General features: G+C 42.4%; 1 protein-coding gene across 1 annotated transcript; it reads right to left on the bottom strand.

Moving 5' to 3' along the window:
• Positions 1–61,058: 61,058 nt before the first annotated feature.
• On the bottom strand, positions 61,059–187,644 carry SATB2 (SATB homeobox 2). The gene is made up of 11 exons (XM_059853355.1): positions 187,326–187,644; positions 186,628–186,846; positions 167,068–167,244; positions 131,737–131,863; positions 129,560–129,683; positions 124,735–124,837; positions 111,880–112,352; positions 100,719–100,931; positions 96,015–96,170; positions 84,210–84,407; positions 61,059–61,843 (listed from the first exon to the last, which is right to left on the bottom strand). The coding sequence occupies exons 2-11, from the start codon at positions 186,794–186,796 to the stop codon at positions 61,388–61,390; spliced, it is 2,196 nt and encodes a 731-aa protein (XP_059709338.1). The 5' UTR covers positions 186,797–186,846; positions 187,326–187,644; the 3' UTR covers positions 61,059–61,387.
• Between the last annotated feature and the right edge of the window lie 83,785 nt (positions 187,645–271,429).

Here is a 271,429-nt window from a genome sequence, read left to right as displayed (position 1 = left end):
GCAAGGCACTCCAGGGAGTGTTTATACACATCAGTGCTGGCTGTCCTTTACCACCAGCGATAATCCTTGAGCTATGCTCATATGAAACATTATAAAAGGCACAGCAAAGTTACCGCCCCTCTGTCTCTGCTGACCCTGCCACCTGTACAAAAGGCACTGCCCCAGTGAACGAAACAGCAAACAGAAGAAACATATGAAGCTGACTGAGCAGCTTAGGAGGGGGAAAAAAAAAAAAAAAAAAGTTATTTGTAACCCGTAATAAGCTCATAGCAACCAGATGACATACTAATTTACTGCCTGCTTTACACTGTGCAGTCCCCAAAACTAGTGTAAACAGTGCATTGCAGGAATGATACTTGCCTGTATATTTTCTCACTGAACAGTTCTGAGTTACAAATGTAGAGGTTGGTTTGGTTTGTTTCTTTAAAGTATATTGCCCCAAGAAATACCGGCAATAGTAAGACAATACAAAACAGAAATTGCCAAAGGCTGGTTCAGACATTTTATTTGACACCTATACGCCAATGCCAGATGATCTCTTAAGTTTGTCCCCCTGTCCTGACTTCATTTATACCTTTCCAAACATGTAGTATCTTCCTCTTGGAATGTGGGGATCCTATGAAGCCAAAACCATTGCCAATTTCATCCACTCCTCATTCAAAGACTTTTCCAGATTCAAGTCTATCTGTTACCAGTACATTTCGTGCTAAATATTCTTCCAGAGTCCCCGTAACTCACACTCTAGAGTTTGGGAAAAACATCACAGACACTTGGCCGAGAGCAGCAAGCCAGCCCTGCCTCCACCAGGTCTTCCCATATTTAAAGGGCAAATAAATTATGATATTAAAACATCCAGGTTTTGTTGAGCCATTTCTTGATTCTGAGAGGAACTTGCAAAAAATAAGCTTATCTACAGGAGTTTGTAGAGGAATTTAAATTACATCTGGCTCTTAGCCAAGTTCTGCCATTAGAGAGCACTACACTTCCTTGTCCTTGTCTGTATGTGTCCAGCAGAGGAAAGCCAGAGGACAGGCACTGCATAGGAACTCCCTGAACTTGTGTTCTCCTGGTGAGCCTCAAAAGGGTTCCCTCATCCCAGCAGAGCATCTGTCCCAGGCAAATTAGGCCAGATAGCTTGAAAATAAACAGAATAGCACCTACACCTCCACTTGCTCTACCCAGCACACAAAAAAGCTTTTTTCTGCCTCGCTTGCCTAGAGGACCAGGACAGAAGAAGCAGGTCTGACCCTCGCAGGGATCAAACAAGACGCCTCATGCACAGTTCCATCTCTTCTCCAGACACACAGAACAATGGCTGTGAGAAGGCAGCACAAAACCCACCTTACATCTACTCTACGCAAAACTCAACCTCTTACTATGTGAGCCACTTCTGTGTCCAAATAACTACCTCTGTTTTTCTGCAAAAGGACTCCTTTTCACACCACACGTGTAAAGCTGTTATCCTACAGTTTCTCCTCAAATACAGCGCAGCCTTCCAGGTTATTCTATCTCCTCCAGAGCACAAAACACCCACTACTTCTCCTCTTTTTCCCAAAGGGACGCTACCTGCATCCAGGATATACAATAAATACACAAAAGTATACAAACAAAGCAAAATAAAAGACATTCCAGACTAAGGCAAAAGGTCTTAACACAGGAAGATAAGAGTGCATTGCCACGCTGTGCTCCAAACAGGTGCTTCTCCCCTGCCTAACTCCTATCAGGCTCCAGCCAGCTCATTAGCAGTTAATTTAAAAGTTCACAGGTATTAATAGGGTAAGTATCAGAGTATTCTGCCTATTTCGGTGTGGCAAAATGCTAAGGCGGGGAGATGGTGCACTCCATGCAGAGGAGGTGAAATGTTTTCATCAAACTAAGTATAAGAAAAACATCTCCAGCTAAGAAATATTTATTTTTCTTGTGCAAATTTTAGAATTTTGAAGCCACTGACTGTTTGCATTCTCCCCCTCAGCTGATTAGAAGATTGTGGCGATTTCTATACCTCACCTTCACTTGCCCTTAGTTGTCTGAAACATGCACTTCATAGCCATGCAACTTAGTACAATTGCTTTATTACCAAGCTCCTTTTTTTTTTCTTATTCCTCCCCACCCCCCCAAATACATATAGCTCCAGTGCTGGTTATGCAGAGGGTCAGAAAACATTTGCTTTTGCTTCAGGTTGAAACTTACCTTCCGTAATGATTCCAGATGCTGGCAGTAAGTTAGAGACAAAAAGCTAATAAACACATTATTTTCTGTCTTGATTACCTTTGCTTGGACAACTTCAACAAAAAGAGGAATTTGCTTAAAAAGTTATTCTACCTGCTTTGGTTTCCCAGGCTATCGCCAGGAATTTGAGCTGAAAAGATGTGGGAAGAATATGCTGTATAAAATAAGGCATGATAATGAGGAAAATACACTGCTGAGTTACAAATGCAAGTGTTTGTGACAGGTGATGCTAATAAAGCCTTTCTCAAATCTTCTATTGCCTTGTTCGGGCTGTGTGGGCAGGACAAATGAAGGAAGCACAAAGAGGCTTTTGGCCTTTGACTTCCACCCTGGAGGTGTTGGATTGTGCTACTGAAGGCTTCAGGCTAGGCTGAGACGAAAAATGATTCAGCAGGACCAATTTTACATGTGGTTTGCATTGTCATTTCCAGGCAAGACCCCACATTTCTTGAGCTCATATTCAGGTTGATAATATATCTTGTACCTGTGACAAGCACACCTAGCAGCCTGTTTTCTGGCCTCTACCTAGCTCTCAGAGAGAAGTGGCTGCGTGACAGCCCCCAGCACATCCTCCCCAGCATCCTGGGAGCATCTCAGAGGTGGAAGGAGAGACAGAACTGTGCAGTTCACTGAACAACATCCAGATTTCATACGGGTTATTGCGTCCTCTGCTTGTTCCATCTACCCAAACATGAACTCTGGTTTAGTGGCTGCATAAGCACAGACCCAAATGTTTTAGATCACCATATGGAAATGTGTAATAATGCCCTCACTTTGTACTTTTGCACTCACACAACCATTTTTCACCAGAAGCTCTCAAAATTCAGTGAAAATTCAGTGTGTCCCCTTATATGTATTCCATAGAAAGAGCCCTTTTGTTTTACCTTAGACATCATGTACGTGTGTTTCTTTTGTAGTACAGAATAGTTTCAGCTGCGCAGTTCACAGCCTAAATACACAGATTAAACAACACAAGGCATGGGAACAGAAAAGAAAGGTAAAACCTCTTGCCCAAGACCAACGATGCTACAAAACCAGTTCCACTCCACCCACCTCCCTTTGCTCCATCACTCTCTCTTGCACTGCTTTAATTGCTCTTGCTTGTTTCAATGAAGCCACATTGAACTGGAAAATGATGATTCTTTCAAGACATTCACATTATCTTAGCAGACCTAATGGCCTCTTGAAATAGTTTTTTTTTTTTTTTGGCTTCTACTACTAGGAGGATAAGTGCTGGAGGCTTGGTCCCGCACACTGTTCTACACCTGGGGTGCTAACACATGAATACTTCAGTAGTGGGATAACACCAGTTCCTGCAGAGAGAATGTGGGCAGGGATCCCATAAGTTATGCTTGAAGAAGAGCTGACGAGGGATGCCAAGTTTTGTCCGTGTGTAAATTTACAGTTGGTGGCATTTCCACTGTAAGTGCCATTGTCAAGATTTTAGGATTGGATCGCAAAAAAAAAAAAAAAAAAAGCATTTGACTGAAACTTGCCATTCAACTTCTCATCATCAGAGTAAAATACCATACTGTACCAAGAATGAAAAGAGAGAGAGAGAGAAAACAACAACATTTAGCAGGTTTTAAAATTATGCAGATATTTTTAATGGCTTTGGAGTATTCAGACACTCACTCATATGTCAGAAAACAGATTTGATTTATAGGAATGACATTTGGCAGAGCAATTAATCCATACTATGTTCTAATCATGTTTGGTATAGGGAGAGGAAAAAAAAAGTCAAACTTAGGTTTCAAGCTGATTGTGCCAGGAATTATTTTCAAAGAAGGCTCATAAGGGTTTTCAGTAAGCTCAAGGACAAAATCTGGTCTTTTATTCCTCCCCATTCCATCACCCAACAGAAGAATGAAGACTACATCCCACTTGCTAGTTGAAACTCAGAAATTAAATCTTCTTGCCTTCACTACAAGTGAAACAGGACTAACCTCTTTGGCTTTTAAACATACACTCTCCATCCCGCTTTATTCTTCAGCCCTAATAAGACTAACAGAAATCTTCTGTCTAACAGAAGTCTTGAGAGGGAAACTATGGGTGGTTCATCAAAAAACATTGAGGTTTCATCCAGCAGAACAGAAATTTGCCTTCGCATGAGCACTCTTTGGTCTGCTTTGTCTTTCCCAGAATGAAACTTTAATTGGTCTCCATAAGGTCCATTTTAGAAACACAATTTGAGACAGGAATTTGCAGCTCCCCACCTGGCACTGCTTAGATCTCCACTGCCAGAGCATTTACACTTGGCCATGGGGGCTCCTGTGCAGCAGAGCTGCTGCTCAGGCACCCACAGCAATTTCCACTGCAGCACATACAGGCCAGGGGCAGGGTGGCACCTTCCCATCTGAGGCCCTGGGACCCTGTGTCCCCAAAAAGGTTGCTCTGCTGAGACCCAAGCACACCTGGGAGGGCACAGCTCCTTTGCCCAGCACCTGTCCTTGCTCCTTGAGGTACACCCGTGGCTGCTGACACCTCCTTGTGCTGTGCTGGGTTTGTGTAACCATGAACCTGTTTCTTTCACTCCATTTGAACCCCTGGTGTTTCACATCCAGTGTGACAGACCACTAAGGAAAGCTTCTCTGACAAATCCACTATGTAATACAAGAGCAAGCACTACCTGGTACTTTTTCACTCACGGACTTTGCAAAAGCCATGAGTTATCTCACCCAGTAACTGCAACATGTCTAACACAGCACTTGTGCCAGTTTGCTGGAAGAAATCTTTCTTACAGGCTATTTTGTCTCAAATCTATCAGATTTAAATCTAACAGCTGTTCCACAGCATACCAGAGCTTTATCTATGCCTGAGCATGTACCCTGGACTGCTCTCCACTGGTGGTTGGACATTTACCAACAAACAAACATACAAAAAAAATGCAACACATAATTTGATTTTTCTGTTGCTGGAGTTTTTTTTTAATTATAATTTTTAAAACCAGACCTCCTCCCTTTACTAACTCTACTAACTCTCCCTTACTCCCATCTCCAGGATCTCCTGCTCAATTTAGTCACAGATGAAAATATATTCCTCTATATTTCTTCCAGGCTAGCTTTAAAAATCTGAGGTTACACTTTCAAGACAAATAAATAATTATTTTAGCATAATGGTTTTAACACCTGCTATGAAGATTGCAAAACCATTCACATTCTACCTATAACTCAGTTTTGTGACACCCATAACTCAGAAAATATTTGCCTCTGGGTTTAATAGCTTCCATACTCTTTTCTGTCTGAAGATGTATCATTAAATATTATTACTACTGGAGGTATGTTTGGGCAATATCTTTCAGGCATTTTTGAATTAAAGGGAAAAAGGAGAAAAATTCTGACCAGATACACTATTTTTGGAAGATGAGTACAGCAAATAGCTGGCCTGAGCTAGCTTCTACTGAAAATTATACCTCTAGAAAAGAGTAAGATTGGAGAGAAAAGTTCAAAAGACCTTCAGGAGTAACTTTTGTGCCTCCTGTAAGATTTACTGCCTCCTTTTGCAGGCAAACAAGGATTCACTCCTTTGCAGGTTTGTGCCAGCACACACATAAGAGCTTCCTTGCTGCCATACCTGGGCACCTCATACCTTTTGTCTCAACTAATCTGCTCTCAAAACCCTCCTGTGCAGTCTTGTGCCTGGCAGGAGGGAAGGCAGCACTGGGGCAGCTACTGAGGTTTGCTCCTCAGGCTCTCAGGCCACACCAGCTGGGGCAAGAGCACATGCACAAATGCCCCAGAGATGCCACCCTTGGGCCACCAGCCAGCCTGGAGTGGAGCTGCTGCTGTCTTGACAGAGCAGAGACTCATGGTTCTGCCCTGTCTTTCTATTGCCTTTCTGTTGGAAAAGCTCCTACCTGTCCAGATGTTGGTCTCTGTGTGTCAAGGACAGTCCATTCTCTCTTTGCCCCATTCCCAGCAGCCAGCTTTGTTCAAGCCCTGGCTTTGATCTCAGCGTGATGCTGTGAGCTGCTTTCACTGTGTGAAGTCAGCTGGAGGATGGGTTACCCAAGGCATGAATACACAGACGACTTTAAGCACAAATAGTCTGACACAAAAAACCCCCACAACATAAAATTAAGAAAGAATAACCAAATGTGGCATTTCAAGTTCCCTGCCTTTTCCAGAGGAGCATCCCAGGCTGTTATATTCCCACACAAATTACTCAGATAAAATTCAAACAGATAAAGATCCCAAATCAAGCAATATTTCATGTGCAAGCAGGAGGTCTGGTCCAGTGCTCAGCTGAGCCAAAAGACACCTATTTGCCTCTCCAGGCCATAGTAACATGGTGTCTGATTTACATATTTTCCCATATAACTTGTTATTTTACCATGAAAACTTTCTATTATACCTGTCTGAAGCTTTATCTCCTAGACTTACGACTGATCAGTGCTTTTTTCCTGCACTGACAGACAGGCACTGTCTGAGGAGTCATTATTTCTCATACAAGTACACAAAACTGGTGTTTTAGGTTTGATGTTACAACTGCTCACTGTCACCTTGGTATCTGCTGCTGACAGTTATTCCCTCTACAAAAATCTTTGTCAGAGTGCTTACGTTTTTGCTGGAAGGCTTTCAAGTTCTCTTTGAGAGCTGAAATCCACATCACACGCGGGCACACAGGCATGCACACACGCTGCTTTAAATATCATAACAAATGATACCATAAGCCTTCCTGAAGCATCTAAAAGAGCTCTTCTCTTTCACAGGATAATGTATGTGGATTTTTCTGAGGATGATTTACACATTGTTTTTTAGTTGGCTGGTTTGGTTGATTTCTTGTTGGTTTGGGGGCGGGAGGTGGTTGTTTAGTGCTTGGATTTTTTTGGTGTTTTGGTGGGGCTTTTTTTGTGTGTGTGCGTGTGGGTTTTTTTGGGTTGTTTTTTTTTTTTTGGTTGTTGTCTTTTTTTTAATAATAGGAAATAAGTGTTTCCTCAATGCCTGGATTTTGAAATCTGGAGTGTGGGTTCTTCAGTAGATGTGGCAGCATGTGGGTATTCTCTCCTGTTTTTAGAACTCAAGTTGCTATAACAACCTACGGCATCTGCTCAGCCCACTACCTAAGCGGCCTTTTTTCTTTCTTTCTCTTTTTTTTTCTTTTTTTTTTTCCCTTTTGGGTCTCCTATTCTTCTGAAGTCAAGTGCTTTGCTTTGATTTTTATTTAAAGAGCTAGCTTATGCTCCAATGTGTATATGCAGAATGAGCTGAAAGAAGCCAAAATCTGTGCTGAAAAGATCACAACTTTTGGAGAGTATCTGGCTGAGTGGGACGAGCTCAGGGCTGGGCCCTGTTCCCGCTGAAGTGAAGACACACCAGTTCCTACTGTGAGCCTGAAATTCACTGCCACGTCTCATGAAAGTGGGGGTTACTCTGTTGAATGACAGACAAGTGATGGACACTACCAGGGAGCCATTGATAGAACAAGAGCCAACAGATGGACAATCTTGTATAACTGGCTCCGTATAATTATTATGTTTTCTCCATATCAACTGCTTTTTTCTCTTCTGGAGAAAATTTTGATTTTTTTCTTGAAATGGATTTTTTCCAGATTGGTGGAGGGTGGGCAAGGAAGAAAAAATAATGAAGATTTTTTTTTTATTCATACCAGAGCAACAGCACCATATCAGAACTGGGGTTTGGAGGATATCCCACCTCCTCCGTGGGTTAGCTGCCCATATTTCATGCTTCATCATAGAACTCTCCCTGTGAAAAAGGAGAGCTTATCACTGCTAGAATCCCTGGCTGCAATTCATCAGAGGAGGTACAGGACAATTACAAATCCTAAGCATGTGAAAGGATGGGAATGTGGCTACAATTCCCATAAAGAAGACAGACACTGGTTCCAACGGGAATATTTCTGGTTTAGGATGAAACATTTTGGCTGTGAATTTTTAAAAATACTTAGGATTTTCTGTCCATATAAAATACTTTCATTACATTTTTCCACAAAAAATAAAAAAGCTTTTCACAAAAGCATTTGCATTTTCTCATCAGTGCAGCTCCAAAATGCCCCTACTGTCAATCAGCAGATAAGCAGGGCTGGGCATACACAGGTCTGCCCAGCCCCATAGCCATGGCTTGTCAGGAGCCAGGAAAGGAGATGGCATTCCTTAGGGGCTTTAGGGCAAGCATGTCAAATGTCTTAGGAGAATGGAGCAGTGCTCAGAGCAATCTGCTGAGCAGCCAATTCTCCCATGTATAATTCTGCACACAAGTAACTTGTCAACAAACTGAGCTATAAGTTGCCCTGTCCTGACCCAAATGCACCTTTGGCCTTGTCCCCAAATTAATGCCAAGGCATGTGCTCAGAATTGTAGAGAAGGAGACAAGGCTCCTTGTGGGTAGGAATTGCAGGCTCTTGGCTGCCACAGGAGCTCTGCAGGGAAGCAGCACTGGAAAGACAAGCTCCTCATCATCTCATGCAGCTGTCCCTGCCTGTGAGGAAGCTCTGAGCAGAGATCACACAGCGAGTGAGAAGCCAGGTGTGCTAGAGTGATGTATCATGTCACTCCAGCCCTTACATCACATATTGAAGGCAAGAGTTCAGAGGGACAAGGAGGCTCAGCAGCCAGCAGGGCTGAGCCACACAGGCAGGAGACAGTGGCTCTTGGATGGGAAGAAGCACCTCTGCAGGGCAGGAACTGACTCAGAGCTATCCCAGAGACTGTCCCAGGAGCACAGCAAGTTCTCTCAAGACTTGCCTTTCTCCTGTGCTACCACTAAACCTAATCTTCACTTGTACCTCGATACAGTGCAATATGCACTTCTACTAAGGGAAGACATAATCAAGGTGTCTTTCACGTCACATAAGGACTTTCAGAGCTAACTGTTAAGTAATTCAGTAGCACTGAAACTCCCATGAGGGGCAATGAACCTGGTTTCCCATTTTTCTCAGGAATCATGAAATAATATTCTCTGAAATCACACCTTTCTCCTTCAAAGCTTCTGTGTATATTTGGTAACTTGTACATATGTCATTTCTGTATGACAGCCACAGCTCCCACCTGGAGTTTTGCAACATTGTCCACATGTTACCTTTCCTGGAGGATATAAATGTGTTACTGATACTATTTTTGCACTATAGAGAGAAAATGAGAATTAAGAAAAAAAAAAGCAGAAGGAATGAAGTTGCATGCCAGCTACCAAACTGGGACTCATCTTGCCCTGTAGAAGAAAAAGAAAGAGGAGACACCTCCCCCTTTACCTTTAAAAGACACAAGACAGGGTCTTTCTCTGAGCGCAGGGATGAACACCATCCTGATCTTCCAGCAATGCTCTTGCTTGTCAGGGTCCTGAGAAGACACATCTGAGCTGCCACACCTCACCCCAGCAGGTAGCACTGGCCTCTGAGAAGCTGCAAGACTGAGGGCACTGCCAAGATGGGAGCATGAAACCCATCAGTGCAGGAACAGGCCGTGAGAGAGGACCTTCATTCATCAACAGCCAGCGACAGCCTTGGCCCAAGCAGTGCCTGCTGCTTCTTTTGCATAGCTTGAGGGCAAAAAACCTGTGAGCATCCTCACTGTGATTCCAGCAGAATTTTTGTGGAACTGCCTGGAAAGAAGTGGAAAAGCACAGAAACAATTTTAGATATCATAGAGATCACATAACCCAAAGCGAAAGTGGGAAGTGTATCCCTAAGAAAGATTTCGGTGTTAGGGCAGGAGCGACATTTAAGAATCTAAACAGTGTGCCAGCTCCAGATCAAGAGCCAAAGAGTGAGTGCAGATGGATTTATCCTGCAAATGCTTCCGAGTGACAGCAAGTTTCACAGTGCAGCTCATGGATCCTCACCTTTGGAGACACCCATGCACACAGACTCCAGAGCAGAACAACAAAACTGGGCTAAGAATTTAAACCATTTTCAATGTGCACATGTTTGGTTCTACTCCATAGGACAATGACTTCCTCTTCATCTCCTTTAGTCTTGCCCAGGGTTGCAGTAAATGAGCACAAGTTGGCTTTGCTGTGCTAGTTTACATTAGCTGAGGATGTAGCATTCAGTATAAAGGATGTGTGACAAAACTTTACAATGTTCCCAAAAACTGGTTATTGGAAAGGCAGAAATCTCAAAATTAGTCTAGTGGAGAACACAGCCACACATAAATTTGACTTTCACTCTGAGAAATGCTAGGGTGACCAAAAGATAACATCTGAATATTCTAAACTTACTAATTTATTTCTATTCTACTTCACCAAGTGTTTGTCTCACTGATTTGGGCAGGAAAGAGAACACATAGACATCTGTTCATTCATCAACTTTCTCTAAATCCCAGGATTAATAGATTACTACCACTATGGAGCCTGAGCAGGAGATAATATTGCTAGAGTCTGACTTCAGTGTAACTTAATGCCCCAGTCACAGAAGCATGACCTGATCAGAGCCTTCACTCCTGGGTGTAGATTATAAACAAATGAAATAAATATTTCATTCATTGTAGACATAACAGTTTTGATCACAAATGACTAGAGCTCCTTACGAAAAGTTAAGTAAACAATATTGTGAAAACTACCTTTTTAAGCTTTGTTTCAAAATTTAGTACCTAATTTTCATCCCTATTCTGCCAGAGCTTGAATCCAGACAAGTCAACCAATCTTCTAGTCATATCTCTGCATTGATACTTAGAAATTGCAGCTATGAAAGAATAGATCTCCTTTTTTTAATATGCTGCACTAAAGTTCTGATGAGAAACATCCTGATCAGTATGGCTGTCCTCTAAATTAAGATCCAGAACTCAGTATCAAATCCACTGGGTGTCTTTGGAGGTCATACTGGCTGCAGGGGAATGTGTTCCACCCTGACAATCAGGCAGAATTACAAATCCCTCTGAATATTTTGAGTGTTTGGTACTTTGGTTTTTTGGGTTCTTTGGTACTGTTTTGATTTCCTTGCAGTTCACTTCCGTGGCATTAAAATCTGGACTCTTCCCTACGTGCTTTCCACTTCAGCACTGACCACCTGTTAAATAATTCTTCAACCTAGCAAGATGAACATAAGAGATTGCCTGTGTTCCTTGGGCAAGTTGTGACCAAACACAGACCAAGAGATGTTTAAAAGTATTTTCATTAGGCCGCATTTCCAGCTGCACTACTAACACTGCTCAAAACAGAAAGCAATTCTCTTCCTGGCACTGTTTCAGAAGATTTAAAATGCATCATTCTAATTACTGCCTGACAAATAATCTCAGAATGCTAGCTGGGAAGTTTGTAGTGCAGACAACAGATATATTATCATCACACTGGTATATTGAACTTTTTATGATGTCTAATATCTCTAGATTATAAATGAGGGAAAGCATCCTTTGCCACTGGCAGAATACAGCCCTCACACACAAACTGAGGGATCAAGCATTATCGTGACACAGCTATAAACCCAAGGTCATTTTGTGGTAAAACAGTCTAGAAGAGTTGCCAAATCTGTCTTTGGACTACTCTTGATCATTTTGGACAGCAATTTCATTCAGTCATTCTAGGAACCCATAGAATTCCTTCACATTATCCAAACTCTTTGCAGTTCTGCCGTTGTTAAAGAGTGACTGCCTAATCTCAGGAAGATCAGAGCTTCCTTTATCAAGTCCACAGAAAGATTTGTAACTCTTTCTAGAAGCAGAGCTCAATTCAGACGTCTTTGAAGGTCTGAAGAAGTCGTTCTTTTCCCCTCCCCAGGTTTCAGGCAGCAACTGGGACTTACAGGTTCCAAAATACCAACAGGAATTTTGTTCTCTTCTTACGCACAGCATTGCTGTGGCAGTTCAGGCAATGCAGAAACTTCACTGGGCTGTGCATATGCCTGCTTTGGCTACATGTTGAGGAAGCTTCCATGCCAACTCTTCTAAGCACTGCCTGTCACCCACGTGAGGTGCACTAAGCATGGAGAGCTGATTTAAAGTCTAAGTGAATCCAAGTGAACAAGTGTGATTCACATGTCAAGAGATCAAAAGAAATTTCAAGTGGGAAAAGCAGCCATTAGGAGAGGTATGAAAGTGAAGAGAGATTAAAGTCCCCCATGCCCCTGCAATGCCTATACAGTCATGAACTGAACTGAATAATGTAACTGAAAATTTTGCTAGCTGCCATCTGTAAACACCTCTGGCAGTAACTGCTTATCACTCAGGCTAGCAATGTGGACTCATTTAATGACATTCAATTAATTTAAGCTCCCCTTTCTCTCTGCCTTTTTTTTTTTTCCTTCCCAGAAATAGCTATTTGACATAAACATCTTTGTTTGGCATATCAGTAGATCTGCTGCTAATTATAATGCTGAACCCAGATGCTTGGTGGAGGAAATTAATCTACGTCCTGCATAGTTTGTTGGGCTTGTTTTAGTAGGTTTGCCAAATATTTAGTGAAACCCTCATATGACTTTTATTATCTGGAGGTAGATATTAAAGGGCCAAGTACTGTTCTTATTCTCACTGGTATAAACCTGGACAGCTCCATGGAGGGAAGTAGTTACATTACTATGGATTTACATGACGACAGTCTAGATTCACAGTACTGTAAATCCTCAGCAGTGGAACCAGGAAGCTAAACCACCAATATGCCATCGTGTAAACCTGGGCTCTTCCCTTAACTGAAAAGCACAGTCTTAATCCTAAGAAAAATGACAGTACTCATAATGTATGTTGCTAAATTGGCATACAGAAATCGCTCTTTTTTTTTGCAAGTTGGCCTACAGAAAACACCTGTGGAATAATTGGCATCAAAATTCGTCTATTCAGAAAAGCAAAACTGTTCAATTACAAAACAGTTAAAACAGTTCAAGCTATGAGCTGCTTCAGGAGCCAAAGAACTCATTTGCCTGCTTGGCTCACCTGAGTTTCCCATAAAACCTTGTAGCACATCACTAGAGGAAGAAAGCTGCTGGTGGTGCAAGCTGTTTGTGAAGGCATGACAAACCCAGGGTTAGCACTGACCTTGGATACATGGACTGATGACCTGAAGTCCTAAGAGACACCAAAAGATCACTTGGGCCCAAGAAAATGTCACATTTCCCCAAAGGAAGTTTCACCAGAAAAAAAGTCCAACCATAAAGAATACACATTTCAGCTACAGAAAAATTGACTATATCTCTGCAGAAAACACTGGGGTTTGCTAATCTCCCTTTTTCCCCATCCATTTTTGCAATATAATATTTTCCTGGTGAAAAAATGTGAGGTAGGGAAGCTACAAAATTACTGTTATTTCCCACACAGAAAACAAATATAAACTTTTGGCTCTAAACTTGAAGGTAACTAAAAATAAACAAAAAATGCCAACAAGCTTTAAACCAAAAACCCCTGAAGTCAACATTTCCCAGATAGAGGCCAATATATGTAGTGAAAAGTATATTTTCTATGAGAAACAAAACTGAGGGAAATCTTCCCACTCTGCTTGCAGAAAAAACTGAGTTAGCCAGAGGAACACTCCTGAATGCCAACTGACATTTGAGGATCAGTATCATTTAGGCAATACAGACCTAAAGACAGGAAATTTCTGAAAGAAAAAAAAATTAAAAACCCTGCTGAGAAATTATAACCTCTGGTACAATGAATGGCTATTAACCCCCGCTGGTCATCATTTGCAGAAATGCCATAGACCTTAGCTGGTGTGATGATTTTAGAAAGAAAATACACGTTTTCAAAGTAATAATATATTTTTTTTAAATTTAAATAGATAATTTGGTTTAATCTATGGCATTTACAGTGCACAGTTAATTGTAGTTACACTGTTGGAAAGCCACTTTTCAGAGAAGCACCAGGAGCTATGATTATGAGTGTGAACCAGACTGCTGCTATCAGAAGGGGCAGCCAGACCCCTGCCAGCAAGGCACGATTTCCCCTCTCATGGTACAGGCTGAGGAGCCCAACTCACAAGTTAAGAGATCCTCAGGGATCCATGTAGATCAAAATAATTTACGGGAGCCTGAGGCTAGAGCTGTACAAACTGAGCAAAGTTCAGTTCTCAGCCTGAGAGTAATTGAGTGGGACAGATTTTAGGCAAAACAAATTCCTGCTTTGTGCAGTACTTAGAAGGCCTCCCCACTTTGTTCCTTCACAGGTACAGTAAGCAGCAGCAGAAAAAGTTCCCTCTTGAGCTGATCCTCTTTCATTGCAGATTTGAAGACACTGCCACCAACTAGTAACTTCAGAACTTCAGATTTCTTTTCTCTCTTACATCCTTTTGCTCTGATATTCTCCATTAAGCTGTTTGCCACCCAGGTTTGTTCTGCATTTTGCCCAGACCACACAGGTTTAATTTTCAAGTGTCTTCTCCAAGCAAGAAGGGGGAAAGTAATTTGCTACATTAGCAGGAAGTTAAGTCTCTCTCCAAGAAGTGGCAAATGCTTACCCTTTTTGATAGATGCGTCGGGAGCAATGGAGGGTAAATTCATCTTTGATGTGGGTTTGGAGAGCTCCAGTGCTTTGTGTACTCTTTTGGGCTAAAGCAAACACAAGATAATTTGCCTTTCTGCAGCATGGTTTCAACTCACGCTAGAATTTGGCACAGAAAAACAATGCTAATAAAGCAAGTGTGAAGGAAAACCAGATATTCATGCTTTGCATGGCAGTATCATCTACACTCCTTTGAACATTAGAATAAAAGCAGGACCTTAGACTTGCAATATTCTGCTAGAAGCCCAGCAACACATCACAGCTTCCCCCTCAGTACTATCCAGAAACCAGAGTTCAACCTTGCTTTCTAGAGGCAGGCCTACAACTAACACCTCATGCTGCAGCCGCTGACAAGATAAACCTTCCTCCCTGCCTAGGGATCTGAGGGACAGACAGAGTGACTGGAACACCTCTGGGGACAGCAGTAAGAGTACAGAAACCCCAGGCTATTCTGAAGTACACTCCATATATTCATGAATGGAGTGAGAGTGTAGAGGGTGCAGTTCACAAACCAGTCCAATTACCACTCTAAAGGGAAAAAAACAAGTTCAAAAAGCAGTCCAGTTATCAGTCTAAAGAGCTGGAAACAGTGCTATTTCTCCCTTTTAAACTGCAGCAGGGTTTCCAGAAATCCCAGCAGAAAGGCAGTTGCCGTACATTTAAGAAACTGACTTCAGGTGGGCAACCTGCTCCAACAGATTTTGCATTAGCACACCAAACTGTACTTGCTAACACTTCACATCCAAAAGCAGGTGCACGGGTACATGCACAAGCAGCAAACCAGGACTCCAAGCCATGATCCAGTTGGAGCTCACTCCAAGGAAGCATGGGACACTGCCAGGGTTCGAACATGAGGCTTGGCTCCAGAAAGGATGGGAACCACTAGACGACACACTCTTTGGCACAGGTGGAGCACAACCCCAGAGATCTGGAAGACAATCAAGTACAGACAAGCCACTGCAGCCAGCACTCAATATAGCCTCACACAGCGTCCTTCTGTAACCCTCCAGCTTTACAATCCTTTGCATGGTGAAATGGCAGCAGCAAACTGCAATATAGAGAGCAGCCATGCTTTCAGAAATCAGTGGGATATACGGCCCTGTAGAATAATTCCTCATACAGGTAAATGTTGTCCAGTTATTCTCGTAGCATGCTTTTGATTGTCATTCAATCCATGGTGAATGCTATCAGTGCAGTAAGGTAATAGAACTGAAACCTTAACTAAGATTATTGATAGTGCCCTGTATCTAGTCCTTTATAATCTCTGCATAGAGATTGTGGAGTTCATAATAGCTAGCAATAAAATATTTTTGTTCATGAAGAAGGAACATAAACAATACACAGATACTTTGCTTAGAAGTACTCAATGATTTACAATGTAAAAATATACAGTACTTGTTCCATCTAAAATGGCATTATTGTTTCATAAAAAGTTCACTGTCCTTTTAATTAGAAATTTTGCTTTTTCAAGGACAATCTAATACAGAGTCATTTAAATTGCTGGCACTTATATCTCTAATAAACTGTAACCTGATAATCAAGGACCATAAAGGATTATTTTTTCCTCTTAAATTATTCCAGAGCAGCTGTAAAAGTACAAAATCCATGGAACTGTGTGTACCTAGTCCTAATGATAAACACAGGGCTTCATCCTTCCGGCCTCAGCAAAACGCAACAGACCAGGCCCCTGAAAAGACTAAAACGGTTGTTCCCCTCAAATATTTAGTCATACCTCCTCTTTTCTCAAAAGAGATGCCAAGCCCCTGCTGCCTTTAAATTTTCAAGAGTGTCTGGCTCTTTGTTTAACTCTCCTGGTGCTCTGCAGGAGCAGAAAGGCCTGGTGCAGCTTGCACCCACTGTCACATTCACACCAGGAAGGGACTGGGAGAAGAGCTGCCGCTTCTCTTTTACAAGGGTGCTCTGGGCGTTGGCAGGTACATACACAGAGGGGCTGTTTTACTTCCTCACAAAGACAGATTTTATTGACTTATTTATTATGCCTTCATTTTACTCAAGGTGAACAGAAACACCCAGTTTAGTTTCACTTTTACACAGAAATTCAGTAGCAGCAGGAGAACTATGGCTCCTGGTGCTAATACAATGAGAACGTAAAGACGGTCTCAATGAGTTTACCCTGTGCCTCAGCCCAACCTGGGATCCTTCTCCAAACATTAATTTAAGGTCCTAAATCTGCATCAGCCAGATACTGATGATTTACTTTGTTCACCTAATTTCCATTCACTCTGGGTGCCAGACATCAACACCATGTTCCCCACACCTTTCTCCTCCCTTTCTTGAATGCCCTTTCCCCACTCACTTTTTGTTGCCTAAATTCAAGCTATAGGATTAATTTATGAGAAGAAGAAAATAATTTGTGGGCCAAAATAAGCCGAGACAGGTCTGACATTAAACAAGGCCCATCCTTGCCTTGGGCCAGTCCCACATTCTTGCTAATATGGGGGAATGGCATTGCTGGCAGAATATCTGTGGGGAACACAGGCTGCCCCACGTGCAGTCTCCCCAGAGACAGAGACAGCCACACTGCTACCAGATTCTCCTGGCCTTTCCTGTTTTAAAAGGACAGGAAAGAGACGTCTGTGTACAAGCAATATATGTCCAAATAGAGACATAATTAGACTGCCTTTGCAACAATACCAAGAACAGCAAAATCACAAGCCTTTAGTAACAAATGACATTTTTGGTCTTGAACAGATTATAAGTGCTACAGAACTGAAAGTCAACATGTTCCTTCCATTCACTAGCTCACATTTCTCTCACAATGGAGCCCCCTTAATAGCTAATCACAGTCACCACATCCAAGGAAAGGAAGAAGCAAACTGGCCTACAAGTCTTCAGCTCTGTGAGGTAGCAGGGAGGGGTGAACTCAGCAGAGGCACTTTGGGGACACCAGGGACAGCTGCAGCCCTGGGTACTTCTGCTACTTAACACTCATCAGAGGAAAGGGCTCTGAGAGCCACAGCCGTCTATGAAGCCAATAGCTAAATCCTCTTTCATTGCAGTTTCTGTTACTAATGATTTAATTGTTTCTCCACAGCAATGCCAACAAACATTCATTCTTCTTCCTCTTTGTTTCCTTCGATGCTGGTATCTCTCTTCTCAGTTGCAATTTTCTCTGCCACCCAGAAAAGTGTGCACAAGCTACGTGCAGTCACTCACACCAGTGCACAGCAGATGAAAATTGCTTCAGGATCAGGATGGCATTTGGCACCTTGTGCACTGCAGGCATCCACCCCCCCTCAGCCAGATGTGGTGCAATGGTGATTCCAGCCTCAGGCCTTTAAAGGCTGCAGCTCTGCTCTGTCCCATTCCCTTGCCAAAGGGCCTGTCTATAAAGTTTTCAGCAAGACACATTTATTGAAACTCTGAGTAAACCAAAGATTCATTAAATGCCCTATCAGATGTAAAATACATTTTTCATGGTCCTGCAAAGGAAATTTCAGCAGTAAGATTAAAAGAAGTCACTGCCAAATATTTCAGAGAAAACTTATGTTTATAGATTGAGACTGATTCTGTCCTGTCTGCTGGAGCTACAGGCACACAGTCAGTGTAAGCCCAAACAAAACCAAGTTCTGGCTAATTTTAAAGGGCTGCATTGCTGAACCTCTAACTAGGTGGGGCAGAGGGGTGGAAAAGCTATTAGTAGCAAACAGATAATTTTGGCTACCTGGGAACTAGGAACTCAGGGAAGAGAAAAGTGGAAGGAAAAAATACATCAAGAACAACCAATCACCTTTAATGGGTCAGCATTTAGGAATGCAGAAGTTTGACATGCCCTTTTAATTATAAGGGTAAGTTTAAGAATAAAAGACACAATTACAGCTGAAAAAACACCTCACTTAAAGACCAAGGGAATAGTTATGCTTCCTGCAACCTTCCAAAAGAAACATTTCTAATACATATATACATAAAATACCATCAGAAACTCAGTAATGATTCTTTTATAACTTCTGACCCATGCAGGAATCCCTTCCTAAGAATGTACTCTAGGTTTGAAAAGTGACTTTGTAAACACATTATGATTTTTCAAAGGCTGTGTGTTGGAGCAGAAGTGTTCTCCAGTCAAGCAAAAGACCAAGACCAAACTGTAGGGCTCCCCAGGGACAGTCATCCTGTCCCCAGCCACAGCATCTCTCCATAGACCTTCAGGGATGGACTAAGCAACATGGCATGACATTCATCCTCCACTAATAACAGGCCCATTATTTAGCCTTCACCTTTTCAAGTTCTGGATCCAAGTTCTGCCCACTCTGGTATCAACAGATACTAATGCAAAACTCCTTCTCCACTACTTTACTCCCTCGTTCTGTAGCCTTAATGCAGCCAGCTAACATGGGAGTCACAAGCCTGTACAAGGAACTGCAGCTTTGGGTCTTCAATGAGGTTCTGAAGTTTCCTTTGATTCTCAGAATTTTGTAATTTTAAAGTCCAACCTCAAGGGGGAGATGCCAGAGCTAAGGATCTTCATTGATCAGCATGTGCATGTTGCAATAATCCTAAAATTCGGGAAGGCCCAAATTGCATTGCCAAGATAATCCTTCTCCTACAATTTCCCTTAGCCCTTGAGCTGTGCTTTCAGTGACAACTCACACGGCCCTTCTGCCAGCTGGAAGCTGACCACTGCTCCTGAAATACAAATCCGCATTAGTGAGTCAATTCCACAAGCCAATCCTGAAATCCATCCTTGTCAATGGGAGCCCAGAACTGACCCCATTGCTTGGAGCAGATTTATGCATCAAGCATACACTGATCATAGGAATGCCAAATGTGTTGCAGGATTACATCCTTAGTTTCCATTAATTTGCAGTGCATCTCTCCAGACAGCTAAAGTAGTAATCTTCTGCTCAATTTTCCACAGTTTGGATGGAAACCCAGCTATTCAGTAGCCTGCTCTCAGCAGCATGGACATCAATCCAAGCCTGGCTCAGTTAAAGTGCTCTAAACTCTCAGCTTCATCTGGTTCCCCATGGCACATTTGACTTTCTTATCAAGATAAACTCGATGCCATGCACCTCATGTCATCTATGGCACAGGGCATCATATTTACAGTGTTTGCAAAACAGAAAATATTTACCTTATTAATTTGATCAGGGTGCCCACAGACTCCACATTTCTAATGACAGCTCATGCACCACCAGGCTGCTTTTAGGAGTTTGAGTTAATAGGGAAGAGCCTTGGCTTAAACTGAGGTCAAAAACCCATAGAAGGTTTCCAGGAAGATTCACCAAAGTGGAATGCATTAGGTCAGCAATACGTGGAGAATACTACTCCAGGGGATTTTGTTACTGAATGTAAGAGGGAGTACAGATACCTGCAGTTTCTGGGCTTGCAGGAAGGCAGGCATGCAGTTGATGAACTAAGGTGGATCAGTGGATAACAAACAAAGGCTCAAATGTATTCAGAAGCTCTGGTCCAAGACACTGTCCCTACAGCACAAGAGTACACTCAAAAAACAAGGCAGACACTTGTGGGTGGGTCAGCACCCTGTCTCAAAACTCAGAGCACTTAGATAAGATTCAGGGACAGAAAATTCTGACAGTTGAAGCTGAGTTTCATTCAAGCCTGATCTCATCCTTTATTAGAAGCTGGACTTTATCCTGTTCATTCAGTATGGCAAAAACATGCACCTTCCTTTCAAATTATGGCCACATAGAAAAACCAGATTTCAAATGTCTTTTGCAAAAGAAAAAAGGGCTCTTCTCAACCTTCATGAAGTTATGGGCAAATGTACTGTGTCCTCTACATTTCTCTGACATTCCTTTTCCTTAAATGTAAATCTGTGCTGTAACCATGACTCATTCTTACTCAGCTTTTCTCAGATTTCCATAAGCAAACACTTGAAGCATTTGCATATTTGTGCACTGAAGATAACCTGACTTGCCTGGGTCTCACATCATATAAAAAGCTCAGTATTTCTATCTAGCTCTGGCATAACATTCAGATTTGCTGAGGAGGAGATTGGCAGGTAAATCAGAGGGTTAATATTGTGGTGTTTTTCCAGCAGTCCCCTGCAGAACAGGCAAGCTTTCTCTAAACAAAACCAGAAGGGAAGCCATCCATGCTGCTGGCAGCAGCACACACTGTTTGAGGTGTCCCCTCCTGCAGACAGAGCTGGTGGGGAGCTGTGTGGGGAGAAGGGAAAGGCCAGCACAGGTGGGAATGTGGTCTCTGCCCAGCTGGTCACACACAGCTCCCAGGCAGCCCATGCAGTCACACTCTGCATCCGTGGCAAACTCTCAGTCTCCAATGCACGTGGTGAGGGCTGAGAAAGCAGCAGTCTCAGTACTGTATCATTTGTCCATTCAAGTTCTCCTTCTCCACAATTATTAATGGGACAGATGGAATAAGTGATTGGTCTCTAAGTGAACCAGCTTCTTCTGGCTCAAACTGGAGCTTGGAGTTAACATGTACAGGCAATAAGCTCCCTAAAGAAGATTTACAAAGCAACAGATAATTTGGTTGAACAAAGCTAAGTTATAAGACATTTGCAAAGCCCCAAGCTCACCTAAAGGCACAAAGAATTCAAGAAAGTATCAAAAAAGTTATACTAGGAAAGAGATAGAATAAAATAAATTCCCCTAATGTACCACAAATATCAACCACCACACACTACCTACAAACCATATGTTTTGCCCATCTGTTCTGTTATCTTCAACTAAATTTATAGTATTTGGGCTATCGGAAGAATTGTCAAGCCTGAGCTGGGCAGGATTATAAAACCTAGGTGTTATTACACTTTAAAAGACATTTTCCCCTCCCCCTACCACACCAGGCACAAGATTATACATTTCTCTTGCTGCCTCCTGGCTCTGGTACTACAGAGGATGCTATGCTTGTTCTCAGCTACAGAAAGTAGTAGGGCATCCCAGCCCCCAACAAAAGAATAGTTCCTCTGCCTGTCTGATTTTGCTCTCTTCTCCATCCTTCACTCCAGGCAGGTCTAAGAAAGAGGTGTCAAGGCTGAGGGTGCAGGGTCACTTCCTGTGGTGCTGCAAACCACTGAAGCTCACGTGAAGTCAGGAGAGAGCTCCTAGTTCTGCCTCAGCAAGGGTCAGCTCTCTGGAGCAGGGCTCCAAGAACAACACTCAAATTATCCTACTGCTGAGCCAGAGTTTCAAATTTGAAGCATCAGGGGTTGTAGATCAGGGCTATGATCATAAAATGGCAGTGCAGGCAAAGGATTAGGGCAGGAGAGCAGCCATTCACTACAAAAGCATATGTGCAGTGGACATCTCCTTGGGAAGAAAACAACGAGGTCCCCTAAGTGAACCCTTCCACCAGTCCAGATGCATCATAAGCCAGAGAACACTGTGCTCCTAGTACAGAGCCTACTTCCACAGACTGCAAGTTACTGCCACTGAGGAAGCCAACAGCTTTTAAGCTGGTCTAGGAAAAAGCACTTCTAAACACAGCCTGGAATGGCTCAGTCTGTTTCTTCACTGATACTCCTATACCCTGTCTTTTGGGTAGAGCTCAGTATGCCAGATATTTAAGATACTTCAAAATAGAGCGCAAATCTTGGGGACCTGCATTTCTAAGTGCTGTTCTCCACTACATGCTTCCATCTGTGGTTTGTTAGTTCTCTTCTGCACGTACAGCAACAGTGCTTTTCAGAGTGCACACACAGAGGGAAGCTGCTTGGAAAGACTCAACTCTGACTGTCAAGTCAAATAACAGACCTTAATGCTGACCCCTCCCCACCTTGTGCACCAGACTCTGCAGTTAGTGCGTCGCTTGCAGCAGCTGTCTACCTCTCAGCACCTCCTTCCAGAACACAAAGTGACGTGCACAGCTCCAAAAGCTTCCTAGGAAGTCCACAAATAAATACAGCGGGGAAGATTCCAGTTTGCTTTTTCACTTGCAAAGGATTAGGGTAAACGTAGTGATTTTCCGCACAGAAGGTCTTTAAAGAGTGCGCGGAATTCCAATAGGTGTCTCATTAATGCCAAGCCGTGGAGCACATGGTGCTGCACTCCTGCTGTCTGGTCCACCTGCCCCGTGCCAAGTGGCTCTCTCCAGTGCTGCCTCAACCTGCCCACTGCCAGGTGATGGTATCCTGCTGCCCCGGGCCCTGCTGAGCAACCAGTGCTGCCTTCACCATGTTCCCTCGTTTGCTTCAAGAGCTGATTTCTGAAAGGTGCTAAAGCTCAGCATCAACCCCTGGGAGAGTCCAGCTCCCCTTTTGCCCTTAAACAGCATGTACAGAGGACATGCTGGCACAGCATCATCTCCCTTTTGCTTTCCAGGATGGATGGCAGATTGCAATGCAATTTTCCTCCCAGTCCCTCTGTATTCATGATTTCCACCTATTTTAATCAGCAGTCATTTCTGAGCCTGTCACTGTCACGGAAGAGGCAGATGAGTTCAGAAATGAGAAAGAAGTGCTTTTCCATTTTTACAAATATTGCTGCACACAACGGAGTTGTGGATATCCATTCAAACTGCATAAAGTTGAGGGAGTTTTATTTTGATTTGGGGGTTTTGGGTTTTTTTTTACAGACCTTTTCACTAAGGGGAAAGACTTGCATTGTGGACACACATGTACTAGAAAGGAAGGCCAGGCTACAGAGTGAGTCCTTACCTTTCCTTCTTATACTGTTCAATCAAGTCCAGGCAGGTGGAACATCAGACACCCTAGAATGCCCTGGAGAGTGGTAATCAGAGCACAGAGGCAATGTGGAACAAATCCCACTTCTAGGTAATAGTTTCCCTGGTTTTTACTAAAAATAGAGCTTCTTTCAGCGGCTCAGAAGCAATACTAAAAAATTAAATTTTACAATGAATAGGACAACTCTTAGGAAGATCTTCTCCTGATGAAATGTTTTCTTTTTCAACCCTCTGAGAATAATCACCTAGGTTTAAAAGGAAAAAAAATTCAAAATATTCTACCCTTTTTCTTTATACATCACGGAAAGATACATCAATTTATAAATCTGAGTTCTTAAGCTTGTCACTGCAGAAAAAAACCTCCACCTCTACTACAAATGCCCCAAACTGAAATGCGTTGAGAAGCACAGAGCGTTTTTTTTTGATACAGGTATGGACATAATACAAAATATTTCAACACTTCTAGCCAAAACTATTCATTGAATTTGATCCAAAGTAATATCTGTCTTTCATTGCTTAAAAATTGCATTTGCGGCAAATAAAACTGATTAGGTAAAAACAATCAATTTTTTTAGCCAAGTTGTTTGCCTTTTCATAGGTTTAAATTCAATGTTGCATTACAAACATACTAAGTTCATAAAAGGTGTTCCATTCTTCAAATCTTACTAAAATCTTATTAGCAGGGTTGGGTCCCTTTTTCCTATACACATCCCCATTCATAGCTCTAAATATGAGTCCAAACTCCATTCCTCATAATATCTGTTTAGGGTTGATAAAAGTCAACCACACAGGCAAGAGAAGAGATTTCTTAGAAAGGAATAGCTCTGCTCATCTTTATCCAAGGAAATGGGAAGAGGGTTATGAAACATCTTCACTTTTGTAAAGCTAAGAAATCTGACCTGGAACTGACAAATGTGAATTCAGGAGTCCTGCAATGCCATTTGGACAGAGTCACTTTGAGAGTGGAGCAGGGCATGGAAACCACCCACATTCGAAGGAAATCAAAATTTTATTGCAAACTTAATCCAGGATTTCAGAAGTCCTTTTGTATATATGACATGAAAGAGATCACTGTACAAGATAAGCAAAGACAAAATCTTGCACAAGGGCAGGACAGCAGGTCTTGGCACACCAGGATTTAGGAGCAGGGCTGTGCTGCATTCATTCCCCTACGTGTGCTCGTGTGCTGCACACCTACAGCCGTGCTCACTCGCTCGCTCTGGCCATCTGAAACCCTCTTCTCCTCCCAAGAGCTGCCCCCAAGGAGCACCATGTGCTGCCGATGTCGCAAGGCAGGACAGTCAGTCTGTGATCAACCAGCCAGCCAGAAAGAACAACACCACTGGGGATGTACAGCTTTGCCTTTTCCCACATTGAATGGGGCATTAACTTCAAAGTCTATGAGCCTTTAAATCTTTAACAATAATTAATAGGAGAAAGATGACTAATATTTGTGTTTGCCCTTAAACCTGCTCTTGGGAGAGAAAATAAAAGCTCAAAGAAAGTGACATTTTGTGCAAGCAAAGTCAACAGTATTAGTTATTCCTGAATTAGTTTGTCTTAACTCTGGTGTTAATGCTTTACTTGGCCTTGTGCTCCCAAGTGGAGTGAAGTGCATTTAGCACTTCAGTTCCTACAGCATGAAATATTTCTCTGCATGGATCTCCCAGTGCTAACTAGAGCAACCTCAGGGCTGCAGCAATGTCTGCTAGTTACCATGGGCTACTGCAGCCCTAAGAAACTGTCACAGTCCAAGAAAAACCAGCTCACACTGTCCAGTGCACTGGATTCCAAGCCTGGGGTACTGGAGCCTTGCTCCAACACACCAAGTGGGCTGATGCTTTCTGAGCCCAGAGGAAGACTCACATTATCATCTCTAGGCATTGGCTTCAGCACTGCTCACAGCAAGTCATTATTTCACTTCAGAAGGTTTGTTTCCTTAAGACATAAACAGTCTGATGGGGTTTGGGGTTTTTTCATCCATCAAGACCAATGTATCCTAGTCTAGACTGTAAATTTACAAAATTAATCCAAGAGGACTCTGTGTTCACACCATATCCAAAGTGCCACCTCAGGGAAATCTATAAAAAATTGGAAAGCTGTTCTTCCACAGCAACCAGAGGTCTGATGGGCAAAGCCAGGTTTCTCCTATCCTGTGTGTAACAGCCCTACCAAGAGACATATGTGCACGTGTAAAGAGTTCAGAGTCCAAACCAATAAAAAAGACAATCTCTCCAGTTTTCCTGTGCCAGCTTTAAACAGCCCATGGAAAGAGAAGTAGTAAAGTGGTAATTTTTTTCCTAAGTTTTCACTGCAGATGCACACAGGGCCATTTTAAGAATCTGCCATGCTGACCAGATCCTGGCATTGCTTTTTGCATACCAGTATGTTAAGCCAGGTCAGCAAATTCCCTCCACTGCTCACTCCTGAGCCAGGGACAGCAGGCAGTGAGAATTTGTTTAAGTCTCCTGCAAAGATCATGGGGAAGTTGGGATATATAGGAATGTCCTGTGGTAAGGAGATTTTCATATCCAGCTCTGCTGAGTGCTCTGAAAGCACAATCTAAAGACATGCCAAAACAAGTGGAGCCTGGGCCAGAAAGCATGGAGCTAGCAATTGCATTCCATACTCCCTCTGTCCCCTGTTCAGGAAAACTTGCTACCACATTCAAGACTAGGATGAGCCCCAAGATCCAGAAAACAACTAGATAAGTAAACTAACACTGCAGTCTAGCCCATGTTTAAAAGATGTCAACTTCCTCTGGAATTTTCAAGCCCACAATTCTTTTTTTCTGTTATTTTCAATATTTTCCCTATTTTAGGCATCACTTTATGCCAGGCTGCCATTTAAAGGCTATTTAAATTACTGTAGGAAAAGAAAATTTAAATTAGATTTTGTCCCATTTCAGAATCCTACCAATCAATAATGGAGAAAAACTGAGATGGAAAATAAATGTCCCTTTTTTGAGGAGAGCCCCCTGCGAAAGCCTGATCCAAAAGCCACTAGGGAGTTAATGGATTACATTCTTAACAAGTTTCAGATGATCAGTCATTTCCATCAGTCATTTGCAGAGATGGGAATGAACTTCAAAGGGTTTGATATAGAACTGAACTTCCAAGGCTTTCTATCTGAACATCCTGGGACTTATAGGTATGTTTCCAATCATCTGCAGATGCAGCCTGCAATGCAAGGAAACAGAACCCTAAAGGCTCTGTATTTTGCAGTCAGGGGGTAAAAAAAAAGTGTTATGTTTGCAGGAGATGGTCAGCTCATTCTCCCGCTGATTCTTATCAGGCACTCACACAAGCCGGCAGTGAACCACAAACAGGAGCTAAACTACTGGAATTTAATGGCTCATTCTCCAAAAACCTATTGGCTTATAAAGATACACTGTGTTCTCATTCAGTGCTAATTTACTTTAACAATAAACTTATTGTGACTTGTATTCCCACTTCAAAGAGAGTTTTTATGTGGCAACTGGGAGGGGCATAAGTGGGAGTTTTCCTCTGTGAATAAAACAAAGATACAGTAAGGTGAAGGAAAAATAGCTCAGTAATTATCCTCCATAGGGTGTAGGGCCATATAATAGCAATACCTCAAATTATTTGCAGACATGTCCATATATTTGAGAGAAATAAAACCTTTCAGAGGATAACACACCTGTGCCACGGGTAATTGCCTTCACTTGCAAACTAGAACTGCCGAACAGATGTTTATTCCACCACACACAGACAGCAGGAGCAGTAGGAAAACCTTGCCTCTTTGAGAAGTGAAAAATTATTAAGCCCACCCTAAAGTGGTACAAAGCAGCTTTGCCTTTACCTCCTCCTCTGGCAGCTGCTTCAGCCAGAGAGCTGCTCATCGCTTGACAGGATAAGCCCAGATGTGAGCTAGCCCAGAGGCTGCCCGTGAGGCAGGCAAGACTCCGAGGGGACAAGAGAGGTACACCTGCACCTATGGGAAAGTGCCACCAGGCAGGGACGTGCAGGGAGAGCAGCCTTGAAGTGCTCAAGGAAGAGGCAGGTGCAGGAGAGCTCCAGCATTCCTACAAGACTCCATCAAGCCCATCATGGAGCCCTGGCAGGTACACAGTGATTGCTGAGGCACCACCAGCCCACCCCATCAGAACAACTTGGATCCAGCAGCCTGAGCTTAAGGCAAACTGATACTTCAGCATTTTTGAGCCACTGTCCGGCATTTTCCAGGATGTTTGCAACCCCACTCCAGCATGTCTGGCTGGGCTAGTCCTTCACAGCCATGCAAGGCTGCAACACATTGAGGGATGGGTTCCTAAAGGCACCTGGGGCCTACTCCCATTGATTCAGCTCCAAAACCACAGTGTGAATATCTGTGAATAGCAGGGTCTAGCATCTCCACTTTCTGTTATTAAAATGCCCATAGCAAAAGCATTCTGTTCTCCTCTGTCCTCCTAAGCAGTCCCAGATTCCTTTCTCAGAATTTCATTCAATCCAAGCACCCCTGGATCTCGCCTCCCCAACCTTATCAAAAACTCTACTCTGGAAGAGCAACCCAACAGAAGAGCTCTTTGCAGGATGCTGGAAGGGACAAGGTCGGCCTGACTTCTACCCCATGGTCCACAGCTGCCTGGAAAAACACAGACTAAAAGAGTTTTTCTTGAAAAAGATCAATAACATTTTGCTCAAACCAAAATGTTTGGGGAAACATGTCGATTATGATAAAACTGTAATGGGGAAAAGAGTCCAAACATTCCACTGCAATCATATCATATAGTTAATGCTACAGTAAATATTTACATTGACCCTTTGTAGCCATGCATTCAATATTTAATATGAATATTACATTTAACATTAAAACGAATAGAACAATTTCTGGGGAAATAATCAACATTTCCCTGAATTTGCTTAACACAAGATGCTGAGATTTTAATTTTTCACTTCAATTACAAGTGAATTTTAATTTTTAAACACTTAGACTTCCTGCCAGATAGGAACTTTGGCTCCTCACCACCAACAGTCCAAGGTCAGAGTAGTTCAATAGAATTGCTGATACACCCTGCAGGAGCCACTGGGAGGTGGTGCACCAAACAGGTTGTCACAGGGCAAAGATGCTGCAGCACAGAGCTGACACGCTCAGCACAAGTGAAGAGGCAAAGACAGCACAACTGGCCAGAGCCTGCTCCTAGAACACTCTCCCCAAGGGTCTGCCAAATGGCACTTCATGAAGAGGCAACTGGAGACATGGATTTGACCACCACCATTTTTTCATCTCTTACCCCAGCTTGTCAGTCTGTCCCTGAAGATGTTAGTATTTCCTTCTAACTGCTGGACAGCCAATGATCTCAATCTTGCACGTGTCACAGACATTACTAAAAACAGCCTCATTTCAAGTGCACTGGGAGATCCATCATTCAAAGCGCCATGTTAGGTCCCAGCCTCAGCAGCACAGGCCAGGAGCGTGGTGGCAGCCACCACCTCTGAGTGTGTTACACCCACCGGGGTGTACAGGTGTGTGACACCTGTTTCATCTGCTGCTCATTTGTTGTGATTGCTCTGCAGCTGAAGTTCTGGCAAATGGAGCTCCCCAGATAGGGAGCTTGTTGCTGTGCACCACAGTTGTACCCATGTGTCATTAGAGAAGCCTGCCTGAAGAAAAGGTTTCAGAATGTTTTGCAGAGTTGCCACCTACCTTTGTTAAATGCAGCATTCACTTAAGCTTATCTCTAGCTATCTAAAGTATATACAACTATATAAAAATTTGTCTCCATTGTCATCACTTAGCCTAGCAAAATATAAAATCCAAGAAGTATCTGTTTCCTCCCTTAATGGTGGGCATGGAAAGGTGCTTAATCAGGGGCATTTAAAGCATGTTTAGAGTAGTCTTTGAAGCAGCCACATTTTCTTTCTTCCAAGCCCATCACCCTTTCTTACTCTTCCTTGCCTTCTGACAATTTTCTGAAATGCCAAGTGCACCACCTGGTATAACCAGCCTCATTTTTCATCCAAAATGCTCTAGCTGATCCTGCTTTTCACATGGAGCTTGTTCTAGATGGTCTCAAGAGGGCCCTTCCAGCCTTGCCTGCTTTCCTTCACAACAAAACCAAACCAATGTGGGAGAAAAAATCTGAGCAATAAAACATTGTTACTTCCAAAGGAAAAAACTCTGCTCTTCCTGCTTCATTCACAACCTGCTGCTGCAGCCTTTTCCAGAATACCTCCCAATACTTCATCCAGTTGAAACCTGATGCATTATCTGTCAGCTGGATGCAACTGGGAATCTTGCCAAAATATTTAACATGTGTCTTGCAATATTTGTCAAGCATCTTACAGCATCAACTGTGAGTCAGGTGAATCTGGGAGAATTTTAACTTGCATTTGTTTGAACCACACATTAGGAAGCTGTCCCACTTACTAGAGTGGGTTGTGCATGCTTAAAACAGAAGCCCAGTGCACATGAAAAAAAAAAGAACCAACCAGAAACTGGGAAGCAGTTGAAGGTCTTTCACTCTAAACTCTCATAATTTTTACTATTCTATTTGGTGTGCCTGAGTTTACCAAGAGCTGGCCTTGAGAATATTGATATTATCAATTGAGAATGTTTTTGAACATTATAATGTAAAGTAAATAGCTTTGCCTTATAACTGTAATTTTTGTGAATTGCATGCAGTACACATTATAAAATCTTTCAACTGGATTAGGAAACCTAAGACTCAAAGGAGACCAAATAAGATGCAGGTAATTTCCTGGTATTTGCAGGGTAATTTGAGCAGCTTCTTTTCTGTCTTCTCTTGCTTTACCAAAGAACTGTGACTATGCTGAGATGCCACAAATCTAGTACCATAGAGAGAATTTCTGACCAAACTGTATATGTATTGTATCTGCTTTGGCCACGGTGAAGGTTAACAACTTCCAGGTTTTACCCAATGCTGCTTTGTTTGTTTGTACTGATATTTTATTCAGGGGAGGAATGAAAAGGATACCTTTTGGTTTACCTTTTTTACCCTGCAAATACCTCCATGCCACCTTAGACACTTCTGAAAATGGCAATTCTCTTATGGGCAGTATAGATGCCCTCCTTGACATCCCTGCTGCTTGTGGGTGCAGTCAGGTTGTCAGATTATCAAGAGAATTTGTCTGCAACACCATACACTGACCATGAAATCATATTGCACATTATTTTCCTTTCCCTCTGCACTTCCCACAAACAACAACTATCTACAAGGAAGAAGGCTTTAATACTTCCCATGCATCTTTGCCACAGCTCTGTTACTTGAATATGGTCTGTACTTCCCACCTGGTGCCCTCCAGTCCACTCTCCCTGCTGTGAGAGAGCTGCCCACTCTGGTCTGCTCCCTGCCAGCATCCATGGGCAGTCATGGGATGCAATGGCAGGGATTTGAGTCAGTGAGCTGCCACAGGCAGCAGAAGGAGCACCTCAGACACTGACAGGGCTTCACCCAGCACTCACTTGGTGAATTGAGCTGCGCTGTGCCTGGGTTTTTCTTGCTCCTACTCACCCTGTGAAGAGATGCTTCTGTTTTGTTTTCCCCCAGGAAGATGCATGCCAGTGTTTGTGTGGGATGGAGCAAAGGCTTTTGCACCCCTGTTCAGGCAGCTCACCCTGGCCTGCCATGGTTATGAACTCCACACTTCTGTTGTTGCTAGTCCTCTATGACCTTGACCTTACAGTTACTCCTGTGCCATTGGGGTGGCTTGGCCTGAACTGAGGAGCAGAAAGAATTCCTTAACCTGGCAAATGAAAAAGGGAAGACTTAAATGAGGTGCTACTGATTCTTCTGCCAGCTGTGGACAGAAGACAGCAGAGCCTGCAATCAAGGGACATTGCATGGACTTCCTGCTGGGAGCTCCAGTGCAGGGGGCACAACTTTCCACAGGAGAGGAGAGCCAATTGCTGTGATCAGGTTAACCTGCTGTCTGTACTCCCCTGTGCTACCACTATGTTAAGGGTCCTAAGAAGCTGCTGATAATGAGGGTATGTACACTCATGCTCCTCCTTCAGCTGCAGCATAGAAATACCCTGAGGTGCCCTGTGCCTCAGTTTATCTGTAAATATAGCCTATCTAATAATATTTCCCTATACCTTATTTACAGCTGAAAGGTGCTGGGATAGCAGAACATGGGGGGGATGTAGGAGTACAGCAGTGATGTGTTCTACAGCTGACTCAGGTTCTCCAGGTAAAGGTGAACCCCCACTGATTGAAAGAAGTACCTTATATCAGACCTATTGCTTCAGACAAAAACAAACAAAACAAACAAACAAAAAAAACCCAAAACGAAAGAAAAACAGGAAGAAAAAATAGAAAGGTGTTGGTGTTTATAGAACAACACCATCTTCTAACACATCTTCCACTTCCACAGAAAGTTTTATCCAGCATTAATGTCAGTGATATGGGAAACAGGTGTTCTTTCTAGGAGAGGTCCAGCAGCAGAGGCAATTTGTGTCTCTGCCATTTAAAATGACAGGCTGTCTGCTGAAGAGAAGATGAGAGCTATTAGATGAACATTTATTTGCTGCATTTTTAAACTCTGGCATACTGTATCAGAAGACACCTTAGTCTACCTGGGATTCTGGTGTCAAGTAGGCAGCCTGCCAGTTAATGAGTTATTTAATAGCTCATAAAGTATCCTCTAGACTCCCCTCAAACTATAACCATTCCCATGCAGCAAAGCAAGCATTGATCACACACTTAGAAGCATTTTCCATATCAAATGTCAGAAAGCAGAAGAAAGACAGTGTTAAATCCATTCAATTCTTGATACTTTTTGCTGAGGAATGGGAAGACTGGCATCCTGTCTGCATGCTGGGGGATGGACCCTCCCAGGCTGCCATTTCATTTGGTCACTAAAATGTGGAGACAACTACTGTGTAATCATCCCACTTCAGCACAAGCATTATACCAGGATTCTATTACTGAGCTAAATCAAGACAGTTTCTCTTTTCCTGGGGAATAGGCACAGCCCTTGGCAGCTCACACAGACTGCAGCAGGAGGAGAGTGTGGCAGAAGCTAAGCCTGGCTTCCTCTGGATCAAAGGGCACTATCCATTGGCACAATAACCCCAGCTAAAGTGTCTGGATGGACTTTGAAATATGGCAGAAAACGTGAAAGTTTGCAAATTAACTTTTATGTTCCACCCCATTCGGCTGGTGTGAAGTGCATTAAATGCTACCATGGAGTGTGTCAGAGAGGGTACTGGATGGAGAACATTTAATATGAACATCTGCACTTACAGGGTCACTGGCAATAGCAGTGGTTATCTATGTGACTGACAAACCAAGCCTCCAGCTCAAAGGTTGCTATTTAATTTGTATCCATGCTTACATCCTACTACCAACACGTGTTTCTTTCCTCATCACAAATCCTCAGTAAGAAATCTATTTATGAACTAGAGTATCTGATCAATAGTAGAATATAGTACAGTCATAAACTATAAAAAGTATTAATGAGAATTTGAAATTATCCAGCATGTACTCAGAGAGCTATCATGGTTTTATTCCAGGAGAGGTCTGGGCTAAATGAGTATTCCACATGTAGTGGTTTATGGATATGCAATGTATGCCTAAGCTAGTATAGCAAATAATGAATGAAGTCTTAGCAGGAAACATAGGCCATTTACTGGAAGGTTTTTCCAGACAACTGGGATTTCAACATTAGAATTATAAAATACTTCAAAAGTCAACATTTCTTCATAGTGCATTCTTGCTATACTTCACAGATTCAGCACTGCATGCAAAGCATGCATCACAAATAATGCCTGCTCACAAACAAATAGCTTATCTGTAAACATACATTCTCTGAACACATGGACTGTACCTGTGTTTGCAGGCACAGTTTGCAGCATTCAATGTTCCTTAACTTCCAAAGAATCTGTGGGCTGTTTTAACAAGAGAATTAAATACCCTTTTCAGTAATAATCTCTCGTTCCCCAGAGCCTTCTTGAGAATTTTGTTGTTGTTTTTTGATTATTTTTGCTGCCAAATGCACACAGAGCTGTATAAGGCAGCTTTTGTCTTCCACAAGAACAAGCTTCATTGACCCAAGAACCTCCAAGGCAGTGTCACTTCACTCATGTTAGTATGCATGGCTGTGCTGCTGGAGCTGCAGAGAAGGCCTCCAGAGCCTGGCATTTCAGCATGATGCCAGCAATGACATCATCTCTCAGTGAGGCCTTGGAGGAACCTCGTAAGTTTGGACTGGGCTGAGCAGATCTGGACAGGCGCTGGTGTGTGGTCAGGCAGAGCTTTCCAGGAGCAAGGCAGAATATTGTCCCACGCAGGCTCACGGAGCCCAGTGTGGCCCTGGAGCCTCAGTGCACCCACTTGGGCGAGCTCATTCCTCTGCCACAGCTCCCAGGAGCCCCTTCCTGCTGCTTCTGCCTTGGGCAGAGTGACAGGGGTATCTGAGCTGGAGGAGGCCTGCAGAACCTCTCTGTGCAGGGGGACGTGTGCCAAGGAAAGAAGCAGGTTGACTTTAAAAGTGTGATGATACATTTAACCAAGCTGACAGAACAGGAACAAAGAACAAAGAAACAAACTCAAGGCAGACTGCATTTGATCTGGAAATTATTAATATTTGAGACAATAAAGGCAGACCCCCTGAATACTATTTGCATAGAATCCCTCCTCAGAGCCAAACCACACTTTAAAGCACTTCATCTCGAAAGAGCTCTGCTGAATTGAAACTGAACTACTACCATGACTAGAGGGTTTTGGTGCCAAAAGATGTCAGATTGAACACAAAACAGAATTTTCATTCTTTTGTGTCCTCCATAAATATTAACAACTTGACACCCCATAATGAAAGCAAAATGCACTTAAGCACGGGCAGAAAAACAAAACTAGCCAACCATTCTTCTTTTAGGCTTACAATTGGAAATTAGCTGTAGAGGTCAGAGTTTTCCAGCATCACTGTAAATTGGGATTAACTCCACAGACATTGAGCACCCAAGAGGAGAAATTGGCCTCGCATGGTGCAAGAGGATTGCAATTCCATGAAATAACCACCCCATCCTTCCAGCCCTTAGCTGGATGGAAGCAGCTGCAAAACCCTTGTCTACCAACTGGCCTCGGCCCACGCTCATGGCCAACAGGCAGAGGATGGAAGTGCAGCACAGGGGGGCCACAGCACCTTGCTGTCCTGCTCAAGACCCCTCCTGAAGGGCCCAACACTCCCTGTGGCCAAGAGGCAAGAAGTGACAGGAAAAGCACAGCAGCCAGGATTTTCTGATACATTGCTTTGATTCACTTTTCTCATGTATCTGATAAAAGTATCTGAGCGTCTTTAGAGGGGAATAAAATGTACCTCAATTTAAAGCAGAAAATAATATTTTTGTATTCGTCTCCATGTCCATTAAAAAATGGACACTTCCTCTAGGCAAGAACTTCCACTGTCCAAGGCATGCAACAAAGTACTAATTGCAGTGGGAAAAATAAACACACAGTTCCCTTCTCCTCCCAACATCCCCCCCCTCCCCCCACCAAAAAAAGAAAAAGGCAAGAAAGTAAAATGAAATCAGTCTGGGATATCCACAAAGCACAGGATATTCTGAATTTTGTTTTTCTCTTCAAATATCTCTCAATAAAATTTTTCTAGATAGCCCTTGGAGAGAACAGAGGAAGCCAGGAAACTTCCTCGGTGTAGGAAAAGTATTGGGGAATAAAAATAGGGAAATATTTGTTTCAATTATTTCCCCTGCACAGGCCGACAAAGGCTTTTGCACACACTATAAGGGAAGAAATATTTAAAACACTGAGGTTCTTGACCAGAGCAGTACAAGTCACTAAATATATCTCTGTAGTCCCTTGATGTTACTCTTAAAATAATTTAAAAAGCAGAACATTGCTACCACCATATTTACTGGTACCTTCAGATATTTTCTTCCACCAGTTTTAGAGCCAACTTCAGAACACTAAATGAGAATTAAAGGGGCACTGGTGCATCAGGCAATAGGAGTACCCCCCTGCCAATCACAAATATTTGAACTTTTTACTCTTCAGGCTTTGCAAGTGCCCAGAGAGTCTTTTGAATGACTCTTTTGAATGGTCCTGCTTACCACAGAGTTTCACTTGCTGTGTCTGCAGCAGGAGCAAACAGACCCCACTGAAGGCTCTGAACACCAAGACAAAGAGCAGCTTTGCTCAAGGAGAGCTTCTTTCTTAATAGTGAGGGCATGCATGAATGCTGTGCCTGCAATGTCCTGCTGCAGCAATCAGGGCCTGTCTGAGCTCCAAGTTATGTTTCCACAATCTCCATTACCGAAGGAAGGCACTGAGAAGTCTGTTACCTAAACAGTTTCTTTGTGATTAATTACTGCATAGGAAAAGAATAGCCTTAGGTAAATTTCTGAACCTCAAACTACATGCTAGAAAGATGGTCCCAACATCGAAGAACATTTCCACAATCTCCATTACCGAAGGAAGGCACTGAGAAGTCTGTTACCTAAACAGTTTCTTTGTGATTAATTACTGCATAGGAAAAGAATAGCCTTAGGTAAATTTCTGAACCTCAAACTACATGCTAGAAAGATGGTCCCAACATCGAAGAAACACAGAAGACAACAAATCCTGATGTTTCTAGCATGAAATGAAGTCTGTTTAAAGTCTAGGGAACCCAGCAAACAGCTCTGAGAGGGAGATATTTCTGCAGCAAGTCCCTAAAATTATCTGTGGTACCAGTTATTGCCATTGTCCTGGCTCCTTCTTTAGCACAACCTTGGAAAAGCTGACTTCACCCATCAAACACCTTCTGTAGAAATCTCAGACCCTCCTGAAGGGAATCCAGCCCTGCCTGGAAAGTCCTGCTGTCTCCTACTGAAATAACTTTTATTTTCATGCTCCAGTAAATACAAACTGTAAGTGTACCCCCTTCAAGGGAGGGTTAGAGCTCTGCAATGTTCCTAATCTCTAAATTGTTTAGGTAATTTTATTTGACTTTGCTGATAGATCAGGAATGTATTTTGCAGAATCATTTATTGATTGCCCATTTCATTCCTTTTGAAGTGTTTCCAGAAAGGCAGGGAAAGGACAGGGACATTTTAAATATTGTCTTTCCTCCACTTGCAGAACTGTGATATTTGTTCTGAAGTGTTTGAATATCCTCTCCAAGTGAAAGAGGATGTTCACTCTCTCACTCTCTGGCTCGTGCTGCCACCACTGCCTTTACTGCTTCCTGGCAGCTGCTTTGGGGGGATGTGAAGGAGCAGCTGTAGAAGGGCCAGGGGAGCAATGACCTCTGGCAGAGGTAGCTTGCACCAATACTTCTAGAAGGGGCCACAAGCCACCTCTTACACCATCACCCATTTAAAACTCCTGCCACAAAACTGCTCTGAGTTCCCCCAGCTGCCTGTACAACACAGCCTCCAGTGTTTGACCAATCCCAAAAAGAGTTTCACCAGGTCAACCTACATTTATTTAAGAGCATTTTGATGAAGTTGTGCAGGTACTTAACTGCACAGTCAGCAACTGTTCAGGTGAGGAGCTTTTACTCTAACCCCAGCGACCGGATCCCTGTCCTATCCAGCAGATGCTACTACCCTTCCCAGGTTTATTTGATCCAGGCTCAGGTTTATTTGATCCAGCTTTTATGCAAAAGCACATAAAAACAATATAAACACATTTATATAAGAGACAAATGTGTGTGTTTAAATTAGCTCATTCCACAAACACAGGCTATTGAACAGCCCCATCTGCACACGGGGAAGGCAGCAATGGCCAGGTGCACGTGTAGGAGAAAGGAAGGATGAAGCAAGGAGGAAAAAAACAGGAACAAGAGCTAAGAGCAACATGATGATTTACAGAGAAGGAAAGAAGATAGAGCTTCTTGTGTGTTAGCCACAGATGGGGCTGACCTGTGTCACTGCTGCTAAAGCTGATGTGAAAGGTAATTCCAGGGCTGTGGGTGGGGATCCTGCAATCCCACCATCATAAAGCTTCGCTCCTCAAGGGCTTTCTGCAGATGCTGGGCCTTGGCAAGCCTGGCATTCACCTGAGTGTGTCAGGCAGCCCTGTGGGCTTCCTATGCTGTGATGACCATAGCACTTTACTGGGAATGAAGAGGGGTCTGAAAGAATGGAAAAAGAAGGAAAAGATCAAAAAAACCTATCCAAAAATCCTGGTGCACCTCCCTGCCATCTGCTAACATGCAAGTGGCCTGCTTAGAGAAAGATTTATAGTAGCCCTGAGAGTGGCCAGACCCCAGACTTCTCTGGGAACACCAGCTGGGACAGAGTCCCCAGCATTACTTCATGAGTTTGAATTAGATATGTAATTTCAGTTTGAAAGAGGTTTTTTGAAACATGCTAAAGCTGAAGTAAAAGGTTAAAACTTCCAAAGTGGCATCTTCAGCTCTGACCAGGAAGCCAAGATGATAGGTGCTCAAGGGCAGCTGGGCTACACCAGAGCAGAAACCCCCTCCTCTTGAAAAGGAAAGCTGCACTGAGACAGAATCCATAAATACTCGATGCCTGGAGTCTGGTCTGAATGAAAACCACAGTGAATGGCCTCAGGACTTAGTGGAACACTCTCTACTTTAATGATACATATCCCTTCATTGTTAAATCTGCTCTTTGCTTGGGTACAGACGCTAAAGTGTGGACTAGCTGAGCACTCCCTTAAAAAACCTGTGGCATTACATACCCAAATGTTTGAAATTTAATGGACATTGGTCCCTTAAGTCCCACAGGACTCGTCTCAAGAGCTTATTCTCAATTCCTATGCATCTCTACCTTTATGTGTGTACTTAAAATGAGCAAATATCACTGGATCATATTATGAGTATCCCTGAAATTGACATATTAAACAAGCTTGTCCTGAACTGGCCTTAGACAATCCTAGCTCTTTACCAGAGAAAATGTCAGTAAATTGGGTTTTTTTTTAAAAAAAAAAAAAACTTTAAAATATACAGAGATCAATTATTCTCTTAAATCTTTTGATATGAATTAAAGCCACCATATTTAAAAAAAAAAATCACAATGTTGCTAATTTAATTTAAACCAGCCATGAAAACAAAGGATTTAACTACAGTGCAGTTAATGATTCCAATAAAAAACCCAAAAAAACTAGCTGTTTACATGTTTTACACAAAGACTTTTCCTGGCCCCTTTTAGCTGTCCATACAATACATTGTTAAGTTAACACTTAATAACATCAGCTTAATATATAACAGAGGGAAAGTGCACTGCAGCCTCATTTGCTCTATTTAGCAAGTCCTATTAAATTCTGGTTTTCTCCCTCAGAAGATTGTAAATATACCAATGTTCACCTTTGAGAATGTAAGTCCAAAGTGCAACATAATATGGGCAAATAGCTTGACAAGTAATTTGTGACCCTCAATTTGAAACCACATTAAAAGTACCTATTCTGCTGCATAGGAGATCCAAGGCCAACTGGAGCATGAAGCAGAAGAAGGCATAAGTTGCCATTTCCCACGTCTCCTGAAGCCTGAGAGCCCAACTGAGAGCCAGGCTGACTGTGACACTGCATGCAAGCCTTGGCTTCCAGAGGAATATCACTGTGCAGGCTGGCACAAGCCAAATCCCCTAAGAAAAAAGTGTAGGAGGAGAAAATTCATTCTGGCTAGGACTTCAGCAGAGACGCTGTTCTCTTGTCAATAGTTGGTGGAACACCTTCAAATACATGAAAGAACTATAAACAAAGCTACAAATATGTCTGAGTAGCAACAAAAAAGCAGAGCTGCTGCTAGTGCATTCCTGACAGCACTGACTGACACTCAATGTGGGTTTTGGGTGTTTTTGAGGGTGGTGGTGGTGTGTATTAGCTCCTTTGCTGGAGTCCAAATTCTTTCAAAGGATATTTTACTGCAAAGCACTTAGTGCCTCAAAGCCTTGCCTGAATTCCCAGACAACACAAGCACCCTCAGACAGGAAGTTCCAGGTCCAGCTCTAACACGCATACATTTCTTCCAGTTGTTCAAGGTATAATGCAATTAATTATAACAATTCAGCAGCAATTGAGCATGCATTTTACACAATATTATAATATACACAAATGAAGAGATAATTTCTAGACACATATTTTCTTTCTAAACCCCAAACATTTTTGTATTTCGTTCTAAATGAGGCAAATTGATACAGCTGCAACATTACCATTACTCTACTGCCTTATACTGAGGTTTGGCTGGCAGAACCTGCAAATTCCCTTTGTTAGGAAGAGCAGAAAAAGCCTCTATGCAATTTACTTCCTGGTGGCTATACTATAAATGCAAAGCAGAATCTACAGCTACCCCAAACAGAGAAATACAGAACATTTTTAGCTTTGATTCTCCTTCACCAAGCTGCACTTGGCACAGGTGGCAAATGTCTGAATCATGCAATTCAGTTCAGGGCAGACACCCAAGACCACTGGGGACCTGAAGTCCAGCAGGGTGCTCTGCCCAGGCTAATTATTTGGTCTGTAAAGGACTAAGGCAGCTCAGCTGCTGTCCCACTCCAATCCTGCTCCAAGAGCTGCTCTGTGCATCTGTTCAAACCCCAAACAGCCTGGAGGTCAGCTGGGCTGTAACTATGGCACACACAAAGCAAAACACAGAGGCAACAACTGCAAGTTCTCCCTTCAGAAGGCTGTATTGGGTTTGGCTGGGATTGGGTTAATTTTCTCCATCACAGCTTTATCATGCTATGTTTTTGATTTGTGTTGAAAAGGGTGTTTTCATTGCACTCCTGACACCCCTGGTTACTCACTCCTACTAAACACAGGCCTGCTGCAGAAGAGCTGTTCCAGCTAGAGCATCTCAAAGGATTTGTTTGCCTGAGAGATTCCCTGGTGTCCCCTTGTGAAGATTAACCCCTTTTGTAGATGGTACCAGTAAAAGTCACCTCCACTCCCCCATGCATGCAGCACTTACACTGTGATCCAGCTCTCTAGAAACTGTTACACACAGAGTGTAGGGATGCTGTGGATTTCATAAGATGCTGATTATACGCAGCTGCAGAAGACATCTAACTATAATATTGATACAGGGTGGATCACAGGGCTGTACATTTGCACAGACATTCCATAATCAATTGTCATCCAACATTACAACTTGCTGGCCTTCAGAATCTCTGTCAAATGCATAAGTTTTAATGAAAAGACTACCCACAGCTTTGTAAAGAGCAAAAGATAAAGAGCCCACAAAAAACTGAAGAGAGGTGAGGTTTGTAATGTTCTTTTTACCTTCAGATATGCTATGAGTGGTGGCCATGTACTAATTACAGGTTTCTTACAATGGCACACTGAGCAGTTTTCCAGACTGGTCTTTCCACTGCAAACAGAGCCAAACTGCAGCTTATCAGACTCTGTTCACTTTGTCCCAGCTGGAGATGTTTTGACACCTCAGCTTCAGTTCTGGGGAACTATAATATTTTGTGCTTCAGGCATTTAAGTTCTATAATGGATAAACTGATGAATTTATTGCTCCTTCTGGATACTCACCAGAGCAAAACTTATCTTGAAGAGGCTAAACCCACATCAGCTACAGAACCCACATCAGTAGTGCCCATACACTAGAGGTGATCATGCAGTTCAGAGTGCCTGCACTTGGGGCAAGGGGGGCTGAAACCCAGGTGGGCCATCTCCCAGCTGCAGGGGCATTCAGACAATTTGCAGCTGCCAACTTTTGGCATGGAAAAGATTTGTGGAAAAGCATTCAAAAGGCAGAAGAAGCCAGAACAGCCGCAGAGACTGGTCACTGGATGATTCCCTCATGTCGGTGAAAAATGTAAGAGTTGCTCCTTTAGGCCTGAGTTCTGTCCCCTTCCTGCTTGGTAGTCCCATGAAAGAGCTCACTGCCAACTGCAGCATTAGCTGCTTGAAACACACACCTCGCATGCATGTTATTTCTCCCAACTTATTTGTTCTTCTGCAACTATTGACAGTTCCATTGCCTAGGCATCCACTAGAAAAGGAAGGTAGAGATTTACCCTATAAGACTTCAGTGGATTTTTCCCTTTCTCTCTCCTGATTCTTCTCCCCACATTTCCCCAAGGCTGGAAACGCGGTGTTATGCCTAGGCTCTGTTCCTGAGCTGCTGTTCAGTCAGCTTTCCTGCCAATTAATTACCAGTCAGTCACACTACAGGATGGATGATGAGGGATTCTCATAGCTGGGCTGGAGAAAGCATGGGCTGCAGTACAGCACTCACTGGTAAGCAGCACATAAAATACCTGAGAGCAGCACAAGGACATTGGACAAGGCAATTGAGCTGGGTCAAGCTTGGTAAAAACCAAAACATGTTTCATGCCATGGCATCTTCAGCTTGGGGGACAGCTGCAGCAGCCCTGATTGTGTTTGCCTTTCCTCAGTTCTATGGTGGCAGCACCAGAGAAAAGCTCATTCTGTGAGAGCAGAAATCTTGCTGCATTTTGCAAGCTGGCCGGATGTCACAAAAGAGACTGCACAGGAGTATTTTCTAATGGCTGTTGAGCCTCCAGAATTTACACAGAGTGTGGTTTTCCCTCTACACCCTAAAACATGTCCACCTTTTGCTAACAGTGATGTTTAGAGAGGTGTTGGCAGCTGATTGTATAATTTCATATAAGCTTCAGATTCTATTTGCAGGACTCCCAAGGTGTCTCTGAAAATATTTTTGTTCAGTTGCCTTTCCAGATAGCAGAAATTCTAAATTCTCTGCATTTGGCGCTGCATAATCTGTCAGAGACTGAATCTGAATGCACAAAACAATGACTGTACATTCATTTACCAATGGAAATTACATATTAACAGCTGTTAATACACAAATATAGCTAAATTGCTAATTCTGAAGCTTATCTCTGTTCTCTTGGTTCACTTTGGTCCACTAAACCCTATGCATTTGTGAGCTGCTCAGTAAGGATTCACAAAATGTTCTCTCAGAAAAGCAAAGTGTCAAATTTCAGTCAGGATTCACAGCTCTCCAGAGAAAGACTGCTTGACATTAATAAAAAGGAGAGCTGAGTCTGTGTAATCAGGGCTCATATCATTTATTACCAGGTATGCTTAACCTACTGTCTATAATATAGACAAGAGCCTGTAGTTCTGGCCACTGAATGTTTGGCAATATATAGGTTTAGATTTTAAGCATTTATAGAACAAAACTAATTCCACTTTGGAGCTAAAAAACTATTATAGGCAAGAGTCCTTCATATCAGAAATCCTTCACATGTTTGTTATTACATGAATCCTCCAGAATATATTCTAGCAGAAATACTTGGCACTGTTAGAAAGCTCCAATGTACTTGTTCAGTTAAAAAAAAAAAAAAAACAAGTTAAGATTGCAAGGCTAGAGATGCAGTCATATCCCTGAATATAACCTGAGATGCAGACAAACCAGCAGTGGGAGGACCATTTATACTTAGTGACTAGGTTGTCAGCGTGAAAACCACAAGTGGGTTGTAAGTGTAGGGTTGGCTGTATTTAGCTTTTTTTGTATTTGCTGATTCAGCTCTGACAATCAAGGGATGTTGTTGCTCAATCTGACTAAGCAGACAGTTTTGTTTGCCTTATCTCAGTCCATTTGGCTGATAACTAGGCCTGACAAGAAGCACCAGCATTTTCTTTAAAGATCATCTTCTCCAAATCTGATCTTGCTTGTCTTAACCACCCTTGAAACCAGACACATGCAAGAAAGGCTCCAACTATGTCCTCTTTATGTCACAAAAAAACAGAGCTAAAGACACTTGGTGCACAGGAAGGATTTGTATGCTAGTGTCAGTTGTGTAATGCACTGCCAAACAGATCAATAATTTGGGTTTTTTTCTGTTTCAGAAGTGTTTTTTAAAGTGTTCATTAAATGCCAAAACACTTCACACCATGTTAATCTTCAAGCCTGCCTGTATGACACATGTTGACCTTGCCCACAGTTATTGGTCACTATTAATCAGAAACAGCTCCTCTTCCTTTTCCCCTTCGTTCAGAAAACCTTGCTCACAAGCAGTTTTGGTGCCATTTTCAGAGAGGCAGTTCAAAAAACTAAGGGCTAGAATTTTTTTTTTTTTTTTTTTTTAAGGTCTAGTGCTATTTTGAAAGTTTATAAACAGTCAGAAGTGACATCACTTTTCTAACATATGTTCTTAAGCATAAGTGGTGGGAATTTCAAAGCCCATTCAGCACTGGTGGTTTTTCTTTTCCAACTGAATCAACACCCAAACTTCTATTGACCCTAATGGCAACTAAATTCAGCAAATACTGTAAAAGCCTCACTCAAAGTAAAGCAGTTAGGGAGTTTGATAAAACCTGCAGTCCTGGGTTTCAGGAATAAAGGCAGCATAGGACTCTTCATGTTGTTCCTCCTCCCCATCCATGGCCAGCACCATCTGGGCTCCTCAGACAGCGTGTGCCTCTGCGCAGCCAACAGACCTGGTCAGGGGCTACTGAATCTGGGTTGCCTGCCTGAGCCCTCCTGCCTTCATAAGGCTCTCTCACCTTCCTACACAGTATGAAAAAAATAATAAGGCGCTGTTTTGATAGGGACAAAATGGTTGTTCAAATACTTCTGCTAATTTCACAAAGATGCATGATAATGTTTCACATATGGCTCTGCGCCTTTTAATAACAGAAATTGAACACACATTTCAAGACACAAGTTTTGTTGATATGCTGCTGATAGTCCAGAGTAACTGTTTGCCTTGTGGTTTTAATTATTCTAAAGACAGCCCAGGGATCATTTACCCAGAGCTAATGGGTTTATGGGCTCTTTAAGAGGCATGATAAGCCCACAGATGTGGCAGGGAATGGCACAGGGGTCAGAGCCACCGTGGGGGCCTACACTCTGGAGGATGAGGAGGTCATAGGGAAGGGTTTATCCAGCAGCCTCCAGCCTCTAATTATCACATGGCCGTTAGGATAGCTGTGTTCTGTGTAAACATCCCTGTTTTCTCTGGAGGGGACTCTGATCTGCAGAGCACAGTCCACAGCCTCCAGAGCCGCTTCCTGGCAGCACACCCGGGGACAGGGCCAGAGCGCCGGTGTGGGGAGAGCCCTGAGGGCCCGGAGCCCTGAGGGCCCGGAGCCCTGAGGGAGCCCAGCCCTGACGGCACCCGGAGCCCTGAGGGAGCCCGGAGCCCTGAGGGAGCCCAGCCCTGAGGGAGCCCAGCCCTGAGGGAGCCCGGAGCCCTGAGGGAGCCCGGAGCCCTGAGGGAGCCCAGCCCTGAGGGAGCCCAGCCCTGAGGGAGCCCGGAGCCCTGAGGGAGCCCAGAGCCCTGAGGGAGCCCAGAGCCCTGAGGGAGCCCAGCCCTGACGGCACCCGGAGCCCTGAGGGAGCCCAGCCCTGAGGGAGCCCAGCCCTGAGGGAGCCCAGAGCCCCGAGGGAGCCCAGAGCCCTGAGGGAGCCCAGCCCTGACGGCACCCGGAGCCCTGAGGGAGCCCAGCCCTGAGGGAGCCCAGCCCTGAGGGAGCCCAGAGCCCTGAGGGAGCCCAGAGCCCCGAGGGAGCCCAGAGCCCTGAGGGAGCCCAGCCCTGATGGCACCCGGAGCCCTGAGGGAGCCCGGAGCCCTGAGGGAGCCCAGAGCCCTGAGGGAGCCCGGAGCCCTGACGGCACCCAGCCCTGAGGGAGCCCAGAGCCCTGAGGGAGCCCAGAGCCCTGAGGGAGCCCAGAGCCCCGAGGGAGCCCAGAGCCCTGAGGGAACCCAGCCCTGACGGCACCCGGAGCCCTGAGGGAGCCCGGAGCCCCGAGGGAGCCCAGAGCCCCGAGGGAGCCCAGCCCTGATCCCCAACATTTGCCCCAGCATCCACCCCAGCCTGTGCTGGCCAGTCCCCCACACCGCCACAATGCCCCAGGAGACCATGGCAGTTCTGCTCTCCTCACACAAGTGCCACTTTGCCAGTGCCTCATGCCAGTCCTGGGCCCGTTTGGGCCGGGGTGGAAGCGGGCAGCTGGAACAGGACAGGCTGCAGCTGCTTGTACCAGCTAAAATGACAACACTTCAGCTACATAAAGAGTTTTGGGTTGCCCTGCACGGGGAACTAGGCAGTGTTGTCTCTATCTTGGTCTTCAGCTGCACAGCTCACAAGGAACATAGCTTGGCATCTCCAGAGCCAGGAGGACAACCTCTCCCATGGCTGCAACTTCCTAGCGGCAGTGCTTTTACCTGGATAGCGAGTTTGGAGGGTTTGAAACTGCATCAGGATGTTTTAGGCCCAACTCTCACTTAGCACTGATCTCGCACAAAGTCATGGCTGTGATTCCTAGATCACAACAGAAAAAAGTGGGTAGGAAAGTCATGGCTGTGATTCCTAGATCACAACAGAAAAAAGTGGGTAGGAATCTGGCCTCTTCTATAAAGACTGTATTACACCATGTTAAGCACAGCTTCTTTTAGAACACTACTTGTTAATTGTTCTAGATAATGACTTGTATTTTAGGGATTAAACATAATGAACTTATTTTATAAACCCTGGAAACATTTTGCAGGCAGAAGATGATTTTAACTAGAATACGAAAAGTACAGGTACAAAATGGATGAAGCCCTAGCAGGTAGACACCAACAATATTTTAGGATTCAAAGTTAAAAACAGATTTAAAGTACCTGAAAATGCAACAGGTCAATTCCCCCTGGACTGGGAGTAAGTAGGAGGTCAGCAACTTCACAGACAGCAACACGGTCATCCTCTTGTCAGGAACAGAAGAGCAATCAGACTTGCCAGCTGCAAAGAAATCTTTGCAGTTCATGTGGACCTTAAGAAAGGGATCAGGCCTGCTACATTATAAGTTTCTCCTTCTTTGCGAGAGACCCTATCAATTTTGCAGAGGTTTTCAGCCCATTATCACATTACAGGTAGACAGTTGTCACAAAGCATTAGATCTAAGCAAGGCTGACAGCATAACTGCAGGCTAGCTCCAGGCTTGGCAGTCTGTGCAGCACCTGCAGGCGCAGGACCAGAGTGTGCTCCATCAAGAGACTGGCTGGTGTAATCTGCTGTGAATCACTTTGAATCGCTGGCCTTAATTGACAGTGCACTCAAGACCTGGCCCACTATGTAGACAAAACTCTAAGTACGAGTACACACACAGTCTTGCCAGAAACCTGCTTGGCCTTGGATGAGCAATGGCTACAGACCCACCTTTTTCACTAGAGCAAGAGCTCTGTATTTTGCTCTGCTCCTTCATTATTGCAGGCTCATCAGCACCGCAAGAATAAGCAAGAACAATGTTTCTCCTAAAAATTGCTGGGGGTGGAAGAGGAGAGTAGGGATTGAGCAATCAATGTGCTACTGTAATGGGGAAAAGGAGGCACACACACACACACACTTCAGAAAGGATCAGAAAGCCCAGACCCTGGAGAAGTGCACAACCAGTATCAAAGTGCTATAGGACAAGACCTATGGAGTGAGATGACAACCTCTTCTCTCTCTGGGGATACCAACATCCCAATTCAGGTTTCTCAGCATCTTTTCTTATAGAATGCACGGGAAAGACACATCCAGACAATACAGACAGCAGAGGACAGAAGGCAGAATTGTCATCCTTGCACTCCACCATGAGCCTAATCCTGCTCCCTCTAGATCAGCAAGCATTTGCCAGAGATTTAAATAGTCAGGTGCTGAAACTTCCTTGGCCAGGTGAAGAGGATTCCTCTTATAACTGCTGTCTCAAAAGTAGTAACAACAAACTCTCACCTCCTTATGTCCCAACCGAGGTTGGTAGCAGGACACTTCCCTTGGCTTCAAAGTTTGTTGTCGTCACTGATATCAGAATTTTAATGGCTTTTAGATCCAAATTCTTACTTGTGCTCTCCTGGAAGCATCAAAATATTGAAACTGAAAGTGCTTAAACGCCTGCCTCCCTGCTGCCAATAGAGGATGTAGAAAGGCCAGAAAACAAAGGCGATTCAGGCCTTAGAAGCCTCTTAAGAGTCTCAGTTTTTAAACTAACATTCCAAAAATGTTTGCTGAAAAGATTAGGAGGAAACACAGAGCATGCTGGGTGGGACATTCTGGTTGTTGAGCCAAGTCCCTTCTCTGCCACAGATGCAGTTTCTGGCTTCCTGTGGAGGAGCCAGCTGAAAGAAAAGCCATAAAGAGGTTGCATGGCTGAAGGAGCAGTTTCCATGACCAGACAAACCCTTTTCCTTATTCTGTCAAAGTCTGCAGGGCCTAGACTACAGTACCTGACCATACTGGCAGCAGCTTGCTCAGAGCCACATGATCTACCCAGGGCTGCCTGCTGCATCCTACATAGGCTCTGCCTCCCTCAGCACCCACAGGGATCGCTCAGCATCCAGTCCCATCTCCTTGGCATTTGTTTAACCCCACATGTTCATTTCTAGGGCCAATTTGTATGAGGGACCACCAGCAACAAATGTCAGATCTGGGTTAAGACTTGGTTTGGAGGCATTTAGATAGAAGAATAATCGTACAGGGATGTGGTTTACTCTGGAGAAATAGAGGCTGTGTTTAAATGTCTGAAATTCCTGGTGACTCTAATAATTGTAACCTTCACCTCAATAAAATGCACAAATGATGTTACTGAAACATTTCCAATGAAAAGGTATTATTTTTGGTTTAAAACAGATGCAGTAGCCAGTATTTAAAAGCAAGACGTCTGGGCGGGCTTACCTCTTTCAGGGGAAGAGAAAACTACGGGAACGCCAGTCTAGTCTCTCTTTCTCTGTTTTTATAGCCTTCTTATTACAACATCATAACCTTCATACAGTTCCTCTGTTGCTTTTTCTTACCAACCAGAAAGTAGCTCTAAAGTCATCCACTGGAGAGAGAGGTTTTTACTTTAAGGTGTGTTTCAGAGCTTGACCTGGGAAGACATTACACCCCTGGATAAAAACTGTCCCGGCAGTAGCTGAGCATCCTCAGTACCACAAAACCCAGTGGGCACCAGCAGTGCTCCAAGTCTGGTTATTGTGCCAGTCTAGCAGGCACCAAACAAATTCAGAAACCTGAGAGTCCCTTGCCAACTTTGACTTGGCAGATCACAGGGCTACGCAACAGTGGCTTGTAGGATGAGGATTTTATTTTCAGTGGCATCTTGAGACTTTATGACACCTACAAGGAAGTCTCAGAAGGTATAAGATGGTAAAGTGGCCACCTGCAGCTTTAAGTGCTTAAATATCAAGTGCATGTATTTCTTCTGAAAAGAGACCTCAGGATCCCCAGCACTCTTGGAATTTTGCCTTGAGCTCTCTGCTGACCTGCATTGCTCACATGAACAAAGTCAGATGCATCTCACAGAAGCTGGCAGAAATTGTTTCATGATTCACATGCCTATAGGATTAGTTATAATTAGTGTCTTCAAGTAAGGCAATAGCCGTATCATGCTATTGCACTCCATGGATGCACTATCAGCACATATGGAAGACATTTATTGCTATAAATATCCGAGCATTGATAGTTATCCAAAAATATAAAATCAGGTTAATCATTCTGTCCTACAATCCCTGGCAAGAGATTTGAACTCAGGTTTTTCTGGCTCTGCCTAAAGTTTCACATATATGATCACTTCTGCCAGCTGGCAGCACTAAAGTCTTAGGCTAAAGTTGTTCTTCAGAAGCCAAACCTATCTGCACAGTAATGTTACAGAGCTTAGCTTTTTGCATGCCATACACTACCTAAAGGTATCTTGCTGTTGCATGGAACTATGAAAATTTATGTAGGCCAGATAGAAGAATTACTTTTCTTTTCAGAGTTAATCATTAACATCTCAGGGAAATAAACAACTGAGGTTATTGTCTTATTTCCAAAGGTTGCCCTGGAGCTAATGAAATAATTAATTTGCTGCATAATACAAGAGTAGCTATGCTGTCCTCACATTCATACATATAAAACTGTTTCCAAAAATAGAAAAAGAATAGATAAAATGGAAGACAAAATTTCTGAAGAATATATAGTTACCCACTGGAGCAAAGGCATGGGAGAATGAACTAACAAACTTCCCTTTTTAAAAGTCACCCAGCAACAGGAGCATCAGTGGTTATTTGCCTTCCAGTAACACAGCACGCCATCCTTGGACTCATCAAGTCTCCCACAAATGCAATAAAATTCAATGGCCATTTTACAATCTATTAGGTGTCATAAAAGCTACAAGACCCATGTATTCCTCTCCAGTGCTGCTCTTCAAGGGAAACTGCTGGGGTTTCAGTGCACTCAGCTCATGATTTGTGAAGTTACAGCAAATATAGGTCCACCCTCAGCTCCTGGACCTGCCTCAGCCCACCTGCAGCATCGCTCACGTGTATAAAATAAAGTCACCTCTCAGATACCAAATATTCAGAGGCCTGGCTGTAGTTCATGAGCCCAGCCCCAGCACCACAGAACACACAGGCCAGGACAGCTACTTTCACAGGACACAGAGTCAGAGCCAAAAAAAAAAAAAAAGGCACTGAAGGATCAGTGCCAGCCCAGCAGGGAGGCACTCCTGCAGGGAGCTCCTTGAAGTAGGAGGCGGGCGCAGAACCAGCAGGACCCACACACAGCCAAAGCCTCCAGCAGGAGCCAAGCTGGCTCTTTACAGAGGGTCTGTGACACATCTGTGCCCCATCCTTCAGTGCATCCCAGAGTGGATGTACTACTACCTAGGTTACTGCATCAGCCATCAGCTTATGGACAGTTGACAGAAACCAGAAAAGGTGGTGGAACCTTATTGCAGATGACCATAACAAGAGAACAGCAACTAACAGCTGGATAAAGTGATGCTGGTGTCTCTCTGAGGTGGGGATTCCCCCCAGTCACAGATAGCTGCTCAAGTGTTTGGTTTTGAAACTAATTTTTTTAATGAGCTGTGTCAGCCTGACATCCATTAATACCAAAACTTTCCTGTATTGTCAGAATAACAAGGTGCCAAGTGGATAAACACCCTCCCTCTGAGCCACATGCAAAAAGGCTGAAGCAAGTGAACACATACATGGTTTTGCACTAGATTACATAGGACCTCGTGTTCTCTCTCTTCACTGGGAAACCTCAAGTAACTCTAATAACCTGTCCAAGGAGGTTCAAGTTTCCCTTTTCTAACCTTCATCTACTTTACAGCTTAGAGACTCATCCCCACCATCTCACATCCATACTCAGAAGGCATCCAGGCTCCTCCTCTTTATCCTGTTTGCTTTCCGAATGAACCCGCCAGCATTCTCACCTTCTGTAGTCCTTCCTGCTCCTCCATCAAAATGCTGTAGGCAGCCCAGTCTCCCCTGCTTGGGGTGGCAGGTCAGCACATACCCACAGGCTGCAGAGATCCCAGGACACCACCTTTCTCTTGCCTGCCACTCTCCTCTGAGCCCTTCACCACCTGCTAAGTAAAAGAGCTGCCTCAAGCCCTGGCAGCGAGGCAGTGGGCTGAGCTAGCCAAGCCTCCTCACAAACACACCTTGAGGCATTTGAGTGGCCCCATCCCACACACCCCCCTGGGTCAGGTCATAGAGCTGAGTGAAACCCTCCCTGGGCTGAGCTGCTGCTTTAAAACACCTCCACCTCACAGTTCAAGCAATGTACCTCTCCCTGCACACGGCTGTTCTTTGGGCTGGGGGACAAAATAGCCAGGGCATTACACTGCAAGTTCTGTAGCTCAGCTGGGAAGGCTGGATCAGCAGCTGGATATTGTAGTGGTTGATGTGTTCCTTTACAAGCCATACATGCAGTATATGCTGCATTTTACCACATACGTGCATTTGCAAGACAATACGTTCTTTTTATCCATAGAGCCTTAACTAACATTGATCATGCATCATAAAAAAAGAACGATTTGCAGAGGGTAAATGCCTGTTAATCATAAGCTAAAGGGGAAAGGAAAAATTTTAAGTGATATATAAAGGGAGGAAGTGACTCAGTGGGTGGGAGGGAGGGGACTAGCATTCCAGACAGATGGGACATGAATAACTTTTCCCTCTCCCTCTCTCTCTTCTCTTTGCAGGAGCTGCTGTGTTGAAATAGTCAGTCATTAACTATTTGATGAGGTTTTAAAATCTGAACTGAATTCTCTGGATGTAACCACTATTATTACAGGGTCTGCATCATAGCAATGCAAGTGCTGGAGCCCTTTGGCAAGGCATAGCACTGAGGGCAGGATGGAGCACTCTGGAGGAAAAGCCACTAAATGGCGTCAGCTGTGTAGTTCTGCACAGCCCTGGAAATGCTGAAGGAATCAGAGCAGTAGTGACTGGTGAGTTGCAGACCCACTGTCACCAAGCAACAGGGCATCCATCCTCACAGCCGGCACTGCTCATCCCACAGGAGAGAGACCCTGGGCACACTGGGTGAAGGGCACCCTGGAGGAAACTGCTGTGCTCCTCCCAAAACCCTCTGCCTTTTGCTGTCCTTCTGCAGGGCAGTCCCTGGGTCAGAGTCTCCCACTGAACAGCATCCACCTTTTCAGAGGGCTGGGGTACAACAAAAATACCCTTTTGGTGGCAGTTCAAGAGCAGGATTCTGACCATGGGGAACCTCTCCTGCTCAGTCCACCTTATGCTACACAAGCAGTGTCTGAGAAAACCTGAATGAAGCCTTTCCCTTCATGGATGCCAAAGGCTAATTGACCAGCACAAGACCTGCTGAACCTGGTGGAACCAGGGTGGATATAATCACTCAAGAGAGCCAATAACCAATTAACTGAATGGCTCCAGCAGTTTTGAGGTCTGCCTTTTTATTCAAGAGCAAATCAAAGATCAATTTCCTAATAAGCTTTGTAATATCTGCTATTCATTCTCATTATTATTATTAGCTTTGCAGCAGTGTTTTGTGCATATAATGAAAGAGTGAGATGAGTTGGAGTGACCTCAGTGGTAGGAAAGGAGTGGGCAAAGTCTCAAGCCAAAAAAACATATACAGATCCACACACATATATATAAACTAGGAATGCTGTACAAGCCCTTAGAGCACAGGCCAGGTCATGAGGAAATTCCAACCACAAAATAAGAATCTACCCCTGCTGATAACTTATGCCAGTTCATCAAGTTTTGCACAAGGAAAAGCAAAAACCTTGATTACATTCATCAAGTGTTGCAGTGTCATGGTTTAGCCTGGCCCTCCCAGCACTGCTGCACTGGTACCATGGGCTTGGTCCGTTGCTGCCAGCAGGCAGAAAGCAGCGGGAGCCAGTTGGGAATTGCATGGCAGCCCAGAGTCCAGCTGCTCCTGGCCCTGTGGCAGTGACAGAGCACAGCAGGCAGGGCACAAGGACATGCTCCCTTCTGCCACAGGCCTCTGACAGGGGGCTGGGGCAGGTAATACCTTCCTCTGTTTCCATCACATCCACCAGAGCCCCCGGAAATGTGCTCCTCAAATCCCATCATTGCATTGCCCTGCAGTTCCCCTATGTGTTTTGCTTTTGAAATTGCAGGTTCCAGCTCTCTCTGCAGCTACACCACCAGCTCAAATCATGTTCCCTTTGTCAGAAAGTCTCCAGCACTCAATACAGTCTTCTCTCTTGCAGTAAGGCAAGAAAAAGTAGCCCAAGGTAAAAATTCCTCCCCTGCCTCCCGCTCCCTCCTTTTTTCCTCCAGTGAAATCAGGGATTCTTGGAGAGAATTATCTCACCTACAAAGATACAAACAGTATCATTACATTTTTCAGCATATCCAACATATTCCATTGTGTGTTATCAGGCAGCCTTCTGGTGAGAATGCAGGTTTCCCTTTTGGCTACATGGCTTTGCATGGCCTTGGGAAAGTCCCTTCCACAACAGCAGAGCAAGACTGCTTTCATTTCTCTCGCATGCATTTTAGCTGAGTGTTTTACTAGGCTGCACAAGAAGAAAAACATTGCAAAATAAGTCTCTGAATGAGAAACTGAGAACTCGGGAGGAAGGGGATGATGCTGGAGCCCTTTTTTAGAGGATCTGTAGCTGGATAATTGTCCAAGACAGACTGGCTTGTTGACTTTCTCACAGCAAAAGGCACAAGGCTGTTTAATTGATTTTAGCCTGTAACTAAACATATACTTCTTTCAATATAATGAACAACAATGCTACAATACTGCTCTCCTAATGTAAATTGATCCATTACAGATGAGTGTTTAGATCAATGTGTGATGTCCTGATTGAAAATAAAACTGTTTGCTCAAGATCACTATAAAGACAATGGGCACTGATAGATGATATTTATGTGACAAGGCATGGCTCTTCAAAAGGAGATTGCCAAGACCACGTCCATCAATTATGAAACCAGCATTCACCCGGCTGCCATGCAAGTATTTTGAAAGACAAGAAGAAAGAGGAAAAGATCCCAATTATTTCTCTCAGCCCCACAGTCCTGCTCCCTCTCCAGCATGGAAACTCCTTAGCTCCAGGCTCACTGGTGTGGGAGCCGCAGCCGCCTGGGCAGGGCACCCAGCAGCCGTGGTCATGTAGGGCTGAGCAATGCTGTTCATCTGCCTGCATTACACTGGGGCTCATTTTCTCCCAGAGCAGCTCGCTTCCACTGGGGAGCTGTGCCATGCTCTGTGTCCTGTATGCTCATAGCCCGTGCTTTGTCATCTCCCCGCATTTAGAGAGAAGCTAATGGCTCCAGATACCTTCCCAGTCCGTGGTGACCAATCCACATGCCTCTCTTGCTGGTAGCTACTCGCTGTGGTCTTTCATGACCTCTCTTGCATGGGGCACTCCTGGTTTTTCCCTTGTGTACTGAGGGGATTGCTGGAATACAGCTTTGCCTGGACTGTGTCCCAGCCATTCATTACCGGGGCAGCTGTAAGCACTTCTCTTTCTCCTGGGGCTGAGCATCTCCTCCGAGGGGCTCTGTCAGTGCTCGTCAGGGCTCTCGGTGGGACGGGGCAGCGCCTGCGCCCTGCCCCGGGGCCGGGCAGCCTCCTGCCCGCAGGCAGCCCCCCATCAGCTCGGGGCCGGGAGCAGCAGCCGAGGGGCAGCGCTGGGAGCAGCAGCCGTGCCTGTCACTGCGGATCCCGGCAGCCCCAGATGGCCGTGATGGGACAGGGCTGGGCTGGCTCGGCGCAGGGACACCCAGCTTGCAGGGGGTGCAGTTGCTGTCTATGAATATATTGGGTGGTGGGTGGCCAGAGGTCAGGAAGGGACGCTGGGTGGGGGAAATTAAATGAAAGGACAATGTTGACACAGAACAAATGATGCTAAATGGCTTGTGAAAATAGATCCATTAAGGGAATGATATTCTGCAACAGCCTTTAAATACAAATAGGGGAGACAAATGGCCTTTAAATACAAACAGAGGAGACTTGGTGGGTTTGAGAAACCAAAGGCTGAACCCTGTGGTGAAGGACTGCATTTGCTGGTCATGTCCTGCTCCACTTCCCTTGCAAGAGTCTCCTTCCTGTCAATGAGACCAATCTGCTACATTTTTTTTCCTCTCGAGGGCTAACGCATTCCAAACACTTCTCTGGTCATCTCTGATCATAAATAGCTGAGTCTGTGAGGAGTGTAGCATGTATTTCATCATATGGTAAAGGGGGACCAAGGCTGGACAAGCAGGGAACAGTCTGTTAAGGCATGAAAGAGGGCTTGCTCTCTCTCTCTCTCTATCCTCCGAAAGCCAAGGGAATGTGGTCCCACTGACGTGGTCATTGGGTCATGGAGGGGGCACCTCCTAAGTGTACTTGTAAGGAAGCTGTCAGGGGACATCATGGTGGTTGTTGCTGCTCAGGCATCATGGTTGATGCTCAGGCTACTCAATTATTTCATCCCAGGAGCAGATGTCCTGAGACTGTGACAGAGGATTCTGTTGCTCTCAGCATCCTTCCAGCTCATGCAAGCTCCTGTGGGGTCCTTCCACTTTTTCCCACTGCCATCCTTGTAAAGAAGAGCATAGCATCAAAGTAGGACAGAGGGGCTGCTGTCTCCCTGTGACTGTGGACAAAATGGCTCAGATGACTTTTGGGTGTCTGAGGAAGGTGCAGCATCACCTCCAGCGCCGTGTCCTGCTACCTCAACAGCTCTGCAGTGCACAGAGAAGTGTGACAGGAAACGGATGAACACTGCAATGGAAAACAGCTTTTGTGTGAGTGGTTGTGCTTTGGGGCAATGCCAGCAGTTAACTTTGTACTTGCAGTCCTGTCGTGGGGTGGAGCACATCCATTTAAACATGAGACCACAGACCTGCAGCACACGGGTTAAGAAACAGGATGGCACTGGCCTGGTGACACCCCCTCAAACAGGACTCAGACTGGTGTCGCCTCTGCAGGGGTCGAAGAACTTTCTGTCTAAGAAGGATTGAGGTCCATGCGTGTGCACTTAGTTTGTGTTTGGCTGCCCCTTCCCACCCTGAAGGAAGTCAGTTCCCCAGAAAGCCCAGGCTGGAAGTCGTGCCCAGAGTCACTCAGCGAGGAGACATTGGCTGGTGGCACGTTTAGTCTGGTGCTGTAACAGGAGTGAACACCACCTGCATTTCTGCTCTTGTAAATCAAAACTGTTAAGATTGATCATAAAAATAAAGTCTCTTTTCTGAGAACATTTTGTTGGAGATCTTCACCCCATGCCAAGGAATGTCATTCCTCATGGCTATGAGATGAAAATCTACAAGTATGTAGCATTTATGCAGAATAGAACCAAGGATACCTTAGATGTGACAGATACTATCTGTGAGCATTCCAGGCTCACCAGCAGCAAATAGCCTTTTTTTTCCTAAAGCTTTTCTTTCTGTCATTATCTCGATGGACTCTCAAAAGGAGTACAAGGGGGAATTCCCTCACCAGCCAAAGCAAATTTTTCCTTGAAACAGCCACAGCTGAACAATAAGGCCTCAGTTCAGGAAAATTCATTTGATTAGGACAGCTACTTCTGAGGGAAAAAAATATCCTTCATTATGAGGCACTTTGACCCAGAGGAGAAAAGCCTGACAAAAGACAAAACCAGGAAGGGAAAGCCAAATTCCCCTTAGAATATGGTAAAGATTTAGTAGGGAGAGAAACCACCATTCAAACAAACTACTGAGGGCAACAGTGATTTTCCAGCTCCTGAGGTCTTCAAATCAAGACCAGATCCCTTCTGAAGGGTAAATTACACCACTCCTCTTAGGAGGAACCAGCTGTAGCTCCTGAAACTGTACCATGGGACAGAGGGGATGACTCTCCTTGAGCGAGCGCTGGCTTGCAGACAGAGCCAGCAGTTGCAGGGCTGGAGCGTGGTGTGCCTGGTGTGTGTCCCTTACCCTGGCAGAGGGGAGGGCTCAGGAGAGCCTTCCAAAGACACACCTGCCAGGGAGCAGGAGCCACAACTCACAGCTCAGCAGGTGAGCTTCACTTTGCCTCCCACCACCTTCCTTCCCCCTGGCTCTAGCCACCCCTCCCAGTCAAGCAGGACCAGCATCCCCAACAACAATCAAAAATTTTGGAAGGAGGGGAAAGCTGCAGAAATCTGCACTTGAACTGCTGCTGTGTCTCCCTCACCCGAATGCTCTTTGCCGGAGGTAGGGCTGACTCACCCCGAGCACGCTCTGCTGTTGGCAAGCTCCCCACCGCCCGCACCGCTGCCGAGGAGGGAGCGCACAGGTTTCCTGCCATCCCAGAGGCGGGGCTCTCACTCCTGCACCGTCCGCATGCGAGCAACAAACAAGGGGGTCTTGGCAGGGATGCCAGAGCCACCTCTTTCCATCCTTGCTTCTGTGAACTTTCCCAAAGGTTTCAAGGGTGTGGCCTGCATTTGCTGTTCCCCGTTGGCTTTGTCACATTGCCTGCTCCCCAAGTCTCAGGCTGCCAGTGTCTCTCCCCTGGATGACTTGGCTTGTGTTATTTTGTGTTAAAACCAGTATGTTTTTTTAATGGCTATAAATAAGTTAAAACTGCATCTTTAATTAATCGCTGCACTTTATATTGTAAGTGGAGATTTTTTGTAATGGTTCGTTTATGATTTTAAGATGCCATTTGCTCGCTGTCAAATGTATCCAGCTTTTATCCCTCCATGTTTAACAGGTTCAGGATAGAAACAAAATTTCATCATTGAGGGATTTTAATCCATTTAGTCTAGAGCAAATAATTGGTAATTAAGTAAGTGGAAAGAGATTGAGTGGATACTTTTATCTAAGCAACAATGAACTTGAGACACTAGTCAGTATGTTCATCATCTTAAAACATTTTAAACTAATCTTAGTATGTTTATTTTTCACTGACACAGGTTTGAAATTGGAAATACATATGTCTGGATGACTAAAACATGAACAACAAATAGGAGCAGCAGCATGTAAAGTATAGAGAAGTAGAAGCATTAATAGAAATATTTCTGCTATAGCAGCTATTAAATGTTTGGTTTATTTTTTTTTTACGGTTTGGAAGAAGAACCCATATGTTTATAGGATTTTTTCCCCCCAATTAAAATATTTGTGTAAAAGTGTGTCTTTCTCTAAATATTATTTAGCTACACACATACACAGGGCTCATGTATAAAATTCTCTCCCAGTGAAGTGAGTGCTGCTTCTCCTTTAGTTTCTTGTCCTGCTGGCAGGCAGAAAGGACAGATACCCAATCCAACACCATCAGCGCCTTCACAGCACCTGCAGGAGCAGTTTTCAAGGCCAGTTTGTGCCCTCTGTCACCTCCCATGCCTGTGAAGGCCAGCAGAGCCCCAGCCTCAGGCCACCTACCAGCAAAAGACTGCCCAGAGTTCAGAGCAGAGGTAGCAGAGCCAGACACCAGATCTGGCTGTGCCAGCCGAGCGCTCCCGTGGGAAGGGCACAGGCAGCCCAGGAGCCCTCAGAGGTGAGTGCAGGGACAGCAGTTGTGCACCCCAGTGAACAGCACCCCACAAAGGCTGCTGTGCACAGCCTCAGGTGCCCGGACATTCCCGGAGCACAAAGAAAGGTGCTTGGTCTTCCCAGGTCTCAGATTAAATGCAAGTGGCACGCAGGTGGCTGGGTACACAAAGATGTGGTTACTCCTGAACCACCCCCCCCCCCCTTATTTTTTTTCTCAAGAGAGCACAACGATATTTTATATAGAATATAAATAAGCCACCAAAAAGGGAAGAACTATTGTATTGGAACTATAGAAAAAATTAAAAATGCTTTTTAAAATTGCTCTACCTCAATTCCTAGACAACTCAAGTCTGATGTGCACTATATGATTTGTTTGCTAGGATTGAATCCAGACACTTACCACTTTGTTAGCTTAAAAATTTTGAGCAATTTTTTCCATTTATCTGTATTCTCCCCAAAAACATTTCACACATTTCTCAGATACATCAATCCTTCCGGCATTCCTCTACGCACTCAGTAGGATGCCCTGCTATAAATATAATAAAGCCTTTTATTATGTCCATTAACCATGGACATGTGTGCTCCAAAAGTTTCCTGACACGCAGTCATTTGTGGCTTTTTAATTATAAACAGAAAAAATCTACCAGTGAAAGAAGACAGCAGACTGGGAGTGGATCTTTAAGTGTGTGTTTTGAGTGTATTCTCCGACGGGCTGAAGGCACCCCCACCCTCCTGAGCCCACCAGAAACAGCCTGTGCAGGCACCTACAAGTGCACAGAGAGCCACTAGCACAACAGCTTAGTCCTGGTCGTACACATTTGTCAGCTGTGCCAGCTCCAGGGGACTTCTGCAGGTTTTCAAGACCCAATAATATTGATCAAAGCTTTTTTCAACAGGCAAAAATATGCCCCCTCCATCTTGCAGACCTTGTTCTACTTGAACTCAGGAGAAAAGAAAAAAGGCCCAGTAAATTACTTGACAAATTAAGTCATATTTATTGAATGCGTTTTATTTCAACAACCAAAAAATTCTAACAGCCTAACAATGCACATAAGTTAAAAATTAATTATCACTTAGTGATAACGAAGATAAAGTTGATTTACATGGAAAAATGAACATTTACAATATGTTAATCCTTATTCACATTGTTGATACCGCAATAAAACACAATTTGTTTTTTTTATTTTTTATTTCACAAAAAAGGCGGAAAATTGTGCTTTGTTAAGAGGCACTACAAGAAAAGTTTCTTTCTCCAAATAGATATCATATGATGGATATTGAATAAATAGACATATATGCATTGTAATTCGCAAAGTTCTGGCAAGACCACAGGCTAAAATGCCCACAGATTCACTTAGAACCACTGCAAAATTGGCAGTGAAATTAAAAATAAAAAGGCAAGACTCAGCATTGAAAAAATACCTAATAAAATTTTTGGTTGAAGTGTAAAAGATACCAAATGTCGATGCCATCATCAGATGAACAACTTACATAGCTTGGCAAAATTCAGTTTCCTTTCAAATGTATGGAGTGATTTCAGCTACAGGATAAGAAGACAGTTTTGAAAGCGAAGCTCTGAGAGAAACATAAAGCAGCAACCATCGAAATTCTGATTAAAGCTGCAGCAAACTACAGAACTAAAGGATGAAGAGCAAAAGGGGCATTAAGTAAGCAACCCACCATAATTTTGCAAAGGTATATGAAATTTATGCAGAGATACTTATGTTTCAAACATTAGCTCTGAAAAAATCTCATAAAAACTCCAGAGGTTACTGAGCAGCTAGAATTAGCTTGTATTGCAACGTCTTCTCCCTGTATATTGTCTGTTCTGAGTAAATATCTACACGTAGAGGTTTGTTTTTCGTTTTTAACTCCTACCTTTTATACCTTTCAAATATATAAATAGTATTAACAGTTATATTACATTGCCTGGTGTAGTAAACAGAAAGTAACTTTCAAAGTGATATTGCATGAGGTCTTTGTCAAGATTACATGAAAAGCCCATGTGAAAAAAGGAAGAAAAAAGCCAGAAGCCTTGTTGGTACCATTATGGCTGCAGTTTACAGGCGTCTGAAATCAATCCAGCTGCAAGGTGAGGTCTTTGTCTCGGAAATCATTGCACGGAAGTGAAAAGTAAATGCTACTTGGCGTCTCTCTCGACAGGGTGCCTCAGAGCGGGTGGACGCTATGGCAGACTGCAGCTTTAGTGCTCAGGCCATCCAAGAGTCAGTCGGGACAGGCTCTGCTCTGTGCAACGTAGCTGCTACCTGGGCGCTGCGGAGCCTCGGCCCCGGCGGGCTGTGGGGGCAGCGCCGGGCCCGCAGGGACGGGACCTGCGGCTGGAAACACTTCATTGCAGGGGCACGGAGCGCGGACACGAGGAGCCCAGCTACAACAGAAACACGGGGAGGCTGCGGGCAGGGCGAGCGGGAAATCAGCAACGCAAACCCTCGGGCTGTCAGCAATTTACCTGGCCAGGGTTCTCGGGATTGTGGCATTTTGTGTCGCAATGTAACTTTACACGTGTGTGTGCGTGTGTGTTTCACTTCAGTACAAACAAAAAGCAACAACAAGAAGGAAGCCTATAAATTTTAAGATCTGAAACAGAGAACAGGTAAATAAAATCCACGGTAAAATGTGGTTGATAGTATGAATTCCATACATCAAATCTCAAGACATTTATCTTTTTTTCTCTTTCTATAAAGACCTCGTTAATGGACAAGTCTTCTATGCACTGCATTTCTGCTTTAGTCATTCTCAATCCCATGAAAACTCATCTGTTCACTACAGAAAGGACTATCTGGAGAGTGGAACATGCTGTATCCTTTTAAGTGTGCATCGTGTTCAAAGTACTTTTAACTTACTAGTTTTCTTTTTAAGGTGCCCTGATTTGTTTTTCTATTTTCTCTCTTTTTTTCCTCTTTTCTTTTTTTGGCAGTGTTGATTTACGTCTTTAAATACCTCAAAAATTACCCATCAAGTTGCCAGATAGGAAGCCATATAATAATGAAAAAAAAAAATCAGGGATAAACATAGAAAATAAATAGGAATTCAAAAATAGTCACCACACCCTGAGAGCAGGCGGCAGTTTATCAAAAAGCCAAAGCAACTCATTGTGAAGTGGTTTTAAAACATAAACAAGTCTCATCTTTAAAGAGCTCATTTCACAGTCTATACTTTCAGGTTGTAAAGTTCCGTCCCATGCAATTTAATATATATATATATATATATATATATATATATATAATGTAAATATATATATACACACACAAAGTTGTCAATTTCCCTTCACTGATTTCATAGGACTTTTTCTTCCCATTTAACTTGCTAGCTGTCCCTTTCATAAGTGCAAGATTGATGAAGGCATAATCCTATGTGACTACAACGATTGCTTCAGTCAGATGTAGAAAGTGTAACACTCGAGTGTCTGCGTCAAGGCGGTGTCTGATCGGGCAATGCTGAATTCATTCTGTTTGCACATGGATCGTGCGCAACGGAAACAAACAAACAAAAAGGAGAACGAGGGAAAAAAATCAAAAATAAAACCAGAAAATCCTTGGATCAATGTATTGCTTTCTGCACTCCTATCTCACATTATCTCTGGTCGATGTCTGCTGGAGCCGCCTTGCTTTTGTCGGGATTCTCCTCCTCAGCCTCCACTTTGTACATTTCCTCGGAGCCTTCCTCGCTGTCGTTCTCCTCCGACTCCGTCAGCAGCTCCTCATCCTTGTACTCTGCCACGTCAACCACCGTTCCCAAGTGCTCTTTTAGCTTCCCGTGGTGCTTTACGTGGTAACGCTGGTTCTGGAAGAATTTGATGATGGTGTGTTTGGGGAGATCCAGCTGAGCAGAGAGGGTGTGGATGGCTTCCTGATCGGGGTAGAGACCCACGTCGTGAATAAAGCTTTGAAGGATACCTAGAGCTTCCAAGGAGATCTTGGTACGGGATCTTGGCTTTTTGGCACAACTGTCCTCAGCAGGTGGAGGAGGAGCCTCTTCTCTAGGTGGGGAATTCTCCTTGGCAGGCTGGGACTGCTGTCTGTGCAGCACCTACAAGATCAAACAGACACACACTTCACATGCTGACCCCCACGGTGCTAGACACAAGGGCACTTGTACAGGTCTGTACACAGGACCTACTTTGTTCTGGTCAAGAAAAGTTCAATTAATCTGCATTTTCCACCGCCCTTCTCACCTGTAAGACAGCTACATCTGTCTGCACAACTACAGACTGAAAGGAGGAAGTAATATAAAAGGCAAATGATATAAAATAAATGCAAACCCAAAAAATAAGAAATAAAAATTATAAGTAATAAAAAATATAAAATAGCCAAAATAAAAATTAAGTCAAAAGGCATTACAGTTTCATTGTCATGATGATTGGCCAGTTGTCCCATCCCAGAAAAGTCATTCTTCTGCTTTGCTCCTCTTCTGCCCATCCTTGTTTCCTCTCATCTTTTCAGGCTAGACACTTTGACCATTTCTTCAAGATTTCAAGTACTACAAAGGCCTAGGCACATGTGGGATTGTCAGGTGCTACTTTATGAATAATGATTTTGCATTAAAATCCATCACAACTACTTTATGGAAGAAAAAAAAAAATAGAAGTGCAGAGATTTGTTAAGATTTCCCTTCTCTCAAGAGAGACAGCATTGTCAATTCAGTTGCTTGACACAGGTGGCTTTAATGTGTCCCCTGAACCGATCTCTCTGCATTACCTTCTCTATAGTAATTTCACTAGTTGAGAAGTTCTCAGTTCAAATAATAATAGCCCTCCATTCTGAAACACCCTCGGGCAAACACTTTGCAGTCTTGTAACAGATTTTCACCCACAGTATCTCCTTTTCGGCAAGTTTAAAGAAAGCATATGTAGCTCTTAATCTTCCTAACAGCCACTTAAAATGACTAAGAAAGGGCCTCGTGCAGCCCTTATTCCAGGGGAAAAAATACCTGCTCTGAATTGTTCAAAACACAGAGGAGCTCCATAAGCTTTCTTTAAAACCAAATCTATACAAGGGAGATTAACAGAAAAAATCCCCTACAGGATTGAGGGCTGTATTTGCCCAGAGGTTTCTTCAGATGCAGGGAAATAATTATTAGAGCTTGACACTCAAAGCTAACAAAATCAATATGGGTAACTATTTTCTTCCACAAGTAAGAGGGAATTCTGGCTTTTTATCCAAGAAAAAAATGACTGCTGCAAACTGTAACATCCAGAGAATCAACGCTACATTAAAGCTCTCTAAAAAAAATTCCCGAAAAACCGAGGATAAATAATGGAAACGTGCTGAGAACTTGCACTGAATTTTACACACACACTGAGCCCCCAGTAAAATACTACACTAGTCAAGTTATTACCGCAAGAGGGAAGTCCACTGTGGAATATCAGCCTGTTAAGCAAATAAACGAAAAGGCTCTGTGCCGAAGAGCCCTTTATTCACTTCCTCCATCAAACCTTCCTGCCATAACAATTTGTAACATCAGCGATCTCAATCACAGCTTTTGGGAAGCAGACCGCAGCGTGGCCGAGGAGCTGAGCCTGCCGGGGACGCTGTCACCGGCCCCGGGGCTGCGGCTGGCCAGGGCTCTGCTCCCCTCGGGGCTGCAGCTCCCCGGGCACCAGCGGGCAGCGGGGCTGAGCCAGGGCTGGCAGCGCAGGGACACGGCTGCACATCCTGCTGCTGGCAGCACTGCCCACTGTCCCCACGGGCACAGCTGTGCCAGGACAGTGGCAGGAACACCCCAGCAAGGAGCAGCTCCACACGGACAGCCGAGAGCAGGTGCCAGCACAGGACTTGCGAGAGCCGAGGCTGGGCAGAAACACGGCCAACTTGTTTCAGTGCCAACGTGCACATTTTCCTCCCAAGCACGAAAATACCGAGGGTGCCATAGAAATGGCTAACCAAGGAGCGGGGGAAAAGGGGGAGCTCAAATGGAAATGACAGATAATCTGGTTTATGTTTTATTACATCTCTTGCAATAAAAGAGCATAATGTTCCAATGAATGGAATCGCTCAGCTGCTCTTTGAGGATTTCTTTTTTGTCCATGGATTGCTTTCAAAGAGAAGGGCTGACGTTTCCAAACAGAGGGTTACAGATGAGGGTGGGATCCATACCTACGTCAGCAGGGAGCACTGAAAGCAGCAGAGCCAGGATCGCTGGCTCTAGCCAGGGACCAAGCCCCATAAATTTGTCACACAGACCCTACCTAGTCTCCCCTGTTGTGGCTTCTGGCCCTGTCCCCTGACAAAGTAAGGCCCAGAGCAGCCAAAATCGAAAGGATTTAACACCACAAATAAACTGCCAGGGAACTCAGAGACAGCGTCACACAGAAAGCTGCAAGTAGCATTGCTAATCAGAAGCTGGATTCAAGTAGCATCTAACAGAGATAGAAACACATCCAGAAAGGGTGTGAATTACTCAGTTCATTCTTGTTGGAGTTGGAAGGAGGCTTTTTTTCCCCTTTTCAGTTGACAAATAGCATGAGAAATGATCCAGCTTGAAAAATGTTACAAGACTTCCAATCAAATATAATGATGAAAAAAACCCAACAATACGGGATCAGCAGCAGTAAAATGTTTAATTTGAAGGAGATGAAGAGATGCCTACAGCATCTATAAAGCAATCAACCACAGAGAGGGCTGAGTGCGGGAGGGAAGAATAATTTCAATTAACCCTTCCTTTTCCAGAGTGACCTCTCCACCTTCTCCAAAAGGGAAAATGCAAAACCTGGCTGTTATCAGTGTAAAATACCAGAAAAAGGTTGCATTCTATTTTACCTCCTGTTATCTTAGGTAATGAAAAAACACTAAATCTGCTCTTACAACAGATAAATTTCATTATTTTACTAACTTCTGGGGGTCTCCTCTAGATTGCCAGTAGCATTAACAAAGGATTTCAGCCACATTCTATTTTTCAGCCATGTACAGAGAGATGGATAAATGCACAGGATGTCCTTCAGATCTGGGCTGTGGTCAGTTTTACAATTCCTTCTGACAGGACAGGCTATTTAGCACAAAAGAGAACACTCTTCTATGCAAACCAGATCAACTGCTGAGCACACAGTACAATATGAAGTCTAAATTACCTTTATGTTAAATATTTGCTTTAAACTACACTTGATTGATGAGTATGCTGGCCAGTCTGAGTGATTGGCTTACTTCATGTCTGGCTCTGCATGCCACAGCCTCGCAGAGGAAATGGACCATTCTTGGAGTTCCAGATTTTCAGATCCTGGGTCATTATTAGGCTCCTACAGCTGCAGGTAAAATTTCCAGCAGCTTCACACACTGCTGTGCACACCCTGCCACATCTCTTTGGGATTCAGGTCAGTGCTGCTCTGCCTCTGCACTGCAAGAAGGAAACAGCCCAGATCCTCGGCGTACAGGGCGCACTTCCCAGAGCGCACTTCCCACTTCCTCGGTGGCAGCCATGCCTACCACAAAGCCCCACGTACACAATGGTTTTCTGAGGTAAGGGGTAACAACAATGGCCCTGCTCAGCTCTCCTCTTCCCAGGAAAGCTGCTCTTGGGCTCAGAAGGGTGCACTTTGTGGCACAGATGCCCCATGCCCATTTCCATCCCACATGCCCTTCCCCACTGCTCCCCAGCCACAGGTGGGGCAGCCTCCTCCTCCTCCTCCTCCACAGCCAGCACCATCTGGAGCTGACTTCCTTTTCCCTTCCTGACTTCTCATCTACTTTTAAATCAAATGTGAAGATACAGATTTCCTTCCATGCCCAGAGGATTTATTCTTTTCATTCCTTCAGGAGATTTAAATCTTAAACTCTACAGATAGGCATGGCTGCCTTTCAACATTTCAGAACAAAGTATCTCTGGCAGATGCTGCTTCATGAAGGTTCATTCAGGTAGACTTTCTCCTCACAGACAAACTTATCTTTCTGAAACAAATTCACCAACCCTGGTAGAAACCTTGCAAGAAAATGACTGTGATGGAAGTTGACTTTAAATGATAAAGTGACTGGTCTTAGATCGCACTGTACTGAAATATGATTTGAAGGCCACAATGAAAAGCAGCTGGAAGCCATGTGTAAAATATAATAGTACATGCCTACAGGGAAGGAAGTGAGATATTGAATGATTAAATTTAGGAGAGTATATAATGTAGTGTATCATTACGGGAGTGATCAGGATTATTTGTAATAAGCTAAGGGTTTGTGGTCTATCTAAAATCCAAAGCCAAGAATTATCGGGGGGAAGGGACTGTTGCACTGTTTTCCATGTATCCACTCCCCACGTCTCCATGTGCTCCCCCAGGAGAAACCTGACTTTGGCGTTCCCACAGAAAAGAGAGGTGAGCAAACCCAGCTGTAAGATGAACGTCAAGTAATTGCAGTCTGTGCCTGTACTGCATTTAATTTTGGCTGGATTCACTATGCCACTGATGTTTGTTTCCATTTCCACCCACTTTCTAGCTGGAGCTACACACATGACATTGGTGAGAGGCTAAGGGAGCCAAGCAGGAACACACACACACCCAGGCACCACCAGCAGGGAGGCACCAGTGGAAAACCCTGGTTCTGGGACATGGCACCCTCCATTGCCTGGACAGCCTTTTGAGCACACTGGAAGCAGGAACTGTATTTCTATGTGAAAACCCCAAGCTCTTTTGTTTCCCAGTGTGGTTCTGCCCTTCTCTTTGCAGAGAGGATCAGTCACGTACCTGAGCTCCCTTCCGCTGGGATTTGCTGAGGTGAGGAGATGCCCCTTGCTAAGAGAAACACCAAAAATGTTACATTCTTGAAAGACTGTGTATTTGCAACAGAAACTGCCCTTCCTGAACAGACACCACCTGCCTCTGTGCACAGTCAGCATGAGCACTGACAGGCTCCTTGATGGCATGTGGCAGTCAACTCAATTTTGATAACCCAAACCCACAAGGAGCAAAGTTGAATGGACTGGCCTTCTCTTTGCCAAAGGAGGTTTAGACTGGATGTCAGTGAAAGGGTTGTAAAGCATTGGAACAAGCTACCCAGGGAAATGGTGGAGGCACCATCCCTAGAGGTACATTAAATATGTGTAGATGTGGCACTTAGAGACATGGTTTAATGGTGGACTTGGCACTGGTGGATTAATGGTTGGACTCGATAATCTTACAGGTCTTTTTACCAAAACAAATAATCCTACCAATCTAGTCTCAGTGGTGGAAAAGAGTCTCACCTTTCAGCTTTCCTTCACCTTTACACTGTTCTCATAGCCAGCCATAACACTGTATCACATTGCTAAAGAGACTTCTATGCTAGAGACAGCAAGATTTTAGCCTGCTTAAGGACCCTAAAATAAAGGCAGAGAGAACAGACACACACTACAAAACACAGGTCCAGAACCTTCATTTCTGCACCTAACACCAGTCATCCATTACTGCCCTTACCAGCGCTCACGGCTCATCAGCAGGAGCTGCCACCAGTCTGACTCCATGCAAAAACAATTCACCACATCCCTCCTGTCTGCAAGCCACTGGAAAAGCTCCTTCCCCATGGCCAGCTGACTCGAAGGCAGAGTGGAAGACAGGCCTAAACAAGGTCTTCAGCTGCATTTTGCTGAGCAACACCTCACCTCTGTAAGCCGAGAGCCCCCGGGCAGTGCCCAGCTATCCTGCTAAGAGTTTACTGAAGAGACAAACTCCCAACAAAATCTGACACCAAGAAGGAGATGCTGTCCCTCTTACCAGAGTTTACAGGAATAATCTGCAGGAGATTATCTATTCACATAAACAGCCTTACACTCCCTAGCCTGGTCTCTCTTCACATATAGAAAAGTGCAAGAAGAGAAGAGAGGCAGCAGCTGCCATAACCAGGTCTCCACCCTGACAGCCTCCCAGGCCGGGGCTCACAGGGGTAAGGACATTAATTCCACAGCCTTTACAGGTTTCTAGGAATGTCTGTACAAGAAATTGTAGCAGAAGTTTCAATTTGCACCTGCGTTCATTTCTTTCCTATTAAAAATGTGGTTCTTAAGACTATGCTTTTTTCTTCCCTTGCAAAAATACATTCAGTTGGGTAAACACCCCAGCACTAGTCGCAGCACCAAAGGAAGTATTTTCTTTGGGCTCATTCACAGAGTGATTTCACACCTTGACACCATAAAGCTGTGTTAAAGACTGTGGTTTAGTTTCCTTGCTTTTCTTGGATTATACAGTATCCTAAGGTCAAAACTCAGGGAAATCCAAAACTGTTATTAAAAAAGAAAAAGTATCTATGAAGTGATGACAAATTGCAGACTACAGGTGTTAGATTACATTTTGACTCCAGGCAGGTTTAATATACTTTAGTTTCCTTTTACAATTGCTCTTAGCAGGTACTGTTATCGGTAAGGGATTTAAAAAAATATATGGTACTCAATAAAAGAAGACCGTGTCAAAAGAAATCAATATGAGCGTGCAAAATGGTAGGAAGTCTGACATGGATAAATATGTTCACTTTCATCTAACTTCAGTCTGAGCTTCTTTTAATTTTGTAGCTCAAATGCTGGCTGCACATCCTGTGCATTTTCCAGTGCAGCTCAGTAATTGCTCCACGAGAGTAAACACCCTTATTAGAGGTAATTATAACACTTGTCTGCGATGTGATGTACCCCATCTCATGAACGCCAGACCAAACCAGCCAACGAGAACTGGTGGCTACACACCACCTCGTAAGCCAGCAGCCCTGGGTGCCCTTCATTTTGTCTGCAAAGACAAAGCAGTCACACACTAAAAAAAAACCCCAAACATTCAAGCCTTTTCTATCACTCTTCATCTGTTCCTGACCACCAGTGGAGCCAGAATATTGGATCAGAAAAACTGCATCCTAAAACTATCGGCTCCGAGGTACAAGTCACGCTGAGCTACACAAAAAGGGACTTGGAGGACTGTTGAGGAGAGAAATGAGTTCCACAGGGAACCTAAAGTCAAAGGCAAGTTTGGTTTCCAGGCTGGAATGTAAGCTGGTTGAAGTGATTCATTCCAACATCTTTGGAGCACACTCGCCACATGCTTCCCTTTGCTTTATGGCGGCTGCCTTGCTCAAGGGCAGGAAATAGGCAGGGATTTGAAAGCATGGCAAGACACTGAACACCCAGCCTCTGAAACAGCAGCCCCATCCTGCAATTCTCCAGGACCAAACCATCAAAAATGGTCGAAAAGGTGACAAAAAAGGCAACAGGAACTAAAAAAAAGAAAACAACCCACAAAATTTTCAGTTGTACATTGCTTTCGGCATCCCACACAGTGACAAGCATGAGCAAAACCTAATTAATCTCTTCTTGAAGGCAGGGGGAAGGTGTCTCTCCCCCTCCCCAGCACACACTGCTCCCATTAATGCTAACAGGAGCTTACCATGCATCAAAGAGCAAATCCACCACAAAACATTTTTAAGTGCTATCATCACTGAAGATAAAATATGAATTACAGCCTGATTACACTGCGCTGCTAAGAGGCCACATGTGCATCATAGCTTGCAATGACAACTTCAGATGACCAGATAACTTCGGGACAGGTCTAAGAGGTTACTGTAAAACATCTGTGCAGAGGAATCTTTCCTTGTCTTTGCTTTCCTTTCAAGAAGCTGTGGCACTGCTGTCTGCACAGTTGTTTGAAGAATGTTTACAAATCAGCTTGACAAAGAGAAAAAAAACTTCTGCCACCACTTGACCACAATCATGATCTTATTCTTCAGTAATGCGTGGTTTATTTCCCTTTCCTGATCTCTGTTAATAGACAGCACGTGCCTACACAATAGCCACTATTTTGTCTGTATAATGTTAAAAAAATAAATCAGAAAACTCTGACAAGGCAGAACAGTGTCCCGGTGTTTCCTGGGGTAACTGCTCTCCCTCAAATGCTAACTCAACTCTTCCCACAAAAGCACAGGCACAACTTTCATTGCTGTGCAAGTGCCTGAGAACTGGCTGATTTTATGGGGCAGCACAAATGAGCTCATGCTGATGAACATTCATGTATTAGCTCTGAATTTCCCATCTTGGGCTGGTTCAAGCCAGATCCTTAGGCTCACTGCAGAGTAACTGCAACCAGCACTGGGTACCTCTTTCTCTAATACCTGGGTGCAGCCTGGGAGAGCTGCCAGCTCCTGCCCAGCCCTCAGGTGGAGCTGGCACGTCCCTCCTGTGCCCATACACAGCCGGCCAGATCCGTTCCGGCTGCTGCTGGCACAAACCGGGGCGCTGGTGACAGCGGCCGATGCGGTCAGGAAGCGTTGCACAACCTCGCTGCAGACTCTCTCCTGAAGGCATCGCTGATGGATGGCTCCATTGTCTGGGGATGGGGCACAGCCAGCACAGCTGGCACAGGGGCCACTTTGCTGCACCCCTGGCAGGCAGGCAGGACTCTGCTGGCCCTGGAGAAGCCATGCGAGTCTCTCTTGCCTGTAACCTGCGGTAGCGAGGCAACCTCATCCGCAAGGGAAAAAGCAACAGCCCCAGAAACACTGCCCTTCTTCATGGTGATGCTGAGTCCCCTCAAGTGGGACTTTTCACATCTGTGTGCACCTTGAGGGCCACAAACCTTCCAGTTAGCACTCACCTTCTCCAAAACAAGACCATAAGCTCTGTGGGCCTCTGACTTGCCTCTTCTGTGCTTTCTCTCACAGCCCTAGCAAGGCTCTTTGGGGAGCTATGGTGTGCAGAGCTTTGCTTAGCACTTTCCACATAGAGCCTGGGCTTGGTTATGGCTTAAGGGAGGCTCTGCCAAAGATTTCAGGTCAGTTCTGCATCTCCCCATCCCAGCCTTGATAATCTTAATGAGGAGCTGGCAGAATGCCACAGGAACTAAGGAGGTAACAAAAGGGCTTTTGGTTTGGTTTTCTGCAGACAAAACACTTGGAGTGTCCTCTATGCTTTCTTGTTTAATTAACACTACACATGTTCTCCTTTTCTTTTGAAAATCAGAAGAGTATTTGTGGGCAGTGTGAGCAAGATCTTCCCTGACAAGCCCCAACCTAGAGACATGCTCAAGGTCAAGCCCTAAACCCCTAACTATGGTGGCACGAATGGCGCCACTATAATCATGTTGTTTTCCAGTTACTCAGACCAGGAGTAGGCACTGCATTATTTCAGGAAGGATATGTTTGGATTAGACACTGGATTCTGGTGGGGGGTAATTATTTGTCCCATCAAACTGTTTTAGGTCCTTACAGATGGCTATTTGGGGTTTCAAGAATACCCAACTGTACTGCTAATTTTTACAATAGGAGCAGTTAGAAGTCAGGAGAACCTGACTGTTATGGTTAGTGAAAATAGCAGATTTGTGCTGATAAAACACTACTCAGCATGTTTTTTGGCTTTTGAGATGTAACCACCAATGCACTTAATAACAGGACTCGTGCAAACTATACTGTGTGAATCAAACACATAAAAGTATAAATATTCCTTTTTTTAGAAAGCAAGTCTTAAAAAGTGCATTATAATCAACTACCATGGTGAAAGCAAACTATCCAGTATTACCACACACACAACTGGCATAATGTGCTTTATTATACCCTTAGCTTGAAACTGGATAAATAAAAATCAAATGACCAAAGTACAGTCTCCTGCACAGATTAGGTCATTGAAGACAGGACGCCTCAGAGAATTACATCTGAAATCCTCTGTCTTCCTGGTTAAGCTCTAGAAAAGGTGGGCACGTGCAGAAAACAGAGGAAGCTACCCTGTCATCTCACTCATATGCTGTTGAGCTCCATGTCTCACTACTCTGACCTGTACCTATTTTACAGCCTCTGGATGCTGGTAGAAAATTACTTTATGGAAAGTCAACAGCACATACAGTTTATATTCACAGTTTTTTAGTTCATTTTAAATAAAACAGCTTAATGTAAAGCCAGAGGGGCAGTATTAGGACAAAGCAGAAGATTACATTGTTATGGCCCTGGGATCCATCCAGCTTTGCTGCTGGCTGCTGTGGGGAGCTCCATGGACTGCTCTGTCCGTGGCTGGCTGCACACATGTAATCACAGGGGTAAAGCTCACCCTTAGCACAAGCTTGCAGCTACTGTAGGTCTGTGTGCAAGGAGCTACAGACTTGCTAGAAGTGCAAAACACTATTCTTTGCTTCAATAAGGTTGGAATTATGTAGAATTTTTCAGTCAAAAATCTTTTGGTCAAAAACGTCGACTGAGTGACATCAAAGTATTGACTAAGTAAAGTCTACTTTGCCAAACTGTTTGCCTGGGGCAGCAGAGGGGTGAATATTCTAACAAAGTTCAAGCAGTTGTTTAGGCATTTTTCATGAAACAGCATATTCTGGTTGCTTTAATTCAGAAAAACTTTTGCTCTTCAAGTTCTTCCTATTTTCCTTCAAAGCATTATGTTGCTTGTTGCTCTAAACTGCCACAAACCTTTTTTTTAAAATTTGAACTGAAAATAATAATTTAGAAAGGACCAACATATTTTTTTCTTCCAGCATTTCAGAAATGTCAGCAACCCCTTTAACTCAGCTCAAGCAGTTCTGTAGCTCTAGGCAGTACCACCCAAGAGCGAGCAGCTCACAGCCATCTATCTATCCACCTACCTCCTTCACCATCATATTTACTAAGGGTTGTACTGATGGCAGCTCTGAAAGAACAAAATGTAATGCAGTTTATAAAAGGAGATGGATGTGAATCTTTTCTATCTCAAAATCCAATAAAGCTTATGATTTTTATTGCACGTGGGAGTCCTTTGGTCAATGTAACACTGAAAAGCAGCTTGGCCAGTAAGTCTGATAAAAGCAGAAAGTACTTCCGAATATATTCTGGCCAGAGAGACCTGGGAGCAAAGTGTGAGTGTTGCAGCTGATGGCCCCAGGGTCACACATGTACCTTGGGATTTCTTCACTTGTTCTGTTCTGTCTGGTTTTGTTCCATTCTCTACAGAAATAACTATTCCAAACCTTTCTTATCCTTTAATCTTCCTAAAAAGGGAATACCATCTCAAAACTATTCCCCCTCACCTTTCCAACATGCATGAATGAAGACAAAAGATTTACAACCTTCTTCAGGCAGGGGCCCAGACTGGACTTTAATGGATCCCAAACAGAGCAATGCAGCATTCTTACTCCTCATCTCATTTAAACAAGGGAACACCAGGAATAACATTACTCCAAGTCAGCAGTGCTTCCCTGGTGCTAATCGGGCCGTAAAAAAGGCATAAGCAGTTTGTTTGATGCAGAGGGACAAAGAGAACCACAGCAATGAATCAAAACCAGGGAAAAATTAGAGATTAAAAATAATAATACTCCTTCCAGCAAACCACAGTCTGAATGCATGATAAGTGGCTAAAAGACACAATCACTGCAGATCTAGAGACAAAAACATGTCTCCTGACTGCGTGAAGTGTAAATTAAACTTGCTCTGAAACAGAAGCATTTCCTTCACATGGCAGTTACTGCCATTGGGAAATCCAGACCCTTTGCTGCAAACGAGAGCTGCCACAGCTGACCCTCCCTGATCTCGCCTGTGGAAAACACACGCTCCGAGTCAACAGTTGGAGGGAAAGGAAGAAAAACCCAAATGTGGCAGACTTGCTAGAAGAGATTTCCATGGAGGTTTCCTCCCCAAATAAGCAGATGGTTTCCAGTTAGTCAGGGTCAGGGACTGCCCGTGTGGTTTCCTGCCTGCTTGCCTTTGTAGCTTATCTGGGCCTCATCAAGATATACAGTCCGAAAAAATTAGAATGGCTAAGTACAGGAATTAGGGAAACTAAATACAAATGAGCTCTGGTCTGCACTTGTGCAGAGGAGTGGGGAAATCTGTGCCCGTGGGTGGGATGGAGGCGGTGGTGCCGACCCCTCTGCCCGGGCAGCCAGGCTGGGCTGCAGCCCTGCACATCTGCAGGGGCGGGTCAGGTCTCCTTAATGCAGCCGTGCCTCTGCCGGCACCAAAGCCAGGCCTGACTCCATCCAAAGCACCCTCGGCAACAGCCCAGCTCCTCTGAAAGTACCCCTGACGTCACTTTACAACCCTGCCTGCTTTAACCGTGGCGCCGCTGCCCGGCAGCAGCCCAGCTCCATGGCGTACTCCCAGCCCATGGAGCATTCCCAGCCAGCTCCATGCAGTATTCCCAGCCCAGCTCCATGGCGTACTCCCAGCCCATGGAGCATTCCCAGCCCAGCTCCATGCAGTATTCCCAGCCCAGCTCCATGGCGTACTCCCAGCCCATGGAGCATTCCCAGCCCAGCTCCATGCAGTATTCCCAGCCCAGCTCCATGGCGTACTCCCAGCCCATGGAGCATTCCCAGCCCAGCTCCATGCAGTATTCCCAGCCCAGCTCCATGGCGTACTCCCAGCCCATGCAGTATTCCCAGCCCAGCTCCATGGAGCATTCCCAGCCCAGCTCCATGGAGCATTCCCAGCCCAGCTCCATGGAGCATTCCCAGCCCAGCTCCATGCAGTATTCCCAGCCCAGCTCCATGGAGCTTTCCCAGCCCAGCTCCATGGAGCTTTCCCAGCCCAGCTCCATGCAGTATTCCCAGCCCAGCTCCATGCAGTATTCCCAGCCCAGCTCCATGGAGCTTTCCCAGCCCAGCTCCATGGAGCTTTCCCAGCCCAGCTCCATGGAGTATTCCCAGCCCAGCTCCGTGGAGCATTCCCAGCCCAGCTCCATGGCGTATTCCCAGCCAGCTCCATGGAGTATTCCCAGCCAGCTCCATGGAACATTCCCAGCCCAGCTCCATGGAGTATTCCCAGCCCAGCTCCATGGAGTATTCCCAGCCCAGCTCCATGGAGCATTCCCAGCCCAGCTCCATGGAACATTCCCAGCCCAGCTCCGTGGTGAATTCCCAGCCCAGCACACAGCTACAAGATTTGAAAGCTCTGGGCACACACTGGCTCTCGTAATGCTGCGCATGGGAGCAAAGCAAAACTCCAGCAGGAACGTATTGCACAAGCTGCCATATGGAAAGGGCATTCTCAAATTAAACCCTGAAACCCAGATGAGATCTGAGCGAAGGACAGTTTCACTTAAAGGAAATGTCTGAGGTCAACCAGCAATTAACTGAAAGGTTCTGATTGAATACGCTATTGACTGCGCTCACATCAGACAGCTTCCTGTTTATTATACCTTATGGGCTGTCTAGGTGCCAAGACATTAAGCTGTCAATAATCTATTAATACTAAACAGCTCCTCCCTCCTCACTCCCCCCTTGCAAATCCTCTTCGGCTAAGAAACTGCACTAAAAAGATGGAAATTTTTGAAGTGAGATGGAAATTAGCTTTTTAGAGTATTTCTTTGCTTGGTTCCAGCTGAAAGTACAGCAACATTCATAAACAATATAACACGCAGTCTATAACTACATGGAAAAAATTGTGTTAAAAAAAATCAGCCATGATTGAGACCATATCCTGAAATCTGGCTTTCTTTTCCAAGCCATCTTTAAGCAGTCTAAGTTAAATTTAATTAACAATTTACAACAAGGAGAGAGAAGTTATTTAAAGACAGGCCTACAGGTCCTTAACATTCAGTGTCTGGGAAACAGTTGTATATAAAAAAAAAGTTTTAATGAATTTAATAGAGAAAAGCACTTTAATTAAATGCTGTCAAAGAGGATTGTATTAATGACTGCACACAAAGGAATTTAAAGCAAGCCAAGTATATTTAGCAAATAGGAAGTAGGCTTTCAGAGGCTGCAACTATTTATGTTTCTGCCATTGCAATGCATCTAGGAGATCGTGTTGCCAATTGAAAGCAGTTATGTTATTAGATATGATTTTATTTATTATGGATTATTAAAATTTCAAATGCTGCAGGGAATACATTTATTTCACTTCTCAAATGAAAGAACAAAGATATTTCCTCCTTGTTCAGTAAGAGGAAAAATAGGAGAGGAAATAAATAATAAATAATAATAATAACTTAGCACTTAACTAGTAAAGTGCTGTCCAGACAGATCTTTTTATGGGGCTTGTTGAGTCCTGAAATTTTAGTGTGTCTCTTTCTTTTTGCTACAACTGGATGGATTTGCAGTTGCTACCAGCACAGAAAGAGGAGACAGCTCTTCCTTCCTGTGGGTACAAGGGCCTTCTGTGACACCCTGCATGGTTCAACTCTAAGAACTATCAAAACCCCAACAAAAGAAATCCTGGCTGTGAAACTTTTGCAAGCAAGACTGAGAATACCAAGGTTTTCCAGATCTATCCATGAGACTTAGCCACATACTGCTCATAAAAAGCCAGAACAATTATGGCTCTGCATTAAGAATTTGTGCACAACGTGCTCACCTTCCTCAACATCCACGTGACAGAACTTGTAGCAGGAAGGAAGGGGCTCTTCACAGCTCTCTGTGCCCATGTGCCTTGGATTCAAGTGTGGCACATCAAATGGGCATGGCCTAATAATCTGAGGAAAAAGCAGCTAGAAAATTCAAGGGTGTCAACATGATTTTGGACTATAATTAATACTATATAGTGTAAAACTAAATTTAGCCTCAACTGGAAACAGAAGAATGTTTTTAACACAAATTTAATGAGATGGCTGGGTCTGTAATATCCAGGATGTGTCCAGTGATTTACCACATCCTTTTTTGCCATATGTAAAGGTAAAAGGTTAATAATGATTTTAGATGATTCCAACTTCCAAATGTTCCACCAGAGGCACCTTATACATGCTTGTATTCCTTTGTTTCTGAACACCAAATCCTTTTTAAGTTAAGCACCACAATGAGAGTTAGTCCTAAATTACTGGTTTTAAATGTACTTCTTTGTAGTTAAGATTTTCATCTTCTCATTTGCAATGTGAAGAAGTGAGTAGAACTGGGAGAGAAGTCATTGCAAAGGAGGCACAAGGGGACAACAACTTCCTTTCACAATGTGAGTAGCATCATAAATGGTGAAGTTTAATTTTCTAAATACATTATCTGATTTTTGTTCAAGACTTTAATAAAAGTCATGTGTGATGTGTGTTGAGAATGTAGCCTTTGTTGTTCCACAGCTAGGGATCTTGCAAACAGCTTCACTTTGTCTGTGCCAAGATATTTTGGAATATTCTTTGAAACACTGTAAGCATAGATGACTGTGAGAAAAAATATGTGCTACTGTACTTCTGGATAGTTCATGCGTGAGAATAGTGCATGCACACAAAAACACTTCTCCTTTCAATCTGCAATTCCTATAAAGGTCCATGCAAACATGGAACAACATGCACAATATACTGACCCTGAAAAAACCCTTATCTCTGCACACATTACAGTCTCTGAGTATTTCCAAGCATTCAGAGGAAAAACAACAACAACAACAACAAACCAAACGAAACCAAACAAAAACCCAAAAAGGGAAAAAAAAAGAACACACCAAAGAATTTCCAAAAAAAGACTGGCCCTGGGCAAGGAGACTGACCATCTATGTCCTGCCCTGTCACAGCCTAACTCCCAGCACTGCCCAGAAGCTGCACCATTTCTCTGGAGGATGCTGTGCAACATGGAAGGAAGAGTAGCTCCTTGCTCTTTGAGGGTCAAGCAGTGCTAAGTGCTCTGGTAGCACTATTCTCAATGGTTTCCCTCCCCATGTAATTTTTATAATGGCCTATCTGCAGAAAAAGACCAGCTGCAATGATCCAGGCCTCTAACTTTATCCTAAGATTTCTGTAGAGAGCCTGAGAATAAAATGTTGCATACAGCCAATTACCTATAAACACTGACACATCTCTGAAGCCTGATACTGTAATTTATGAACAAGTGTGGGGGACATAGAGCAATTAGGAAGCATTAAAATTAAATGAAAAAGAGCAACATTTTTAACTGCAAAAATTTTCAAATGTAAATGGAACAGAGGCTCATCTAGTGGCTTTTCAGCCTTCAAGGTTTGCCTGCTGGCAAACTTCAAAGGTTATGTGAATTTAAAGAGCTTTATTTAGTGATCTTGCTCGATATGTTTGCTCACCCTCAACCTACTATGGCTCCTTACAACACTAGCAGCTCAGCATTTACAACAGGGCCAGGACTGTAAGAAATGAGGACTAAATCTGGTCAGATTGTGTGTGAAAGGCAAAAGGGTGAGACAACAGGGGCCAGAGCTACAGTGATGTCATCTGCTAAAACGACAACTTGTCAGAGCAACACCAACACAAACCACCACCCTGCTGCTCACTGCCAAGTCTCAGCAGCGCTAAATCTGCACATCCAGATTTTAGGGGAAGCTTCTGCCTGGAGCATTTTGCCATGGGAGCCAGGGCAACCCAAGCAGAGCTGCTCTGGGATAGTCTCACAGAAGATGTACCCTCAGAGTCATCTTTATTGTGAGATGCTGCTGAAGAAAAGCACTAGCCATATTCTCAGGGCTCCTCCATGTAGGAGTCCCACCTAATTCCTGCCCTGTCCTCGGCTGATCCTGGACTAAACGAAAGCTGTCTGGGAACAGGTGTCACTGAAGTGGCCTCGTGGTTTCAGGTTCTGTTCAAATGTGAAAAGGATGTACTGTTCTGAGAAGACTAAACTTGCCCCCACAGGAAAACTTGAAGCTCTGCAGTTTACTTCATCTCCCATTTCTAGGGTTAAATGGAGCAGTATTAAACCTAAACTAATTTCAGAACAGAGGCAGTTTGGCTTTAATTGCAAGTACACTCCCAGCTATCATTCAAGGGGAATAACAGGTCTAATGTTAATAAAAATCAGCAGCATTTTCAGCCACATTAGCTATCCACACTAAGCAGAAACAGCTGAGGTGGTGCAGTAGGCAGGTTTGGCTGCAGCAGTCACAGCTCAGCGCCGTTCCCTGCCATTGTGGCAACTATCAATCACAAGATCATCCACTGGGTACTTCAGAGCCAAACGTAAGGGGGCTGTTGTCTGATTGGTGCCTCTGTTGCCTCTGTCAAACTTGTGCAAGGCTCCTGAACTACTGTGACCCATCAGAAACATGGAGTGCACCAAGAGGATGGAGAGCCAGAGCATGCAGCCACAGCTGGTATATCAAATTGCACCATCTTTGGCTACAGGGCACAGGTACTGGAGAAGCATGAGAAAGCAGCTCAGAAGTGGAAGATGCCTGAGATTTTTTTCTTTTGCATGTACCACATGCTTTAAAGACAGTTCCTTTACCCTGACCCAAAAGCAACCACACACACAGTAGAGATAAATGCAGCGTGAGTGGCATTTGTAATAAATATTGCTTTCAGCTTTAACACTGCATAGAAACAGAAGTTACACAGTCTGAAACTTATTTTCAGTGGTTTTTAATAGTTTAGACTGAAAGGAGATACTGAAATTGACTGCTGTCTAATTTTGATAAGAGAAAGAATGAAACTCCAGGTAACTAACAGCTAAAAAAGAAAGATATTCTCCACTCAGAAAATTCACAGACCTTGTTCTGACAGACATTTCCTTTCGTAGTTCTAAACCTAAGAAAAAAAATCATCCAAGTGCAACCCTCCCAAACCAAAGCTCTGAGCATTTTGAGTGTAATGAATAACCTACAATACAAGTTTCTCTTGAAGTCCATCTGGTTTTACTGAATACAAGTTGTGTCACCAGTCTTGACCACTCCTATCTGAGCAGACATCACATCCAGCCATGGATTAAAGAACTGGGGAGTCAAAAAGCAGTGGCTATCAATCTATGGTCTGTCTTTTGGGAGCAGAGAAATGATCAAAAAGCAAAACTATCATGGTGCAGCCATTAAGAATGAATCACAGGGCACAGCATCCCCGCAAAAAATGTGTATCAAAACAGTAAGGACCAGACTCAGAGAGCTAGCACAGTTTGGGAAAGTAATCTTTGTCCAAGTCTCACAGACAGCTCAGTCCTAATTTCCAGTATGCAAAATCCCCCAGTGTAACTCAGACAAACACAGCAAAACCTCACTGTGCACATCATCCTATGGATCATTAAGGACACCATGGTACCCTATGGAATAACACAGCTTTGCTTCACTTATCATCTAAGATTTCCTAAGTATTATTAATTAATATTATTTTTAAAGAAATTTCAAGTCTCACTGATTTTTCCATCTGTGAGCTATGCATTATGTGACCCATGAACTCCAAGACATTATTTAGAACCAGATATTTCATTAGGAAGCATTAATGTGGTGTTCATCCCCCTCTTTATTACTTCTAGAAAGAGAATATGAAATTAGTTTCATTGGATTGCCATCGCCACTTGCCTTGACCCATTTTTATAAGGGCTCCATGTTCTGCACTTTTGTATTTCATTGTTATTTCTAAAATACTCATTCCCTTCTATCCCTCACAAAATTATAAAATCAGTATTTCATTTACTTCTGTGCTGTGTTATTTTCTGCATATTTAAAGAGAGATTACAATGTTTGCAGTGAACACACAACACAGAAGAGCTTTCCTAGAGCTTTTTACCATGCCTTCTTTTATTTACTAATGTTCCTCCACAATTTATGATCTGAACAATTATATACTGCCAGATTTGTCTGAATCAAAGCTTCTGAGAAATAAAAGGGTGGAGGGATGTCATTTTTTAAAAGTGACAGAAGTAACAGTGTATCAGAAAGCCACATTTGATTGCTCTTAAACACATCTGTACCTTCTACCTTCAGATCTACTTGTCAATTTGGAGAAAAGGAGAGGCAAGGCTCCCACATTCTCTGAAGAGAAGGTCCTTTGCTGCAGTGGTGGCTCATTACTCCAGAGAACCATCTTACCCACCCAGACACTCCAGAGACAACAGCCTGATTCATGGCCTTCCCAATGGAGTCAGGTTTCTCTGCCCCAGCAATTAACAATGAATTAACACTATATTAAAGTGCCAGGCAAGATGGTTACTCTCTGGAGTGGTCACCTTGGACACAGCAGACAAACAGTGGGAGAAGGGAGAGAAATTAGATTTACTGTGTCCCAGCATGTCTGTAACAAACACGGAATCCCTGGCTGGCAATGGGAAGCAGCTGCAGGCACTTGTCAGCATTAACACTCCAGAAAGGTCCAATGCCAGCAAACAGCCAGGGAATGGTGGGATTTAGCAAGGGATGGAAAGTAAGACAGGGAAGGAAGGCTCACCTCTGCAGAGCAGGGAGCTAAACACAGAAGCATGAGGACTGCTTGCTGCAAAGGGAGTACTCTGCACACTGCTAAAGGCCAGGCCAGATCAAAGGGCCAGCCAGGATCCCACTCCTGCTGGTAGTGATGGGAGAGGGTAAGAACACAGCCAAAATGTAACAATGCTTTCCAGGACACCCTCCCACCCTCCAGGAACCTGTGGCTCAGGCACTGTGTAATTCAGAGGTGATGTCCTTATGGTACCCCAGCTAGCAACAACCTCACTGCTCTTTTTCCTACCAGCACTTTGCTATTACACCACTGCATGGAATGGAGGGAGAGCCTCTTAATGGACACCTCAATTTCCTTAAAAACCAAAAGAGAGGCTGTGGCAAGCTCAGCCTGAATGCACAGCAACATGCAGGTGTAGCATGGATGCCCCATAACCAGTGTGTGAAGGAAAATCCACACCCTGACATGCCCACATGGCCACACCCAGTGCTGCCAGAGAACACAGCCATGTCACAGAGCTCCACAGGGTTCACATTTTATGACTCTTCAGCACAATAACAAACAAATCAAGTATACAGGGAGGAATTTTTTAAACACTCAGCTTCCACTGTAGACATTATTCATTTCAGAAAGAGTAAAATAATTGATTAAATCGATTCATATATGGCTGATGGGAAAAATCTAATGAAGAGAGAAAAATAAACGTTTGGTTTTAAAACCCTGAGCCTAAAGCTGAACAGTGAGGTGCAGGCTAGTAATACCAAACCAGTGAGAGCAAGAATCTCACAAAGGAAACAACATTCTCTTAAAACATGAAGAACCAGCCTGTGTCCAGCTGATCTCCTACAGCACAACTGCCCCACTGAGCACACCCTGCCTTACAGAAGACAGAAACCATATCTGGCCTTGGGGTAATTCCCTCACTTGAAGAGTCCCCAACCCTGTAAGCAGCAAGTGAGCTACACAAAACACATCACAATGATATCTTTGCCATTTCCAAGAAGCCATACTGATGAAAAGGCTGCAGTATGGCCACATCTTTTGCCTGGTCATGCCTCTTGTGATGATAGCTAGGATATCCTTCCAAGTCTGCCAGGGGGATGTCCCCAGCCCAGACAGGGTTAAGTCATGGTGGCTGGGAAGTCTGGCAGCAGTGTGGGACAGCCTGCTTTCAGGCTCTCCCAGTCTCAGCTGAAAGAGCAGGAAGACTCAAGCATCAGAGAGAAGTTACCATACACACACCTAAGCCATCAGAGCAAAGAGAAAGATGGGCTGGGCAGAGAGAGAGAACAGAGGTAAGATCCTGCCTGCTTGTATGTTATAGGTCTGCACCTGCTGTTATTCACAGCACTGCTGCTTGTATCTTCTTCAAAGGGCTGTCACTTTGCTATCAGGCTGCAGGTAAGGGCTTGACTTACAGCACACTTCTCACCAGCAAACCTGCAAAGCAAAGTAGGTCGGTGACTGCAGCTCTTGGATGTTTTCACCCCCTGCTAAAATGCAGACAGGCACCGTGGCAGACATTCTGCACCCGCCACTGCTTTGAGAAGGAAATGAGAGTTGCTTTCCCACTTGACTCTACAGGGGGAATTTCAGATAGGCAGAATGTAATTACTTGGCCTGGAGTTCAGCCAGGAGCAGGGCCCAAGACCCCTACCCTTATGTAAAGTGTCACAAAATCTCCAATGACTGCAAGTGTGAGGACCTCAGCTTTACATCTCTGGCTGCTGTCATTGGTTCTTCATGGCTAATTACCTAATAGTGACCCTTGCAGCAAAGCTAAAAAACAAACCTTGCTTCTCCAAACAATTCAAGTCCCAGAGACTGAAAACTATGCAAAAATTACTTAGTCTTGGGTATCTTTTGACAGTAGGGAGCAGGTGGACAGCAGATCTCCTGTGCCTGGCACTGGTTGCATGCCACTCAGAAACCTACTGGGGTTTTTGGATGGGCAAGCATAGCTTTAAAATGCAGCACCCCCAAAACACAAGCCTACTGTATCAAGTGCATACCAGTCTCCAGAGTTTTGTTGTATGAAGTTGCCAGCTGGTTCCATTTATTTTTCTTCATTTTTCATATTTTGACTGTAATAAATAATTAATCCATGGCTTTGTAACTTGCTGACAAATACAAATGCACAGCGTTCCAGCACAGTGTAACATGTCACTCACAAGAGCCAACCTGCTTGATGCAGAACAGTGATGTGCAGAAGGCTTTGGAAAGTAGGCTAATCATCAAGGTCACTCACAAGATCCCAGGGAAACTTTTTGTGTCCCTTAGAGGATATTCCTACTTGCTCTGTGCATCAGAACTGGGTTAATATGTTTAAGTCTACAGAGGTCTAGTTGTCTTCCACATGTTAGCTTGGGCCCTTTCTTTACCTGTTTGCAGCTTCTTGGTTCCAAGATCCCATAAATACTTTGGGACGTGGAAGACAGAACTTGCTAAATTAATTACTTAGAGGGCTTCCCCTTCTTTACAGCCCTGAGAACCTGAACCCAAGGAAACAGGGTTTTTTTTTCTTTTAGGCAAAGACACAATGGAAAGCAAGGAAAAAGAAGTTAGCATAAGAGACAAAAGGGTCTGAACTAGGCAATAATTAATGTGAGGGAGACCTACATGTTTCAGATGGGCAGGACAAGACAGAGAAACATCTTGCCTTTAGAAAAAAGGGGGCAAGATAGCCGGCAGCAGTGGTAGCAGTGTAAGAGCAGCAACAAAGAATAGAGGCTGAATGCCAAGATTCACAGCAAGTGTAGCAAAGCAGTGCAATCCACCATCAAACATGGGGAGAGTGAAGGTGGGAGGAGGAACTGCAAGATCCTCAGAGAAATACACCATCAAACATGGGGAGAGTTAAGGTGGGAGGAGGAGCTGCAAGATCATCAGAGAAATGCACAGTACAAACAACCCCCAGAGTGGTCACATAATCTGGTGGCAAGTGAGTGGTACCGAGTGCCAGGGGCTGAACTGGAGGGCTGAAGGGAAGCAGGGCTGCTGTGGAAGGTGTTGTCTCAGCTTTTTAGATTGAAGAAATGTCTCCTGAGCCTCTCTTGACCATCTGGAGATGTTTGAGTTTGTGACATGCATTACTAGTTATTAGGAATACACATCAATCTGAGTTTCTCTTCTGACTGAAGTTGGAATTGCAAAGAAGAAAGTCTGTATTTTCACCTGGTTTTCCGTACATATATTTGTATTTTTTTCTCATTCTACTAATACCTGAGACGAGAGTAGAACAAGGGTGTGCAACCAAAAATTCATACTAGTCAGAAACGTACAGAGGAGCAAAACAATCCCAATGAGGCTGTGAAACAAAGGCCCACTCCTCACAAAATGCTCAGCATGGTCATTTCAGAAGTACTTTGAAGTTTCAGTCAATCCATAAAAAGCCCATCTCCATGCTGCACTCTCGAAACCCCCAGTACTACCCCAGTCCTCCCACACAGCCACCCCGAGGAGGCAGAAGTGCTCTGACCTGCACAGGCTCGGGGGTGAGCTGCACCACGTGCTGCATCCGCTCGCTGTGGTGGTGTCTGGACTCCTCCTCATAGATCACATCCCTCTCGTGCTGGGGAAGGTTCAGGAAGCGGCGAATGGTGCAGAGGTTCTCCCAGAGGGTGCGGTTTTCCGGGCTTGGGTTTTCTTTCCAGCGCAGCAGTTCACACAGCCAGCCCTGCAAGGGTAGAGACAGCACAGTCAATTCACCGAGCACCAAAGAACCAGGTGTGAGCAGGAGGTCAGCTACACTTAAAGCTCTGGGCTGGAAGTTTTGCTGGTCTCATCTCACACATAAACCCCCAGCACCCCAAGCTGCCATTTGGTCTCGACAAATCTGTGATATATTCCATTTCCTGCAAGCTGGAAAAACGGAAACAAGCAGCGGTGCTTAGCAAAAAACAGTGCCTTGTCCTCATCATATTCACAGTGTGTTCAAAATGCTCAGATATAAATATTTTCCCTACAGAATAGCAAAGATGAAACAGAAATGCTTCTTCACTTCCATTTCAGAGTCCGTTCATTTCTTCATCCAAGCAAAAGAAAAGGAGGTGTAACTCCTGAGACTTGCTAACAATCCTCACTGCAACCTGCAGCCACAGAACCAGAAATTCAACACAATTCCAAAAGGCTAGAATATACTATCAAGACTTCTGATTTGCTTACACTGTGTAAGCAAATCAGCTTTGAACCCCACTAAAATTTTACATCTTTAAATAATAAAATCTAAGAGAAGATGTAGCCTTACATAAAGGGAACCCTCGAGAATAGCACAAAAGCAGAAAACAGGGTCATGCAGAAGTTACTAAAGACACCAAGACCCTAGGCAGAGGTAACTCTAAACCCAACTACAGATCATAGTAAGAGCATATTTTATTTGTGCTGTCTTGTTTAAGGTTAGTTTGAAATGCCTTTAAAAGGTTACTGTTATATGGAAGGAGCTGTAGGACCCCTCCACAGGGACCGACTGCTCCGACCTCTGAGGTGAAAGCATCCAGGAAGAGGGAATGACCCTGAACCCCGAGGGCAAGGACAGCCAAAGGACAAGAGCTGCTGGGGCGAGGACACCCTGCGTGTGCCGAGCATGACCCAGAGTCCCCAGCAGGTGAGGCAGGGGACAGGCTCTCCTGCGTGGCCTGGGGACACAGCCAGCCCGTCCTGCCTGCCAGCAGCCGGCCCACTTGGGGCTGGGGACAGTGGCTTCCCTCCTGTGCCTGCACGGGAGACGCAATGCAAATGACAGCAGATGAGAAGATAATGCCGAGGATGCTGTCAACGCGCCTTACTGACTCCTGTCAAAATATTTTACCTAGTAGCTTTATAACCCATCATTTTCAAGCTACAGCTCCGCATTCTGACACCATTTTGACAGGCACCTTACAATACCTAAAAGATAGCTTGATCAATGTTAAAAATGTTTGGTACAAGAAGTAGCCAAAATTGTGTTTTTCTGAACAGTGACCAGAGCAAGCTGAACAGCCAGGTTCACTACCAGCCCACAGGGGGGCTTTTTGGTATTGCTTTTTTGTGTAACAACTTGTAAGTCATTGACAACTTCTACCGTGCACTCTAAACCCCGTGTATAATATCATAAGCCGTTGTTTGTGTTACTCTCCACTGTGTCTTCTGCCTTCACCCCCCCCAAAAAAGGCAAGATTTGATTATCTCCGCTGCATCAGCCAAGACAGCAACACCAGCTGTTCTCATTGTGCAGCCTCTTCCTCACGGCCTACATGTTAATAACCTGATCATTCCATTTTCTCCTTCAACTGCCGGCTGCAGCACAGCGAAGAGACAAAAACCCAGGCCCATCTGCAGCAGCTGTAGGCACTGAACTGTGAAGCCACCAGGGATTTATAAACTAATCTGTAACACAACACTGCCTTGTTTTTACAAGTGAGAGGCCACATTTGTGCAGACCTGATCTTTTCTTGCAATAAACTTGGAGGGCTGGGGGGTAGGGGGGCAAGGATGAAAACAAGAGATATAATAATTTTCTTAGGGGAAAAAAACCCTCTGTGTTGTATTTTAAAAGTGTTCTGATTGGTATTTGGGCAATCTCTCAGCCAGGTAAAGTCTGCATTTTAATGTGGTTTGGCTACATCCTTTACCCTCAACTGTCCTCCTTCCACTGCTCAGAAATCCTCCAAAACTTTGTCTCTTTTAGAGAAAATATAGGAAGAAAATCTCCCAGCTTTGCAATGTTTTCTCAGGGGTTCCTCCATGTCAAGGAAATAAATTTTGAAACAGAAAGTAAACCATCTGTAGTAAAAAAAAATTCTGTTGTTCCCTGTTTTCAGTGATCTGAGTAAGTCTCCAACTGAACTCTTTCAGGATGTTTCAAGCAGGTGTGTTTAACACCTCCCGGGGGCTGCCGCAGCACGAACACCCATCGCGTAGCAGAAAACACAGGATAAGCCCTGCAGCTGGTGGAGCTGGAGCCCATTGCTGGGCAGAGCTGTGAGAGGATGGGGTGCCTGGCTCTGGCAGAACCCAGGCCCAGCTCGGCAGGGCCACGTCCCCTTCCCAGGGCTGTTCCGGGCAGCCCGACGGTGAGTGCCGCGCTCTGATTTATCTGTCCCGTTCTAATCAGCGCTCATTACAATCACTTAGAGCAACACTACAGGCCTCATTACGGACTAGGCACTCGCTGCCATTAGTCTTTAAGAAGGATAGCGCTCAATTTGCCTGGCAACATGCGAGGTCCTGACCTTGGAGCTATTAGGGAAAAGATTAGACTGCAGTGTGACCATGTGTGCAGACATGAGCAAACCAAATTAATTTCTGGCAAAGGGAGGCACCAGGCAAGGACCCCGCCATCCCGAGGACACCTGAGAACTTCTCCATTCCCCAAAGGAGATAAGCTAATGGCACGTTTAAAGGAGCCTGGTTCTGAAGGTGAAGCACATCCGTGGTATTTAGAGAGATATTAATCCAGTTTCCCCACAAAGTATTTGCTTGGCTGATCAGATTAAGGGATCTAGCCTTCAACAGCACACCCCCACCACAGCAGGCCCCAAGAAATCTGTGATACTTCACAGCCTCAGACATATTGCACCATGTGTACCCAGCTGCTACAATAATTAGCTTATGAATGTATCAGCTGGTTCTGTGATTTTTATAAATAATAACTAACCTACAGAGCAGAAAGATTTCCACGAGCCTAATATTAGCAAGAAATTGCAAGGTGCGCCTAACTGAATTGTCGTTGTGCTAAATGCCCTGTCTTCTCTCACGTTGTGCGAGACTGCATCTCCCCCAACGCCATTTATAAATATTTATTTTTGCAATGTATTTGTGTCAGCTTTCTTCACAAGAGCCATTATTCGCTCACCCCCACACATACACACGCATACCCACTGCGTGCATGTGTACACTTATCTGCATCAAGTCTGTCCTTTCACTACTCTTTTTCTATCCTTCCCTCTCTTTATTCAAGCATTCATTCAAGACCCTCTCTATCCATCTATGGGGCTGTTTATTAGGCAATAGCTTTGACTAATATGTGAGAAAACACAGCGTGCTGCAGCTTACTCACATGTTCTTTATGGCTGCAAGTATCCGCCTTCCCCATGCACAGATGAAAAGTCTGCATGGGCTTTTTTTAATTATTTATTTAAATAATCTTAGCACGCCATCCAAGAAAGTTTTGCAGTACCAGGCAAAAAAAAAAAAAAAAAAAAAAAAAGTGTAAATGTCAAATAAAACAGTGACAGATGACAGTATTCTCTATTGAATAGCACCGTTTCTTCGTGCATGTTCAATGAGAACTCATGAATTATTAATACACAAAATCTCCTTTTACTGCTAAAAATCTCAACTTGGCGTTTTTTGGTTACAATTTTTAAATTTTGTTTTATTTATTTCTTTGGGGTCTGTGTATGTTACACAGAGCTTTCCAGGAGAATTATTTCATTTAAGAAACGCTAACATACAGAAACTTTTGTAGCTACAGCCATTCACAGTGAATTTTCATCTACAGCTACATTTACTGGCATGAAGAAGGAAAAGTGCAGGAGATACTATCTCACCACCTTTTCCCCCACTCACCCACAGCATCTGAGCTCACTGCATTACAAGTAAATACAACTTCTGTGAACATATTCTGAAAAATCTAACTGATAACACACCCCTCCCCAGACCTGTAAGATGCTGCGTTTCTGGTCCTGCCTCCTCTGCACATCACAGCTCTCACTCCACCACACAAACAGCCCCCTTGGCTGCCAGAGTTACCAGAGCTTGATACACACCAGTGTCACTATGGGTGGCAGAATCCAGCCCTTAATGTCAGCTTCTAAGGTTCTCAAATGGGAATGTCTTCCATTAAAAATAAGAGGAGGAAAAACAGCACAATTAAAGGATGCTTTTGGCACTACATTCAGGCACACCCAGCGCTTGTGGTTTCAAGGAATTCTGCTCAGAACTTCCTTCATTTCACCCCAGAATTTCTAGAGGCATCGAGAATGCAGTCCAATTTAGCTCATTAAAGAGAGCTGCAGAGAAGTGGTGGCCTCTATTTTTGTTGTTCTCATGAGACAAGATAAACATTTTCTAAGCATTTCGTTTGATTAAAAAAAATAATATCATATTAATGTCCTATTTTTAACCCCTCTGTCTTCCAATCAAATACATTTCCACATAGCTAAGCAAACAACAACAAAAATCTGCAGAAGGCCAGCCATTCCCATTGTGCTTTTATGCTGCTAAAGAAAAAGCATGCTTAGAACAAGAAAGTGTGAGGCTCGGTGTCCTCAAACCCCCTGAAGGACAGCGAGCTGGTGCAGCAATCCTGAGCCATATCTCTGTCACTTATCCCAGAGACCTGTTCAGCAGCTTGACCCTTTCACTTTTGCTGGGCTTACCCTGGAGCAGGGCAGCCAGATGTACCAGACTACAGTAAGGTCAGTTTTTCCAGCACGCAGGACAGATGTGCACTAACACACTGACCCCCAAAACTGCTGCCTGCAGATCTGCTGCCCTGCAGCCTGCCAAGGACCAAATTTCTGACCAAGGACAAAGAAGGCACATGGGAAGAGCTCAGGCTCACAGTCATGCTGGGGTACAGGCCCGTGTTTACACTTTGCCAAAAGCCACTGCAGGAGGTGGCAGTTGGGTGTCCACGGTGACTTAGTCACAGGCAGCTGTTCTGCTTTGAGCATGGATAAGCCTGCAGCTTAACTGACCTTGTGTTTCCCTGCACTTACATTAAAATTAATAACAATAATAACAACAATAATAACAATACAGTTGTCTGCACTGACATTTTCTAAGGTCTCCAGTGAAAGCATGAGTAGGCAAATGAAGAGGTTTTTAGTAAGAGTGATTCAGGAATAAATCTCAAAAATAAATGTAAAAGGCCGTTTCCTCACCCACATCATCAGTGCAGAAAATGTCAACATATGTGACAAAAGGAAAAAAAAGCAGCAATGATTGACGCAAGTCTTGAAAGATTAGTAAAGAAATGCACTCTTCAGAGAAGGCTCCCTTTCCACCTCCTGTGGGATCACAGGAGTCCTCTGGACAAACTTCCTCAGCATCTCTTCTCTCTGCTTAGTTTGGGACTCTACAGTGCAAAATGAGCTAGATGATATTCAGCTCTTGTTCCTTAGTCGCCCAACTCTCTTACCATGAATCCAATAAGTGTCTATTAAAATAAATAAACCCCCTAATGATTCAAGATAACCTAATCAAGAAAGCTGAAATGGATAAAAGACTAACTGTAATGGAGAGTTCTGTCATGGCTTCAATGAATTCTTGATGAGAGCCGGGGGAGGGGGACTGAACCTGAGAAGCTTTACTTGGAGAATTTTGATATAGTTCAAGGTTAATCACTCAACAGTCTGGATTTTCTGAAATGCTTGGTACTTTTCCTCCCCAGAAAATGCAAAGCACTTTCATGAGGCCCAGTTTCCCACCAGCCTCATAAAGCATGAAATTACTAAAAAAAAAAAGAATGAGATACATGAGTCCTGAAGTACCTTAGAGTCATGGGAACAGCAAGTCTGCTTAGAACTCTTGGCCTCAGAGGGAAGGATGCTGTGCACTGAGGAAACTTCCAGCATTCCAAGTTCAAACTAGCTTCTCCCCACACTAGAGAGAACGTGTGGGCTTGTGGTTAGGGCAAGCAGCCCACCATCAGCTCCCGGGTCTGCCAAGGACTTTGTGAGTGAAGTCCCAGCTCCACCACTGTCCCTTAGTCATTCAGTTGCTGAGAGGCCAGTGCACTGCTGCAGATACTTTCACAGAATAGTTTAGGTTGGAAAGGACCTTTAAAGGTCTCTAGTCCAACCCCCCTACAATGAGCAGGGACATCTTCAATAGATCAGGTTGGACTCTGAGCAACCTGAATGTTTCAAGGGATGGGGCATCTGCCATTTCTGTGGGCAGCCTGTTCCACTGTTTCACCACCCGAATTGTAAAAAGTTTCTTCTTCTGAATTTACTCTATTTTAGTTTCAAACCATTACCCCTTGACCTGTCACAACAGGCCTAGCTAAATAATTCCCATTTAAATATTGCAAGGCTGCAATGAAGGCTCCCTGGACCCTTCCATGTCCAGGCTGAACAGCCCCAGCTCTCTCTGCCTGACTTCACAGGAGAGGTGCTTCAGCCATTTGATCATTTTCGTGGCCCCCTCTGGACTTGCCCCAACAACAGCTGAAATCCCTCCCAGGCTGGGGACCCCAGAGCTGGATGCAGTGCTCCAGGTGGGGTCTCACCAGAGCAGAGGGTCAGAATCACCTTCCTCAACCTGCTGGTCATGCTGCTTTGACTGCAGCCCAGGACAGAGTTAGCCTTTTGGACTAAGAGTGCACTTCCACAGCTCTTTACCAGCTTTTCACCTACTAGCATCCCCAAGTCTTTCTTGGCAGGGCCGTTCTCAATGCCCTTAATCCCTCAGCCTGTGCTGATCCTGGGCTTGCCCTGACCCAGGTGCAGGACACTGTACTTGGCCTTGTCAAACCCCATGAGGTTCATATGAGCCCATTCCTCTCATCCTGGATGAGGTCACACTGTGATATACAAGTCTGTGAAAAAGAAGCTCAGTCCAAAGATACACAGAAGAAATTCTAAGTTTGGTCAAGGAGAGAAATGTCTTTCTGCATTTCCTCCATATGTGACAGGAACATCAAAATATCCACACAACAGACACACCCCAGCTGCAAAGATTCAAAGCATCATAAAGAAGGCACTGAGCTAAGGCTGTAAGAAGTGCCCTGTATGCACACATTATACACACTCCACCATCCTCACCACCAGCTGCTTTTTCTAGCTGCTGTTCATCATCACAGAAGCTAATTAGTTTAAGGCCAAAGAAAACACCTATTATAAGCTAAATGGGAGAGAGAAGGCATCCCATCCTATCAAATGAATACAAGGGAATGTAGGTTGAGAAGGAAACAGAGGAAGGGATGAAATTAAGGGTTTCAAAAGCTGATCCTTCCTCAAAGTGACACTGCTCATTCCTCTTGCAGTTCCTGTACTTCGTTTTTGGAGTACGAGCAGGAGGTAAGGGCATGGGAAGGGGGCCACAGTGTGGAGTCCCACCAAGCATGGGATCCTGCTGGGGGCTAACAACCTCCTTGGCCTGGAAATGAGGCAGGGATCCTGAAAAAGGGAAGTCAGAGGAAAGGCAAGGAACTGTCATAGTTATTTTCATCCATAGGCCTGGGGTTTTTTTTCACAACAAGGGCCTCAGCTGAAGGGCATTTCTTCCCCCAAACTCAAACCCTCATCAAGTTTATTGTTTGTTTGGTTACTTTTCAACAAGGTAAAAGTACAACACAGGGACTGATCCTTAACATTTTTCCAAACGTTGCTCCAAGGGATCTCTTTTGCTTTATTGTTGTCCAACTGGAATAAACTCCGGTCCCTTGAAAAGAATTTCAGTTTCAAGGCTATACTTTTTGTTTTCATTGGACAGGTGGAGGTTCCATTTGCCCTTCCCAGGCCTGATCCCCAGCAACATGCTTCCCCATGCCACCCCAGGCTGATTAAGAGTCTCTTGCCCTGGCAGAGCTGTGGGAAGTTTGATCTCCATGTTCACACAAACTCTGCCCTCCTTCAGACTGTCAACAATGGCTCCAGCCAGCAGTGCCCACTATTATTTATTTAATTTGATAGTCATTGTTTACTACAAACAGAACTACATACCTAAACCCAATTTGAAAGACTAAGAAAAAAAATATCTGCTGAGCACAGCACAGCCTCTGACAGGACTCTCACCAGCAGAGGTCAAAGGGGAGATACTGCTGCACAGCATTTGAGTCACACGGTCATGGGGAAATGGTTTTCCTGGAGTTGTACTGTGGAACAGTTGCAGAATTAATGTAGAAGCCAGCTGTAAAACCAACAATCCAAACACAATCCAATGTCTCTGCCTGTCCCACTGCCCAGCTCTGCATACACACAGGCCACCAAACCTCTCTGAAAGAGCACACCAGAGACCTGTCTTCTTGTGTATGAAATATAACCAGAGAAACCTGAAGTGTAGACCAGAAACCATACCCTGGTGTTTCAGCTACACTCAGAAACAGTCCCAATGTGCTAATACAGCTCCCAGGTTTAGCCACTGAAAGGGCACTAGCAGGCAGTACCTCCAGACAATCCTGCTGTCCATCAGGTACATCCCTAACAGCTGACAACTAAAATAGGAGGGCAGCTTTGGAGGCTGTGTTGTGAGGGCACTGAGCTCTCAGCTCCTGCTGGCTTAAAATACAAAGGGATGCACAACACTTCACAAAGGCTAAAAAGATCTAGATATAAGTTGCAAGGAATAAAATGCATATTGAGGTGAATAAGTGACAAATAAGTCAATGACTAAAATGAATGGCTTGAAATCTTTATGAAGGTGTATTCTCTTAAGGAATCCTCACCATACTGCCTTGGTACCTCCATAAGGCCCAGAAACCTGCCTTTATGTTGACTTGTGGGCTCTGTGATTTGCAACCTCAGTTTCTAGAAACTGCCCTTCTCTTCAGTTGCTGAGACACTGCCATGACTTAAGAATGAAGATGGTTACTTGTTAAATTAGAGATCAATTAACTCCACCAGTAGATGATGCCTCTTGAAATAACTGTTCTCAGTGGGTACCACTCTTCCTGTACAGAGACAGAAGAGGAAACGAGGTCTCTGTAGCCTCTGGATGTTCTCTCGGGTACATGACACACAGCCCTGCGTATAAAATGTCAAAACATCCCTGTCGGAGATTCACTGCCTGCTAAAACTGTGAAGATCTCACAGCACCGTGGATTGCTGTTGACAGAACAGCAGCGCCCAACATAACACATGCCTTGTTAGCAAACTGGAAGCCTCTCAGTAGTCTGGGGTGAGGGAATAATAGAGGAAGCCAACACAACACAAGCCAGGCCTGTGGAGAATAGCAAGTGAACGAACCTTGGCGGAGAGTCCAAGCAAAGCCTCAGACTAGCTCTTTTTTCCCCCCTTTCAAACTCTCTCTTCTGCAAACATGGGCAGTTTTCAATGAGTGCTTCCCACCATGTAACTCAGCTGCTGAAATCAGCAGCATTTTCACCAGAAATCTCCACAACTGGCACAGCTGGCCTGTGCAAAGCGTTGGGAACACCCAACTGCTAGTTTTCAGACGAGCCAGACCTAAGGCTGACCATGCCACCGTGGCTCTCCCCTATGCAGGCAGCTGTGCCCTTGCTTGTTGGCACTCCTCCGGGCCACAGAGCTCCCCAGCCAGCGGCACAGGCACACCAAGCCAGGCTGGGGCAGGCACACAGGTGGGCTTTGAGGCAGGGGGTGGCCCTGAACCACAGTGGTTCTTGGCTGTGGCTTCCTCTGTCCCTGCTTCCAGTGCCCCCATAAACCACTTTCATGCTCCAGCAGAGCGCTATGACATCTCAGCATGGCGAATGCTGGGCCATCCCAGGGAGCCAGAACTGCTTTGGCAAGGCTGCGAAACAAAAGAAACATCAGCCTCAGAAACACTTCTTTATTCGCTGCTGCTGAAGAAACAAAACCTTTATGTGCAGTAACTCTGCTTTAAACAATAACATTTGTGGATCCTGTTCTTAACCTTTTGCATCTGGTGTTCAGAATCAGCCCTGCTTTTTTTCCACGTGAAAGACTACAGATCTTATTTTTGTTTTGGCGCTGGTGTGCAATGCTGCCAGAGAAGTGCACTCAAGCTGGCACAGACCAAAGCTGGTGAGCCACCCAAATTATTGTTGGGTGGTTCAGTCCCTCTCTATTTCAAGAAGCCTCTGGGTATAATGACAGGAAGCTTGCAGGCAATTTTAAGCCAAACCTCAGAGAGGCTGGCATTCGGTCTGCTTTAAAACACTCCTTATTAAAAGCTGTCCAGTCCGGATTCTGGGTGGAACTTTGATATCTGCATGGAGCAAAGAATAAGGGGCACGTTTGCAAAATCAATTGTGCAGTTTTTATATTTACTGCACGTTTACCACATATGTCATTTATTACACAGTGGAAAACCGTTAAATGCACAGTAGTTGTGCCAAGTGGCATTATGCTTTTAACAGCTTTATTCGTTTAACAGCTCCAGTTCTCATTATATTTTGCCATGTGGTACATGAGATTTTTATGCATTTAACAGTTTAAGAGGGTTCCATGGTATTTTCCTTTTATGTATTTCATACTGAGCCTGGGATTTGGTTTGGGGGGTAGAGGGAGTGTAACCCCCTTACCCGGACAAGAGAAAGCAAAACACAAAGAAAAGAAATTATTACCTTAAGAAGGAAAAATTAATCAGATCTCCCTGTGTCAGGACACAAATACCTGTAAGAAGGACAAGGCTCTCCCATGTGCTTTGATAGCCTTTGATGCTTTCTTTATATGCCTTTCAACTGCTTATTTTACATCTGCTTTAGTGACTGTAATGTTGTTTTCCTGCACAGAGTGAAGTGTGTGTTTTTCAGAGTGCATGCACCTAGATACTTCCATCCCACTCTCTCATTGCCACGTGCACATTTGTGCATTTTTTGTGTGCATACTGATGCTCTCTCCTTGATGAACTGAATAATTTCATCCAGGATCAGAAGCAGCTTTTTTCACTGAGTAAAGAATTCCTTCCAACAATCTCCAATCCACTTGCTGCCCTTCAAAAAAATCTGTCTGTCCTCCTTTCCATAAAATGCCTTCTGGTGCATTATATTTTTTTAAAGAGCTGGATGAAATTTTTAAATTAATGGATTCTCTTCAAGAATTTCACCCCGACCTAGGCTTGCTCGCATGTATTTTTTACACCCAAGGTAGAAATGAATCCAGCAGAACTCACTGCAGTGCCTTCTCATGCCTTTTTGTAAAAATAATTGGATACGATGTGAATTATTCACATGGCAATAGCGTATGCAGCACATACAACATGCTAAAAAGGAAACACCTGCCTAATATGCTGTTTCCCATTGCCTTCCCTTAGTTAACCACTTGAGAAAGCAATTTCATTACCTGCTGTATGAGTAGGGTCCCACCATTTTGGAAGTTCCTTGTCCTACTAGCAGAGGTGTAAGTTATATACCACACGTGGGAAAAGACAGACATGTTTGGACAAAAGGGGAGGAAAAGCTTGGCTGTGAACTGACCCTTTCCTCAGCCTCTTTTAAAAGGGAAAAGCCAACACTTAAGCAGGCAAAAGCCAAACATGACAGGTTCCCCAGAGATGAAAATTATTATTATTTTAGGAACAGATGTAATTTTATTGGTGGGAGAAGAGATGGATCTAGTCCCAAACCCGGAGCTTGCTTTAAAAACAAAACCCCAAAAAGCCCCACAACAATGAAATCCCCTATACCACTCACCTGACTTTTATTGGCAGCCACTTTGGCAAACAGAGCTTGAGATACCTTGGCCCTTTTCATCTCCTGTTGGATCTCATCATAAATGGCAGCTGTGATGTTGACGTTGGCACTGTCCGCCTTAATGGGGAGGTCTGTTGTTGGTGTCGAGGTTTTGGCCTACCAAGAGACCATGAAAATAATAATTAAAAAAGTGCTGCTTTCAGCCCAGCCATCTGTGCAGAAATTATCAAAGGATTTCAGTCAGCTGATGCCAAACTGCATTAGCTACAGAGGGACACTTCCTGTCCATTATTCTAATCAGGTTAATTGTGATTGGAAATAATTGCAGTGCATTCCTATAGGACATGCAAGGCCCTGTCAAGCCTCCCCCTCTCCCTCTCCCAGCATGTTTATTGAGCAGCTCAACAACAAGATAGGTAGCTGGGGCACCGGGCTGCAGGCACACAATGACACTGGCTTTGCCAGCCAGCTACTGCAGCACAGCCACCAGGCTCTACCTTCTCCCCCTCTCTCTAGAAGTGGCCTACACCTTGGAGGAAGAGCCAATTCTCCCAGAAAAAATGAGTAAATGGGTAGAGGTCTCTAAATAATAAATTATTACTCAATTTAATGCACTCCCTCAAGTCTCCCTCATCCTTTATTAAAACTATACGTATGTCACTTGAGTACGTATGGTTTCCCAGCCTTATCATCATTATGCTAGCCAGACAGTCACCTAATTTCACCTAGGAAATCAGTGGAAATGAAAAAAAAAAATAAAATCATTTCATAAAGCTGGGCTTTGGCATGCCTTTGATGTGCTGCCCTCATTCTCCTAAACTCATATTGAGATTTTGTGTATTCCACTGCACTCCTTTTAATTGAATGATTTCCCATCAGCTTCTGTGACAAATGAAGGACAATAACGGACGCTGCCCGTGCTTTCCCTGGGCTGGACTACCCCTGCATGGCTTCTGTCAATTCAGCTCAGAAGACTGATACAGGATGTCCATTTTAAAGCCCCTTGCACTGGTGGTCCCCAGGATGCAGTGGCAGGAGAGGGAGTGAGGGTGGTGTGCTGCTCACTGAGTGCTCCCAGCAGCAGCTGCCCCTTGGAGACAGATCCCATTGACTTTCCTGGACTCAAAGAGGAGAGACAGCAGGGCTGATCACTGCACACCTTAACCTTTTAAGGGAAACGTGGGTTACTGATATAAAATCTCTCTTTTGTCTTGAGATGTAGAGGTCTTAGGAAAGCACACAACCTAAATGGCAAAGCTCATAGTTCCCAACAGAGCCAAACCACCCATATACATCCCAGTGACCCTCATATTTGGCCCAATTATGAACCTTTTCAGATGGATCCCGTTTTTGTGTCAGAGGGGAAGTCTGCTAGAGTACATCTAATGTTAATTTTTAACTAGGCAAACGTGCTCAAATGTTTATTTGTTAATAGGAAGGTTAACTAGGCAAAACCAAACCTTCTGAAATTCTTCTGTTTTGTTGTCCTCCAAATCCTCTTCTTCCTGAGATCTCCTCTGTATGGAGGCCACATTAATAATGGAGCCAAAATCAGTCAAGACAACACACCAGACTAATCACTCTTCCTTACAGCTTCCAGATAAAGCCTAACCTGTGTCTTCTCCCTTTCCAGGCTCAGCAGGCACTGCTCTGGGCTTGTTCCCTGCCTGTCACAGGCAGGACACACAGAGAAAGGGTGTAAGATTTTCCTGTTCCCTGAGGCCAGCCCCGTGTGCAGGCAGAGGCAGCTGGACAGCAGCTGGGGCAGAGCACAGCCACCATGCTCCAGGAGGCCAGGGCTAAACCACTGCCCATCCACAGGGCATGAGCTGGGGACAGGGCAACACAGGGACTGACAGGGACACCCTGCTCTGAAATTCAATGTTTACAGACAGGTGAGAGTTAGGGCAATTGTGGGAAATGTAAGACAGAAAACAACAGAGTTCATGGAAAGGAAAAGGACTGTCCAAGTCTGTCAGGACTGATTTAATGGAGATTTGTCAGATATAAAAAAGTCTTCCCAGGCACTGGAGCCTTTGGCTAGCACAGCAGCTGAGGTCACCATGGCCTCAAAGGCTGTTATGGATGTCTGAGATCGTGAGAAGAACAAAATTAGCATGTAAAAGAAAGATTTAAAATCTAACTCCGTCCTGCATGGGTCTCCTACACTTCTAGGTCCACAGCCAGATATCAGGAAAAAGCCTGCCCTGCACACCCTGAAAGCTAATTTTTTATTTAATCACCAAAACAGGAAGGGCAAATACCAACCAAAAGTCAGTAAAATAAAGTATTTAATGTTAGAAGTCTAGATTCAAAGCCTGATAATTAAGGAGTTTGACACTATTGAAACACCTTATTGCCAACAGTGGGGAAAAGAAAAAGTGTTTGCAACCACAGTGCCAGAGCACTGCAGCCCAGCCCCTGACTGTGGGGATTCTGTGTGCACACAACAACTCCCAACAGCTTAGAGCATCTTCCCCCCAACAACAGTACCCCATTTTCTGGATCAATCTCTTGTTCTCACCTTGAGGCAGGTCCTGAGCCAGGGATATCACAAGAGGGTGGCTTGGGGCTGGCTCAGAGTCAGGGAGAGCTGAGCTGGGTTACACCTGCCTGCACAACAGCCCCAGCACGAGCACTTCCACAGGTATCTGCCATCCCTCTCCCAGCCAGCACACTCAATCCCCAAAGCCTTGCCGCAGGGTATGGGTATCTATGGAAACCATGTTTCCAACTGCCATTCCATCACCTTCTCTGGCACACTGACACAGCTCCTGCAAGGCTGCTACAGCTCCCAGCACTGCTGCCCCAGAGCACCCCGTTCCAGGGTAGGTAAGGGAGCTGCCTGGGGAGCCTGCGAGGACGGCATTTGTCTCTCAGAACTAAGAGCAGGCATATGGGGAAGCGCAGTAGCCGTGCTGCCTGCCCGGGAGCTGGGAAGAGCCTCATTTGCAGAGGTGTCCAAGTTGTCAAAACAGCACCTGTGCTGACTGGTGCTGGCCCTCTGAGGGCTGGGGAAATGTTACACAGCGGGCACAAGGCAAGCGCTGGGTACACAAACCTTTGTGTGCTGCTTTTGCTGATCAAAAACCTCACAAAATTCTATTGGATTCTTCGAGCTGAAATAAGGCAAATATGTGCTGGTTTATACTTCCAGACTACGGTTTTCTAGCAACATTTAGCTCTTACAAAGGCATGCAAAAAATTCCATTATTTTAAATCATGTTCTAGCTGTGGCTAGAGCATGAGAAAACGGCATATTTCAACACAGGAACAAAATGGGGCAAGAGATCCCATTTTTTTTCTCACCCGATTGCATCTAAACTCTCAATTTTCTTTTGGTGCTTGATTCTAGTACAAAACCTATTGAAATAAATGTAAGCAGGAGCAAGCTAATTCTTTAATGAATTGATACCAGTGTGGAAAGTGGCTACACTATTTAAATAGTAAAACAGTGTACCCACTATTAAATTCCCTATATATATTTATTTTCACCAAAAGTTAACCTAAAAAGATAAGGAGCATACAATGAGTTTCCCAGGTAATGAAAATTCAGTGTCAAATTTGGGTTGGCAGGATAAGCTTGCTTCCAGTGAAAACAGTTCTTTACATCTTGTATTCGGTAATGTACATGTCTGGCTTAAACTGAACAACCTCAACAGTTTCTACAAAATCAACACACCTTCTCTAAGGATAGTCAGTTTGAATGTAAAACTTCACTCCCCCCAGCAGTGCTTGCTTGCTTGCTTGCTTACTTTTAGCAGCTGTGACTAGAGCATTCAATGAGAAGTGATCATTGATATTATTAGAAGGGTTACACGGGCCCATTTACTAAAGATCAGTTAAGTGCTAGAACTGACACATCATGTCTGTACTGTTAGAAACTTCAGACTCGAGTCAGGCAAATGTCATGACAGGAACTCACCAGCAGCCCTGTACAAGCACCCTCACCTTGCAGAGTACATGTGTGGGACTGCATCAGCCTGGTACAAGGGGGGGATGACTATTACAGTGTAGTGTGTGGATGCTTGCTCTTAGTGCAAAGAACAACCTACCCAGGGAAGAGTGGGTGGCAACTGCACATTAATAAACACAAGCAGTTCAGTGAATGAGATAACAGCTGCTTGGGAGCTGTAAGCATCATCTTCCTTCCCAGCACGCTGTCCATCTCCACTTTCTGTACCTCAGACATTTACTTGTAAAAACCTCTAACGCAGGGACCATCATTTCCTATGCAGAATATGGAGCACAGTATTTTCTAACAACATCTACCTAATGCACTATTCTGTTCACTAGACACTTTTATAGCAACATATATGAACCAGAAGCCCAGAAATTCCCTGTGCTCTGAAGAAGGCAACTGACACAGGTAAAAAGCTACATGCACTGTCTTTCCATAACATATTCCATAATAGCCATTTAATGGACATATATCAACAGCCTGGATGTAATGCCCACATGCACTCTTCAGGCACTAACATTACATACTGTTTTGCCTTATAGCATTGATTAAAGGTAGAATGATCATCACCATGTCTTAATGACATCCACTAAATGTCTCTTAACAGCCACTCCAAAACCTTACAAAAGATTTTCCACAACTCATTTGGGTAAGGGCAGCAACAGACAGGGCAAGGGTGGAAAAAAAACTCCTTTCCCAGAATTATCTAGACAACAAACGGGTAGTAAGGGATTGCATCTTACCTGGGGTGTTCTGGAGGAGCTTGGGCTGCTGGCAGCTGAAGACACCATGCTCACGTTGGGGTTCATACTCCTCTCTCTCTCATCCTGATAGATACGATCCCGCTCCGCGTCAGGCAAGTTCAGGAAATTCTGCATTGCCCGTAAGTTTACCAGGAGGGACTGGGAAGCTGTCCTAGGGTCTTCTTCTTTACGCAGGATCTCTGACAACAAACCCTGGTTTAAAAAAATAAAAAATTAAAAAAAAAAAAAAAAAAAGCCAGTCATGCGTTGATGGGTTTCTTTGGTTTTTAAAAATTTGTTTAGTGTAACCAGCTGGGTTGCAATACTGAGAATCTACATCAGAATCTCATGGGCTCTCCCTGAGGGGATATTTTGTAGGAAAGTGTTTGTCTTCTGGGGGCTGGGGTTTATTTTGGGACTGTCCTATTCTGGCACAGTATTAAGCTTCTGAGTATGGAGATGCTGGATAGGAAGGTAGGTGCACTGGTTAGAAAAAACTGCAGTTATCACCAGGTGCTTGCTGCAAATATTTTAGGAGCTGTTAGAGCTCTCTCTCTCTCTCTCTCTCTCTCTCTCTTTTTCTCTTTTTACTTGAAGCTGGGAACGCTTGGCAATCCTGTTCATCTTTGACAAATCTGCCAAGGTTGGTAAATTTAGTTTCGACATTTAAACAGTACAGGAGGTTTATAAAGAAAAATGTTTGGCTGGGTTTTGATGTTACAGTCCGCTCACTTCAGTTTGGACAATCATTTCTGAAAGGAGAAAAATGAAGCAATAATAAAACCTTAGAATCTAGCTTTAGGGATTTAACCCATTCTCTCATGCCTCATTTTAAAATACCACAGGCTTTACATTGCAACTGTGAATGAACACCATATTAATTCTAGTTTTTACAAAAGCCATTACACAGCATTTCTAAAAAATAAAGAGTAAAAAAAAAAAAAAAGAATTGGAGACATGAAAATGTCATTAAAAGAGGCTTAATGATGGGATTAAATTTATGTGTAAGAGTACGCACTCGCACCCAATAGTTCCACGGATTATCCAAAAGTTAAAGGCACAGCACACAAGTCAGGATCAGGGCCCACAGAAACCACCAAGGACACAGTGTGTGCCACCAGCTTCCCCCAGGCATCCCCTCAGATCTTACACTTCACAAATTGGGACTTCAAATAGCAGCAACAGCAAATTTCTGAACGATACCTGTTTTTGTGTCCATCAAGGCCACTTACATCTTAAGGTAACATATCAGAATGATAACTTACTGTGAACATGCTCATTATTTCAAAAGGCTATTCTGCCAATCTGCTTCCCTGAGCCATCTGACACCGCTCCTGCTCCCCTCCCATCACCTGCAGGCTCCCAGGAACGCTGGCCACTGCAGCCCTGTGAAATCCCAGTGGGAGCTGGAGGGCTCACCTTGGCCTGCTCTGGGAGAGGAGCTCAGCAGCACAGGGACCCTGCAGGCCCCAACACGGCCCTGCTGTGGCTGCTGACACGAGTGTTTTGCAGTTACTTCACAGCCAGCACCCAGGCAAGGGTCCAAGGACAGGCAAGGCTTACTCCCTTCTTGTCAGGAAAATGTTACTAGAAAGCAGCCACATATCCCCAGCCCTGTAATATTTGGTTTTCATTTATTTTCTTCCATATCAGACAGCCTCCTTCAAAAAGCCTTGCTAAAAGCACCACCACTACAGTTGGCCAATTAACTAAACACCAACATTTTTAGTATATATTGACCTTATTTACCAGCCTTACTGTCAAAACCAACTGGCCAACATATGACATATCTGTACCTGCATTTATCTGCTATTAAACACCTGTACTAAAATACACATGTGAAACCTCTACTTCAACAGAGTTTATACCACAAGTGCTCTAAGCAAGCTCCACACACAACCTGAAAGTAGGCTCCATCTTTTCAGCTCCTTAGCTACATAATCAAGCTGAGACACTCCCAATTACATTTTTCTGCAATGATCAGTGTGGGCACCAGAAGGACTGGAGTTGGGAATGGAGGCATGGTTAGCAGCACTCAGAAGTGGGATGTGAGAGAGAAGCTGGCTGGTGAAAAAGGTCTGCTCTCTGCAGAGAGCAAGCAGTGCTGGGCCAGTCCTCTGGTATCTTGTGTGACCTCAACCCAACTGCATGCTCATACCTGCCTTCTTCTTCAGGGTTTACCACCTCTCAGAGAAGTTAAGGACACTTTGAAAAGCTTTCTAAAGTTTGAAAGGCTCATAGGCTGGGGGAGGTTAACCAAAAAAGTACATACAGGAGCCTGAAGCCACAACCTGCATGACCAATGCAAGTCCTTATTAAAATTTCCCCTAAAGTCAGTGAAAAATTCTTTAAATGAAGTAAATAAAGGAAATATTGGTTCCATTGATTCTCTAAATTGCTAATTCCATGTGTCTTTGAAAGGATATGTATATAAAACTTATTTTTGAAAGAAAAACTCAACTTCAAAAATTAATGAGTTTAGTATGAAAGAAAGGGACCTGAAAGCTACTGGAGCTGACTCTGAAACAGTTTTTTTCTCCCTCCCATTTTAGCCTCACTAAATTTATGGTCCAATTTCAAAAATGGAGAGCAGAAACATATGTGAAAGCATGCCAGCAATTACTTTTCCATGCAGTCATTGACTCTGTATGTAAATCAGAGGCTCACAGGTACAAGTGGCTTGCTCCTAGCACTAAGATGTAGCTCAGTGCCTGAGTTACCAACCCCTGTGCTTGCAGGCTCTGATTTATCACCACTAACATCTTTTCATGGGGTAGATTTGGTGCCTGCACTCCTGCTCCCATCAGGGTCTCAGCCTGAGCTGCTCCAGGATGTACTTTGCAGCACGCCTGCTCCATCAGCAGGCTGGGAGCCTCTCCTCCCAAGGCAGGCACCTGCTCCAGGGGGAACTTGCTGCTTCCCCAGCACCACAACACGGCAGCTGCTGGCAGGGGTGAGCCCTGCTCCCTGTGCCCCACTCCAGGCCCACAGGTTGGAAATCTGGCTGCCAAGAGGGTTTTTCTGCAGCTCCTCTAAGTGCTTTGGCAGCTCAGGAACCATGTAAACAGCAGGAGAGCTAATAAGAAAACTGACTCACGAGGGACAAATCTCGTGTCCTCCTGCAGCTGAAGATAAACAACAACAGTGGTAAACAGCAGCAGCAGATAGCTGAGTGATAGGGGAGGATAATAAAATAAAGTGTCTTGAGAGCAATAACGTTGACAATAATATAATTCTGAGCTACTGAAGTATACGCAAACTAACCAGTGAGCAACTTTATAAAAAATAAAGTGATATTAAATAATCTGTTCAGCCTTTTTGTCACCTGCAACAAATTAGGCTTTCAATATGCAAAACATCTTCCTTCCAGAAAAACAAATGATCATGATTTCATTTAATTGTAATTTAATGAGGCATAATGCATTTTTTAAAGTGATATACACCAGGTGTGTGGTGAGGAAACTGACCCAGCCAGACAAACCCTACTGTTTCTATTTTTGAGAAAGCCCTAAAGCCAGCCAGTGACTGTTTTCATTTCTCCAAATTATGTTTCTGCTGGAGGAGGTGAGGGAGGGAAACCCACAGCATTCACAGATTTCTTATAAAATTCCATTGGCTAAATTAGCTCATTCCGCCTTACTTACATCTCGCATATTAAAAAATAAAAATAAAAAAATTGGCAGTTTGCAGAGCAACCAACTCTGCAAACCTAAAAGATCATCTTCAGGGACTAGAAAGTCTCGGTATAACTTTAAATAGCTAAACAGATCTTCTACATAGAACACAGCTCCCAGGATACATTTTAGGACATGCAGCTTGATAATATCTTTGCTTTTCCACTCCTCTGCATCATTTTCAAACCGGCTGCTGAAGAGGCAACTGATGAAGTTGAATGTTCACACAGGCTGTGCTTGCAAACGAGGGGTGTGATCACCCTAAGACAAGGGCTCTGCACAGCCTGGTTTACCCTTGGAACTTGCACTATTTTTAAAATTACACACTGGATCCATAATTGACTTTAAGAAAATAATACCTGTGGTGGAGAAAAAAGCACATGTCCAATCAAAACAAAAAAGTCACTGAATCTATTTAAGGCAGGAGTAATTTTGACCATGTTTTTTCAAACTAGCAGTCCCCTCAGGCCAGCAAAGTCACTGTCACAGGGGTTTGCTTTGCATTTTTCTATGAAACCCCATTTGTGAACTTCTTTTATTTTTATTAACTACAGCATTTCCAGGACAAACAACCCAAACCTCACTGGCACCTAATCTTTTTTTAAGCAGTTTCTGAGAGATGATGCAGTGCAATGTAGAGCAAATGTTATTCCATGTGGAATACTCCAACACCCAGTGGACCAACTGAGCAGCCTCTGAGACACACACAGGCTTGACCAAAGCACACAGAAGGGAAGTGAAGCCTCTGTGCCCTGTTCCCAAAGGGCTGCTCAGGCCTGGAAAGGGTGGCAGTGAGATCTCAGTGGCACAGCAGACTGCACTACCAGTGACCAAAGGCAGGACAATTTCACAACAGGAACTTTTGAAAAGCAATCTGGCTGGGGGCAAGGCCGTGCTGCTGGAGTGCAAGTTGAGGACTCGTGTCCTCCCCAGGGCCACAGGGCAGCAGAGACTCCCAAGCACTGGACAGGGCCTCACAGACATCACATTCAATGACACGGATGGAAGTCATGCTCTCCCTCTTACCAACCTAAACCATCTGACTACAAAACCAGGCACTGATGTTGAAGAGGTTCAGAACAGGCTTTGGACAATCAAAACACTGGCCAAGGCAAAACTTTAAATAAACCCAACTAATGTGCTAAACCTCAGTTTATATGTTCTGCATAAGGAAATTATATATATGAAAGACTGAAAAAACATAAACACTTCTTCAGACTTTCAGTCTATTTGTGCCTCTCCATACTTCAGCTATGGCCAAGAGCAACAGAGAAAATGCTGAAATACCAGAAAAATATTGCTTCTGCAGGGCTTAAAGTTCCAAGTACTTTTAAGCCCTGCACTTATACTGACAAGTCTCAATAGAAAAGCTATTCTGCTTTCCATCAGGGATAGATGTGACCCTGAGCAGGATGAGAAAACGTAGAGATTTATTCTACTTCAACATCTGGATCTTAGAGGTCAGTGATGTCAACCTGTCCCCTCTCAGCACACAAGGTCTGTTTCCAGCATGGAAGGCAGCACCCAGGGAACCCCTGGTTAGCTACACGTTTCTACCAAACTACATCATGATTGTACCTTGAGCATACAAAAACAAACTTGATTTTGCCAGGCTAAAATGACCATTTATATTTACAGCTGTCTGCTACTTGCAGGTGCAAGCTGGAGACAGCAGGTCAGTCCAGGAGCTCTGCAGCAGAAGCACTGGCTTCTCCCAACCCTTCAAGGAATAAAGCATTTCTACCCGCTGCGTTTTTCTCATGTCAAGGCAGGATTTTACCATGACATCTCTCTGCCTCTCTGCATTTACTCCAGGTCTCACCTTCAGTATTGTATTCTGGGCTAAACAAGACATATTCAACAATTCTGAAATACTTCTCTTTGCCTCTAAGTACACAGCACTTGCCAAGAGCCTCTATATGAAGTACTTGTAGGCTTCTTGGAACCTCAGCTCCTTTTCAAATGCTCACTGCTTTGTTTCCATTCCCTTGCATCTCTTCCTAATTCCAGCTAGAATATGAAGCAGAAGTGCTGGAAGTCTATCAGAAATGCTTATCCTGGCAATGTGTCCAGTCCAATTTTGCTGAACAAAATTGCTTTAGATAATCAGTGGAAAATTTTGTGTGGTTAGCCAAACCAAGCACCTTCGTATCCATTCTGTCACCATTTCCAAAAGGCAAAAATGTTTTTGTACCCTGTTCCCTGACCAGCTCTTCTTTCTCAATAGTCAAAATGTATGGTGCTACATTTATACCAGTTTAACAAACCTCAGAACTTGAAGGACTCTGAGACTAACTCTCCATGAATGGGAGACCAACAGTCAGTCACCCAGTACACTTCAGTGTACACCTCACATCAGTCCTTCATTTAGAAGAAATCTTCTGATCTCCAGATTCAGTGCCTACAGCATGAGCCTTGTTCTTAAACTCATTTAACTAATGCTAAAATACATACATCTCAGGAGAGAGCTGCTTAGGCACAAAGCATTTAGAGGCTGATTTGAATAAAACTTCTACAGGGTGCAACAATGACAATTTGATTTTTATTATTAAAAATGAAGTGTTTAAATCCTCAAAGAAAACGACTTTATTGCATTAGTTTAATAAAGCCTCTTTTTTATTATGGTATCTGTTTTTATGAGGGAAGACAGGATCTGCATGTGGATCTGAATGTGGATGTATGAGGAAAAGGAGGAGGAGAAAGACCGACCACCTGCAGCCACAAAGTGCCACCATTAATATGACATGCATGTCAGACCTTTATCCTGAAATATGCTGGGAAATGAGCAAAGACACACAGCTTGTGCACACCGTAGATCTGTGCCTTTGCTTCCAAGGCTCAGCACTCCTGTGCATCAGCTGAGCAGGCAACAGCCACCTCCTACAAGCACTCATTCTGAAAGCCTGACTCACATGCTACTTAAGATCTTTTCATTCAGCCTACTGAATACAATTAAGTTAATTGAAACTGAAATTTTGGGCAGTGCAAAACCCACTGTTGGAACAAATATCCCATGTACCAAAAATCTGCAATTTATTAAAGTAAGCACTTCCCTTACAGACTGCCTTCTTTCCTGAGAGTACAACAGAACACTGCTTGTGCCACATTACACCCAAGAATAAAACAAGCAGGCAGCATGAAAGGGTTTCATGCTATAACAGAGTTTTCTATGAGGATAAAAACCAAGAAAAACTCCCCCCAAAACCCCAAACCAGAAGCCTGGCTAATTGAAAGTCTGTGCACAATGGGGCAGACACCATAGCGATGAATGCAGCACCACTGTCTCACCAGATACCAGGCAGAGAATTAAAGCTGCTTGTGCTCCTCTCATTTGAGTTAAAGGGAAAATTATTTGCAAAAGGAATTCTGTCCAGGATTTGGCTCACAAGCAAATAGAGGTGGAAGAGTCAGTTATTTCAACAAACCATATTTCTGATCTTAATGCCTTGTAGAGGACTCTTTTCTGAACCCACTCCTTTGAGGGAATTTTGCCAAAGAAAGCAAAATTAAAACAAGGAGTCACAACCCACAGCCTTACTTCCTTAGCAACCACACTCCTGCTGTCAGAGCCCCCAAACCCTCTTAGAGGTGACCAGTGACACCTTTGTATGCCCCCAAAGGTGTCACTGGTCACCTATAAGAGGGTTTGGAGCACCTAGAAGAACGTTTAGAGCACCTCTAAGAGCTATTTCCTTCTTCCTCATTGTGGAACCCTGGACTTGCCTGCAGTTCCACCAGAAGTTGGGGCAACACGAAGCATCAATCCCATATTCCTCTATGCCTCAACCCACACCTGCAGCCAAGGTGTGACAAATCCCTTGACCACGGAGGATCAGTGCAGCTGATTTCATCATAAACTTCACTACATCTGAGGCTGGTGGAGTTTCCTCCTCCTCAGGCTGTTACTTCCTTTGATCCAAAGAAAGGTGGTTGGCACCAGCTACCCAGGCAGGAGCTGAGCTGGGTGTGTGCTGCTTTCCCATCTGCAGACTGGGAAGCCAACACTCCCACACGGAGCTACTCAGGGCAGGAAGGAGGGAGCAGTGCTCTTTGGGAAGAAAGTTACAAGCAGCCTGGACACGATGGTGTTTTTATCCAGATCTCTTTGTATCTGGCCCCACAATGACTTGATTTAAAAAGCCTCAGATTCAAGAATATTTCCAGTTTCAGAGGCTGTTCAGTTAAACAAGCACTGGCCACTCGCCCAAACATTTTACTAGTTCTGGCTATTGTATCACAACATTGGCAAAAAAAAGATGCTTGAATAAAGAGAAAGATACAAACTGAAACATTCCTCCAGTCTGTAAGCTTTGCAGTCCACTGGGCACTCCCAAGGAGAGCAGCAGTTCACTGATCAAATGATTTAAATTGTCTGGACTCTTTATGAAGAGCCCAATAAACTGTCCTGACTACAGCTCCAAGAGCCTGCAGCAAAGAGGAACGCTGAGCAAACGAGGACAAGAATAATATGTGCATTTTCTTTATGCAGAACAGGATTCAAATTACCTATTTTCCAGTTTGTATTTTGAAGAGTGGGATCACTTCAGCCCCTCCAGATATGCTGAAAAGCTTTCTAGCAAAGCACAAGGTGCATTTTCATGCATTTCTTTTAAAATAGTCATCTTAGTCCTACTTTTTCCTGTACCCAACATCACCTACCAATTTATCAAAACATTACAACCTGCAATAAGCAAGTTCTGGTTATTACAACCTTTTAGTTGCAATCTGAATGCTATATTAGGAGACAATAAACTGCAGGATGGTACAAGGACTCATACACACATGGGCCAAACTCCATGTGTGTATTCTCCAGGAAGAAGCTCACAGCCCTGGCCATTAGGCCCCCTTGTCCTGCCTCCCATTTCAGAGGATCTCCACTGGCCAATGCATGCTTTCAGGGGCCACCCATCACCTAGCAGTCATCCTGATGTTAAGACAATGCAGGCTTCAGCCAGGTAGGCGTTTTTTGAGAACTCCAGCCTGCACTGGACCAGTACTGCACTGTACTGACAGCCTTTTGACTTCACTGCACTGTTGGAGACCAAGGAGAGAGATCAGCTCCCTCTGTGCACTAAAACCTCCTCACCCTCTACAGTCTGTGTATGCAGGAAATGTACAGAACTTATCACAGCCTGAAGTGCTTGTTTTCATGCGTGCAGACAACATGGCCACAGGTATAAGCAAATATTGCTGTCTTCAGTTATGTATCTCCAACTTCAAGAGGAAGATTTGGATGTTTCACAAGTCATACAATTTCATCTCTCCATCTTCTGACCCTCCTCACGTTCTCCCTCCCACACACATACAAGTGTCAGCCACTTGTTCAATGGATTTAGCCTAGTTTGGATCAAAGCCTCCTCTACTTCATTTAACAGATTTGCTCAGATGGAAGGTCTCAGGGGAGAAATAATGTTAGTAAGAAGGGGCTTTTCAGCATTGAGTATGTAGGTCATTGGACTTTAAAATAAATTAGAGAATAGTTTATCTATTAAACAAGCCTCACAGTACATATTTCATGAAGCTATACTTAATTATAGGCTAATGTGCACCACAGAGCTACCACGAAGGAAGATTAGGCAGTGGCCTGTAATGCAGTGATTAATGCCATTATTAGCTGGCTGGCACACAGCATCTATTATTTGGTACCATCAGGAGAAACAACAGACCTCCAGTTTCCAATGCTGGCACTTCTGTAAAATGCAACAACCCCAAAACTTTCTAGAGAGAAAAACACACCTCTCTGTACCTCAGAGGCAGCACGGGGGATGCAAGGAGGTCAGAGTAGACTTGAATTTCCACTCCAGGTGCCTTTTACAGAGTTTGCTTCTCCACCAGAGATGTGTGGGAATATCCCACACCTTCTATTATGCAGTGCAATACTGACTGCCTGAGCCCCTCTTCTTAATACCCTGAACAGCTCCTGATGTGAGGGGAGCTTAATTTGAGTTATAACTAACAGCTGAGAATATGGAAATGTAACATGTATCTACACTCTTTTGCTACAGGGATGGCTCCTGGGGACATGATGCACTGTATGTAAGACCACTGGTCTTCTGTATTAGGGCACTGTGGACTAAGAAAACACTTGTGAGATGAGCAAATCTTCTATGGATGCTGTAAGACTTGCCTGCTCTGCAATCAGGATGTACATCGATTTACTCAGGATGGAGGGCTAAGAAGCAGGTAATACCTTTCTTGTTGGGGAATGAGCCTTTTATTTAATAGCAGACTTGGGCATTACCAGCCCAGCTATCCCAGTGTAGCTAAAGGGGAATTTCTTGTTCCTTGACAGTGACAAAACCCTCACTGGCAATGTTATAGCTGACCTCTCGCTCCAGTTCAGAATTTGTCATTCTGTCAATACCATCCACCTTGATTATACCAGGCTTTATATACAACAGGTTATGATCCCAGAGGGATGAAAACCTTTTCCAAATTAAAAGCAGCATTTTAAAGAGGAAATACTCATACATTCCTATGCAGTTTTCATTTGATATCCTCAAGGCTAACCCCAGAACTCAAGTGTTTTTTTGAGTGCAGCCATCTTATGAATTTAATGGAAGAAGGGAAGTAATAAAATGTGCTCCATACTTTAATTAGTTCCCTCATAACATGGCATTTCCAAAATGGCAGTGCCAAAGAAAATCATTAATCTAGGAGAACAGACGAAGGCACTGTATGGGGCAAGGGACAGACCTCCTGGAGATATACACTCCCCCTTTCCCTCCTTTGCTGGTGAATCTTACCTCAAATAACAACTCCAGCTACACAAAAGGAATTTGTACCAACATTGAATATTAAACCACTTTCCATTTCTTAAGCCTTGCTACAGAGTATCACAATTGAGAGACCACATGTTGTATCCTGCAGGATAAATGTAAATGGCCTGTCTTTCTGAGCACCCATTCACCCTGGGTACTCCATGTGCCAGGCTTAAGCAGATACTAGCATGCAAACATTTCAACATCTGCATTTCACTAGGTGAGTGAGAAAACCTGTGTCAGATGTATGAAAACAAACACAATCTGCTACAAAAGTCAGACACTTTTCCCAGCACACTTGTCTTACACAATTATCGTGGGAGCAGCCTCTGGCACTAGCTGGGGCATCACAGGAAGGAATTGAGGAAGCGTCAGAAGGAATCCCAAAAACACCTCTGACTCTCAGTCTCTTATTACCTCTTCCTGGCAACCAGGCAGGGGCAAATGTGGAAGTTTATAACAACAGAGAGGAGCTCAGGGAAGAACTCCCATGAGCTGAACGACTGCTAGAGAGCAAGGCTGGAGTAATGGCGCAGGAGTGGCCAAACAAACAGCTGTTCCAGGAAGAAACAGCCTGGTTCAAAACTGACAAAGAGACTGCAGAAAAGACTGAGAGTGGTTTGACCTGTTTCTATGGCATGCCCCCTGCCCTGACCTGCAAGAACCATCCAGCCCCACAAGAGCCACAGCTTTGCCCCTCCTTGGTTATAGAACAGAAATTGGTACCTGTGTGCGGTTGAATGCTACTCTTGCAAAGACAGCTTGAGACACACTGGCTCTCTTCAGCTCATCTCTGACTTGCTGGTAAATATCTGGAGAGACTTCCACCGATGAATTTGATGGCTCTGGTTTGACAGCTCTAGGGATGGGTGGATGATTCAAGAACTGCTGGTTGATAGCCTGTGGGTGCTGGTGGGCCAAGAGTCGGCTGACAGCAATCTGCTGGTTTATCAGATGGGCCATGGCTATCTGCTGCCTCACCAGCTGTGGACTGAGCTGAGGAGACAGGAGCCCAGGGTTTATCATGGTTTGCATCGTTGGCACTTGGTTTCGGATTGGAGTACTGTGGTGAATTTGGCCATGAGGAGACTGTTCATTAGATTTTCCCAAAGTTGCCAGCTGGTTGATATTTGGTAAGTGCATGGGACGTTGACCAAGAACACAATAGTCTGAAAGGTTTTCTCTTTCCACTCTTTCCACTGTTAAAAGAGAAAAATTAGCTTGCTGTCATTTCAGTTTGCACTAAGGGCAAGGATTATATTGCAGGTGACTGCAAACAACAGCACCTGCTTTACTTTGTAAGTCGACAATTGCATAGAAGCATCATAGAAACATAAGCAAAAGAAACACAAAGAAAAGCAACAAGAATAATAATTAACATTCTTTCAGACTTCCCAGGCTTCAGCCACAGCTCATGAAGACTCTCTATAAACCAACAGCAGGTATCCTCCCCAGCCTCCTTTCCTAAAAGGAAAAAAGCTTGGACACTTCAATTTATACCGTTACTACCACTTGAATCTGTCACAGCAAATTGATTAACCTTTGAAAGTGGTCAGTGTTTCAGAATCCCTGGAATCTAGGTAAAGGAAAGAAACTCAAATTGGTATCCACTCACACAAACCAAATGGAAACAAGGCCATTCCCTGTGCAGTTCATGGCACTGCTTCTCATCACAAACTTGGCAACTATTATCTTTTCCACATAAACTCTACCTTGCACTGTGTGTGGATAAACCTTGCTGGTACCATCAGCTCACCCAGGTGCACCACAGCAGACTCATGTCTTGGTTGTGTGAAAGCATATTACAAAACAGTGAAATTCACACATGAGACAAGTTTGAAGCTATGCTTCCTATAGCCAAAGCCTCATTGCCATAAATTTGTCCAGAAGCTTTAAAGCACTTTGCACAAATGCCCACTTGAAAGAAAGTGCCTTTACTCCCTTCAAAAAAACTTTATGTAGCACAACAGTGATCTCTAAGTGACATCACATTACAAAAAAATTAAAACAGTACACACTAAATGCATATACTGTAGTTTTATATACTGATGTGCATTGTTCCTGCTAAACATCTTGTGTCAGCAATATCACAGTATCTTTTTGGGTAACTGCAAAACTAAATGCACACATCACAAAATTAAATTTTCTCTAAAAGTACCCTTTGAACTTTGAAATTAAGTTTAGCAAGTGCATAAATATAACTCCTACCCAGGTAATTTTAAGCAATCAGAAGTCCTTTTACAGTAGGTTGCAGATTCCATAAGTCTCCCTATGTGCAATTGAATAGGCATTTTTATATTGATCTGATTTGTAAGTGTTTAGAAATATGTCATCATAGAAAACCACTACCTCATCCCTGTATTGGTCTCAGCAAGTAAGAAAATAGAATTTAATTCAGAAAAGTCATAATGCTGTTAGAACTTGTGTAATGATTAACAACTGTATGAGGTTTTGAACTCTTTTTAAAACCTGAATCTATATAAAGCTTTGAAGCTTTACACAGTTAATACCCAGAATGACAGCTTACTGATGACTTGCTCTCTTTTCTTCTAAATAGAAAAGACAGCTCTTTTCACCTTCCAGAGTTAATCTAAGGCAGAGAGGGTCATGCCCTGAACACATACATACACACAGTTACTAATTTTAGAACTGCCACTCTGGAACTTCACAAGTACTGAATTTTACAACTAGGTGAATTAATAGCCAGAATTTCCTTGTAAGAAATTTTAACTCATTCTTCCCATTCTTTAAAAGGAAAACACCACAAAACCTTTAGCATTCTATTAAATAATTGCTTTTAAAAATTCAAAATAAAAATTCATTACTAAGAAAGCTATGAATTCCACTTTTCCACAAAACCTAATTTTTAAACCCAACTGAATTTCTAAGTAAGTGTTTACTTGTATTTCAACTAAGAAAGGCAATGCAAAATGGGTGACACACAAATATTATTGTCAACAAACGACCATTCTGCTGTGTTACTCACATGCTCTCAGATACATAATGCAATGTTTCATCTTGCTGAAAATACTGAAAATCCCTATTCAAAACCTGCTCCTGATGATGTCAGAAGGCCTCCCTGAAATGAGGCACAGAAAGCTCCATACCACTTCAGGAACAGACACGAAATCCATGTGAAATATGCAAACAGGAGTAGTGCTAATTCCAGGGGTGGACCCATCATCAATACAGAGGTGTGGGCAGGGGAGTGAGGAGGGGCTGCTTTGTCACAGCCTCAGACCACGTTCTGCAACACAGATGATTCACCAACACGGCAATACCATCACCTCCATCAGGCTCTCTGCACTAAGCCTCCACCTGAGTAATGCCATTAAATACACATTGGTGCTAGCCAAGTGCAATTAGTCCAAAGGTACAACAGCTACTTGCAGGTGTAAGTAGAATAAAGCTGTTCCTCAGTGTAATGAAATACTTGGAGCATCCTGCTACATCACTGACAACCCTAAAAATAAAAGAGTCCTTCCGCTAGAAGTTTCAGAAGAGCTGAAAAAGTTCTGAACTATTTGTAGTTTGAGGAGCACACAGAGAATAAGTCACTGAAACCAACAAATTATTACTTGTTAGAACATAAAAACAGTAACCAAGTGTTTTTGAAAACTTGGTGAGAAATAAATATAAATAACATTCACTTTCTGGGCTGAACCACATTTGCCAAGTTTCCACCCACTCTTGACTTCAATGCCAAGTTATAAACCCCTATAAAAATAAAGTTTAAGATGAAAAGGCTGCCAGGCTGTTAATCTCTGCAGTGCTACTTGGAATTACACAGAAACATCACCTGACTTGCTTCCATAGGTATATTTTCCCCTTATTATCAGTTTCCTTTTTTGATCACATTAGACTACACAGCCACACATGCACTCCCTATAAACAAACCAGATTCTAGTCACTTTGACCACTTTAGTAATAAAAGGTTACCATTAGCAGTTACGCTGAATGGAAAAAATGTGCATTACTCAACTCCTCAAGACTCTTTCCTTCTTTAACACACTGCCTGTATCTGATTCCCTGTTGTTCTTTGGTAACTGTGGATTGGTTACAAAATCTGCAGGGCTGAACAGGAGCAAGACTGAAACACCCTGGAGATGGAGAGTGGCACTGTCCTGAGACACAGGCCAGCTTGCCAGCAATGCTCTAAGAAAGGAAAACAGGAGCCACAAAGCCTCTCTGCCCCCAGCATTCAGCCTCAGATCTTCCTGAGACATGGCTTTTACATTTGCATCCTCCATTTCCCATGTTCATATCCAATTACAGGGGATATGTTCAGAGCTCTTGTAGTCCTGCAGTGATTGGAATATGAAGCTGTACTGATTGAAATATAAATATGTGAGGAGAGAGCAGCAGGACCTTACTGGGAAGGAAGGGGTTCCATGAATATGTACTGTCTACATTCAAGTACTGCTGATAAACTACTTCTGCTAGCAATGCCTGTGGTAGTTAAATAAAAGCTGGTTCAGGAGGCTGTTACCTACCTCCATCTGTGGTGTGACCACAGCAAAAGACATTGCAGTGTTTTCATTTTCTCTCTGCATCACTCACTTGGTATACAATTCTGCAGTTCTTTGCTTGAAGAGCTTATTTAAACCAAGTACAACAGCACTGTCATATTGCAGAGCCACCCACTCTTCTGAAGCCCATCTCTAGGTAGGCAGAGACTTGTGTCCAGACAACAGGTACTGTGCTAAGCTCAGCAATAAGCCCTGAGAGCAGTCTAGAATAGCATCTGCCCTTCATTTTTCTATACCTCCCTACGACATGTCACTACCTCTACAAGAGTCACAAACCAACATAATCCCCTGAATGGGAGCAGCAGATTATTGTATTTGAATATTCCGTTCTCGTCCTATAATGATTACCATGTGTGTCAATGTATTTCAACTCCATATTGAGTTAAAACTTCCTGGATCCAGCACAAAAGGAATTCAGTGCACCCTTCCCCTGTGTGATGCTCTTAACCTCTAGCCCAGTCTTCCTTGCACAGTCAAGCAGCTGACGCAGACCACAGCACAATAGCTTGGGGTGGTCTGCATGCAACTTTCCATTTAAAATAAAACCAGCTCAGAAGATTTAAAATAAGATTTATTTCTCCACCTTCCCTTCCCCTCACACTTTATTTGCACTGAGTTGTTAATAGGAACATTCTGACAAACAGCCCGTGGGGCATTTAGGGCTTATGCGTGGCACTGAATTGACTGACAGCACTGGAAACCAAATTCCTGTGCACAATAAGGGATGCAGCAGGGAGAGCAAGAGTGTAACACGTCTCCCAGCACTGCAGCCCAAGCAGGGACACAGAGGACCCGCCAGCATCCATGACCCAGCGTGTCCGGAACTCTTCAGTCCCACAGGCACACAGGCACTTTGCCCCAGAGTAAGAAGAAGCTGGTAAAGAAACGTTTTGTAATAAGTTACTAGCCGGCAGAATTGCCATGCTTCAATTGTGACAGGATGTCACCACCCAGGGCTGCTCTCCAGTGCTTCAGTTCGCTTCTTTGTTTTATTTATTATTTAAAACCTGGTGATCATAAAAGCCATTTCTAGCAGTGGTCATGGCCAAGCTGGGAGAGCTCTGTGAACTCTGGTATACCCTGCACTGAGCTTGAGACAGAAAGGTTCCCACAATTTCTCCTGGCTTAGCACCATCCTGCTCACTGGAGCAAGACCTGAACTTTGGAGCCATGCTTGGGGGACAAAGCACAGCACCAGCTCCACCCTGGAGAGACAGGGCTGCTGCACTGCACCCAGAGGTGCCCTCTTGCTTCTGCTGCATAATTATGAACTACCACTTTGTAAATAACAGAACCACTGCAGAGCACAGGAGGTGCTTTTAAAGTGGTAATTCCATATCTTTTTATCTGTAATTGGGATAATTACTTATTTCTTTTAATCACAGCCCACTTAACCACTTCAGTGCAAAGGGCTGATCTGAGGAGTCTCATTTTCAGTCAGCATCTAATCTTTGTATTTACCCACAGTCATTCACTGGCTTCAGTGCCTGATCTCTGCCTAGGCCACTTGTTCCTGCACTCAGGACTGGAAGAAAAGCAGGCTGACCAGAGAGGCAGATGTGATAAGAAGCTGTAACTTTTAGAACCTTTCCCCCTCCTGCAGGACAGCACAGAACCTCAAAATAGCTATAGAGCACTTACAGAAATTGTTTGGCCGCTGGCTGTGGGTAGCAAAGGCCTTTATCCAAGCCTAATGGAAAACAGACAGGAAAGGCCATTGTCTGTTCTTTGTTGAGTTGCAAACCATTCAGTTCCCACCAAAGCACAAATCACTATTTTTTTTACTTAGAATCATCATTAAAAGTGGGCCTTTAACCACCAATCACCAATCTGAGGTAAACTGAGCAGTGTGTACTAACATTGCTGAGCCTCTGTGTGCAGCTGACATTCTCACCCTTATCCTCAAGACTAGCTCTAAGTCATCCCTTGGAACACAGGGATGCTAACATGACTTCTGCCAGAGCTTAAGCATAGAAGTCATATTCTTTACATGGGCTTTCCCTGGACTGCACTGTTTCCAAAGATGCCTGTCAGAAGACAAGCATCATCACCTTATTTTTAGGTTTTTGGGTTTTTTGTATAGGTTCAAAAGGCACATAGAAGTATGAACTCAGTTCTTCATAATCATGTTATCACTGTTTGTCAAAAGGACATGCCAGATCCATCTGGCAGAGAAAACCTTGATACTGAAGGTGTTCTAGTGCCCAGCTGCTCTAACCCAGTCAGGTGAAATGGAAAAGGAGAAGCAGCAGAATCATTAGTTAGAACAGTCTGACAGAAACACAGATAGTATTGGTTTAGATAGACTGATGTTACCATTTGATATAAAAGTATCTCCCTTCCTGTCAAACGATTGTCAACAGTAGATCCAATCTTTTGTGAGAGGTCCAAACCTCCCAGATGACCAGGCAATTGTGCAATCCCTCTGGGAGATACATATGTGTGTGTTCCTGACTCATAACGTCAGAGATGGTGAAGGGAGGGAGACAGAACACAAGCATCATTAAGTCAGAGATACAAACTCTTCAGGTATTTCAAGTGAACAGAATGCCATTCTGCTCTTGGAGTTACACATTCTATGAAATCCATGGGATCAGAGAGACACTGTGCAGCTTTTCACATAGGAAAGCTTTGCCTGTACCTAAGCTTCAAGTTATCCTCCTGTTTGAAGCTTATCTGCACTAATGCTTACTTTGTAAAAATAACTTTTCTTCTGAGCTAACATGTCACTGTTTGGCATCACATGAATAATTTTTTTAAAATATGAAATAAAATTAATTTTGAGATTCAGAAGGTTAAAACAAAAACATGTTTTCTTTTTAGAAAAATGGAGATGACCATTCTTTACTAAGAATTCAGAAGGGCAGATGTCCCAGCTGCAGCCCACAACTGGCCCTCACTGAGAAAAGCACAGTACTGGAACAGGAGACATTAAAAAAAAAAAGTTCAGTGACATCATTTGAGCAAGACATGGGACAAGTGGCTGGACAGCTTCTCCACAGAAGGGCTTCCAGTCTTTACTGTGTGGCCTATGTTGCCTACAGCAGCACTGGCTGCAGCTCCAGCCACAGACAGGCACAGGAGATGCCACTCAGCAAATCTCACCCACCCTCTGCCACAGCACAGGCACTGTGAGCAGTGACAGCCACTGCCCCAAAACAGCCACAAGCCAAGGAAGATATTCTGCAAAGCTGAGATTTATATATGCATTTACCTAAGATAAAAATTACTTTTAATTCAAGAAATAAACCCAAAGGGTGTGTTTTAATTCTCTTTACAGACAGGAATAGCCAAGAGGGCCACAACTCATACACCCCTGAACACAGGGCAGCAGCTAAATTGGCTTTTAACAAGACACATGCACAAACCCCCAAACTGGCACTGAACATCACAGGCAATGCTGCAATGCAAAATGCTAATGGGGGTGGGGAAAACAGCAGTCAAGGGTCTATAATTCTTGCTGATTCTTGACACTTTTAACTTATATTTAAAGAGAGAGGCTACTTGTTCCTTATCATTAGTGACAACTGATGAACTATTCTCCTCATAAAATAGTACAGCAGGCCACAGACTAAGAGCATGTCCCCAAGTCAAGAGATGATCTTCAGGTCATGTATGTTACCTAGATGCTAACAAGTTTGCTGTGATTGATGTTATTTTCCTTCTTTTTTATTTAAAAAAGTGAGAAAAGGCCTGGTTTTAGGGAAATGAATACATAGTAAGGAGTATAAAAGTAAGCAAAGGAGAAGTTACAGTAATGTCAAGAGCCCCACAGCCAACCCTAAATGCTTTAGTGCCAAAGCCACAACTAATACCCAAACAAGATATGAAATGCACTTCCTTAAAAAACAACATTTCTGCAAAAGATCAAGATAAATGTATATAAATACACACTATATATAAAGCCCCCTACTTACATAGAGGTAAATACACATGCATGTATCAGTAAAAAGGGTATTTTTAAAAGTCAGAAACACTGTTTGGGAAAGATCTGGTGTGCCTTTTCATGAGGCTTCCACAACATCTGTTTCAGAGGAACAATTAAAAACTCTTCCTCAAGCACATAATGACAGTTTTCCCTAGGCTCACACTGGCATTATCACTGTGCTGCAATCCTCAGTTCCTTCAGCCTGGAAATAAGAAAGCTGGGAGCCTTTCTAAATCATGTTTCTAACCTCTGTGAACCTACACTGGCCTCCAGGAACACATTAAAAGAGAAACAGATTGCTCAGTCTATCCATTATTGGAAGTAAGCAAACAAACTTTCAAGAATAAAAGAGCACATAAACAACAAATCAGTAATATTGGAAAAATCAAAGAGGAGCCAAAGCAGATTCTCAATTTAAGGAAGCTATGAAAGCTTTTTCTTACATTCTTGATCTGTTGAAACAGAAATAATTGAGGCCTCCTCCTTTAAAGTGAAAAGCCTCATCATTCCACAAAAACTTTAAGACAGCCACAGTCTCAAAGCTCACATCCACAGAAAGCTATATTTTGACAGACACTGATGGCAGGAGCAAAGATGACATGTTCTTCATACGCAGACAAAAAAAGTATGTCTTTTTAATTTTAAGTCCACAATGTATTTATTTCTTCCCACTGCCTTTCTAACTTCCTCCCACTAAGCTAAGTTGTGTCATCAGGCAAAAAGAAAATATTCACACCAGTTAAGATTTTCAGTTGTGAAAGAATTGTGATACAGTGATAGTCCTTCTGATAAAAATAGAAAGCATGACACTTTGAAGTGAAATAGCTATTGAGAAAGAGAGCTAAAAAATATTTTAAATGCTTTGAACCCAAAACACTGGGACACAAATAGGTAACTGGTACAAGTTTGATCCCTTGAGAATTACCTGAACTGCATGATTAAGTTCTGAAATACCTCTCTCCATACATACCCATGTATATATATACACACATGTATATAGTTACTTACAAAGTGTTGTTTTTATTCCTGTATCTGTTTGTTAATCAAATTTAAAACCAATGCAAACCTTTGAAGCAATTATTAAAATCCTGCATTTCAACAATGTTAAATGCCTTCTCCCAGCTTCAGCAAGTTCAGCTTCTAGAGAAATCAGACAAGCATTTCTCAGACTGGCAGAAGCATCCCTGTGGGACTGGGCAGGAGAAAGGCAGCTTGAGAACCACTGGAATAAGCCATTGTTCTATAGTTGCCATTTATTAGTATGTATTCTTTAGTAAAAAAGGGGGATCTCTGATTCTTCAATGAGGCAGGTTTAAATATAATTAAGCTTTGTCATGTATGCACAACTTTGTACTATAAGGTCTTCTATCCCTCAAAAAAAAAAAAGTAAATAAAAAAGGGGAAAAGAGGCTTCATAGAGCAATCTTAAATTAATTCATGGTGCATATTTTGAACAAAATTACAACAGATACTACATAGCTTAATTACCACCTCAAGTGATTACAGACACCCATGAAGGGAAAAAGCCCACAGAACTGTTAAGCCTTTTGTTTCCCAACCACTGTACACATTCCATTCTAACTGGTTTCAATACAAGCTCTTCTTTAAATATATACATGTATCCCAGAGAGACTGGAAAGAGTGGACATCCCATTATAATCTCCCTCACACCTTCACACACAGCCCAAGTGGCAGACCCAGGGCCAGGAGGAGACAAAAAGCCTCCATCCTCACACCTGACAATTCCCAAATCTGGCTGTACACCAACTCTCGTGCTGCTGAGTAAACTGTGAACGTTTTAAAACCTTTAGGGGATGGGGCAGGGCAGGAGAAAAAAAATTAAAGCAGAATTTTATTCTAGCATCAGCTGACACAAGACAAAATTGACATTCTGAGCTGAACTAACTGAAAACTTTTTTACAATTATGAGCATAAGTAGTTTAGTTGTCTTTTCAGTGAGTTCAACAGAATGCACACTGAGAATGTTTACTTGAGATTTGATACAATTCCATTTGTGTACAGCTTTTACATCTGTTGCTAATGATATCAAATTATTGATTGTTCACTTTCTTATATTATTTAAACATTAGCTATGCACTCAGCAACCTGATGCTTTTCTTTTTTTTTTCTTTTTTTCCAGAGAACTTTTTATTTCTGTCTGTCTTTGGTTGTAATTACTTTGATCTTCCAGAGAGTATAATTAATTTACTGTTTATTTATTTCTATGAGAAAGGAAAAAAGTTTGACCTAGTAGATCTATATGTGGCAATTTGTAACAGAATCACATAGCTTATGTTTAGGAAATCATGGTTTTGATTAAGAAGCAACCATTTAGTTCCCACTGTTTTATTAAAACAGACATTAGCAGATAATAGGAAACACATTTAACACTGTAGGCTGCATTTAGTTTGCAACGTCAATAAAGTTATTTTGAAGCCCCTTCCTATTTTGTATTTACCACAGCTCATGTGAATTGTTTTTAGCTTTTACTTTCTAGTAAAATCTAGAGTTACACAAAGATACGAGTGCTGGTTCCAAGAGCTCTAAATTAGTTTTACCTAATCTATCCAGCTGTAGCCCAAAAAACAAATCACTGCATCATCCATTCACCTTCATGGAAGTCCTCTTTTAAAATATTATCAAAAGGAGTACGTGATGACTGATGCATGTAACTCGAGTCACTGATTTTGCACACTAACTGAGCTGTCCTGCAGGACGAGCTGACTACAGAAAACAAACAAAACAGCATTAAATGAGAGATGGGGAGAAATTAAACCACCTAAAGTGCAGAAGTCTTCCTGTTTGCAGGCGGCTAAGATTAGTGCTCTGAAGTTGCTGTTTATTCTCCATGCACCACTGTACCTGCCACAGACTCTTTGTTTTCTCTCCCACTCATATGGTTGATGAATCAACACTACTTGAACTGCTTTATAGCAGCTTGTGTTTACTTCACACATACCTTAACCTTCCTTCTTCTCCTCCTACTAACACACACATAAACTTCCAAGCAGCAATGACTGGCTGTGTCTCTGAATAGCAGAGATACAGAGTTATCTGGCAAACTCTTGGGGTTTGGATCCTTGACCTTTTGATTGAGGTTTCATTCTGCTTTTACTGCACTTAAATTTTTAACTGTGCACTTACTAAGTAAAGAAAAATTAAGAGCATAAGCTCTAAGAGTGGAAGAAAGTAGAAGACAACATTGTACTAGAAATACTCAGAAGCTGTAGTAGTGTCTCTACAGTTAAGAACACTACAGTTAAGGGCTTCCAGTGCCTCTGCAACTGGCACCCTTGCCCAGTTTTGAAAAAATAAAAAGGAAAATGAAAAATTAAAAAAGCCTATTTCTGTTCTCCCAGAACAGCAAGTAAAAGCGAATGGTGATGACCTTGAAGCTGTTTGATTCTTTTGATTGCTTTTTAACCAAGAGGATATGTTAAAGTACTTTGAGTAAAATTCTGTTATTAAGAGACACCATTTAGAGAAAAGAAACACTTCTGAGTCACACAATGGCAATTTACAGAGAAAAGAAAATATCCAGTTTATTTGGCATGAGGGTAACCACATACTAAAATGTTCAATCAACATTTTTACTTCTAGCCTAAACCATTTTAGTAGGTGAAAAGCAACATCTCCATTTCCTTGCCTGCACTGTTACCCCAATCCTGCCAGGACAATTTCCCTTCAAGACACAAATAATTTCACCACAGAACATTCTTTCTTTTTCCCCTACTGAAAATCTAATCATTGCACAGCCCAGGCATGAGTGTCTAACAGGTATGCTCTGCACAAGCCAGATGTGCAGAGAAAAAACCAGATGCCTCAGAACTTGTTCTGATGTTTCATGCAATTTCGTTTCATGTGTTCCTAGCTCAAGCAGCAGACTTTTTATGGTATTATTATGCAGATTTCTAGTCTGTCCTAAGGAAACTAAACAAGCAACCTTTTGTGGCTTATGCTTTCCAGCCTTTTGTGAGGAGAAGACAGCACACTCTTTTTGAAAGGTGCTAACCTTCACACAACTGAAAATACAGCAGTTTCTCAGGAAGGACATGACATTACCCTATTTCTTCATAATGCTTGTGAATTCTGTTATGATTTTCCTGACTACTGAAAGGATCACAGACAGAAATGACAATAACAGTCTATGCCTTCTTTCAGACAATGAATCTTCCGTTCAGTGGTGTAAGAGAGAGAAAAACTATGGAAAAACCCTACCCCAACATACAGCTAATCTCCAAGGGTGATGGAGATTTGGGGAAAGAGGTCCCAGGTGGAATTATGAAAAAGCTTTTGACTATCCTCTAAGTCCTGAGCATTTAAAGCACATGAGTGTTTAAACAACCCAAAAACCTCCTAAAACAAATAGTCCGGTGCACACTTAAGTCCCTTGCCAAAGGAAAGGAACAATAAAAGAACAAACCACACATGATGGATGCTTGTCACATCATTTTGTGCACCACTGACAGGTGATCAGACAGTTCAGTGGTGAGAGTGTGATGAACTTAGAATAATTTTACTGCCTCAGGCACTACGGACCTACTAATAAAATTTCATTATAGAAAAATACATACAGTGGGCTATTTTCCTCATGACTTCAGTGGGTGCAGCACCTTGCTATTCATAAGTGTCTCCCAACAAGCAGTGCTAAATCCTCTGTATCCAGATTCCACAGAATAAAATACAGCAGGAATGCCAGTACACTTTGCAGTATTGAGAACAGAGAACAAGGACACATATAAACTTAAAAAGTCAGGTTTTTAGCTTTCAGGAACAAAAGAAAACTAGGGCAACTTACATAGTAATTTAACTTTTAAATCCTGAGATACTAGAATGTTTTCTTTCCAAAATGTTTTTGCTTAATTCAAAACACAGTTGATCTTTCAGCACAGTGAAATGGGATATTTTAAGCATGTTTTGTGTCCTGTGCTTTCATGCCAGCCTTGTTTGTAAAGTATCAGATTTAATTTCGAATGTGCTGTGATTGTGTCCTCTTTGTAGACAAATTCACAAATATTATTATTGTTTATTATTACTTTTATTTAAATCAAATAATCTCCAACTGTCAGCAGAATTTTAAGAACTTGGAAAACAACAACAACAACAACAAAAAAATCAATTTACCTTTAATCTTCTTGTACTTTTTGTACCATCTCCCAAACTCCTGGCACTTGGTTGCTGACACATTGGCATAGTATGTGCTATTTACAATGGATGAAATCATACTCTGGAAGTATAGAAAGAAAAACAAAAAGGATTTAAAATATCTTCCACTATTAGAAATCTTTTCCTGGGAAAGCAAATGACATGCCAGCGCATAATGATCATCCATGTGTGACTTTAAACCCAAAAGAACCATCTGATGAGTACAAAATATTGGTTTTATTCTCCAGTCTGTATGCCCAGCCACGAATAAAATCACAACAATAATTATTTTGCACAATTATGTAAAAAAAATGTAGTACAAACCTACACTGAGAGCTGCAGCTCAGCCTGGGGGGGAGGTTCTATTTGCTTTGTACTCGTGATGCTGCAATAGCCAAACTTGAGTTGCATAACAACAGGCAGTGCTGTGCTGAGGAACACATGCTCACTGCAGCAAGCACAATTTAGGAACCAGATCCTAAAGGTAAGATTAGATGCTCCAGCATGCATAATCCAAATAATGCTTTTCAGATGTCTCTCTTCTGCTTCCAAATGCAGCAAGACTGCACAGCCAAGAACTGGAGAACATCCGTGCTACTTGGAGCAGAACAACAGTTAGGCAAATAAGTTAAATTAATATAATTTATAGAAACGTGTGATTAGCCCTTGTGTGAAGAATCACCCAGAAGAGAAATTAGCAGTGCCATTCAGAGCACAGGGAACTACACATACTACAACACAGTGCAGTCAAAACCCACAAGAAAGCTCAACAAAACTGAAATATCACTTGCCTAACCAGCACCCCTCCCTACTCTGCAAATTCCCCCTAAGCAACTCCATACAAGCTGAATGAAGAGATGGCTGCAAACTGGTTTTCCAGCACCTGATACCAATAAAAAGGATATTTAATATCTGGGGTGCTTCTGCCCATAGGGTGGCAAACAGCCTCATTACTGGTGGTTCTTCCATTCTATTTTTCCATTCCCTTCCTCCATGCTATAGAGGAGGCATCCCTTTAACATTTTGCTGTCCTTTTCCTCTTTCTGAACTCTTCCAGGGTCAAGCTGTTCCCAGCACATGTACACTGTCAGCAAGGCAATGCAATCTAACAGCACCAACACATGGGAGTCAATGCACCTTCTCCACAGACTGTATTTTCTTTTTCTCATGCCCTCCTTCTGCACTTACGTCAAAGCTCAGAGAAAGCTGGGGCACCTTGTGCAACCTTTCTGCGCCAAGAGGAGAGAGCAAGGATGATCTCACAGCTCAAACCATGGACTCAAGCTCTGGCCTACGAGCTCCTGCAGGCTCCTGGCCATCTCTGGAAAGCTACAAGGTTTATGCACTCGCTCACTGAATTTAACAATGCTTTAAAACAAAACCATCCCTGCCCTCTGCCATATTTACCCAGCCTCCTGTCCTGTTCACTGCAGTATCACAGGACTGTCCCTAACTCTTGAGTTTCAGGAACTTAAAAAACATGAGCAAAACTGAACAACTTAAGATAAGTGGGTGGTACAGATTACTTTCAGTCTTCAGCATGTAATTTCACTTTCACTGAAGAGGCCCTTCTGCTTTTCACTCTGCCTTTTCCACTCCAAGAGCGCTATGGCGCAGTGCAGTAGAGTTTGCAGGCTATGAAGTAAGAGCCTTAAGTAGCAGCTCCAATTTCTAAAACTGAGATTCAATTTTCTAATTAAAATCAATATTTTGAGACATAAACCTAGCATTGTGGCAGTCAGCAGCAATTCCCTGCCCATAAATCTTTCCTTGCTCTACAGCATTTTAACAAGCAATAGAATTCTGAAAGCCTGACATGGAGATAGCCTTTGCTGAAGAGGGTTTTTGAACAAAGTTGAGTAAACCTGGGTTTTTTTTGCATCACTTCAGTTAAATTTCCATTCACTAAAGAAGGGTGGGGAAATTTTGTTGAACTCCATCTACATATCAATTTGGTTCTCTTAATTTTATTTTTTTTTGGGTGGGGGGAGGTTCCTTCTCCAAATCATCGAGCTCTACAAGAAATCAACACTACTGAAATCATGAGGCTATTAAATATCACAGAATGTATTAACCCATTAACCTTTATTTGAGAAAGAAAAACTTAAACTAAATAAACAAAGTAAAATCAAACAGTAAATCAACCATTGGTGAAAAAAATCCCAGGACAGATTCTCTTCTGCAGGGGAAACAACTATAATAATTTTCAGACCACATATCCTCACTATTATACTTAAAGGAACACTAGGGGTATTTCTCTTAGGAATCTTGATAAGTCTGGAGAAAGGAAATAGCCATTTAAAAGAGAGTGGGGAAAAAAAATCCCTTACTAGTTGCAAACTTCTAAATAATGCATAATATTTCTGGAAAAATCCTTAACGAAGGAATAAAGCAGCAATGTTTGGTATGTGTGTGGCCATGACAGCCATGTGGAATGAATGCTGCTTAGACCAGGAGTTAAGAAATACCCACACAAAGAAAATCTGGTGCAGTAAGTTCAAGGAGAAAAACATGGGACACACTCATGTCCTAATAAAGCTTGCTCCAGCAAAGAGACAAAAATGCATGGTCAGTGCTGAAATGAGTGATACAACACAAGAAAGAGATCTTCATAGAGATCTCTATGAAAAGATGGAAATATTGAAATAATTGGATTTCTTTCTGCCACACACACTCCCCCTGCCTACCCTCCTTCCCCCCAGCTTGGTTAACCGGGATTTATTTGTTGGAACAGGAGCCGTATGCTAAGGGTAGCTAAGCTGCAGACATGTAATACACCTAGCAGAAAAAAACCAGAACAATTTGAAATCAAAGTGAATGATTACATTTCCCATTAGCAGCAATCAGAATCCCCATCTGGGCTGCCTGGAGAGCTCGGGCACTGAGAGCCAGAGACGGAGCAGCGTCGCTGGTGGGAGAGGGAGCTCCCCACGCTGCCCCGCTCTGCTTCTGTACTTGAGGCACTGTGAACACATTAATAAACAGCAGCATTTACTCTGCAGTTTCACTCCTAAGAGACCACTCTGCAATTTGCTGCTGTCAATAATATATTAACCACAAGGGGGTTGTAATGACATTTCACATTTGGCACGATATTTTTTTAAAACTGATTTGGGAGAAGGAATTGTATTAGAGGCATATTCAAATGATGGTAATAGACAGCTTCTATACAACCTTCCATTGTATCTTCTGCATTTTGTGAGCTAAACCAAAAGAGACTTAAACTTTTTTATGGCAATAATAATAACGATACGAGCAGCATTCTGCAGTCTTAATTCAAGAGTTAGTCACTACCCAAGGTCATTTATACCTGTGCCTAAAAGTAAGCAAGCTCAATTTCCTACAAAAGGATCTCCTCTTAGCTTTTTCCACTAAATAAACACTGGGGCAAGGATTTTGGCTGCTATGCTTCTGCCACCAGTAATTTTGTAAATGTATATCAGACTAAGCCTATAGAAGGAGTAAACCAACTGCAGTGTTTCCACCTGGTAGGCTTTGAAACTGAAGTGGGAGGAAACAGACAACAACTGAATTCTGCATATGAAATGATGCATAGTTTAGTTATGCTGGATATTGAAGAAGACTGGGCAGAGACAACCATATGCTGCAATCATCATTAGCTGACCAGATTCCACAGATAACTCTATTTTAAAAAATGACACTTAAACTGTGTGAAAAGGAAAACACTTTCGTATTCAATGCATATTCCGCACTGTGCATATCTACAGTGTCTGCTCCTCATTTACTAAACCAGCAAGTTCCCTGGCTTCTCCTCACAAAACCCTTCCATTCCTGTTAGCTCTGCAGATCTTACACGGCTAAAGAAAGTGAAAAATGTGATTCCTACCAGCTCCATATTTTACCTCTGTGCTTTCCCTGGAGTTGTAATCATAACACAGCGAGGGAAATTTGTGGTAAACAGAGAGAATTCTCTTGGTTCATGGAGGCTTTGGATCACGAATTGCAGGATGAAAACACAGTGCAATGGAAGACACACAATCACAGGAGAAAAAGTGTTGGATATGAGCAAGCTAAGCATTGGATTTTTAGGAAGCTGGAATTACCCATGTTTTGACAATGGACAGACTAACCTGATTCTAGTACCCATTTTAGAAGGCAATATATTGTTCATGCCTGGCAAAGTTACCTTGTCTGGGTGCTAAAGTGTTACTCTGTTTTTTCTGAGAGGCAAGGAGAAGTAAGTCATAAAAATTTTATGAATGTCTCATTGTGACAATCTGAAGTACAAATGGAGCTCGTGACATCTGTAGGAACCTGTGTCTTAGACATGACATCACTGCCGTTTAAAAAGCAGTCATGGAGAATGAGACTGAGTTTTTGTTCTTTTTTAAACAGAATTACATATACATTTCTTTGTTGCTGTTTCCTAGAAATTGGGCCACAACTGTTAAAAATGCATCCTTTTTATCAGCTTGCAGGCTGATGAGAGCTGCATGGGTTGGGGGGAAGGCAAGCCTATGCTAGTGGGAAGAAGCCACTTGAATCTTATATTTGAGGATCATTAGGCCTACTGCAATAGGTTCAGTTAAAACTCTAAATAATGGATTTACATCCCTATGAAATAAATTAATTCATAATTTTTACCTGGCAACCCACTAAGAAAACATGGTAAACATGGTGTAAAGATACTATTTAACATACTAATAAGTATTTCTCCTTTCTAAAGAAAACAAGAAATTTATTTGGTATTTATGGAATTGTTTAGTGTAGGCTCTTTACAGAAGAAATATGAGCTTTAGTTCTTGAAACTCTTTCTTTCCCTAAGCCTGCTGAAAGCACTGACCTGTGAGAGAGGGCATTCTTTGGCTAATGTGCTCTGATTCATCTCTTTGAGCAGTTCCTTTAAGGCATTGCGAACTGTGGCATGGTTCCACTGCTCTGCTGGCAAATCTTCCAACTTTGAACAACTGTTAAAACAGAAAGCAAAAAGCAGATAGAAAAATCACCTTCACAGATGCTTACTTTTTGTGTGCAAGTGCTATAGACCTTCAGAGAACAAGCACAACCCTGGAGTTTCCTGCTTGGCCAGTCCATCAAGGTGCTTCTCCCCTCTATCCCTCTCCCACCAAGCACGATTACCAGAAGGTGTGCAGTTCAACACACAGCTGCTGATCCTCCTATGGCATATGTGTGCATAACCACTCCTGCTGGGGCCTGATGGAGAGCAAAGAAACTGCATGAAGAGAGCCCCAGGAATGGCTGAGTAAAGCCATCCTCTCCAGACAAAGATACTCCTGCTGGGGTAGAAAAATAAACATATATGCTACACTGCCACTAACAAAATCCCTAAACAGTGAGGGCCCTCACTGTGTGGAGGCAAGACTTTGAAAAATTAGTTTAATTTTACAGGGGTTCTTATACTGCCCTTATCACTGAAGTATCCAAGAGCCTTTCAGAAACACATCAAGCCATATGCCCAACATCTGTCACGTGCAGTTCGTTCTCACTTTCATTCCATAAGAACTGCATATGTAGTGAAGCTTTTGTCTTCATACGACTTGTGCCTCTTGTAATTTAACAAGCTTATGGTTTGTGTCTACATGCATGGGGACAGACCCAAGAAGCACATCAAAAAGGTGGGAGAAGCTTGCCACTGCCATTTCTGCTGCATGCTCTCCAACAGCCCCAGAAGATGGTTCTGCCTTCTGCCCTTACAGCCTGGCTTCTGCCTCAGAGCTGAACCTTCCGCTGTGCTTGAGAAGTTCAAGTAGTCAGTGATCATTTTTATGTCAAAGTCATGGGCTGTCTTTTATTTATGGGGCATCCAGGCATTCAGGCACTTTGAAGAAAAAGAATGAGACCTTAATCTCAGGTTCAAACCCTTTACTAATATAGATGTCACAACAGACTACATGAACTCCTGGTAGGTCTACAGCAGCTATAGGGTCTAGACACTCTTTTACAACTACAGAGCAAAGATGCAGCCCAGCTGAAAAATTTTCACAGTATATAAAACCAAAGAAAGACCTGTTCATGGAAATCAGAAAACCCAAGCACCATCACAGATTCAACAAGAAAGAAATGTTGCTGTTTGGAAGTTTAATGTCAGTGAGGCATCAACTATTTCCAAACTCTAAACTGAACAGAACAGTTGGAGGGTATGTACCTGTCACCAAAGGACATGCACAGACCCTTGTGGGCCCCTCTTCTGTTCAAGCCAAAGCTTCAGAGAGTTGTCAGTAAGTTAATCCAAACTGACTGTTCCTTTTCACTCTTTCCTCTGTCATGTTCTGGCCATACAGCTACAGGAGACTGTGCAATGTAGGCTTATCTGCAGCTCTGGCATGTGCCATGCACTGCCAGGGACCTTAGATCTGAGGACTCTTTAGAAGGCCAAGAGAGAGAAAGGACAAGAAAAAAAAGAGGGAAGAGTGGGAGGAAAGGAGGGTAAATAAGTGTAAAAATTTTGGATCTTTTGCTTTTGCTAATCAGAACTAGCCCTCAGGGCAGGAAAATGTTTTTCAAACGCCAAATGGAGCTGCAGTGGCACTTTCCTTCCTTGTCTTCTGTTTGCTGGAAAGACCACTGGAGAAAAAAAAAGGAAAGTAAAAAATGCTCCCCTCCTCCACATCTCAGCAACTGGCTGCAGAAGACCTGGATTTTCACAATGCAGCCCCTAGAAAAAGGCAAGGAGTTTATTATTTGATAAAATTAGAACTTAAGAATCCATTAAATCATGGACTACAGAAAGGTCTGCCTCTAAAAGCCCCATATTTTTACTTGATTGGGTTTCTGCCCTTCCCTTCTCTGTTACCATACTGCTACTTCAGAAAACATACAATATCAGTTGGAACATGCACCAAAAAGCTGCCAGGTGACCCACCCTTCTCTCCATTTTCTTTTCATTTCATCAAAAGCCCAGAAATTAATGAAGACAGGATGTGCTAATCTCTGTAGTAATGCTGTAACCAACAGAGCAGCTCAGAGAATAGGGAAGGACAGATGTTCAGAAACACCCACCTTTGTAATTGGATTTTCAATGTCACCACATGATAGACATCTTGTAGCATGTCGGCTACTGTTGCATCTGGTGCATCAGTCACATAACTGAGAGGGAGGGGATTCCACCTCCCAAGCTTGATTATTCCTGAAAAGAAAACAAAAAATCCATACTTTATATTTTATCAGCCATTTATTAAACCCTTCAGCAAGGCTGGTTGTTCCCACAATCCAAGATCTGCCTTGGGGTTTACTGCAGTCTTGCCCAGAAAGACAAGTTCTGCTCACTCGTGAGGAAACAGTGGAGAAGAGCAGGAATAGATTCAAAATCTTAAGCAGACAGTTGCTGACGTGTTCCTGACTCTTAAATTACTGCAAGGAAACACAGGAGACTTCCTTCACATCCTTCATCATAGCTCTAAAGCCTAGTTCTTTAAGTTAGAATAAGCTTTAAGTACTTACTAGTCCTGATTTTGCAGTCTACAAAAACTCTTCAGTAAATAAATGCATTACTTTTGACTTGAACAGGAAAATTCCTATGCGTGGGCTTCCAGCACTGTTACAATCTAAGCATGGTATGATTCCCAGTGTGGATGGAAACCCACCAAGCAGGAAGAGTTCACTCCCAGATACAAGCTGCACTACACAGACAGTTGATTTTCTTTGGGGAAAAAAAAAAAAAAAAAAAAGAACCAAACAACTGCAAGCTGCTGACCACAGATCCAAAATAGCTTTTTGGAGGCGGGGGAGAATGCTGTATGTTCTATTTCTACTTCTGTTCATTCTTTAATAGGGATCATCACCTCTTCTGGATGAGCTTGTCACAAAGACTGTAAACTTGGATGGTAAACCATTTGGTGCAGAGGTATTATTTCTGTTTAGACAATTACAGAGGGCCCACCCACACCAAAAACAATGACTAATCCCAGGAATGACTTCCAGGAAGACACCAAACAAAGAAAGCCACAGTGCCATCTTACATGACAGCAAAGCAGTTCAGTCTTGTTCTGCACTATTGCCACCACTGCTTTTATTCCCTCCTTCATTGTGCTCCCATTTCCCCACTGTTCTGCTCACTTAACTCTCCTCAGCTCAGCCCTACAAGACACCATTCTCCCATTTAAACAGATGCCTTCTGAGGTTTCTTTATATACTGTGTGATCTTTGAAAGGACATCCATAAACTCAATTGCCAGAAAAAAAATAATACACTAATACATGAGAAGACTACTTCTTCTGAGATAACAGGCATGCCAAGAACTCCTCTTGGGTATCTGGAAGGATGTTGTGGTGCCAAGAAACTTCAACTGTCTCCTCCTCACTTTCTACTCCCAGCTCTTCACCAGCTCTGGAACTAAGTGAACTGCAGTAAATGACAAAAAGCTTTTATCCTGATCTCCCAAAAATGATCACAAGATAAACACACTGAAGCAGTGAAACAAAGCTTGCAGAGACAGTAACAGAATACAAGGAGCCCATTAACTACCTGCTATGGAGTATTTTTCTCCATTCCTACACAGATCGAAGAGGAAATAATTTTAGTACAACTCCCTGTCTGTAGCATTTAAATCTTTGCATTTACCACCGACCTACTGCTTTGCAAGGCATTCTGTCACCACACACTGAAAGAAGCTGGAAGTGACCTAGTTCATCCTCAGTGGCACAAAGTTTCACTGTAACATACTGGTACAGACAGGCTAATATTTCAAGAGCAGATTCAGAAGCTTTTGGCAAAGAGATATAGTGTCCAAATGAAACAAAAAGTTACTAAGTGTTGCTTGATATCCAATGCTTGAAAATGGGACATAAACAGAACAAAAACATTTCAATGATGCACTGTTTCAGTATTAAGATTTAACAATCTGGTGCTGAATATGCTGCAGTATAAATAGTGCCTGGACTCAGATCCAGTAGAGTAACACACAGCACTCATTCACAGCACCGTATGTCTCCAGTGCTGGCTCCTTGAGTCATATTCCACTTGCCAAGAAAAGCTGTTTTTCTTAAGGGGATAGTTTACTTAATGTTATCTCTGGTGACAACAAGAAATGCATATAGAACAGCATATATTAGTCATGAAATGAGCATCAAGGGTCCACTGCGTAAAATACACGCTGGAAAAACACAGTTTAGCTGCTGACTTCCTTCACCTCCTCCTGCTATAGAATAATTTAAAGCAAAATCACCTAAAAATCCAGAAATCTATACTGGCTTCACAGAACACTTGGTTTCCTATGTTTAACCCCGCCAAGTTTTCATGTAATTGAAAAAATAAGCATCATATGTGCCCCATAAGTCACATCTAAATTGGTAATATTTTACAAGAGGCTTTATTTTTCATTCAATTAAGGAAAGCACTCAGAGAGCACACCATCTGCAACTGCTCGGGCCTGGCAATGCTGGCAAAGGACAAAGAGATGGTTGGGAAGCACTGAAGTTACTAAAGGTGTCCCCAGAGTAAAAGGGTTTAAAGAAAAAAAACCCAGTAAAACCAGTGCAGCCCAGAGTGCACCATGGGAAATACTATGCAAATTGTTTTACAGGAATGTCTGCTACTACTGGAAGTTGAGGAGATTTTTTTTTTTTTTTTAATCCTCCTCTACAACTGGAGAGGAAATTGTTTTGGCTGGATTTAAACAAACACAGGTGTTACCATAATGCTCAGTGCCTCTGCACGTTAGCACCTGCTGAGAGTCCTTTACTCTGTGTTACAGCACTGCTGATGCACGCTATTTTTTCAGCCGCTGTGATATGACGTGTGAAATATTTTCTTCCAGAGCACATTAAGCTGGTCCAAACGATAGCCAGAAGCCATGGCTTCCATTCAGCTCCTCAGCAGACTTCACAGGTGCTTATTTCATGGCACCAACACTGTACTTAAGGCAACTCTTGGGCTATGCTTGGGGAGATGATGCCAACTTGTTCAGCAAATGTGCTCTCTGCAGACTAAGACATCTCTGAATGATTACCCTGTAAAAACTGAGCAGGCCAAAATTTTCCCCCTAAAAAGGTCCCTTCTTATCCAGACTGGGTGTTTTTAGCATAATAGCAACCCCAAGATGAAAACAACCTGACAGCAAGGGGTCACTTCCACATACACATTTTCTATTGTTCCTCTCATTGACTTCAAATTAAATCACTTTAATTGGCCTGGCTAAGCTTTTATCCTAAAACAACTGGCATTTGGGACAGGAGACAGGAATGAGGAAAGGTCACTGTGTTATTAATGAATATACTACTTCTCTGGGAGTAGTATCACTTCTCTCAGCTCCAGAGCTTCTCAAAATTTTGTGTGGATAATGCAGAGCAGATCAGAAAGCCAGGAAGTACAAAATATACGTCTTCCTTGAGCTCCCAAAACTCTTCTGTTAACAAATCTGGCTCTCTTTCTTGTATCTGTTGGGTCTTTTTTGAAGGGAGAGCTAACAGATTTCAATGCTTGCACACACTCAAGAAATGGCCTACACTAGAACAGCTCTCAACTCACCAAGAAATGGCTGGATGCAGCACAGGCCAGTTAGGCAATTAAAGACAATAAAGACATCAGTTTTCTCAAAAGATTTTTTTTCAAAACCTATGTTAGAAGAGATTCTCTATCCACACTGGTTGTTGGTTCTTGAATGGCATGTACTTCTACAGCCAGGTCTTTTATAAACTTTAATAAAAGCTCAGCTGCAACAAAATGCAGACAGGGAAAAAAGACAGAGTAGCTCTGTGTAAAATGGGTGTAACTCCCTTTACCCACAAGAATGGCAGAACACACCAGTGGCAAACTTCTGTGAGCTCAAGTGTCAAGCTTGTACATAACAACCACTGAATTCACTGCTGCTGCTCTGCTCAGGCCAATGATGTGCCACCCTGCCAGCATGTTTCCAACTGAGTTTCATTCAAAAAGCAGCTCCTCTTGAGAAGAAAGTGGTAACTACACAGTGAGAGCAGAACACTACACTGAACAGAAGCCTTGCCCTGCTATATCACAGCTGACCCATTCTATAGCCAGCAGAGCTCATCACAGGATCCTCCTGAGCTTTATTTTATCACCTGAAAAAATGATGCACCTAAAGCACTGGGATTATTCCTAGGACATTGCCCTACTGAGATGTGAACTGAATGGATGCAAGGTTGGGGCTAAAGCAGACTTCCAGAATAACTACTTTGATCAGGAGTATAAAATGACTAAAAGCAGAAAGCTGCTTTCTAGAAAAACACAGCTAAGCTGGCAAACCCTTTACATTATTATGTAGTTCACATGAAAATTTCAAGTCCCATGAAAATTATTTATCTATATAGGATAGAAACCTCATTTGTCATTGTGAATGGAAAGATAGCCACACAGCACACTCATTCTAAGAATGCCACATCAGGGTGTAGAACACACATATCACAGACTAGCTATGACTATGGAGTAGGTCCTACATGGAATGAAGACCAGGACCTGCATCTCGCACTCACCTGCACAGGTAACTTTTAATCTGGATAGCAATTACTGGATATCTGGATAACAATTACTGGAGCACCTCAGGTACCTTTCAATACATCACTGCCATAAAATTAAACTCTTCAAATGGGGCATTTTCCAAATTCCTTTTTGTGGCTAAACAGAGCAAGCAGGACCAGAACATGCTTCACCCTGTCACTGGCTCCCTTCAAACTATCCCTGGCTCCCACCATGGCTATACTCTTGATTTCATTTTCACTAATTAAGAGCATACCTGAGTTGCAACTTACATGGATACTTGTAGTATTCATGCAAATGCATATGCAGCATTAATGTAATTTTTTTCTAATGCTAATCTGCCAGGATTAAAAGATAGTCACGTGTCCCAGATTTTGTTTCCTTGTATGACCACAGCCAGAAGTTGTGGACTGCAAACACAGGGCTGGTTGAAGAACACAACCAACATCTGCTGCTGCCTTGTGAATTCCATCAAGTAGTTTTGATCAAATATCGTGCTTTTTAACAGCAGCTCTCATCAAAACAACAGACACTCAGGAGAAACTGCAGGTTAGCATTAACACCCAAGCACTTCTGATGTCTTTTACAGCTCCAAATCAAAGACCTCAAAGCAATACCCAATAAAAGCCCCACTTCTGGGTCCTCCAAGCCATTTCTTTATCACCCACTATTGCAGGACTTCCTTCCAAAATGGGTAAGCTCCTGGGACAGTGACTGCATCTGTTTGTCCCCTCCAAAGGCATCTTGTCCCTATGCTTTAGATGAAATTCTCCTTTGTTGATCTGTGTTTTCTCACAGAAATTGAAAACTGCCTGTCCAATGTAATAAGTACAAAGAATTATTTATTTATAAACCAGTTAGCAGAAAAACACCACCCTGCAGTACAGAACAATTCAACCTGCGTTTCTTACCTCTACACTGGCTGTAGTATATCATCACACTGTAACAACATAAAGCCATAATTTGTAGTTATTACTGTTAATCCAGCAAAGTGAACGACTTTTCAAGCAGAAAGGATGAAAAGCAACAGGAAAAACTACAAGAAAATAAACTGATTATATTAATTTTTGTATTATATTATTGAGCCATCTTTTCTAGCTTTTTGGAAAATGTAAGAAAATACTATACTGCCTCTGTCCATTGTTATAAGGGTGCCTATAACATTCTATTGAATTTCAATCAATGACACATTAGGGTAATAGCTGGGAAAAATAATCAGCAGAATACTCCTCCATACTTTTAAAGCATCTTTCATCAGAGGGTCCCAATGCACTTAAAAATATTAATTAATTGAACTTTGCAACATCTTAAAATGTAAGGCTAACTGTATTCTGCCAATTGACATATTGGTGATGCAGTGATTGAAAGCACACAATGAACATAATCCTATGCTTATGCCAATACAAAAGAATTCCCCTCCTTCCTCATTTCAGCCCTTAATAAATAATTCAGTGAGAGAACAGGAATAAACTATGTGATTACACTGTGATGTACACATCCACAAATCAACAGGAACACCCACAATCCCCGAATGACGAATGCTCCACCCCAGCTCGTGAGACTTGTGCAACTTCAGGGCTCTGCACAAAAGGGTGACCTTCACCCAAGGGGAAAGCACAGCTGAGCCACACAAAGCTCTGGAAGCACAGAGCCCCGTGAACTGCTGCTGCTGCACGTCTTTGCTCTTGCTGTTCAAAAATGCTCTCATAAACTCTGTGTACCAGTGATGGCTTAGAGCACAAAACAACCCATCTTTGAGCCAGTCAATTGAAACACTTTCTGGCTTGCACATCTGTATCAGTACAAGAACTTTAACACAGACTATGCAATTACACGATACACATGATATTTATATTATTATATATTAAAAATTTTATGGAATTATGGGCATAACTATCAATAGAAAGACTGTGTTACAAGATTCCATGCCAAACTTCAGAGTACTTTCATCGATGAAAATCATTTTGATACATGAAGCTTGGTTTTGCGTTTTTAATTTTTTGAATGCTAGCATTGCTCCTTCCTTTCCTCCAGCATGACTGTATTGAAGTATTTGACTTAAATAACATACACTAAACACTCTAATGGCTTGTAATTCCACATATCGGGTTTAAATTTACAGTAAAAAGATTGTGCCTCATGTAATAGATGCTGCTTCACATTTGGGAAACGTTATGTGAGGACCCTGACTTTTATTAGATTAATTTAATATAGGCACTAAGTTACTAGACTAAATTAATAAAGATCTTCTTAAAAAAAGAAAAAAATGAGGTGGGGGAAGAGAGAGAGCGAACAGAATGAACCCACAAATTAAATAAAATTTTCTGGAGCTTGTTATTTTGGAAGTCTTTATTTAATTTTCCAACCTCTATTCAGTTTGAAAAAACAGTCAATAATTGGTAAGGAAACAGGAAAAAAAACTTGATGTTATTTACTTCAGGGGATTATTTTTAAAACTGTTATATGATAGAACAGGAATACCACAAATAAATAGAAGGGCAAGGAAGCAAAGGAAGTACTATTAAAAAAAAAAGACAACGGGCCATTCACTTCAGTTTCCAGAGTGGATTCAATGATCCTTGCGAGTCTCTTCCAACTCAGAATATTCTGTGATTCTGAAGTAGTTTTACATTTCCTGTATTACTTATAAAACTACCACCTCCACTGAGGAAAACCACATTCAGTCCTGCATAATATCTGTCTTTTGTCATTTTTGGGGTAAGTGTGCACTTGTCTTGGACAGCAAGAAAATGCATAAAGAGAGAGACGTCCACTTCTCTCACCTGAGACAGACAACCACTCCTCTAAGTATCACTTCCAGGGCAGAATACAAAGTCTTTCAAACCACCACAACTCATGACAGAAAGGCTACTGCATCCAGGTGTCTTTTATCACCCTGCCAGCCTGGAGTTCAGCTTCACCCTGCACCAGGCTGCCCTTCCTGAGAGGCACCCTCACCCCAGGGCAGTCTCAGTGGTATTATTCAGCAGACCCCATGCCCTTAGGACTGCAGCACCCGCTGCATGTCACTAACATCATCCCCACATAATGCCCAGAACAGGGCACTCCACCCAGTTCTGCATGAAATTACTGCCTTTTGGGCAATCTCTGCTCTTAGGGTAAGATTGTTCCTATCTTAGCCCTGGGACACCAGGAGCACAAGGCTGTGCCTCCTCCCAGGGAGCAGTGCCTGCTGAACACCCTGGAAATCCAGAGTGTCACAACTCAGCTTATTCCTTGATCAAAGAGCTTCTTGAGCTGCTGCCATGAGTAGAGGTTTGCTTTGCCATCTCAAAATCTCAGCTGTTCCTCTTGCTTTGGACATTAGCTGTCTCTTCTTGAGTCCCAGGGTCCCTGGCAAAATGTGCTACTTCTCTGCCATGCCAGCGTGGCACCAGGACTTGTGTCTAATTTAGGGCCTCCCAGAGAGCCAACACAAGCAGACACAGCTAATGGGGACCTGCAGTGGGCTTCCAGCTCAGCCTTACAGACTGAGAACTGGGGCTTTAGTGCAGTTGCCTCAGTTGCTAAGAAACATGAATGCAAGTGCACTCAACCAGTGGTGCTTTTCTCCACTGCACGTGTTCCTGGACAGCCATAAGCAATGCTGGGATCCATCTCACCACCAATTTTGGACCAGGTGACTGTACTGCCAACTCACCACCTATAAAGGGCTGCACAGGAGTAAAAGGACCAGAGCTTTCACAAACATTTGCTGTCCAACCTTTTTTCTTAGTTTTCTGGCCAGCCCATTGCCACCAACAATCTGCCTCATGACACGTTCAGCAAAAACAGGGTATCTGGGCAGACAGCCTTTGGTCCCTACCTCCCTGAAGCCTTTCTTGAATTTTATATATTTCCCAATGGAGAAGATGAGAGGTAGAAGACATCCTCCCTCTTGGGGAAAACCCTGCATCTGTTTTTAAAAAGATGCCAATGCCCCAAATGCCTTCAAATTCACCCAGCTTCAATGCTTGCCTATAACTGCACAAGGAAAGTCAGTCTGCTGAGCAGAAGAAACAGCACAATAACATGGCATTGCAGCTGAATGCATAAAACACGTTTTAAAGGTTATAAAAGAGCACTGCTAACAGGACATTGTAGAGGATAATAAGCTTAGAATTAAGCCTACAGACATTGTCTGGCCTTGTATGAATCTGAATATCCTGCCCACTCACAGCAACAGTTTCAGAGAGCACAGAAAGTCTGGCTCAGACTGCAAACACACAGTAGCCAACTATCTTTGTGTTGAGTCAACTACAAGTAGATTTGAAAATTCATGGGTCTCAAGTCCAAAGAAAAATAAGGGCATACAGCATGCTGTGCTGCACAAACAAACCCCTAAACTAATGCAGTTTCATATTCTGGCCTATGTAGTTTAACAGCTTAATCTCTTTAGTCTAAGATTTGTTTCTTGGGGTTTTCCTTACTCTGTATAAAGACTAGAAGAATGGTTTTTTCACTAAATTACTACTTTTGGTTTGCCTTCTGTCTTTTCTTTCCTCCCACCAGACATTCAGTTCTTGACTTCCATGGGAAGAAAACAACATGAACAACTGAAAAACTACTAGGGTAGCATCTAACTATCAGGACAGAAAAGCAAGTATTGCTGAGGAAATAGAGGGATTGAGGACTTAACTGATAATCTCAAATAACTGCTTCCACTAATTCACCATGAATGCAGTAAGTGCAGACACAGTTGCTGTAATTTCTGCCATTCAACTTTGAAGCCGTCTGCTCTTTGTAGCTGCCTCACTGTAAGAGGATAGCCAGATCCATACAGGATCAAAAAATATCCACAAGCTTGACCCCAGTATTTCTAATGGCATGCAGTTAAGAACTAATTCCACCATGAAGCAGTTAACAAGAGAGGTGGTAACACTGGCATTTTAGCATTTTTATATGAAAGATTTTTATGGAAGCAGAAGTAGCCATAAAAATCCACATGCACATGTATATTTAAGAAAAGGCACTGTTTGTTGATACTCAGGCTCAGGTCTCACTCACAGCACCAATAGGTAGAAGGTAAGGGACTAAACTTCCCTCTTGCCTTACAAATTGATTGACTAGAAACAGAATAGTATCTTTATGGTTATAATATTTCTTTTCAAAATACATTTTAATAACCCTAGTTCTTAATTTGCACAGCATTGCAAATTCAGGTGAATTTGATTAAATTAAATAAGAAATTTTCCTTTACTGACACTTATTTCAGTTGATAATCTGATCTCAAGTTCCCCATCTCTTTCTTTTATTCCCAGGAAGAGCAAAAAATTCTGCATTTCTGACAAGTCTAAATAAAGCTGTGCTGGTTACTGAACTATGTTACATTTCCTATCAACAGAAAACAAAAGCGGAAAAAAAAAAGACTAGTTCACCACTAGAGGAGATGACTCAGAGCAAGCAGGAACTGTTACCAGACTCAGAAAAAACAGTTTTCCCTCGTACCGTTGATGAGCCCACATTAATGCTGAAATGAACCTAGATTTGTTTTCCTAGCCCACATCTTCCTAGAACTGAACCTATTTTCTTACAAAGCCACCAGATCCTTTTTGGATCCTGTTAGCATTTTAACTTCACGTTAGTCATTTTGTGAAGAAGAGACCAAAAAATAGAAAGACAGAAATAACTATTTGTTTAATTTAAATGATGAAATTTCTGTGCACATGGTAAAGACTGGAAAGAGTTACTAACATTTTGGATCTGGAAGTTTGAAGCACACACACATCATGCTCAAAAGCATTTCCAGTTCCCCACTTCTTTAGTAGCAGCTAAGACTGTCACGTAATCACCCCATATAGAAATTGTGGATCTGCTATGAAGAAAAGTATCTCTATCCCAGCCAAAAGCAGCCTGAGTGCTTAATGGACAGACTCTCCAAGCCTCAAGCACTGGTGGCACTGTGAACACCCTTGTGAGATGGTGCAGAGCTCTAGTACCTCCTCTCACCACTTCTTTCTCTTTCCTAAACTCTATCTCATGTTCAAATCAAAGAGATAAAAAATGCTGCAGGGTGATATTTCAAGAGAAAAGGGAGGAAAGACTGTCATTTCTAATCATCTCCCAAAGCCCCAGGTGTCTTGGGCCCACGGATGCACAGCTTCTATGTGCAAAAGCAGAAAAGGAATCTAGAGGCCCATTCCTGGTTTGGGGGAATATAATTAAAGACACAGTGGGATGATGCCTTATTCAGAACATGGCACCAACACTGGAAAATCCCTGGAATCTACCAGAGATACCATTTCACCATAAGGCACAACCTATACTGCTGCCAGCATTCTCCTCTGTACCACAAATACAGAGTATCTGACTTGGGATTTCAACTAATAGCATGGTGCTACAGGAGAAAACAAGATATAAATAACTTACTTCACAAAGTCTTATGTAGGAAGATGAAGACACTGCATACATCCTCTCAAAGAATAGGCTGAACTGCCTTCATATAATCCAGATATATTCTCTTCTCCTTACTGGCCCAGGGAACCAGAGCAGACCTCAGCACTGAGGGAGCATTACCAGCCCAACAGACCAAGGCAGCTTTGGGAAGTCTATCGTTTTCACAACCTGACTGATTTCAAAGGTCACCCTGGAGGAAAAGGCTCAATCTGGTTCCTGCCGACACAGCCGTTTCCCACAGCCAGTATCTATTCTCTGCTCTTGGCACTCACTCAGGTGGAGGGGACGTGGGTTGCACTGTGGGTATCTGCATCTTAATGAATGTCTATTTCACTCCCCCAAAGCCTATTGTTCATTTGGAGGCATGGAGTGTTACTGGTTGTTTCATACTGGAGGTCTTAAGACAGTATGCACACCAAAGAAATAAAGACTTCGAGTATGAAAAAACTTTGGAACTACAGAATTATCCTAAAAATCTGAGCTGCCTAAAATACTACAGTAATTGAGACTTAAAACTATCTGTAATTCCTTCTAATCAGCAAAAAAAATACTCTCCTTTCTTCGTTTCACATCTGAGTTCATGGTGGATGAAAATCCAATCAGAGGAGCCTATCAGCACTAAAATAGCTCTCATTTTCCCCACATGATGACCCTGGTTTACAGTTTATCACAGATTAACTCATTTGAAAAGCTCATGCAGTGAGGGTCCCAATCAGTGTGACCAGTCATCACTGCAGTGTAGATGGAAAAGATCACAGCCACACCATTAAAACTGCAATCTAGGAGAATAAAATTAAATATTAAACAAAATTGATAAATTAGAGATGAATCTATAAGATTTTGTGAGAAATGGCTTAGTCTAGGTAAATTCTTATAAACTAAACATGTTGCACTGATGAAATTCAAGAGGCTGCCCAGTCAAGCCACACTGAAAATTAAGGTCCACCCAATCTTCATAACCAGGAATAATTTTATTGCTGGAGGCCCAAAACAGTGGCCTCTGTTACCTCCTTTACTTACTTCTCAGGTGAAATGTTTTTTGTCACATGTTCAAAGAAGTGAACTGAAGATACAGAAGCCCCTCATCTGGAGATGTCTAAAGAACACTGTTCATTTAGAAAAAGGAAGATAAGAGTTTGAACTCTAAATACTCTGTGTTAAGGCTAAGCTAACAAGCTCTTTACAAATGAAATGGGGGCATTTAGGGACTTAAGCTAGCTTTTATCCACGTATGCAGTGTACAAAAAACTTCATATTCCATTAACTGTGGTGAGTTCCTCCATATGCCCTACATGAACAAAAGGAACGTCATACTCGAAGCATCTTTTGAGTAATTTTTATCTTGAAAGAAAATATTAGCCAATGTAACTGAGTATCACAACCATAACTTTTGAGCAATCTTGGCTGAACTGCAAAATCATGCTATTATTATGGCTGAAGAGTTTTCTGCCAGTAGAGGAAAGGGAATTTGCAGTGCTGTGTCTCACAAAAGGCAGGAAGGCTTGACAGGTTGATGGGCAAGAAGGATGCACACTCTCTCCCAGCCTTAGTGAGACAGCAGAACTCTCCACCAGCAACTGCCCCCAGCCAGAAAATGGTCTCAACCTTGTTAACAGCCTTTTGGGCCCTTCTTGGGTACCAAGAAAATAATTTCAATTTTGAGCTTGCAAATCAATGAAGAGGTTTTCTTTCCTGCTAAAACAGACCTCAGATTTGTCATAGTGAATAAGATGAAACGACCCTGAGAACCCCTCATGGCAAGCAGTTCTGCTGGTCAGTGCCTGCTCACAAATTCACCCAGGGCCACATCACTGTCACCTTCCTCCTCCCGCCCACGCCTCACCGCTCCCGTCTCTGAATGATGGCCAGCACCTCCCAGCTCTACAGGAATAAATCTCCAGACCACAAACCCCTAAATTCCCTTCCTCCTACCCCAAGGCAACGAGTTACACTCTGTTTGGCTTGAGTCACGACTTTTCTTCCCATCTTCTTCCCATGCATTTTACTCAAATTTATAAACAGAGGAAGAAAGCACCAGAGGTGCCATAAGAGGGATGAGCCAGGGATGCCTGCTAAACAAGGACCATGCCCAAAGGTGCTCACTCAGCCCATACAGAGTGGGGCAGCCCAGAAAACACCAAGGTGCTGTTCCCAGGGCAGGGAAAGCTGCAGTGGTAGATGAGGAAGGAGCAGGGCAGGCAGGCATGGTGATGGCTGCCAGTCAATTGACACCTCAGCAGATGGGCTGCACAGCCAACTGGCCAGCTGCACCCACCCCTCCCTCCCTGCAGCCAAGGAGAGCAAAACATTCCATTTTTCCACTAAAGTGACCCACTTTACTGCCACAACAACTCATTTTTAATATATTCTCTTTGGATCTGCTGTCATGTACGCATTATCAGATATTCAACGGAATAAGTATCTCTAAATAGCAGGTGTGATATATTTTAAGTGAACACAATTATTATGTGCATAGCCACAGTAAAGGGAGAGAACACAGCAGCCAGTTCAAATCCTGCTTCCTTTACTGATTTTCACAGTAGAAGTACTTGTAGGGAGCTGATACAATATAACACAGAGTGAATTAACATTAAAAGGAAAAAAACAACAACTTTCTTCAGGGACTAACACTTTTCCCCCTTCCTGCACATAAAGATATGTGTTGTTGTGTTAACTCTGGACACCACATTTGATATGTATGTTGTAAAATTAGACACAAGTAAACAGCTTGTTGTTCTAACTCAGAAATAAAGTACATAAGTAAAAAAAAATTGAAAACCAAACAGGTTTTTTTTCAGCTGTTTCTCCAAGAAATACCAGAAAATTCTTTGTATTTCATCTTGGGGTATGGACATTCTCTGACAATATTTATATAAGAAGCTTTCAAGCTATATAGAGTTGGTTAAGTTATTATTCCTATTGAATAAAATTATGTTCAATCCTTTTTTTTTTTGCCAAACCACCACCAAAAGATGACATTATTACAGAATATTCCCTGTGTAACAGAGAGCAGCAGATTGTGGAAGTAACAGATATCTTGCTTTGGTGGATAAAAATCAGGGGAGAAAAAGAGAGAGAATCAGTTCATAAAACCACAACTTGCGTAACTGGTTTTGCCTAAATGAAAAACAAAACAACTGATCATTTCCTGGCAGATGAAGCATTACATTCAAACAGAATTTAAGAATTTTATTCTTTAATTACTTAGCCATATTCTTACTCTCTCTCATGCTATTCCCTTTTTATTTAAAAACTTGGTTTTAAGCAGATAAATTTTGAAGGTGAAACTCTGTCTCAAATTACAAAAAGTTTGAAAAGGAAAACATCAAAACCAAATCCTTACAAAACAATGTATTTTTAAAACTTACGACCATGTCTCCTCTGCTGTTTAACTTTCTCTCTTGGCAAAAAGATTACAAGAATTTTATAAGACTACTATATATTTGTTTAATCCCCCAGTCCCAGCCCTCCAGAGACAACTTTTAGGTGGATTTGTTAATAAATTGTTAATACTTTGTTAATAAGCAGTGGCACAGCCATGGCAGGGGAGGTTCCCAGGTGAGAGCTGAGCCCTCGTGGATCCAAGTTCATCACTCACCACATTGCTAATGAGACAAGTGCAGCCCAACACGAGGTTAATTGTCAGAAGCAATAATCTAAATTAAACTGGCCAACGTTCAAGTAAAAGGTACCATTTAAAATATCCTTTTCCAATGAAAGCAATCTCAGGAGTTTATTTGCCTACTCAAGATAGGATTCCAGGTTTTAAAAAAACCCTTCCTCTTCCCCTCTAAGGAACCAAAGTAATTATTTTTAATACAGTGACATATGTTAGACAAAAGTATTAAGGAGGGGGCTTCATTCCACTCCAAGTCTCAGTGGAATTTTCCCTTATGTGATCACACATCTGAGCTCAGATTTTACCCTAACCAATGAAGATTTTTTTGTTAAACAATTGCTATTAGCTGATGAGAAATCTTCTCACAAATAATCCCGAAACATGGAAGATCTAGTGTGATGTTGCCAGCCCTGAGAAATATAATTAAAACAACATGGGGAATTAAAAAAAAAAGTGAGAGTTCACAAAAACATTTGAGAAACAGCTCAAGTCAACTCCAAGCTCACTTGGTTTTGGCTGGGACTGCGGGCTCACAACAGCTTCAGGCTGCCAAAACAAATATAGCCACCCGTTTGTTCCCGGTGCTTTCACCCAGGGAGGGACCTGCTCCTCTGCCTTCCCCTGCTACGATAATGACATGTCTGTTAGGATTAAACTGGGGTTCATACCCCTGCCCACCTCTGAAACAAATATTATTCTGTTAATTGGGAGAAGAAAAGGACTTAAGTGCCACCTCGGACTGACATAATAACCAATATCTTCCAGATAATTATTATGTGCTGTAATTAAAAGAATGCACATCATTCAGGCAAAAAGTTTAAAAATACCTTGGGAGGAAGTAGTTGGGGATATCATTCCACACAGGGAAGATGTTTAATTGTGGTTGCAACCATAGAGGGAAAATATAGCATTTAAGATAAATATTATTTATTTACAATGCAGAGCTAGTATAAAAAAGCATCTAATAAACACGAATGTTGTGGTTGTAGCTACAATGTTTTATGCATATGTTTACCAGTAAGGAACGACTGCAACACATATGAAAAAATAGTTGTCAATTAACCTTTTTTGTATTTTTAAAATTATTTTGTTGTAATTTTTAAGAAAAGCTGGTAAGTGGATACAAAACTCCTTTTCAAAGCACACAGTTGCCTATACCTAATCTCTGCACTAGTGACCATTAAAATATCCAGGTTTTCAGAACTCCCTAATTTTATCCTTGAAAATGACATCATTTTAAGGTGGGTAATCCAGTGAAAAATCTCTCAATTGAATAACAGTAAATGCAACAAGAAAGAAAAATACTTCACAAAATACTAGGAAAGACAGTGGATTCAAGTAAGTATTATTAAAAAAAAAAAATTGGCTCAGCTTTTAATGATATTGCACAAGTGCCTTTCTTTTTCTAACACAAAGTTGAACTCTTGAATCACTACAGATGCCTTAGTCTAAGAGGTAGCTGGCAAACACAATGGCATGCAAAGCATCTTGCATTAGACACGGCCAGTTCCAGATTAAGATGCTGCCATGAACTAGTTAGAAACATTTTTACATTTCTCCTTTTTTAAATTCCCATTTGGGAACCTGCTGGTCCCTCTTCCAAACTTATAAAATTCAATCCACAACACAGAATCTTGGTCACATTCCATTCCTAGGGTGCATTGGCCAGTCTACTGCCTACTCAGGAACCAAAGGGACCAAGGAGTTCCAAGGGGAATGTACAAAATGGCACTCTCAGGGTAATAAAATGAACACTGGAAGTTTGACAGAAGCACATATTTACCTCTGTTAACCAGCAGAACCACCTACAGCAAGCTGTGCTAGTAGTACAGCTACAGATGACTTTTTGAAGACAAATGGCAGCGGCAAAACTGAGAAGATTCTAGAGTTCCTGAACTTTGATGTAGGTACTAATCCTAGGCTACTACCAGGGCTCTTCCTGCCTGACTCTTAAGTGCACACAAAAGCAAACAGCAGATGGTCAATTCATAAAACTGGCAATATGGGCATAATCAATGCAGACCCACCAGCCTGCGCCCACATTCAGCCAAGCAGAGGCTGATTAATCAACTGAGATCAACAGAGCAAAGACCAGAGATGCTTGGAGAACATCTACAGAAAGGACTTCACTCACCAGGGCACCCTGAGTGAGGTTCTTCATGGTCTAAGGTAATGCATCGACAGAAAACATTGTTCAATTCTTTTTCTATAGAGTGGTTTGTCTTCTTTCTCCTTTTAAATCTGAATCTCCTATGTCAGATGTGGGAAACAAACATTTTAATCTTAATTTCTCCCCAAATGCTATCAAAGGACAATAACACAGCCCCACTTAAAAACTGAAGGAAATACTTTAGTGAATAACTGTTACAGGTGTAAGGAGACAAAACTGTTTTGTTTTCAGAATTTAAAGTGAAAAAAAAGAAGTCCAAGCAGCTTTTCTAATTGCACTAAAAAGACATCAGGCAGCATCCATTTTATCAGCTCTGTTTCTGATGCTTATTCTTTGTCGTTTCATTGCTGATTTGAAGAAGGGCACAACTGCAGTAAGGTCAGACCTGTTAACTACTAAGGACATGGGGGGCTGAATAAGACAAGCAACAAAAAAACCCCCTGGTTTTTTCCTTCTTCTCTCAAATGAAGTAATGTACCACAGAAGTCTCCTTCTTGCCTGACACTTCGCTCCTCTAGCAGCCAAGGAACAAAAGGCACATTAGACACTGTAGGCCTTCTATCTGGAAGAAACATAACATTTCCTGTCCAAATCCAAACACAGTGATCCCAAACCAGCAAACTATCCAGCAGCTGTGTAGGCCAGATTGGTGAGGTTATAGTTAGCTATTTCTGTCACTTTAAAGCCCAAACTGCAAATGCTTATTCAGTCTTCTTACAGATTTAACAACTCAATCACACTGGATGATGACCACCTCTGCAAGGCGAAGCTGCTATTTACAATTAGTTAGAATTAAATAAAAGCACAAAGACAGATTTTGAAAACCTAGAGCACATTCAAAAAATTACACTCTGCTCCAAGACCTAACACAGTAATAGACTCTCACAGGAATAGCTATTTCGCTGGCAAGATAGTGCAATAATGCAATTACTGCCATTTAATTAATTTATATTCTCAAAATCTGTCTTCTTACAATTTCTGAGTATTTCACTTTGACATCAAGACAGGATTTTCTGCCCTGGTTTGCCATAGCAACCCTTGCAACAAATGGCAGTTGTCTATAAAAAGGGGGGACTCTTTGAGTATGCATGCATGGTTTAGTTTGGTTTGTTTTAAACCAGGTCAGAGCACAATGGACCTTTTCTACCGTGTGGGATTGAACACCAACAAATCTCACTTCAAGGGCTGCCACGCTCCTTTGCAAAATGAAATGACACTGCTGCTAAGTCTGGATGTAATTACAGATATGAAAGGATGGCTATGAAAGTCGCTTGTATCTTCCTCTCCCTCCTCTACTCTAGATGTATTTGCCATACAGCTGTTAACATCCTGAACAAGTAACATGCAGCAGACTTAACATTTTCTTTCATTTTAAGTATTGGTATACAGTGGTGGCTATTAAAGCACATTTACCACTACAGAATGAGACCTTTGTCTGTCTATTGCAAGCAGAGCTCTGCCCTGCCTGTCTGTGCAGCCCAGGGCAAAAGCTATACCAGGAAGCCTTGACCTCCAGCCCAACAAGGACATTCAGTAGGGCTAAGGGTAATCCCAACCTCTCCTTGCTCATTCAGCTTCTCGAGCTGTTTGAAGTAATCATTTACCAACACAGCTACATTTTGCGGTCATATTATAAAATGAATCATTGTTCAATGGTCCAAGATTGCTAAACATGTTTTATGTGTGGTTTAGAGTAGAGTCCCTGGTAGCTCAGACCCCTCAGAGCTGTACTCCCCCAGTCCAGTCGCAGCAGGGAAAGCACTCATCTTTGGTGCTACTCCAAACATAGGATGGTGTAACCGAGCAGCTTTTGGCCTCCAGTGTTCCTTCTCACCAGTTCCCTACAATACAGCCAAGATTTTTTTCAGCTGCTTCCATATTGAAGAGCCTTTATCTCAAAGAATTTCTTTTCTAAATTTTAACACAACAACTTCTGGGAATTAAAATATCTACCACTCTTTTTGAGGTGCCCTGATTACAACCTCCAAAACATTACTTCTCAGTACATGTTCCTACAGGCACAATTGCTGTTTTAAGAGAGCCTGTGGAATATTTGATGTTGGGATTTGGTAGGAGTGAATGAATGCTCCATTATTCACCCTGGTGGTACACCAGTGGTTGCTCTGAAGTTTTACAATGCAGCATATTGCTGTAATGACATCATATGACATCATAAATCTCCCACAATTTCTAAAGCTTCTGATGAATGTTTATCCATAAGCACCTTGTTAATAACTTTTTTTTAAAAAGAGTTAATCAAATAAAAATCTTTTGCATTTGTATATTACTTAGAAGTCTACAGACAAGTACTAACCACCTTGGGCTTTAAAACCAAAACTCTTTTACCTTAAGCTTCATAGAGAAGAAGGCACCATCTTGATTTATAGACGCAGTCAGATGCATACCCAACTTTCTACCCTACGTGAGAAACTCACAAAACATATGAATCTCAATTTGAATTAATATTTTTTAAAAGTTCTCTAGAAACAAAAAGTTACTGTATTTCTCCTTATTACAACCAAGCGTTCATGTTTCAACCAAAAATAGCCCAAATTAACAGCTATATTCCCCTTCTTTTAAAACCTTCCTACATACACACACATATTAGTCAAGTTAAAGACCAACTTCTCAGTCCTTGCCAAAACAGTGGATATTTGCTCTCCCCACCTTCAATCAAACACAGGTATGAACACACAACTAAAACAACACCTTACCCTACTTTAAGACTCTTAACCCCAGGCTTCATGTGTCTCCCTACCCTCTGCAGCTTCTTCCTTCTTCCAATCTTAAGGAAAGTACTTGAAAGCAAGTCAAATCTTACATATATTAAGACACACATGGCTCCTTATTTCAGTCTTAGAGTTCCCACACTTCTGGCCTCTGAGGACATAGGTTGTCTTTCTCCATGACTCTGAAGTGGTAAGAGGATTCCTACAGGCAATCCCTATTTTGTTATTCCAGTCTAAGTCACTGTGTCTCAGATACTCACATAAGCAAGCAAGAACCAAAACCCAAACTTTGATGATATATTAGAAATAACAATCAAATTATTCTGAACATAATTAAACAGAAAGTATCCTGCAAAAGGATGGCTTTCATATAAGGAAAAATAATCTGTAGTAAAATGGCTTTGGTCTATCTCCTGTAGCTAAATAACTCACTCAAAAACAGCTGTATTGAGTTTGGCTTTCCATATTAGGATACAGATGAAAACTTACATGGATGGAGCACCTCAAACAAGCTCTTTGCAAACAATCAGGTATAGGATCAGTAACCACATACTAATATACATAAAATTATGTCAACCTGGGCTGCCTGTGATCCCAACCCACCTCACAACATATTATTTACTTCTTCAAATAAAACAAATTTGAAATACAACTGAAAACATGAATCATGTTTCAACCTCTGCCCTCCACTGCATCAGTGGAAATCAAAAACTCCACTGACTTCAGAAGCATTTGACTTTATTTACAGTTCTGTAACTGAAAACATGGCTTAATTTTCTGGTAAAGGATCCCTTATTGAAGCTACAGCATCAACAACCATGAGCTAACAGCAACGTGTGAGCTGATTTTGGACCCTACATCACAACACGGGATGCCCATTTAATTTTTGTATTTCACTTAGTCTTCACACCAAGTCAAAACTTTCTAGTTTAATTTTCGGCCTTATTACAATAGTAGCAGAACCTGATTTCAGTTTCCACCATTGTGAGGAGTATTTTTTTCTGAGATATGCACCTCATGCTTACATTTTAAGAGGCCAGAACATTATGTTTTTAAGAGGTCAGGACATTATCTCTACTACCGACAGCATTTTCACTCCTGTTCCTAACTCTTTAAGGATGCAAAGTTCCAAATGACATTGGCATCCTGGACTCCTCTTGGCTGAAAAAGTCACGTTTGTGATGAGCAGTTGCTGCTTTGGCATCACTGGTCCTTCCCCATCTCTCCTCACAGGACATCTGCTGGAAAGCACTGCTCTTCCATAACCTTCCCTAAACTCTGTTAGCTCCCTTAAGTCACCTCCAGCCCCAGCTTCTATCAATCCCTGTGCTGTTCTCCCAGAACATCTGTAAGATGCTAAATGGTACGAACAGTTTTAGGGAAATATCTCATCTGCTATTTTTGAAAGGCCAAATTGCTTTGCTGCCAACTTTTAGGAATACGATAACAAGGTATTACTTAGTACTGAAATCCTCTTTTTTTCTGGGAAGAATTAGAAAATGTATGAACTGTCCTACAGTACTCAGTGGTTTGCTGAGCATAACTATGGTCCAGCCACATGCCATAGTGTATATATAGCCTTACAAGTTTATAACATACTGAGGTTTCTGCTTAATTTAAATCTGCTACTGAATTCTAATATCCATTTCTCTCATTTCCCCATCTCCACACATCCCCCCACCAGCACTCGGTGCCAAAGGCTGAGAAATAACAAAAGGGCCACAGGAGGCCCCAGGCATGTTTGAAACCAACCAAGCCCCATGTAGGATCACACTGTCACATGCCTGCACGCCCGCAAAGTAATGTGCTTCAGAGAGCAAGACTGCATCCCAAAGTTACCAACCAGCTTCTTTTTGTTCCCAGCAAATTAAAATGCTTGGATTCTTTTCTATTCCATGTTCTCATGCCAAAGACAGGATCATGCTAACAAGCTTCTGATGGAATCCTCTAAGAATTTTTTTTTATCTTTACAAATTAAATTTTTACAGAGAAGATGAAGCTTCCCTCATCAAGTGCCCCAGAAGTATGGGAAAGAAAATGTCAAGAATTAACAAAGCCAAATATTCCACTCCCACATGGGGTTAATTTTTTTTCCCAAACAGCACACAGAAATCTGTCCCACCCATCAGATGAGCTACTATACACTTCTATTAGCGTTCTGGCACCTCCTTCTGTACAAACATAGCCCTTTTGCTATAAAACATGTTATATAAAAGATTTAATCCATCAAGCACAGAAGTAAGGGATTTTTTTTTTGCTTCCAGACATGAACTGATCACTCCTCGTATGAAACAGCATCTTCTTCCCCCCAAATACTACATCACACAACTAGCTAGATGTAAAGACATTCAGTAGGTGTATGAGATAGGGGAAACCAGGACCTCCAGGGAAAACAGCCTCCCTTTATATAAAGAAATTCCTGCAACAAAAGGCTTGACTCAACAGGCCTATGCTCCACGACAAAATTAGAACATATTCCATCTCTCTCCCTGTTAAGTGACAAACTGCACCTCCCAACTGTTCTAGGAAAATAACTGCAGGTTTTGCAAAAGATAAATGCTATGCCAATATAAGAAATTATTTTGTCATAAACCAATTAGGTTTTGTATTTAAAAATATGTGGACAAGGGGCTGCCTATCTACTACAGGATACACACATCACAGTGACATTGCTGCAAATGCACATTTAGATCTACATCCTGCCATACTGCACATGCAAGGGTTTTAATAATCCTAAATACAGTTCAATTAACAGCAGCTTGCATCCATACCCAGTTCCTGGATACGTGACCAGATAAAATCTAGAGAAAATGCTCAGCACTCAAAGGAAAACAAAGTACACGCTGTCTATGAATTGCACTGGAGTTAAAACTGCCATCATGTAATCCTTGGTGAAAACATGACTTTTTTAATGTATTTTTTTAATTTCTTGTGAGCTATTAAAAGACATTCTATTTAAACAGCATTGCACAATTTCCAGACAACTGAATCTGTGAAAAAAGCCTTATGGCTTTGTGTCAGGTCTTGCCATATTATTATGGTGCAAAGGTTACATAAATTTATCTCCTTCTAATTCTGGATTTTTTTAAAATATGAAGACACTGGAGGCTTTTTTTTTTCCCATCTGCAGCTAAGATTTCTACATCTCCTTCACATTTACATGCAAAATGTGAATTTGTGCACAAGAGACCCAGATAAAAAAAGATAAGGATTCAGGAGAAGCCTTGAAGATGTATGATGGCAATTTTGTTCTGTAGCAGCTCCTACTTTCACAAAACTGAAGCTGCAACCCTGGGGCATCACAGTGCCATGCCAGTGCTACAGCTGTACCTGCAACTGCATCCCAGCTCTGGTCAGCAAGGAGAAGAGTGGGACAGGGATTTGCTGAACCTCAGTGACCTGGTGCTTACTACACTACCAAAAAATCACACTGCTGTCCCTCACAAAGTCATGATATTGCTATTAGACACAGTGTAGAAAAACCTCTCTGTCTCTCTTCTTTTTTGCTTTCTCTCTCCCTACTTTCCTGTACTGATACACACTAAAAACTGTAAAGCATATGAAGTTCTTGCAAAATAAAGTTTTAGCACAGAGCTACAGAAAGCTAAGGGGGAAAAAAAATCTCATGTTTGTATGATTACAAAGGGTTCCTTAACTTTGTTATTGAAAACACTTTGGATTATAAAGCATAATTTTTTTTAAAAGGCTAATCCACATTTCCCCATAAATCCTGACTTTTTTGTCTCATACCACTCAAACGAGACCATAGAAGCTCTCTAGCTAAAATTATTACATTTCTTTCCTACTCACCTTTATGAAGTGACATACTACCCTTTTGGCCCCCTTCTAGAAAAATTCACAAATCCATCCATACACTGGGATTTAGACAATGTGACATTGATCTTTTAGTATCTAGGAATAATGATCAGCTTAACAGAAGCAGCTTTGTATTAGTAAACTTCATAATAAAAGTACTTCTGGATAAATAAATAAAAGAACGTGTCTACTACGCAATTTCAAACTAATTCTTGTGATAAATTTATTATTCAGCCTTCCAAAAATCAGTATAATATTAATTTTTTCCTTGCACTAAATAAGGTATTAGGGTTTAATCTAAGCTGGTTAAACAGACGTTCAGCAGCATTCAAACAGCCTTGGCACCAGCACTGACACAGGGCAGTACAAAACAGTAAATGCACTATCAAATATTTTAAACTTTCAATGCCAGAATACAGTTCTATAAGAAGCTACAAAAGACAAATATTTAATAAATACCAGTTTCTACTGCATTCTGCCATAATGTTAATATTCAGTTCTCAGATTACAATGTCACTTGGTACTGTGTGACACCCTGCTGCTTCCAAAGGACAACCTCCTGTGTTTTCAAGGCAGGAGAGCAGAGCTGTTCAGGATTCCACTGCAAGTCCCCAGGAGGGAGGGACATCCTAACTGTGCAGCAGAATGGCATCCCCCTCAGGTTGTGTGACACCAATGGAGCCAGGACAATACCTACATTTCCCTTCTCCCTCTGGGGGAAATGCCCCACATGCAGTAAACTGTTCTATACATCATGGCCAAGAGAAACCAGACATGAAATCCTTCACCTGTGTGCTCCTCTTTGTAGCACCTCTTACTTAGCTGGAAATCATTTTACATGCAGCAAGTCACCTTTTTGTTGAGCTAAAGCACACTTTTGGAACCAACAGGTCTTTCCTCTGGGAACAAAAGGAAAGTTGTATGTTTGATCCAAGAAGCAGATCCCACTTCTAGAAAAGCCCATAAAATGTATTCCCCTTGGAACAGATTTATCTTGTTCTGCATTAGGTTTTATTTTATGGGTGGGCTTGGGTTTTGTTGATTTGGGTTTCTTCATGGCAATTAGCTGAAAAACACCATAAGATGCATTGCTAGAATGACTGCTCCACAAATAGCACTTTGCATCTCATTGTAAAATATTCATACACTCAGCCCAAACAAATGTTGTCTGTAATAAAAATACTGCCATATATCTTCATTTGTACTTGAACAAATCCTTTTTATTTGTTCATTCTGTGTTTTAGTGTCACAGGTCTCTTAGAAAAGATAATTTATAATTCCTTATGCAATTAGATATGAAATTAAGTTGTCTTAGTCTGCAGAAGAATTTATAATGAAGAGACCAGGTTCAACCAGTTCCACGGAAAATATTTTGATAGCATCAAAAAAAAAGCATAAAGATCTTTAGTGTTTTAACAAATTAACACATGCCTTTTGGGTAAATTACTGTACATGCTGTTAATCTTTTAATTAGGTTCTCAATTTCACATACACATTTATGGTAGGGAGGATTTTTAGTGATCAGAAAATGCAAATATATGGTGCTGCTCTGCTCTTTTAATAGATATATCAGAAAAGTAAACAACCTCACCCCCTAAAAGAACCCTAGTAGGTGCAGTCCTTTATTTGAAAGCATCACAATAAAATATTAATAATACTCTATTAATAATCACTAACAAAATACCACTCTTCATTTTATTACTCAAACAAATACAGCTTTCAGATTGAGAGAAGTAAGACTTGTTCTCCGTGGTTATGACACAGAAAAGGAAACTTTTATGTTTGTAATGCATGTAGCTTTTAGACACACCACCAACACTTAAAAGTATGTAACTGATCTTATCTATATACATGGATATATAAATCCATGTATATAAGTCCATAAATAGTGATGTTTGAAGCACATTCTGTGGTAGCATTTCACAAAATGCCAATTTTCTCATGCTGACTGCCACATAATACTGCCTAAGCATCTCCTTCCAGGATCTTGAAAAAATACAGTATTATCTATAGCTCATTATTTGATAGAATTTTTTCTTCAAGCATTTGGTCCATCCTCAGTTTCAACACAAGATAAACACGTTTTTCCCCCACAGATTATTTCATAGATTCTATAGCTGGTACTGAAGAAAAACATAGTCAGAAAGGCAGACAAATTGCCATCAGTTAACGATCCCTATGCCAAGGGACATTTTTAGCATGATGTTGTCTCTGTAAAAGTAGGAATTATCTACTAGCTACGCCACATAATGATTTTTTGTTAGAAAAAGGAAAAAGGCCAAAATGTGGCTAAGCAGTAAATATATTATAAAAACAAAGTATGAAAGCAATTTAGCTGCGAATCCTGACTGGCACATGCACCCTACTCCCAGCTTGTTTAAATTTAACTCTTCGTTGGTAACGTGGAAGCAGCCAGGTAAAGACAAAGGTGCTATACATACAAAACAGCATGGGAAGTAAAAACAGAATAAAATACAGACCCCAGATCCCAGGGCTATTCTAGCTTTATTGACAGTTACTTCATTCTAGAAGAATTACTTTTCATTTGCAATAAGGTCGAAAGTAAAATTGCCCATAAACAAACATGAAAAATGCCCCAACCTCATCTCATCCAACCTCATGAAATGCTTTTTTTTAATCACACCTGTATAAACATGTATTATTTTAAATTGACTGGATAAATCAAAGGTATTTACTGGCCAAAAGATAGAGTATGAGCAGTCCTCCATAAGCCCTCCACCAGTAAAGGAAGAGATGCAGCCTGAACAATCAGGTAGCTCAGCTGATGGGAGGAGGGTACACACACCCACTTCTCTCAGACATAGCTTGAATTTGAACCTTAACCAGTACTCTCTGAGTAGGCTTCCAGTGAACAGGATAGGAGGTAAAAGGAGGTCACTAATAGCATTGTCTTCTGCTCATCCTTTCCCATTCCATTCCATTAAATGTAGCCATTTAATCTGCTGCAGACCCCTGGTGACAAACAATGCAGGAGGGCAGATTGCCCTTGTAAAATTCAACCGGCATGAAAGGACCCAAACATCAAATACAGCTGCTGACTGACAGCTTCATTTATATTCCAGCAAGGACCAGGAGGATTAAAGCCAGGTCCTTTCCACAACGCTCATGTGCAGCAGTGAGAAACTGTCTGAAGTGACCCTTTGCTGTCACTGCCAGGAGGATATCTCCTGAAGAGACAGAAGACACTGAACAGGGGGTCAGTGTGTTGGCCTCTCTTCTGCCATTTTAAACCATCTTTTTAGCCTCCTCAGATTTTCTACACCTACTTTGTTAGGTTTCAGTTTAAGAACAAAATGGTTTTCATACTTAGTTTGTCTACATGGTTGAAGAGGACTGAGAAGTATTGCTTTACACCACAAGCTTCCCTGGAGCCAAGCACCTTTGCTCTCCACATGCTCAAACCAATTTCCCCAAACATGAGCAGCAAGATTCAGAACGGGGCCCTGATGATAAATGTGTCAGACCAGAGACCAGCCTGCAGAAAGAGCTCTGCTTTCTCTCCAGCAGCACAGCCACTATAAATGCTGCACAGGGAACCTGCACCCAAGGCAAACCAGGGACTCTGAAAGGTGGGATTTACTTCTAAACTGAGCTGGGGGATGTGCCCTCCACCTCTGTTAGGTTAAAGAAAGAAGTGGCTGGGGGTGGGCTTGGTTTTGTGCACCTGTGGGGAAGGCAGATGGGGCAGGGCAATCTGCACCTGGAACCAAAAAAAAAAAAGCTCTTCATGCCACTGGGTTAAAATGCTGCTTCCCTTATCTAGAAGAGGGAATGGAAAAAAAATTCCACAGATAAGAATATTCTTAAAAACCTAAAAAAGTAAAGAGAAAAAACAAAGAAGGAAGGAAAAAAAAAAGAGCTACTCTAACATGTTAACCAGCATCAAGCTTTGCTCATCCTACTGAATGCTTAAATATTTAGCTTGTTAGCTAACAGGCTGTTAACTGCACCTCATTTTTCTTCTCTAGATAGGAGAAGACCTAGCCTAACCTAACTTATTCCCACTTTTAAATAAAGCACTGCTTCATTATCAGATTCATGAAGGAGGAAAAAAAAAAAAAAGACAACAAAATTTTATTTTTAGTTAAAACTAATAAAGACCATTTCTCAGTTTTACTCAAAACTACCAGTGTTTCTCGGACTAGATGATGGGTTTAGCTGAGAGACAGGGAAGGGAAACAGGAAAAATCTAAATTTATTATATACTGGTCTAAATTTTTAATCAAGTATACACCGGCCTTTCAGAGTGAACTTGATTTTCATTTCACCCCAAACTACTGTAATGGTTGCTGTGACACAAAAAAGCCCGTGGCTCCATGTCCCCAGCATTTCTTCACTGGTTTATAACACTGGCAGAGTACAGGCAAATTTTTCCCTGAAGAGTACAAAGCTTCAATAAACCTCTGTCCTGCAGCGTTACCTTTTTGCACACAGCCTGCAACATAAAGTGAATGGAAAGCATTAAAGAACGTGGCCCTCACCGAACTAAAGCACTGATCCACTGTTATAGCCTGAGCAATATTACTCAAACAAAGGAGACAAGAACAAAAGGTTTAATGGTTTCTTCCCAGAGCACAGTCCAAGTTTGATCCATTGTCACCATGGAACAAACAAATGACACACACCCCACTGCAACAGGTTCACTGGAACCGGCGGAGTGGTCACCAAAACATGATGAGCTCCCAAAGCACTCAACACCGAAGTCCCTTTGCAGGTATGTGGAATCTCACAGAGAGAAGGATGAAAGGGAGTCTCACTGGAACAGCCAAAGCCCATTGTGTCCACTCTGCTCCCTCCTTTCCCCCGTGCCCCCTCTCCTGCTTACGAGCCTGCTGTGCTCAGTCACAGACCGCAAATGAGACGGAAAGCAGCGTCACAAGTGCTGAGCTGTTCAGGACTACCTTTACTTACCCTCCTTTAAGCTGTTCAAACACTAATAAATTACCCATTTACTTATACTACCCAGATGTTTGCCATCTAGAAAAATAGATTATTGTTTGTAGAAGGCTTTGTTCCATCACAAGAATCCTGTACATAATACATTGGGATCAGAACGCCAATACCACATGCTAACTTTTGTATGCCAGTTTGGGGAGGGGTGGCAGGGAAGAAAAGGACACTTCTGACCACTAGTCAGAAGAACTTTCAAGTAGAGGTTATCAAAAATCCAAGAATTCACTGAAGATTATGCTGTTGGATAATGATGTTATTTAAAATGACAGCACAAATGGAGAATAAGGATGACAAGTAATCTGAGATTAATTCATTAATTTAATTCTGAGCTTTTGCTTCCACATATGTATTATACTTTTATATATATATTTGAATGCATGTATATGTATAAAATGTGTGTATACTAAATTATAAATATATCATATAAGTATTTATATATATAAACCAAAGAAAAACTTAAAATATATTCCATTTATACATCTATAAATATGACATTCTAACATTTCTTTATATGTCACATTTTCCATAAAAAATGCAACACTAATTTTAGCAAAGCCTACAAATACAAGGAGCCTCAATCTTTGTTGCTTCTTTTTTTTTTACATAAGATTTCTTAAGAGTTCTGAGGAACTCTCAAAGAGAATTCTAGGGCTTTAATTGAAATGGCATGAGATGCTGAATCGTTAACAACAGTGTCTTTCAACCCCTGTGTCCATTATGCACAGAAATGCCTATCAAAACCCACAAAGAACCAAGAGGTTTTCAATATTCTCATTAAAATGTGACTTTGTCTCATAGTTCCAGCTAATTGAATTTCACTTACAGTTGTCGTCAAGTTTTGTAGGGTAGACAAAACAGTGATTTGCTGGTAAATGATGTATATAGGGAGAGAAATAAATATTTGAGAAGTTCTTAGCCCTCTTTTTTCAAACATCAGGGAGAATGACAAAGAATACAACTCAAGCAATGAACAGTTCAAGAAGGAGCAGCTTTTACAAAGAAAACTTTGATCTGGATGGCTGAGTATCACTGCAAGAAATCCAGTCTGCTTAGCAATCTCAGACAAGTTGTCATGGACTTGCACAGCAGTTTACTGCAAGATGTCAGTACGAGCTGTACCCTTCACAAACACTACTGCTAAATTATTTGATTTGGGCCTTTTATAATGCCTCTGCAAAACTGGAGAGAAGAAAGAAGAGTTTATCCATTATAAATATCCCCAGTAGAGGCAAGGGGGACAAAGGGGATTACTAAAGGTAAGGAGCTGTTAATTAGAGATGGTATAAAACCAAACTGATTAAAAGAGGTGTGAAGAGAGTCGGGTGGGTTCTTTTATTTCTTTTGGGGTATTTTGCTTTAAAGCTTGGTTTAGCAGGGTGAGAATAGTCCGTGTCAAAAGAGTTTGAGCTCAGAGAAACAGGCTTTCCACAGACTGACAACTCTGTTAGGTGAGAGCAACAGGCTGTCTCTATTAAAATCAAAAAGTAAAAAGTGGCAGTAAGGAGTGACAGTGAGGTAGTGACCCAATATTTAGCTGGCTGATCACTGCATTGTCTTGTTATTTAAAGTATTATATCACCAATGTCCCTCCTATTTATTAAACTCTTCTCACTAGAAAATCTTTGCTCACATGAAAAGGGAGCCATGACTCAGACACAAGTGACACTGGGCTGAGGGGTCAGAAGACCTCAGATTATAACAGCTCTGTCATCTATTGCACATTACTCATGTAAGAAACCTGAACTCAGGCTTCCTCTCATTTTCTCCTGTACTGCTGCCTTGAACTAGTGTAGAATATAGCATATCTGGTCTTCCCAGCTACAGCAAACTCGGCTGTATTCATCAAGCACAGTTCAGCAGGGTTTCACCACACTTTTACTGTACCTTTCTTGATACAGAAATATAAAACCAGCTTGTGCGTGTGTGTTCAACACAGTCCCCAGCTGGTATGTTCCCCCTTTACCTGACATTCAGTTGGAAGCTATTGTGGTTCTGGAGACAGCACAGATGGGAATATTTCACAGGATCTTTCCCTACTAATCATCTGCTCAGGTCCTTCCAATTGCCTCAGAACCCTACCCTCTTGTACCAGCTTAGGCAAATCCATTCTCTCATCGGTATTTACACCCTTCAAATATTTGTACACACAGTTATAATCCCATAAGAGGCAAGATGGTCATGCTGCTCTCACAAAGGCTAATCTGAGTGAAGGAGCACAGCACTCTGGCTGCCACATTCTTACACACAGCAGCCTGGGGCTTGGAATGATTGGCTGAACAACACCGTGTCCCACAGATCTGGTCTGTGCTTTGAAGTAACACTAAAAAGCAGGCCACAAGTGCAAGGGGCCTCCAATTAACAGCAGCGAGCAGGGCTGAGCACACGCATTTAAAACCCTGAGGGTAATGAACACACTTGCAGCCTGGGTTATTTCCTGCCCCAGCCATGTGCACTATCAATCCAGAGGAGAGTTCTTAATGTTATCTGCACCTTGGTTTCCCTCCTACACAGTCAGGAGAGCCACCTTTCTCCCCTACTGCAGCTGACTGCAAAGACAGCTCCATCAGTGCTCCAGAACACAGCTCTCCGTAGAAGCACCAAATCCAAGCTGACCTTGTGGCTGCAAGCAATATCAGAGCTTCACACTCAGGCAGCTGGAGCAGGACTGGAATAGGTTCTCAGGTAGCTCTGGATGTCAGCTACTCTGGCCAGCACTGATTGGCCCAACAGAATTCTCCTCTTTTCCACTCCAGTGATGCAAGGCTGACAGGGCTCAGATGTCTGATCTCTGCTCACTAAGCCACAATCCCCAGGAAGCATCACTTACCTCTGAGTCCAGCTATTGCAATTCTACATGGCAAGACAAGATACTTAAAACCTTTTTCCTTTCTTGTTCTTGTACTACACCTTCCCTACTGACTGCTGCCAACCTCTCCTTCCAGCCTTTCACTCCAACCACCCACACACAGCTCCATGCAAGCACAGATCTTCCCCCCTCTCTAGTCTACAGACAGCACTAGAAGAAACTGGGCACAAGAAGCGAGGTCTCAGGTATAAATACAAGGCACTGCCTCTTGCAATGGCTCTGCTCAAGGTAATGCACTGCTTAAGAACCAGAGCTTGACAATCTCTACAGTGACAGGGATGGGAAGGATCTCTTGCTCTGAGTTAACTTCCCTCTGCTGTTTTCTCACTCCTCCTCCTGATCAACTTGACATCTGAGCACCATTTCACTCTTCTGTACACCCCTTTCCTTGCCATGGCCACACACAGCAGCTAACCCAAGCAACCAGTGTCTGGTTAAAGCTGCCCCCTGAGAGCAGTCAGGGCAGGCACTCCACACTGCCCTGCCAACACGCAGAGCTCGAGTACCTGAGAAGGCAAACTCCATTTCAATGGCCCAATCAGCTCTGCTAACTTCTGCAGACAATGCACATCAGTTCCCTGTACACACTCACAACAGCTAACAAGGAAGTGGTCAAAAGAAAAAACATGTATCCACAGGAAATCACACTATTTTCTTTTTCACGTGGATTCTAAGAAAGTAGATACTAAAAGCATCAAACTAACACTGTTCTTCTTCCACCCCACAGAGGAGGGAATCAGCTTTCACAGCAGGTCCCAAAGCCACAGGAGAGCACGCAGGGTACACCAGATTGCAGCTACTTTCATACTATTTTGGCCCCAGCACTCAGCACTGTAAATTCTATGTACCTCCTACCAGTTCCCTTCTCTTGTATAGCCCTGTTAGAATACCTCATCCCCAAAAAAAAATTTTCATCAGAGCATGTAAACTTTATTAAACTACATATAGAACAGGTGTCCCTTCAAGGCATGACTCTTTTCCTCTCTAAAAGGCACATGTAGCAGGTTCCCTACTGTCAGGTGTAGACTCGAGTGATGAAAGAAAAATACATAAATGTTTATTAAACCTTTGTTGCCATTTACACCACCAACTTTCACACCCCAGTGCCAAGCTGTTAACGAATTCCCATGCTGTTCCAGAAGACATTTCACAGCTCCTGTCAGAAAAGGGAAGTTTCACGAGGGCAGCACTCGCTGGAAAGTCTCTGCTCCCACCACCATCAACAAAAAATCACAACCAGCTGTTTGTGGAAAAAATGTGTTCTGCCCAAACTGTGCGGGAATAAACAGCTCCTTCCAGGGAGGCGTGGGACCACCTTCATGTATACCTCCTGATCTATTTTTGTCCCCAACACTGTTTGTGCTAAGACTTATCAATTTACCAAGCAGCCAGGAATAAAAATGATCCATAATAAGCCAAGTGACCACAAGCCAGTACACGAGGCTCAGGCCAGGTGATCACTGTGTGTGTGTTACAGCTCAAATGTTCGGACACAGCATCACTACTCAGGGAGCTCTGCATCTCCAGGCTGCAGGCCAAGAGCAGGGCCCCTCGGGGAGGCACACACCACCTTACCAGTGCCATGTTTCCTTGCTGCCAGCCAGGCTCTGCTGTGCTGCTGTACAGCTGGGAAGCTCGAGGCAGGGCCCTGCACACAAGGCATACACCGACTTGAGCCTCGGCAGCTCTGCACGGCTGCCATGGGGAACTGCAGCAAAGGCAGAGTGAAATCCTACAGCAATTCTCTCCTCTGCCATAGCTCTTCTTTCCCCTTCAACTAGCTTTTCAATCTGCCACAGCAGACCCTGTTCTAAAAAGAACAGGCAATGGCAAGACGCTTCTCGCAGGATGAAGTGAAATTGCCATTCCCCTCAGTGTCACGGGGTCGAAATAAAACACCTTCCCAACTCAAAAGGTGCCAATTGTTACATGCTAAGTTACAGCTTAGACAGCTTTTACAATACCAAAGCTTTGACAAACTCGTTTACTTTGTCTCTGCAGGACATGGGGACACCTACTCATGTCATTGTTTCGCAGAGCATGATGCTCAGAGCATTTTGAAAAATGCACCTGAGGACCTTCAACCTCTCATGCAGATCCTGTCATTCAGCTGATCATAAAAAAGAACTAAGTGACCGTTTATTAATGTGTTTTCCTAATGGAAATCAATTCCAAGCACTAGAACAGAAGTAGACTTGTCCTACAAGCATAATGAATAAAGTAAATAGCTTTATTTTCCCCACCTTTTTATTATCAGAAAGTTGTGTTCCCAAATAAATTGTTATAATAGCAATTCAGTAGCACGCTTCTGCCAACTCTAGTTAATGAATTAGGGCCCTATATTCTATAAATTTTCACATTAAACAAAACTATCTCAGAAATCTATTGGCTGTCCCCGCTTGTACCTCATCCCTCAGCTTACAGACAGAGGCAAGATACTGCAGAACATGCTGCATACTTCAGCTTCATATCTCAAGATCAGCATGGCCTGCAGTATTTGTTGAAAATATCTACAAGATATTGATGGACTGGCCCTTCAGTGTGAAGGTAAATAAGCTGACCACGAGATTTGTTAGCTGATGGATGCTTAAAGTATTTTCTGTCATTCTCAATATTGTACCATGAGATGTTAGAGGAATGTAATAGCTGCCTTAAAGATGAAAATACTTTAGTCTTTTCTTTTAGACTAATTGCAATAATTAGAGATTCAACTTCTATTTTCTAGTGGAGTTACTGGAGCAGCACATCAAACGACAGCTGTGTATCTGAACCTGCTCAGTGTTAAAGCTCAAAAACGCAGTGGCCATTTCCTCCCTGCACAGTGACTAATTTCCTTCATGAGTCAATCTGTCTCCTTCCCTCTATTCTCACAACAGAGCAGTGCCACAAAAGCAAGGTTCCCCCAAGTGAGATGCTCAGCCTGCGTGGGTCACTGCACTGGATGACATGCCCCCTTGGAGCAGGTTTTCTGCAAAGCCCGCTCCCCTTCAGAAGTGCCAGGAATCAAATCTTGGCCACCTAATGCAGCATGTTCCACATGTTAGCTCGCAACACGATGAGCAACTGTGTTAACTGAGATGGATAGTGCTGTCAAACAGAAAGCTGGCTCACCAGGATGGAAACAGTGGGATATGCTGACCTTCTACACTCCGGAAAAAAGAGTCCCTAAGATGACACAAAGCATTTCGTATTAAAAACCAAAACAACTCCCTTCTTGCAGGGCTTTTACTACTATATTGTGTAAATAAACACATGTACACAAACTCTGCCTATATGAAGAATCTGATCCTCTCTCACAGAGCAGAGTCTGACTGAGGAAATGAATCATTATCACCCTGCTTGGACAGAAGTTTGCCCAAGGAGCCCATGCGATTAACCACTGCCTGGAATTCCTGGATTCAGCGCCACCCTTGCTCCTTCTGTTCCCACGTTCAAATGCCTAACTATACAAAGCAACTCAAATCAACAGACAAAATTCAAATCCCCAGGCAAATTGCTTTTAAACTACTCTAAATGTGCACAGGTTTTATTGGCAATATGGAGAGAAAACAAACTTATAGGCTTCTCATCCAAAAGAATAAGCACTGAAATAACTTGTTTTAGTATTAAAAATCCTCCTGAAATTTGAAGTTCATTCTGGAAAGATTTTTCCCAACCCACCACCTCCTGCCCATCTCCCTCAACATTACGATTTTAGGTTTGGGTTTTTTTAGGCTTATATTTTGGGCAGAGAGAGGAAAGCTTTGTTTATTTTAAGATTTTGCTGCTAACAGAGAATAATCTCTGAGTGGAAGGGACTATAATGCTTTACAAAGGGTTTTGCAGCAATATAGTAGGTAAGTGAAAACAGAAATCGGCCTGCACATTAAGTCCTACAACTATTTGCCATAATGACAGCATGCATATATAGGAAAACATTATCTACAATGCATAATTCAAAAATGAAAGACTACAATATGCTGTTCAAAACTGCCCTGATACAAAGAGGAATACTGGACACCATCTGGCTGTACACCTAAAGGTTGTATCTTCTGCGCTGACTTCCTCGAAGCAGCAACCTGCCTCGTGGTGCTGAACAAGTGTGTCATGAATATCCTGACTGATCATTATCAACAGATTTCACACTTCAGCAAGATCTAGCTAATGCTTTCTAGACAGGCTAGAAAGGTAGGGCTTGTAATTCACCTAGTTTAGGATTAAGCAATTAACTCAACTGATATAAAAACTTCCAAGATTTGCTACCAATTTTCAAACTTTTTCCTTACATCAAACAACCCCGGGTGCTGTCTTCTGCAGTGCAGAGAAGTGGGAAAAAACTATTGAATACCTTGTGCCTGAGCTGCAGAACTGTGGGAATACCCCAGAGCCAGGAGCGCTGTCTCCACCAGCTGGCTAAAGAGCACATCTTTGCGAACCAGAACGAACTCAGCATGCTCTTCTCGATTATCGTATTCAAGAGAGGCGTCTGACTGCTCCACCACACAAAAGACTGGAATCATCAAACCTACATGGAAAAAAAACACCAAAAAAAAAAAACCAACAAAGCATCAATAAGAGGAACATGAACTGTGTCATACATGTCTAATTAGACTTGTAAATTAACACACCTCCTAGAAGACTCAGCGTAAGTGGAAATCTGCCTTTCTTCCTTGTGGGATAACTTTTGTTTTCTTTCCAAGGAAAATACTAAAGTCTCATCACTTGACTCATTTAAAAACCACACTAAAAGCTCTAGAGAATACAGTTCAGGAACAGAATCATAGCCAGCACAAAGATGAACAAGACTTCCTAATAAGACTTTTTCAACATTGCAGAAGTCTTCTACAGTTCCACGAATGTCCCTATTTCTTTCAAGTCATTTCCCCACATTCAGCCATATGAAAAAGCCTGACCCACAAATGCCATTTCTGCTTCTCTCTACACAGTGAACATATGGAGAAATCAGCAGAGGTCCCCTTGGGGGACCCTGGGATATTTGTGCATTTTCAGACATGGCAAGTCTTCTCACCGTACAAGGAAAATACTTTTGAATTGACTTTCTTGATAATTATTATCTTGTGTTTGCAGCTGATGGTCATTCAGACCCAGAGACACCCATGGCTGCCTTTCCACTGCATCCATGAGGAGTGTGAGAACAACTCTTTTGGAAAAAGAATCAAGGATGAGGAGGAACCACAGAAGTGAAAAACTCAGGGGGTGGTCTGGATTCAATTTTGTTGTGTTTTATTGCAAATCTACTTTTGTGGTTACAGGATCAAGTTATCTATGGCATTAGATAAATTGTGAGGCATGAACTTTAAGGGATTCAATAGTACAAGCAGTAGAAAACGTGCCAATCTGCAGGAAACAGCCCCACAGCGCTTTCCCAGAAGGAAGAGGGGACAGACTGAAAACCAACAGAACTGCAGAGCCATTTCCACCACCTGCTACAGGCCAGCCTACCTCCAGTCACTGGCATTTTTTAACTGGTTACATATCACTTGTTAGTCCCTAGGTAAACTAGAAAATATTGGTGCAGAGAACAATCTCAGCCCAAAGCAGTTTTCCAAATGTGCCATCTAAGGCTCATAACGTCACCAGCAAGTTCACCTCAAAATCCTCTTCTTCAGAATTAAATATAATCATTTCCAGTAGACAATAACTACAAAAAATATCTGAGGGCATTTATGAATTTTGGACAGTAATCACTGTATTCCTAGACCAGACACTTCTTTAAGGGAAAAAAGAAGAAAAAGTCACATTTCAGTTCTCCTTCAAAAAGTCTATCAAATATTTTTGAGCTACTGTCAGTAGCTTCAAAACCTAATAACTACAAACCAGACTCCTCTTAAGAGGAGTCACCCTGCCCTGGAATACATACAGTCATATCAGTATCTGCTAAGGAACTTAAATACTCCTCTCCTTGTGTTGAATTTTGAGAAACTAAATCTACTTTAAAATATATTTTAAATACGCAATTCTCAGTTAGTGACTTATCTAGCACAGAGTGGCTCTCAATTTGACATCCTAACTACAGAAGCTACACATTACAATATCCACTTGAAGTGTTTCAGTTCTTTGTTTTAAAACACATCTCAAAGTAACATGAAAGAAGGTTACAGCATCACATTGATACTGCTCCCTCTTCACTGCCTGATTCTGGGTTAAACTATGCATTTTGCAAGTTCAAGCAGCCAAATTCTAACACATAGTGCTAAAAAAAAAAACCTCAGTGAAAAAAAAATCTCTAGGTGCTTTCCTGAAGAGACAGCACATGGGTGATCATGTTCCTTTGAAATAAGTGACAAAATTTCTTTTCCCATCAAAGGTTAAAATTTGAATTCTATTTGTCCATACACCATTTAACTAGTTAAAACAAAAATAAGTCTCTTCAAGCGACAAAACTTCCAGTCCTGTCGAACACACAGGCTGTCACAGCACTCTTGATGGGGCTATTAATGTCTTAGCAAAAGATTAAGATAATTGGCCAAATGCTGAGACTGTAATATCAGTTGTGTAAATTACATTTTGGCAAGACAGAAAAGGTGGTGAAGCAAACTGATGAGAGGGATGTCACACTATATTTTATGCTCCTGCTGGATGCTTTCCTTGTCATACAACAGTCTCTCCTTTTCAGCACAGGAGTAGCACCTATTCTCTCCACTCCTTTATTGTCTGAGTACAAACAGGATCTCACAGGTTAGAACGGATGCCAGACATTATATCACTTTGTGGATAGCACAAAGGACCCCACACAACTTCTGCCCATGATGACTTTCTTGCCCTTTCCTGCTGCCCATGCTTGCAGGAATCCTGCTAAAGAAAAAGCTTTTGGAAAAACATCTCTGAACTCAGTGACCCCGAGTAACCAATGATAAGCTGCTATTAGTACCTTAAAAACAGAGAGCAAAGGGCAGGTTACCACATCTGTCTGATGTGATCTGATACTGACCTATTCTCAGGCCTCTCACTATAGCACCTGGAATCTTAATACTGATTTTAAAAATAAAATAAAAGCAACAGTAATCAAACTTATTTCCAAGCCAATCTCACGCCAAGGAAGTTTCAACTGCTTTGCTCTCTATTTCGCATGAGAGAGTTAAAGTGTTGCATCTCCAACAAACTTACTACCTCAAACTTCTCTGTTTCTTAATGTTATCTGAAAATAAATATACTTTCAGTACACTGGAATCAAAAGGAAAAACTTCTGCAGATGCCAACATGCTCTTTACATGCAGATATGTACCATGGCTTGCTCCTACATGCAGATATTCCACCTCCAGCTCACTACAGGGCCCTTAGAGAGAGCAACACAAGTTAGTCACTACTCACTGTCATTCCAGTTGAAGAACTCGGAGCAGTACCCAGAGAGCTGGAGACCAAGCATCCATAATAGTCTCACACGCGGTGCTACTGCAGTGCAAGCCAGCCTTACTCATAAATCCTGGAACTCCTCAGCTCTTTCCCTAAGGAGGGATCAGCCAGAATCCCTGTCACACTCAGCGAGCGGGCTGGGGACCCCCGGCACCGAACGGGCGTGCGCCCGCTCTCCCAGCTTCGGAGAGAGGCTGCAGGCAGCGAGGCTGCACAGCCCATGCTACATCACCCACGGCACTGCTTTGCACACAGCGAGAAAACAAGGAGTTTTCCGAGGGCTAAAAAGGAAAGAGTTTGTTCCCTTAAAGGACAAACACAACGGCAGGATGCACACAAAACATTACCAGCAATCGCAAATCACACTGCAGGCTTTTACTCCGTGATTTTGATGAACGTAACTGACTCACCAACAGCTCTTCCGTGCTTCCCACAGAGCTCTGACCCCACAGAGATGGCATCTGCATAAAATGTCAGGGGAGCATAAAGCAAGATCTACAGAAAGGCTTTTATAAGGACATCCATACACAGCAAGAATTCCATCTAACCAACGGAAGAGAGCAGTGAAAAACTGTTCCCACCGTTACCCAGAAGAAGAGAATGGTTAGCAGCAACCAGTACCTCTGCATAACAGACATTCAAAGCAAATCAGAGATGAGATTTAAGCTCTGCTGTTGCTTTCTTGAAAAAGCTGCAATGTACAGAGAGTCTCTGTAAACACAGTTGTACTTTTTGCCAAGATTTTTCTAAAGGCCAGAGAAATTAAGAAGAAATTAAATATATATTAAAGAGACCAAATGCACATTTTCTCCTCCTTGCCCATTTTATCTATAGTTTTATTTCACTGGGGAGTAATCAATTCTTGAAAAATTAAGGAAAGAGAAATAGATATTTCATTAGAGAAGTGAAAATCTGAGATAGTCTGCTGCATACAGCATTCATTTTTACAAAAAAGGACTTGGAGCCAGTTAAAAGTATTAGCAACCTGCAATCACATAGCTCCCTGGAAAACATTTTCAGCTGTAAGACTTCCAAGTAAAAGCTGCAGATTTCTAATGACAAACTAGAAGGAAGAGAAGAAAGCAGGTATTAAAAAGTCCTGCACTGTTTCTTTTGTTTATTTAAAATAATACTTGATCCAGCACAAGCTTTTTTAAGTAATAGATGTGATACTACTGGCACTTAACTACCGTGCATGGTCTGCTTGCACAGAAGCATCACAGGCAGAGCAGAAAGCTGAGAGCTCTTAGAGCCACCCACCTCTCCAGCCATTAAATAGGGAGCAGTGCTTGTGCATCCTAATAAGTACAAAATGAAGATCAACTAGAAAGGAAAAGCACCAATAAAATTCATGTCTTTATAGATTAAAATCTCTTTCCATCAGGCCAAGTTTTGAGTCCCATCTAGGTGTTATTTAATTTTATCTAATTTGAACAATTTTCAAACATCAAGTTGATTAATTTCAACAGCATGGTGTTATGGTGTTACTGTACAGGGGTTGCCTAGCAGGGAATTAATAAAAAAGCCAGTTCTTTGCCCTGAGTAACATGAGGTTTTAAGACTTACCAGATTTCTAGTGGGAATACTTCACAGCACAAGCATGTTTTCTTCTGGGAGTGAAACCCACCAAAATTATTAAAAACCGAGATCAAATGGTGGTGTCAAACCCAAAGGAAATCATTCTCCAGTGGAGAGATTTTTATCAAGTGAGGAAAGTGGAAAATAAAGTTTTTGTTGTTGCTGTTATGCTTTGAGTTTTTAGGTTTTGTTTGTTGCCTATTTTTTTGTTTGTTTTAAACAGAACAGACACACATGCAGAGTAATCTCCCTCAAAGACAAAGCAAATTTCTATGGTTTGGAGTTCAGAAACCAGGACATCTACTTGAAAATTCACAAACTACTGAAAATTCTTCATTACTTTATGTAGAAAGCATTTTCCCCAGCAGAGACTGCAGCGTGGGCCATCCTCTAAGCTGGCCTTTCCATCGCAGAGAGAAAAAAAAAAAAATCTAGGTAATACCAAGAGCAGAATCCACAAATGCTTATTTCCAAACACACCTTAAAACCATTGATGTCCAAGAAACTTTGGCTGGACTTCTAAGATGAGACCCTTATTACACAACAGAAACTAAGAAGCCCAATTAGCAGAGCATGGATTGTCTTGAGAAAATTACCTAGATGAAGATTCCGTATAGTTAACAATAAAGCATGCTTCCACAACTGGCAGTAACCACAGGAAGCAATCAAACTACAAACATTTCCTAAACCTAATCTGCTTCTGTTTTTTCTTTAGAGAGAGACCTCTATCCAGCAAAGGCAGTCATGGAGAAAGCAGTCCATTTATTTATTTCTCTCTGCACTGCAGTAGAGCTGACCTTAGATATACAGATTTGGTATTTTAACTGTCTTTCCCTTTCTTCTAAACAAATTTGAAAAAGAACCTAAATTGAGAAAAATACTTTAAAAGGCAGAAATCGGCACAGGAGAGGTTTGCCAGTTCTCCTTTTCACATCCTGCAGCTCTGATTGAAAAGGCAGAAGCCAATTCAGTTTGACAGCTTTCATTACCAGAAATACCTGAATTTCAGCAGCAAAGATGCCACCCTGCATCCTGAAGTGTAACACAAATCCATCATGTCCTTTCTAAAAACTTCACCCCACTACTAAGCTCATTTAAAAAAAAAAAGGAAAAAGGGAAGCTTTAAAGCCTCAGTGTGTCACTTCTTCAAAACAGTGTAAACTGCAAATCCTGAAGTGATCAGAAATTAAAACCTAGTTATTATGGTAATATATCAGGAGGTTTCTAATAGACTTGATTAGCCGAACAAACGTAAAATCACAGAATCATTTCAGCTGGAAAAGACCTTTAAGATCACATGTAACAATAGAAGACAAATTCATAATTAGAAAAATTAACTGCACTCCAAAATGTGGGATATTTTGTCTAGTTGGCTGGGGCTTTTTCAAGAGGAAAGACAACAAACAGTATTTGGAAAAAAAGTGTTGGGTTTTTTTTTTTTTTATCTCAACACCACTTCTGTTTAGATCACAACATAGCTGCAGCTGACGGTGATGTGAGATCTTCTCCAGAAAATTCTGCAGAGTCCAGCTGAGGGCTGCAGGTGCAGGAGATACAAGGACAGGCTAAACAAGCACAATCACACCTTTTCCACAGGGCCACGCATACACAACTGGTCATGCTCAAGAAGGATCTGGCTTGCAGCAGACCCCAGGTTCAGCCCATGGCAGTGCAATTCCATGATAAGGTGGAAGAGCCAGAGCCCCCTCATTTCAGCAAGCATTAGGCATTTCCATTAAGGCTCACTTTCAAGTTATACCATAAATTATGAACACAATTAAATTGGACAGAATAGAAGTTGTTGGCACTTAACTTATTTACAATAAATGCTTGGTTTGGGTAAATGGACTGTGTTTCAGCCTTGTACTTATCAAGCACCAGCTTACCACAGTCTTATTATGAAGCAGAGACTTCTTTCACTGTACATCTTTTCTAATAGGGACTAAAGGGATGACTCTGCAGTTGTTTGTCACTAACCACTCGGAACCACGTGAAGAAAGCTGTGTGCACACACTGACAGGCGGCCAGCGGGAAATCGCTGTGTCAAATACAGGAGACTGTACCAAAACCTCTGCCACTGTACAATCCTGTGTGGCATCAAGCACCTCATTACAGCAAAAGGTTTTGTTTAAAACCAAGGACCCTACTTTCTGCTAATCCTCTGCTCTCCAGTGTGTTCTAGACGAAATGCAAGATATCTGATTTTGCACATAAGCAGTAATGTGATGCTGTTAAACTCCTACTCTTCATGGCTTTATAAGCCCGCTGCAAATAATTTGTTCCAGGATGCAATTTAGTAAAGAAGAGCTCAGTCCACAGATGATTTTAATACAGCGTTTGCCAAAGAAACAAGATCATGTTAAATAACATTACATTGTAGAATTTTTCTTCTTAGGAGGGCCAGAGGAAGTAAAACTAAGGACAATATCTTTCTACTCCTCCTCGGCTATTTTTTCTGGCTTTACATATTCAATAAATCTGTAGGCAGGAAATGCATTTCTACATTTTATATTTTAGCCAATGGCAAATGCAAACCACAAGGTATCATTTACATCTTTTTCAGCTTCCAGTCCTTTCTGTGGCTTCAGTCTCCCAGCCATCGCAGCTATCCCAGATCTCAGGAAATCTTATAAATAAGTCACTGCCGTCTCTGCAGATGTCCTCTGCTTCTGACAGCTTAACTACCCAAAGAATCCTTCTCCTAGATGAAATAATAGCCTTACTATTTAACACAAAATATTTCAGGCCACTATCCCACCACAGAAACATATTATGAAACTCTTAACTTGATTCGATAATGCTTGAATTTCTAAAAAATGGTAAAAAAGAGAAGCCACATTTAGAGCATGTGCTGTGACAAACAAGAAACGAGAAATAGGAAAACACCAAGCATTTACCTCTGGCACAGCCTCTCCTGCGGCGTGTCTGGGACGCGTTGCTCGCAGGAGATGAGACCTTTTCTTAGTCAAAGCAAATCAGCTGTTTCTGGTAACAAATCCCCTTTGCTAAACCAGCTGCACTAACTCAACCCGAAGTTTGAATCTGTCACACCTGTTGAGTTTGCAGAGTGGGAACAGGAGCAGCCCCACGGGGGCTTTGTGCCACCCTGTTAGCCCAGGGACAGCCAGGCACGGGGCAGCCAGGAGGCAAGAGCAATTAAACAGGAGAATAAAGCGCTCCCACCTCTCCAATTAAACAAGCAAAACTGAGAGCAATGATAACCCAGAGCTCAAAATACTGCTTTGAGAGAGCCCAAGTGAGAAGGCAGCACAAACAGCTGTCTAGGTGCCTCCAGCAGAAAGCTCAGCCCCCCTGTGCAGCGGCACCTCCGGCATGCAGGAATCCTGGGGGGTTCCAGCACCATGCTGCCCACCAGAATCACATACAAGCCTTCCAATCCATGGAACAGAATCATAGAATCAGGCTGGAAAAGAACACTTAAAATAAGTCCAACTATTCCCATTGAAAGGAAAAAGGTGAAGACACTATAGTTACATTTTTCCTAAATAAAAAAGCTCAGTTGTTTCAACTTGTTTCCCAGTTACAAAAGAAGAAAAAATACTCCACAGCTATACTTCATAATATTAATTAAATGGAAAATATAGTCATTTCACTCAAAATCAGTGGAATGAACACTTCTAAAATCAGATGACTTTTTGTTAAAAAATCATCTTAAGCCATTAATTTCCTGTTAGTTTTAGGTTTTGGTTTCTTTAACTTAAAAACAAGTATAGGGTTTGTGAGGGGTCTTTAGTCTGGGGAACTACTTTCTGTTTCTTTTCTCTCAAAAATGTAACAGAACTTGTCTAAGGGGTTAAGACTCTCTATGCCAAGTTCCATCCAAAATTATTTTTAATGACCAACATTTTTAAACCCTGAAAACTGGAACCACTAATAAGCCCTTAAATTCAGTGGTGCTAGCAGATGCCACCATATTATGTAATTTTTGAAGCAAAAAAACATCTTCTAGCAAAAGCATTTTAATGAAGGTTCTATTAACTAGTCTCCTGGTACTGGGATAAGTCCCCTGGAATGCAACAGAAAAACCTTCATAGCTGGTTTGAGGTTTTATTTCTGGAGAAGTGCTGCACACCACACTCGGGCCTATTTTGGGGTCTCCACTGGGACCCACCAGCAAGTTCTTTTCTCCATCATGTCCATTCCTCTGTGAACCACTCCCTGGCAAGAAAAAGAAGAAATCGTATCACTTCTCCGTGTTACAAGATAAACGTCTGCCAACCTATAGCTCTGCCTTCAAAACCACTCGCAGGCTCCACAGTGAGACAAACTGAATTATCTGCAACCACTGTAACCACTGCCTCTTTCCTCATATCCCATAGATCCTGGCAGCACTAGAAAACCTAATTTCTAAGTGACAATGTCAACAGATACGGCAGAGGTGACTATGAGCAAAAGTTACAAGTACACATGCAAGAGGACACATTAAACTCTCTCTGAAGAAATGTTGTCAAACTCAGTGGTAACTGATGAAGCTCTTCATCCTGCTTCACTTTCAGCAAGGGTAAGGCTATTGCTGCAGCAATATCATTACTAGATGGTATTTTTCTGGTAGAAGGGAGACCACAGAAATCTTCATCAAATCTTCAGCAGGAAACTAAGTGGAGGAGAGAATCACAAATGAGAAAATGCAGAAGCTATTCTGTCCTCCAGAAGGCAGCCAGCTTCCCCTTCTGCCTCCCTTTTCACCAGTCAACAGAGAGTCTTCAGACAGTCTGCACCTACAGCCCACTGTGGGTCAGAACTGCCCACTGGGGCTTGGCCTTTACTTCCAACTCCAATCTTTCACGCCCTTGTGGACAGAGGGCAACCTCTGAGTGGCCTTCTCTTGTATTGTCTTACTGCAGAATTGTGGGGGAACCACCCTACAAACGTAAGATCACACATTTAACAGCTGTGAGTTTGAATATTAGTCCTTTAGGAATATTTACATTAATCTGCCAGCAGGTCACATTAATCTAATGGGTTCAATAAGTACCAGATCTTGATCAAACAAGTCACGAGGTCAAGGAACAAAAGTTAAATACATTCTCTTTCTCAGGTATGCACAGTACACTTCATCCAGTTAGGAACATTTTGGGGCAAGGTAGAAAAGACCTACCTATAGGCTGACCTTCTGTGTATGGATTCACTTGTCATGAGTCAGCAATGCTTTCAGGGCTCAGCAAGCTGAATTGCTACATTATTATGTACACAGAACTACACCAAAGAATTAGATACTTCTGCTAGTGCAAATGCATGTGCTCACTGAGAGGTGTTAGCCAAAGAAAGCAGATTACATCTGTGCTCCAAAGGCCGAACTGGCTCCCACTTCACTTTTGGATGCCATTCCAAATGTTGATTTATAAAGCTGTATGATACAGTACTGGAGCCAAGGCTACTGTAACAAGGCTCTCTCTTCCTTTGTAGGGTACAGCAGAAAGGACACTTCTGCTTACAGCTCTAGGAGTCAGAGAAAATGGAGAGCCGGGATCCCTCAACCTCAGGGTTGGTCCCTTTGCAAGAGGCACACAGATGCATGGCCCCTTGGCACAGGGCCCTTCTGCCTTTTGGGATTTAATCTGGTAGCTGAAGGGCCATAGGAGAGTCTGTCCCAGGGAGCAATGGCTTAAGAGACCAAGTACTCCTATTTGCATTCAGGTCCACACATTTGAGGAAGGCACAAAACACCAAAACACTCCCCCTACATGAAGTAGCACAGCTCTTCATTTTGAAAGAGAAGGAAGTAGTTTTTACTACTTTCTACCTGTCCATGGCATTCTCAAAAAGCTCATGCAGCTGGCAGGTCAATATGACACTGTGATCATACTAATGCCACCACAAAGGCTCAATACATTCATTATTATGCCAGACCCAGACACTCAGATAATGCCTAACTTGAGCATTACTGTCAAGCAATACACCTACTTACTGCATACTTGCTCACAGGAGCTCATATGAAGTCTACTATACAGATTTCTAGCTTCAGAAACAAACTACTTTAAAAAAAAAAAAGGAAAATTTTAAAAAAACCCTCACACTTCTGTTACTGTGCATTTTCTCTAAGTCTAAAAATTGGTAGCATGTATGACAGGTCCACCTCATTTTTCTTAATGATGTTTTTATTATTCTTTCACTCAATTAAAACAGAAATGGATATTGCATCTTCTGACTGTATAATTGTTATTGTAATCTGTTTTCGATCACTGCTTGGGAAATGGGTCCAAAACAACATAAACTATCCACAGCCTCAGAATACAAGTCATTTTCTTTTACTACGATACTTAAAGAGACATCTATCATGTTGCTGCACTAACATGTTTGTATTATGGCAAAGAAGTTATTTGTAAGTTGGGAAAAGACATTATGAAAATCACCTTTTACTCCAAAGTATTGCATAACTCATAATTTATAACTACATTTCTTAATAACCATTCAAAATAATAAGGCTGGAAATTGTGCACATCTAATTTTAATATATAAATAATGGAAATGCACATAAACCAAAATATGCTCAAAATATGAATTTATATTACTCTCCAAAAAATAGGCTGGTTATAGTTTTGAAAATAACATGCTTCATTTCCAATATACGCCTGTCAGTTAAATTTATGGCAAAACATTCTCCGTGAGTTTAGATTACCACGATGGTAAATACTTCTTTGTGAGTTTCCTCACTTAGCTGAAGCTTCCGTCCAAATGCTGACACAAGTCAGCAACTTCTCAAGAGTGAAGTGCTGGTGATACCCAAGTAAAGACAGACTAATCCAGCCCCTTCTCAACATTACAAAAAGAATGGAACAGCTGAGAGAGACACAAAGTAACCTTGTGGCTGTACGCAGCCATACAAATCATGCTTTTGATATAAGAAACTCCCCTCCTGACATTTCATGCAAGGTTTAGTACCTTTGAAAAGATCTGCTGTCAATAGTGTGTCTTTTCATCTCAGTGTTTGTCTTTGGGAACAAACGAGGGAGCATGTTTAAGTGGAAGACAGTTTTACTGCATTCTGAAAATGCAGAGGGTATACAGTTATATCAAGAGATGCTGCAGCTTCATATAAAATAGTGTCTGACAGGTATTAAGATTTTTCTGACCTTCTTTACCTTGCTGACATTGCCACTAACAAGGTACAGTTGTGCTTAAATTGTTTAATATTGCATGTCCATCCGATACAAGGACATCAGTTAGAGCACAATGACTAAACATTTCTAGCCAGATAATTAGCCAGATAATTTTCTATTTAGAAAACAAGTCATATGCTTAGACTCTTATCTAGAGCTACCTGTCCTTTTTCTTCAAGTTCTTTCTGTTCCCTTCATACAGCTTCTACAAATAATGACAATCTTCTTTTTCCAAACATCACTGCATGGAACACCAATAATCATTCAGCATTTGACAAGAAATTGAAAATATATCTTGAGTTAAGACACAGTATTCCTGCCCTAGCTCCAGTTTACCAGAACATCAATGCAGGGCTCGCACTTCATTTTTTAAACAATCTGTAAATTATTTGTGTCGTTTTATTCTAAGCAGAAGTGCCTCCTGGAAGGAGGTTTTACGTAAGTCCTCAGACACTAGCAACATCAACATTCACACCTTTAAAAATCAGAATAAGATTTACACTTTAAAAATCCAAAGCAAAACACAGCACTAACCAACCAATAAAACAAACAAACAAAACCTTTCCAACATCTTTTGTAAGAGTTTTTTAATGTCAGCAGCCCTAAACTGCTAATGCCAAAATCTTGGATATTTGCAAATCTTCAGGGGACACTGACAGTGCTAGTAAATATATTTAAAAATTAAAAAAAAAAAAAATAAAAATACTGTTTCATGGTTTTTCTAAAGTTCCCTGAAATAGAAGAAATAATACTGGAAATATAAAATATTTTTTCCTTTACCAATATTCAGATCAATGCAAATGAAGACTAGGACAAAATATACTCAACAGATGCAATACATACTTTCATACAAAGCACAGGGACTCTGGATTTTAAAAAAAAAAAATCCCTAACTATAGAACAGTGACAATATGGACAACATGCCTTGCTGGCTGAGAACATATCACACATTAAAGCAGTCAACACTTGGGAATGGCCATGAGAACCTCAACTAGGTGGGCTAACAACTGCCCCCAAATGAAATGGCAAAGAGGATTTTCTGGCTTTCATAGCACTAATCAATGTAAACTCATTTGTCTGCAGCCCCGCAGCAGAGACGCTGCTGATGAGCACTCTGCAACAAGTACAAAGCTTCTTGGAGGGCAATTTTTTTTAGTATCGCTAGAGGCTAGAAAACATTTCTCAAAAGCCATCAAATACTCAGCTGCCTTTTGTCTGCTGTGACTGTTTCTTACATCTGCATTAGTGACACATGCCACCGTGGGGACTGATGCAGCTGACCCCAGACATTTGGTACAGTAGGAACCAATTACCACAAGGAGATTTTTTCAGAGCTAGAAAGGGCTCTGGCTCCTTGTTCAACACAGCAGGCTGGTTTCAAAGGCACTGCAAGCTTCAAAAGGAGAGCACGTTCCTTTGGTAGTTACAGAGTATGAATCAGGCACAGGTTATCTCCAACAAAACCCCGTCCTATCAATTCAAAGGGACTTGGTAATACTTTATACCTTGAAAAACTGAGCCTTTAATCTGAAAAACACAGCAGTAGTTACTAATTTAACTAAATTATGAGGGGCAGTAATTAAAGGCCTAACGTAGCTATGCCTTGCAATTTGGGATTCAAAAGAAAATCTTCCCAAGTTTTACAGATTTTCAGCTATTTTGAAAAGTTTAAAAATAAGATTTAAAAGCAGGTTGAGGACTGCTCGATCAAAATAAGAATTTTCCTAAACAGGTCACACAGATGTTTGGTGAATATAAATACATGACTGCAATAAAACTCTTCATTTTACAGCACCATAGCTGTCATATTGTATTACCATGTTCTGTGTCAACGTGAGTCACAAAAATCTTACTGGTTCAAGTATTTTACTTAAGCCCCAGACCACCGTTGTGGCCCTTTTCCTCCCCATTCCACACAGACAGCTCTAAAGAAAACATCAATAATAGAAAGTAACTGCAAAAATAAATATTCAGGCTAGCCTCTCCATGAAGAATACTAAACTCAAATACCTTTAAAGGAATCCTAAAGTAAGTGATACCATCTGAAAGTCTGTGCTACAAACTAGAAAGTTTCGATATGACATAGCTGTCTATTGAAATGACAACTTGATTACAGTTATATTATGCCAGGATTTTTCTATTTTTAAATCAAGAAAAAATATTCAGCATCGGAAGAGTATTTAAATAGAATATAAGGATTCCACAAAACTAGGTATTTGGGAAAGGAATCTTCAAACTTTACCTCTAAGTGTTTATTCATAACACTAAAAGGTTAATACTGTTGGACTTCCTTTGATGTCTGAACTCTTCATCTAAATTCTGAGTGGAAGATAAGTCACTGTTTAATTTCTTGAAAATATGTTACCTCATTGGCATCTGTATAGTTTTTAATATGACTTTGCCATCTTCTTTAGGCACAAAAACCAGTTCTGGGGAGTCAATGAAACCTCCTGTTAAGACGAGTTTGTCAAAGAATTGACCCACAAATAATTGACAGTAAACACACTATGTTCTATCCCAGTGAGATCAAGAAAAAGCAGGACCCGATTTAAAAAGGGAGGAGTAAACAGAGAATTAATAAGGATTATTTCAATAATGTTGGTTGCTTTTTCTTTCCTTTGGTTGATGATAAGAATAACGGCATGCAGTTAACTAATGTGGCCATGGGTGTGGAAAAGAAGCAGGGAGATGACATGAAACACTTAGAAAAAAAATCTTACTACCACTAATCTTAAATCTTGAATTCAAAATTGTTAGTGTCTTTCTGCAGATGCAACTTAAGGGTTCCAAAATTACCCTAAACATCAAATTATGTCTAGGTCATCGAATGGGTGGACACCCTATATTCTGTTTAATGCGTATGTTCAATTGCACACGCACTTCAACCAACTGTGTCTTTATTTTAATAACAGACCAAGTACTGAAAACACATAAAGAAAGACTATTTTTGTACCTCAGCAAAAATACAGCTGATACACTGCATGACCCTTCAGGAATGACTGCTCTGTTTGTTCTATTTACATGATATCGCCTGACTGAAAAAGGGAGAGAGGGGTGAAAATCAGCAAAAACACCAGAAACTCATTTTTAACAATCAGTTCCAAAAAAAAAAAGAAAAAAAAAATCACTTTCTTGCTTTTCTTACTGTCCCTGTTAGAGGTTTCTTCCTCATTATATATCAGAAACATGTAAAATGCAAGATTTTACATTTTTCCAAATCCCTACTGAATCATATAAAATTAAAAGCAACATTTTCCAACCATGCAGCCACAGATAAAACATAAAATATAAACACAAAACATAAAAACGCATCTATACTGGTTCCTGAAACTAACAAGGATTTGCGGCTTTCACGCTTCTGTATTTCAGTGCGCTTAATTCTTTCCAAGAGCTACATATTTCTTTCAGGCAGCAGGAAGGTATTCTTCATCTAGGATCTGGGCAGGAATCTAAAACTTAACCTTTCACTTTGCTCAATTCCTAAGGACAAGTGAAACACACTTCCTTACTGCGTTCAGGACGCCATGTCAACTAACCATTTAGAAGAGAGGAGCAAATTTGATCAGGCTGTATTCTTCCGTCTGCACAGAAGTGAACTGTTGCTCCAGTCAAGTGCCTTAAAACCTTGTAAAGATATAAAAGGCAGTACAAACCCTACCATATTTTTACAGAAATATGCAGAATGGACTTTGACAAACAGCTCTTTAACCATCAGCCTGTGTTTCTGTCACCCCAGAGATAAATTAAAACTGATTTCTAACTACACTTAAGCAGACACGACCATGATACACTGGAATTTCAGGGGGCTCACAGCAATCAGCAGCAGCGCTCCGAAGAGTCACTGCATCCACATTTCTGCTACATCTGACTTCGTACAAGCTCCCTCATTACAGCTACTGATTACCACCCTGATCATACACTTCGGTTTGAATTGCCCGAAAGCTTTGCCCTCCATTAATATTTTGTAAATTGAATCACAGTTTTTAACAGTTAAATGAATATGAACATATTATCAGACTGCATCAAACTAATCTAAACAAAAAATGTTTTGCCATCATTTCCTGTTTCAAATCTGAACATGCTCCCTTGGCTATCATTTTGTTCTATGCCTCTTTTTCAGCAAAATCAAACGTGAGACCATCTCATTCTGCATACTGGCTTTTTAAGCTGCTTTCAGAAGCTTTTGACGCTTATTTTCTATGCTCTTCAAATCAACACACACACACACATAAATATATGCACATCCACTCTTATACAAACAGGTTCACGAACTGCAATCAACAATTCTGTAAATATAAGTTTCCTAGTCATTAATCATCCCTCTTTTTTTTAATCCTTATGGAGTGAATTACTAACTGAGAGGAGACGCCAATTCTAGTAAGTGAATGTTACCCAACAGGGATATAAAGCTGTCAACACCATAGTGCTCTTGCTTGCTCTAAACTCTCTCCCAGGCTTCATATGTTTTTTAAAGCGATATTAGTCTTTTTTTCCAAGGAACTTTACTCTCCTTAAAATCTGAGCACTTGTGTTTTATTACATACAGGTTTTAAAACAGACTGGTAAGATAACTGTTGAAATATTTTAGAAGCACTGGGTTAGTCAGGCAGACCAAAACTGGACTCTAATACATTGGACTGACACTAACAACACTGTCAACAGTACCAAAACTTTTAAATCCCCTATTAAACACAACCTTTAAGACCTCGTTTATCTTTTTAGTGACCTTCACTAGATTATTATAGCTGCTGTAATGGCCTTCTGAATTAAGGACATTCACATTAGGAATAAAAAACTAGGAAAGTCATAACGCAAAATTTCTCATGAGAACAACTGATTTTCTGCCTGCATTACATAAGCTTACTTTAAAACACTTTTTCACTCATAAAACTAGTGAGAAAGCTAGAAACACCAATAGCATTATATTTCTCTATTTCTCAGGGAAGTCACTAGAAAAATAATTGCAGCAAACAGTACGATTATAAAACTAGTTACCAAAGGTCATCACACTCATCATAGCTGCAGATAATTGAGAGCTTATTGCTCTGTTCTCACGAATTAACTTCAGAAACTGAGATTATTACAACAAAAAGCCACTTGACAAATAGGAAGGAATTTCAGCATTTACATATCTAAGGCCCAAACTGAGATGAGAAAAAGAATTGCTAGCATTTGGCGTTGCTTTCAAAATCTTTAGATACACATAATGGAATTAAAAAAAAAAACAAAAAAACTGAAATGGTCTCTAGTTTTTGGTAAAGCATTTCCATTTTTGTCCTAAATACAATTCACATTCAGTAAGTATTAGCACTTGTTAAAGCCCAAGAAATAAGAATAAACAGAAACACTGGCAACTGAAGCCCTGGATGTCACTTCACTATGACTTTCAATAGTTTCCTTTTTGTCAGACTCTAGGCACAATAGTAGGAGAGTCCCTATCAGTATTTACTTCAAACAATTTTTATACTAATTTGCCAGTAAATTTAAAGTAAGCCCATCCACAAATGTCAACAGATGCATTTCACAATTCCAGTGAAAAAATTACTAAGACCACAGTAATCACTGCAAAGATCCAGACTTCCAAAAATACCTGAAACAGGTGCGATCTGCATTCAGGAAAAGATCACTTGATCATAACAGGTTCTTAAAGACCAAACTTGAAAAAGAGCAGAAGGAAAATATCTGGAAATTAGCTATGTTGATTTATTGTAAGAGTATTGCCAGGAGAAAAAAAAAAATCAATTTTAAACAGCACCATTATCTTATTAAAAAAAATCTGCCTTAACTAATTTAGTATTGAGTATTATAGAACCTAGGTAAGTATTCAGAAAGGAATAATTTTTTTCTTGCTTTCAGTATCAATAAGGAGTAATGAATAACCTTTATTATGAACAGCCTAACCCCAAAGAGACTGAGACTGTTTAAAGAACACCAGCTAAGGAGAAAGAAAAAAATTACTCCTGTATTTCTTATTCCTCCACACTTCTACACTCCAGTCTACAACACCTTTGTAAATGAGCTAAAGAGTAATGAATGAAAACTCAGACTCTTAAAAGTTTGCTTTCAGAAATAAAAGTATTTTTCTTAAGTGGAAGAGATCTTCCACAGCTTAATAGGCCAGATTCAGGCTGAGCCACCAATATAACTATAAAAGCTGCTCAATTTCTCTTGGATAATACAGCTGGAACTAGAAAGCAAACATATATTCCAAAAACATTTAAAAGAGTTCTCTTAAAGTATATTTCTATAAATGCCCCAAGGAAAAACATTTCAGTTCTAATTCTAACATTCCTTTAAAAATCAAGCAGCTTTAATGCCCAAGTCTCAAAAAAGCCATGAAAAACTACATACGCTACTTTTTATATGATTTACTAGTTCCCGTTTACAATTATTCAACAAATTATTTCTTCACCAATTTCTAAGTGGAATAGTATTACAAGTCTTTCACTGCAAAGCTGATTCTTCTTTTTCCGTACATTAGGAGAACACAGAGAAGAGGATTAAAAACTAAATATATAGAAACATAAAAAACTAGTGAGCTCTCTTACCCTTCATTAGGTATATAAATGAATCCTACGCTTTTAAAATAAAATCTGCAGCTCCTTAGCAAACTTCAGCAATTAGGAAGCCTATTGAGCCAAAGAGGTCTAAAACAAGCATCTAATGGTAAAATCGCTAAATAAACCTCACGTAATAGAGAGTCATGTGACGACCATTTCAATGTATCTCTCGAAATGCCAGCTACACAAACTCCTTGTGTATAAACAACTACAATTATGTGTTACCGCTCTGCTCATTTTAAAATACAAATACAGAGGGGTTTTTAAGGAAAAGTTATTGGTGACCTTTCCTGCAGTATTCTGCTAACAACATCTGGTTAATTTCAAGATTTTTAAATATACTTTTCCTAATATGAGACTGCACTGTCTTAAATACGACAGCATCAGAGTTAAGAGGAAAAAAAGAAGGCATTTAAGAGAAGTGACTGGAAAGTTTATCTGCTTGGAACAAAAGGAGGGAAAAAAGCAACCACGCACTTAACATGCTCTTAACACAAAACTGACCAGCAACTTCACAGCAAAGTAGGAAAGATTAGGTACTCTAGAGAAACGCAGGAAAACTGCAAAACTAATGCTCAAGATATGTGCTGAAAGAGCTGAACCTTACACATGCCCTATCCTCTTTTACAACAACTGCGACAAAATGCTACTTCTCAAAAGAAAAATAAAATCACAAAAGGCAACTATAAACGCTACCATTTTTCCCCTCCCTGGTGACCCTATTCTTAAAGCTGTGACGGTGAGTGTTAACGCACCTAACTGGTGTCACCTGCATCCGTGAAGGCAGCCCGATCGCCCGCACCCAAGCCGGAGGCGCTGCCCGGGCCCGCCGCCCGGCCGCTGCCGTGCCCTGAGGGAGGGCCGCCGGGCAGGGGGATGCCCGTGGGCTACCCCAGGACAATCCGCACCAAGAAAGCGCCGAGCGCAGGACATGCTCTCACCCCGTTACCCTCCGGCAGGATCAGCCCTCGCCTTTTGAGAGCTGCCCGGCCAGAGGCCGACCCGGGCTGGCCTCTTTCGGCAGGCGGCCTTCTAACGCCGGAGGGCTGCGCGCCGCACGCCCGGTCCAAGTCTTCCCGTGGATCCCCATCACCGCAGCGGTGCCGAGCAGCCAAATGCTCGCCCGGGAAAGCGGGCAGCAGCCCTCCAGCTGCCACTCGGACCTGCCGGCCCCTCCGCTCACGGTGCCGACCCGCCCGCCACACGCTTCCCCCGGGCCCGCCGCCCTGTGCGCCCCGGGCGGCGGAGCCGCCGCGAGCGCGGCCGCACGGTTACCTCCCACGGGCTTCGTGACGGCGCCGTTGGGCCTCCCGCGGGTGCCCATGGGGCTGCCGTTCTGCTCCAGCCTGGCCACCTTCCCGGGGGGGGGCCCTTTGACATCGGGGCTGCCGCTGCCTCTGTCGGGGCTGTCCCGCAGGCAGGGGCTCTCGCTCCTCCGCTCCATGCTCGGGGACGCTGCTCCCGCTGGCAGGTCGCAGTAGAAGGAGCACGGACCTAAGGCGAAAGAAACAAGGGGCGCTTCAGTGGCCGCTGGCCAGTACCGGGCCCCGCTCACCCGGCCGGGCCCCCGGTGCCCGTCTCCAGAGCGGTTCAGCCCCGTGAAGCCGGACGAGTAGCGGCCGGGTGCGATGCCGCCCCGCTCCCGCCGCCGGAGCCGGCCCCGCTGGAAGCGAGCGGTTCGCCTCACCCGCCCGGCGCCAACCTGCCGCGGGCGGGGGCAGGCAGCGCTGCGCCCCGGTTCCCATCGCGCTCGGCAGGCAAGCAGCCCGGCCGCCTGCCGCAGCCAGGTGCTGCGCCCCGGGTCCGGCCGCAGTCCCGGCCCACCCCCGGGGGCCGCAGGGAAGAGGCTGCCAGTCCAGACGGCCCCGCTGGCACGGCCCCCCCGCGCCGGCCAGCTGTGCAGCCACGGAGTAGCCGGCTGCTGGCGAGGAAGCCTCTAGCGAGCGGCTGCCGCGAACTGCCGCTGTACTTACTGCTTATAGCCTGTCTGTAAGTTGGCTGAGTTGGGCTCTGTCCATGGATCAGAAGTAGAGAATCCAGGGTGGAAAGTTTTCCTGTTTCCTTCTCCCACGCCGCTTTCTTCGCTTCTACTCCTTCCCCCCACCCCCAGCCCCCTCCTCGCCCTCCTCCGGGGGTGCTGAGGCGGCGGGGCCGGGGCGGTTTCCCGCGGGGCGGCAAGGGTAGAGCCCCGTCCCGGAGGGTCCCGGGTGGCGAGCGGAGCGAAGAGGTCGGGACGAGGGGGCGGGGAGGCGTGGGGCCGTCGGCTGCGGCGCAGAAAAGAAGGGAGAGGGAGCCGACTTCTCACACCTTCAGCGGAGAAAATCAATACCGGGGGAAACAGGGGGAGGAGAAGAGAAGGGAGCGCCGCTCTCCCGGGCTCCGCGGCGGCGGCGAGTGCCTGGCGGCGCGGAGAAGTGGCGGCGGCGGCCCCCCGTGTGTCACTTTCAATCGCTCCCTCCTCTGCCAACGAGAGCAGCGGCAGGAGGGACTCGCCACAGAGAGCACAGAAACGGTTATTAGTTGCGTTGAGTCATCGAGGCAAAGTGAGTCCTTTTTGGGGTTGTCCTTGCTTTCGGGTTTGGTGTATGTGCACGCCTGTGTGTGTGTCTGCCTGTCTGTCTGCGCGGCGTTCCCGTCCCAGGGCTGTGCATCCCAAACATCGCCACCCCTCCTCGCCTTGACACCCCTCCCCCTCCCCGCCCCCCCGCAAAAATCAAGTCTCGCTGCTACCTCGGAATCGGGCACAGACGGGCACGCAGCAGCCCACCTCCTCCCGGCCCGGCCCGCCCCGCGGAGCCCCGGCCCCGCTGCACGCACGGGTGGGAGGCAGAAACCCACCTGGCAGGAAATTAAACACCAATAAATAAATAATACATCTCGCACGCGAAAGAGGAGCGCAGTGCCGCGCGAAGGAAGGGCGTAGGGCAGGCTGGGTGGGGAAGGGGAAGCGTGGCAGGACCACGCGATGGTGACAGGAGAGACCCAGGGCAGAAAGGCGCAAGGGCAGGGGCAGTCGGGCTGGGGGAGGGCTGAGAGGGAAGGAGAGGAGGAGGAGCCGGGAGAAGGGGAAGGGCGGGGGAGTGGGAGTTGGGGACACCGGACCGACCGAGGAGGAGCAAAGCTGCCACCGGCATTCAGTCCAGACGCCCGGGTTGATCCGAAGCAGTCCGTGCGGGCTCGCCGCGTCCTGCCACCCGCCCCCCAGCCCCGTCCCCCTGGGAACCGACCGACGGCGGGGATCCTCCCGCACTCCCTCTCCGCCGGGGCGAGACGACAGTAACTTTTCGCGGTGCGGTGGGGGCTGCCGCCCCGAGGGCCGGTCGCGCTTCCTCCAGGCCTCCAAGAGCCAGCGACCGGCCTCAGGCAGGGCCCCGCCGTCGCCCTGTTCTCCGCGCCCGATTCCAGGCAGTTACCGGGATAGTCCTGAATAATTGATGGCGGGGGCCGGGAGAAGGTGACAAGCGGGCAGGGAAGCGCTGCTGCTGCCGCCGCTAAATTATTTAATAGCGGAGCTCCGGGTAGGGCATGACAGCGCTACCTAAGTGCAGCCAGTGATGCGGGCAAAGCTCCGGTCGGGAAGTCGCAGCGGAGCGGGATCGAGCCCCTCACCAGTCCCGGGGCAGCGAGCGGTCACCCGGCAGGCAGGCAGTCCCCTCTCTCTCTGATGCAAGGTGCACCGCGCCGCTCCCTGGGGCCGGCGGCGGCGTGGGCGCGTCTCCCGGCGGGGCCATGCCCCGCGGGCGCCCCGAGGACCCGCAGCGCCCCCTGCCCGGCCCGGGGGGCGCGGGGGAATGAGCCGGCGGCCCCGCGCCGCCGAGCCCTCGCCGCCCGCCCGGCGGCGGAACGAGACCCACGTTAAGGTGGACCGAGGGAATCCCTTCTGGCGGGGAGGGCGGGCTGCGGACGGGCACCGGGGAATAAGCCGGCGGTGGCGGGCACCCAAAGTGCCCCGACACCCCCCCCTCCTCCGCTTCCCCCGCCGCCCGTCCACGGCTGGCTCCCTGCGCGGCGCCGCCCTCCCCGCCGTGCTCCCTTAAGAGCTCTCTCTTTTACGGTGGCGCCGGAGGGTCAAAAAAAAGGGGGGTTAGTGGGGAGCGGAGCCCCCCGTCCCGGGCGCGGCGACGCTGGGGACCTGCGGGAGCATCACGGTCACCGGGCAGCCCTGGTGACAGATCTTCATTCTTCCCTTAAGCGCCCGGAGACAGTCGGGCGGGCAGCAGTTGCCTCAAGCCCGCATGCAGCCGTCCCAGTGCTGCCTCGGGGTTTGGAGGAGGGTCAGGTCCCTACGGGAGATCGGCTGCCGCCGGTCCCGCTGCTCCCCTCCTTCCCTCCGAGTGGCAGTGACGGCCCACCCGAGCGCTCGCGTGTCCCGGTGAGCTCCGGGCCGCCCCTGAAACTAGTACCGGGAGAAGCAGAGGATCCCCGGGCAGGGTAAGAGAAATCATCCCTTCGTTCCACACCCGACCTCCGGGCCGGCCCCGAAAAGCAGTGCCAAGTGCGGCTGTCCCCGCCTCGGCAGGGGCAGGGGGACCCGCCGCCGAAGTCTGGACGCGGTGCCAGCCTTGCTCCGGGACAGCAAGCCGTGGACGCGGGTGGGAGCCGCGTGCCATCGCCGGCTGAAGTCGGGGGGAGCCAGAGAAGATACGGGGAGCAGCGGAAGGCCGAGGGCAGGGGGCCGGGGTACCGCCAGGGCCGGGGCTCCGGGAGCGGACAGAGAAACGAGCGGCGGTGCCGGGAACGCGCAGGCTGCGGAGGACAGAGCGCGGCGGCTGCCGTCAGGCAGGTCTCCTGCTTCCCCTCTCAGAAACGAGCCTCAAAGTTTTGAGAACTCTCTGTTATCTTTTTAAATAACCCGATCTAACTTTTCTCCCCCCCCCCCCCCATTTGATAAAGCCCAGCAGTATGGAAGTTAACGTTTTCCACCAGCTTTTGAATAATTGAGTAATGTTTTGTTCTTACCTTTGATGTTGAACTACGAATGCCCAAGGATCAATGGCCAGAAAGTTAGAAGAATTGGTGATTTAGGACTTCAGTACTTCTGGAAAAAAAAAATGCCAATGGTTTAGCCAGGATCTTCCCTGTCTGATTCGTTACTATTATTATATCTGATGATGTGGATGGATGGAGAGACTCAATCCAAGCCCATTAATGAGGTATTTTATAAACACCACCGTCTGAAGATCTTCATTTACATTTTGTCAGTGATCCTTTCCTTAACAGCGGAGACGTGTGGCGACAGCGCGATTACAGGACTTTAGTAAAGCTCCTATAAGAGTACAACTGGCTTGTTAATCGATTAATATTTTATTAAGTGTAAATATTTTATAAAGTTTTTAGGAAAACTATCGATTCTAAATTATTAAACTAGTCAGAAGGGCATTTGAATAATGCATACAATTAAATACATTTAAATATATATGTAGCGATTGCTTCATTTGCAATGAATCCCCTGCACCTTTCTCTTGCTTTCGTTTTTTTCTCCACCGGCAGCTGGTTTCTCATTTCCGCGTTCACTGGAATATCAGGATTACCGAATATGTTTAGTGCGTATGTATAAACTGAATGTTTACGTAAAATACTCGGAGAAAATAACTTTGAAATCGGGAGCCGTAATAATTTGAAAATTTTGACGTGAAAGCTAAGGGGCTTGTTAGTGAAACCGGGGAAAACGTAATCGAGTACGTATAAATATTGTTTGGTAACTTCTCTTTTGTAAACATCACTTAATTTATACGGATTTTATGAAGTGTGATGCTTATTTTTCTTTTACATCTTTTTTCCCAATAAAAGACTTTTCTCTCTGTTTCGAATTACAAACGCTTTTTCCCTCCATTGCATGATTTTTCACATGTCCTTATTTCCACTGGAAAAAAAAGGTTATTATTTCCCACTGTTTTCCTCACCCATCTTCAATGTCGCAATTTAAAAAAACATTAATAATATTAATAACCTATTTTTCTTTTTCTAACACGAACTTCTGTACGAGAATTTTCTGCTTGCTCTCTCTGATGGGAGCAGGAGTGGATGCGCTCCGAGTGCCCAGCGCTCGTTACTGAAGTTTGCAGACCCCTTCAGTCGTTGATTACCAAAAAATTTTGAACAAAAACACCTCCTTGGAAAGGTTTGGTTTTCATTAACTACCGCTTTTAAAGCCAAAACGCATGGAAGCGATCGCAGCTCTGTGCCCACACAGGCTTCAGAGGCGGGCGGCTGCAGCCGGGGCTGCCGCGACCTCCCGGGCCTCCGCTGCCCGCGATGCCGCCCTCCGGGCCGGGGCGGCTCTCACCCCACGCAGCCGGGCCGAGAGCCGGCCCCCGTGGCTCTCCCCGTGGCAGGATCCGCCGGGCGCTCTCCTCGCCTGCTGCTTTCTCCCCCTTCCACCCGGTATGTCCCAGGGGCCGCGGCGCCCACGGGACGACAGCTTCACCGCGAGGCTCGGCCGCGGCTGAGCGCCGTGGCCCGGGCCGAGGCGAGGTCCCCGGCGCCGCACGCTGGGGTCCCGGGGGACGCCGGCCCACCGCCCGCGGGTACTGCCTGGAAGCGCAGAGGTCCCGGGCTGCCACGAGGGCACACCGGCCGGAGGTCTGGGAGCGGAATGGCCCCCAGCACCGGCAAGGCAGCTCTGGGTCCCTTCGGGCTGGCGGCTGTAGTCCGCACTGCCAGGACGCCGGGTCAGGAGGAGAGGGGAGAGCAGATCCCACAGGCGAGGGCTCCGGTCTCTCCGCCTGGCCCGGGCTCCTTCACGTCGAGACCCGAGCCCGCATCCGCTCCTGCGGCCCGCGGCCGGGACCACCCGCCCGAGCCGTCCCGCTGCCTTCGCCTTTGCACAGCGCCATCGCGCGGGCACTGGCGCCGCCGCAGCCCGAGGCGGACGCTGCTCTCTCCCGCCCGCGGCCCCGGCGGTGCGGGATCGGCGCAGCACCTGCCGCGGGGCCGAGCGGGCCCCTCCCGCCGTCCTCCGCTGCGCCCTCGGTCCTTGCAGCGCCGCTCCGCCCTGCCACCTTGCCCGCCGCGCCACATGCCGTCGAGGCTCCGACACCCTCTCCTGTCCCGCGGCCCGGCCTGGGCAGAGCAGTGGCCCAGGCAAACCGGCGATGGGCAGCGCGTAAGGACCGACCTCCTGCCTAGCAGCGCCTTCTTCGCGGTCTGGGAAAGGCGCTGGGCAGCCGAGGAGCCAGGCCGCCGCTGCGGGGCGGCTCCGCCATCGAGCGCTCGCTGTCGGGGACGAGCCATCTAACCCTGCCGCCGCAGGAGGGGTTCTCGTCCCTCCGCACTATCGCGATCCCTCTTTCGGCGGCAAGTTCACGAGGGGAAGCCAAAATGAAACGAAAATGTCCTTGAGCCCAATGGCGGGCGAAGCCCGACTCTGCCCGCATCACTTCTGGGGGAAAGCTCTGGCTCCAGCCGACAGTGCCGGCGGGAGCACGGCGCCAGCCATCGTCCTTTTTCAGCCACAATCCGCTGCTTTCCCCCTGCAACCCAAGCCTAAAACTGCGGCTGTCCGGAGGGGGAGCGCGGCGGCTGCTGGGGCGGCCGCCGGGCCGCCTGGCAAGTCCCCCGGCTCCGCGGCATAACGCCTCGGCCCCCGAGAGCCGGCTCTGCATCCCCTGAGCACCGCCGGCTGCCTCCAGCCCCTTCGGGATCCACGCGGCTCGTTCGTGCTGTGCCAATGGAATAACTAAAATAATTTAAAAAAAAAAAAAAACAGACCCAAAGCGTCTTCACGGCGTCCGAGCTCCGACCAAAGGGTTTCGGGACAGCAGTACCTCTGCAGACCTACCCGCGCTTCCATCCTTCCCCCCAGTGGTTTTATTAATGAGCCTTTTGCTGTTAACGCTGGTTTATATGGAGAAGGAGCTGCGGACAACAGAGAAGCAATCTCTACAGCCAGACGTACACAGGGAAGGGAACGACTCGGCCAGAGCCGAGTAGCACGAAACACGCTATTACACCGTATTTCAGTGCCCAGGAGGCAGCGCAGCCCCGGCCGAGGCGGGCGCAGGGAGCGGGGTTCACCGGCAGGCCGGGCCGGCTGGACGCCTGGTGCGGGGTTGAGCTGGCCTCTGCCGGAGTCCTGCTAGGCTCTCTCCTGCCCTCCAGCTCCTCACTACGATCTGCAGCTTCCCCGTGTTCCTCACACACGTCTGCAAATCTTGGCTTTCCCCCGGCCCTGGGCTTGCGTTTTCCCACGATCAACGCTGCAATGCTAACCGCAAGGGATTTCCTCCGTGAAATATCAAGCTCATCGACCCACCTCACCTTAACAGACTTCGAGATTCTTCAGTATTGCATGGCTTCTTTAAAATAGTTCTGGTTAGATTTGTAAACTGTCAGGAGCAGAGAGCACAGACCGAGACGTTTGTGCCCTGTGGCTCTTTTCCTTCAAATTAGCAGCTTATAGCTGGAAATGAAGGAAGAGTTTTGCCACCTTCGTTGCAATTAAGGAAAGTTCCCTAGATCCGAGAGAGAAGTAACCAACAAGCCCCTCCACCCGAGCACCAACTGCGGCTGCTCCTTCGCCGCAGCCTAAGGCCACTCCAGTGCCGTTTGCCCCGGGGCTGGGCGGTGTCCCCCGCTTCACCCCGAGGTGGCCGCTCCGAGCGGCGCCAGGACGGGAAACGAGCGTTCCGCCTGCGCGCACTGCCCGAGCTGCGGCGTGAACGAATGCGGGAAGGGGCTGCAGCACAGAGCCGCCACCCTCGGCGCGGGAGCCACCCCAGCGCCCGCCTTTACACCCCTAATGTGCCTACGGGACGCCGGGCTCCGGGGAAGCCCGCTCTTCCCTTCCAACCGCGCTCTCGCCCGGGGTGAGAACGAGTGACGGCGGAGCTCCGCAGGACGTGCCGAGCGTGCAGGGCTGAGGACTCGTACCCCGAGGCACGAATCGTTTTAATTACAACGATTAGCAAGTAAATTAGCAAGATAGCATCCTTGCTGCCCCGCCAGGCTCCGACCTAGAAGCAAAACATCGCCCGCTCAGGTTGGACACCATCGCCTCACAAAGGCTCAAGTGCTCTCCGAGTTCCTACGGCCGGCGGAGACCAGATGCGAGTAAAGACCTTAACAGAACCAGGAGGACAGAGCCGATTCCGAGCCCCCTCCCCGTGAGCTTCCCAACGGGCTGAGCTCAGCCCTAGCCCCGCGGTGCTCATTAGCGACTGTCCTTTGGACAGAGCAGGGTGCTATTTTCCTCTTAAATCCAAACTTTGCCTCTCAACAGATACTCTTATCTGCGTACGCCCGTTTTAATTAAAACTTCAGTAAATGTGTAGGGAGAACCCTCTGCTCTGCGGCACAAGGCAGCAGTTCCCGCCGGCTCCTGCCACGCGAAATGGTGCTCAGGGAGCAGACTCGTGGCGGGACCGCACGGGGCCCCGGTGCCGGCCCCCAACTCCCGCCCTCGCTCCCCACCGTTAGGCTGAAGCCAAAGGAAGGGCAGCCTGTGACAAAACAGCCCGGCCGGCAGCTGGGATGCCCGGCTGAAGGCTTAGGTGTTTTTGTGCAAGTAACTGGAGGCTGCGAATCTGCTTAGAAAAAAAAAAAAGGGCAGACAGTGAAATGGGATTTCGAGTGAAGATAAACAACAGGGGTTTATTGAACTATAAAGGCTGAAAACGCCTTTGAACAAATCGAGGAAACGCATCCTAATACACACGAGCCGCAAATATCCCGTAGCCTGGCTCCTGAAAGAAGGTAGCTCAGATCCTCCCGGCTGTGCCACCAACCTGGCTTGTCCCTGGCGGAATCATCGCATATTGAAAGCTGACAGGGTAATGCTCAGTCTTTTTAAGGCTTTCGCAAGGTAGCCTGTACTGCTACCTACGGGGCACAGCAAGGCGCTCTCTGCAGAGGGGTCACACATGGGGCCCAGGGACAGGAAAGGGCTAAATCCTGCTTTTCCTCCTGCAAACAATCCTGTCGTCTTTTCCTGCGACCTCAAAACTTTGCCAGGCAATATGCGCCAACACTTAAAAATATTTTCGGGGCTTGAGTTCGTACTTGGCCTGTGAAAGGGCCCCTTCGGGGTTCGAGGCTGTCTGCCCGCTCCCAGCACCTTACAGGGTGGCCAAAAGGTGGCCCGCCGCCCGAGGCAGCCCCGGGTAGCCTTGCCGAGGCGGCGTCCTTCAACCTGGACGTGGCTTCTCGATGCGGCGGAACGAGGCAGAAGCCTAAGAAGCAGATACCGAGGCAGCTGGGAACTGAGGACACTACCCTGAGCCTGCCCATCTTTCGCCCGCTGGGCTCCGCGGAGCTGATGCCCCTCTGCTTTCACAATCTCTGACGAGGCTGTCTCCTTGCCACCCCTGCCCCTTTGCTGAGAAGCAAGCAGGGCGCGGAAGGAGTGCTCGGCCGCCGGCGGGGGCTGCCACCTCCTAGCCCCGCAGGACGGCCTCGGCCGCCGCCGGCGGAGCCGCCGTGGCCTCGGTAGCTGCGAGGCCACCGTGCCCAGGCAAGGCACCGCTGTCAAGCGAGAGCAATTCCACTTAAAGTCTCTTCTTCCTCCAGCCCTTGCGTCTCCCCCGGCCGCCCTGCCCCCTCTCCCCCCCGCCCCCCTCCGCCGGAGGGGCCGCCGGCCTGCGCGCAGCCAGCGCGCTCCCGTGACAAATTTCAGGTTTGTAAAAGGACGGGTGAGAGTTATCCATCGTTTGAAATCCCATTATAAAACCAGAGCAGACGCAGTGCTCGTGTGCTCCCCGTCGCGGAATCGCTCCAACTAAATCAGCATCTAACAAGAGAGTTTGTCCCCAGTGGGGACAGCAGCTCTCACTTACTCTGTTCCGTGAACCGCTGCACTTCTGCCCCAGGAAGAGCCCTTCAGCCGCACCGTCTCTGCGGGAAGACACTGTTATTTCCTCCTTGCCAGCGTTTCGCTGGGATCCAGAAGCCCCCCAGTTCCCCGGCCGAACGGGCCCTCGCCGCTGCCCCTCGCAGGGGTCCCAAGCCCCCGCAACCTCCCACCCCCCGAAAGACGAAACGCTCCAAGATCTCTGCGCTTTGTCAACGCAACGAAGTATTTGACAGTCACAATTACCTGTAAATATTCTGATCGTTTTGTATACGGGACACTTTTTGCCTTAAGCCTGGCAAGCCTCACACAAGCGGAACTGCAACACTACCGCAACTTCACCGCGGCAGACGGCAAATTCCGCGCTCCGCTCTCGGCACTGAGTGCGATCTTTCTCGGTACCGCAGAACCCAGGAGCGAGCGAGAGAGCTACCGCTTCCCTCACTCCACACCCTGAAGCGCAACAGCTAAACACTCAATTTAAAACGCTAACATTTAGGCGAGAATTCAAATCAGTCACAGGGGAGGGAAAAAAAAAAAAAAAAGATGCCTGTTATCAAAACACGCTTTCGGACAGAATAAACGGGTTCACTCGCTGGCAGATAAGGTGCCAGATTTTCTAACATATTGGCATCCGCAGTTTAAGAAAAAATAATCATGAGGTCTGAGATGGTCACGACTAGCTAAACTGCGAGATTTCATAATAGGTCTTCCTATTTTCCACTACAACCTCTCCCTTCCCTACCCATCACATCACAATAATTAGCAGCGCGGAATTACCTGTCTGCTTCTTTGTGTCTCCTTCAAGTAAAGAAGGTAAAAGTCACTTTACCTATTAGCTTGTATAAGTAATAAAGAGGTGGTAACTTGGAGCTACCACATTTGAAGACTGTGTCACATGCTTTAGCATAAATAAGGGTGTTATAGCCCTAGCGATTACTGGATCAATTCATTTGTACGACAACCCATGGCGCCTTTAGTTCTTAGCAGGTATTTGTTCCGTCCCTGGGACTAGTTCTGCACATTCCTCCTCGCTAAGACGGACATAAACAACGGCAGCCTCCCGATTTTAGAGGCGTCTTTGCGCGCGTTTACGGGGGAATGCCTGTTTGTTAGCATCTTGACTTTGTATCAACCTATTTTGAACGAGATACGGCGGGATTTCTGGGGCTGCAGCATCTCCCTCCGCAGCTAGGACAAGGAGGAGTTGCAGCGGCTCCCGTGCGTGCTCTCACTCAAGAGGGGGTCACGGCGTGCGGCGTTTTAGTCTCCCCTCACACACAAGGGACGAATTTGCCCAACTTTCTCAAAGTTTCTCAGCCCTGTGCTTTTCCTAAGTCGCTTTCAAGAGAGCCCTGGCTCCCTGACGGTCAGCCCCGAGGAATTTCACAGAACTGACTCGATCCGATGGAGGGACCGCAAGTGGGCGCCCAGACGCGAGCGAAGCGCACGCCTCGGAGGGGCGAGCTGACGGCACCCCGCGCCCCGGCGGCTCCAGCCCTGCTTGATCCACTCCCAGAGCTCCAGGCACCCCCGCGGGCCAGTCTCAAGCCGAGCCGAGTCCTCGACAGCCGGGCGCTGAGACGGGCAGCGATCCCTTCCTAGGCAGTCACTGCTGCTCCTACTGGCGAGAGCCAACAGCCCTGCCGGCTTGCCGCAGTATAAAGGAGGGGACACTGGGCTTCGTCAGGCAGCGGACTGACGGGGAAACCTCCAGGCAGGTGGAGCCGGAATTCGACTCCTACGATACGGGGAGAGGATGGACACCTCGGGAGGGAAGTGTTAGTAGCATCCGGATTTTGATACTTTTGGGCTCGGCGACTCTCGGCGGCACCGGCGCGACACGAGTGCCCGCGGGAAGCGGAGCAGGGCAGGGCGGCAGGTGCCGCGGAACGAGGCGCGGCCAGAGGCCAGCACGGCAATACACAGGGCTGGAGGCGACTCCTGTGCTTTCGGTGCCGGCGGTGACCCTCCGCCCCGCTTGCACTCGGCGTCACCTCTCAGGCAGGAGGAGAGGGTCAGGAGTGGCCCAGGGGTGTGGGCCGCGGCGCGGACACGGCCCGCTGAGCGCCGCTTGTTTCCCTCCGTCATTGCCCTTGGACGGGCCGGGCCTGCCGCACCCTTCCCCGCGCACGCCGCCCACAACGCAGGGCCACGGGAGAAGGTCCATCCCCGGCCCCGGCAGACCCGAGATAACCTCTGCCCCCGCCTCCGCCGGCGCTCAGCCCCGCTGCGGCCGTGAGGAGCCGAGAGCAGGCCGGCCGGGACAGGGGGTTCTCGTCCTCACTGACGAGGACGGGAACCAAATAAATCACTTTCTCAGATTTCACCTTGATTATATGGTCCTGCTTTTATAGGCCTGCCCGGCAGCTTGTGCACACACATTTACACCACTTTAGAAAGCTTCGACAGTAAAATCCCAACGAACTCCCAGCGCCTGTCCACTCCCACAAAGCAAACAGGGGAGTGCAGCAGGCTGCACCCTTGGTGCCTCGAGTTTTAACTATCATATTTTCCAAATTTTGTACTGCATTAGCATACAACTCTGAACTTCATATAAAGAGTTAGCAAGTTCTCATCACAGTTTAGTCAGACAAAACAATCCTTTTCCAGCCTGAGAACCAAGGACACCGTTGCAGCTTCAGGCTCAAAAAGTGTAAACAACAGCGAACTGAGGAGAGCAAACTGGGAGGATGGGACTTCATACCTGAAGCTGTAATTGAACAATTAACATGTAACAATTAATATGTAAATGAACCAAAACTTATAAAAGTGTGAAAACGTGATCTGTCATCCTGTAGCCTCCACCAGGGTCTTGTACTGCCCAAGGTGTATTCTTTGAAGGCCTTTTTCACAAATACCTACTTTATTCCTTTAACACTGTCTAGCCTCTGTTCCAGGTAGCCTCTCAAGGCATCACCCTGAGCCCTGCCACCTCCCCTCTGCTGCCCAACAGCCTCCACATCACTGCGACCGTGGGTGGCTTTCAGCTTGGAAAGAGAGAGGAGAGGAAGTCTGAAGTCTATTTATATTAATATATTTTCAATTAAGTCAATGTACAATGCCTGCACAATGTAGCAGACCCTTCCTCTTAACTTTTCCCTCATTTCTGCCAAGACAATTCACTCCCTCTAGCTAAAACAAGCTTCCTGAAGCCTTTACAAAAATTAGAAACAACAGCTAACAAAGAATCAAAATAAGAGGTAGGCTTCATAGGAAACCAGGCATGTAAAGTAACTGTGCAACTGCCAGGCTGGATTTCTCTTTCATATATTCCTGACTGATGAATAACACACAATTCATTTCCATTTCAGTTCTTAAAGATTTAGCCCAGGCTGCAGCTGGCCATGCGAGTGGGCATGTATAGCAGGGCAAAGCCATCAAGTGGCAGTGGGGTGACTTTTCTCTTGGAGATGGCAGTGGGACCCCTGGTAGCTTGCAATTCAGTCCCTGCCCCCCAGTTGCTTATAATCAAGGATTTCCTAGGAAGATGGTTAAGGGTCTGAGGAAATCTGTGGTGAGTGCCCTCTCAGGGGGAATAAGATTCCAACATTTTTTTACCCTCCAAGCACAAAAAAGGTTGAATATACAATAGAAACCTTTCGGTGATTCCCATTGCAACAAAGAAAAACTATGCTAATGCCCACAAATTAACAGGTTTCTTTCTAAGATAAATTCCACCAGTGCCTGCAAATAACACCAGTGACTTTTTCTGTCCCCTCAGTTTCCTGTAAATCAAATCTCACACAGTCACGATACATTCACGACTCCCTCTAAAAACTTGTGGGTGATGGCTCAAACAAGCAATTGTTTAAAATTTTCAAGAAAGATCTGAAGTACAGAGGTAAAAGGGATCAGTAAGTTCCTGCCAGCAATGAACAATGAGGAGAAGGGTGGAGGAGGGAAGTCTTGTCATTTCTCTCCCAGTGTGACCTGCCATAAGAAAAGCTGCAAGATTAACTGTCTCATTAGATAAGAACCAACTGAGAAGGAAAGCAGATAGAAATGGGCCACCTGCAGCAAAAAAACCTGTCATGACTCGTAGTCCAACACCAGACAAAAGCCATGAGAAACCACGTGTCACTACTCCTGGTGTTCATAAACTTCAGTGTTTAAGGTGCCAAAAGTGATCATTTGGGATTGTGACAGATATCAGGGGACACTTGAGATACCCCAGATTTAACTGTATTTAGAATCCTAGCTCAGCTGTTGACTTAGGTCCTCCATAATTTAACACCCAACAAAATTTTAGTTGCAGAGAGAGGTAAGGGTTTTTTTATGGTTTATGGTTTTTACTTTCCTGCCTTAAGCAACAGCTAAGATAGACAATACTAAGCAGTTTGCTCCCTTTTCTCTCAGTAGTTCTTGTTCAGCACGAGTTGAAGTTACCACAGTAAATAATTTGTCTCTGGGTCAAGGTCATGATCCTGTGTCAGCCTGAACACAGCACTGCCTTTGAAGCCAACAGGAGTCTTACACAGGCACAGCTAAGGGATCATGCTACTAGTTTGTAATGCAAGCTGGAATGTCTTAGAATGAGAAATTATCTAAGATCTGGAGTTATTGTCTTGATACAGCCTATTTGTAAATGGCAAAAAAATTATTGGTACCATGCCTGCTCTTCTCTCTATATTCTCATGAAATCTCTGCTCTAGAAAAAGTGCCTAAAAGTTCTTGGGCAATGGCTGCCTTTATGCAGTTTCTATTGTGCTAGAAAAGTTGTTCAAAGATGCATTTGGTGTTCCTTACTGCTTTGTAAAAGGTTTTTGTTTGGTTGTTGTTTTTTTTTTTAATAAACAATTAAAACTAGCTTGTCATCTAAAAACATGCCCTTTCAAAGCACTAGAACAAGCACAAGCAGGGGAAACAGCCTTTGAAAGAAAAATTACTTTGGACAAGTTTCGAATTTCAAACATAGCCTTTGTTTATATGTCACTGACAAAATGCCTCTCAAATATTCTTTGAAAGGTGATTACATTAGGCAGGGGCTATTTTAGCAATTTCACATCTCATAGCACTATTGTATACAGGGATCTGTCCACCCACTTCCTTTGCAGCAGACACAGCTCCTCGAGCCTCTACTCAGCTATCTTTCATCACTTCTAAAGCCATGAAGACTTTCTTTTCTTGCAAATTGAAGCCAACCTTTTCTGTGCCACCAAGTTTTCTCTAGGACTTCTGGTGGGCTTCAGAATCACTTTTGGCTTTTTGGTGATGTTCTGTCTGAAGGTTTATCACAATACTTTGCTTAGAGTTGGGCAGAAAATGCTTTCCTGGTTTGACAAAGTTTTAGGATAAAAAACCCCAATTTCCATTTCAAAGCTCAACAGAAAGTTGGTATTTTGAGTATTTCATAATTTTAAGGGAAGAAATAATTTTCACTGCCAGTACTTTCCAAATTACATGTCCTTCCTTCCCCCTTCAATTTTTCCTGTAATTTAGGAAAAGAGAACAAAGCCTCTCCTGCAAAGGCAGTGCACAGCTATGGTAAAGCAGCACATCTAGTTATTCCCACCATCAGCTCAGGTGGTGAAAGCTTCAATACCCATTTGAGTTCTAGAGTGACAGGAAAGCTTTTAGTGATTTTACTTTTTGCATAGTCTCAATACCATCATATTTCAATTTTCTGGCTACACTTACCCATCTCCGCTGCAATAAAAACTAAATTTGTTGACATGTTTGACATTTTTAAATACCCTTTAAATACTTTTAAATCATCTTTATCTAGAGTAATTCTGTAGCAGCTTGGGATCCATCAATGTCAGAAATACCTTGCATTTTCAGGAATGTTCCTAGGCCCCAGAACAGAATGGTCTGTGCCACCAGCCATTGAAACTGGTTCTTGGCATGAGTTTGGAGTAGGCTGACAAGCACTGTCTGAAACACTATTGGCCATATCTCCAGAGTTGTCTGAGGCCAGACTTCAATGTCAATAGCCAGTTCACCTGAGGCTATCTTCTTTTGGTGGGCAAGACAGTAGAGCAAGGTCAGTGGAGGCTGTTGTGGGCAAGTTACAGAAGCTCAGTGGCAGAATCATGCTGACACACCAGCAGACTGTGCTTCTGCCAGGCCTGCATAAGAAAGGCAGAGTAGCACAAGGCGAACATCAGTGCTGGTTTTTTAACTCCAGGCTCCTGCACAAAAATGCACAGCACAGTTTCATGCATATAAACTGGCTGAAGATGAACAAAAATGGCCACTCAATGTGGCTGTGATGTGCCTCTGTATGCTGCACCAAAGCAGATGAAGTCAGAATTTTGCTCTTTGTTGTGCTATCAATATTTAATTCTTCATGTCATTACAACATCTGTCCTTTCTCAGGTACAGCAGTTATGTATGTTTAGAGAAAACAGACTACACACCTATTTCAATAGCTTTGTGAACACAGGTAAAACCTCAAAACTTCTAGTTTCCATCAGACATGACAAAACAAAGGCTTCATTAGTCTTCACTGCTCTGTCAATGCTCTCACCATTCAGAAATCACTGTGCATTCTTGGGGTCTGATTGCAAAGGCTGCAGAAACTCTGCTGTGGGTCTTCACCAATCTAGTTCATTCTGTTCTATAGTTCATTAGAAGGATTCCAAAATTTGGTGGATGAGGAGGGAGTTGGAGAGAAGAGGTGTGAGGTATCTCTGATGCTTGAAAGCACCGAGATTCTCAGTAAAGCAAGATATGCTAAGAATTAGGAACAACACATATGATGGGTGTATTTTTCCTCCCAATGTTATAAAAGCAGATGGAATACCTTCCACACATCCAAGTTTGGACCTATTGTTCACCTCTCTATCACAAGCCACTGAAGATAGCAAGCCACACCAACTGAAATCTGACTTTAAGAAATAAAGAACGACCCAGTGAGCAGTGATATCAAGGGTTGTTTATGTGCCACACAAGAAGAGCCAGAGTGGTCTGGGAAAGATTTACTAGATATTGGTTAAGTCTTAGTAGGGATGAAGCTACAAAACAAATAACAGAACTTATCCTCTGAGGTGCAGTAGCAATATTTGACAACTTTCACATGAGCACTTACTTATTAATGTCTGGTGGAGCTCAAGCTTCATTAGCTCCTGTTTTAAAGATATGGTCTAAAGGTTAGTGCACAACCTGGCAATTTAGAAGCTTGGGCTACATTCATAGTTTTGCTCTAGTTCTCTTTCTATAGAGAAATTTCTTGAGTGGCATTTTAGAAGTATGTTATTGATCTGGGAGAACAAGACTGACTAATAGGATACCAGACACATCCTCCTAAGACCCAAAAGCACAACTGAGAATCTCTCAAGTCACCTCTTGTTTTTTACATCTGGAAAAGGAAACAAACCTAACCCACTTAGCAATCAGAGAGGATCTGTTTGCTGGAAATTGTAGTCTTAACACTGAACTTGCTAAGGCAGCTCTTACCCTTTCCCTGCCTAAGGAGGAGCAAAGGGCCTGCAGAATGGTCACACTTCTGTTCTGCATGAAGGCAGTCTTGAGAAAGACACCAAGGATCCTGCTGTGCTGCTTCCCAGCTTCCTGCCCTGACATGCAGCCAAGGTCATTTAGTGTGAGAAGGAAGAGAGGGGAGGAGCTGAGTGACTGCCCAAGGCTATGCAGCAGGTCACTGGAAGGCTCCCCAGTCAGTCCCAATTCCCTGTTCTGTGCATTCTTCCAGACCAGTCTGCCTCCCAGTATGGGAGAACATTTCCAAGATGCAGGGCAGAATTCAGACTCTCAGAACATTTTGAATGATCTGCAAACTTTCTGTATTTAGGATCCCTTTTAACTGTTCTTTGGGATACGATACTTGGATTATTTTAAAAGGAGACTGATAAAATGTGCAACATATGGAAATTTCCTAGGAAAAATAGTATGTGCTTATTATCTCTTCTTTCACACATTTCAAATATTTTAAAACTTCATTTGCCCCATCACCTGTTTTGAATCAGTGATCAAGTCAACACGGGAAAGAAGCTTCAAAAACAGGGCTGAATCTTACATGTGTCAATGCCAAAAGTCCCATTCTTACAGTTGCATGAGGAGCAGCTTCTGCACTGTTACACAAGTAATGAGGCTAAACTTTGCCTTTCAATGATTTTAAGACCCAATTTACTGAAGGTTTATTGACAATAAATACAGTTGTATTTCCTCTCCTACACTGACAATTGTTGCTGTAGAGTGTATTCAAACTCTGAATAAACATTCAGATGATTCCCTTTTTTTCTGTTTCTGAAATCTGGAATTTTTGCAGCCTGATACAAATGAAAATAAAATTGTTGATAAAGTCAACTAGAATTTAGAATAAGGAACACTACCAAAAAGGTTTTGCCCAAATTTTCTGTCTTTTGTTGCATTTTGGGTTACTCCATCAAGCCTCCTTAACTCAATGAGTCATTTCTGTCTAACACAAAAGTACTTTTGCTCTTACTAAATAAAGGAATTAATGAGCTGTAAGTTTCACAATCTGCACCCCCTTCTACACAGGGAACAGCAGTAGCCAATATCAAAGAGAAGAGGTTCTAAGCAACATTTGTAGGCACATTGACTGCTGTGTCCATCTTTCCTTCCCTCAGCTCATAAACCACAAAGACACCAAACAACGATTATGACTGCAAAAGTAAATAAAAAAGAAAAATCAGGTAACCCTGACTCTATACAAAGTATTGAGGGGGGAGGGGGGGAGGAAAAGGCATGTTCCACACAACCAAGAAACTCCCACTTGTTCACCAGTCTCTACCTCAAGATGAAAAATGTTCAGCTATGAAGTAACTCAGCCTGGAAGAACATAGCCTGGGATCCAAGACTTCAAAAGAGAGGCTCTTTGGCAGACATATGCAGAGTTTTATTCCCCTGGACTATTCAGTAGGGTAACAAATGAAGCAACTCAGGCACCATTCAGACAGCACTGTCTCTCTGTGGTACCTGCCTTGAAGATATCATCAATTTTCTTTTTTGTCCCACTGACCAAGCAGCAAATCTTGGATAAACTCTCCAGCATTAGCAAATTTCCAGCATGTGTTCACCTTGACTTTAGATGGATACTATTGTTTTGCTGAATTATTCTCTTGCAGATCCTGCTGCCTTAGGTGTTTGAGACATTCCGTTTAAACAGGTGGCTATAATTAATTATTCAAAATTATTTTTAGGAATTTGGATTCTTTTTCCTGACAGTGCATTAGTTATAGGCATTGTACAAAAATAAGGCAATTGCATGCTGTTTGGGGTATTTGTGATTAAAAAAACATGCTCTAGCTTATTGTAATGTTTCTGTAGGCTGGCATTCTTTGTGAGAAATTTATTTCTTGTAGCTGCTTTGGGTTTATGTCAGTTGTATATTTTAAGAACAACATCCGCTAAAGCAGTTTCATGTGAAAAATGGAAATTTACTTACTTCAAGAAAGATTTAAATTCACATCTTCTTTCCATTCTCAGTGGGTCTTTAACAAATACCTGGTTGCTAGTGGAAAAGGTCAAGAAGATTATTAAAAAATAATTAGGGAGTCAACAAAGGAGGGTGCTGCAAAGTATTGTTCTTACAAGCAACAGTATGGGGAAATAGGAAGAATAACAGAAGAAGCTAAAACACACATAGAAAAGCCATTATTCAGAATGCATAACACACTGAATTCTTGAACTTGCAACAAAGTGGGCTGAATTTAGCCTTCAGTTAAAGAAATCTTGAAAAAGAGAAAGCAGTAACATACAGTGTGCAGATCAGGAGCCATCAAGTTCCCATACAGCTCCTACTGTAGGTAGAAACAATAGAGAAGGTAGAGAGTTCTTTGCACTACTGGCCTTTTCCCCATATTCCCCCAGCCAGATGATGTATTTGTAGACAAATACCACTCTAGAAACAACTGCTTTTTCACAATATATTCTAGGCATCACTTTTCATTTTGATGTGATTTTTTTTCAGTTAAAATGTAACCAAATTAAAATCCAAATTATTTAAAAGTGAGGCTAACAGATACAAACAAAGAGGAAAAAACCCACCAAACAAACCAAGCCAAAAAACCCACAGAAATATTTACTCTTTTATTCCAGAATATATCTCATTTGTAATACATTAGGCTAACATTCTCCATAAGTTTTATTCTATTTCTTTAAACATTGCAAAAAATCTTTTCATATGACCTTAAGCACTTCTTTTTCTGGGTGGAGTGTTTGTTTCCTGAATCACAGAATTTATTATTCTCAAGAAGCTAGCCTGAACTAGCAAGAGCCCCTGGCCTATGCTTCAGTGTCTCTATGAGCAGGGCATGTAAGGGAAAGCCCCAGGTGAAGCTGATCATGGTCCCTAGACCCTTTTGGCACTCAGGGCCCTGACAATTATTGATCCAGCACTAAACTGTGGAAAGAAACTGAAAAGTAAAATTGCACAGGAATTTTGGTGTCCTGGAAACAATGTGTATGTTGCATTCCTGGGGTGCTTAGACCAGGTGAGATGTGCACCTGGTCTAGGTGCATACCCATGTTGTGCTTGGGTTGAAAGGCACCATGCGATTTATCTTTAGCCTCAGTGTTAATCGATCTACCTGAAGGATTTTCTTGGGTAATGGGAGCACTGGAACTTCATCCCAAAGGATAACAATTGAAAATACTATGGAGGCTGAGACTTTGGTCAGTGCTGCATGATGCCCACTCTAATACTGAAAATCTGAGACGAAATCCTGTGTCCCTACACTCATGCAAGATTTGCCACTGCTTTCCACGGAGCCAAGATCTTGCCTCAGGCAAAAGCAAAACTGCAGAGGTTACAATATCTGCTCTTCCACTCCAGCTCCCAGAAACAAGACCTGCATGGCAGATGTATTATTATTTATTAATAGGCAAACTTGCACAAACCTTATAATCTCAAATTATAACTGAGTGCTTTCCTAGTTGATAAATCACATTTCAAGAGTTTTTCATATTAAGCTTAAACTATTTTTCTTTCTGGAGTAAAATGGGATGTCAAAGTATCAGCTCAAATAGCAAGAACTGTTCTCTTCAGATATACTGAACAAGCACAAGCTCCAATTGGCAAAATCTGGTCATTGTTACAAAGCAAACCTTAGCTGGAGCTGTATAGTGAGTTTGGCCTTTCCACCTCAGAAGATGTCTATATTGATTTGTTTATATGGGAAAACACAATTTCTGAAAGAATTATCTGAAAGAGAATATTAGGAATTTGTTGTGGCACAACAGGAGACAGGGATACATAACAAACGAACTGTGGAATAATTATAAGAAAAATAAAATACATCAGTAGAAACAGATTTAATTCACTGCTGAAACTGTGTGTAAAAGGTAATTCTGTCTTTTATTTCTCCTTCCTGAATGATGGAAAATCTACTTGTACATTGTTTTGGCTAGGACCTGACAACAGTTTTACCAAGGGAGAGATGATGAGGCTTTAGTCCTTGCTGAGCACTGGCCAGCCTGGGACATGGTGTGTGTCATGCAGTGCAGTCAGGACAGTCTTGTCCTGCTCTCCCCACCCTCATTTGAGCTGATTTGTTTTCCTCCCAGAGCTGCTGGTCAATTGTTAATTGTAAGACCACGATGAAGCCTGACAGTTGTCTCTCTCATGCACTTATATTTTGCAGAAGACAAAAGCTAGCTCTTACAAATGCTCTGGGAAACCAATATTCCTCTTTTGCAAACAGGAACTGGGGGAACTGAGTCAACTAACACTTTGAAGGGGGAGATGAACACCCTCATCTCATGGCCACACACCCCCTTCAGTTCAGAGATGTAAATGCCACTGACAGCAATGTCCTCAGGAGGACCAGTACAGCAGAATTAGAAGGTCACTGAAACAGATTACTTTTCCCATCATTTTTCACAGTTGCTTTTTTATTTTTTTAACCTGGCATCTGTTCTCCCATGTGTGCCTACATATAAAGGCCGCTAACTCTAGCTGCTTCTTTAGGCACATTTCTGGGATGGGGATGGAAAAGACCTTTTTGTTGGAGAAAAGGACACCAAGGTTTGAGGCAGCAAACCTTCTCTTGCTTTCAAATGCTTTGAACTGCTGCAGTTACATGACACAGCCAGACAACTGGCTTCGCTGTCTCATTACATTCCTTCACAGGTGAGGAGGTAATGGCTTAAAAGAGAGAATAAAATTCACAACTTGCAAAGCACCTTTGGGTCTTCAATATACTGTGTACATCATTTGTACACATGTTTGTGAGATGGGGGAGGCAGGCCTGGGAGAGATATAGAACAAGTAGGAATATAATTAAACCTAAAAACTAATAAGGTGAAAGATCTATAGGAAGCTAATATCACCTTGTAGGTTCACAAGTTATTTTTAAGGACTGCCTAAAATCAGTGAGAATTTGATTGTGGCATTCACAGCTGTGATACTAATCAGTGGGCTCAGCTACAACACAAATCTGGCCTCAGGTTGATATTGATTGAACATCTATTCAATCAATAAAAACCATAACCCATTCCTTTATTTCATCTAGTCTCAGAGTCTGCTGTCCCACACATTACATCTGAATAAACTGCAGCTTATGCTGTTTGCAGCAGGAATGACTCAATACACAAATAGTGTGGTCCTACCACCTTTTCCACACTCTGAGCTGTGCCACTGGTGCTGCTGTGCTAACCAGCAGGGACAGATGCTGAATGAGAAATTCTTCTGATAAGAGCTTGTGACAAGCATTTTCCTCCTAGTCAAAACTTGCAACAAAAGGGAGTGGGGGAAATGGGACCAGTAAACAGTATTTGCAAAGCAGCAAAACCTTAACATCTGTGGCTTTTGGGCCTTGGGACCAGGAATTTACAACCTGGGCTGCTTTTGGATTGCATGACAAGGCCTTGAATTTGGATTTAATCCCAGCAGGCTAATTAGAGATGCATGATAATCCAAACAGATATGAAAAAAGGTCTTTATTTAATTAGGCAAAAAGAGTGCTCATTTTTTTAACTTCACTCCAACTCACTTCAGTGTCCAAAGAGCTTATTGTCTTATAAAACTAACACACAAAAAAAAGCAGAGGGTGCTTTTACAAAGTATACTTGATCTGAACAAAAAGAAGACAGATTCAAAATGAGAGAAGATATAAAAGACAGAGAAACAGAATAAAGGCTGCTATTTCTCCTTCTCTATTGTGAATGTAGCTTATAGTTTATTAATCCTATCAGTTCTGTGCACCTCATGAAGTTAAATTAAAGTTGGTAGAACACAGTGAATGAGGAACACAAAAGCTTCACTTTCCTGTGAAGGTGCATGCATGCACTTACCAGGGTGGATTCCCACACACAGGAGCCCTCACAGAGAAGGGGGAGAAGCAAGAGCTGTGAGCAGGACTGCTACTGGGCAAGGGTCATCCTTGTCCTCACTCTTACCAAAATTCAAGTATTTATTCAAAGCCTGATTCTTTGAGACACCCTTCTTTAATCCTGCAATATAAATCAGAAGCTTGAAGTTCTGACACCAAAGAAAGGATGAGTAGGGAATAAGGGCAGGTTTCAATGGAAAGATCAGGTTCAAGCAGAAGGCAGGCATGCCCTTTTTTAATTTCCAGGAGTTTTGGCTTTATAGCAAACATTTTAAGGGGCTATTACTAAAAGCAAGAGAAAAGTACCTTCAATTCTGGAAAACACACTAGGGCAAACAACCCAAGACAATCTGGATTTCCTTTCAGAACTAAGATGCATGGGGTATCTATCTCCCTATAGAAACCAACAATGGATAAATATAGTGCATAAATATTTTTTACGGAAGCACTGCCTATATAGCACAGATGAAGCCCTCCATTTTACATCCCAATAACAAGGAGGTATTCCAGAGGAAGGTATTCTAGAGACTGCTGTTGAGTCTGCCCTGGAATGCCTTTGTGTAGCAAAGCAAATGATTGCCCTGAGGGGATTTTCCCACTGCTCATAAAAAATGTCACAGCCTAGCCTTGTCCCATCTGTACTATGCTTTCTCAGGGCAACATCAGTGCAACCCATTTGGAGAAGCTTGTGCTGTAAATAGTGATGTTTAAATGTTACACAGAACAGTGGCAATTTTTTTTTCCCACTTAAAATGTTAAGAAATGAATATATTAAAAGCAGAGCACAACGTGGTGTTTTACCAATAAAAACGTAGCAGAGCCAGATCAGCAAAGATTCAGAGCCTGTCTTCATTTGAAGGGGAAGGTTCAGGAAAACAGGGAGTTGACAGGAGAAATGATGAGTGTACTTTGCACACACTCACACAAACCACACAGCTTCTACTACAATTGCAGCCACTCACTCTGCCCTGCCTGGCCCACCTTGTTTCATTACTGGATGTAGGAAGATCTGAGGTTTGGCACAGTAAGTGCTTCCAGCAAGAGAAGACTAGGATGTTGTAGGATCCAGGCACACCTACATGTGTGCTCAGGCACACCTACATGGTCCCTCTGTCACAAAACCCACTAGATTTAAAGTGTAAGAGCAAAATAAGTTTGGTTCTGTGATGTGTCTTCACTTCCAGCAAACACTGGAGTGCAGCTTAAGGCTTCCTCTTAGAACAGACTGCAGGATATGGATGCAAATTTAGTATGTCTGAAAAGGAGAATAAACCCAAAGCTGTACAGCACTCCCTGGATGACATGAGAGGCCAAGATCCTCATCAGGCCTCCCTCTTAGACCGAGAGTGGCCTTGAAATGGGATATGGGAAACCAGGTCCTGACAAAACCTTCCAGGTCTATCTGTTGGCTAAAGCATTACTCCTGCATATAATCTGCAAGGCAGCATGGTTCCCTCCATCACAGTGTCCCAGGCTGCACTGGGCATACAGAAAAACCCCACACGCCCATGAAACTTTCTCATTTGTAGTGGCACTTAACAAGCCAAACGTGCTCATAGCTATCAGAGGAACAGCCTACTAGAGCAAAACCACTGATTTAATATTTACAATTGACTGCTTGCTACAATTGCATAGTGGCTGCCAGGAGGCTTTGAGAGGTGGCACGAACAGAGCAATAGTCATAGGTCAAAATATCAGTAAGGGAGATAATGAGGCATTATTTGTTTTATACCCTTTGACTTAAATCCTTTCACTCCCTCCTTCCCATACAACATAGTGCTGTCCATGAATCTCTCCACAGTTATCTTAGAGGCTTCCACTGCACTTCTACAAACATTTCCTCATGGTGTGTCCATTTAGATACAAAATTGCTTAAGTGGAATGTGATGTATAAAACAGACTTGTGCTTTTGACAAAGTAGAGGTAAGTCCATACCTTTTGTCCCAGTTCACTCAACAAACTTCTTGTTAGTAGGCAAATCAATCTGGACTTGCCAGACTTGGATCTGGGCAGATGTGAATCTCCAAGGTAAAACGTTTTGATTTAGCAATCTAAAACCTCAGGGAATATAGACACTAAAATACACACTCTCTGATTCTTGGGGCCCTTTTTGCCTAGTCTGAAATCCCTGTTTGTCTCTTACTGTCTGCATAAGAGGATGGAAATCCCTGTAGAAATAGAAAATGGGCAGAACTGGAAACAATGGATGCTGACAAGCACACTATCATTATAGGCATTTATGTGCTGAGTATCAAATTGATAGTACCTTCATTTGTAACTTTTGCTCATCTGTTCACTATTATTAAATGAGCTCAGAAACCAGAGGAGATTTGAGAGCGACAGAGTGTAATTACACACTTTAGAAGAAGATATTTTTCATTGTGGTTTTAGAACATAACAACCTATTTAAAAAAAAAACAAAACCAACAGCAGAAAGAATCTGGGTATTTCAATTCAGCTACATTGCTGTCCTCAGAGAGCAGATGCATTTTAAAAAAATCTGCTTGTCACTTTGGCTCTAACTAAATGTACAAACAATGCAAAGGCTACTAAGAGCTTTTCCCTTGAAATATGCAACTCTGCTTAATGTAGAATTTTGAAAATCCTTATTTAAATAGTGATTTTTTTTATGTTGATCAACAATCTTATTATTTTTAATTTTGTTGAGTGATTTATTTGCTTACTTTCATAACATCCATCTATACAGGAAGCTAGATAGTCTAGCTGTAAAGTAGCTGTGTTTTATTTGTTCTACTTGATCTTGCATCAAAAAGCTAAATATTTTATGACACTGAAGTCAGCAATGGCAAATAGGTATATTGAGGATGAGGATCAGCAACAATGGGTGAGAAGAGATATGAGGGAAAACTAGCAATCCTGTCCATATGACTGTGTGAAATTACAAGCTTCAGCTTAAAGAGGATAGTGTCAGAAATTAATTCTTTAGGAAAAATGTGGCATATTGTTATTCTTGGTCCTGTGCAGTGAGGTTCTCCAGTGGCAACTCACCTTTAGTTTGAAGGTTCCATGTCACATGCTGAGCCAGGTTTTACTCTTCCTGGGGATCTTGTGGTTCCATGCTGCCACAGAGAGCCAGAGTCATCTGGCCATTGCTTTTTCATACAGAGATCATTTGGCTGTTCCTCCACACACCAAGCCTGCAGTCTATCCAAAAGTCACAGGAAAATATGTGCCATTGTGCCTGGAAGAAGCACAGAAGTTCCTGGCCAAGGGAAATTTTCACCCTTATCAAAAGTTTATTGTGTTTGTCTCAGTGTAGGACGTGTCTGCAAAGGCAAAGTCCTACAGAACTACTTGAAAACTACCAGTATTTGCCTCACACCTAGGAAAAAAAGAAAGCAGCCTCAAGAGACATAGACTTCCTAAACTGATTCAGCCAGCATATGAGCATCCTGAAATGATTGTCATTTAAGAACCCTCCAGTTACCACCCACAGTCTCTCCTCTGCAGCCTCCAGTGCTTCCATTTCATCTCAGGCAGCATCGTATTGCTGAGGCTCTGAGAAAGCACAAGGCTTGAATGGTGCCAGTGACCACAAGAAGATGGTGTCTGTTTGCCTGGCAGAGGTATTTAGCACCTATCATTTGAATACTTTCTCATTTTGTGCAGGGTCTAATGAGCTAATGTAATTATTTGAATTCAAGGAGTAATCAGAACCCTTATTTCAGATAATAATTTTTTAAGCTACAAAACCTTTCTCCCCATTTCTGAAGAATACATGAAAATCTGAATATTTCCAAAGGGAAGGATCTTCTGGGAGGACTTGTGATCAGTGTGTATGGATACTTCTACACAAGTATGGTCCCATTTCAGAGTGAAGCCAAAAGAAATAAGTTTTTGGTCTTTTCCTGGTTATTGCTAATCCACTGCAAATGGAATAGTTCATCTTTTACCATCTCCTGTCCTTTAGAACTCTCCAACCCAATCTGATACTGGTGGCAAACTAACTTAATAAGATGTTGTATATGTATTTGTGGATCAAAACAAAGTAAAACATTAAAAGCATTTATTGTGTTGAAATTTTCTATGCCAATTTTCTGCTAAGAAGCAGAGATTCAAAAGGTCAGGGCTCTTGCAGTACAGAGTTAGTGGTATATTAGTTACAGTAATTCAGCCTGAAAATTCCAGGAGAAACAAACACAATGGAATGCCCTGAATTATAGGAGGCGACCACAGCTTTAATCAGCTCTTGGGAAAAGAGAAACATGCATTTGGTTATTGACAGTTGATAAACTCTATTATGAGGTTTGAAGAAACAAGGAGTTCTAGAGTTTTTTTTCTTTAACTAAATGAGCTTTTGTTTTCTTGCTTTCTCCCCAGCCCTGGTTACAGAGCCTTTTTTTCCTCTTCACTAGGCTGATACAATTTTAAACTGTTACTATTGTTCCTGGCACTGAGGATTTTCAGATCCCTGCTGGACTGTAAAGTCTGGGATGAGTATGTCCCTAAGTGATGTCTTGAAATAAAGTTCAGGAAGCAGAAGAGATCCTGAGATGATTGATTCTGTGCAATGGAACTGTACCAATTACACAAAGGTCTGAAAATCCAAGGTCTGACTGAAGCCTTTGAAAGATAATTGAGTCAAGCCTTCTAAGTCAGCTTAATGTGCTTGTTTTCAGGAAACACCTACTGCCACAATTCCATCGCTGAGGAAGTTATCACTGAGTTTTTCTCTCTGTAAAAAGCTCTGCTTCAAAATGTAAGTCATTATTAAAAAATGAAGATAGAGGAGGAAAGGGCGTACACTGCCATGGCTTTCTCAAAAGCATCATTATCATCAATATGTTAAGCCAAAGACAAAATGATCCCCAAAACCAGAAGCAGTGCCTTAAGGTAGTATTTGAGTTTGCATAGAGCCTGAAACACAGACTTGGAGAGGTACAACTGCCCCATTCATTTCCAATGTCTGATTACTCCACAACTTTTAAGTTAGCATGTTGATGTTACATTAAATTGCTAATTGTATCAGAGAATTTCAGAGGTTGTTCCTCCACTGTCCAGACTGAAATATGAGCCACTTAAAGCAAGCAAACACAACTTTATTTATAGGTCTGGGGGTTTAAAATTTTGTTATTTTCAAGCCAATGGAGTGATATTTCTTCCCTTTGCAATTGACTAGTATTTCCAAATATTTCATCAACATTTTCTGCCTTGTCCAGAAGCATTAGAAATTCGTACACAATACCAGAAAAGTGTGAATGCCAGAAAATAAAACAAATAAGGAACTACCAAATCAAGGAACATCACAAAGCTGTGAAAGGAGGAAACCAAGGCAGTTTGACCATCTTTTTTTGATAATTTCCTCTGGAAATTAATTCCCAAGGACAGGCTTTTTTTAAAAAATAATGTTTCATTACATTGCCTTGCCAAATACCAGTGTATACCAGCTGTCAGGTTTTCTCCTCTTTAAGCAATGCTGCCACAATTTCCTATCAAGTAATTGCCCTCAAAGCAGGTACTGGAATAACATGGGACAAAGAGTTTTGCTGTGTTCCTTTGAAAGACATTTGAGTCAGAGGTTAAAGAAATCACTGCTCCAGAGGCTCTTAAACATGTCATTGTCATAATATAAAAACTGACTTACTAACTTAGATTATTTGGAGAGTTAAGTGCTTGTGTTATTGCAAATTAAACTAATTAGTATCGTTTCCTGACAGCTGCAGTGAGCGATAGCAATTCCATGATTTTTTCTTCAGCCGCTCATGTGGGATGAGGAGAAGAGTGGAGACAGCTTTGTGATTTAATGGAATGGGATCAGTTTATCATCATAAGGGCACATCGTTCCATTCTTAGCACAACTCTGCTGTTTCCTCTGCTCCCTCTCCGTTCATCAGCTATTATTGCACTATTAACTTACTACATGGAAGCCAGGGGAGACAGATGGAACTTGCTGGGAACTTCACAAATAACCAGACAAAAAACTACACTGGAATTTGCTTGAAGTATTTCCTGCTTTTGGAACTGTTGTAGATTATATTTGCCATCCTTTTAACCAAGATTGTTGCTGCCAGTAGAAGATACAAGAACCCATTTCAATACCATAACTGGTTTAATTGTTATAAAGGCAGAATCGTGAACTAGTGATGATTGAAGTCTCTAGCTTATATGAATAATTGTGTGAAAAGGGAAAGTTACAGTATTTAATTGGCAGGCATTTAGCAAATCACTTGCATTTATCATGTGTGGAAAATGTGTACCAATCATGGTGGTAAAACCATTGTGCTTACCACTGCCCAGAATTTCCATAAGATTACATGAGGAACAATAGCAGACAATCCCAACAAACTCTAATAAAATGTCATACAGAAAACTAAAAGTAATCTGATCAGTAAGGAAACGTCTAAGATTTCTTTAGAAGAGCCAGAATGAAATAAAACTCTTGTCCATCTCCCACTTCACAGAAGCCCACACAAATGGATAAAATTACTCTGAATTCAATTATTCTGGAATTCTAACTTTCTAGAGACCATTGGGTTGTGCTTGAACTTTTCATTAGATCGCTTTGGTCAGATTTATGGTCTACTTATATTACTAAACTGGCTCCAAAGATTTGCTATATCTTGGAGCCATTGGAATAGACTGTAGCTTTGTGGTTCACAGACTGGATTAATGTTTTCAGCTACTAATTAATTGCTGATCACCAGCATGGAAATTGAATTATCTATAATCATATTAAAATATGGGGTTTTGTTCCTCTCCTCCATGAATCACTTAGCTTAGAAAATCTTGATGGAAAGAAATGCATATTTTTGAGACAACACAATACTTGAGTAAAACACTAAAAGAATTAGAGAAATAAATCCTCTTCATCATTGCTGAGCAAAAATTTATGCACAATGACAGCTGTCTACTGTCCTAGTATGGTCACTGTTTGCACAGGGCCCGAGTACCTTCCACTTTTCATTCATTTATTTTCAGAACACTCTACAAAACAGGGAATTTTTATGGTTTCTAATGACCCTTTGCCAAGGGAAGAAGTAAAGAACAAGAGAGAATTCTTCAAATCAGCACTGGAACTATGTGAGGCAAGAGGGAGTTAAAGCTGCTTCCTCCACGTGCCAGATTTGTATCTGTAACCACATAATTTTTCATATCTATAATCATGATGGCAATAAAAAAGTCCATCAAGGGAGAAGTGGCTGTGGATCCAGTTTCCATTCACAGGTTTCAGGGACCTTACACATTCTGAACCAGAAAGAATCTTCCATGGCCACTTAGGAAACACTGCTTTCCCAGCACCTTAACACTTCCAGTCATTGTTTTTCCATGAGGATTGATTCCCATCAGTTGTTATTTTCCTTAGGTTTTACCAGTGTAAAGGACTACAGTAAAGCTGTGCCATTCTAGTCTCTCTGCATCACTGAAAAGGAAAGATACTGTTCATCCTACACCCACCAGGCTTCTTTCTGCCACTGCTCTTGACCAGAGACTTTTCTCCCTCTTGGCCAAGGACCCAAAAGTGAACTCCTTGGTGAGCTAATTCACCTTGCTGACTCAGCACAAAACTATTTCCCTATATTTTTTTTCCTTTCACAAAATGCATTCCCAACCACTGTCAACCCATCCAGCCCTTCACTTGACACTGTGTTCATTGCCATGAGATCTGTTGGCTTGCATTCCCACAAAAAAAAAAAGTTGAATTCATCTTTGCAGGAAATTTCCTCTGAAAGACAAAAAGCTTGTGCTGTTACACCAGATCTGAAAAGATGATACTGCTAAAATTTTATTGGGCAACAGAAACCTTTTTGTCACCTCAATGATAAACTGATTAAAAATATCAGTTATTTTCAAGTGAAGATCTTAATTAGGAGTAAAGAAAATAATGAGCAGTAAAAGCATTTTTTTTCCAAGATAGTACAGTTCTTCTCTCTGCATAAATTGCTACAGGGTAGTGTGAAAATGCCTGCTCCTTTTCTTCATGAATTAAGGGATTGGGTCAATTAAAGCAAAAGAATTTTGATAAAACATCTACACCTATGGAAGCCTTCAGAATGAATTAAAAAATGAAAGGACATCAAAATGTTCCTCAGTACTGCTCTGATGTTATTTCATAATCTCTGTTGCATTATAAAAGCCATTTGGTCATAGGCACAAGAAAGGTATAAGTGAGTAAAAAGGAGATATTGTTACTAGGACCAGTATGTACACTTTTCAGGCCCACCAAATGGGAGAGGTTACACACTTTCAAAGTTCCAATTGTTTAACTGAATGGTCTAGCTATGAACAGTCTAGAAATAATCTGCACATTCTAGACTTAATTATTTTAACTGAATATTTATGGTCTTTAGGCAACTCTTAAGAAAAACATTATGTCTCAAAAAGAGGAGATATAAAACATGCAGTATTAAAATGCATTGCATATTGTCATCTAGTAAAGCAGTTTCTTTGTGAAGGTCTTGCTCAATTTGTCAGGCAGGAGACAAAGCAGGAACACACCCAGCCTTGGACCAACCAGACCTTTAATATTAGAGATGGGTGAACCTCCAATTTTGTGATTTTGGGAACTTCTCATGAATCATTTCCATGGCTGACCCAACTATAGGACAGTGGGATTTCCTTTTCCTGGATTTTAAAAGACATGCACTGTGGGTTTTTTTGTCTGTAAAACCACATTTAAACATCTGCATAAAAACTTTCCCTCAGTTAGAGACACCATGAAATCAGAGATGAGAATACTTTACATCTTCTAGGACAGTATCCATTAGGTACAAGGTAGAATCAAAGGTACATAATAACAAATCAGTTTTACAATCAGCCATGTAGAAGCAAGTCTGGATTCTAATTGAAAGAGTTTGCCCTCATTGTTTCCAGCAACAGGATTCTACTTCACCTTCCTGTCATCAGACTTTACCCAAGGTCAAGTGATACATCCCTGCAGAAATTAAGTAACTGGGACTTTGCCCCATGAGCTCCTCATGACTGAAGCAGCAACAACAGCTGAGAAGTTTGACCAAATGCTCCTGCTGTGAGCAAAGCCAAGTCTGCTTTGTGCTTCTGCCTCCTCACAGGTCTTCAGAACTGTGCCTGTGTGTCCAATTTGGCTTAGAAATCTACTAACTTGTTGGTAGTTTGCTATTTGGGCCAATCAAGGTGGTTTTTAGTGAGTAAACACACCTCAGTGTTTCTGGACAGCAGGTAGGAAGCTAACATCAACATCAGCTGCGACTTTTCCTCTCAGAAATTCCATATAATGCTTTTAAAATGTTAGAAGCAAAAGTAGTCTGATTTTCATTTAAATTCAACTTTTAAAAATAAATTTTATGAACTATTGGGTCATATAATTCTAGATGTCTTAAATTATTATGAGCTATAGGAAGTAATATTTCAACATGATACATCATGGAAAAGCACTCACTGAGGGTCTCTAGCTTTCAAAACTGACTAGTCATTTTGACTGTCTGGTGTATCTGAAAGGAGACTGATTGTGTTATGTTTTAGTATCTATCAGAGAGGCAAACTTGCTTAAGACACCTCAGGACAGTCTTTTGCAATCTGATTTCCAAAAATTCTTGAACATTAGTGAATTGATATCCTAGATGGAGACAGGGACTAAAAACATACAATAATTACTTTGAGATTCTGTGAAAATTTAGACAGAGCAACTTTTCATAAAAATTTGAGGGCCATAATCTCAAGACCGTAGTCTCAAAATTATTGAAGAAGTGAGATCTGGCGAACACAATGTTTCTTCAGGGACTGGAAGAAATAAACAGAATTGGGTTTCTTTACCAGAAGCATATTGCCATTTCTTTTTTATAAGATAAATTAAAACAAAAAAGTCAGCTATTGACTTCTTAGGTTACAAGGGTTACCACAATAACAAAACAAAGCTCACGCTGCTGATCTATTCCAGGGGTTATGGCCAGTCCTGTCTGGAACAATAGCCACAGCAGAACCCACACAGTGTAGCAAGGATGTGCTACTTGAAAAAATACAGCTTTGCAGAAACTGTCTGTTTCAGTGGCAGACATTCCTGAGACATATAGTTCCCTCATGACAAATACTGTCTATTACTCAATTAACACATCTTTAAACTGAGAAGACAGGCTCTTGGCAAGAGGCACTTGCATTGTGTAGTTAAACAGATAAAACAGTTGCTTGCCTCATTATAGAAAAATGCTCAGCAGAGGCAGTGTGCCCTCCCAGCTGACAGCATCTCTACACCAGGCTCCTACTCCAGCAGCTACAGCACCAAGTGCTCCCCAGCAGTACAGAGCATGCCTTGCAGTGGCCTGACACCACTGGGTATGAGTTTGCAGTGTAGCAGTAGTGCACTCCAAGAGCCAGAAAGCCTCAATGCCTATCAGCTGTAGTAAATGCCATCCACTCCCCATCTGCTTTCCCACCAGCAGTCAACACTGCACCTTCAGAGAGTTATACAAGGCTTTGCCACAGGCTCTTCCTCTGATCTGAGTGAGGAGCACGTGTCAAAAGCTCATGCAACACAGCTGGCTTGGCAAACCTTGCTTTTCCTTTCAGGATCAGAAAGTACTTCACATCATCTCAACAGCTTAAAGCAGCACCGCCAGCACACACTAAAAGTGCATGTCAGCATTCAAGAAAGGAAGGAAGGACAAAAAGAAAGTCACAGTAATGAAGCTTCTGCCTATTACTCATCCCAGCCAATAATTTAGAAATAAGAAAACAGTTGACCAGAGAATTACAGTGTGGTTGTCTCATTCTTACTGAGCATCCCAGGGCCACAGGCTCCCTCACCATCAAAAAGAGCCTTCAGAATCCTCTCCAGGGGAGTGTACTTCTGTCACACCCCACAGAAAACTTCCTTTTTGAAAGACCTTCATTTAACATCCTGAATTCAAGAACAAAACTTTCTCAGTCACTTCTTATTCCTTATATCTCTCACTGGAGAAAACAGGACCTGCAGGTTACTGCTTTATGTCAACACTGTGAAGCAGGCAAGCCCCAGCCCCAGTCTGTGGCCTCCATGAAATGCCATCTGTGGCTCCCAAGGAGGTTGCTCCTGCTGCTGCAGCACAGGCAAGTCAGTTTGGCAGCAATAGTCTGGTTTTGTTTGGACATTGCAGGTATGTGGGCCAATCACCAAGCTCCCCAAACTTAGATTCAGCATTTTAAGATTCAGCTTTATTTTGGTCTTGGGGTCAGAAGCCAGTCCTGCAGACTTCCCTTCAAACCCGTAGTCATGGGCCCTCTCTCTTCTCCAACCCTCTCCTCTCTCAGGCAGGAGATATTGATCAATGACCTTTGATCAAAGATGATTGATCAACAGGCTTTTTTATTGGGCTGGAATGGGATCTTTAGCACTTTTTTCCACTGTGAAGCCAAACAGGCTGAGGCAATTGCCATGGATCTAGAATTACATATGAATGTACCCTTTGATGCATCACACCTTCTCTCACACTTACTTGCAGATCTTCAATGCTTCCTATTTTATCTTAATAGCCTAGAGCCTCTAAATATTTCTGCTGTTAGCTAACTTGCATCTTTTTTATAACAGATGAAGAAGTAGTAACAAAATGTCCACCCTTCTGATCTCTAGTTTCAAATTGTTTGGTTTGTGCTTAGAACATAAAAGAATGTACACATAGGAGACCTTGGTGTCTTATTGTGCTAAGTACACTCCTCTCTAATAGAGTGACTTGGAAATGTCATCATGGATTTAGACCAAAGACTAGAAATATAAAGCCTCCAGGCTGGACAGCAATGCCTACTTTTGCTTAAACAGCAGACAGGAGGGAGGTTTGAAGGCAAGAGATCAAGTGCTAATTATCAGAATTATTAATGAATACAGTGTCTATTTCTAAAAATGTTAGCCATTTATTTAGGCACACACAGCCATGGGCAAACAAATCTTCAGCACTCTTTGCCCCAGGAATGTTTCCTTCAACATTAATCCGTGTATTTCTTTGTCTTAAATAGCCACTATCAAGCCAAATGCAAAAATTTATGTAGTTACTTCACAATGAAATGTTTGTTCAAAAACTCAAAAAAATTACATCTGTTTTTTTATTGAGAAAATTCAGGTTTGCATACACCTATGCATGGCTATGTTTGGAATGAGACTCTTCTACACAAAGGATAACTTTTCTGTGCAACACTTGGTCAAAAATCCAGAGAATAAAAATTCCTGATGTTCCAACAAACTCCACCAGGCAGAATAATTTTAAATTCTATTCCAGTAGAATTTAAACCAATCTTCAATCTTCAGTCTGGGGAGAAGACAAATTTCTACCAATATCTTTCTTCTAAGGATCTATAATCTTAAATATCAGAGTTAAAAGAATCAGAAAGTTTTCTTCTAGATTTCTATGAAAGATTCTCTACCTGCTGTATACCCAATTTCCTTATTTAAAGAGTTCAAGGTTTTGAAATCAGGTGACCAGTCTGTGCTCTTCCTTTCAGTGCTCTAATACTTACATATCATTCTGCTATTTTAAAAGAGTTAGTGGAAGTGGTGAGAAGGGCAGGTATTTAGGGCTGTCATCTTCATCAGCCATCTCTTGGCTTTCATGTTAGTTACATTCTGCTTACTGGATTTGCTATTTTAATGCCTTAAATAAGAATAAAATACTCATAGAAGAGGAAGGAACTAAAAAGATAATTGTAGGGGTATTCTCTGATCCTATTCCTACTTGATCACATAGGATTCATTAACCATTTGCTCTCAGTGTCTCCAGACATCAGAAGTGGCAGCTAATACAGGAGAAGTGCAATTTACTCTGGAAGCGTACACCACTAATGTTCTAACAGCCAACTTAGGAAATGCTGGGTTATTTTTAGAACAACAACAGCAATAATAACAACTATTCAGAACTGCAGCCATGCAAACTGATTAAAACAGTGCTAGTCCTGAATTAGTGAGATTTGACTCTGGTAAGACCACTTTTTGCTGTGGCAGAAAGAGTTCCCTTGTGTGTGTTACTGCTTCAGTACAGCGCGATGCCTTTGGGCAGGCACAGCCCAGGGCAGTGAGGAGGATTGCTGCTGCAGGACTCTGCACTCTGGGCAGCATGATACATTGTAAGGCACATTACTGGGATTTGCCACCCTGCAATCCACAGATACGGCTGCGTCTCGTTTCAGAGCTAAGTGGAACCGTCTGCCCCTTTGTGTTCAACCAAAAGCCACGTACTGACTCTCGAATTACATCTGCACTTACCACCTAAAACATGAAAGGGAGCTTGTTTTTTTCCAGCAGTATCTCCACTCTTTGTGCACCAAATTCAGTAACCCACCTGCCCTGGTGTGCACAGCAGGTCTCTTCTCCCTCAGACAAGATGATGGGATTTATTTCAATCCAAGAATCTATTTCCCCTTTTCCCTTTTGGGCAGTTCCAGGTTCTCAGGCTCCAGCTCTGGCCAGTTTTTTAAAAATAGAAGTTTCTGAATTGTGCAATAAATCCCCTGCCAGTGTGAAAAGCCTTGAGGTCAGTATGTACCTTTTTCCTTTAAAACTAAGCTTACGTAATAGGACAGCTGTGTTTCACAGGTACCATTATTAGCTTCCTAAGAAAGAAGGACAGCTGTGAGGCTCAGCTTAAATGATATTCCCTCCTAAAGAATACCTTGTATCCCTGTAGGGTGAAGCAAATACCTGCTGTCAAACATCACACATGAAAACTTAAATAAAAAGAGCCTTATCACTGTATCTTTTTAGATGGGAACAGAGATTAAAGAATGTGTTCAGGTCACCTAGGAATTCTGCAGTGAAACAAAATGGATACAGACCTTCTGAATCCTACCTCAGCAACTTAACTGCAAAGCTTTTTTTCTGTTTAAGCAATCAGAAGCAGTTTAACCACATGACTTGTAAAAGGACTTTATCCATTTACAAACTAAAGTGCTTATATAAGACCATATATTTTCTGGTGGATGAAATACCATTTCTGGCCACCTCTCTGCCATGTTGTTTTGCACAGTTTTATAATCAGTTTGATGCCAGCAGTGATAAGATTTACCCCTACCCACAACAACACAGAGCTCAACCCCAGAAGCCATGGAGCTGTGACTGACTGGATCTGTTTGAAAGACAGTAGACAGTATTTTCTATTCCTAGCATCAGGAGACTGTGGCTTCCTTGGATTGACAGCTGATGGCTGCCAAGGGGAACAAATGCTGGGTATAGATTTTCCTATTTCCTCATAGAAGTCTCTCATCAAGAGAAGGCTCCTTAGGAGGTGGAAGGGAGGGCAGAGAGGGTGATGCAGAAGATAAAAACAGCAGCACAATCCCACTAATCATATGTCTGAAGATAGCATTGTTTGAAACAATGAAAACAGACAGGATAACACCACCTCTACTCATTTCCTTTTCCCAGAACATCTTCCCCTTGGAATACATGAGTCACCTCGAATAAGTGTCAGGTCTGACTGCTGTTACAGGTAGTGTTGGAACACATACCACAGTAGAATCAGAGTTGGAAGGGACCTAAAAGATCATCTAGTTTGAACTCCTCTTCCTTGGGCAGGGACACTTTCAACTAGACCAGGTTGCTCAAAGCCTCATTCGATTTGGCTTTGAGCACTTTCAGGGACAGCCCTGTGGGGCATCCACAACTTCTCTGGACAGCCTGTGCCAGTGCCTCAACACCCTCACAGTAAAAAATTGCCTCCTAATATCTAATATAAACCTACAGTCTTTCAGTTCAAAGCCATTTCCCCTCATCCTGTCACTACAAGCTCACGTACAAAAGTCATCCTCCAGCTCTCTTGTAGGCTCCCTTCAGGTACTGGAAGGCTGAAATTAGGTCAGCCCAAAGCCTTCTCTTCTCCAGGCTGAACAAACCAAACTCTCAGCCTTTTCTCAAAGAAGAGATGCTCCATTGCTCTAATCATCTCCTCTGGACTCACTCCAACAGCTTGATGTGCTTGCTGTGATGCAGGAGTCCAGTAGCATCTCATGAGTAGCTGCTATGATAGACAATTTCATAACCATTTACAATTTTAAAAAGCACTCATTTTAAAATTGAACAAAGCAGGCCAAAATTTCCAACACCAAAGTTTCTTGTGCCATTGCCAGACTAGATTCTAGCCTTCTATGTCAGTCACTAGGAGTCCTCATGGCTTAGCATACTGAAAAACACCTCATGGCTGCTTACTAAAAACCTACAGCCTAGGCAATCTAATCAAGGAACTGGCATGTCCTTCAGTTAGTGCCAGCTTCCACCCTCCAGGGGTCAGCTGGTTCCATGTGCAGACATGGAATGTGTGAGTCAGTGCACACACAATAACAAGCAATGTTCAAAGCAGCACATGCTGGTTTGTGAACTGTATATGTCTGAGACCTCCATCCCAGCACACTGATTGCTATAGCTTTCATTCCTCTTTGTTCATCATCACGGAGCAACAACCTCTAGTGTTTCAGCCCAAGAAATAGGGCAGTCTCCTCCCCACATCAAAGAGACCTCTAATATTGGTGCCTTGCAAAACAGGACTTCAACTGCTATCCAGAACTACTTAAAAACAAACTGAAAACAAAAGCCAAAGCCTCCTCATCATTATACAACTGCAAATGTTTTGGTCCTCCATGTCAAACAAGCTTAGTTTTGACATAGACTTCTAAAGTTTCCACTGGCTTGGCAATCAACACCCCTGTCTCATGAGCTTCTTAATATGCTAAAATTCCACAGCTGAACAGCAAGAAATGATTTGATGAGAAATGATGGATTAATTAATCTCACATACCTGTTTAAGGAAATGACAGGAATGAAATAATTTAAAGCTAGAAGTCTTTGCATGTCTTTCTTCCGAAAGACTCTTTGTATCAAATGCTATGAATTCATGTTACTCTGCCACCAGTGAGGCTTTTGCAATGTAGCAGTGGCAGCAAATAACATATAATAACCTGTGGTGAACTGTCATGAACAGTTAATTTGATACTAAACACATTTCCAGCAAGTAATTGACAGAGATATTTTCTAGGTGCTAAAGTATTCTTGTGTCACTGAACTGGTATCACAAACGTCTCATGCCCTCCAGCAGGAAGAAGTATCTGCAACCAAGGGGATTTTTTTTTTAATCGTGGTTTTGGCACTTTCTAGAGGCCTCCTATTCAGCTAATGGCTCTAGCACAAGTTTACAAGCACAGAGGCAGGCTGGGTGCTAGGAGAATATTGCCATTCCTCCCAGGGAGCAATTGGAGGTCTGTCAGACCAGCTAGGGGCAATGCAGAAAACTTTCCAGGAAGCCACAGACATTTTTATTTCTCTCTAGCCTTTTAGCTGTCTGGCAAGCATTAGAAACTCCTGCTTGCATCAGCCTAAAGAGGACTGCCCATGCTACCATCCCATAAAGAAGACTCTGGGGTCCCGAGACCACCACAACATCACATGCCGGCCATGTGCTCTGCTGGCAGCCATCTCCTTTCAGATACATTAATTTGCCACTTTCAAAGCAGCTGTGTCAGTATAAGCAAGCTTGGAGGGAGCCACACTTACCCCTGAGGAACAGACTGCAGAAGGAATTTGCACAAACTCGTGCTTCTGCTATTACAGCTGAGAACATGGCAGGGGTGCTTTCTTACCTCCCTACAGTGGCTGTGATCATCATTTAGGCAGTCACACAGTCCTGCTCCTGCTTGGCTTCCTGATGGATTAGAAATGCAAGGGGTTTGGTGTAACACAGTGAGGAAGCCATACACTGAGGCTCTACATCAAGTAATTTGAGAATCATGTTCATTACATATGGCATAAAGAGATAAATAATGCTCTTCTGAAATGCTGGTTTCCATCTACAACAGCACTAATGGAATACTTACTAAAAGAGCAGCTCTTACAAACTTTGGACAAAGGGCAGAGAACAAGCAAAGTGCTGTGTATTTGCATTCATACTGAAATCCCTGTAACTTTTTTTTTTCCATGTATCATCTGTTGCATTCTTGAATACAGTCAACCTTGCCCAGGGACTTGGGCAGAAACAAAGCAAGCATATGGGATGTCCCACAGAAATTGATATTTTTATTTTTGTGTAGAATTACAAGTTTTCATGCAATTGAGAAGAATATTTACCATACTTTCACACGTATATCTGTACCTCAAATAATCTATGCAAAGTCAGAGGGTAGATGGGAGTCTGATGGAACTATCCCTCTATAGGGAGGACCCATGACCACAGAGAATACACTGCATTGTTCTAGGAAAGACAGAAGATCAAGAAATGCTTCTTATTTTAGCATCACAATCTGCTTGAATTGCTTAGAGGTGCCTACATACCTAAATATCAGATATATGAAAAGCAGGAATTTTCAGGTGATACTGATGCAGTGATCAACATAGATACATTCACAGGACACCCTTCCTCTCCATATTCTGGATTTCTGGGAAGAAATCACCACCATGAAAGCCAGGAAGGCCCTCACTCCCAATGGGACACACACAAGGAAGAACATTTACATATATATCAATTTTAACATATCAGTGTTTCGGGCTCACTTCTCATGAAGTGCTCTCTTCAATTGTCCCTGTTTCAAGCATGATTATTCTGAGCCACAGGAGTTTGTTTATATTTGGAATGTGTCCTTTGCCTGTCAGGGCTCCACTTTTATCTCTTCATTCCAGGTGGAATTTCCAAAGCAAGGCATAGTAGATCAAGGCAAAGTTTTATATGGAAAGTAGATGAAGTGAATTTAGTATTTCAGTTCTGTGGTGGCCAGTCTGAAACATTTTAAGTTTCGTCAGATTAGGCATAAGTGTTGTGGCTCTCAGAATCACACCATATGCACCACACTGTGAACCCACCTATTTCAGATGTCTAAAATCCAGCTTGGTTAAAGCAAGAAAATTATTTCAAATATTCCAAAATTCAAGAACAATGTTCATGCTGACGTCCCAAGCTGAAGAGTCAGTCGTAGAAGCCAATCTGTGACAGAATAGTAGGAAAACCCTAACATGACTATATCCAGACATTTTAAACATAGGTTTGGCTGGCAGTCTGGAAAATACTAAGTTTAAATGCCAGTATTTGCACTTGATAGTACACTAAATGCATAAATCCTTTAACATGATACTTTGCTTGAGTCAGAATTCTATGCCTATAAAGCTATTAACACTAAACCACAAACGTCCCAGCAGTTTAAGAGGTGGAAACTGAGTTAGTGACATGTTATTGGGTGGGGTTTTATGGAAGCAGGTACATTACAGAAAACTACTGGAAAAGAATTAATTTTTAAAATAATGTTTTGTTAATGACATATCATCCAGATATAAAAACTCTCATTTGCTTTTAAGGCACTTGGGTTATAATACATGTGGTTGTTGATGATTTTTATGATGAAATAAAGACTTGCTCTCAACACAGAGTAATAGGAAAAATTCAAATATGGAAAATATTTTTTGCATTACTTGAAGAATCAGTTTTCTCAGGATTTTCACTTCTATATTTTAGGGCAAACCAAAGTATCCAATTTGTCTTTTTTATTTATTTCTTTTTTCCCCCTGAAAACATTTTGACATTCTGTACTCGCTTGTTTTAGAAAAACAAGGATCTTTTTTTTTTCCTTAAACCCACATCTCTTTGGTAAAAAAAAAATAGACATTTAGCAGAAACTGGAAATTCTTGTTAAGAACAAATAGAACATAGTAAGTTTAAAAACCTTTTGACAGGAAACTGTTGGCCAATTCTACTCCTAGAAGCTTATTGATCCTTTATTTGTAAAGAATTGGCTGCTTGAGAGCTGCCAGCAATTTGTAGTGTGCTTCATTGTCTAATGAGTATCTCAGCACATTTCAGCAATAATTTCTGCCTCAAGCTGAGTATTTCAGCAGCGAGAGATTGTTTTGATGCTTCTGATATCTCTTTGCATCCCAAGAGTAGTGGACAAGAGGAGCTCTGGAATAAACACATAAGCCTGTTTACCTGATGAAATGATGATGACTCTTAACAAGGGCAGATTTCAAATTCCTCTTTAGAAAGAAGGTGAATTCTTTTCCAAGACAAGACAGTGACACATCCTGTTGAACTGATTACTGCCTCTGACACATTAGTTCATGTAACAAAGAAAAGGCCATTGTATTAGTCAGTACACCTTTTGAGCACAGAGTCTGATATTTGGCTCCAACTTCAGACATTGGAGAGCTTTGCTCCTCTCTCCTGCACCATGACTCCAAGGGCAATGCACATGGAACACTGGGTTTCAGGGAGCTGCACTAATTGTGCTCTGCCCATTAAAAGACACATTAGAAGAGGCTGTGCCTCTGCACTGCACCCCTGAGGAAACAAAATCCTAACTACACAAAAACAAGAGGTGACAGTCAACTTACTAGTGTGCCTCTTGGTGTGTGTGACTTATTGTGTGTGCTGGTGCATCTCCATGGAGGGGATGGAGGGTAAATGAGTTCCACTGCATCTGGATTACAGCAACTAATGGCATATTCAGGCAGACCCTTATTTTCCTTAGTGAACAAGCAAGAGGACAGGCTCCAGCAAATAATCTGTGGAAAAACATCTTTTTCCCCACAGCGTTTTGTCCTGTTACTCAGGTTCTACTCCAAAATTTAGATAATAACTTTCTCTTTTCCATACCTTATTTTCAGATTCAAATCACTTACTTCACTCTAGTGCTGAATCAGTGTTGTTTTTCTTCCTTTGCAAGAAAAGTGGAACTGAAAAAGCAAGATTCTTACTGTTGACAACTGATTCCACCTTCCCTCGGAACAAGGAGAGTGTCCATGCAAATGAAAATAAGCTTACTGCATAAAGGGCATATGGTATAGAAAAAAACTGTCAGTCTATTATTTTTGTGTATTTCCACTACACCATGATTCTGTGCCAAACTGTGTCTCTTTCTCCTGAAAACCAAATTAAAGTATCCTTGCTGGATGGCATGATTTCTTGGTGGTTTTTGTAGGCAGCCACAGGAAAATTAAGTTACGTGAATTTTAGTCAGAAAGTCCTGTTTCAGGTTCAACAAAACTGGGAAGTGATTAATCCTCTTCTAAAATATTCCAGATGAGACCTGAGGCATAAAAAACCCCAGTTCCAAAGTGGTTACTCTCCAGCAGGGCGATTCCTTGTCTAATGGCTGAAACTGTACATGCAGCAGTGAATAAAGCAGCCAGATTTTTCAGCTCCAACAGAATAGTACACTAGTAAAAGATTTCACCTTATGTGTTTCCTAAAGATATGACAGTAGCAGACACTGAAAGCATCATATTTTACTGAACTTTTCAGTGAGCTTAAGAGATAATGAAACACCCAGGCCAATTCCTAGAGGCCAGGTAACACAAAGTAACCATGAGGAACGTGGGGCATGCATCCAGAGAATCCTCTTCTTGAGCACTGTGTCATATAACCTTTTTGAAAACCTCCTTTCAGTGCATGCCCAGCAGTAGGGTTTACCTCCAGTGTGGAAAGAACACACGTGCATATCTGCCATGGTCTCTGATTGCAAACATCAAAGTAAATCATCATGCAGGTCAACAGAGCAGTAGGAGGGAGGGAAGTCATGGCTACACAGACCTCTAGCTACCTTGCCACCAGCCTCCATTGCTGAGCATTCCCTGCTGCACAGCACCAGGGGTACATTTGCAGCTCACAAGGCCATATTTCTGGTTCTAAGAGCTAATCTGGTATAGCTGCAAAACACTGCAGTGTGTCAGGTAGACATAACTCACATTTCTGGTAATGCAGCCTCACTCCTAGATGGAGTTATGATGATGACGTTTCAGCAATCGTGCTGCTCACAACAATCTAATTATGAAGAAGAAACCTGACAAGGCCAAAAAACTGCAGACTGGAACACACCTCAGATACCCAGTCATAATCCCTGTTCTCAGTCAGCTACTCTTGCTTCAGCACTGTGCATTAGCACTCTTTCATGCGTGATCCAATCACTACAGATCAGTAAGAAAGTTCAGCCAGGCCAGTCAGGCAAAATGGAATTAGAAAGCAGACTGCCATCTGTATGCTGAATATATTCCTCACCTTTCCAAAGGTCTCATATAAGCATTCTGAAGGAAAGAACAGATCTTTTGGAAAGATCTTATTGAAAGAAATTCTTGGCATCTTCATTTTCATATGTGTGTAGAAGATATTGTTTTGTAATCTGAATCTGTTAAAAATGCATAATTGAAACAAATCTCTCATTTTTTTCCAAAGGAAGGAAGGACGAAAGAAAACACTAATAGTTTGCTTTCAGAGCTTTGACATTGACTTGGCATTCTGCTGTACTTAATGATAGCTCTACAAAGAAACAAGTTACTGTCTTATGTGGGAGAGCATATTTGTGGCTGAGAAAGTGCTGCAAAAATTGCAGAGAGCTTTGATAATTTTATGCCACATTTTCACCCCTGTTTTTACAGCCAATTCATTTAGTCAAAAGTAATGTTTTCTGCTGCTTATTTTTTCATTTCGTATCTCCCAATTTAATGTTTTAGTTCTGGGTTGAATATAAATTTGTGTGATGAAAGGTACCAAGACACAACTAAGGCTGTAACACTTTGGGAAATTTAATTCCTTCAGCTCATTCCATGAGAGGGGTCTTGAATCAAAACACAGGTTACACTGCATTGCTTTTATATTCCCAGCTCTCTCCCAACCCAGTCAGGCCTCTTGCACTATGTAAATACCTTTATCACAGCCACACTTTCTAACAAATCAGTTTTGCACCAGCACATCAAAGTTCCCTTGGGATCCAAAAGGGGGTGTCTGGCTGAAGCTCAGACACAGCTTGCTCTTGTGTTTCATTCCACTTCACTGCAGACTTTTTCCTAGCAGGAGCTAAGGAAAAGACAAGATTCCAGCTCCTATGTTTTGGAGCTGGAAGTGATTTTTCACCTGATTCAAGATTCTGCAGTTTCTCTGGATTTTCTCTCTCGATTTCAGACAGTTTTCTGAGTTTTCAATCTATTTCTAGAAAAAGCCAGTAGATTATATTGTCCTTCATTGCTTCAGCATTTGAGACTTCTTGATAGAAAACAGATAGTAAAGACCAAACCCTTAAATCATACAAACCCTTTGAGAGGAACAGCTAAAAGTTGGTCTTTAGCTTCTTGATTTTTGTTGTGTTTCAAATGTCATGGCATTGTTGCTATGGCTGTTGTGTTTCCTATCAGAATGACTTTTAGTTTTAAATGTGTTATGGTTTAATTCATATTTCCTAGGATTCCCTATTTCTCTGAATTTCCTCAGAACATATAAAATGAAAACTTTTACCACTTAGCTCAAGAGATAATGGTTCTCCACTCTCTAACAAGGCCTTCTTTTCTCCACTGTGTTAGCTACTAAAGCTAAATAAATATTCCAAAAAACCCCAAGGAAAACATTTAAAGGGTTCTTTCTTTTTCCCCCTTAGATTATATATAATTATTTTATTCATTTCACAATTCCAGCCTTGCCTTCAGGCTGGGTAAGACCTTTTTTTTCTTAAATATAAGGAACAAAACCACAACTTTTTGCTTTCTTTACTTTAAAATCTTGCCTTTTCACAAGCCAAGCCTCCTATAAGGGAGAATAAATATTGCTTGGACTATGGGGATGGGGAAACTGGACCTTGCTCTCTCTTTTGTAGCAAGCAGCTAAAAGCTATCTTTTTTAATTTTTGGCTTAACCCCTAAGCATATTTCTTGCCTCAGTTTAGTAGACAAGAGAAATCCGGTTGAAAAAGCCCATTGTAACCATTCAGTTGTGCATCCCTCTTCCTGTGCTAGTGTGAAGGATATGACTCCCAGAGAGGTCCAGCAAGGGGAGCTACAAGCTCAGTGCTGAGCCCTGCTGCTGTTCAAGTGACCCTGTCTTTTTTGGGTAACAGCAATCAGAGCCCTCATCCTCTTTCTTTATCATCAGGAGTTGCTACTGAGGTCCAGACTCTCAAACATAAAGAGCTGATGAAGGGATTTCCTCTTTCTCGTAGGATTAAAGCTGCATCAGTTCTGTGCAGCCTCCAAACTAAGGAGCCCACAAACTGCTGGTGCTTCCTCTGGTAATCTGTCAGGCAGGAAAGAGCTCCACCTCCATACTTTCATAAGCAAAGCCCACATCATCCTGCATTCACTCTTCATGGCTCCAGGAGACTACATGCAGAAGCTGGGCTTGTGATATGACATATTTTAACACAGAATCACTGTGGTATGATCCCCAATGTGATTAGCACAGCTCAGCCTTAGTTGGGATAGATTATTCCTAGTTTCCAACTGATCTTGGAACACAAGTATTACATCTGATTTTAATGAAACACAAGACTTTCTTGTTTCCAGTCTGCTGATGAAACAGTTGAACCTTCTCATGACTTGCTGTAATTATACCAAAGGCTGTGCATTATCATGAACAATGCCAACCCCTTTGCAAGATGTAAAGTTAATCCTCCAGTACTTGTGTATTGATATGTTTGGAAATGTAAACTGAGGAGTGAAAAGAAATCAGTGCTACCCTGGTGAAATGTGACCATACCTGGCACAGAAGTTTTCACACAATACGCTGTGGCAGCCTCTTAGTTAGATGTAATTTTATGTTAACAGGAAAAGTCACTTTAAAATATGTTTTGTTCATGAAAGCCTCAAGCACGTACACAAGTTAATCACATTTTGGAAGATCATGTTAAAGTACATGTAAAAAACCAAAAGTGCATTATGAGGAAAAAAATTCAAGGTGGAAACATTACCAAGGAATTTCTTGCTTTTGACAGCTTTTTCAAAGACTCTGGTAAGATGCTGTACTTCCAAAACTAAAAGCTCTTTCCATTGGGTGGCTTGTTTTGCTTGTAAAACAGCTTGGTGGTCCTGGGACAGCTCTTACTGGACTAATGTTCTTCACACAAAAGCCACGACTCTAATTGGCATTAACTATAATTGGCATTAACTGTCCCTGCTTTGGCAGCCTCATCTGAGAAACCAAAAATCAAATCCACAATGTAGATCTAATTGCCCTTAATGGCCCCTCCACACCAGGGTTGATGGCATGCTGAGAGGAAGGAAATGCTTCTATTTGTTGAGGCAGGCAGAGAATTGCAGTTTCTCCACCTGTCCAGTTGGAAGAGAGATAAAGGATCTAGTGAGTGATCAATCTAAAGGACCAACAGATCCTCTTTGGAAAAATGGGGCATATTAGTGGCAAGCATTAGGAAACCTCTCTCTGCCACTGAGTTGCAAGGTGATCTTCAACACATCAATCTCTGTGCCTTCTAGCATATGTACACCTGTTTTAAAGTATCATCTCTCCAGCAAAGTATGCACAGATGGAAAGGGCTGTTTAAATACCAGCAAACTCTAGCACATAGTGTCTCAAAATGCAGAGATCTTGTAACCCTTGGGGCAGGGTAGTGGGAATAGCAAGCATCAACCCGTGTAAAGTTATCCCGTTCCTGGCTACAAAGTGATACAAACTAGAAAGGGTTCACTCTTTGTCTCTCTTTTCCCATTTAATGTTTTTTTGCTTGTGAGCAAAGGTATCTGTGCAGGTCTCTTCCATATCTGTAAAGACCCCCCCCGCAAGGGTCAAAGGCTGATAAGCACAAGCACAGACCTGCAATAAACCCCTTACTGACAGAAAGAGAGTGAATGAGGCTGAGCTGGGTGCATTCTGCCCAAAGACTGCAGCTACAGCTTTAGTAGCTGCTCTGATGGCCACTGCTACCAACAGCTCGCTTGATACAGTAAGAAAACTCTAACTGTGGAAAGCATTTTAAAACCACTGTGACTTTCTCCTTCCTGCCAAGTTGAGTTAGGGAGGAACTGCACAGGTTCTGTGACACCAAGGAAGCAGCACAAAACCATTCTGCCAAAAAACATCATCTCCATATTAGCCTAAGTCCACTGACTGCGCATAGGCCCGAGGCCATAAAATGTTGACCTTGGACTTTGGGGGGTTTCCAGTGAGAACAAAGAGCCTGAACTCCCAGTTCTCCTTCCATCCAGATAAACAGTTCTATACTAGTATTTAGTAAGATTTTAACCATAGCCTCATAACTATAACCTTTCTTTTAAAAAAACCTACGTTTTTCAACAACAGCATAGTTAAGAACTACTCCTTCAAATGAGTTAAGAGCATTAGCAGATGGAAAATCCAAATGCTGTTACATACAAAAGATAGAGGCAAGGTCCATGCATACTTGCATCAGAAATCTGAGTATATGCCTTTGCTCAGTCTTCTTATGCCTTCATACCCAATAGAATTCAAAAAATATTTGTAAATGCAGTATGAACAGCTGTCCATCTTGCCTGCCCTGTGTTTTCACACAGACAAACGTACATACTAACTCCCCAGCCACTAAGTCTAACTACTAATTCCAAATGCAAGCAAAGCAGCTGTTGTCAACTATTCATTTCTGTGGCCATGTCACCAAGGATCTCAAAGTATGAGATCACTGTTGTGTTAGGTCTTGAACTGGTACAGAAGAAAACAATAACCTGCTTCCAGGAGTTTCAAGGATGTAGCTACTCACACTTTTAAAACTTCACAACCTCCCAGGCTCACAATAAAAAAAAAACCAATTACTGATAAGCTAACAGTAATAACCAGTATTTAAGGCAGAAATCATAAGCTTCCACACATGTAACCTTGTGGCTATTTTTTAAGGTCAGTTAACCAACTCCTATTTAAATCAAAATCACCAGCACAACTCTATAGGCCAAGCTGGAAACGTTTGCACTGCTGCTGTCTCCTGCTGTGTCATCCCACTTGGAAATAAGGGAAGCTGGTCTGGAATAGATCATGTCCCTCTACTGTTAGTGTTTGGGGGTAAATAGATAATTAGGAAGGAATTAGCTTCATAATATTACAGGGATCAGAGGACTACAGACAGAAGGAAACTTGTAAATATTGTTGATTTATCAGCACTTAGGATTGCCCTCCTCACCATTAAGTTCATAATTCCCCTTACCCATAATTGAGGACATTATGTTTCTGTAAATTAGTTAAAGTGCTCCAGTCATTTCTGTCTTATATTCATTATATTGAATATATTTATATTCATTCTCTCTCCACAAATGTGGTGGAAGTACTTTTTTTCAAATTTTCTATAGTCACATTTGTGCTAAGGTCTGCTGTGGAAGAACACAAAATTTTCAAAGTAGAATTCTCTCAAACTTTGAAGTCCCTAAAATACATTCCCAAACAAAACTAGCTTATGACCTCAACTTTCTTAAACTATAATTATTTTCCTTTTGGGATTAGGAATGCTTCCTTTTCCTCCTCTGACCTATTTTACAATACTTGTTTTGTTGTTTTCTGATAAATACACTGTAGAACTAAAAGCACAGATTTATAATAAAGGACATACATTTAGCTCATAAAACTAGTACAAAAATGGCAAGCCTCTCATGACACCCCTCAGACACTGGTCTACATATTAATGGGTATTTAGATGGAGCTTTTTGTGGCAGCAAAGCACAAAAGCTGCCATCTCACTGTTGCTACACAGCTTCTAACACACAAGACATCATAATAATGGCTGATACTCCTTGTCAGCAGTGGCAGACAGGAGTTTCTGCTTTTGATTTCTATTGCTCCTGAGGCTGTGAAGTTCAGCCTTTGCAAGGGTTATCTTCCTACAGAGGAAACAAAGCAACATAAGATTGCTGCTCCTTTGGGGTTCACTTTTCTCTAGCCAGCTTGATATAGGCCACTTGAAGTTTAATTAAATCTCAAATGAACTTCTGGCACTCTGTAGTATAAATGAATAAAAACATCTTAAGAAACCTTGCATCAGAACACTGGTAAATTAATGAGTAGAAGAAAAGCAGCATTTCTGTGTGAAGAAAGGATTCCACTTGCATTATCTGGTAGTCTTGAGGGCTGCAGGCAGTAAAATGTTCTCTTTGACTGCATCTCTCAAAAGCCTGATCATGGCTTGGTCAATGTTCTTTTTCTTGACTGATGACTCCTACCCCCTGGTAAGGGGTGACAGAATGGGAGAGGTTGGAAGGCACCTCAGGATATCACCAAGTGCAGCACTGCATCCCAAAGCAAGGCCAACAGAGCAGGTTGCCTGGGATCTTTTCCTGAGGCAGAATTACTGCCTCTTTTTCTGCCACTAGAACAAACCCGTGGATTCCAACAAGAAGGGAAGAAAGACTTTGTAAGCTTTAACCTAAGCTCTCTTTATGAATCTGTGTGTCCTTTTCCACTCATTCTGCTGCAGGTCAATACTCTGATGTCCACTCCAAACACAGCAAGCACTACTGACAACACAAACTGTGTCAAAGCTGTTAGCAAGAAATCAATAAACCTCCTTATGCTTAAGGCCACGAGAGACACAGAAGTCAAGTGGATCAAGCTGAGCACTCAGAAGCCTGTTGATTAGTGTTCTGTTCCCAGTTCATATCAAGTTACTTTAAAAAAATGTGCTGCACTGTAGAGTGTTTTGAGATCCTGTGAATAAAACAGGCCTCAGTCCCATTCAGACACACAGGAATTCACAGCAGGTCATGAAGTGCTGTTAAAACTACTTGCACCCCTGAAATCATGATGCACGTGCCAATTTTTTAAATCGTGCTTATTATCAGATTATACAAAATTACATGCAGAGAAAATTACACTTCATTATTTAATTCTGCATAAATGATGTTGAACTGCTCAGGAAGATAATTCATAAAGAATGCTACAGTTGTTATAGTCCGAAAAGCCAATCCAGCCCATCTTCAGCAAGCCTTAGAATAAACCTAGAAAAGTTTTATTTTCATGAATGTGGATAGTTTTTACATCATATCTTATTTATTAGGCTGTTTCACCAAAGATGCATTATGGTGTCAAAGTACCAAAATTTAATGATCCCTAAGGGAATCCTAACTGACTGGTGATATCCTCATGCAGCATCTGCTGAGAGATGATCTACTTGACAAGAAATGCTGGAGCCAAAAATCTCATACCAACAACTGCAAACACAGAAATTACCATTAACAAGACAAACACTTCAGGAAATTAACAACATGGGGAGACAGCTATAACAGTTATACTGACTTTCCATCAAACAATACTGGCTTTCTAACACTATTTGTAAGGAACTCCTATTCCTCATATTTTCATTAAAGTAGATCCTGTACAGCTAAACTGTGTGCTAAGCAAGCAGCTGTGGGAAGGTCTGGTTGGTCAAAGTAGGCTAGCTAGATTTTGTTTTTTTCCCTCTAGTTTTCAGTTATTTCCCTCAGTACTAAAGAAAGCACAGCAGCTGCTTGTGAAAGAAAATCCAGAGGTCTTTTGTCTGTAAGTGGATTTTCAAGAGATAAAGAAGTTTGACTCTTCTTTAGGACAAAAAAATGAGGGGGCTGATTTTCGAATTCAAGTCAGCAGCCTACAGAAAGATGTAGTGATAGGTACTAAACAGTAAACTGATTACATTTCATAAGCTGGAAAGTGCTTCCATGTGAATTCCTCCTGCTTTGTTGTGAATGGGAGAAATGGAAAGCTACTTCCAAATTTCATTAACCTACCAGTTGTTCTAAACATGCTTATGCACATCCCCAGAGTGGAGCTTACAAAGCAGTTTTGAAAATTATTAACTTCCTGCCTCCTAAGAAATGCAGCTGAGTGACAAGCAGGCAATTTTCCAAAGACACTACTTTAACTGAGAAAGGTCAAATTAAAAAACAGAAAAATAAAAGTTCCCTCAGTGTCATTTCTTCTGCAAATTGTGATACCAGTATAACCTTTATGCAGAGAGAAAACAGGTCATAATATTGCATGCTTTTCAGCAAAGCAGAGGATTAAATCTTTCCCTATACTGTGTGTAACATTTAAATATAAATATGCCAGTTGTGAAACAAGAGTACATGAGAGAAGTTTGCAGGGTTTTCTGACTGATAAGGAACTCATCTAAGTTGAAATTAAAGCAGATGTTCCTTTTTTCACTATTTTGTATAGATTCCTTCACACAATACTAGCCTTCACTACCATTCACTATGCATACCAGCAATGACCAGCACATCTTCCCATGATAACATATTTTGAAAATAGAAAATTTTATTTGTAAAATAAATAATCCACAAAGGTATGAAATAAACATCTGATAGCCTGCTCGCTCCTTTGCTTTATAAGATTATATTTTTCTGAGTAGGGATAATTTTCAGTATCAAATGATGAGTAGCCTTGTTGGATAATCACAGAATTGCCTTATAGCAGTTAATTGTATTATCAAATACTTTTAAAAGCTCAAGCTAGTTATCAGTTTTAGCCAAGAAACAACAATGTTCTTTTAAGAGGTAACTTCATCAGGTTAAGAGAGTCTGTTGTAAAGTGGTTATATAATCTCCAGGGTTCATCACACAAGTTCCACATGCAGGACAGTGTTTTGATACCCACATTTAACAAATACTCATCATGGCTCATCATAAAGTTCAGTTGGGAGGTGGCTACAATAGGTCAGGATACACTGGCTTAAGGATCTTAACCAATTGTTTGAAACTGTGGACAAAAATGAGGTCATTTAATTAAAAGTTTGAATGAGGAATTTCAGGTGACTAAGGTCTGATCCTGAAATAAAGTTCGTATTGGCACAACCTTTCTTCAAGATGATAGATTTGCAGCATATTTTCCAGGGACTGTAGCACAGAAGAAACACAGTAGTGCTGGAGGAATGCAACAGCTGGACTAAAAAGAAGCTATTAATATTACTATCCTCTAAGCAAGAGAGTTTATTGTACTTTAATAATGACATAAATAGTGTTTGAATATTTTGTATTTGACTACTGACAATGTATTGTTGAATTCTGTAGCTACAAAGGGTTGCTGTGAATTACTGCTTAAAAAAGCAGCACAGTGTGTGAAGCAAAAGATGGAATGACAACGTTGCAGCCACAAGGACATCACATTTTGAAGGCCAACTCATACAGACCCTCACTACTGTGAGGATGTCCATCACAACATCCAATATAATACCCAATGCCAAGCAGTCCCAGGATTAAGTTAGGCACGGTCAATGGAAGGACCAATGATGGACAATAAAAATGAGTGCAAAAAAGTGCTGAAAATTGGCAAGCCACTCATAAAATCCCACTCTTGCAAAAGCTTCTCTCAGCCTAGGCAATTTTCTCCACTTCAAAGGTAGAGAAAAAACCCCACTTGTGGCAATCATAAGGCCATAGAGAAACACCAAGAATTTCCAAGTGAGTTAGGCAGCCAAGTGTTATCCCAGCAGTACATGGGAAGAGAAACAATTTATTTACCTTACCAGATCTTCTCAAAGCAAGGTAAACCAAATGGCAGTCACCAGGAGACCTCCTTGGAGCTATTGATCAAGTGCTGTTGTAGAATCAGAAGAGTTCAGGCCCAACAGAACAGCAGGTAGGATACTAAAAGCAGAGAGGTGGTTTTTGCTCAAGCAGTGTGAAGAGGAGAGGCAGAAAGAGAAATGGGGTGTGAACATTCCTGCAACCTGAAGTGCCAGTGGTCTAAACCAATGGAGTAAATTCTGAGCCAGGAAATACCTTGAGTAGGCTACCTAATAGAAATTTGCTGTTAACTACTCCTTTTTGTTTACAGCAAGTAGTGACGTGTGTCAGGAGATTTCAATCACAGCACAACAACTGCCTCAAACAGCAGTTGCAAGTTCCTCCATTACCACCCTCCTGCACTGTCTTTTGTTGCATACTATCAGGAAGGTGCTCCCATAAGGACAAACCAAGGGCTGATGTTTAGAATTTAATTCATAGTTTAAACTGTACTGCTTTCTGATATTATTTTTTTCCATCTCCTTTCTCATAATACCTTTAAAAGATTTGTAGACTTGTCTCCCCAACACACTTAATTGTTGCCTAGAAAGTTTATTACATAGTTGTTAACTTTCAATGCTTTTAGTAGTCAGTTGGAATTTAATTATAGCAACTATCCAAATAAATCTGATTCTGTAGATTAAATAACAGCTACTCTTAAGTAAATAACACTTAAATATCCTCCCCCATTCTCTGTCATACATAAGCATTACTTGGAATACTAAAAACCTTGCACAACATGCCATTTCCTAGCTGTTTGGTCTCACTAGATAGTGCTCCAGCAGCCATTTGTTTTATTAGAACCCTAGGATCATTTGGGTTGGAAAGGACTTCAGGAGCTCTCTACTCCAACCTCCTGCTCAAAGCAGGCCTAGATGTGATGAAATCAGATCTAGTTGAGATAGATTCACAGTCTCCCATTTTTTAAATCACGATGCCTGGAGCCTTGACACGGGGCAGGAGCAGGGTGATTAATGGCTGATGGCAGTGAGCATTGTGCCTTTAAGCAGAGTGGGTGTTCTAATTCCAGCCAGCATGGACTGAGGAAACTGGTGTTACAGAACGATCATTTGGGGTTAATGTATGATATTTGGAACATCTGAAACCTGTTATTTTTCCTAGCTGAGGTTTATCCTGAAGCTTCATAAACTTTCCATTTTAAATTACAGAGCTTCCTTTTTTTAACTATAATAAACTTTTATCTTAAAATGGTGTGTGCCTTTTAATCATTCCAAAGTATTTACTTTAATTAGGTTTTTAAAACCCTGCAGAAGACAGCACTGTTCTTAATTTTGGCTGTGAGAGTTTGCTGTGCATTCAGCTAGCAGCAGTTCCTAATACCCCTGCTGAACTTCAGCCAAACAGAGCATTTGAGGCAAAGCAAGATGGCGTGAATTCAAAGAAGAATACTTGTTTTCAGGAAAACATTGGTCCAGTTTCATGGCATTAGCTATAATCCACTGGTTTAGTAGAAGAAAAGAGTTTTCATCTTTCTTTCTCTATAGACATGCAGCATGTGGCAACATTGGATGTTTTCCTTGGTTTTCCCATGCATCATTAAAGATTTGAAGTTCAGAAATCCTGTGCATCCCCAACCTAGCAAAAATGCCTGGGAACTGCAAACTCTTACCCCTTAGCAAATTTGGTTCAAATGATATGTCTAACCAGAAAGAAAAAACAAAACAGAACAACTTGGGGTTGGGGAATAAAAAACTTGTTATCTGGGGTTGCTGGAACTTCCTGCCTGAGGCTATAATAGCTTCCTACCTGAGACTACAACAGCAGCAAGAACAAGACAACTAAGATTTAAACTGAGGTTATCAGTTCACCCACGATAATTGAGAAGCTCAAAGCAAGCACTGTCCCAAGATAAAAACCAAGATGCCTTCTTTCTCTGGCATTTTAAATCAAGGCAGTTAACCTGGCTGAGTGAGTCTGAGAAATAAGTGACAGCAGATTTTACAAGTGTTAGAGTGTTAGACTTTTCTATCCAAGCACTCACAATGGTTCTGTCCCTTTTCTGGTGGGGCAATCTTGCAAACAAAGCCTGAGATGGGAGAGAGTTGAGTTAATTTCTGTGTCACTTTCTTACTCAGTTCTCATACTGGACTAACTGCTGGCCACAGGCAGAGGTACAGAGATGAGCATGAAGAGGTGTGGGACTAAAGTTCTCCTGTTCATTCTGCAGAGACATTCTAGCAAAGGAAAACTACTACTGCTTTTTCTTTAGGATTCTTAGGCCAGAATAACTGAAAAATATTAACTCCTGCAGAGCCACTTCGTAAGGATTTTCTATCACTCCAGCTGTACAAGCAGAAAGTATCTCTGTCTGCAGATACTTGGATAGAAACAAAAGAGAATGTTGTTTCCTCCACTTCTGTTTGGGAATATTTTAAGAAGGGATCACACAGTGAGGCCTAGTGGCTCTTACCCCTCTCCCATTCAATGCATCTGAAACTTCACAGGCTTCGAAAACAGATTTCTTCTAAACTGGACTGAGGAATGGGATTGTCAGCATCCAAGCATGTGGATGAAGGAGTGCTTTGGCTGGGTTATAGACCTTGGCCCTCAAAAGGAAAAAATGGGAATCAAAATACTTTAAGGACCAGCTTCATGTAAGGGTCACAGAGTAATTGTGCTTCCCTGGAATGCTACTTCTTGAAAAATAAAAATGCTTGTAATGTAGATTCCTGGGTTTTAGATTGCCCTATATGCAATGATATGTAAGAGTTCTGCATTAGCATTAGTCTCTTTTTCAGTTCGTCTTTGTTCTTGTCTGTGCTCTTAGATGTCAGTTCTGCACAGGAATAATGAGGCTAATAAACTTCACAGATGTATGCTTGCCTAGTGACATTTAGGAATTCCAGAAAGTGAATCATATTATTTATTAATCTGGCCTCTAGCCCTAATTTAGTCTCAGAACAATAGACTCTGGTTTCCCACCTAAAAAGAGCTAACCTAGCCTGTAAGAACAGTAGCCCTTAGATGATATGACTTAAAGCAGACTTGTAACTGAAGGGTAAGAAACATCCAAATAAATCACACACTCTGAAAATGCCAACCTGACTTTTTCTTCCAAGTTTTGCTGAGTTGGGGCTAAACGTGCTCTTGCTTCCACTAGTGCAAAGCCTCAGTTTGCACTAGCCTAAGCAATGTAAAGACCCACTGAATTTTATACACATCATTTACTTCAGCAAGCCAGCAGGAACTACTGAAATATGTAACACTTGCTATGTGCTTAAGCACCTTGCCAGTGCAAGACCCAAAATAAAGCTGCATGGCACTACAGTCATTGCAGACTTTTAAACAGATTCAACCTGATAAATTGCAAAATCAATTCAGGGGTTCTGATTACTTTTTCTACTATGTGGATATACTTTTCTTACAGTGTGCAAGCACCTGAAACTAAATACCTTACCAATAACAATTTATAACAATCCCTTTACAAACTGGTGCACCACATCACTTTTGTCCACACAGACAGCACAGATAAGGAAGACTTTTTTGCCAATGACTAGTACCTTCAAACTAACTTAATTCACATCAACAACACAAACCTTGAGACAGTCATTGAAAAAATACTGCCATGGTGTTTTCTTCTGTGTTTTTTCCCTCAAAATTTAAAGCAGCACTGACTTACTCAACAGAAAAGAAACAAAGAGGAGATGACAACAGTGTGGAAAGAAGCTGAGAAGAGAGTACTTTAGCTTTGTTTTATGCTTCTGAGAATTATCAACAGAAGATTCTCAGCTGTAGAAATTAATTTCTTTTTCCTATTTATTATGTAAGTAATCCCAGATTGATCTTCAAAATACTCTTTCAGGTATTTTTTTCCTATTGATCTTTCCTGGAGGAGGCAACTGAAACCAGAATTGGGTCCTCTCTACAAAAAGAATTCACAGAATTTTTCATTAAAAAAGTGATGGTTTAGTGGCATTACAGTATCTTTCACTTCTTCCTTGCAGACATTTATAGGAGTAAAACTGTATTCAAAAGAACATTTCTAGAAAGCAACAGGACTAGGAATGATCAAGTCACTCCAGGTTCAGCAAGTAAATACTCAGGAAGAGGGAATCCTGCCACATGACTTAAGAGATGAGGTACACCAAAAATTTCAACTACTTTTAACAGCAGGCATCCCAGGAAATTAGCAAGTGATTCACAGGCTGAAACACTTTTTTAAAAAATCAGTCAGGGAAGTTCAAGTAATTAAAATAGTAAACTCTTCTCTTCGAAACTTCAAGCTGAAGTTACAGCAACTGATGTTTTAATTGTTCCAACTGAAGCAGGAAAATTCAAAGGGTGAAATGTCATTTGCAGTCTTTTTGTAGGATCCTTAATAACTGGAAAATGTTCATAACCCCAGTGATTTCAGGGAACTCCTAGACTTGATGTTGGATTCCACTGAACCACAGATTCAGACCAACTAATTCACCTGATCTTACACAGCAGTTGATTCACTGCCAATTTTTATTGTGCTTTTATGAATAATATATAAGCACCTTGAGTTACAAGTAGACACTATTTGTTACACTGAAATAAACAGAAATAATAAGAGCAATTTGGCACTTTCTTTTTTACTATGAAGTAGTATATAATTATAAGTCATTTGGAAATTCCAAGAGAAGCAATTTGGAACAAATGTTGCTTAAACTAATGTTTAATATTTAGACTGCTGGGTCAACAGAAGGAGTTAGAAAAGTCATTTATGGTAGCTAATTGAAGCCTATGAAAAATATATTTATACTCAGTGGTGCTCCCCTTTTTCATCTAATGGGTTTACTGATCTATAGATTCACTATTTGATCAGTGCTTCTGGCTCCACAGGCTTCAGGGTTTGCAAGCCACAACCTACTAATAAGCACCCTGCTGCCTGTTTGCTAAACACATCAGTGCTGGCAGGCACCCAAAACTCTAGCCTTTGAAACTTGGAGCTTTTTTGACTTGCCCAACCTATTGTGTGGCAAGAAAGACAATAAACTATGAACCTCATAAATGCTGAGCAATTAAACATAAGTTAGTAATGCAGTTGTGGTAACAGAGACTGCTTACCTCAATCCAATACATGCCTCATTTGTTCTTTGTGTCATTCCTGCTAAAAGCCAGTCATGCTCAGACCCTAATGGTTGAGATTTCCTTGTAAACAAGATGGTGGCCACCTACTAAGGGAACCCCACCAGCCAAGTAGCAAAAGCATTTTGCTTTCATGTTCAGGAAAAAAAATCATTCACTCAAGCTCCCAACCCTCATGTTTCATCACACTGAGAGAAATTCCATTGTCAATGGAAGTTCATAAGCTGAACACCACCCTTTGCTTCTCTAGAGAAAAAGTGATTTACTTACAGAAACAAGTTGTCAGAATCAGCAGCTTTCCTTAAAACTGATGAGCATCAAATCAGCTTGGTTAATGACTCACTCCAATATGAGAACAGATAATACAAGAACAAGACTCTGGTTTCACAGCTGGGCACTGCTCTAAGCATCCAGGAGTGAAATCTTCATTTCTGCCTGAGTCAGTTCTGCCTTGGACAGACCACTGTACAGCCTAGTAAAAAAGTAATGCAGAAATTATCCTCAGATGCTCCAGGGACTGAAAAATTGTTTAGGGAAAAGCACTAATACAAAAAGATAATTTATAATACTTATCAAGATTCTCAACTCAGTAATAATTGTGACCTGTGAATTAAATTCAGCATAGGTATTTTGGAAGAATTTCTAGAGGACAGAAAAAGGTAGGAAAATCTTCCTGAACTGCTATCCTTCTAAATATACTTTGTGCTTGATAAAAACAAAAATGAAAGAACAAAATACAGGAGAGGGGGAAGTCTCCTCTATGTAACAGCTCCATTTTTAAGCATTGAAGTTATTAGTTTTCAGCTGGATATTGGGTCAGATATTTTTCAGATATTTATGAACTAGATTTGGTGCTCAGGGAACACCTTTGGAAGGACAAGGGAACAGCACTGTGTGCTAGCCTTACTATTTTAAACAAAATCAGTTGAAAATTCTGCTTTCTTCAGACAGGACCAATATGATATGCTCTTTATAAAAAACAATTTTTCATTCAGTCCAAAGTTTTCCTCTGGAGCCAAACAATTACATTTTTAAAGTACACAGGTTATCTAAATTCTTATTCATAAACAGAAGACCCACTAGATTGATTTTTCTAACTGAACTACTAAAATATTTTCAGCATCTGTTCATTGAGTGTGGTCAGTGAAGAGACCTCTATCACAGCAGACCTTTATTTATTATATTTGTTCTCTGTCCTGGTCTTTTAGGCTTCTGTGTACAATGGTGCACATATCAAACATGTCACTCTAGGAAGAGAAGCTGTTTTGTTTCAGCAATGTCCCTCTGTGGCAAAGTGAGGGATATAAAGGTTGGAGCACAGGTATTATCTCCTGGCTTATACTGCAAATCCTATTGCTGAAAAGTCAAAATGAGCTGCTCATTTATATACATCCCCAAAGTACTCATCATCTGGGGAGCTCTTGGGCTGGAATAGAAGATGATTATGTCTGTGTGTGTTGGCAGAACAACAGTTTATCGCATAAGCTTACAGCTCCACAGAGATCATTCATTCTGCCATTGTATTTCAAACGCTAACGCAGAGAGGCCCCTGCAGGGATGGGGAGGGTGGTGCACATCCTGGATCACTCCATTTCAATGCCTCCTTTAAAAAGGTCAACAGTGCCATTTACAGGGGAGGTTTTAGGGGTATACACATTACTGCTAAAAACGGGAGAGAAGCTATCCAACTACAAGTACCTAATAACCAGTTCTAGCTGGTACTAATCTCAGCTGGATACAAACCTGTAACGTACAGGGGAATAATACCATGCAATATCAACCTCCAGAGACTTTGGACCCTCCCTGAAATCTCTGAGTTTGGATATTGCTGATCTAAGTTTTCTTCACAGTACTAGTATCTTTATTTTGATAGAAAGCAAAATTATCTGTAATGCCTTCATGTCTCACATGAAGCAATTTATCCATAATGTTAATTGCTTGGATTTTACTCTGCCAGCAGTCCAGTCACTGGAGAAAAAAAAAGTAATCAATTTCCTTATTTGAAAGCCAGAAGCATATAATGTTTATTAATAGAGAGCATGGTTTACATAGATTTTACTGTTATTGACCATAAAATGTTGTGTACTATAAGCAAGGGTAAAATTTCTAACTAATTAGCCTGTGAAGATCATATTTAATGGAGTATATAAACTTAGGCTCTTTACAAATCTTTAGGGTCTTATTCATTAAGCGTATGCACACTTAGACGTTATGCTGAAACAGGATTATGATACAATACAAGGTTAAAAAATCCACCTTGAGATTCAAAAAATAGAAGAGCTTACATGTTCCAGTTATTTTAGCCTGTAAGAAAGGAATCAAGTGAAATATGATGCATCTTCCTTAGCCAAGGAACTCTAAATACATCCAGACAAAAAGCTGTTATCATCCAGGTACTTCAAAAAATGTTGCTAGCAGGAAAAAAATAGTGTTTGCAATATCCACTTTTATCTCCTGGTGCCCTGATTCAGAATACAAAATGTTAACTCCTACAAGGAAAGCCCCTGCACATGTTTTGCCTGGGTCACCCTCTGCCACTCTGCAGGCTGACAGCCTGCCTGTACTGATGACCTAATGGTTTGCACTTCCTGTTGCAGCTCTCCTCTCAGCAAAACAAGCCAGCATTCACAGAAACATCACTGACATCAGTGGGACTTGTGCATAAATTTGCAAGCGTTTTGTTTAAGCAAAATCATGTGGTAAAATGGCTTAATCTGACGTGGGCCCATTCCATTGGGACAGAATTTAGTCATGGGCAGTTAGGTGAGGAACAGCTAACCTAATAAATCTGTGCTCAGGGCAGTCCTTGGTCAGTCAAAACTTCAAGCAAATTCCCTCAAGCCTTAGGCCATAACGTAATTACACAAGTACTTGCCCATTTTAGTCCAAATCTTGCATCTGTCTCAGTCCTATATCCAAAGCCAAACTGACATCCTTGAGTTTTCCTATTTACTGAGATCCTCAGGACCAGTGTGTCATCACCTGCATCAATACCTATTTTGTATAAGCTGTGACTTCAGCAGCATTTCAGTCACAAAATGCTCAGAGTTCTGATCCTTTTTTTCATTTTGTTCCATTTTTATTTCAAAATACCTGTAGAAGGTATTTTGAAATAATAAGTGGAAGGTGTTTTGGTAAATAAATACGTAGAAGCCTGCAGGTGTCATAGTAACAAAGGTGTGGTAACCAATATTCTGAGAAATGTGTTACTATTGGAAGACAACAAATATAATATTGCAGGGACACTATAATGCTCAAGTAATTCTGAATTAAGGATATTATTTGTTATCAGAATATAAACTGAATTCTGCTTTTAAGCTTAACAACTGTATTTGTGTCACCTTTTGGAGCTTCTCCCGTTTATATTGAAATCCTTAAATTAGATGTGTTCCCACTTGTTTAGGTTGATGCTGCCCTCTTCCGAACATAGCAGATCATGACATTCACTACCCAGAAACTTCAGGACACTCAGAAAGAAGGTGATTAGTTACACAGCAAACTCCAGATAAGAAAAAAACAAAAAATTTTTCCTTTTTAATGCCACATATTTTTTGATCTCCCATCAATTTAATCGGGATTTATTAGAAAGGATTACACTAAGAAACTATTTTTAGTCTAATTTGCAGTTGGAATGTCAACCTTTGAAACATCCAGAATCTGAGTTTCTCATTCACCCAGGACAAGAATTTAAACTGAAGCAGACTTATATGAATGTGAATCATTATCTGACAGTGCCTCATTCAAATTTGGAGAGGATTCTTTCCTGACCCCAAATTGACACTATTCCTTCCTTAGTGGTCCTTTGACCACTCAAAGTACATCATTGCATTTTTAGAAGTAATTGTTAATGTCTGTCATTCTTCTCTAAAAAGTACTGCCAAGGTTTTTTTGTGTTCACACCCTCCAAGGTTTTCTTTGGGTTTCATATGCAAGCAAACAGATAAAATGCCAAAATCACCAAGGTTCTTGTGCCCTGGGCTATATAGTCATGGGAGCTATTCATAAAGCACACCAATGTTTTTATTTTGGTGGACTCGGCCTCACCAATCCAACATAATCCCAATGAGCTTCCTGATCTCTTTGGAGCAGTTTCTTCACAGCAAGCACTTGGAGGAGCAGACCTCCACACTGCCAGCAATGAAATATTGTATTTTTAGGGCAGTAAAACAGCAGAGTGCAGCTCATGTGACCAAATGCCTGTCCAGACCAGTAAAGATAAAAAGGAAATAGTCTTGCTTTAAAATGCTCTTATTTTACTAGTGCTGAGCTACTATTATGTTAAATGTGTTAATATCCTGTTTGCCCCACATCACAAAATTGGTTCTTGAGCAATGCAGTCGAGTATGTCAGCACTTTCTGCTGTTCTGCATTAATTTAAAAATGAACCTTATTCCTAATTTTGTTTACTATTTTTCCTAATTAAATATTATTTCAGGATGAATCATTATCTGCTTCCTTCAGGATACAAATCCATCACATATATGTAGCTATAATTAATATAAATTCCTGAAGTCCACTCCAATGCTAAGAGGCACTAAAACCAAACATTGCTAAGTTGCTTTTGGGGATTAAATACAAAGAGAATAAAGACAGAATAATTAAATTCTTTGATGCTAGCAACAGGATTGTGTACATTCAAAGAGTTAACTGTCTGCAGCCAGAAATTTGTTAAAATAATGCAGAAGGGAAGTGCTTACCAAAAGAAATGGAGCAGAGATCTGAAATAGTTCAGCTATCTGATATGAGAAATAAATGAAGGTAAGAGTGGTTTCTCTGCTTCTTTACCCATGGACTTAAACATGGGACCACACAGACTGCCATAATAAAAGCCACCTGATAACCTGGCCTAAGGCACTGATTATTAATATATTAAAGCTCCTTGCCCAAGCAGTAACTTGGTAATAAAGACAGTACATCACTGGGAGTCTGACCCATTAGGCAGAGTATGTGGATTGCAGAGCCTGCAGTTTTGCACATGTGTTATGGCATAGCCTGTCCTAACAAAGATGCCAGACTTGGGGCAGAGCCCATTTGTTTCCTTTATAATACCTCCTATTATAAGTCTTAATAGGAATAAAAGATCACTGTTAATATTTGAGACTCTGATTTGCAAACCACCTTTGCAGAAATGGTAGCATTGGAAATCTCAGCCCAAATCCTCATTTTGGGCCCATGTGAAACTTGCTTCCTCTCCAAACAGACCTTGATTGGGATTTATAATTAATCCTACTACGTGGGCCAAATTACACTGGCAATTTCTCAGCCAATTCCCTATAGTTCCTCAAGTTCATCAAATCAGGTCTTTAAACTGATGGTGAATTATTTAACCACCACACCAGAGTTAGCATATCACAGGGGCTTCAAGAGCTTCTATTTGTGCTCTGAATATACCCATGGAGCAGCTGTTCAAGTGAGAATAATGATTTCCATAGAGACTTTCTCTGCCTTCCTGTACTAAGCAAAAACTGGAAGAATGCAAACAAACTGGGTGTTCTATGATTTGCACATCTCAACCTTAAGAGAAATAATAATCACCATTGGAAGAATTGCTTCACCAGGGAATGCCATGATCTTACAAGTCCCTGTGAGGAGCCACACTGAGCACCTGAAAAGCAGTCAGCTCAAAGTGACCACTTTGACACACTAACAAGATTTTCTATGAAGAGAGCAATGTCAGTCAACATTTTTAAAATATGCTTTTGCCCATCATGTTTCAGCATCATAAAAATTATTTGATGTAGAAGTGCTATTTTTTTTTCATATATTACATGAAAACGGAATAAATTTTGTCCAAAAATATTCATTCAGTGCTAACTGAACTCAAAAACTCACATGTATTCACAACTGCTTTGCAAATATGCTTTAAAAGCCTACTGTAGTTAAGGAATAATATATAAAATTAAGAAACTTTAAAGTAATAAAAACACAGTGAGAACAGTGCAAAATTTTAGCCAACATATTTTCAAAGTTGTGAAGTCAACTCTGAAATACTTTAAAAACATGAACATGTTAAAAACTTGGATTCATTTTTGCAATATACTCTGGTATATTATAACAGATAGTCTGAGGAAAATAGGAAGTAACCTGGAGCAGTTTTAGAATTCTTTTATTCGGATTAATGGTCTGTTTGACAAAACCTCCCCAGTGCAAACAATGTAACATCTTCAACCTACTGATCACAGAGAATGTTGCCAGCAAAATTCAGTTCATGGGAACTACATAAACATTGTTCCATTTTGCATGTGCTGCAGGCAGACATTAGGCAAGTTGATAAAAGGTACAAACACTAAAGGTGATGCTTTGGCTCTACAGAGATGAAGAGCCAGTTTCATCAATGACTGCAATAAAGGCAATATTTCCTCAAATTGATGTATAAATCTCATGGCTCATCTCTGGTCCTATTGCCATATAGACCTAGATCCAAAAATGAGGAGTGAAAAATACATCCTTTGTCCTCACCATGCCACTCATGAAAATAACTTCATAAAAGTCATTTTACAAAGTCATAAAAAGGAAGCCTCCTGAGGCTCCCAAAGCTATTCCCCATTCCACCAGTATCAGTCAGTCCTTCTCCCCACCTCCTTGTTTATATGACAGCAGACCAGCAGCAGGAGTCAGAGGGAATTTACCACTTCCTTTCATGGAAATAAAGTTCTGTCTCCAGTCCCCTCATTGCCTGTCAAGTTTTCAAAGAAGTGTTGCTAGAGGGAGGAATACTTTAAAAAAGCCCAACAGATTTCTAAACTCAGCTTTAAAAGTGTCCTTTAAGAGCTTCCCTGAGGTGTTTATGGCTTATATTGCTCAATTAGCTATTTTATATTGCAGTTTTTTCTTCTAAAGCAATCTTTGACTAATTGTAAATTCTTAGAAATAACCTTCTGATTTTAAAAGTCTTATTTTTACAGCTGCAATAAAGTCCTCTAGGGCACCTATGAGAGGCCATAGTGGCACATGACTGGACTTCAGCACTCACCCCATCATCATGATGGGTGTCTCCAACTAATTAGCTGTACCTAGTAACAAGCTGATATTAGCACCTGTTCTCACCAAATGGATTTTAATAGAAATGGGGCCAAGATAAATGCACCTGGAGAAGTTCAGTTCTGAGGGCTGGCTGAGTCCCTCATGAACATGGGAAGGGTTTGTAAAATCTCAGTGTGCACAGATCCCAGGGTTTAGTAGCTTTGTCACTGAACTTCAGTTAAACCACTTGAATGACCAGCCCAAAGTGCATTTCATTCACCAAATACACTGGACAGGTAAGCATGAATGCCATATTACTGGAGGTAGCTGAAGTTCCCAGTCTTTAAAGGCAGCCAGCTGCAGCACCTATCTCTTGGGATAAATGCTTCCAAGCAGAGTTCAGCAGTTTTTGAAAGAAATTTATATTCAGTTCTGTTTATTTTCTATATGGTGCTTTTACTTGACTATAATAGACTATTACTATAATAGAAAAACTAAAATTTTGTAATGTCTCAATTAGAAAGTAATGTTCTCCCTGTAGTCACTTGTGTTACAACAACAGGCAAATATAATACATTTTGGAGGAGACTTAAGTTCATCTGAAACAGTCTAATTTAGTTTGCATAAAGAAAACTTTTCCACCTTCCTTTTTTCTGCTCACATAAATAAACATTACAATTATGTTTATAGAGACTTAATGAAAGATTTGCCTTGACTGAAATGATTTCTTAATACTTCCATATTACATATTTGGAGTATCAACAGATCACTTCTGCTCATGCCTGATGTGCATGTTTTGTATTACCCAGACTATACTTCATATGCTCTCCTCACTGAACTTACACAAATGGGAAGTCAACATCCTTCAGCCTGAGCTGCATGGCAGAACTGGGGCTCCCATTCAGTACAGCAAGCAAACACACCCTGAATTTTAAAGCCAAGGGCACTCACACTGACACAGCTCAGCTATTCCCACAGTTTCCCCTTGCTCAATGTTTTGGTAAAGTCAGATTTGTTCTACACCTCTGCTTATCAACTGACACTGCATAAACACCTGAGGTCTCTGAGTGACATCTGCTATCAGAGTGAAATAAAATATTTATTTAATTCAATTATAAACATTCAGGATACAACTCTAGCTATAAGAGGTCTATTAAAATTTATAAACCCAGATTCATTATATGGCAAATTTCCCAGATAAGACCAAAAAAATTATTTGATTAATAGTACTGTAGCACAGTAAAGCATTTACCTGAGGAAATATTAATACCCTTCTAAAGAAAAAAGAAAATGAGGAAATGAGGCAAGCCATGAACATGAGGTAAACACATGATCTGTGTTTAGGATTATTCTAGGATTCAGGGTAGCCCCCGTAACCTGTGTATGAAAAGCCAGAGCACTGCAACTGAGAGATGAACACAAAATCTGAAATATCCAGAGCTTTATGCTAGCCTATTCTAATTCCCTTCATAAAATCCCTCTTTTCATGAAGCATGTGAGTGACATTAAGAAAAATTGTGACTCACTCACCAATAACATATCAATTTTCCAGAATCCAGACTTTTAAAAAAGTTTAGTGCTGAAGAGGCTAGTTATGAATTTCACAGTTAAGAATATCTATTTATGCAAGCCTCCCCACTAATGTTCTATGATGCTCTTTTCTGTAGCAGAGAAGACCAATTCCCATCAGACCATGCACTGTGGTCTGGAAGAAGGCAAAATAAGTAATCAAGATCCTTGCTCCTCCTGCTCTTGCAAACTCCCAAGTGATGTGCTAGGGGTGCTGAACCACATGAACAGGGCAGCACAATCACCCAAACACACACCCCCCCAAGAGAGCAAAGTAATGCTTTGCTTCTCAGCTCTTGATAACCTGCAGAGATCTGATACAGTAGAAAAAGTTGACATTGATTTTTGCCAGCAGAAAACTGCTCTGAACCCTAAAGTAGCTTGAGAACACGGCTGAATATCAGATGCCTTCAATTTATTGTACCTACCGTTGTCCAGCTAAGCTCTTTATTAGACAGCTCTACTCCTTGACTAACTGAACACTGTTTTATAAAACTGATCTATACAGTGGTTGTCCAAAGCATAAGCTTTGTGTTTGGAGAGATCTAAACATATTAGCCAACTTAATATCAATGGTCAAAAAGCATGGACTCTCCCTGAAGGTAAAGAACACCTTCTTAATGAAAAAAAACTTGCAATAATCTTAGATCCATCTTCAATTTAGACCTTGTATTTTCCCCTGTTGTCAGAGTTTCAATAGCCTTTGCTATGAGCTCTGGGTTTCAATTTACAGAGCATTAGCCCCAGGCTCCTCATCAGCATCTTCAGGTCTACTGGGACACGCATTCCAAAGTACCGAGCAGTTGGAAGAACAAATCAAAATTAACAAATCCTGAGTGACAAACAAAGCAGAGCAGTTGGTCAAGGAAATAGGGGCTTTCCTCAAAATTTGAGAGTGCCATACAGATCCAAAACCATAGAGGCCAAAACAGTCTGATGATGTTGACAAGAAACTTTCCCTAAGAGAGAATATCTACCAGTTAATTCAGAGAAGCAGCCTACAAGTCAGGGAAGACTAAAAAAACTGAAACACAAAAGCATCCCGATGTAGTCATCAAAATCATTGCTATGCAGAGATTCTATGCATTTTTGTAGCTGCTGTTATTACAACATGCCACATAAAGTGCAGATAACACGCATTACAGTAGGAAACAACTAAACAAGAATCAGGAAGGCCACTGCAAACAGAGGTGATTAGTTCTCAGCTGGCTTCTCTCTGCAAGCAGCCTTTTTAAAACAAAGGTGAACGCCCATACATAAAGCCTTGCTTTCCCTGTTTGATGTCTCACTCCTTGTTAACCTGTTTTCCAGCCCAGCATAGCAGTCCAAGCACTCAAAGGAGAATTTGAAGTGTGCTCCTTCTTGGCACTGACTGCACATGGCAGCTGCAAAGCTTGTAGTCAGTGAATTTTGCAGCTGGTCTGGTAGCAGTTGGCAAAAACCTAGTGTCCAGATGGACAGTAAATTTGCATTATTTATAATGCTTCAAGAGTGAATAAACCAATATGAAAGTGACTTACAAGGACATTTATTTAGGGACTTCTTTCTGACAGTTCTGAAGCCACTTTCATTCAAGCAATGCTTAGAAGCTTTACTGGCCCTTAGGAAAAAGTTCCACAGCTCTTGATCACTGTTTAACCTTATACAATGCACATGTGCAAGAACAGGTTAGTCCTGTACTATTCACAGATTATGACCTACAAGTTAACAGACCCATCTACAATTACAGTGCTTGTTTTCAACAGCATATATTGTACAAGGATCTGGCCTGCTGAAGTTTTCCTACTTGCAGTGTGAAAGAATAGAGAAAAAGCAGGCTACAATTTGTAGTTTTCAAATTAAAAAGTGATCAGCCCCTGGAAGGGCAAGCCACTAGGACAGGCATCCTGATTTGGGCTGCAAGAGAGTTAATTTTCTTCTTAGCTGGCACAGAGCTGTGTTTTGAACTCAGTATGACAATAACACTGACAGCCCACTGATGCTTTGGTTGTTGCTAGGTAGTGCTTACCCAAATCAAGGCCACTTCAGCTCCCCATCCACTGCCTGTGAGGAGATGTGCAAGAAGCTGGGAGGGAGCATGGCTGAGACAGCTGACTGGCCAGTGGGATATTCCATATCATAGAACACCATGCCTGGTATAGAAACTGTGGGGGTTGGCCAAGAGGGTCTGACCCCTGCTCAGGGATGGGCTGGGCATCAGCCAGCAGATGGTAAGCAACTCTGTTTGTCATCACTTGTTTCTTATGGCTTTTATTCTTCTCTTCCCCCTTTTCATTGGAATTATTATCTTTAGAATAGTTTTGTTTTGTTTCAGAAATTAAACTTTACATAACCCAAAAGTTACAAATTTTTCCTGATTTACCTCCCCATGCTGGGTGGCCACTGCTTGCACAGTATTTAGTTGCCAGCTGAGATTAAGCCACCAGAGGCCAGTGCCTGATGGACTGTGTGACAGGACGAGCTACATTGCACCAGACAACACAAATGGCTTTCCTATAGTGCTCCCATCTCCCAGCCAACTTTGAAAATTACCCTTCATCACATAGATGGTAAGATCAACAATGTCCTTTGTTCTTCAGAATTTAGAGAAAACAGTGATTCTTTATGTTCAAAGTCCTTCAGCTGTTTAAACTGGGCCAAAATATGCAAGGGGAGAATGATCCGGCATGTCCTTTTTCTAAACAACTTGAATAGAGAAATAATATCTTTTGGTTTGAAACTGATTGTCTTTAAAAAGAAGGCAATGTCCATTTCTATCTTCAGTTCCCAGTATTTCAGGACTGTCATTATACAATCTATTTTACTAATAAAGGATTTCAAAAATCTGAATTAGAACTCTCTGAAAACAGGCCACTGGAAGATGACTTTTGTTGCTGCAGAATGACAAATCAAGATTTCCTCCGGCCCAAGCAGTAGAACAACCAAGCACATTATCTCTTTCTAAAGCTACTGTCAGATCAGGCCATTGATACTGCTTCAGTCCCTTCTCAATACCAGCTATGAGTACTTCATCATTCATATAATTTTTATTCTCTCCTCACTCTGCTGTGGAGATAAAGCTTACTAATAAGACTTTCAAGCATGTGAACCAGCCATGTAGAGTGCACCACCACAAAACTCCCTAGTATTTTGACAGCATAAGCAGCCCATGGTATTTTAGCAATCCAAGGTTGCTTGTGTTACAAATTACTCATTCCTACATTCCACATCATTAAACACCTGATTCTGTTCACTGAAAAGAGCACAAGCTTCACTGGGAGAAAAATTATTAAATCAGCCATGACAGCTTTGCTGCAGACTTGCTTATTCAGTATAAATAGAGTGCCAGTCACAAGTCCAACAGGATATAGTTGAACAACACATCTCAAGTGGTGGCTGTTAATCACAGTTAAAGAGCTGTTCGATGGAGATGACAGTTCCAGTCTAACAATAAGGCACTTCAGAGGCACAGGGTGCTGAAGGCACTGCTGTCTGCAGCATATCACCACAGAGACTACACCAGCCACAACTATTTCTAGCTTCACATTACTGAACTGTGCTGTAACACAGAAAAAAACTTGGAAATGCTTAATAATTATTGTATTGTGCATTGAAGGATGCAACACTGGCCTGCTGTTAAGTTTCCATTTGGAAAAATAATGCTATAAATACAAAATGTGTACTGAAAAGCACAATTTAGTTACAGTAGCACAAAGGAAGGACCAAGGAGATCTTAATCTGTTAAAACCAGACATCCCAAATTAAGAACTTGCACCAAGTTTCACCCTTCCAAGATACTAAAGTGCATGACCCAAAGCCTTCTGCAGACAAGTGTTACTTCTTCAAGCTACGTGGCTTTGGATCTTGCCTCAAATCACAGACTTCAGCAGGCTTTCCCTTAAAACAGAACTATATATACAGAAGGGCCTAGCAGTCTAAAGTGAGTCAAGGCAAACCCCTCAAAACCTCCAAATCTCCCCCATTCTACTGTCACACCACTACTGAGAAATTCCTGCAAAAATACATTGCTATTGTGAAAGATGTGCAACAGTGGTGAAGTTAAGACTCCTGCTCTCATGCTCTGAGACTGTAATGCTCCTGTACAAAACAAAAATTGTTTTCAAACTTTAGTGTATGGTACCATACTGTGCAAGAGCAACAAAACTCATCCAAAATTTGAATTGTGAATAAAGGTATAGGACAAGCAAAGCATGAAAAATGAGGAAAAGAAAGAACCCTAGAGACAAGAGTAGTCTCAATAACCACTAGCTTCATGATTCTGAAGGGAAAAAAAGTTTCCTGAGGTGGCAGCTGAAAGAAGGTTTGATTAGCTGAAGGAAGCTACTTCCTGTTGTTTGCCTACTCCTGTGTTCTGAAAAGCAGGACTTGCTCTTAACTTCTGAAAGGATATTATAACAATAGGATTTTTGGGGGTTTTTTTGTTTGTTTGGGGGTTTGTTTGGTTTTGGTTTTTTTTGCATTTTCCAAGTTATTTTTTGTCTCTGTCCTATTAAATGAAGAATTATCTGGAAATGATTCAGTGCTCATTGTCACTTCCAATGCACTGACTACTGATGGTCTCTCTACAGTGCAGAGATAAACTGTATATCCACAAGTTAATACATAAGATTATTATATGAAACATTTCTTGGAGCTTGCATCTCTGCACAAGAGTTATTTTGTGAGCAACAACCCAAGCATTTGGCATGGCATCAAACTGAAGACAAGGTCTTCAGCCAGTATAATGTGTCTCATCTCCATCAGCTTTGTGCTACAGTATCAGCTGCCCTTTGACAGTCTGTATAAATAGAAGAGTACATGATTTCTCATTTGGATGAAGAAAATTATACTGGATGACTGCAGAGACATTGTCTTATATTTCAAAATTAAACTGTAAGCAGAGTTTACGCATAAGAATGTCCTTACTGTAAATGCATCAATTGTCACTCTCCTAACACATGGTTTACATTTGGCACAGCAACAATACAAAAGTGTTTACAAAATGGATTGGAGCCAACAGATGGCTCCTCCAAACCATCAGTATCAGAATCATACTCAGTTCCCACTCCTTCCCAGAAAAAGTCTGGGAAAACAGACTGGGATGATGCCTAAGTACATACACATGGTGATTTATATCTGGTTTTGCATGTATGTGCATATATAGGCACACGTGTAAGTCTGTGTATAACCATGCACACATGAGCAATACAGAGTGCTCAGGTATCTGGGCCCTTCAGCTGTCTAGGACCTGCCCAAAACCAAACTTTATGCCAAGATTTTTTTTCTCTGTTCAGTAGAGATATTTTATTAAAAGACAATGTTATTTTGATGTCTTGTAACTACACATTCTAGTTTCTGCTAACAGGGTATTCCACTATTACAGACCAGTTTTGCTGTTTCATATCTTGGCTGAGGGTCTGCCAGGGCAGGGACAGCAACACCAGCTATGCTTAGGCTGAGCTGAGGAAAGCTGCTAAGCCATTTTCTGAAAGAGGTCAGCAAGAGGCACTTCTGGCTTCTTGGCAAAAGCAGAGGCCACGTGATGGAAGCACAGTTTTGAGCTGGTGACTGCCACTTCCCTGCTTCAGAAAAGAATTTCTCTCTGGCATTGCCATGGGGAAATTTCTTTATTCTGACAGAAAAGAGCAGTTTTACTCTTAAAAAAATCAGTAGTTGAATTACCCCTCTTTTTTAGTGCTGATCATCACTCTTACTGCTAGAAAAGAAGCATGTGCCTTATTTGTAAACCCAATATTGTCAGCTATGACTTGCTGAGATGACTACTCACATGCTTCCAGCTGGAGCCCATTTCTCTCCTAAATGCCATCAATAAAAACAGGACCCATTCTATACATGTGATTCTTGCTAGAGTAATGTACATATGGTTCTCTTGAAATTAGTTCCTTGCTTGTTTATTTTTGTATCACTGATATTTACAACACTACACATCCGTACCATCAGCCTCCAGAAAACACTGAGTGTGCACTGCAGGTAACTTTTACAGATAAAATGCATATTAACTCCAAAAAAGCCCAACAACAAAGTCTAGAAATAGGCAAGAGTGCAGGGTTTCCATTACAGACCTTAGAAAGGGTTTCTATTTTAACCGTACAAAGGTCAACCACACCAACACACTTTTGCTTCTTTAGCTTAGTCTCAAGATTCCCAGCTGCAGCTGAAAAAGCCTTGCAGGAAGGCCCTCCAAAAGGCAAAACATGGTGCCTTTCTCTGCCTGCTTTCTCAGGCAGTGGGGGCAAGGGGCATCTGATACTCTTTTGCTTAGAACGTGAAGTTTGTACAAGTTATTCTTCCTCCTAAAGATATCATTCAAGAAAAACACATCTTTCCTACTCCATTGCCCAGCTGACATGACTGATCAGCAAAGGACCATACCTGGAAATATTTGAGCCAGAAACTACAAAAGCCCCTCACTCATGTCAAGCTCCTGAGATTTAAAACAGAAAAAAAAAAAAAATAATTTCTGCCTGGCTCAGGAAAAGAGCAAAGTGCAATCATTTTTCCACAGCCAAAACGGGTTCCACAAACATGCCAGAACACATAGGCCATTATCAGTGACTAAGGAAATCAGAGAAAATTCCATCTGACCCGTTCCAAAAACAGATGTAGATCAGAGATATGGCAAGGAAGCCTCTTCTCCAGACAGGCTCTCACTTAAATGGACAAAAAAATGTCTAAATCAAAATCCAAAATGAAGTCCTTTCTATTCTGCTGAAGACATCAGGCTATGACTAACACAGAGTAGCTTATTAGAAAACAAGATTAGAGCTCTGTTACCTATAAAGATACAATCTCTCAACCAAAAACCAATGGGATGAGAAATTGACCAATCCATTCCTGTTTTGAGGAGCACACAGGCAACTGCTACATAGAACTGTATACAAAGAAAATTACTGTAAAAAACCTAATATTGCTTTCCTACCACACAAGATTGGAAAGGTTTTCTATTAAACATTTTCTAACAAAGGTCATCACTAATCACCTTAAGAATACAAAGAGAAGCAGCTATTTCCTCTCTTCTGGTTTGGAATTTTTCTTGCCTATAAGGCAAGGACCCCAAAAAGGTTTTCTTTCAGTTCTCAACCTTGACAGAAATTTCTTGAATGGCCTTTAGGAAAAGTTCTAATTACAACAAGGAATTAATTAGAACTAGAAAATTTCTCATTGAGTGGATTTTCATTGGAGAATATGATTCATAAAAATCATTTCCTCAAACATATTGTACATTCAACAAAGTTCTGCTGTAACATGGGCAACTCTCCTGCCAGCTCACCTGGCAGGAATGGGATCTTCAGAATCAGTTTTGCTATCAGGATCTGTTTATGCAAGGAGATTTCACAGGATGTCTCACAGGAGTTAGGGACAGCTGTCTGCTCCACTTCAGTAACAAGAAAAAACCAAATTGTATATTCAGGGCTTTCAAGAATATTAATTTTCTAGAATTCCCTTTCTGTGCAAAGCTTTGTAATTTATTTTTTTTTTACCCCATCCCAAACAACAAAATTTCCTGCAGCTTACTGAAATTCTTGGGGATTTTTCCATAGAACAAAAAGTCTGGATTCCCACTAGCTATCCTTTCAGTCTCTTTGGGCCATGCTCAGTTGTAGCTTGGGTCCCATTCATACCACAGTGACTGTCCCCATAACACAGGGCTCCATGTCCCCATGAACAAGGGTACTTCAGGATAGGAGAGGCCTTGACCTAAGGAAGCCTTTTCCCCCCTTGGTCACTGCAGCAGAAAGACTGAATACAGACACTATCACTCTCCCTTCTTCCTCCCTCAGTTTCTCAGATGATTGAAAAACCTTCCAGGAGAGAAAGTTATCTTTTAGTCTGTGCTAATTTTTAGACTCTGGGAAAAGCTACAATAAGTAAAAATCTAAGCAAAGCCTTGTTAGTAAACTGTTCCCAGGTTCATAATTGTTAAGATCAACAGTAAAGGGTGGGGTGGTGAGAGGAAAGGCCTGCCATTTATTTTTAATTAGAAATACAGCTTAGATGTATTGCCAAATGGAGCCATACTGAGGGACAATGTGAAAAGTACAAGAACAGATCCTCAAGTTGTTATACATCTTTGGAAATCATTGGCCCTGCCCTGTGCTGTCAAACAATCTAAGCAGACAGAAAGAAATCAGACTACATGCAAATTAAAAAGTTGCCATATTTTAGCACATTTAGGGCAAGAAACACAAGAAATCAAGAATTTCTCAATCTATTCTCCAACAAGCCAGAAAAATGAGAATAAATATGAAATAATGGCTTATTATTTAAAATCATAAACAGAATTAAGAAAGGAATACCATAAAACTCTGATTTAACTGCTATAGCAACTTGCACAGAAGTTTTAGAGTGGTTCTAACAGTTCTCTCAACTAGTAAAAATGTGCTGAACAATAAAATTTAAAGAGAAATTGTCATTTCAATATGTTGCATCAACTTATTTAAGAGCAGTATAATATGTAGTATGAATTTAATATTACACCCACATTGTATTGAAGCACTTGAAGCTGTTAATTTAGGGATATGGGACTGGGGAGAGGCCCTTGTAAGTTACAGGTTCAATCTATGGCTGATTTAATCTTATCCTACTTGAATTCATCAAGTCCTCAGTTAAAATGAGCAGGGTTTCCTTGTTCCCACTACTCTTTTAACAATGCCAGTCCAAAGCCCCACTCTAATGGTAGTTTGTAGCCTTCTGAAAACTACCTGACAGAGCTTACTTGTCTCCATTTTGTTCTTTTGCTCTTTACCAACATTTTCTGTCAGTTGAAATAACTTTCCCCCTTTGGTATTTATTCCATTTCTAGTTTCTCCATATAAAGAGCTATCACACACTCTCTTCCTCTTCTCTTTGATATGCTAAACAAGCCATTAATAACTTGCAAGAAAATAAATACACACATACATTTGTTACAATTTTGTGTGTGTATATATAGTATATATATTTATGTAAGTGTATATTCACATACATGTACATAATTATGAAGGAATGGGATTGGGTCAAACCAGATTATATAAATAAAGAAAAATATGATTTTTCAAATACAAAAAATGAAGCTGAATAGACTATTTTCATTACTTGAGTGGAGATAAAAGTCAATCAATTGGAATGAAATGGCACATAGCCATAAAATGAGATACTTGTATATATAACTGTCAAAGGAATAATTCAAAATAATTCAAGTGTTTGGGATAGGCAATCATGTTTAGTAGTAGCTGGAACTCAAATTCTTCAGGAAAAGCTGATTGCAGTAAAAGTTTAAATCCCTTTCATGTCCTGAAAACTGGGGATCTCTTTTTTGTACCCCTACCCACTGCAATAGAACAATAATTCTTGCAGCCACAGAGTAGCTGCAAATTTTGAGACTCAAGTTGTTCAGTACCATGTAACAACTCCAAGATTTAATTATAAATTTGCTCTTATACCTCTTATACATTTTAAGAGCATCCCTTAAGATTAAGTGGATTCCTCTCAATATGAGGGATGGGAAACAATTCTCAATCTATGACAGTTATTTATTTTCAGACTACTACATACTTTCTTATTCATCCATATTTGAAACTAAAGACAGTATTTTAATTATTTTCCAGTCCCCTGTGAAAAACATGGTGGTTTTTAACTGTTTTATCTCCAAATCCACTAGTTTTCTCTTGCAAAAATAACCAGAGTTCAAATAAATGCAAGTCTTAGTTTTCTACAATGTCATTTTAACCTCTTTGTGCAATGTAGCATTTTCTTTATTCTGTGGGATACAGCTCAACAATGAGCAAGGTTTCAGCTCACTTTTCAAATTTACTCTAGGCTGAAGCTGGAGTGACTTGCAGGAGTGTTTCAGAGCTATTTAAAGATGGGTTTTACTGCACTGTCACCCATAAAAAGCACAATGAGCAGTTGATATTGGCATGAAAGTAGTCAACATTATCCAACCAATCACAGTGAAAATAAACAGCAGATCTATTCCCTTAACTAACAGGTATTCAATTCATTGGGCTCCAGTGAACTAGACAGTTTTGTCATTTGATTGGTGTTACACCAGTTTTAAGTACTTAAAAGTATATTGGAAAACATGGCCAATGAAAATACAGTGCACAATGCTTGTAGTATATAATGTATGTTTGTTATCATCCCACCCTCAGCAAATACAAAGAAAAAAAATCCAGAACTTCTATTTGCCTTTATGCTTTTTGGAGGTCAAGAAAAATTTAATTTTGCCAGTGAGGAGTAATTAGATTATTAAGGTGACAGAGTGTAACACATGTCTTCAATGGGCTCTGAGCTGCTACATCAAAATGAAATAGCTGCAGCATTAAACTGAACTCTCAGTTATTTATGCATTTACTGAAAACTCATTTGAGGTGATTTATCCAGTAAGTGTCTCCTGAAGAGCAGCACAAATACTGTTTTATCATACCATCTTCTTGGGAGGTTGCTGATTACACAAATGACTCAAAAATTGGCCATATCACTGTTTTCACATGATGAAAGCAACTCCTCATTCATGCTTCAAGTTCTAAATTCTCTGGCTCCTTTTATACCAGGATCAGCCAGTTCACTCTTTCTAAAGATAGTAAATCAGTTCAGAAATAACTACGTGCATAAACAGTTGGTTAGAAATAGAGCAAGGGAGAGAAAAATGATTGGAATGATCAGATGGTTAGAATGAGAGTATAATTACCTCTGAGCAGCAGCATTGCTTCTTGTCAGCTTAAGCAGTTCGTGGAATTACAAAGTTACTTTGCAGGCTGAGGGTGGTTTTAGTACTTTGAGAAGCCACCAAAGCCTTGGTCAAACAAATGCAACAGATTAACAGCATGGCTATAAACTTTGGAAGAATGAATGTCCTTCTGGCAGTAATCATTTGTCATTAGAAAACCTGTCTGATAATTGTTATCCAGTTATCTGACCTTGGACACAATAATACAAAGCCAGTGTCCAGGTTCCAGCACACAACTGGGGATTCCATTCACATACTTAGACTGATGACCTGGCATGAATCCCATCAGCCCCACTGCCCGGGTTACCTCAGTGAAACCTACTTCATCATGAGCAGTTCACTGTGTTCCACCCAATAACTCAAATTATATCAGCATCTTCTTAGTCAGAAACCAAACATTAAACATTGAAAACCTCTCAGGTCTACCATTTAAATGGCCACCTTATTTAAAGTGTCATGGGCTTTGAACCCTCAATGACTGCAAAATGTGCATGATCTGAAAAATAACACTAATGCAAACCTAATGTTGCCCTTGCACGGTTCCTTGAGGAATTCAATGTGAAACAGTCCAAGAATAAAGAAATTTACATTTAAATTTCATTAAAAATTAAGCATCATAACAGAACCAACAGCAAAACAGCATTAACTAAAGGCAGCATTTCTGAGCAGATGATGAAGTAATAGTTTTCACTAAAGGAAGTATGCTTGAACATTTGCATTTGCATACACAAACTCAAAAGTTCTACGTATATTACACCATACATTTTATTAGATTACCAATTTCAAAGAATGCAGCCTTGCTTGTGTTGAAATGCTGCATCACGCTTTATTTTTACTTTGCATCAGATAAGTATATATTTACTACTGGTAGTCACTAACAAATATCCTATAAGTGCCTTGGCTACAGCATCCTTAGGGAAGCAATAAGGCTTGTGTTAGTTATGTAGTATAGCAAATAGATTATTAAATTAATACAGCTTATTTCCCTGTATCAACAGCAGTTAAAATTATGTGATAATAGGATCATGTAAGTAAATAAACCAAAAAAGCACAACATTTTACAAACACTAAATTTTTAATGTCACAAGATGCTGGAACAGTTATTCTACAATTACAGAATTTGTTCCAACTGTGTGAAGGAACCAATAAACTACTACACTATAAAGAACTGAAGGTGAACTGAAGGCTGCATTTAAAAGCAGTTCAGAAATAGTTATGAGTATTAAAGTATTGTGGTGGTTGCTATTAAAAAAAAAACCACTTCCAAACTCAGCACACAGTATCTAACACACAGTACTGTTGTCTGTTTCAATTCACAGAAACTCTTTCAATGCTTTTCAACATGTGGTAACATTAAAAAAATTAACAGAAAAGATTTTGTGTGCCCACTTTACTGCACAACATTGAAGTTGTTAGAAGCAAACATTATATTTACTTCTAACACAAGCCATAAGGTTTACTCTTTATTTCAACAAATAGACTCGCCCCTCAAACAGAACAAAATCATTTTAAACTGATATTGAGAAAAGAGGTAAGAAAGCTTTTTTTTTTTTCTTTCAAGCTGAAGGCTTAACAGCTTTGAATCCCTCTGGAAGTCCTTGTGGATTTAAATTCGGTGGTTTACTTTGAGACAAAGAGCCAAGGTTTGCTGGGAAGGAGATAGGACTCGGTGCACTGTACCCAATGTAAGCAGGAGTGAGGCTTTCCCTAAAAGCAGGAAGCCTGGTTTCCATACGCTGCAGGCTTCCACCTTTTGCCAGCAGGTGGCAAGGAGACGGGCAGAGGCAGGATTGCTAAACCCGCGCGACCCGCACATGAGGTGCCAGCTGCCGAAAGACCCCAGCTGAGACACCAGAATGATGACATTTTCTAGATCTACTCAATGCTGAGAAGCTGAAATTAATTACAGTTGCACATAGCTCTACAAACCAATTTATAAAATGACTGACAAAGCGAGCAAGGGTTTACTGCTGCAGTCTGCAATGCAATTGAAGTTGCACGCTACTCTTCTGCCCACATACCGAGTTAAGTGCTCAGTGCTACTCAGCTCCAGAAAAGACACAACAAATGAGCAAATGAGAAGGAGCAAAGCCTAATTTTTAGGATCTTAATGAAGTCTAACATATGCAAAAATATTTCAAAGTCTGTCCCAATATTCGTTTACAAAGATATAAATGAGAAGCATTGAAGAAATTCAATTACAGAAGTGGAACAAGGACAGGTAAATAAAAACACAGGTGACAAAACAGAAGCCAAAGTTAAAGGAAAAAACTACCAAAGAATCCTTGGTAATCCTTGCTGAACTTGTCTAAATGCTTTCTCCTAGAATGTGGAATTCTATATGAAACCCACATCCATGGGCTCCTATTTTAAGTAAAACATAAGAAAGGATTAGTTTTCATTATAAAGGAGAGCATCTGTTCTAAAAGAAAAAACCCCTCTTGCTACTGAAAGCTTTAAGATATTTCTTACTAATAAATTTGGGAAATTATTTCAATAAAAAAATTCTAAACCACATATTTCTTGTCTCGAGGGCTATCTCCTCACCTATTTCCCAGAACAGCAGTGTACTGTACCAAAAAAACAACTCTGAGACCCCTGCTACCAGCATTGTTCTGTAGGTACAACTAATTGAGGTCACAAACCCAAAAAGAGCCTATACAAAAAGTAAATTGTATTGTGTTTCAGATGCTTTTGTCAAAGCTTACCTGCAAATAGAATGGAAGAACAAAGAAAGGGCACATTGATGAACCTCCCTCCAAAGAGATGCTAAAGAGCTACTTGCAGTATCTTATTCTATTGTGACTAAGTCAGGCAGCACAGTGAGAAACAACACTTTGAGTAGTGACCCAGGTCTGATCTCACTGCACAAACCTGTAAGGCAGAAATCATTCAAGTTGCACTACTGTAACATTGGAAACAGCTCTACAATGCCATTATGCACAACAGTGTGCAACATGTGGATGAGACTTAAATATCTACAAAAAAGAAAGATTCAGCAGAGAAAATCTGAAGGACCTGTAAACTGGATAACAATAAAAGGAGTGCCTATATACAAGATTTATTATAGGCAAGCCTCTTACTACAATTCAGTGTTAAAATAAGATGTTTAAGCTGGGCATATATTCTTTTTCTACTTCTTCCTCTTAGAAAAACATTTAATTCTTGCAGTTCAAGCTAGATGCACTACCCTCACAGGCCAGAGTATTCAAAGTAACCAGTATACAGAACACAAACATCACTGGCATTCCTCTTGTTCCTTAAACCCTTGATTTCTTCCATAAAGCTCAAGCATTGTTTGCAGTGCAACATGGTAAACAATTTGCTGCAACTACAGCAAATAGAGCCATGTTTAATTCAGACATTGTCATTACATTTCCTTTAACCTCTAAACAACTGTTTCAACTCTTGGTCTAACCCACATGAAATATTCTAATGATTTCATAAAGTACAGGGCTGTGCCCAGTGCTTTTCATCTCTTTGTTCCTCCCTCCACAAACCTCAAAATTAGTAATCACAGAGTAATAGGTGGAGTTGCAAAGCTGGATGCATCTGATCCTGTGCTGATAAGATACAAATGAGAAAAAAAAAGCCTTTCCTGAAGGAGAAGAAAGTATGTTATTTTATATGGAATACACAGTGATCCTTCCTACCACTAAGTTTTCTGCTTTAAGCCATGTTAGCCCTGCAAATACTACTACAAACAGTTCACTATCAAAATACAGTCAAATTTCAAGAAAAATCAAATACCATATGAAAATGTTTGCTTTCATCCACGTATGATAGAAAATGAGTTTGCAGCAGTTTGCCATGTTCTCAGAAAACAAAGAGTCACAGTAATTGCCTGTATGACCAGATTTCACTGGGAAGGTCATCATAAGATGGAGACTTTTCATTCTCTCCTGCTTGGACCTACATGTCAGAATGCACCCATCAATGTCAGAATAAAACTGAAAGAGTCTAATTTGGTTTTAAGCATTTACTAAATAGTGCAAAATGCTTTCAGCAAGACAGGTAAAAATTTAGCCTGTAATTACAGCTTCTGCAGAATATTATGTATGCATTTTGGTACTTCTTCCTTTTTAGAAATTATTTATTCCACTGATATCAAATTGAAAGCTGTATAAAAATTTAGATTTTCTTTTTTTAAGTCAGTACATTGTTATACACTTTGCTGAAATTTTCTTTACTTTGAAGTCTCTGAAGTCAATGAAACAGTGATGACTTTCAGTGAGACACAGGATGGTGATTTGCTTGTCACAGCTCATCCTGCAGTGGTCCACAAAAGCACGAGTACTGTTAGCTCCAGCTAAAGTCAGGAGGAGCTGAGGACATTCCTCACCTTTCATATCTGAGCTTGGCATTATCAGACAGCTCTCCAGTGGCAGCTCTGTAGATGCACAAGGCAGATATGTAGCAGACTGCATAACAGCAAGATTTATACCAAATGCCACAACAGTAATATTTTAATATTAGATCAATACTAGGCTGAAAGGTTCAGATGAAATTATTACAATCCACAGATGTTCCATGGACAGAAAAACAAATTGTTTGCATAAAAATGCACTGTAGCACTAGGGCACACTTTAACGTGGAAACAAGTGAAAATCTGTTTTACTTTTTCACCCACAAATTTGCTCTAATTTGTCTCAGACTGTCAGTCACAGCCCCTGCTTATAGATACTTAACAGTAAATTCAATTGTCACCAAGTGATTAACAGGGCATTTTATAAGTATAAAGAAATATTTTTAGATAATTTATTAACCAAACAGATACTGAGGAAACTTTAATCTTTAAACTTTAAAATAAATAAAAGTCATTCAGTCTGACAAAGGAAATATATCGAGTCACCAAAACACCCAATCAAAAATATCAGCTCAGAATCTGAGTTGTCAAATGCATGCAATTTTCCATGTGCAAAATACCTACCACAAACAAGTGCCCACAGCTTTTGATTAACAGTTCTGAATACTAAGACAGAGAAAGTAAATTTCTCACAACATGGCAAGAGAAGGAACAGCTAAATTCCTTTCTCCAAATTGCAGCTTTGCCATCTGTGTATCCCAATTATTATTCTTTTTAGTCTTCTTTCAGCAAAATTTGGGAGTTCCAAACTACTCAGTACAAATTTAATAGAGTCCTTTTCAGTGCAAGTGAAAGATGTTATATAACTTCTAAAGTTTGAGCCATACCATGCTGCAACAGACAGAACAGTTCCTCCCATGGTTATAACATCAGTGTGTTCTCAGTGAGAGGTCCCACAGCAGTTCAATCTCATCTGCTGCTGCCCCACACACTTCTCCATCCGAAGAAACATACTCAACTTTAACGGAGAAAACTAGCCAACAAAAGAGTGACGAATCTTGAGCAGAATGAGGCCTTAATCACACAAATGCCAGGAGCAGGGGCAGGAAAGGGTAAAATAATGGAAATAGGAGCACAGGACTATACCAGCTTTAACTTACGTGTTGCTAAAGAACCACATCCTGCTGTAGAAACTGCAAAAAATAGAAGCAATTTTTGATGACTCAAACTCTGACAATGCAGCTTTAGGGAAAACCACACAGGCCAGGGTACTGGGGAAAGTACTGGAGCAGTTAACAGCACACACTTAGGGCAAGTGTCACCACTTCCTTCACTTTTCTCTGTATACTTGATTAAGCTAGAGAAAAAGATGGTAAAAGCCAGGCTCTGCTTCCCTTACTGAAGATGCAGAAAAGCTTAAGTGCTCAGGAGATCACAGCAACCAATTATGCTTCTGGTCAGGTTAGTTTTAGAAGGGATTAATAACCAATTAAGAGATCCATGCTCCAAGTATAAACTGAAAGATGACTGAAATTACCACGACCTGCAAACAAGACAACTTTTATGCATGAAATAAAGATTCAGAAAATGTAGCACTACCAGAAGTGACCAGCCCTTTAACAAATTGTATTATTAGAAATTTAGGAGCTGTACATCAAATGTAATAAACAAAAACTCCTCTGCTCTTCCCTCACACTTTAATTTCATTTCCTCTGAGAACCCTAATATTCGGCATGTTCCTTCTACAATAAGAATGTCTGACACAAAATGCATCCAGCTCTTGAAGTCAGGGTGATAAAACTCTTGAGATCAGCTGAGTGGTAACACCTATGGCAATACTCAAAGTCTCCCTGTAAGCTGTTCATATGAATCATGCTGCTTTTCACTCACTTTGTCCCAAGTTGTCAAAAAGCGCATATCAGCCTTTGTTCATCTGTGTTAGCTTGTTAACTATTAAACACATGGAGATGAAAACCACGAAGTACATGAAGCTGCATAATATTATTCAAGGCAGTGCTTTTCTAAAAAGCATGATTTCACTAAGAGGTTTATTTGTCCTGAGAAGATTATATTTGCCTCAATGAATTTTGAATTCTGAAGTAAAACTTCAATTCCATGACTTAGATCCATTTTACAACCCTAGCTTTTCAATATTTCTGGTGCTTTTTCACAGATCAGTTTTAGAGCAAACAGATAATACTGTACAAGAAGTGCCTGAGTTACCAGACAGAGTGGTATTTGGAAATCTGGCTCCTCAATTAATGCTAGTTAAGCGTTCAAGATGACTCCTGAACTTTAAAATTCTTGGTCTACAATTTTGTCATGAAACCCACATTTTTTGTGGCTTGTTCCACAGAGGCTATGCAAGTTTACAGTGGAAAATATGAGTAATGGCTACATTTAAACAGAATGGATTTCAGCAAAAATACTCGTGTTAGATCTGACAAAACACAAGCAAACTGCAAGCCAAAAACCAGGTTAGTAAACATGTCTCTTACTTTAGCCTTCATTTGGTTCTTTTTTCAAACACTTAGAGTGGGATCAGTGAATTCTGTGCCTACGCCATGGCATGCCCTAACTTTGCCAGACACCAAGGTGTGCTGGGAGGTTTGCTACACGCCTGTTACAAAGACTAGCTCCATTTGTTGTTTGTCTGCTGAATGCTTGCTAAAAAGTAGCTGCAAAGGGATGTGTTTAACATCAAAATACTTATAACAAGTACACAAGAATAGGTTGAACATTCACAACCAAAAGAAACTAAAGTAATCAATAGCAGGAGTCCTAAAAAGCATAACAGGTACTCAAAGGAAAAGTCAGTAGAATTCCCAGCCATGCTGCAAATTTTATTTTTGTACTACTGGAATTGGTACCTACAAATTCAGCGAGTCTGAAGTTTGCTGTACAGATGAAAACAGAGTAATCCTCAACAGTATTTCAATAGAAAATGTAATTTGGGTCATTGTATCCTTGCTAATAGCATCCAGTTCACCTGATTTACTATAATCCCTCTCTGGCTTAGAGGACTACAAAACATAGGATTATTTATAACATCTTTTTTCAGCAGTACATTCAAGAATATCTCCTGCAATAGCTAAATGACAGCAACACAGCATAGAGTCTTAAAAGCAAAACCATATTCTTTCATGTCATTTTAGGCAAATAAGATCTTTTGAAAGAACTTCAGGTCATATGGGGCCTACTTTCACAGATATTCATCCAGAATTCAAAGCTTAATTTTTAGACAGCAGCTTGAATTTGCTATGTAGCAAAGAATTCAGCA

Source organism: Haemorhous mexicanus, chromosome 8 (genome assembly GCF_027477595.1).
Source record: "Haemorhous mexicanus isolate bHaeMex1 chromosome 8, bHaeMex1.pri, whole genome shotgun sequence".
In the NCBI taxonomy this organism is placed as follows: Eukaryota; Metazoa; Chordata; class Aves; order Passeriformes; family Fringillidae; genus Haemorhous; species Haemorhous mexicanus.
The sequence above is the reverse complement of the archived record's forward strand: the minus strand, read 5'-3'. Positions and strand labels throughout refer to the sequence as shown.

Coding starts and splice junctions, on each gene's coding strand:
- SATB2 (XM_059853355.1), bottom strand. CDS start 186,796: ATGGAGCGGAGGAGCGAGAGCCCCTGCCTGCGGGACAGCCCCGACAGA. Junction 129,684..131,736: donor TTGAAAATCCAATTACAAAG/GTGGGTGTTTCT, acceptor CTGTTTTAACAG/TTGTTCAAAGTTGGAAGATT. Junction 100,932..111,879: donor TAGCATTCAACCGCACACAG/GTACCAATTTCT, acceptor TTTTTAAACCAG/GGTTTGTTGTCAGAGATCCT.